Genomic DNA, 288,358 nt, shown 5'->3' on the forward strand with positions numbered 1-288,358 from the left:
ACAGAAGATACTTGAGACTCACAGTATATCTTACCCATATTTGTGAAATAAAGAAATGATAAAGAAAGAAATGATAAAGACTTGCAAGAATATAAATGTAGATAATGTAGTATATCTACCTACTCCCATAAGTAAAGGCCAGTGTTAAGAGGTGAAAAAATAAATAAAGTGAAGTTAAGATAAGATAATGTGCAGAACCATACTTAGATTGTTGGTTACCCGCACGTAGTGACAGTGCCCTAGTGAAATAGTGAGTGAAAAAAAGAGCAGGGTGAGAAGTTGCTTCACTTGAAAAATATCTTAATAAAGAATTAATTCCAAGGGGACTTAGAGTCCAGAACATTCCTGGACCTGACATTGAGGAAACCGAGTTCATTAAGGAGTGGGAGGAAGCAGCAGGCATTTGTTCCCGTAAATGTATGGACATCTTATGCAGGTGTGAAAAACAGAGACTAGAAAAAATTAACAAAGAAGTCGATGAAGAAATAGATAAAATTCAAGTTTTCAAAAAATAAACTCAGTTTGAACAACTAGAAATTAAACTAAAAAACCAACTTGACAGATTCCAAACCTCTATTAAAACACGAAAACATTCAAAATTCCTGAGAGATTCTAAAGACTTTCAGACAGGCAATATTTACCAAAAATTTAAACGTAATAGAAGAGTGGATTTTGATCAGTTTTCTACATCGGATTATGACACTAGTGGCTCTGAAACAGAACCAACTTTAGAGGGTTCTTCCATCTCTTCTGACCCAAATCCCAAAAGTATTTTGAAAAAGGGAATTAATTTTTTAGCAAGGGGAAATTTAGAAGAGAAACCGCAAAGGAATACAAGAAGCAGGTCAACACAAAGATACAAACAGAGGAAAGCATACTAACCAAGGAAAGCCTGATTATCAATCTGTCCTCTCACCAGCTCACCACTCTTGAAACCCAGATATTAAAAAGAGGATTGTCCTTTGTCCCCACACCTAAATTTGATAGATTCTGTTGGACAAAGGACATTCATCTATTTGCTAGAAAACTAGCCCTTCATAAATTTCACTGCATTCAGAAGACTAAACGAGCAGGTAGACTGGGTCTGGAGATTCAAGATATGAATCTACTAGATAACCTAGTTGACCTACTCAACAGTAATGACCTAGTGGGCACCAAGATGGCTCCTTTCACTAATTTGAAACCTAAAAGCAAATTTACTCCCTATATTCCAGAGTTCAAATACATAGACCTTTTCGTAGAACTAACCTGTAAGGAATTAGAGACCATGGAGGAAGATTTCGAATCCACAAAGAAACTGAACAATTTAAGCTTTCATGAAAGGAAGGCACTGGACACCCTAAAAAAGAACGAGTCCATCACCATTAAGCCATCAGATAAAGGAGGCAATCTTGTTATAATGGACAGGACAAACTATGTACAAATGGTACATAGAATCATAGATGATGTGAACACCTATGAAGTTCTAACCTCTGATCCAACAAACAAATATCTACTTGAATTGAAAAATATTCTAGACCTAGCTCTCCAAAAAGATCTAATAACAACGGATGAATACAAATTCATGTGGAACAAAAAAACAACTATAGCAACCTTTTATTCTCTACCCAAAATCCACAAACAACAGGCAACATTATCTGGGAGACCGATAGTCTCAGGTAGGAATAATCTTTCACAAAACTGCAGTGTTTACGTAGAACACATCTTACGGGACATTGTGAAAACCCTCCCTTCCTACCTCAGAGACACGAAACAGACCTTGAATGTCCTAAAAGACATAACATTACCTCCTGATGCAAAACTATGTAGTCTAGATGTAGAAGGACTATATAGTTCCATCCCCCACGACATAGGCATAACAAATGTACAATGGTTTCTCCAAACCAGAGATATGACATTCAACAACCATAATGACTTTGTGTTGCGACTTCTACGGTTTATCCTCACACATAATTATTTCTTGTTTGAGGGGACCTACTATCACCAGGTGAGAGGGACCGCTATGGGGACAACTTGTGCCCCCTCATATGCAAACCCCCACCTGGGATGGTGGGAACACAACACGGTTTTCAGCGCAGAGTTTTCCAAGTACCATAATCACATCAAACTGTGGAAACGATGGAAACATCGATGACGTGTTGATTGTATGGACTGGATCGTCTGAATTATTTAACAGCTTCGTCGAAGCTTTAAATATTAATAACATCAATCTCAGACTAACTCATGAGATAGGAGGACAAAAACTTCACTTCCTTGATGTCACGCTAGAAATTACGCTGGATAACTGTTTATCAACCACCCTGTTTAGAAAATTGGGAGAGCTATCATCCCACCCCCCTGAAGAGAGGGATACCCATAGGTCAATACCTTCGAGTTAGAAGAAATTGCTCTACACTAGAAGAGTTTAAACTGAAAGCTCAAACATTGAGATTGCAATTTAAAAATAAAGGGTATTCCAATAGATGTCTTAAGACAGCATATCAGAGGGCACTTCTAACTGAAAGAGAGTCCCTCCTCATTGAGAATCCCACTAAGGATACAACGCAGAATCCCATTAGATGCATTGGCACCTTTGACTCAGGTTGGTATCCCGTCAAACAAACTCTCGAAAGATACTGGCCTCTTTTATACCAAGACCAACATCTAAAAGAAGTCCTAACTCCCCACGTCTCACTGACAGCTAGAAGAGGTCGCAATCTTAAAGACATTCTTGTACCAAGTTATCTCCCACTGCCAACAGGTCCGACCACGTGGCTAAAGTCTCCAACAGTAGGCACCTACCAGTGTGGACGATGCAAGGCATGTAAATATATTAGAAGGCATTCAAAAACTTTTTCCAACTCAACCAATACTGAGACGCATGCAGTTAAAACCTTTTTTAACTGCCAAACCTCTGGATTAGTCTACCTTCTAACATGCAGCTGCGGCCTAAAATATGTGGGGAAGACATTTAGACCCTTTAAAAATCGTATTCTTGAACACATCAATTCAGTGAATCCCTCCAGACAAATCGACACAGTGATTTCTCGTCATCTCATAATCAAACACGGAGGGTCAGCACAAGACCTACGATTTAGTGGCATAGAGAAAATTAAATTGGGTCCAAGAAAAGGCGATATAGATACCAAACTTCTACAAAGAGAAAGTTATTGGATCTACACACTCAAAACCTTATCCCCCTCAGGGCTGAATGAAGGATTTCATATACGCCCTTCATTTCTGACTAATACTTTATCTGTAACCTTTTGTCCATGCTTCTTCTTCTTCTTCTTCTTCTTTTGTAATCCCACTACCTTTAAATAAGCATTTATGCTAGCCTCATTATTGTAAATATTGTAAATTTTTAATTAGTCACTAGCAAAGTCTAGATAGAATTTCGCTATGGATAGTAGCTGCTGTAATTGTTCCTTCCGTTTAAAACACCTATAGACCATTAGACAATAAAGATTCAGCGTTGCTCTTCTACCGGAACTCTTAAGTCTAAGATCTAACGATTAGAATTTCATCAGTCCCATTAATCAAATTTGGCCAGCACAATGTATTGACTTAAATACAGTAGTAGTGATTGAAAGACAATCACAGATAAATCTGTTAAGGTACTAAGTCATTAATATAGAAACCTGGCACTTCTGATAAATGATGTTCTGTCACAAAGGTACACATTTATGTATACAACATTAGGGTGAATACACTGATTTTTTTCTGCTTTGCCTAATGGTTAATTATGTGCACTTTGGGCCATAGCAGCTAACGAGTTTAGCTGCAACGTTAGAACCAATATACATTATGAAATCACAGTTTAGTCTTCAGCCACACGCACTCCGGTATGGCAATTATTATTCCCTTACATCGGAAACACAGTCATAACCTTATTGTTCAGTAAGTGACTATCGGCAAGACATTTTTATTAGACATCATCTTTATGTAGACGTTAATATAATGTGACAACATGTATGAATTCGTCACATTCCTGTAACCCGATACAATTATTTAACTTAGAGATGACGATCCTGATCTAGATCTAATCGCCCCAGTCAGTAGGTATCACTTGAAGCTTAGATAACAGTCCCTTTCCTACTCTTTAGCTGATGAATTGCGCATTGGGTATAATATGGATTACATGGTATAGATACTCGGCTGAATCGAACTGTTATTCTTAGTTCCAAACGTCGCTGACTATGATCCCTAATCGCAGTAATGTTACAACCTTACAGTATTTCTGAAGAGATGGATACATAATTAACATTAAGTTACATTACGCTAACTAGCTACACAGTGGTCGATATCCAGTTAAGTTAAATGATTTGGTGATCGTTTCACCACTTCAGCGACACAATACATTTATTGCCTCCTAGGTGAATAACAGCATAGGGCCGGTATATGTCACAATATATATAGCCTGCAAAGGTCATTAGTACGTCCACTTGTCACTGACGGTTTCGGTACTGAAACGGTTAATAGACGAAACCGCTGACGTCAGCTGACAGGTTCAAGGATTGGCCGAATTGAAGGGCTCATTAGCATATGAATTTGGACATTTTGGCGCCCGAATGACATCATCATGCCGGCTTCCGATTGGTTCCACAGTTGTCAGGAGCTACTAGAACACATTTAAAAGGAGACCAGAGGTCAGTCTCCCTCTAGCCCCTGACGAAGGTGCATCATTTAAAGCACCGAAACGCGCATCAGGTTTCTTCTCTATTTTTCACTCACTATTTCACTAGGGCACTGTCACTATGTGCAGGTAACCAACAATCTAAGTATGGTTCTGCACATTAGTTTATCTTAACTTCACTTTATTTATTTTTTCACCTCTTTACACTGGCCTTTACTTATGGGAGTAGGTAGATATACTACATTATCTACATTTATATTCTTGCAAGCCTTTATCATTTCTTTATTTCACAAATATGGGTAAGATATACTGTGAGTCTCAAGTATCTTCTGTGATCTCATTACGGTTATTTAACCCTAAAATATGAAATGATTTAATTCAATTTAGGCTCCATATTTTGACACTTTTATAAAAGTCATATGCAGCCTGCAGAACACTATAACTAAGACTACTCACTGTTTAAGGACCAGTGATCCTAGCCAGTACTATACTTAGCAATTTCAAGCTAAGTGGATTTATTGTCTGTAGCTATCAGAATTGACATACCATGATTACAGTCTATTATCTGTAGCTATTCAGAGACCTCTACAAGTACTACATTTACTAGGATACTTAGAGGTGTGCCATTAAGGCTAGATTTTCTACCCATATTTGGGTGTTTGACCAATTTGATTATGTTTGCTATCTGACTCCTTACGTCTATATAATTTGGATGATCCTATTATTTCATCATTTTTTCTAATTCCAGTACTTACTTCGGACACCTGGGTATTTTATCCAGATGATCTTAGTAATCTTTTTTTTTTATTTTACAGGTTTCCTGTAGTTTAGCTATAGATATACAGTTTATATTCCAGGTATCTGTGAGTTTTTAAGGACAGTGTATATATATCACAACTTGCAGTGAGTTTTTTCAGTGTATATCAAAGCTTTCTCTCAATTTTTACTGACAGTGTATATCTCAGATTACTGTGAGTTACTAGTATATATGAACGCAGTTATACAGGCTCTGTACAGGGTGTATGCAGAGTCAATGTGCTAGTTAACTCTAGGATTGATGTGCTTCATAATAGATATATGCTGGTCCAGCTATGGAGTCTCAGATGAGACTACTCTGGTATGAATTCACTGTCCATGGCATAGGTTAAAAGCTAAGCAGACCTGGCTCTGGCTCAAACTGGTATGGGAAAGCAGTCTATGCGGATACTATTCTATATGGAGATTCATTAGGTTGGCTATTGTTTAGCCCTACTCCTGAAAGAGACCATGGGTACAAGACCCTTCAGGTGATATGATGTTGATGATCCATATAAAGATAAGAAATCTCAAACAGATCTGTATGTGCAGGAGCGTACCCATTCAGTCTAAGGAATGTATCGCTCAGTATATCTTGATTTTTATTGACACTATAATCACTGGATGAACTTCAACTTATACCCAATACAGCTGAAATACCACCTTTTGCCTGCTGGGCATTTAGGGACTGCCAGTCCAGGTTTGGGTTTATTCACACAGTATTACGCTGTCTAAAAGGGTTGGTGTCTAGGGGTCCAATGTCACAGGAGACCCGGAAGATTTTCAGATATTTGGGGACTCTGCCCAAGCTCAAGGGTCCCCATTGCTCATTTTATACATAACCCAGGATTGGCCTGCTATGTCTGTACCCCATTGATTGGCCTGCTGTGTCTGTGCCCCATTGATTGGCCTGCTATGTCTGTGCCCCATTGATTGGCCTGCTATGTCTGTGCCCATTTGATTGGCCTGCTATGTCTGTGCCTTTCTGTCTGGCCTGATCTACCTGAGTCCATTGGTGGCCTGATCTATTTGTGCCCGAACCCCCCTTTTGGCCGCAGGCCTGGGGAAATATCACTGAGGAAAGCTCAGTACCCATTATTTACATGGAGAAAGGTGGGTGTCCAGGCAAGCACTGCTGCCATACTATCCAAGAGAACACCAGGATACGGGCACCTAAATCTGAGGGGCAAAGCTTTTATGAAGATTCCCGGGTATGCAACCATGGTTTACACCAACCCGGCTGCGGATTCCCGAGTATGCAACCATGGTTTACACCAACCCGGCTGCGGATCATCTCCAAGGGGAATTTCGCACAAACAGGGACCAGTGCTCAGACGACAACAGGTGAGCACGTTTTCCTTGCCTTCAGCAACTAACACTTTAGCTACTTTTCCGGTATCCATCTTAGGTATTGGTAGTTATTTTCTACGTCATGTTAGCACCTGACCCCTTCAGATGGGTTTACTTGACTTGCTTTTCCGATCGACTATTTAACTTCTCTCCGAGGTACGTATTTTCCTTTATCTACATTATTTGTCGTTTCTTGTTTTTGTACCTTTCTATTGTCCTTTCGCTCGGGTCGTCGAGAGGTCTGACTTGATCTCCTCCGACCTCCCGGGCGCTCGTGGATTGCGGAGAACGTCTCCAGCTTTCCTCAGACTACCGACGGTCATCCTGGATCCCGCGCGCACGCATGGGATCCAGGCGGTCCGTTGATAGTTTCCATCTTTGTTTCCAAAGATCGTATTTTCTCATCATCCCTTTCTGTTAAGGATGGACACAGCCCGAGGTTGTATATTATTCCATCTACCATCGGTCTGGTGTACCATCGGTCTGGTGGACACCATCTCACAGGTGAACCATTCGGGGAGGTCTCGTGGTCATAGAAAGGCCCACCTCAGGACCTCAGCCTTATGCTGAGATTAGTAAACTGTGTACCACCGCAGTTGGTCACTCTGAGTCTCTAATGGACTCTAGTTTGGATTGCAAGAGGGTGCGGCCCTCCATCGCCTCGGCCCGAGTCTGATACTTTTATTTTCACGAGTAGGGAGCGAACCCTTCTCATACACTGAACCGGACACCGATTCATGCTTAGAGGGCGCGGCCCTCGCTCAACCTCAGCCCGATACTGAGCTGGATACAGAGGACATGTTTTGAGTGACACATGCTCATAGAGGGAACCGGAGATGGAAGGAAACGTCTAATGTTTGGTTATTAACCGGTGCGGCCCGCTCGTGCAGTCTGGTCACATTATATAAGAGTGCGGCTCTCTCATACTCTCAACGCACTACGGTGCCGTCCATTTGTTCATCACACAGGCTTGTACCTGTACAGGACAATGAGACTGCATAGAAGGGCGTCCGTCTGGCATTCATTTAGATCTAACGACCGTGCTCCCGATTTCATTATAGAGGGCTGCCTGATCATGCAGGGTACACGTAGCTAGACTGGATCCCTCAATTTCACGTCCGATAATGGATCTACTGGATCCGGACCACGGTATCCCATGCGAGAAATACAGAGGTATTACTGGGGGGGATTCCACGATTATTTACACACACTCCTGGAGACGCTACGGATGAGTCTCAGTTATTACAAGAGTGCAGGTTTTGATACAATCTGCACTATATCAAACAGACAATTGCACTCTGTGTAAGATATTCAGACCATGACAAAGAAGCTGCGCAGACGGTTCTTCCCATGTCAAGGTGACATGAGATCCTGAGGCCTTCATAGAGCAAACGGGCACTGCCTTGCTCGGGTAACAAGACTAGGGAAAGCCCGCAACCTGGTCTGCAGGTACACTGTGCACTTGGATCGCTTGGAAAGACTGGAATCCTCGGCTGACTTGGATTCCCTGGTCATTACAATCTTGGGATAAGATGACAGGCCTGCCCCTACTCTTCTGAGCACATATCTGGAGAACATGGTTTCGATATGGAGGGCCCTCTTTCTATACTCTATATCTACTCTATAGTTCTCACTACCCACCTATTAAACTACCATCAAGGTGGACTCTATGGAGGAACCCTGTGTATTCCAGCTCCTACACAGACGTCACAAGTCAGGACGCAACCTACCGTTGGAGTACTGTTTAGGATGTGTAGCAGGCTCAGATAGGGCTGTCGACGTTCTCAAATGAGACTACACCTGCTTAGGATGGTTGAAACTTCACCCTTGTTTTTTCATTATATCTACTCTCTGGAGTCACCTGTCGTGAGTGAAGGGACTTTACGTCTTGCCTGCATATTAGAGAAGGCTAGGTGTTCGCGGGACTCCAAGCTAAGAAGGGATTCCTCTTCAGGGAGGCCTTTACTTTGGTTCTCGAATTCTCATTCCTGGGTCTTTTGACCTAGGGCCTGCTCTGGGAGATACATGCCCGAACAGTCAGGGGTACAGGGATCTAAGGGTCCCACTATATTTTACCCTATCTTGTAGGCGGCGTGTAGACCAGAAACCCCTACACAAATTTTGATAGGTTGGGCATGGAACAGGATCGTACAAAGGGGTGATCGGATTATTTCACTCTCTCAGTACAACACATGAGGACTCTTAGTGTCAGGGTACCTGTTGTCTCTACCTCGGAGGAGGTGAGACACTTAGACGCTCGTCCTCTGAGAGGGGTTGACTCACTCGTTCCTCGCAGTCCTCTCGGCCGTTTACACGCCGGCCGCGATTGATCCGCCTCCTTTTATGACGCGGCGCCCTGTAGCCGACGTCATGACGACTATCCGTTCCGGTCTGTCAATCAAACCCTGAGCAACGAATCAGGACTCGTCGGGGGCGGGATCATCAATTTAGAACCAGGGTATAAAATAGGGTTTTGTGTATTGGTTCATTGCCCTGTCGTGGTTCTAGCTAGTCTAGTCACTCAGTGCTCTTATTACTGTTTGTCTCTTTGGTTCTGACCCGGCTTGTATTGTTCTACTCTGCTTACCTCTATTATCCTTTTGACTCGGCTTGTCTCTCGCTTACCTGTCCTCTCGTTCCCTCGACCTCGGCTTGTCTCTAGACCATTCTTTGCTTATTCCTTACGTTAGTCCGGCCATTCTAAGGTCCGGTATACGTACCTAGCTCCTGTTTGTACTCTGCGTGTTGGAATCCAGTCCCGATCCTGACACTTAGGATACGGCTAGTTTTGACCACACGCTTGCCTGCATAATAAATTTATTCTCGGATGAGACAACTCACCGGGTAGGTCATGAGGGAACGAAAAGACCCTACTCGGTTCTATTATGGAATTGGTGGTGGACTTAGCACATTCCTTGAGGTTGGAGTTTGGCTGCAAGGCCACATCGCGTGGTGATCCTGGTACGATCAGAGGAGTCACCTACCACATCAAGAGGCGAGACATGGTGGCGGTTTCTTCTCACGGCACTAAGTCCGCAAATGACCTTCGGCAGTTTACACCTACAGGAAAATGGCTAATAGGTCAGCTTGGCAGCTCATGGGCCGGCTGCTAGGAAACAGGTCGCAACCCCACGTACAATAGATCTATCAGCGGATGGTGTTTTTCCGTATTTGGGATGCTTCCTCAGCTGGCATCTTCATCGGTCCGTCTACTGTCACTTCTTGCAGTTGGAAGGTGCATTTAGGATTGCTCTAATATCGCACGGAATGGGTACCAGTGAAACGAACAGTGTTGGATTTGTTGGCTTAGCGTTAAAACAGCAAATACGAAGCCTCTTGTCATGTTATAAAATTGTAGATTATGCTAGCTTTAGTGTACCTATAATCTTAATTTTATTAATGACAGGAGGCGAGTATTTCCCACCCATTCTTATCCCTCCCTTGTTTAAATTTATCATTTGAATTCCTCAAGTACGTATGCAACTCTGCTTGTTGTCTCTGCTACCTGTCACGTGTTCTTATGTCTGTTTTGTCATGGTAGGGTTGGGATCTATGTGTCAGGATCGGGACAGGGATCCAACACGCAGAGTACAAAGAGTAGCAGATACGTATACCGGACCTTAGAATGGCCGGACTAAACGTAATACTACGTATAGAATGGTCAGGGACAAGCCGAGGTCGAGGGAACGAGAAGACAGGTAAGCGAGAGACAAGCCGGGTCAAGGATAACAGAGAAGACAGGTAAGTAATAACAAAGCCGGGTCAGAACCAAAAGACAAGAGAATACAAGAGCACTGTGTGACTAGGCTGGCTAGAACCACGACAGGGCAATGAGCAAATGCTGAGAGCTCCCTTAAATACCCTGGTTCTAGAGACTAATCACGCCTCCGCCGAGACCTGATTCGTGTCTGGGATTTGACTGACAGGTCGGGCTAGAATAGCGTCATGACGTCGACTATTGAGCGTCACGTTACAAAAAGGCATAGTTCTCTCGCGGCCGGCGTTTACATGCGCGAGGGGACCGCGAGGAACGGGAGAATCATGCTGTCTGGATGGAAAAACGTCTAAGTCTCTACCCGTCTCAGGGGTAGAGACTACAGGTACCCTGACAGTACCCCCCCTCTCAGAAACGCCCACCGGGCGGAAGGAACCGGGACGAGATGGAAAGCGGGAATGAAAAGCCCTGCGAAGACGAGGAGCATGGACATCCTCCTGTGGTACCCAGGTCCTCTCTTCTGGACCATATCCCTTCCAGTCAACCAGGTATTGAATTTTCCCCCGGGAGATTCGAGAATCGATGATGGAGTTGATTTCGTACTCCTCCTGGCCCTCAACCTGAACAGAGTGAGGAGAGGAGACCTTGGAGGAGAATCTGTTACAGATCAGGGGTTTTAGCAAGGAAACATGAAAGGAATTAGGAATACGTAAGGCAGAGGGGAGCGCTAGGCGATACGCAACAGGATTAATTCGATTCAGGATCCTATAGGGTCCAATGTAGCGAGGAGCGAATTTCATAGACGGTACTTTCAAACGAATGTTTCTAGTACTCAACCATACCCTATCACCAGGGACAAAACTAGGAGCCGGCCTACTGCGTTTGTCAGCGTGTTTTTTATACAGTATAGAATTATGTAGGAGAATTTGTCGAGTCTGATCCCACAACTTCTTCAGATTGGCAACATGAGTATCAACCGACGGTACCCCCTGGGAAGAAGGAACCGATGGAAGAATGGAATGATGAAAACCATAATTCATGAAAAAGGGGCTAGAGCGAGTTGAATCGCAAACAAGATTATTGTGTGCGAACTCTGCCCAAGGAATCAGACCGACCCAATCGTCCTGGTGTTCAGAAACAAAACAACGCAGATATTGTTCAATCTTTTGATTGGTACGTTCAGCGGCTCCGTTAGACTGAGGGTGATAAGCAGAAGAAAAATTCAATTTAATGCCTAGTTGAGAACAGAATGATCTCCAGAAACGTGAAACAAACTGGGAACCTCTATCAGAAGTAATCTCGGAAGGTATCCCATGTACGCGAAAGATCTCTTTAGCAAAAATCTTCGCTAATTCAGGTGAAGTCGGAAGTTTAGGTAAAGGCACGAAATGAGCCATCTTGGTAAACCTATCCACCACTGTGAGAATAACAGTGTGCTTTTTCGAAACAGGCAAATCCACAATAAAATCCATCGCCAAACAGGACTGTAACGGACCGTTTCACACACACGAGGATAAAACCCAGTTTAGGCGATAATCCCCTTTACAGATGCACAGGCAGCTACTGCAAACACCATTCTCCCGACTGGAACCACACGAACACTGGAACAGCTGAACAAGAAAAGCAGACATCGGCTTACACTCTTGGCAGTCAGCATACAATCCCATTCCCCCAAAGACCGAGACGACACATCGCTTTGAGGGTTAAGCAAGAACTCTAGACTGGGAAACCCAGTCTGGCTTTTATTTCCAACTCACACATACAGGCCACACCCAGGGGGAGGCATAAAAGAACCAATGACATAGATGTTACCTCCCACACATCCCCTCCCCTTAGTGTGACACATAATCCCATTATGCATACAGAGTAAAATATACTTTTACACAACTTTCATAACTTTAAAACCATACATCACATTCACATAAAAATACATATCCACAATCAATCCATTCAGGGGAACAACATATTAAAAAATGGCATGGATCCGACCAGGGGTTTAAAAGTTACTAAAAGTATCTTTTGGGCCTTGGCTTGCAGCATGGCACAATCTGGCCCAAACAGAAGTAAAACATCCCCCACAATGCATCCCGGCTTCCTCCCTTCTGCCCTGGAGATAATTGGAGAAGTAATCCAATTATCTGGGACTAGAGTCAGACTCCATTAACCACATGGTTGCAAAAAGACAGTAAAAGACATAAAATTACATACTGATACATTTAACACATAAAACACACATTTCTACATATCCCCAGTTTAACTGAACACATAAATACCTACATAATATTTAAGACAGTATTACTGTGATATGTTACAAAGTCTTAAAGGGACATTAGTCCCAAAAGTCCCAATATGTCCATCGCTGATTTTAAAGGGCCAGTAGCAGCAATATAAATTATTACATGCCCAAATATAGTGTTTATAGAGCAATATGTCCATGGGCCGTAGTCGCAGGGCAGGAGGCTAGCAGCCAGGCCTCTCCAGTTCACAGTGGCGAAGCTGGTTTCGCCACATTTCTCCCCTTTGCCAATTAGACTAACAGGGTACCTGACTTTCTGCCGGTCAGTGCCCTGGTTAGTCCAGCAACCCACCCACGAAACAGAAATAACAGAGCAGCCCACCCACACTAACCGGTTACTACATCTGGGTGAGGAAGGATTTTGTCCAAGTTCTGGTGTTTCACCACTGCTGGGTGGGAGACGGGTAGGCTGCCTTGGTGGGTTGCTGAGGGGGCAGAGACCAGCGGTACTCTGTCCTGTTGCCAGCACTACCACGGGAGTAGTCTGGTGGGCGCCTGGTTGCTGGAGACTGGCTGTCTCCCCTTTAGGTGCACAGCTCGACTGCCGGAGGGGGAGACCGACTGTCTCCCCTTTGGATCCATCACACTGAGGCTGGGGAACAGGACCGACCGTCCCTATCCCTTGTGCTGTAAGTGCAGAGACTACGGTCCCATCTGCACAGTTGTGGGGCTTAACATCTCCCCTTGGTGGGTTAGGTTGCCGTGGGAGAGAGGGTGTAACAAGTTCCTCTCTCTGGATGGCAAACTGCCGCTGGGGAGAAAGGATGGCACCTTCTGCTCCCTGGGGTACACACTGCCGCTGGGGAGGAAGGACGACACCATCAGCTCCCTGGGGTACACACTGCCGCTGGGGAGGAAGGATTGCACCTTCTGCTCCCTGAGGTACACACTGCCGCTGGGGAGGGAGGACGCTGCTCTCCTCTCCCTTCACCTCACACTGCCTTCCTGGCACATCACTTTGTTGCTGGGGGGCAGGAACAACAACCTCTGCCCCCTGTAACTCAGCCTGCCGCTGGGGAGGATGGACGACACCATCAGCTCCCGGAGACACACACTGCCGCTGGGGAGGGAGGACGCTGCTCTCCTCTCCCTTCACTTCACACTGCCTTCCTGGCACATCACTTTGCTGCTGGGGGGCAGGAACAACAACCTCTGCCCCCTGTAACTCAGCCTGCCGCTGGGGAGGATGGACGACACCATCAGCTCCCGGAGACACACACTGCCGCTGGGGAGGGAGGACGCTGCTCTCCTCTCCCTTTACTTCACACTGCCTTCCTGGCATATCACTTTTCTGCTGGGGGGCAGGAACAACAACCTCTGCCCCCTGTAACTCAGCCTGCCGCTGGGGAGGAAGGACGACACCTTCATCTCCCTGGGACACACACTGCCGCTGGGGAGGAAGGACGGCACCTTCAGCTCCCTGAGATACAATCTGCCGCTGGGGAGGAAGGACGACACCTTCAGCTCCCTGTGATACAATCTGCCGCTGGGGAGGAAGGACGACACCTTTAGCTCCCTGGGACTTACTCTGCCGCTGGGGAGGATGGACGACACCATCAGCTCCCTGGGTTACACACTGCCGCTGGGGATCTGGGCCGACTGCCCAGCATCCCTGTAGGGCTGGTAGAGAGACCTCGGTCCCATCTCCACCTGCCTGTTGTGGTTCCTCACAGGACCAATCTATGAGGACCCCTACTTCGGGTTCTTCCTGCCGCCTCAGGGGGGGGCGGCTAACCTCCTCGGATGCAGCCTCTACTCTGCTGCTGTACCACTCTTCCTGCTCATCATACTCTTCGTCCATCTTTGAGTTTTGCTCAGCCATGACCTGGTTCCAGATCCCCTGGAATGTGTCCATGGATATATAACCCCCATACTGGGCCACTTGCTGCCTCACCTTGGCCATAAAATCATCTTCAGCGTCAGAGCCTTCCATACTTGTCTGCTCCAAGTCGCTGGATACCTCTGCTGCCAGGGGCGCTGCACGAGTGCTGACGTTGCCCTCAATTTGTAACTCCAAGGAATTGGTGTTCTGTAGCTGTCCTTCTGGCTGTGGGAACAATCCCGCAGCTTGTTGGTTCCTCTGCGTCGTTCGCAGCATGAGGTACGCCTGTACATCGTTGTAGACCCGGTCTGCCATCCGCTCCGCTCGGGCTGGTGAGAATAGAGCCATCCTGCTCCTATATTCCCTGGCAAACTCGGATTCCTCCTCCTCCCTCGGAGGTGCTGCAGCAGCTGCGACTCTGTCTCCTTCCATTTTCCTGATTTCCTTTGTAGATAGGGTCGCTGTACGGATACTAGCGTTGCCCTCAATTTGTAATCCAGAAATGGTGTTGTCTGTAGCTGTCCCTCTGGTTGTAGGAACGATCCCGCCGCTTGCCACCAATTGTAACGGACCGTTTCACACACACGAGGATAAAACCCAGTTTAGGCGATAATCCCCTTTACAGATGCACAGGCAGCTACTGCAAACACCATTCTCCCGACTGGAACCACACGAACACTGGAACAGCTGAACAAGAAAAGCAGACATCGGCTTACACTCTTGGCAGTCAGCATACAATCCCATTCCCCCAAAGACCGAGACGACACATCGCTTTGAGGGTTAAGCAAGAACTCTAGACTGGGAAACCCAGTCTGGCTTTTATTTCCAACTCACACATACAGGCCACACCCAGGGGGAGGCATAAAAGAACCAATGACATAGATGTTACCTCCCACACATCCCCTCCCCTTAGTGTGACACATAATCCCATTATGCATACAGAGTAAAATATACTTTTACACAACTTTCATAACTTTAAAACCATACATCACATTCACATAAAAATACATATCCACAATCAATCCATTCAGGGGAACAACATATTAAAAAATGGCATGGATCCGACCAGGGGTTTAAAAGTTACTAAAAGTATCTTTTGGGCCTTGGCTTGCAGCATGGCACAATCTGGCCCAAACAGAAGTAAAACATCCCCCACAATGCATCCCGGCTTCCTCCCTTCTGCCCTGGAGATAATTGGAGAAGTAATCCAATTATCTGGGACTAGAGTCAGACTCCATTAACCACATGGTTGCAAAAAGACAGTAAAAGACATAAAATTACATACTGATACATTTAACACATAAAACACACATTTCTACATATCCCCAGTTTAACTGAACACATAAATACCTACATAATATTTAAGACAGTATTACTGTGATATGTTACAAAGTCTTAAAGGGACATTAGTCCCAAAAGTCCCAATATGTCCATCGCTGATTTTAAAGGGCCAGTAGCAGCAATATAAATTATTACATGCCCAAATATAGTGTTTATAGAGCAATATGTCCATGGGCCGTAGTCGCAGGGCAGGAGGCTAGCAGCCAGGCCTCTCCAGTTCACAGTGGCGAAGCTGGTTTCGCCACAAGGACCAAGGTTTTTCTGGAACTTCCAGGGGATGTAAGAGACCACAAGGAAGCGAATGAGGTAGTTTAGTCTTAGTACAGACCTCAGAGGCTCCGATAAAATCCTTAATATCCCTCCGTAAAGAAGGCCACCAGAAATCCTTAGAGATCAAGGAATATGTTTTGCGAACGCCCGGATGACCAGCCACCTTACTCTCGTGAAGACACTGTAAGAGCTCCAGTTGGAGTTCAGGAGGAACGAAGTGTCTAGATGCAGGAGTCAGTCTAGGTGCCAGATGCTGCAAGCTCCTGATCTGATCCAGAAGCGGAGAATGGATTTTGAGAGTTGTGTTAGCGATGATATTACACTTAGGTACTATAGAGGATAAAACCGGCTCAGATATGGCAGAAGGTTCATGTTGGCGAGACAAGGCATCAGCTTTAGAATTCTTAGAACCAGGCCTATATGTGAGTATGTAATTGAAGTGAGTGAGGAATATAGACCAACGGGCCTGTCTTGATGATAATCGTTTAGCCTCCCCAATATAGGATAAGTTTTTATGATTCGTCAAAATGGTAACAGGATGCAAAGTCCCCTCCAATAGATGTCTTCACTCCTTTAAAGCCATGATAACCGCTAGGAGTTCCCTGTCACCAATGTCATATCTGCTCTCAGTACCCGATAATTTTTTTGAAAAATACCCACATGGATGTAATGGTTTATCCACACCCAACCTTTGGGACAGGATGGCACCTATACCCGTCTCAGAAGCGTCAACTTCGAGTAGGAAAGGTAGAGTAGTATCAGGGTGAACTAAAATTGGTGCGGAAGCAAACAGCTCCTTGAGAGTCTTAAAAGCCAGAAGTGCTTCAGTAGACCAATTCTTAGTGTCTGCCCCTTGTCTGGTCATATTGGTGATAGGAGCAATAATAGAGGAGTAACCCTTAATGAAACGTCTGTAATAATTAGAGAAACCAATAAATCTCTGAATGGCCTTGAGACCCTTAGGTAAAGGCCAATCTAAAATGGATTGGAGTTTCTCCAGATCCATTTCAAACCCCTCTCCAGAAATCACGTAACCAAGAAAGGTAGTCTGGGATTGGTCAAAGCTACATTTCTCTAATTTGCAGTACAAGCCATGTTGAAGAAGTTTGTGCAAAACCCTTCTGACCTGTCCGTGGTGAGTCTCAATATCCCTGGAATGTATAAGTATATCATCGAGGTATACAATAACACAGTCATGCTGAAACTCCCTAAGAACTTCATTAATAAGATCCTGAAATACTGCCGGGGCATTACAGAGACCAAAAGGCATTACAGTATACTCATAGTGCCCATAACGAGTATTGAACGCAGTCTTCCACTCGTGTCCCTGCTGAATTCTCACCAAGTTATAAGCACCTCTGAGGTCTAACTTAGTGAAAATCTTGGAACCCTTTAATCGATCAAAAAGCTCGGTGATCAAGGGGATCGGATAGGCATTTCTAATGGTTATCTTGTTCAAACCTCGGTAGTCAATGCAAGGTCTTAAAGAACCATCCTTCTTTTTAACAAAAAAAAATCCAGCCCCAGCAGGGGAGGAGGATCTCCTAATGAACCCTTTGTCTAGGTTCTCACGAATATACTCCTCTAAGACTAAGTTCTCATTCGTAGACAAAGGGTATACATGGCCCCTGGGAGGCATAGTACCAGGAAGTAAATTAATTTTGCAATCAAAAGGCCTGTGTGGTGGTAAGGTATCAGCCTTTCCTTTGTCAAATACCGCCTTTAAATCTAGATACAAGGACGGTATCTGTACTTTAGTAGAGTCGGTAGAGTTATTAAGTGTGTTAACAATACAAAGGGGTGACACTCTCTTTAAACATCTCTCTTGACAACCCTGACCCCACGAGACTATTTCCCCTGATTTCCAATCTATAATGGGGTTATGTCTCTTCAGCCAGGAGTACCCCAGGACTATGGGAACAGAAGGAGATGAAATGAGTAGTAGAGATATCTCCTCCTTGTGTAGAATACCAGTAGTTAAGTTAAGAGGTGTGGTCTCCCGGAAAATCACAGGCTCAACTAAAGGTCTACCATCTATGGCCTCAAAAGCCAAAGGTGTCTTCCTTAACTGGGATGGGATAGCGTGTTTGGTGAGAAAAACTTGGTCGATAAAGCTCTCAGCAGCTCCGGAGTCTATCAATGCCACAGTCTCTAAAGTTCCCCTCTCCCAAGTTAAAGAGACGGGTAATAGAAGCCTGTGTTCTTTGTACTTATAAGTAGAGGACAAAATAGAAACACCCAAGGCCTGTCCTCTAGAGAAACTTAGGTGCGAGCGTTTCCCGGGCGATTGGGACAATTCAAACGTAAGTGACCTCTGACTCCACAATACATACACAGTCCCTCCCTTCTCCTGTACTGTCTCTCCTCTTCTGAGAGGCGAGTAAGGCCTATCTGCATAGGTTCTGGAAACTGTGGAGTTTTGGTTTCAGGACTTTGAAATGAAGGAGCTAGTCTAAAGGAAGGTCTAACGGTTCTATCTCGAGTGTTCTGCCTCTCTCTTAGACGTTCGTCAATGCGAGAGATAAAGGAAATCAAGTCCTCCAAATTCTCGGGAAGCTCTCTCGTCGCTACCTCGTCAAGTATTACATCGGATAATCCGTTTAAAAATACGTCTATATAAGCCTGTTCATTCCACTTAACCTCTGCCGCCAAAGACCTGAACTCTAGTGCGTAATCCACAAGTGTTCGGTTCTCTTGTCTAAGGCGCAACAGTAATCTAGCTGCATTGACCTTTCTGCCAGGGGGGTCAAAAGTTCTTCTAAAAGCAGCTACAAAGGCATTATAGTTATAGACTAATGGATTATCATTCTCCCACAAGGGATTAGCCCCTCTCAGAGCCTTCTCAATGAGTAAGGTGATAATAAATCCCACCTTTGCCCTATCAGTAGGGTAGGAACGGGGTTGTAGCTCGAAATGGATACTGATCTGGTTCAAAAAGCCACGACACCTTTCAGGAGAACCAGCATAACGTACAGGTGGGGTAACTCGGGAAGAAGCACCTACAGTGGCTACCTCTAGCCCTGAACTCACAGGGGGAATAGAAGTATTACGCATCTCCTCAGGTGGATTATTAGGACGTGATAGTAACGCCTGTAGTGCCAGTGCCATCTGATCCATTCTATGATCCATGGCGTCAAACCTAGGATCAGGAGAACCAAGCTGACAGTTTGTACCTGCAGGATCCATTGGCCCTGTCGTAATGTCAGGATCGGGACAGGGATCCAACACGCAGAGTACAAAGAGTAGCAGATACGTATACCGGACCTTAGAATGGCCGGACTAAACGTAATACTACGTATAGAATGGTCAGGGACAAGCCGAGGTCGAGGGAACGAGAAGACAGGTAAGCGAGAGACAAGCCGGGTCAAGGATAACAGAGAAGACAGGTAAGTAATAACAAAGCCGGGTCAGAACCAAAAGACAAGAGAATACAAGAGCACTGTGTGACTAGGCTGGCTAGAACCACGACAGGGCAATGAGCAAATGCTGAGAGCTCCCTTAAATACCCTGGTTCTAGAGACTAATCACGCCTCCGCCGAGACCTGATTCGTGTCTGGGATTTGACTGACAGGTCGGGCTAGAATAGCGTCATGACGTTGACTATTGAGCGTCACGTTACAAAAAGGCATAGTTCTCTCGCGGCCGGCGTTTACATGCGCGAGGGGACCGCGAGGAACGGGAGAATCATGCCGTCTGGATGGAAAAACGTCTAAGTCTCTACCCGTCTCAGGGGTAGAGACTACAGGTACCCTGACACTATGCAGGTTACGGTAATTTTGGTTGCTACTTTGAGTACCTACATGTTTGTTCAGAGTACATTTCATTGGCTAACCAACCTGTTCGACTATGTTTTTTCTTTCGTTTCAGTTTACAGTCCATCAACACTATCTGGTTTGGCAGTTTCTCGGATGGTGGACATTGTCGTATTCATTATATCTAGGACTTCGTTTCTTCCCCATTATTTTTCTGCCTTTTGTTCTGTTTTGTCGCAGCTTGAAAGAGGAAATGCATGGGGAGGGGAGTTTTATAGTACCTAACTTTTTTCTGATTGGTTGTTTTTCTGTGCTGCTGTGGAGTTCTAGTAAAGAGAGACTTAAGCAAATACTCGCCTCCTGTCATTAATAAAATTAAGATTATAGGTACACTAAAGCTAGCATAATCTACAATTATAAACATAGTCAAAATTCAGCCAATTACATCCAGGGGTTTAACCCCTTAAGGACACATGACATATGTGGCATGTCATGATTCCCTTGTATTCCAGAAGTTTGGTCCATAAGGGGTTAAAAGTTAGCTGGAGGTCCCTTTATGACAGACCGCAAGCACATTTTTCTGCCCAAAACAGTTCCATAGATTTGGGCTGTGCGGTTGGTCAATTTCACACTGAAAAAATGCCTAAGTCCCATCGCCGAATGGGACTTAGTCTCTGCTGCTGCAAAATCATTGTGGGAGAAGGTAATGCCCAGCGGTGTTCGGTGTATAGCCGATTTCAGTTCCATGGATTTGGCTACACACACCGCTGACCGCATTGAATGAACAAAGATGGCCGTCGCCACGTGTTCGTTTGCACGAACGGCGGCCCCCCAGCCTCCTGCAATTTACCTACAGCAGGCTCCCAGCCTGGGAGGTAAATTGATGGCACACTTCCACTTCTGGGTGGTCCGCCTCTTGTGTACCTGGTTCAGTAAGCCCCATTTACTGAACCAAGTGGAAAATAGCAATGAACAAAGGATTTGAACAGTCTGGGGACAAAGTCTTAAAGGGGCATTGTTCCCAAAAGTCACAATATGTCCCCAGATGGTTCTTAAAGGGGCAAACACAGTCCAATAAAAGTCCATTCACGGTGCTTAAAGGGCCAGTAGCCGCACAATAAAAATCTATTATGCCCAAATATGTTCTTAAAGGGCAATACATCACAGGGGCCGTAGTCACAGGGCAGGAGACGGGCAAGCAGGCCCTTCCAAAAGCTCATGGCAAACTCCCTTAAAGGGGTGAGTTTGCTACAATGGTGTTTTCAAAAGTTACTGAGTCAAATATAAGGCTTGCGTTTCAGTTTTTTAACATTGAAATTAGCCAGATTGGTTACGTTGCCTTTGAGACCATATGGTAGCCCAGGAATGAGAATTACCCCCATGATGGCATACCATTTGCAATAGTAGACAACCCAAGGTATTTCAAAAGGGGCATGTCCAGTCTTTCTTAGTAGCCACTTAGTCACAAACACTGGCCAAAATTGGCATTCAGATTATTTTTTTGCATTTTTCACACACAATCAAATATTAACAATAACTTTGGCCAGTGTTTGTGACCAAGTGGCTACTAAAAAAGACCAGACATACCCCATTTGCAATACCTTGGTTTGTCTACTATTGCAAATGTTATGCCATAATTTTCATTCCTGGGCTACCATACGGTCACAAAGGCAACATAACCAATCTTGCGAATTTCAGTGTGAAAAATGTAACGTGCTATATTTGACTCTGTAACTTCCCAAAACACCATAAAACCTGTACATAGGGGGTACTGTTATACACGTGAGACATCGCTGAATACATATATGTGTTTTATTGCAGTAAAAGCAACCCGTATTATGACATTCACAGTTAAAATGTCATGCAGAAATAAAAAAAGAAATCTTATTACCTACCATTCTTTAATATATTATTCATATTAAATTATGTTTTATACCTGGCTGTGAATTATAGCTCCCAATCCCCCAAACATGAGACCAGACTTCATGAAGGGGTAAAACCGGTCTGTTTAATGGTGGCCCCAGCTCAGCCTTTTATGCAGGTCCTCCAGCAAGGTATACTCCCACATGGACCTTTTTTCACAATGTTAATCACTCCCACAGAAACAGTACAATCCCTCCCCTCTATCGTGGAGATAATTGGGTTAAGTAGCCATAGAAAACGTAAAGGATCACTATAGTGTCAGGAAAACAAAGCGGTTTTCCTGACTCTATAGTGCCCTGATGGGGGCCCACATAGACATAGACTACATAGATGCCGCATTGACCGCTACTGCCTGCTGGCGCTGAGGAGCCGCAGGGCCGCCATCTTGGAATGGGCACCGCTCTACTCAAGGTATTGAAGAACACTTGGAAAGTCCATCTGTCATTCTCATTATCCCTGCACTGACTGAGTACTACCATTCCTATTATCCCTGCTCTACACTAACTGAGTACTACCATTCCTATTATCCCTGCACTGACTGAGTACTACCATTCCTATTATCCCTGCTCTACACTAACTGAGTCCTATCATTCCTCTTACCTCTGCTGTCAACATCGCCCGTCCCAAGATGGTGCCCGGATTTGTCGCCGCTCAGAAGTCTATGTATACTATGTCTATGGGCGCCCACACCCTCAGGGTCCACATCCCGTGGCGCTGAAGGGGTTTAAACCCCTCTCCTCCCCGTCCGACGTCAGCTCCTGAGTGGAACGGAATGCACATTTGAGGAGTCCAGCATCGCAGATGCGCCTCTAGCGGCTGCCCGGAAGACAGCCACTAGAGCAGGGATAGGCAACCTTCGGCACTCCAGATGTTTTGGACTACATGCCCCATAATGCTCTTACACCCGTAATGCTGGCAAAGCATCATGGGAGGTGTAGTCGAAAACATCTGCAGTGCCGAAAGTTGCCTATGCCTGCACTAGAGGCTGGATTAACCCCTAATGTAAACATATCAGTTTCTCTGAAACTGCTATGTTTACATCTGAAGAGTTCAAACCTGAGGGACTTAGCACCCAGACCACTTCATTGAGCTGGAGTGTTCTGGGTGACTATAGCGTCACTTTAATCATCTCCAGGTACAGAAAATATTTCAAATGTTTTACTGTAAAAAAACACTGTAACGGCACCCCAGGCATAAAAGGGGTTAAAAGCCGTTTAGCAGATCTTCCCCTTCCAGAGATACAGGCACAGCTACTCCCGAACTGGATACAAAATAGCACTCCAACTCCCGAACTGGATACAAAATAGCACTCCAACTCCCGAACTGGAACCTCACGAATAGCTGCTAGCAGACCAACAGGAAAAGCAGACAATCAGCTTACACTCCTGGCAATCAGTCTCTATCAGCATACAGTAAATCCCCCCAAAGACGAGACAGAGCTCCGTGTTGAGGGTCAAGCAGTGGTCTGGTTTACTCAGGGCTACCCACCCAGTATTTATGCAGGTCTCCCACCTGGTGGACACTCCCCTAGGGGACCAGATGGGAGACTGCGACAAAAGACAGACAAGTAGACAAATAGGACACACAGTCACATTGTATTCCCACAATGCATCCTGGCTTCCTCCCCGCTGCCTTGGAGATAATTGAGAAGTAATTCAATTATCTCCCAAGACAAAGGCAAATCGCCATTATGCACGTGGGGATACTAAAACAGGATTTACTATTAAAATACACAGTATGACACAAGTTACAATGAAACTATACATTTAACATGTCCCCAGATAGCTCAGGTCTGAGCGCACATTATTAAGCGAATGGCGCTCAGACCACACGAATACAGTGTAATCGCCATGGAGCCAAAGTCTTTACACAGTCAGTTCTCATGCGAATGGGCTCCATGGGATTCCTATGTGGGGTATAACACAGTCAAGTAAATCTACCGAACACCGGGCCGTTCGTGCACTTTCATCGAACAAGAAGGGAGGTCGGCGGCTACAGCGGTGTTCGCGCAAAACTGTGTCCGATTTTAGTTCCACGAATTAAGCGTCGAACACCGCTGGGCGTTCGCGTGTTTAAAATGGCCGCAACCTCGTGTTACGAATGGCGGCCACCCAGCATCCGTCAATTAAGCTGCAGTTAACCGCAGCTTCAGGGAGGCTAATTGCCAGCACATACAGGGCCAGATCTCTATCCTTATTGGTGGGTCCAGATAATGGAGTCCGCCAATACTGGTAGAAATACACCTAGAATGGACACTCCAGAGGTGTCCTGGGGCGTAACCCCTATTAGAGAAACAAAGAAGAGTTACTTGGACCATCTGGATAAAGAACCCAGGTGTCTAAAGTAAGAAACTGAAGAGAAAGATTCCATGAATGGGATCCAATGTCATCAATTAGATATGAAACGCTTAGTGGCTATGCCTCACATATTACAATTTCCAATTTTCATTTTGTTGACTGCTTGCCTGAGCGTTTTTTGCCGGTGATAAAATCACACTTTCTATTGCTTTGCTTTAAATATTATGACAGTGTAAACTAGAGTATAGTTAGTGGTACAACCTGATTCCAGTTGTAAATGTTAGAATAATTATGTAGTGTAAAGGTCAGTTAGTATGGTTTAAAGAGACAGCAGCTACTGCATATCACACAGTTGCATCAACATTTGCTAAAGATTATTTACATTATATACAATAATAGGGCTGGCATGAATGCTCTTTTAAAGTTAATAGGATTATGATCTTATAAGGCAGAGAAAAGGCATGGTATGTTAATCAGAAATGAAGGACGTATATGAAAATCCTTCATTCAGTCCAGCAGGGGATAGTGTTTTAAGTGTGTAAATCCAATAACTTTCTCTTTGTAAAAGTTTGGTGTCTATATCCCCTTTTCTTGGGCCCAATTTGATTTTCTCTATGCCGCAAAAGCGTACGTCTTGTGCTGACCCTCCATGTTTCGTTTTTAGATGGCGGGAAATCACTGTGTCAGTTTGTCTTGAAGGATTCACTGAATTGATATGTTCCAATATCCGATTTTTAAAGGGTCTGAATGTCTTCCCCACGTACTTTAGGCCGCAGCTACAATTCAGAAGGTACACTACTCCAGACGTTTGGCAGTTAAAAAAAAGTTATAACTGTGTATGTCTTGGTGTTGTTCGAGTTGGAAAAGGTTTGGCAGTGCCTTCTGATAAATTTGCATGCCTTACACCGTCCACATTGGTAGGTATCTACTGTTGTAGATTTTAACCAAGTGGTCGGACTCGTTTTGAGTGGAAGGTGACTTGGTACAAGGATGTCTTTCAGATTACGGCCTCTTCTGGCTGTAAGTGAAACGTGGGGAGTCAGGACTTCCTTTAGATGTTGATCTTGGTATATCAGTGGCCAGTATCTTTCAAGAGTTTGTTTGACAGGCTCCCATCCAGAGTCAAAGGTGCCAATGCATCTGATGAGATTCTGTGTTGTATCCTTGGTAGGATTCTCAGTAAGGAGGAACTCTCTTTCAGTCAGTGGCGCCCTCTGGTATGCTGACTTAAGGCATCTATTAGAATACCCTTTCTTTTTAAATTGCAACCTCAGAGTTTGGGCTTTCAATTTAAACTCTTCTAGTGTGGAGCAGTTTCTTCTGACTCGAAGATATTGGCCCATGGGTATTCCTCTCTTTAGAGAGGTGGGGTGGTAGCTCTCCCAATTTAACAAGTTGTTAGTAGCCGTGGGTTTCCTAAAGAGGGTGCTGGACAAATAGTTATCCTGCGTGATTTCTAATGTGACATCCAGGAAATGTAATTTTTGTCCACCCATTTCATGAGTTAGTCTAAGGTTGATGTTGTTGGTATTAAGTGCTTTAACGAAGTTATTGAAAGCATCTGATGATCCGGTCCATACTATCAACACGTCATCAATGTAGCGTTTCCACAATTTAATGTACTCATGGTACTGGGAAAACTCATCACTGAAGACTATGTTGTGTTCCCACCAACCCAGGTGGAGGTTCGCATATGAGGGAGCACAAGTTGTCCCCATAGCGTTCCCTCTCACCTGGTGGTAGTATGTCCCCTCAAACAAAAAATAATTGTGCGTAAGTATGAACCGTAAGAGTTGCAGCACAAAGTCATTATGATTGTTCAATGACAAATCTCTAGATTGTAGGAACCACTGTATATGTTGTGGGGAATGGAACTGTATAGTCCTTCTACATCTAGACTACATAATTTCGCTTCAGGAGGTAGTGCCATATCTTTAAAAATGTTCAAGGTCTGTTTAGTGTCTCTAAGGTGGGAAGGGAGAGTCTTAACTATATCCCGTAATATGTATTTAACGTATACACTACAGTTTTGTGAAAGATTGTTCCTACCTGAGACTATTGGTCTCCCAGATATTATTGCCTGTTGTTTGTGGATCTTAGGCAGGGAGTAAAAGGTTGCTATAGTTGTTTTTTTGTTCCACGTGAACTTGTATTCATCAGTTGATATTAGATTCCTTTGGAGAGCTAGGTCAAGAATATTTTTCAATTCAAATAGGTATTTATTTGTTGGATCAGAGGTTAAAACTTCATAGGTATTCTCATCATCTATAATCCTATGTACCATTTGTACATAGTGTATCCTGTCCATTATGACCAGGTTTCTCCCTTTATCAGATGGTTTAATGGTGATGGATTCGTTCTTTTTAAGGACGTCTAGTGCTTTCCTTTCTTTAAAACTCAGATTATTTGTGGATTGGATGTCATCTCCCATAGTCTTTAGTTCCTTACAAGTTAATTCTATGAAGAGGTCTATATATTTGAACTCTGGAATAAAGGGAGTAAATTTACTTTTAGGTTTTAAGTTTGTGAAAGGGGCCGTCTTCATAGCCGCTGGATCATTACAGTTGAGTAGGTCGACTAGATTGTCCAGCAAATTCATGTCTTGAATTTCCAGACCTAGTCTTCCAGCTCTTTTGGTCTTTTGAATGCAGTGGAATTTGTGAAGTGCTAGTTTTCTAGCAAATAAATTAATATCCTTTGTCCAACAGAACCTATCAAATTTAGGTGTGGGGACAAAGGATAATCCCCTTTTCAATATCTGAGTTTCAAGAGTAGTAAGCTGGTGAGTGGACAGATTAATGATGAGACTTTCCTTAGTTAGTATGCTTTCCTCTGTTTGTATCTCTGTGTTGACCTGCTTCTTGTGTTCCTTTGATGTTTTACTTCTGAATTTCCCCTTTCTAAAAAATTGATTCCCTTTTTCAAGATGCTTTTGGGATTTGGATCAATAGAGGTGGAAGGACCTTCTAAGATTGGTTCTGTTTCAGAGCCACTGGTGTCGTAATCAGATGTAGAGAATTGATCAAAGTCAACCCTTCTATTCCGCTTACATTTTTGGTAGATATTACCTGTCTGAAAATCTTTAGAGTCCCTCAGAAATTTAGAGTGTTTGCGTGTTTTAATAGCGGTTTGGAGCCTGTCAAGTTGGTTTTTTAGTTTAATTTCAAGTTGTTCAAAATTGGTTTCTTTTTTAAAAATTTTAATTTTATCTATTTCTTCATCAACTTCTTTGTTGATTTTCTCAAGTCTCAGTTTTTCAGCCCTGCATAAGATGTCCATAAATTTACGAGAACAGGCACCTGCTGCTTCCTCCCACTCCTTAATAAATTTGGTTTCCTCTATGTGAGGACCAGGTATGTTCTGGACTCTAAGTCCTCTTGGAATTAGCTCTTTATTGAGATATCTTTCAAGTGAGGCTACTTCCCACCCTGCTCTTATTTGTTGTTTGAATAGATATGTTAAATGGTTAAAGGTTGAATGAATGTTAGTATGTGTAATGTTCTCTGTTAGTTGTCCTTCTGAGAAAACAGAATCAATGTCTGTATACCATGCCTCTCTGCTTGCCTTATCGGATAGGAATACAGCCATATCTTGAGCAATGCTATAGGTGTATAGGTATTAAAACCTTATGAGTGCTATATACAGGGCTAGATCTCTACCCTTATTGGTGGGTCCAGATAATGGAGTCCGCCAATACTGGTAGAAATACACCTAGAATGGACACTCCAGAGGTGTCTTGGGGCTTAACCCCTATTAGAGAAACAATCTGGATAAAGAACCCAGGTGTCTAAAGTAAGTACTGGAGTATGGAAAGAATGGGATCATCCTCATTAGGTAGTGATCTGAACGTAAAGAATCAAATAGCAAATAAACCTAAATAGGTGGTCAGATACCCAAAAATAGGGTAGTTAATCTAGCCTTAATGGCACACCTCAATATGTCTTAGTCAATAGTTTACTGATAAATAAGTCTCTAGAAAGCTACAGATATTAGACTTTAATCATGGTAGGTCAATTCGGATAGCTTATAGACAATCAATGAGCTTAGCTAAAAATATGCTAAGTGAAATATTGACTAGGATTCACTGGTCCTACGTCTGGGGGCAGTCTTACTGGAGGGCTCAAAGGACCATAAATGACAACTATGGAAATATCTAGATAGAAAAAAAGAGATAGGAGTGGTCTAGCAAGTTATTAACAAGACCAAACTACCACCATATCCTTAAGTCATAGGCACAGTGGGGATATCTAGATGAACCCAGAGTAGATAGAAGTTGTCTTGGAAATAAATAGCAAGACCTATCTGCAACCATGTCCTTAAGTCTCAGGGTTGGATAACTGTAACGAGACCTAAGATAAATACTTTAGGCTCACAGTATATCATACCCTATTATGACAAAGAAAGGAATAATAAAAGTTAGCAGAGAATATTGGTCTTGTAGTATATATAGCTGCTCCCAAACCTCATGTCCAGTGTAATGAGGTGAAAATTAAGAAGTGAAAATTAATGATCTAATGTGTAGAACCATACTTAGATTGTTGGTTACCTACACATAGTGACAGTGCCCTAGTGAAAAAAGATAAGTGAAAGTGAATAGAACCCGACGCGCGTTTCGGTGCTTTCAGTGATGCACCTTCGTCAGGGGCTGGAGGGAGACTGACCTCTAATCTCCTTTTATATGTGTGCTAGTAGCTGCTAGTGCTAGTTAAACCAATCAGAATCTGGCATGTGACATCATTTGGGCGCCAAAGATATCGGGCGTGAATATGCTAATGAGCCGTACAAATCGGCCAATCAGCGAGCTAGCCGTCTGACGTCAGCGGCTAAGTATGATTAACTATTTGAGTACCGGAATCCGTCAGTGATAGGAATGGAGCAAGCTCATGCCGAACTTATCCCAGAGGCAGTAAGCATATTGCTGTACTGGAGTAGCCTAACGATCATTCAAACATTGCTACTGATTGCCTCAAAAAGACGAGGACAGTGTTGTTTATGTAGTAACATTGTAACTAGGCAACACTGTTCTGGCTCGATATTCTGTAACATTGTTGCTACTTATTCAGTCTGCTGAAAGTTTAAGACCTCGCTACGGCTGGAAAGCATGACCCGCAATGTCAGGAGCTCAAATTCATATTCAAAATAAATAAAGTTTCTATGTTTATGGAGACCAAATTCTTGTCAAATAGAATTAGTTATTATATTACTAAAGAACAAAAAATGAGTCTTCCACTGAGTTGCCCTCCTACTTTGGCAGTACAATCTAAGTCAAAAGCTTATTGTCTCTAACCATATATTCAATAAAATGAAGGAATCAGGATCTGACGAATTTCTTCGTTGTCCCTTTACATTCCAGTATTCTATTCATAGGTCAAGTGAAGATGTGTTGTTGGTATTCACATGCTGCATAGTCATGTTTATTGATTTGTCTTTGGTTATTAAAATATCTGCATGCCGTAAAAAGATTCAGTCAGTATGTGACTAAGAGAACGGAAAGTGAGTTATGTACTTTATGTGTTTCAGGCAAGCTTCGAGATTTAAACCTGTAGTGTATACGTTGAATACATATTACGGGATATAGTTAAGACTCTCCCTTCCCACCTTAGAGACACTAAACAGACCTTGAACATTTTGAAAGATATGGCACTACCTCCTGAAGCGAAATTATGTAGTCTAGATGTAGAAGGACTATACAGTTCCATTCCCCACAACATAGGCATTAAAAATGTACAGTGGTTCCTACAATCTAGAGATTTGTCATTGAACAATTATAATGTCTTTGTGCTGCAACTCTTACGGTTCATACTTACGCACAATAATTTTTTGTTTGAGGGGACATACTACCACCAGGTGAGAGGGAACGCTATGGGGACAACTTGTGCTCCCTCACATGTGAACCTCCACCTGGGTTGGTGGGAACACAACATAGTCTTCAGTGATGAGTTTTCCCAGTACCATGAGTACATTAAATTGTGGAAACGCTACATTGATGACGTGTTGATAGTATGGACCGGATCATCAGATGCTTTCAATAACTTCGTTAAAGCGCTTAATACCAACAACATCAACCTTAGACTAACTCATGAAATGGGTGGACAAAAATTACATTTCCTGGATGTCACATTAGAAATCACGCAGGATAACTATTTGTCCAGCACCCTCTTTAGGAAACCCACGGCTACAAACAACTTGTTAAATTGGGAGAGCTACCACCCCACCTCTCTAAAGAGAGGAATACCCATGGGCCAATATCTTCGAGTCAGAAGAAACTGCTCCACACTAGAAGAGTTTAAATTGAAAGCCCAAACTCTGAGGTTGCAATTTAAAAAGAAAGGGTATTCTAATAGATGCCTTAAGTCAGCATACCAGAGGGCGCTACTGACTGAAAGAGAGTTCCTCCTTACTGAGAATCCTACCAAGGATACGACACAGAATCTCATCAGATGCATTGGCACCTTTGACTCTGGATGGGAGCCTGTCAAACAAACTCTTGAAAGATACTGGCCACTGATATACCATGATCAACATCTAAAGGAAGTCCTGACTCCCCACGTTTCACTTACAGCCAGAAGAGGCCGTAATCTGAAAGACATCCTTGTACCAAGTCACCTTCCACTCAAAACGAGTCTGACCACTTGGTTAAAATCTACAACAGTAGGTACCTACCAGTGTGGACGGTGCAAGGCATGCAAATTAATCAGAAGGCACTCCCAAACCTTTTCCAACTCGAACAACACCAAGACATACACAGTTATAACTTTTTTTTAACTGCCAAACGTCTGGAGTAGTGTACCTTCTGACTTGTAGCTGCGGCCTAAAGTACGTGGGGAAAACATTCAGACCCTTTACAAATCGGATATTGGAACATATCAGTTCAATGAATCCTTCAAGACAAACTGACACAGTGATTTCCCGCCATTTAAAAACGAAACATGGAGGGTCAGCACAAGACGTACGCTTTTGCGGCATAGAGAAAATCAAATTGGGCCCAAGAAAAGGGGATATAGACACCAAACTTTTGCAAAGAGAAAGTTATTGAATTTACACACTTAAAACACTATCCCCTGCTGGACTGAATGAAGGATTTTCATATACGTCCTTCATTTCTGATTAACATACTATGCCTTTTCTCTGCCTTATAAGATCATAATCCTATTAACTTTAAAAGAGCATTCATGCCAGCCCTATTATTGAATAATAATGTAAATATGTAAATAATCTTTAGCAAATTTTGATGTAACTGTGTGATATGCAGTAGCTGCTGTCTCTTTAAACCATACTAATAGTGTTGTCGCGAACCCGGAATTTTCGGTTCGCGAACGGCGAACGCGAACTTCCGCAAATGTTCGCAAACCGGCGAACCGCGCGAACCGCCATTGACTTCAATGGGCAGGCGAATTTTAAAAACAACAGGGACTCTTTCTGGCCACAAAAGTGATGGAAAAGTTGTTTCAAGGGGACTAACACCTGGACTGTGGCATGCCGGAGGGGGATCCATGGCAAAACTCCCATGGAAAATTGCACAGAGTCTGCTTTTAATCCGTAAAGGGCAGACATCACCTAACATTGACACCTGTCCTCAAAGCCCAGCCCTGATACACACTGACACAGAGCAGAATAGAGACTGTTCCCCCTACATAGGGTCACTTGGCAGATATGGATTGACACCTATCCTAAGGATCCCTGATACACACTGACACAGAGCAGAATAGAGACTGTTCCCCCTACATAGGGTCACTTGGCAGATATGGATTGACACCTATCCTAAGGATCCCTGATACACACTGACACAGAGCAGAATAGAGACTGTTCCCCCTACATAGGGTCACTTGGCAGATATGGATTGACACCTGTCCTCAAAACCCCTGATACACACTGACACAGAGCAGAATAGAGACTGTTCCCCCTACATAGGGTCACTTGGTAGATATGGATTGACACCTATCCAAAGGATCCCTGATACACACTGACACAGAGCAGAATAGGGACTGTTCCTCCTACATAGGGTCACTTGGCAGATATGGATTGACACCTGTCCTAATGATCCCTGATACACACTGACACAGAGCAGAATAGAGACTGTTCCTCCTACATAGGGTCACTTGGCAGATATGGATTGACACCTGTCCTCAAAACCCCTGATACACACTGACACAGAGCAGAATAGGGACTGTTCCTCCTACATAGGGTCACTTGGCAGATATGGATTGACACCTGTCCTAATGATCCCTGATACACACTGACACAGAGCAGAATAGAGACTGTTCCCCCTACATAGGGTCACTTGGCAGATATGGATTGACACCTATCCTAATGATCCCTGATACACACTGACACAGAGCAGAATAGGGACTGTTCCTCCTACATAGGGTCACTTGGCAGATATGGATTGACACCTGTCCTTATTATCCCTGATACACACTGACACAGAGCAGAATAGAGACTGTTCCCCCTACATAGGGTCACTTGGCAGATATGGATTGACACCTGTCCTTATTATCCCTGATACACACTGACACAGAGCAGAATAGGGACTGTTCCCCCTACATAGGGTCACTTGGCAGATATGGATTGACACCTATCCTAATGATCCCTGATACACACTGACACAGAGCAGAATAGGGACTGTTCCTCCTACATAGGGTCACTTGGCAGATATGGATTGACACCTATCCTAATGATCCCTGATACACACTGACACAGAGCAGAATAGAGACTGTTCCTCCTACATAGGGTCACTTGACAGATATGGATTGACACCTGTCCTAATGATCCCTGATACACACTGACACAGAGCAGAATAGAGACTGTTCCCCCTACATAGGGTCACTTGGCAGATATGGATTGACACCTGTCCTCAGAGACCCTGATACACACTGACACAGAGCAGAATAGGGACTGTTCCTCCTACATAGGGTCACTTGGCAGATATGGATTGACACCTATCCTAATGATCCCTGATACACACTGACACAGAGCAGAATAGGGACTGTTCCTCCTACATAGGGTCACTTGGCAGATATGGATTGACACCTATCCTAATGATCCCTGATACACACTGACACAGAGCAGAATAGAGACTGTTCCCCCTACATAGGGTCACTTGGCAGATATGGATTGACACCTGTCCTAAGGATCCCTGATACACACTGACACAGAGCAGAATAGAGACTGTTCCCCCTGCATAGGGTCACTTGGCAGATATGGATTGACACCTATCCTAATGATCCCTGATACACACTGACACAGAGCAGAATAGAGACTGTTCCCCCTACATAGGGTCACTTGGCAGATATGGATTGACACCTATCCTAATGATCCCTGATACACACTGACACAGAGCAGAATAGGGACTGTTCCTCCTACATAGGGTCACTTGGCAGATATGGATTGACACCTGTCCTAATGATCCCTGATACACACTGACACAGAGCAGAATAGAGACTGTTCCTCCTACATAGGGTCACTTGGCAGATATGGATTGACACCTGTCCTAATGATCCCTGATACACACTGACACAGAGCAGAATAGAGACTGTTCCCCCTACATAGGGTCACTTGGCAGATATGGATTGACACCTGTCCTCAAAGCCTCTGATACACACTGACACAGAGCAGAATAGGGACTGTTCCCCCTACATAGGGTCACTTGGCAGATATGGATTGACACCTGTCCTAATGATCCCTGATACACACTGACACAGAGCAGAATAGAGACTGTTCCCCCTACATAGGGTCACTTGGCAGATATGGATTGACACCTATCCTAATGATCCCTGATACACACTGACACAGAGCAGAATAGGGACTGTTCCCCCTACATAGGGTCACTTGGCAGATATGGATTGACAAATCCCTGACAAACAGCTACCACATGCAAGGAAGGCAGCAGGGGCGCAAATGACCCACTCCCGACGCGGGAAGGTAGTGACGACAAATAACAATACAGGACTCTTTAGAGGCCCTGTAATTGTAATCAGTCCACTTGAAATCCTTTAACTTTGATCAATTGGAGGGAAGTCTGGTGCAGAGCCACTGACCCATGCGCAGGGCCAGCCTTAGGCCTTTGGGCGCCCTGTGCAAGAAATCTTCCCGACGCGGGAAGGTAGTGACGACAAATAACAATACAGGACTCTTTAGAGGCCCTGTGATTGTAATCAGTCCACTTGAAATCCTTTAACTTTGATCAATTGGAGGGAAGTCTGGTGCAGAGCCACTGACCCATGCGCAGGGCCAGCCTTAGGCCTTTGGGCGCCCTGTGCAAGAAATCTTCCCGACGCGGGAAGGTAGTGACGACAAATAACAATACAGGACTCTTTAGAGGCCCTGTGATTGTAATCAGTCCACTTGAAATCCTTTAACTTTGATCAATTGGAGGGAAGTCTGGTGCAGAGCCACTGACCCATGCGCAGGGCCAGCCTTAGGCCTTTGGGCGCCCTGTGCAAGAAATCTTCCCGACGCGGGAAGGTAGTGACGACAAATAACAATACAGGACTCTTTAGAGGCCCTGTGATTGTAATCAGTCCACTTGAAATCCTTTAACTTTGATCAATTGGAGGGAAGTCTGGTGCAGAGCCACTGACCCATGCGCAGGGCCAGCCTTAGGCCTTTGGGCACCCTGTGCAAGAAATCTTCCCGACGCGGGAAGGTAGTGACGACAAATAACAATACAGGACTCTTTAGAGGCCCTGTGATTGTAATCAGTCCACTTGAAATCCTTTAACTTTGATCAATTGGAGGGAAGTCTGGTGCAGAGCCACTGACCCATGCGCAGGGCCAGCGTTAGGCCTTTGGGCACCCTGTGCAAGAAATCTTCCCGACGCGGGAAGGTAGTGACGACAAATAACAATACAGGACTCTTTAGAGGCCCTGTGATTGTAATCAGTCCACTTGAAATCCTTTAACTTTGATCAATTGGAGGGAAGTCTGGTGCAGAGCCACTGACCCATGCGCAGGGCCAGCCTTAGGCCTTTGGGCGCCCTGTGCAAGAAATCTTCCCGACGCGGGAAGGTAGTGACGACAAATAACAATACAGGACTCTTTAGATTTTCCAGACCCTGGGGTTGACATTAGTCCAGATTTACATCTTGTGACCCATGAGGATGTTCCAGGCACTACTTTTGAAATAAAGACAGATAATAAAGTGAATGATCCTTCTCCTTGGGACTTGCACCCTGTCGTTGAAGGTGGAGTAGGCAATGGCAAGAGCATGCTGTGGGTAGTCAGTGCAAACACTCTCTTCCTGGTGAATAATGAGGAGACTAACTATGATGACGTTATTTGCGTTGAAAGTAATGATGCCAGAGATCTTTTGAAACCATATGGAAGGAACAAATTGGTTAAAAGAAAGGCAAGAGACCACCTGCATATAGACAAGAATACGCATAAGAGAAAGAAGAGAACAGGTGAAAAAGAGAAGCTGCAGACTGCCTATCTGCAAATAGTTGAGTTATGTCCTGAAGATGTCCGTGTTACCACAGTGCAGACTCTGTTTGATACACTACTGAGGAGAGTCAGAGAAACCCCAGATCTTCACGTATTGGATGAGTCGGTGCGTGGAGTTGCAGAGAACGTAGAACAAGAAATATTTAAACTTTTCCTGTGTACTGACAGCAGATATACATAGGGTCACTTGGCAGATATGGATTGACACCTGTCCTCAAAACCCCTGATACACACTGACACAGAGCAGAATAGAGACTGTTCCTTGTCCACAGAGACCATGATACACACTGACACAGAGCAGAATAGGGACTGTTACCCCTACATAGGGTCACTTGGCAGATATGGATTGACAAATCCCTGACAAACAGCTACCACATGCAAGGAAGGCAGCAGGGGCGCAAATGACCCACTCCCGACGCGGGAAGGTAGTGACGACAAATAACAATACAGGACTCTTTAGAGGCCCTGTAATTGTAATCAGTCCACTTGCACCAGTGGGCCTAAAAATTAGGCATGTACACATGCCTGAAAAATTTGGTATTGTTGCAGCCGCTGCTGTAGCAGCGTCCAGAAAAATTGATGTTTTTTTCACAGGCAGAAAGTGCCCTAAAACATGGCGGCTTGAACCCTAGTTCATAAGTCACGCAAGTCAAACGTCATTCAGAGCTAAAATACAGCAGCGTGTGGACCATTTTTAGCCCAAGGCAGCTCATCTCATCAGGCCTTTTTTAATCGAATGTATCGCCCAGTGTCAGTCCCTTCGGGATCCATCCCTCATTCATCTTAATAAAGGTGAGGTAATCTAGACTTTTTTGACCTAGGCGACTTCTCTTCTCAGTGACAATACCTCCTGCTGCACTGAAGGTCCTTTCTGACAGGACACTTGAAGCGGGGCAGGCCAGAAGTTCTATCGCAAATTGGGATAGCTCAGGCCACAGGTCAAGCCTGCACACCCAGTAGTCAAGGGGTTCATCGCTCCTCAGAGTGTCGATATCTGCAGTTAAGGCGAGGTAGTCTGCTACCTGTCGGTCGAGTCGCTCTCTGAGGGTGGATCCCGAAGGGCTGTGGCGATGCATAGGACTTAAAAAGGTCCGCATGTCCTCCATCAACAACATGTCTTTAAAGCGTCCTGTCCTTGCCGGCGTGGTCGTGGGAGGAGGAGGATGACTTCCACCTCTCCCCCTGTTAGATTCCCGTTGTGCTGTGACATCACCCTTATACGCTGTGTAAAGCATACTTTTTAATTTATTTTGCAAATGCTGCATCCTTTCCGACTTGTTTTAATTGGGTAACATTTCCGCCACTTTCTGATTATACCGGGGGTCTAGTAGCGTGGACACCCAGTACAGGTCGTTCTCCTTCAGCCTTTTTATACGAGGGTCCCTGAACAGGCAGGACAGCATGAAAGACCCCATTTGCACAAGGTTGGATGCCGAGCTACTCATTTCCCGTTCCTCCTCCTCACTGATGTCATTGAAGGTATGTTCTTCCCCCCAGCCACGTACAACACCACGGGTACCAGATAGGTGACAACGAGCACCCTGGGATGCCTGTTGTGTTTGGTCTTGCTCCCCCTCCTCCTCAAAGCTACAATCCTCCTCTGACTCCTCTTCCTCACAATCCTCTTCCAGCGTTGCCGCAGGTCCAGCAAGCGATGCTGATAAGGCTGTTTCTGGTGGTGATGGTGACCACAACTCTTCCTCTTCCTCTTCACGCTCATCTACAGCCTGATCCAGCACTCTTCGCAGGGCACGCTCCATGAAGAAAACAAATGGTATGATGTCGCTGATGGTGCCTTCGTTGCGACTGACTAGGTTTGTCACCTCCTCAAAAGGACGCATGAGCCTACAGGCATTGCGCATGAGCGTCCAGTAACGTGGCAAAAAAATTCCCAGCTCCCCAGAGGCTGTCCTAGCACCCCGGTCATACAAATATTCATTAACAGCTTTTTCTTGTTGGAGCAGGCGGTCGAACATTAGGAGTGTTGAATTCCAACGTGGAGGGCTGTCGCAAATCAAGCGCCTCACTGGCATGTTGTTTCGCCGCTGGATATCAGCAAAGTGAGCCATGGCCGTGTAGGAACGCCTGAAATGGCCACACACCTTCCTGGCCTGCTTCAGGACGTCCTGTAAGCCTGTGTACTTATGCACAAAGCGTTGTACGATCAGATTACACACATGTGCCATGCCCAACTTCAATGCCGCTATCAAATTTTTTCCGTTGTCACACACCACTTTGCCGATATCCAGTTGCTGCGGAGTCAGCCACTTTTCCACCTGTGCGTTCAGGGCGGACAGGAGTGCTTGTCCGGTGTGACTCTCTGCTTTCAAGCAAGTCAAACCCAAGACGGCGTGACACTGCCGTATCCGGGATGTGGAATAGTACCTGGGGAGCTGGGGGGGTGCCGTTGATGTGGAGCAAGACGCAGCGGCACAAGAGGACTCAGCCGAGGAGGTTATGGAAGAGGATGGAGTAGGAGGAGTAGAGGAGGTGGCAGCAGGACTGCCTGCAATTCGTGGCGGTGTCACCAACTCCTCTGCAATGCCACGCATTCCTTGCTTGTCAGCCGTCAGCAGGTTTACCCAATGCGCAGTGTAGGTGATATACCTGCCCTGACCATGCTTTGCAGACCAGGTATCAGTGGGCAGATGGACCCTTGCCCCAACACTGTGTGCCAGACATGCCATGACTTCCTTTTGCACAATCGAGTACAAGTTGGGGATTGCCTTTTGTGAAAAGAAATTCCGGCCGGGTACCTTCCACTGCGGTGTCCCAATAGCTACAAATTTTTTGAACGCCTCAGACTCAACCAGATTGTATGGTAAAAGCTGGCGGGCTAATAGTTCGGACAAGCCAGCTGTCAGACGCTGGGCAAGGGGGTGACTTGGTGACATTGGCTTCTTACGCTCAAACATGTCCTTGACAGAAACACATGACTGTGGGCAGATGAGCGGGAACTGCTCAAGGCGGGAGACGGAGTGGCGGATGGTTGAGAGGGGGCAAGAAGGACAGCAGTGGTTGTCGTGGCTGAAGATGCTGGACCAGGAGGAGGATGGCGGCTTAGAGTAGGCGTGCTGCTTGTACTCATGTGTTGATCCCATAGGCGTTTGTGATGTGAGATCATGTGCCTACGCAAAGCAGTTGTACCTAGGTGGGTGTTGGACCTCCCACGACTCAGTTTCCTTTGGCACAGGTTGCAAATGGCATCGCTGTTGTCAGAGGCAGACACACAAAAAAAATGCCACACTGCTGAGCTCTGCAATGACGGCATTCTGGTGGTGGACACAGCATGCGTTGATTGGCGTGCTGTCGGGCTGACCCCGGGTGCCGATGCATGCTGTCTGACTGTGCCACTAGCTCCTTGCGACGACCCCCCCCTGCTTCCAACTCGTCTCCTCCTCCTCCTCTCTGTCTCCCCATCTGAACTTTCGCCCTGTTCTTCTTCTCTTCTAGCGGGCACCCACGTGACATCCATGGACGCATCGTCATCATCAACCGCTTCGCTTGTATCTGACAACTCAGAAAAGGAAGCAGCAGCGGGTACAACATCATCATCATCACACCGTACCTCCATGTGTTTAATGCTGCCTGCCTGAGACATATCCCTGTTATCTACATCCTCTAGCAATAATGGTTGCGCATCACTCATTTCTTCAAACGGGTGTGTGAATAACTCCTCTGACATACCAAGTAAAGCGGCTGTGGTGCTAGTTTTGGTGGTGGCGGCAGGCGGGTGAGTGCTATCTTGAGAGGTGCCTGAAGCTAAGCTGGAGGAGGATGGTGCGTCAAGGTTCTGAGCGGAGGCTGTACAAGATTGGGTGTCCTGTGTTAGCCAGTCAACTAAGTCCTCAGAACTTTTCAAGTTCAGGGTACGTGGCTTCTGAAAACTGGGCATTATTCTAGGGCAAAAGGGAATCACAGCACCACGACCACGACGGCCCCTGCGGGGTGGCCTGCCTCTGCCTGTCATTTTTTGGGGGATTTGTGGTACTATGCGTGCAAGCTACTGTGAGACCAGATATGATTGGCAATGTGCACTGGAACAGTGCTGCAGAGCACACACTGTAGGCCTGAGACACCCGCTTGAAGACAAGTAACTGCTATTCAATCTATAACAGTGAAAAACAAATTTTGGTTGTAAAAGCACGCTATAGAGACACAAGATATGAGTGGCAACTGTCAAAGCACACTGGCACAGGTCTGCAGAGCACACGCTGAAGTAAGCCTGAGACACCCGCTTGAAGACAAGTAACTGCTATTCAATCTATAACAGTGAAAAACAAATTTTGTTTTTAAAAGCACGCTATAGAGACACCAGATATGATTGGCAATGTGCACTGGAACAGTGCTGCAGAGCACACGCTGAAGTAGGCCTGAGACACCCGCTTGAAGACAAGTAATTGCTATTCAATCTATGACAGTGAAAAACAAATTTTGGTTGTAAAAGCACGCTATAGAGACACAAGATATGAGTGGCAACTGTCAAAGCACACTGGCACAGGTCTGAAGAGCACACGCTGAAGTAGGCCTGAAACACAGACGCTTGCAGACAACTAACTGCTCTTCTATTACAGTGAAAAAAAATTATTTATTTTAAATCGAAAGCTTAACCAATTGTTAAAACAGATATGAGTGGTGGCACTGGGCTAATAGGCACAGTATCCAATGTGAACCTCACACAGAAGCTGGCAGGCAGGCAACTGCTCTTCTATTACAGTGGAAACAAAATTTTGGTTGTAAAAGCACGCTAAAGAGACACCAGATATGATTGGCAACTGTCAAAGCACGCTGGCACAGGTCTGCAGAGCACACGCTGAAGTAGGCCTGAAACACAGACGCTTGCAGACAACTAACTGCTCTTCTATTACAGTGAAAAAAAATTATTTCTTTTAAATTGAAAGCTTAACCAATTGTTAAAACAGATATGAGTGGTGGCACTGGGCTAATAGGCACAGTATCCAATGTGAACCTCACACAGAAGCTGTCAGGCAGGCAACTGCTCTTCTATTACAGTGAAAAAATTTTTTTATTTTAAATCTAAAGCTTAACCAATTGTTAAAAAAGATATGAGTGGTGGCACTGACTGTGCAAATGGGCAAGGCATCCAACCTCACACAGAAGCTGGCAGGCAGGCAACTGCTCTTCTATTACAGTGAAAAAAAATTATTTCTTTTAAATCGAAAGCTTAACCAATTGTTAAAACAGATATGAGTGGTGGCACTGACTGTGCAAATGGGCAAGGCATCCAACCTCACACAGAAGCTGGCAGGCAGGCAACTGCTCTTCTATTACAGTGGAAACAAAATTTTGGTTGTAAAAGCACGCTAAAGAGACACCAGATATGATTGGCAACTGTCAAAGCACACTGTCACAGGTCTGCAGAGCACACGCTGAAGTAGGCCTGAAACACAGACGCTTGCAGACAACTAACTGCTCTTCTATTACAGTGAAAAAAAATTATTTCTTTTAAATCGAAAGCTTAACCAATTGTTAAAACAGATATGAGTGGTGGCACTGGGCTAATAGGCACAGTATCCAATGTGAACCTCACACAGAAGCTGGCAGGCAGGCAACTGCTCTTCTATTACAGTGGAAACAAAATTTTGGTTGTAAAAGCACGCTAAAGAGACACCAGATATGATTGGCAACTGTCAAAGCACGCTGGCACAGGTCTGCAGAGCACACGCTGAAGTAGGCCTGAAACACAGACGCTTGCAGACAACTAACTGCTCTTCTATTACAGTGAAAAAAAATTATTTATTTTAAATCTAAAGCTTAACCAATTGTTAAAACAGATATGAGTGGTGGCACTGACTGTGCAAATGGGCAAGGCATCCAACCTCACACAGAAGCTGGCAGGCAGGCAACTGCTCTTCTATTACAGTGAAAAAAAATTATTTATTTTAAATCTAAAGCTTAACCAATTGTTAAAACAGATATGAGTGGTGGCACTGACTGTGCAAATGGGCAAGGCATCCAACCTCACACAGAAGCTGGCAGGCAGGCAACTGCTCTTCTATTACAGTGAAAAAAAATTATTTCTTTTAAATCGAAAGCTTAACCAATTGTTAAAACAGATATGAGTGGTGGCACTGACTGTGCAAATGGGCAAGGCATCCAACCTCACACAGAAGCTGGCAGGCAGGCAACTGCTCTTCTATTACAGTGAAAAAAAATTATTTATTTTAAATCTAAAGCTTAACCGATTGTTAAAACAGATATGAGTGGTGGCACTGACTGTGCAAATGGGCAAGGCATCCAACCTCACACAGAAGCTGGCAGGCAGGCAACTGCTCTTCTATTACAGTGAAAAAAAATTATTTATTTTAAATCTAAAGCTTAACCAATTGTTAAAACAGATATGAGTGGTGGCACTGGGCTAATAGGCACAGTATCCAATGTGAATCTCACACAGAAGCTGGCAGGCAGGCAACTGCTCTTCTATTACAGTGGAAACAAAATTTTGGTTGTAAAAGCACGCTAAAGAGACACCAGATATGATTGGCAACTGTCAAAGCACGCTGGCACAGGTCTGCAGAGCACACGCTGAAGTAGGCCTGAAACACAGACGCTTGCAGACAACTAACTGCTCTTCTATTACAGTGAAAAAAAATTATTTCTTTTAAATCGAAAGCTTAACCAATTGTTAAAACAGATATGAGTGGTGGCACTGACTGTGCAAATGGGCAAGGCATCCAACCTCACACAGAAGCTGGCAGGCAGGCAACTGCTCTTCTATTACAGTGAAAAAAAATTATTTATTTTAAATCTAAAGCTTAACCTATTGTAAAAACAGATATGAGTGGTGGCACTGACTGTGTAAATTGGCAAGGCATCCAACCTCACACAGAAGCTGGCAGGCAGGCAACTGCTCTTCTATTACAGTGAAAAAAAATTATTTATTTTAAATCGAAAGCTTAACCGATTGTTAAAACAGATATGAGTGGTGGCACTGGGCAAGTGGGCACAGTATATGCTGTGAGCCTGACACACAGGCTGGCAGGCAGGCACCTGCAATTACATTACACAGGAAGAAAAAAAAAAAAAAGCAGCCTGATGTTATAGCCCTAAAAAGGGCTTTTTGGGGTGCTGTCCTTACAGCAGAGATCAGATGAGTCCTTCAGGATTGTAGTGGACACTGAATACCCTAGCCTAGCTATCAATTTCCATATCTAATCAGCAGCAGCTAAACTTTCCCTCCTCTCACTAAGCATGCAGCTTCAGAATGAATCGAAAATGGATGCTGGGAGGGAGGTTGGAGGGTGTGGAAGGGAGGGAGTGCTGCTGATTGGCTGGAATGTGTCTGCTGACCGAGAGGCACAGGGTCAAAGTTTGCCCAATGATGACGAATAGGGGGCGGATCGAACTGCGCATGTGTCCGCCCGCCGCGGCGAACGCGAACACGCTAATTTCGCCGGGAACTGTCCGCCGGCGGACAGTTCGGTGCATCACTACATACTAACTGACCTCTACACTACATAATTATTCTAAGATTTACAACTGGAATCAGGTTGTACCACTAACTATACTCTAGTTTACACTGTCATAATATTTAAAGCAAAGCAATAGAAAGTGTGATTTTATCACCGGCAAAAAAACGCTTAGGCAAGCAGTCAACAATATGAAAATTGGAAATTGTAATATGTGAGGCGTAGCCACTAAGCGTTTCATATCTAATTGATGACATTGGATCCCATTCATGGAATCTTTCTCTTCAGTTTCTGTGGCTGTATATTTGTGTATTTCGGACAACTTTAACGAGTCTAGTTGTAGCAATAACCTAGCAATCTTTTATGATTGTCCTGACCATCTAATGGAGTTACAAATGACAAATATTTCGCATTTAGTGGTTTTCATAACCAGAATAAAACCATTAACGTCAATGTGCTGTTTATATATCGACGCGGCATTCCAACCTGTCATCTTACTCTAACGTTAGTGGACAACTAATAAATTCGCCAGACTTTGGTCACTTCACTTTATATGATATGCATTGTAAGACAAACCTCTGATTGAGGTTTAAATCTCGAAGCTTGCCTGAAACCCATAAAGTACATAACTCACTTTCCGTGCTCTTAGTCACATACTGACTGAATCTTTTTACGGCATGCAGATATTTTAATAACCAGAGACAAATCAATAAACATGACTATGCAGCATGTGAATACCAACAACACATCTTCACTTGACCTATGAATAGAATACTGGAATGTAAAGGGACAACGAAGAAATTCGTCAGATCCTGATTCCTTCATTTTATTGAATATATGGTTAGAGACAATAAGCTTTTGACTTAGATTGTACTGCCAAAGTAGGAGGGCAACTCAGTGGAAGACTCATTTTTTGTTCTTTAGTAATATAATAACTAATTCTATTTGACAAGAATTTGGTCTCCATAAACATAGAAACTTTATTTATTTTGAATATGAATTTGAGCTCCTGACATTGCGGGTCATGCTTTCCAGCCGTAGCGAGGTCTTAAACTTTCAGCAGACTGAATAAGTAGCAACAATGTTACAGAATATCGAGCCAGAACAGTGTTGCCTAGTTACAATGTTACTACATAAACAACACTGTCCTCGGCTTTTTGAGGCAATCAGTAGCAATGTTTGAATGATCGTTAGGCTACTCCAGTACAGCAATATGCTTACTGCCTCTGGGATAAGTTCGGCATGAGCTTGCTCCATTCCTATCACTGACGGATTCCGGCACTCAAATAGTTAATCATACTTAGCCGCTGACGTCAGACGGCTAGCTCGCTGATTGGCCGATTTGTACGGCTCATTAGCATATTCACGCCCGATATCTTTGGCGCCCAAATGATGTCACATGCCAGATTCTGACATATAAAAGGAGATTAGAGGCCAGTCTCCCTCCAGCCCCTGACGAAGGTGCATCACTGAAAGCACCGAAACGCGCGTCGGGTTGTATCCACTCTCACTTATCTTTTTTTTCACTAGGGCACTGTCACTATGTGTAGGTAACCAACAATCTAAGTATGGTTCTACACATTAGATCACTTTAATTTTTACTTCTTAATTTTCACCTCATTACACTGGACATGAGGTTTGGGAGCAGCTATATATACTACAAGACCAATATTCTCTGCTAACTTTTATTATTCCTTTCTTTCTCATAATAGGGTATGATATACTGTGAGCCTAAAGTATTTATCTTAGGTCTCGTTACAGTTATCCAACCCTGAGACTTAAGGACATGGTTGCAGATAGGTCTTGCTATTTATTTCCAAGACAACTTCTATCTACTCTGGGTTCATCTAGATATCCCCACTGTGCCTATGACTTAAGGATATGGTGGTAGTTTGGTCTTGTTAATAACTTGCTAGACCACTCCTATCTCTTTTTTTCTATCTAGATATTTCCATAGTTGTCATTTATGGTCCTTTGAGCCCTCCAGTAAGACTGCCCCCAGACGTAGGACCAGTGAATCCTAGTCAATATTTCACTTAGCATATTTTTAGCTAAGCTCATTGATTGTCTATAAGCTATCCGAATTTACCTACCATGATTAAAGTCTAATATCTGTAGCTTTCTAGAGACGTATTTATCAGTAAACTATTGACTAAGACATATTGAGGTGTGCCATTAAGGCTAGATTAACTACCCTATTTTTGGATATCTGACCACCTATTTAGGTTTATTTGCTATTTGATTCTTTACGTTCAGATCACTACTTAATGCGGATGATCCTATTCTTTCCATACTCCAGTACTTACTTTAGACACCTGGGTTCTTTATCCAGATGGTCCAAGTAACTCTTAATTGCCAGCACACTCCAGCTCCCAGGTGGTCGAGTTATTTGTGCGGTTGTTCGGTAGATTGAATCTACCGAACCCCAGGCAAAAAAGCACGAATAAGTCTTTTCTGCAGGGAGAAAGATGTCTTTTAACATGGGGCCATAGTCCAAAGGCAGTAGGCGAGCAACCAGGCTCCTCCAATGCAATGTGGCGAGATTGGTCTTGTCACACGGCTGTTGCAGCTCAGAGAGGTTTTAGACAAAAACCATGACAGAAAAAAGCATGATAGAAAAGGCCTAAAATATATAGTGTGCGTCCTGACACAAGTGGTGCAAGTGGCATGCCGCAGCTGTGATTTCAGAGCTGGAGCATAGACCCCTCGACCCTCTAATGCAGCCATTCTTCTAGTATAACAATCCACAGTGGATCGGCAGACTGTAAACTCTAAACCCCAGTCCCAGTTGGGGAATTATGGGAGCTGGTCTCAGGCTGTAGGCAGCAACTACTATCACTTTCAGCCAGGCACTGTATTGGCATCTTGAACATTTTCCTAGGAAGAGGCAGAGGACTGACATTTAGGGGTAACACTGTTGAAGAACTCGGCCTTGGGTGATGGGAGTGGCCATCTGTAGCCTATTCACCGTATTCAACCTTGGGGTTTGGAATTTTCCTGATTTATTTTGATGAGCCACCACTGGCGGGAGTATCTGCAGTAACACGGGGTGTCTGGAGAGAGTATCTGCAGTAACACAGGGTGTCTGGAGGGAGTATCTGCAGTAACACAGAGTGTCTGAGGGGAGTATCTGCAGTAACACAGGGTGTCTGGAGGGAGTATCTGCAGTAACACAGGGTGTCTGGGGGGACTATCTGCAGTAACACAGGGTGTCTGGGGGGAGTATCTGCAGTAGTACAGGGTGTCTGGAGGGAGTATCTGCAGTAACACAGAGTGTCTGGACGGAGTATCTGCAGTAACACAGGGTGTCTGGAGGGAGTATCTGCAGTAACACAGGGTGTCTGGAGGGAGTATCTGCAGTAACACAGGGTGTCTGGAGAGAGTATCTGCAGTAACAGAGAGTGTCTGGAGGGAGTATCTGCAGTAACACAGAGTGTCTGGGGGGAGTATCTGCAGTAACACAGGGTGTCTGGAGGGAGTATGTGCAGTAACACAGAGTGTCTGGAGGGAGTATCTACAGTAACACAGAGTGTCTGGAGGGAGTATCTGCAGTAACACAGGGTGTCTGGAGGGAGTATCTGCAGTAACACAGGGTGTCTGGAGGGAGTATCTGCAGTAACACAAAGTGTCTGCAGTAACACAGAGTGTCTGGAGGGAGTATCTGCAGTAATACAGAGTGTCTGGAGGGAGTATCTGCAGTAACACAGGGTGTCTGGAGGGAGTATCTGCAGTAACACATGGTGTCTGGAGGGAGTATCTGCAGTAACACATGGTGTCTGGAGGGAGTATCTACAGTAACACAGAGTGTCTGGAGGGAGTATCTGCAGTAACACAGGGTGTCTGGAGGGAGTATCTGCAGTAACACAGGGTGTCTGGAGGGAGTATCTGCAGTAACACAAAGTGTCTGCAGTAACACAGAGTGTCTGGAGGGAGTATCTGCAGTAATACAGAGTGTCTGGAGGGAGTATCTGCAGTAACACAGGGTGTCTGGAGGGAGTATCTGCAGTAACACATGGTGTCTGGAGGGAGTATCTGCAGTAACACAGGGTGTCTGGAGGGAGTACCTGCAGTAATACAGAGTGTCTGGAGGGAGTATCTGCAGTAACACAGAGTGTCTGGAGGGAGTATCTGCAGTAACACAGAGTGTCTGGAGGGAGTATCTGCAGTAACACAGGGTGTCTGGAGGGAGTATCTGCAGTAACACAAAGTGTCTGCAGTAACACAGAGTGTCTGGAGGGAGTATCTGCAGTAATACAGAGTGTCTGGAGGGAGTATCTGCAGTAACACAGGGTGTCTGGAGGGAGTATCTGCAGTAACACATGGTGTCTGGAGGGAGTATCTGCAGTAACACAGGGTGTCTGGAGGGAGTACCTGCAGTAATACAGAGTGTCTGGAGGGAGTATCTGCAGTAACACAGAGTGTCTGGAGGGAGTATCTGCAGTAACACATGGTGTCTGGAGGGAGCAACTGCAGTAACACAGGGTGTCTGGAGGGAGTACCTGCAGTAATACAGAGTGTCTGGAGGGAGTATCTGCAGTAACACAGAGTGTCTGGAGGGAGTATCTGCAGTAACACAGAGTGTCTGGAGGGAGTATCTGCAGTAACACAGGGTGTCTGTGTGGTGGAGTCTCGGTAAAAATAAATTTAGTAGGCCGAGATTACCACGTGGCATGTGTACGTGCATATGCTGACGTATCGATCAGTTGGTTGCACGAGGCAAGATACGATCAGTATTGTACGGAGCATGTGCAAGAATACAGGATATAGTATTCCCCCTCCTCCATTGTGCTGGACAAGCCATGCGGTCAAACAGGAAGTTAATTCTTATTTGTGTTGATTGGTTAAGAGAATGTGCGGGTGGAGCTTAATATGGGAGGAGTTATGTGCCTATATAAGGAGCCTGCACTATTGTCCGGGGCTCAGAACTTGCTGTATTTTGGTGACGTTAGTCCCTCTGAGTCCCGATCGGTGATCCAATAAAGAATCTCTTCCTTCCTGAAGAAACCTGTGTCCATCTCTCTGTGCTTGGCTTCCGTCAGTTTCTCCGGTATCATTTGGTGCATTGGCCGGGAAGCTCATCGTTCAACGGTAGCTGAGAGGCAGAGGCGTGAGACGGTCTATCTTTGCCCACGTTCTCTACGGCTGCACCCCTGAACTTCTGCGTGGACCTCCCTTCGTCTCGGCGCCACTGGTCTGTTGTCCAGGAGATCATCGGCCTCTACGTGAGAAGTGCTGGGGTGTCCCCGTCGATGAGTGTGAACTCAGGTTCAGGAACGAGGAGGTAAGACAACTGCTGTTTTAGACGGCAGGACCCACTAGGGGTATACCGATTGTGCGGTAGGCCCAAAGGGGTTTTGAATCTGTGTATCTGCCCCCTCTGTCGGAGGGAAGGAGCGAAGGCGCACCGCTCGATCGAACGCTCTTTAGTCAGACCGTTTGATTCTGTTAGTCAGGCGGGGCTCTGGTGTAAATAGCCCTAGCCGGACACCGGTGTCTTGTCTAGACTAGCGTTCTAGGGTGTATATTTTGTTCGCTAGGTCGGAGGGACCGGGAGACTAAGCGGCGTCTGTGTAAATTCGGTTCGCTAGTTCTCATCCTATCTGGGCTAAGTGGGAAGGCGTGTAAATTTGGAACCCACTAGACTTTTGATAGTGCGACTAAGAGGCGTCTGTGTAAATTCGGTCCTCTAGCTCGCTATATATGTGGTGATTGGGCAGTGTGGCTAACCAAAACGTATGTAGATTGTTTTTAGGTAGTCCATTCAAGGTACTGGCCAATAGTTTAGTTGGGAATTGTAAATGTGTTAACGATTGTTTAGTAAAGTGTATATCTTGTTAGATAGCGCGAGCTCAGCCGTCTAGCGAGAGTGTTAATAGTGTGTTGCTGTATCATAGTGCACGGTACCATAACCCTGTATATTTACTGACACTGTATATAAGTACTAATCATTGTCGTCCATTGCATGTTTAACACCATAACCACTAATAATTGTATTGTGACCTTAACTTGTGCTTTGACCTATGCTAACCGTACTGTAACCGCTATTTGTAAAAGACGATGTTACTGGGGTGTGTTATAGACGGGTAATTCGTATATAGAGAATTATAGCGTGGGTGACTGTATAGTTACGCCAAAGGGCATAATATTGATTATATAGTGACTGGTGTAACAGCTGTGTGTGTACGGGAATTCCCTGAGTGTTTATTGTTATTGTGTACGTTTCACTTGGTAACCGTACCACGTGGTGCTGTTGCCAGAGGAAACGGGTGTGACTGTTGAATAGTACGCGTGTATAGTATTCGTTGTCGACGACGTTCCATTGTTAAGTATGGGTGCGTCGCAGTCAACGATCCCGGATCCCTTAGGTTGTATGGTGAAGAATTTTAAAAAGGGATTCAAAAACTTGTGATTTTGGGGTTAAAATGTCTCCTGTACGTTTGGTCACTTTGTGTACTAGGGAGTGGCCTACTTTGGTTGCTGCATGGCCGCCACGTGGCAGTTTGGATCCAACTCTGGTACAGCGCTTACACGTGGCTGTATCAGGTAGGCCTGAACTTTACGGCCAGTTTCCTTATGTTGATTGTTGGAGACAGGCCGTAAATGACTCGCCAAAATGGCTCCGGACATGCCACGAGGAGCAATGTCGCCTCATGGTAGCTAGGACTTGTTCGTCCACTAGGACTGGTGTTAGGCCCATTTTGGACACGCCCCCTGAGTCCGAGATCCCTTTGCCGCCCCCTTACTTTCCGTTAAGAGGAAGTGACGCAAACGCAGGAAGCCCTGCAGCCCTCCCCTCATTACCCCCATCCACTTCCGCTTCCTCCTCCAGTACAGGATCCACCCCCTCTCGTACTAAATCTCCCCTTCCGGAATCAGAACCAACCCCCATTAAAAACGAATATCCTGATTTGGCGCCACTTCAGACTTCCGGTCAAGCTTCATCTAGCTCGACCCGAAGCGTTCTATTTACAACTTTTTCCCAAAACCAAGCTCCCACATCCCCATACCCTATTTCTCCCCGACTGGAACCTATGACTGACGCCCCTCCACGTAGCCCCATACAGACTCGACAGTTGACTGGTGCCCAACAATTAAAGCACTATCAGATGCCTCTTCGTCTGAATCCCGGGTCAGCCTATATCGATGCCGCAAGTCAAATGGCACACGCTGACCCTGTCTTCGTATATGTCCCATTTACTACAACCGATCTTTTAAACTGGAAGACCCACAATTCCTCGTATACCGAGAAACCACAAGCTATGACTGATCTGTTCACCTCAATAGTACAGACACATAACCCGACATGGGCTGATTGCCAGCAGTTATTAATGACTTTATTTAACAATGAGGAAAGGACAAGAATAAATCAAGCAGCCATTAACCCTTTAAGTCCGGAGGGCGTACTATTACGTCCTTTTAAAAGCGGCTCTAAACGCCGCCGGACGTAATAGTACGCCCTCCGGTTTTTAGTAACTTACCCGGTCGCTGGCGGTCCCACGCCGGCGATCGCGGTTCGGGGGACTCCCAGGGAGCCCCCCCGCGGCACATCTTCCTCCTCCGGTGCCTCCCGGTCATGTGAGAGTGAGGTCCTTGCGAGGACCTCACAATCACATGGCCGGTATAGCTGCCTGCTGCATTGCCAGCAGGGGGACCAACTGTAATGACAGTTGGTCCCCCTGCTGGCTGAAAATAAAATAATAAAATGTTAAAACAGTGTAAAAAAAATAATTATATACTTAGATCATATATATATATTATATATATATGATCTAAGTATATATATACACATATACACACATACACATACACCGTCTAGGTGTATTTTAATATTAATATATATATAATTATATATATATATTAATATCAAATTACACGTAGACTGATACTGATTAAATATATATATAATTATTGTTATATATATATTTATAAATAATATAAAAAAAATTAATATGTAAATACGTAAAAAAATTAAATAAAAAAAATAATTAAAAATAAAATATTAAAAAATATATAGATGTGTTTTATTTCGTTCTAACTGTATTCTGATATTAATATATATATATTTATATCAAAATACACTTATAATGAAATAATATATATATCTATATACATAAATATATACGTATATATCACTATATATATACCTATATATAAATAAAAATATTAAAAAAAAATATATATATATATACATATATATACACATATGTATATATATACATATATTAATTCTACACATATATTTATGTAATAATTTTACATAATTAGGTATCCTAATTAATTACAATTAGCGGGACCTGCCTGACCACCCATGCCGAAAGTATAGGGAATTTAATTTGCTAGCACTATATTTAACCCTATAACTTTCCAAGACACCATAAAACCTGTACATGGGGGGTACTGTTTTACTCGGGAGACTTCGCTGAACACAAATATTAGTGTTTCAAAACAGTAAAATGTATTACAATCATGATATCGCCAGTAAAAGTGACGTTTTTTGCATTTTTCACGCACAAACAGCACTTACAGGGACGATATTATTGCTGCAATACTTTTTACTGTTTTGAAACACAAATATTTGTGTTCAGCGAAGTCTCCTGAGTACAACAGTACCCCTCATGTACAGGTTTTATGGTGGTTTCAAAAATTACAGCGTCAAATATAAGGCTTGTGTTTAATTTTTTTCACATTAAAATTCGCCAGATTGCTTACGTTGCCTTTATGACCCTATGGTAGCCCAAGAATGAAAATTACCCCTATGATGGCATACCATTTGCAATAGTAGACAACCAAAGGTATTGCAAATGGGGTATGTCCAGTCTTTTTTAGTAGCCACTTAGTCACAAACACTGGCCAAAATTGGCGTTTTTTGCATTTTTCACACACAAACAAATACAAACGCTAACTTTGGCCAGTGTTTGTGACCAAATGGCTACTAAAAAAGACTGGACATCGCTTATTTGCAATACCTTGGGTCGTCTACTATTGCAAATGGTATGCCATTATGGGTGTAAATTTATTTCCTGGGCTACTATACAGTCTCAAAGGCAACGTAACCAATCTGGCGAATTTCAATTTCAAATGTAACATGCTATATTTGACCCTGTAACTTCCCAAAACACCATAAAACCTGTACATAGGGGGTACTGTTTTACACGTGAGACTTTGCTGAATACAAATATGTGTATTTTATTGCAGTAAAAGCAAACAGTATTATGACATTGACAGTTAAAATGTCATGAAGAACGAAAAAAATCAAAAAAAATCTTATTTTCTCCCATTTTTTTCATATTAAATTATGTTTCATAGCTAAATATTTGATATTAAATGAAAGCCCTGTTTCCCCTGAATAAAATGATATATAATAAGGGGGGGTGCATTTAATATGAAAGAGGTGAATTACGGTTGGACAGACATATAGCGCAAATGCCAGGTTTTGTTTACGTTTTGTTTCGTTCACAACTTGTACATTTGGCTGCGGTGTTAAGGGGTTAAAGCACTAGAGGATAAAGCCCGTACTTTAAACCAAGCCAATCCATCAGCATGGGCCGCAACACATTATCCCAACACCAATCCCGATTGGAACGTAAATGGTGCTGATATGGTTCAACTCAGAGCCTATAGAGACGCTATAATTGCTGGCATGAAAGCCGGAGGAAAGAAAGCTATTAACATGTCGAAGACAGTTGAGGTGATTCAGAAAAGCGATGAAGCGCCCAGTGTCTTTTATGACCGATTATTGGAGGCATACCGCTTGTATACCCCCTTTAATCCGGAAGACGCAGACAATTCCCGAATGGTGAACTCCGCCTTTGTCAGCCAAGCTTACGGAGATATTAAGCGCAAGCTACAGAAGTTAGAAGGGTTTGCAGGTATGTCAATCACCCAACTAATGGAGGTAGCGAATAAGGTTCATATGAATAGGGAAACAGAAAGCAAGAAGGAGGAAGAGCGCAAGATGCGTAAAAAGGCTGATATGCTAGCGGTAGCGATCGCAGGCGTAGATAGACGGGGCCCAGATAGAGGCGATAGTAAGTGGAATGAGGAACCTCTAAGTAGAAATCAGTGCGCATACTGTAGGGAAGAAGGGCATTGGAGAAATGAGTGTCCTCGAAGAGAACAGTGTGAGAAAGACAGACCTAGGACAGGTTATGGAAACTTTAGAGGCAGAGCGAGAGGTAGAGGAGGCCCCGGAGGGAGTAATGGTTATAGAGGGAGTAATGGGAACAGAGGAAGTGTTAGGGAAGACAGGTATATTCCAGCAGCGCAAAGGTCCCGCGATAGAGAAGGTAGGGACTTTGTAGGATTGGCTGACACGGTCATGGAGGACTATTGATACCGACCGGGCTCCATCCCCCTTGGTCGAGCGGAGCCTATGGTCGATGTATCAATAGGGGGGAAAAGGAGTGCATTCATGATCGACACTGGTGCTGAACATTCAGTGGTGACTAATCTAGTTGCTCCTCCATCTGGAAGGACTATTACTGTGATAGGAGCAACTGGAAGAAGTGCTGAAAGACCGGTTCTTAAAAGTCGACTCTGTACATTGGGAGGCCACGTAATAAAACATCAATTCCTTTATATGCCTGAATGTCCAGTCCAATTGCTGGGACGTGATATGCTATCAAAATTACAAGCGCAGATTACGTTCCTACCAAATGGAACAACATCTTTAAAGTTTAATGGACCTTCAGGTATCATGACATTATCTGTACCAAAGGAAGAAGAGTGGCGACTTTATACAGCGTTGACTAGCCAAAACCCTAGGAGTGATGAGACATTATTTAACATACCAGGAGTTTGGGCAGAGAACAACCCACCAGGACTGGCCCGCAATATTCCACCTATAAAAATTGAACTGAAACTTGGGGTTTATCCAGTGAGCCTAAGACAATACCACATCCCGCAGAAGGCTAAGAAGAACATCCAATCCTATCTGGATAAGTTCATACGGTATGGTATCCTAAAATTCTGTACTTCCCCCTGGAACACCCCATTGCTGCCTGTTCAAAAGCCCGGTACAGATGAGTATCGACCTGTGCAGGACTTGAGAGCAGTCAATGATGCGGTTGTTAGTATACATCCAGTTGTACCCAATCCATATAACCTGCTTGCTTTAATTCCGGGCGGGGCTACTTACTTCACAGTCTTAGATCTTAAAAGATGCCTTCTTTTGCCTCCGAATTGCCGCAGAAAGTCAATGTATTTTCGCTTTCCAATGGGAGAACGCTGTAACGGGCTCAAAACGCCAAATGACTTGGACAAGACTACCCCAAGGGTTTAAAAATTCACCTACCCTATTTGGTTCAGCCCTAAGTCAAGATCTACTGGATTTCGAGTCCATCCCAGGAGAGTGTGTATTGTTACAATATGTAGATGACTTGTTGATAGCAGCAGTTACAAAAGAAATCTGTCAGCAAGCAACGCACGATCTACTGCACATTCTCTGGAAGGCAGGATACAAGGTGTCTAGAAAGAAGGCTCAGTTGTGTTTGCCAACTGTCAAGTATCTGGGATTCCATATCTCTGAAGGTCAAAGAATTATGGGGCCAGAGAGAAAAGAGGCTGTCTGCCAAATACCAATACCCAAGAATAGAAGACAAGTGCGAGAATTCTTGGGGGCAGCAGGCTTCTGTAGGATATGGATTCCCAGCTATGCGATACTAGCAAAACCTCTGTACGCAGCTATCAAAGGTACAGAGCACGACCCCTTCTTATGGACCCAAGAACAGCAAACGGCATTTGAAGATGTGAAGAAGGCTTTGATGAGTGCCCCAGCATTAGGTCTACCTGATCACACACGACCATTCTACTTATATGTACACGAGCAAAGAAGAATGGCTGTGGGAGTATTGACACAGTACTTGGGATCATGGCAAAGACCTGTTGCCTACATGTCTAAGCAATTGGATGCAGTGGCCAGCGGACTTCCACCTTGTCTAAGAGCCGTAGCTGCAGCCGCCCTGCTAGTAGCTGAAGCCGATAAACTCACTCTGGGTCAAGAACTTTATGTACGAGTCCCACATGCAGTACAGACGTTGTTGGATTACAAAGGAAATCATTGGTTTAGTAACAGCCGTATGACCAAGTATCAAGCAATGTTGTGTGAAAACCCAAGAGTGCATTTAGAGACTGTAAACACCTTAAATCCAGCTACCCTTTTGCCACAACCTACTGAAAGTCAACATGATTGTTTGGAAGTAATGGATGAAGTGTTCTCAAGTAGACCAGATCTTCGTGATTTTCCCATCCAGAACCCCGATGTTCAATATTATACCGACGGCAGCAGTTATGTGAAAGAAGGGATCCGCTATGCAGGATATGCAGTAACAACAATAGACAAGGTGATAGAAGCTCGGCCACTGGCGAAAGGAACATCAGCACAAAAGGCAGAATTAATAGCACTAACACGAGCGTTACAATTGGCTGAAGGTTTAAGAGTGAATATCTATACGGACTCTAAGTATGCGTTTTTAACCACTCATGCCCACGGAGCTTTATATAAAGAAAGAGGACTACTGAATTCAGAAGGCAAAGAAATCAAATACGCAGCTGAAATCCTACAACTATTGGAAGCAGTGTGGGAGCCGAAAGAAGTCGGTATCATACATTGTCGAGCGCATCTGAGAGGAGATGGTGATGTAACCAAGGGAAATCGGATGGCAGATAGTGCAGCTAAGCGTGCTGCTGAATCAGGAAGACAGGAGTATGTGGGGCATATAGCTGCTCTTATACCAACTCCACTGTCCCAATGGACTCCAGTTTATACAGCTCAAGAAGAGGAGTGGTTAAAGACTGAACCAGGAAAGTATTTGGAGAACAAGTGGTATCAGCTAGAAGATGGAAGAATAGTCATACCAGCATCACTAGCGGTAGAAATTGTCCAAAATTATCACAACGGGACACATTCTGGGAGAGACAGTACTGAAGAATCTCTCAGAAAACATTTCTACATACCAAGATTGTCCAACTTGACTCAGGCCATTGTACGAAGATGTGTAACGTGTGCTAAAAATAATGCAAGACAAGGACCAGTAAAGCCACCAGGAGTCCAGTTTATGGGGGGACTCCCCATGTCCGATCTACAAATAGACTTTACAGTGATGCCTAAATCGGGTGGACATCGTTACCTGCTGGTAATTGTGTGCACCTATTCAGGCTGGGTAGAAGCATGTCCTACTCGTACAGAGAAAGCAGGAGAAGTTGTGAGATTCCTGCTACGAGAAATAATACCCCGATATGGACTACCCTGTTCTATAGGATCGGACAATGGTCCAGCTTTTGTTCATCAGTGCCTACAACAACTGACTCATATGCTTGGTATAAAGTGGAGGCTTCATACTGCATATAGACCCCAGAGTTCTGGTAAGGTAGAGAGAATGAATAGAACTATAAAGAACCAGTTGGCTAAAATGTGTCAGGAAACCCAACTTAAGTGGAACGTTCTCTTACCCATAGCTCTATTGCGAATCCGCAGTACCCCTACCAGAAGGATGGGTCTCTCTCCTTTTGAAATTATGTATGGGCGACCACCTCCCGTACTTGGTAACTTAAGGGGGGATTTGAGTCAGTTGGGAGAAGGAATTACCCGGCAGCAGGTTGTAGAGTTGGGTAAGACTATGGAGGAGGTACAGAAATGGGTACAAGATAGATTACCTGTGAATATTTATCCCCCTGTTCATAGTTATCATCCAGGAGATCAAGTGTGGATTAAAGAGTGGAATAATGTACCGTTAGGGCCCAAGTGGAGAGGTCCTTATGTTGTTCTTTTGTCTACCCCTACAGCGATAAAAGTAGCCGAAGTGACTCCGTGGATACATCACTCCAGGGTTAAACCAGCAGCAGTCGATTCTTGGCAAGTTACAGCAGATCCAGAGAATCCCTGCAAGATCCGGTTAAAACGCACTACTCAGTCGGAGTAACGAGGAATCGTGTGGATTACAAATTTTATTGTTACAGGGATTTGGTGCGTGAGTGAGAAGGCCATAATAAAGCCTGTCCGCTTACCAACACATAGTGTATAAGCCAGGAAAGTCTCGAAGGGACACCTGTGAAGATGAGCAGAACTCCATTCCCTGCAGCCCTCACATCCTGGAAGCTGAGGCGCCATCGCACGGACGAAGACTGAGGATGACGGCGAAAGATGTGCTTTTGATAGTGTTTATTTATATGTGTTTTTATATTCAGGAAGGTAGAGGTACCGACACTCCTAGCTGTGAGGTATGCATTAAGACTACGAGAACAGGTAACCATATTTCCCAAACCCTAATTTGGCATTCACAATACGAGTGTAAAGGAGATGTATCGAGATGTAGATACTTAAATATAGACTATAGTGTGTGCCATTTAGGAGTAGGAGAACCTAAGTGCTTCAGTCCAGAGTATCAACCTCGTACAATTTGGTTGACTCTCAGGAATGGAGATCCTCAGGGGACCCTAATTAATAAAACGGTGTTAGAATCCGTACATTCTTCGGGTGTTCTGCTATTTGATGCGTGTAAAGCGATATCGAGTGGTAGAAAGCCGTGGAATGTATGTGGGGATCTTAGATGGGAGAGGACGTATGGGTCTAATGATAAATATATTTGTCCCAGTAGTAAAAATAAATATGTAAGTCCTAGATGCCCAAATAAAGACTATAACTTTTGCCCATATTGGTCTTGTGTGGGGTGGGCGACTTGGGGACAGACAGTAGATAAAGACATGATAGTGACTAAGTTGCCGACTAGCCCATATTGTAAGTCTATGGAATGTAATCCCATCCATATACTTATAAATAACCCCGATAAGTTCTTAGACAAATATGGCAATTTATTTGGGTTTCAAATATACGGGACGGGTTTAGATCCTGGGACATTACTGTTTATAGGGATAGAGACTGATACGGTATCCTCCCAAACTCATCAAGTATACCATTCCTTTTATGAAGAGATGAGTATAGATAATAAGATCCCCCATAATGCTAAAAACCTGTTCATCGATTTAGCTGAAAGTATTGCCGGTAGTCTTAATGTTACCAACTGCTATGTGTGTGGAGGTACTAACATGGGAGACCAATGGCCTTGGGAAGCAAAGGAGGTAATGTCCGGTTCTGAGGCAGTTGACCAACTAATATCTACACAAGCCGATTATCATATGAGTGTTAGAGGTAAATCTGAGTGGAGATTAAAGACCTCCATCATAGGTTATGTTTGCATAGCAAGGAAAGGAATAATGTATAATACTTCTGTAGGAGAATTAACTTGTCTAGGGCAAAAAGCTTATGATGATGATACAAAGAATACAACTTGGTGGTCGGCTTCAAATGTCTCAGAACCATCTAACCCGTTTGCTAGATACGCCAATTTAAAGGATGTGTGGTTTGATTTATCCATCACATCTACCTGGAGAGCCCCAGCAAATTTGTACTGGATCTGTGGTAAGAAAGCCTATTCGGAGTTGCCACAGGACTGGGAAGGGGCATGTGTGTTGGGTATGCTCAAACCATCCTTCTTCTTGTTACCGATTGAAACAGGTGAGACTTTAGGTGTTAAAGTGTATGATGTGAATCATAGGAAGAAAAGGGGACCCATAGAGATAGGCACCTGGGAAGACAATGAATGGCCTCCCCAGCGTATCATAGATTATTATGGGCCAGCCACGTGGGCTGAGGATGGTACCTTTGGTTACAGAACCCCTATTTATATGCTCAACCGTATTATAAGATTACAGGCGGTGGTTGAGATTATCACTAATGAGACATCACAAGCGCTCAATCTTCTAGCGAAGCATAACACCAGGATGAGGACAGCAGTCTACCAAAATAGATTGTATTGATTATAGATCAGGGTGGTGCAGTAGACATTGCTTACCTCGATTTCAGTAAGGCTTTTGACACTGTTGCACATAGAAGGCTTATCAACAAACTACAATCTTTGAGTTTGGATTCCAATATTGTTGAATGGGTAAGGCAGTGGCTGAGTGACAGGAAACAGAGGGTTGTAGTCAATGGAGTATATTCAAAGCTTGGGCTTGTCACCAGTGGGGTACCTCAGGGATCTGTACTTGGACCCATTCTCTTTAATATTTTTATTAGTGATATTGCAGAAGGTCTTGATGGTAAGGTGTGTCTTTTTGCGGATGATACTAAGATATGTAACAGGGTTGATGTTCCAGGAGGGATAAGCCAAATGGAAAATGATTTAGGTAGACTAGAAAAATGGTCAGAGTTGTGGCAACTGACATTTAATGTGGATAAGTGCAAGATAATGCATCTTGGACGTAAAAACCCAAGGGCAGAGTACAGAATATTTGATAGAGTCCTAACCTCAACATCTGAGGAAAGGGATTTAGGGGTGATTATTTCTGATGACTTAAAGGTAGGCAGACAATGTAATAGAGCAGCAGGAAATGCTAGCAGAATGCTTGGTTGTATAGGGAGAGGTATTAGCAGTAGAAAGAGGGAAGTGCTCATGCCATTGTACAGAACACTGGTGAGACCTCACTTGGAGTACTGTACACAGTACTGGAGACCCTATCTTCAGAAGGATATTGATACCTTAGAGAGAGTTCAAAGAAGGGCTACTAAACTGGTTCATGGATTGCAGGATAAAACTTACCAAGAAAGGTTAAAGGATCTTAACATGTATAGCATGGAGGAAAGACGAGACAGGGGGGATATGATAGAAACATTTAAATACATAAAGGGAATCAACACAGTAAAGGAGGAGACTATATTTAAAAGAAGAAAAACTACCACAACAAGAGGACATAGTCTTAAATTAGAGGGACAAAGGTTTAAAAATAATATCAGGAAGTATTACTTTACTGAGAGGGTAGTGGATGCATGGAATAGCCTTCCAGCTGAAGTGGTAGAGGTTAACACAGTAAAGGAGTTTAAGCATGCGTGGGATAGGCATAAGGCTATCCTAACTATAAGATAAGGCCAGGGACTAATGAAAGTATTTAGAAAACTGGGCAGACTAGATGGGCCGAATGGTTCTTATCTGCCGTCACATTCTATGTTTCTATGTTTCTATAGATTAGCCTTGGATTACCTTTTGGCAGTAGAGGGAGGTGTATGTGGGAAGTTTAACCTGAGCAATTGCTGTCTTCAAATAGATGACGAAGGGCAAGCAATAGCTGAGCTTACTAGCCATATGGTTAAACTAGCGCATGTGCCTACTCAGGTATGGAAAGGGTATAATCCAAGTAGTTGGTTTGGTAGCTGGTATGAGTGGTTTGGAGGGCTTAAGGCAGTGGTAGGTGGAGTCCTACTGATTTTAATGTTGTGTCTACTCCTGCCGTGTCTTATACCCCTAGTAGTTAGGTCTGTGCAAAGCCTGATAGGAAATATAGCAGAGAGGAAGGCTGCTGCACAGATAATGGCGATTTATAAGTATAAGGCTTTAGATCAGGGAGAACCAATGCAGGAAGATGAGTGTTAAAAGATTCACATCATAAGATAAGTCTGGTCTGGTTCAAGGTAACTTGCGGTGTATGCAAACCAAGGTTAAGTGATGCCTCAAGTAATTGTAAAATATCAAGAGGCATCAAAGGGGGGAATGTGGTGGAATCTCGGTAAAAATAAATTTAGTAGGCCGAGATTACCACGTGGCATGTGTACGTGCATATGCTGACGTATCGATCAGTTGGTTGCACGAGGCAAGATACGATCAGTAGTGTACGGAGCATGTGCAAGAATACAGGATATAGTATTCCCCCTCCTCCATTGTGCTGGACAAGCCATGCGGTCAAACAGGAAGTTAATTCTTATTTGTGTTGATTGGTTAAGAGAATGTGCGGGTGGAGCTTAATATGGGAGGAGTTATGTGCCTATATAAGGAGCCTGCACTATTGTCCGGGGCTCAGAACTTGCTGTATTTTGGTGACGTTAGTCCCTCTGAGTCCCGATCGGTGATCCAATAAAGAATCTCTTCCTTCCTGAATAAACCTGTGTCCATCTCTCTGTGCTTGGCTTCCGTCAGTTTCTCCGGTATCATCTGGAGGGAGTATCTGCAGTAACACATGGTGTCTGGGGGGAGTATCTGCAGTAACACAGGGTGTCTGGAGGGAGTATCTGCAGTAACACATGGTGTCTGGAGGGAGTATCTGCCGTAATACAGAGTGTCTGGAGGGAGTATCTGCAGTAACACATGGTGTCTGGAGGGAGTATCTGCAGTAATACAGAGTGTCTGGAGGGAGTATCTGCAGTAATACAGAGTGTCTGGAGGGAGTATATGCAGTAACACAGGGTGTCTGGAGGGAGTATCTGCAGTAATACAGAGTGTCTGGAGGGAGTATCTGCAGTAACACAGGGTGTCTGGGGGGAGTATCTGCAGTAACACAGGGTGTCTGGAGGGAGTATCTGCAGTAACACATGGTGTCTGGAGGGAGTATCTGCAGTAACACAGGGTGTCTGGAGGGAGTATCTGCAGTAATACAGAGTGTCTGGAGGGAGTATCTGCAGTAACACATGGTGTCTGGAGGGAGTATCTGCAGTAATACAGAGTGTCTGGAGGGCAGGGGCGGACTGACCACTCGGGCATATCGGTCATGGACCGAGGGCCAGAGGCAGCCAGGGGCCCGGCAGCAAAGCCATGCTCCAGCTGGAGAGATCTCTCCAACTGGAACGGCAAAAAAATAAAAAAAGTATTTTCCTTTATTAGGTTGCTGGGGCCCCTGATGCAGCGCAGGGCCCCAGCAACCTACCGCTCTGTAAATCACCCCCCTCTCACCCTCACCCGAGACCTGGCAGCTTCACCTCCTCTCTGCCAGGGCTCCTCCTTCCTGTCCCATGCGGCTCTGTGTGATGGGGAGAGGCGGAGCCAGGAAGTGACATCACTTCCTGTATTCTCCTCTCACACAGAGCCCGATCACAGCCACCAGGGGAGGGAGCAGCAGCATGGGAGAGAAGAGGGAGCTGTTGCGGTCACTGGCCCGCCGAGCCTCACGGTCGTGCCCGACCGGCACGACCGCTCCGACTACACGAGCTTACCTGCTCGTCGGCGAGCCGGGAACCGCGCACGTAGTTCTTCCGGGCATCGCGCCCAGATCCAAGATGGCGCCGACCACGTGGTCGCGTCTATTGCTAGCCCCGCCCCCGAGAATTATACCAACGTGTGCGTGACGTCACGACGTCAACGCACACGCACGTTTTGGGGTCAGAGGTCGCCCTCTGACCAATCATAGCCTAGAGAGGGGTATTTAAACCCCTAGCTTTCCCCATTACTTTGCCATGTCGTGGTTTCAGTTTCCTGGTTTCCTGAAAGTGCTGATTCTGTGTTTCTGATTTCCTGGTATCCTGATCCTTGGCGTTTCCCTGGTTATTCTGATCTCTGGTTTCCCTGACTTGGCTTGTTTTATCGGTATTGAGTATTTTCTGGCTTCCTTGACCTCGGCTTTCCCTTTGACCATTCTCTGTCTCTAGCGTATTAGTCCGGCCATTCTAAGGTCCGGTTTACGCTCTATCCTATTATTTTCCTTTTCTTACTTATGTATATGTTTACATAGTTTCTGCGTGCTGGACCACATTACTAGTCGTGACATTACGACATGGCCATGGATCCTGCAGAACTATGCAAGCATATGATCGCATGTGAGAGTAGGGTGGAGGATATGGACCACAGGTTAGACCAATTTGCCCAGGCATTTCAGACCTTGCTCCAGAGGACTGCCTATTTAGAGGTTCCTCCGGTACCACCTGTGGTTCCGCCACCTGTAGTGGTTCCCGTACCACATAAACCACCGTCCATAACCTTGTCACCGCCCCCTCGCTATGGAGGTGATTCCAAGGAATTCAGAGGTTTTTTAAACCAAATTGAATACCACTTTGAGGCCTCCCCAGGTTCATTCCCAACAGATAGATCGAAAATTGGCTATCTGATGAACCAATTAACAGGAAAGGCCTTAACCTGGGCTAACCCCTTATGGGAAAGTGGTGACGCAGTAGCCCGTGATTACAATACTTTTCTTACGGCCTTTAAGGCTACGTTTGAACCTAAAGGCAGGGAGAAGAACGCTGCCAAAGCCCTTATGAGAATCAAGCAAGGCAGTCGTTCTGTAGCCGATTATGCAATAGAGTTCAGGACATTAGCATCTGAGGTTGATTGGACCAATAGTGGTCTGGTGGCTGCTTTCTCTGAGGGTCTAGCTGAGAGTATACAAGATGAGACTGCAGCTAGAGACCTTCCGGTTAATCTTAACGAGTTTATTGCATACATGATAGACATTGATAACCGGCTCAGAGAGAGAGAGAAAAACAAACAACGTAACAGACGTTCTAATTTGTCCATAGCCCCTCGTTTCTCTAACCCAGTGGTGAGTAGCCAAACTCCTCTTCCGGAACCTGAACCCATGCAATTGGGTAGCGCTAAACTCACTGAGGCAGAGAGACAACACAGACGTAACGAGGGGTTATGTATGTATTGTGGCAAGAAGGGACATCTAAGATCGTCATGCCCGGTTCGGCCGGAAAACTTGCACACCTAAGGCACGTACGGGGACCGACCTTAGGTGTGATGTATATGTCCCCTAAATTGACTAAGAACCGTTTCCTTGTCAAAGTAACCTTATCTTTCAAGAACACTACTGTTCAGTGTGAGGCTATGATTGACTCTGGGGCAGCGGAGAATTTCCTAGACAAAGAATTCTCTGCAAAACATCTCATGCCCTTAAGACATAAAGAGAAACCTATAGCAGTCGAGGCCATTGATGGAAGGCCTCTTACCCAGCCTTTCATCACACACGAAACTCTGCCAATCACTATTTCAGTGGGTATTCTCCATTCTGAAGAAATGACCTTTCAAATTATATCTTCACCTACAGTGCCGATAATACTCGGTTTTCCTTGGCTCCTGAAACACAATCCACGTTTGGATTGGATTGAAGGAGAGATTGTGAGTTGGGGTGAGAGATGCAAAGGTGTTTGCTTTAAGCAAATCCCACAACCTATTTGCACCATCAATGTTCCTGTTACACCTCCTTTGACCACACAAATTCCACAGCAGTATATGGATTTGAAAGAGGTATTTAACAAGGTCCAGTCAGAAGGGTTACCTCCTCATAGACCTTATGACTGTACTATAAACTTATTACCAGGGACTATGCCTCCTAAGGGAGGAATCTATGCCTTGTCCCCCCAGGAAAATCTTTGTTTGGAGGAATATATTAAGGATGCTCTCAGAAAGGGTCATATCCGTAGGTCCTCCTCACCAGCCGGGCTGGATTCTTCTTTGTCTCTAAAAAAGAAGGAGACCTACGCCCTTGTATTGATTATAGGGGTTTGAATAGGATTACCATTAAAAACGCCTACCCTATTCCCCTTATATCAGAACTATTTGACAGATTGAAGGGAGCTCGAGTCTTTACCAAGCTCGATCTCCGAAGTGCATACAATCTAGTCAGGATTAAGGACGGTCACGAATGGAAGACCGCATTTAACACCAGAATGGGACATTACGAATACCTGGTTATGCCGTTTGGATTATGTAACGCTCCAGCGGTATTCCAGGATTTTATTAACGATGTCCTAAGAGAGTACCTTCACATGTTCGTTCTAGTGTATTTGGACGACATTCTCATCTATTCCCCAGATCTAGAGACACATCACGATCATGTGAGAATTGTACTGAAAACCCTGTTACAAAACGGCCTTTACTGTAAACTGGAAAAATGCCAGTTTGACCAAACGGAGATACAATTCCTTGGATACGTTATATCTCCGTCTGGTTTCCAGATGGATCCTCGCAAACTGGAGGCAGTCTTACAGTGGCCATTACCCAAGGGCCTTAAAGCTACTCAACGCTTTATAGGTTTTGCAAATTACTACCGCAAATTCATAAGGGGATTTTCCTCCGTGATTTCCCCTATAACCAATTTAACAAAAAAAGGAGCAAATTGTATATCCTGGCCCAAAGAAGCAAGAGAGGCATTTGAACAATTAAAATTTTTATTTTCCTCAGCACCTGTCCTGACCCATCCTGATCCATCCAAACCATTTATCCTCGAGGTGGATGCATCAGAGACAGGAGTTGGAGCCATTCTGTCTCAAAGAGAAAGTCCTGATACGCCTTTACATCCCTGTGGATTTTACTCTCGCAAACTCACACCTGCAGAGAGGAATTACGACATAGGGAATAGGGAACTTTTGGCCATTGTACTTGCCCTTAAGGAATGGAGGCATCTCTTGGAAGGTTCCAAAGAGCCACTTTTGATCTTTACTGATCATAAGAATTTGGCTTATATTGGGGACGCTAAGAGACTGTCCTCTCGTCAGGCTAGGTGGTCATTGTTCCTCTCCCGATTCAATTTCGTAATTACGTACAGGCCTGGTACTAAAAACACCAAGGCAGATGCACTTTCTCGGCAGTTTGAGACAGATGAAGTACCAGAACAGGTGATATATCCTATTGTACCTCCTGAATGCCTCATTGCCACTACTGTTTCCGAAGTGTCTTCTCCACTCTTCTGTGCCATAATAGCAGATCAAACTCAGGCACCTGTGGGAAAACCTCCGGACAAACTGTATGTGTCACCTCAGTTTCGAAAGAAGGTACTAGATTTGTTCCATGACAGCCTCACAGCGGGCCATCCTGGAGTCCATAAAACTCTCTCAGCCGTCTCCAGGAGATTTTGGTGGCCTGCTCTTAGAAACGATATCAAAGATTATGTTGGGGCATGTCAAATATGTGCCGTTTCTAAAGTTCCTCCTAGGTCACCTCCTGGACTGTTACAACCACTGCCCATACCTAGTGCTCCATGGACCCACTTGGCCATGGATTTCATTGTGGATCTACCCAGTTCAAACGGGTTTAATACAGTTCTTATGGTTATTGATAGATTCACGAAGATGGCACATTTCGTCCCACTTAAAAAATTACCATCTGCCCAAGATCTAGTTCAAATATTCTTGAGAGAGATCTTTCGGTTGCACGGTGTACCCAAAAACATAGTATCTGACAGAGGTACCCAGTTTGTTTCTAGGTTTTGGCGTTCCTTTTGCAAACAATTGGGCGTCGAACTCTCCTTTTCGTCAGCATATCACCCTCAAACTAATGGAGCAGCAGAGAGGGCGAATCAGTCTTTAGAAGCTTATTTACGTTGCTTTATAAATGCCAATCAATCTAACTGGTATGAGCTCTTACCCATGGCTGAGTTCGCCAGAAACAATGCCACTCATGAATCTTCTAATCACAGTCCATTCTTTGTTAATCAGGGTTATCACCCCACTGTTTTACCTTCTGCATTCTCAGACACAGATATCCCCGCTTTGAACACCCGTTTAGAATCGATTCATGATACCTGGGATTCCGTCCATTCAGCTCTGGAAAAAGCCTCATTCCGAGCAAAGGTCCAAGCTGACAAGAAACGGGGCGCTAATCCTGTCTATCTTCCAGGTGACAGGGTGTGGCTCTCCACAAGACATATCAAGCTTAAGGTCCCATCCATGAAATTTGCCCCTCGGTACATTGGTCCCTTTCGAGTTACCCAACGTATTAATCCAGTGACCTATTCTTTGGCACTACCGGCTCATATGAGAATAGCGAATACTTTCCATGTGTCTCTGCTCAAGCCCCTTACTTGCAATCGCTACACCAGGGTATCCACTCCTCCTCCGCCCTTGGTAGTGGGTGATCAAGAAGAATACGAAGTCCATTCTATCATGGACTCCAAATTATCCAGAGGTGTCTTGTCCTATCTTGTTGACTGGAAGGGTTATGGTCCCGAGGAACGTTGTTGGGTTCCTGCTGACCGGGTCCATGCGCCCCGTCTTATCCGGTCATTTCACAACCGCTTTCCTCTTAAGCCGGGTCCTTCCCGCCCGGTGCGCGGTCTTCGAGTGGGGGGTACTGTTGCGGTCACCGGCCCGCCGAGCCTCACGGTCGTGCCCGACCGGCACGACCGCTCCGACTACACGAGCTTACCTGCTCGTCGGCGAGCCGGGAACCGCGCACGTAGTTCTTCCGGGCATCGCGCCCAGATCCAAGATGGCGCCGACCGCGTGGTCGCGTCTATTGCTAGCCCCGCCCCCGAGAATTATACCAACGTGTGCGTGACGTCACGACGTCAACGCACACGCACGTTTTGGGGTCAGAGGTCGCCCTCTGACCAATCATAGCCTAGAGAGGGGTATTTAAACCCCTAGCTTTCCCCATTACTTTGCCATGTCGTGGTTTCAGTTTCCTGGTTTCCTGAAAGTGCTGATTCTGTGTTTCTGATTTCCTGGTATCCTGATCCTTGGCGTTTCCCTGGTTATTCTGATCTCTGGTTTCCCTGACTTGGCTTGTTTTATCGGTATTGAGTATTTTCTGGCTTCCTTGACCTCGGCTTTCCCTTTGACCATTCTCTGTCTCTAGCGTATTAGTCCGGCCATTCTAAGGTCCGGTTTACGCTCTATCCTATTATTTTCCTTTTCTTACTTATGTATATGTTTACATAGTTTCTGCGTGCTGGACCACATTACTAGTCGTGACAGGAGCAGAGAGACAGGTAGGCACTAATCACCCCCCCCCCTGTCACTAGTCACCCCCACTCTGTCACTAGTCACCCCCCTGTCACTGTCACCCTCCCTCTGTCACTAGTCACCCCCCCTCTTTCACTGGTCACCCCCCCTCTGTCATTGGTCACCCCCCCCTGTCACTAGTCACCCCCCCTGTCACGGTCACCCCTCCCTCTGTCACTAGTCACCCCCCCTTTCACTGTCACCCCCCCTCTGTCACTGTCACCCCCCCCTCTGTCACTGTCACCCCCCCTCTGTCACTGTCACCCCCGCTCTGTCACTGTCACCCCCGCTCTGTCACTGTCACCCCCCTGTCACTGTCACCCCTCCCTCTGTCACTAGTCACCCCCCTCTGTCACTGTCACCCCCCTGTCACTGTCACCCCCCTCTGTCACTAGTCACCCCTCCCTCTGTCACTGGTCACACCCCTGTCACTGGTTACCCCCCCTCTGTCACCCCTCCCTCTGTCACTGTCACCCCCCCTCTGTCACTGTCACCCCCCCTCTGTCACTGTCACCCCCCCCTGTCACTGTCACCCCCCCTCTGTCACTGTCACCCCCCTCTGTCACTGTCACCCCCCCTCTGTCACTGTCACCCCTCCCCCTGTCACTGTCACCCCTCCCCCTGTCACTGTCACCCCTCCCCTGTCACTGTCACCCCTCCCTCTGTCACTAGTCACCCCCCTCTGTCACTAGTCACCCCCCTCTGTCACTAGTCACCCCCCTCTGTCACTAGTCACCCCCTCTCTCTGTCATTAGTCACCCCTTCCCTCCCTCACTCTGTCCTTAGTCACCTCCTCCCTCCGTCACTAGTCACCCCATCCCTCCCTCTGTCACTAGTCACCCCTCCCTCTGTCACTGTGTCACCCCCTCCCTCCCTCTGTCACTAGTCACCCCTCCCTCTGTCACTGTGTCACCCCCTCCCTCCCTTACTCTGTCACTAGTCACCCCCTCCCTTACTCTGTCACTAGTCACCCCCTCCCTTACTCTGTCACTAGTCACCCCCTCCCTCACTCTGTCACTAGTCACCCCCTCCCTCACGTGACAGTGAGGGAGGGGGAGGGTGTGACTAGTGATAGAGGGAGGAGATGACTAGTGGCAGAGTGAGGGAGGCATAGGGTGACTAGTGACAGAGGGAGGGAGGGGGTGACTAGTGACAGAGGGAGGGAGGGGGTGACTAGTGACAGAGTGAGGGAGGGGTGACTAGTGACAGAGTGAGGGAGGGGGTGACTAGGGACAGAGGGAGGGTGTGACTAGTGACAGTCACCCTCTCCCTCCCTCTGTCACTAGTCAACCCTTCCCTCCATTACTCTGTCACTAGTCACCCCCTCACTCACTCTGTCAGTAGTCACCCCCTCACTCTAGTGACAGAGTGAGTGAGGGGATGACTGGTGACAGAGTGAGGGAGGGAGGTGGTGACTAGTGACAGAGTAAGGGGGACAGTCACCCCCTCCCTCACTCTGTCACTAGTCACCCCCTCCCTCCCTGACTCTGCCTCCAGGTACCCCCTCACTCTGCCACCTGTCACCCTCTCCCTCACACACTTTGTCACCTGTCACATATGCATTCACACTGACACTACATCCAGACATGCACAAGTGCATTCACACAGACTCAAATACAAACATGCATTAATACACAGGTCTTCACAATATACACATCCAAAGGAATGCTGTATTATATGAGAGTTGTATTTAAAGGGACACTATAGTCACCCAGACCACTTCAGCTCAATGAAGTGGTCTGGGTGCCAGGTCCCTCAGGTTTTAACCCTTCAGATGTAAACATAGCAGTTTCAGAGAAACTGCTATGTTTACTTAGCAGGGTTAATCAAACCTCTAGTGGGTGTCATCCTGACATGCAGAACGTCTATAGGAAAGCATTGAGAAATGCTTTCCTATGGACTGTTTGAAAGCGCACTTGCCGCGCATGCGCATTTCGCTCCACTCATGAGCTGACGTCGGCGGGGGAGGAGAGGTCACCAGCGCCGAGGGGGCCCGGTGCTGGATAAAGGTAAGCTGCTGAAGGGGTTTTAACCCCTTCAGCGCAACGGGAGGGGGACCCTGAGGGTGGGAGCACCCTTAGGGCACTATAGTGTCAGGAAAACAAAGCGGTTTTCCTGACACTATAGTGATCCTTTAACATTTATTTAATGCACATATATTTGTGCATTCAAAGGGCCTGGGATCTAATTTTGCCCGGGGGCCCCAAAGGCTCTCAGTCCGCCCCTGCTGGAGGGAGTATCTGCAGTAACACAGAGTGTCTGGAGGGAGTATCTGCAGTAACACAGAGTGTCTGGAGGGAGCATCTGCAGTAACACAGGGTGTCTGGAGGGAGTATCTGCAGTAACACATGGTGTCTGGAGGGAGTATCTGCAGTAATACAGAGTGTCTGGAGGGAGTATCTGCAGTAACACAGAGTGTCTGGAGGGAGTATCTGCAGTAACACGGAGTGTCTGGAGGGAGTATCTGCAGTAACACAGGGTGTCTGGAGGGAGTATCTGCAGTAATACAGAGTGTCTGGGGGGGAGTATCTTCTTGTAACATTTATATGCACTGAAAAAAAAAATTGAAAAATTAAAATAAAATGGTTGCAGCTTCCGAATGAATCTAAAATGGATGCTGTCCAGGAGGTGGGAGGGTCTGCTAGGGAGGGTGTGCTGCTGATTGGCTGGAATGTGTCTGCTGACTGTGAGGTACAGGGTCAAAGTTTACTCAATGATAAAGAATAGGGGGCGGACCGAACATCGCATGTGTTCGCCCGCCGTGGCGGACGCGAACATGCTATGTTCGCCAGGAACTATTCGCCAGCGAAACATTCGGGACATCACTAGTGATCTAGTTTACATTCTCTCTGTGCATGTGTGAAGTGATCTAGTTTACATTCTCCATGTGAATGTATGAAGTGATCTAGTTTACATTCTCTGTGTGAATGTATGAAGTAATCTAGTTTACATTATCTCTGTGAACGTATGAAGTGATCTAGTTTACATTCTCTGTGTGAATGTATGAAGTACTCTAGTTTACATTATCTCTGTGAACGTATGACGTGATCTAGTTTACATTATATCTGTGAACGTATGAAGTGATCTAGTTTACATTCTCTGTGTGAATGTGTGAAGTGATCTAGTTTACATTATCTCTGTGAATGTATGACGTGATCTAGTTTACATTCTCTCTGTGTGAATGTATGAAGTGATCTAGTTTACATTCCCTGTGTGAGTGTATGAAGTAATCTAGTTTACATTATCTCTGTGAACGTATGAAGTGATCTAGTTTACATTATCTCTGTGAACGTATGAAGTGATCTAGTTTACATTATCTCTGTGAATGTATGAAGTGATCTAGGTTACATTCTCTGTGTGAATGTATGAAGTAATCTAGTTTACATTATCTCTGTGAACGTATGAAGTGATCTAGTTTACATTATCTCTGTGAACGTATGAAGTGATCTAGTTTACATTATCTCTGTGAATGTATGAAGTGATCTAGTTTACATTATCTGTGTGAATGTGTGAAGTGATCTAGTTTACATTCTCTCTGTGAATGTATGACGTGATCTAGTTGACATTCTCTCTGTGTGAATGTATGAAGTGATCTAGTTTACACTCTCTCTGTGAATGTATGACGTGATCTAGTTTACATTCTCTCTGTGAATGTGTGAAGTGATCTAGTTTACATTCTCCCTGTCAATGTATGAAGTGATCTAGTTTACATTATCTGTGTGTGAATGTATGACGTGATCTAGTTTACATTCTCCCTGTCAATGTATGAAGTGATCTAGTTTACATTCTCTATGTGTGAATGTATGAAGTGATCTAGATTACACTCTCTCTGTGAATGTAAGACGTGATCTAGTTTACATTCTTTCTGTGAATGTGTGAAGTGATCTAGTTTACATTCTCCCTGTGAATGTATGACGTGATCTAGTTTACATTCTCTGTGTGAATGTGTGAAGTAATCTAGTTTACATTCCCTGTGTGAACGTATGAAGTGATCTAGATTACACTCTCTCTGCGAATGTATGACGTGATCTAGTTTACACTTTCTCTGTGTGCATGTGTGGCGTTATCTAATTGAAATTATCTGCTTGACTGTATGAAGTGATCTAGTTTACATTATCAGTGTGAATGTATGAAGTGATCTAGTTTACATTCTCTGTGTGTGAATGTATGAAGTGATCTAGTTTACATTCTGATTTCAGACCTTTACATTTAATATCCTCACAGACAGAGGAAGTGTAAACTAGATCACGTCATACATTCACACAGAGAATGTAAACTAGATCACGTCATACATTCACACAGAGAATGTAAACTAGATCACTTCATACATTCACACAGAGAATGTAAACTAGATCACGTCATACATTCACACAGAGAATGTAAACTAGATCACGTCATACATTCACACAGAGAATGTAAACTAGATCACTTCATACATTCACACAGAGAATGTAAACTAGATCACTTCATACATTCACACAGAGAATGTAAACTAGATCACGTCATACATTCACACAGAGAATGTAAACTAGATCACGTCATACATTCACACAGAGAATGTAACTAGATCACGTCATACATTCACACAGAGAATGTAAACTAGATCACGTCATACATTCACACAGAGAATGTAAACTAGATCACGTCATACATTCACACAGAGAATGTAACTAGATCACGTCATACATTCACACAGAGAATGTAAACTAGATCACTTCATACATTCACACAGAGAATGTAAACTAGATCACTTCATACATTCACACAGAGAATGTAACTAGATCACGTCATACATTCACACAGAGAATGTAAACTAGATCACGTCATACATTCACACAGAGAATGTAAACTAGATCACTTCATACGTTCACACTAAACGCTATATTCTGAATTGTACATTTTAGGCCAAAGTAGCTGATTAGCTGGAACAAATCTCCAATCCTAGCTTTTATTATAAGTGTTGCTGTTCAATTTTCAAATCATTGTAATTTTTTTTTAGAGAAATAAATGCCCAAACTGCATGCACTGCCTGGTATTTTACAAATATTTTCTGTTTTCTTCTACAAAGGTTTAAAAAAAAAAATCATTGTATTTTTTCTTCTTTCAATTCATTGCAAGCCAGCGTGGGTTAATAACTGTTGAAATTCACTGAGTGGCGCACAGAAGACCAATTTGAGCAAATTGATAATCCCCTCAGGCCCCCGCCATCTCAGCCAGACTGTGAGGAGGACAGTCAGTTACTGAGTTTGGCTTGTATCCGATTTCACCCAGTTCCTGCCTGAGTCCTGCGCCAGCTCTCGTACTGCTAGCTCAGGTAAAAAGACGGGATTGTGTGCTACATAAAAATAAACGACCTTAGATTTTCTCCTTCCTACATAACTTTATTTTTTTAGAAAAAAAAGGTATATTAGATTAAAGGGACACAGCATTGGCTGCTATATAACATACAGTGCAGGGAGTACGGTCTCTTATCGTCATATTCCTTATAGTTCGTTGTACTTTATACACTCACTGGGCTTTATTGCAACCACTCACACTATCTCAGTAGGTAACGTGTGTTTCCAGAACCTGCTGACCTACCAATCCTATAAAGACCTGCTGGGTAGGTGATTATTGGGCAGGCACCTATTGAAAAGATTGAGAGAAACCGTAATATCAGATAGTTTAGCCATTTCTTGGTTCACCTAGAAGATGCATGTTTGCAGGAAATGACAAAGCGAGAGTTCTATATTTTTCCTCCTTTTTAATGTTTTAACTTCATTATGCATCAAGAAGGATGGTTGTGTCGGTGTATTTATGGGGGCGGGATATTAAATGTCAATTCTGACTAGATTTGTTGAGAACGCACATTAGGCTAAGCTCTCACTACCTTTTGTCCTGTCTTGTTGTATGTCCAGCCATCGTACAGCTCTGCGGAATATGTCAGAATAGAAATCTGGAACAACTACTTAGGTTAAAATGAGCTAATTTCGATCTGTTACAATAGAAGAACTCGGTTTACAGTATGTTTGGCTTACGTTGCCCCGGCCATTCAGTGATTTATATTTGGGTGTGTCTATTTTACATGAAATGTCACCTGAACTCGAATAAAACAATGTTTTAATAATTAATATAACCGGTGATTAGAACATCCAATAACAAGAGAACACCAAGGGGCAGATTTTACAAATTTTTTAATTGTCCTTCCTGAGAGAAAAATAAAAAACGCTCATAAGCTCAAAACATGAAACCTCTTATCATAACAGTAAAAACAATCCAAATGTGAAAGCATTTACACATATACAATCTGCCTCCCACGTCATGGAGAACACTGCAATTAATACAATCTGCCTCCCACGTCATGGAGAACACTGCAATTAATACAATCTGCCTCCCACGTCATGGAGCACACTGCAATTAATACAATCTGCCTCCCACGTCATGGAGCACACTGCAAGTAATACAATCTGCCTCCCACGTCATGGAGCACACTGCAATTAATACAATCTGCCTCCCACGTCATGGAGCACACTGCAATTAATACAATCTGCCTCTCACGTCATGGAGCACACTGCAATTAATACAATCTGCCTCCCACGTCATGGAGCACACTGCAATTAACACAATCTGCCTCCCACGTCATGGAGCACACTGCAATTAACACAATCTGCCTCCCACGTCATGGAGCACACTGCAATTAACACAATCTGCCTCCCACGTCATGGAGCACACTGCAATTAATACAATCTGCCTCCCACGTCATGGAGCACACTGCAATTAACACAATCTGCCTCCCACGTCATGGAGCACACTGCAATTAACACAATCTGCCTCCCACGTCATGGAGCACACTGCAATTAACACAATCTGCCTCCCACGTCATGGAGCACACTGCAATTAATACAATCTGCCTCTCACGTCATGGAGCACACTGCAATTAATACAATCTGCCTCCCACGTCATGGAGCACACTGCAATTAACACAATCTGCCTCCCACGTCATGGAGCACACTGCAATTAACACAATCTGCCTCCCACGTCATGGAGCACACTGCAATTAATACAATCTGCCTCTCACGTCGTGGAGCACACTGCAAGTAATACAATCTGCCTCCCATGTCATGGAGCACACTGCAATTAATACAATCTGTTACAGTTATTAATTAGTGAATTAATATCACAGTTACATACTTTCACAGGAGAGTGTTGTGCGATCTTTGATAAATTTACCATGAGAATGACAATCAGGTAGGTATCGGGGGTTAGGTATTAGGGAAGGTGTGTGGACAGAGTGCAGGGCTTGTGGGCACAATGCAAGGGCAGGTGGTATGGAGCGAGACATCGGGCAGGATATATAAGTGGAAACGTTGGTGGGAGACTAGGGGCAGGATTTGTAACGGGAGACGAGGGGCAGGATTTGAAACAAGAGACGAGGGGCAAGATATGTAATGGGAGACAAGGGGCAGGGTTTGAAACGGGAGACGAGGGGCAGGATTTGCAACGTGAGACGAGGGGCAGGATTTGCAACGTGAGACGAGGGGCAGGATTTGCAACGTGAGACGAGGGGCAGGATTTGTAATGGGAGACGAGGGGCAGGGTTTGTAAAGAAAGACGAAGAGCAGGATTTGTAACTGGAGACAATGGGCAGAGTTTGTAAAGAGAGACTAAGGGCAGGGTTTGTAACTGATGATGAGGGGCAGGGTTTGTAACTGGAGACGAGGGGCAGGGTTTGTAAAGATAAAGGAAGGGCAGGGTTTTTAAAAATAAAGGAAGGGCAGGGTTTGTAACTGGAGACAAGGGGCAGAATTTGTAACAAGAAACGAGGGGCAGAATTTGTAACAGGAAACGAGGGGCAGAATTTGTAACTGGAAACAAGGGGCAGGGTTTGTAAAGAGAAAGGAAGGGCAGGGTTTGTAACTGGAGACAAGGGGCAGGGGTTTGTAACTGGAGACGAGGAGCAGAATTTGTAACAGGAAACGAGGGGCAGAATTTGTAACTTTAAACAAGGGGCAGGATTTGTAATGGGAGACGAGGGGCAGAGTTTGTGACGGGAGACTAGGGGTAGGATTTGTAATGGGAGAAAAGGGGCGGGTTTGAAACAGGAGACAAGGGGCAGGATTTGCAACATGAGACGAGGGGCGGGATTTGCAACATGAGACGAGGGGCAGGATTTGCAATGGGAGACGAGGGGCAGGATTTGTAACGGGAGACGAGGGGCAGGGTTTGTTAAGAGAGACGAAGGGCAGGGTTTGTAACTGGAGACAAAGTGCAGGGTTTGTAACTGGTGACGAGGGACAGGGTTTGTAACTGGAGACGAGGGGCAGGGTTTGTAAAGAGAAACGAAGGTCAGGGTTTGTAACTGGAGACAAAGGGCAGGGATTGTAACTGGTTTGTAATGGGAGATGAGGGGAGGGGTTTGTAACTGGAGACAAAGGGTAGTGTTTGTAACTGGAGACAAGGGGCAGGGTTTGTAACTGGAAACGAGAGGCAGGGTTTGAAATGGGAGACTGGGGAAGGGTGAATGCATGGGGTAGTTTAAGGAAGACATGATAGGGGAAGGGAGGAAATTGTCTGGGGTAAGAGGTGAAGCTAAGTTACATACAACTCTCTCCATAATGGAAACCGTGTTCTGTATATAAATAATGACAATACTTTCCATGATCTCTGCCCATTAATTAAAAACAATCTATAAATCTAACATTTCAATAATCTAGCTTTGCTATTATAGACAAATTGATCTAAGTTACCCATGGGCCAAGGCTGGTGCAATATAATATTCACAGAGGTTTTCCAGCAATTAGCGAATAGCAGGGGTTTAATATTATGAGCCCCTCTGGCTGCGAATTACTGAGTCACATTTTATGGCCCCATAGTAGGAACATGCTTCTTCTCGGGGTTAGAGCTGGTGTTACATGCAAACAGAAAGCCCTGACCTCCTGCCCCATCATTTATTAAATAAAACACTGTGGGTCTCGTTCTCTTCTCAGGAAAGCTTACCTATAGCCCAGCGGACCTGTAAGAGGAGGGTGCATTGTGGGAAATTCAGATTGCATGCTACAGGAGTGTGCTTAATACTTGATACAAAATGAGCGCACATGCTAGTCTCAGCATTACCTGTACACCTGTACACCCGTCTTACCCAATCACCTGCATCATTTTAGGAAAAATATGGAATGGCTAGAGTGGCTGGGCAAAAAGAAATCTACTAATACGCTGATTCTTAGTCAACCTACATCATTCAAACCACAACCACCACCAAGCACCACATATATCCAGTGACAGCAACCAACAATGAGGTTTCTGGCCAGGGTGAATTCATATGTTTGACCAGCACAGTTTCCAGGAGATGGACAGACACGATGTTCTTTTATGATGATATTGGTTGTAGCTTGGTATGTAATGGTACTAATCTTACTGGGTCTTCTGACCACTCAATCAGCACTCTGTGGACAATTTACTAACTATGAACTGAATATCCCTGCCCCAGGGTCACAAGCCATCTCTACTTTACGTCCCCCAAACCACCCATTGACTTCTCTCTCTAGGGACCGGGGCCCCTGATTTAGCAGATTGGTACTGTCATTGTGAGCAGCACAATGTTTATTGATAAGTGAGTCTGGCTCGCATTGTATCGGGATCATAGACAGCGGTTATTCCTGTATAATGATGTTATTGTGGTCTTGTGATAGATGTATTGTGGTTGTTGTAATTATCTCCACCATTGATGTCCGGTATCTCTGTCTATTGGTTGTGACCTGTTTTCTCGGCCATTGATGTCTGGTAATGCTGTCTATTGGTTGTGACCTATTTTCTCCGCCATTGAGTCCGGTATTGCTGTCTATTGGTTGTGGCCTGTTTTCTCCACCATTGATGTCCGGTATCGCTGTCTATTGGTTGTGACCTGTTTTCTCCGCCATTAATGTCCGGTATTGCTGTCTATTGGTTGTGACCTGTTTTCTCTGCCATTGATGTCCAGTAATGCTGTCTATTGGTTGTGACCTGTTTTCTCGGCCATTGATGTCCGGTATCGCTGTCTTTTGGTTGTGACCTGTTTTCTCTGCCATTAATGTCCGGTATTGCTGTCTATTGGTTGTGGCCTGTTTTCTCCACCATTGATGTCCAGTATCGCTGTCTATTGGTTGTGACCTGTTTTCTCCGCCATTAATGTCCGGAATTGCTGTCTATTGGTTGTGACCTGTTTTCTCTGCCATTGATGTCCGGTATTGCTGTCTATTGGTTGTGACCTGTTTTCTCGGACATTATTGTCCGGTATCGCAGTCTATTGGTTGTGACCTGTTTTTTCCGACATTATTGTCCGGTATCGCAGTCTATTGGTTGTGACCTTTTTTCTCTGCCATTGTTGTCCGGTATCGCTGTCTATTGGTTGTGACCTGTTTTCTCCGCCATTAATGTCCGGTATCGCAGTCTATTGGTTGTGACCTGTTTTCTCTGCCATTGATGTCTGGTATTGCTGTCTATTGGTTGTGACCTGTTTTCTCGGCCATTATTGTCCGGTATCGCAGTCTATTGGTTGTGACCTGTTTTCTCTGCCATTGATGTCCAGTATTGCTGTCTATTGGTTGTGACCTGTTTTCTCTGCCATTGATGTCTGGTATTGCTGTCTATTGGTTGTGACCTGTTTTCTCCACCATTGATGCCCGGTATCACTGTCTATTGGTTGTGACCTATTTTCTCTGCCATTGATGTCTGGTATCATTGTCTATTTGTCCCCAATTTCAGCCCCTACAATTCCGCATCTACGGTGATAATTTGTTTAATTTATTACAGTTGTGGCTGTCCCCTCGGTTCTTTTGTGGCTCTAATCATCTCACATTACTTTACAGAATTGGCTGATTTACTAGTATCTAAGCCATTGTTTCAGCTTGTCAATGCTTGCGGCTTGGCGCGATCACTAACCAAAGGCTATAAAACGCAACGAGCCTCCATTGTGGAGCAGACACTTACTTCTCAGGAAATTCAATTCTGCATGATTTTTGTGAGAATTTGAAATGTCATATTGTTTAATTGCAATATAATGGTTTGTTAGATCAGTGATTGGCTTGCAGACACTTCCCATAATGCATTGCTGTGTGATGCTTATTACATCTAAATTAAATCGGAAATAGGAAGCCATGCTGTAACACTGGAAGGATGTAAAATATATCACTAGACATTAAATTACAGAAAGTACAGAGAGTGCAAAACATAATTACGCTCAGGCTGCCTCGCGCATATTCTCAAAATGCGTCTTTTCTCTTTGAACTCAATGAAGACCGAGGATGAGGCAAAACCTTTCATATTGAGGAACGCTGTGCAACGTCAACGGTCCTTAAGGACTTATACCTGGAAATAAAGGATGATCATTAAACATCACACACTAACAGCCAACATCTGCAAATGCATTTTGGTGAAGGAGGAGTAAGGGAATCTCCATAGCTAGGTGACAAGGTCTGACACTGCATTGTGACAACTCTTACAAGCCATTAAGGGACATATAGTGCAACAATGACCGCAGTGCCAACATTAGCTGTTACCATCAGAAACTCTGCTACCCTCACCTGTAAACAGAGGACGAGGTGTCCAGGGAACAGCCAGTGACACCAAATACAGTAATCAAGAAATCTGACACTGCGTATCACAGAGCAATGTGCTCGGTATCCCTGACGTTTGTCCCATTTCCTACCAATATGAAATCGTGGTGGAAGAAAGCTTGCAGTATGGGCTGTAAACTGGCAAGACAAGGGGTCTCTGTACAAAAGAGAGGGGCTGTCGAACCAGAGAGCATCTGCATGGATTTTATCAGCAAGTATGGATAGATCGTGTCTGCCTGGCATTTCACCAGCGGAGAGATTAAAGGGAAGATTTCATGATCTTTATAAATCCTACTGTACAGTCAAAATATTCCCATTCCCATTTATCAAAGTGTCCCAAGCAACATTGCACCATTGTTTAGGCATTTTAAGTGCAGTTTAATATATCTGTCTTTTTGCCATTTGCTTCTTTGTAAGCACGCCAGTTTTTAGCAAATAAACAGATTTATTTATCAACAATTTGTTTTCAAGAAATGTGTTCTGTTTCAATTCTCTTTTTTGTCTAATTTAAGTTTACTTGTACAGAAATACATTTTTCCACAAAATTTTTCGAATTTAAAGGGACACTATAGACAGCAAAACAAGTTTCGCTTAATGAAGTGGTTTTGGTGTATAGATCCAGCCCCTGCATTCTCAATGCTAAATTCTCTGTCTTTTAGGAGTCAAATCAATGTATTTACTTCCTGTAAAGAGAGATCTAATATTTAAACATCCAGTTTGTTTAATTTAACATTTCTTCTCTACTGCTCTGTTAATAGCTTGCTAGACTTTGCACAAGCCTCCTGTATGCAATTAAAGTTACATTTACAGAGCAGGAGATAAAAACCTCTAGAGTAAGTTAACATCTGATTGAAAATTAAACCATTTTGTTTTCATGCAGGCTGTGTCAGTCACAGTCAGGCAATGTGTGGCTCGGGTTGCATAAACAGAACAAAAAAAAGTGATTTAATTCCTAAATGGCAGAGAATTGAGCAGTGAGACTGCAGGGGCATGGTCTACACACCAAAACTGCTTCATTAAGATAAAATAGTTTTAATGCCTATAGTGTTTTAAGTCGAGAGCTGACACTTATAAGAACATTTTTAGAAAAGTTAATAAATACAAACAGAGCAGAGATCAAAATGAAAGATGCTTTTCAGAATACTCTGATAAATCTCTCCATGGGGGGTGGGTTGGTTGATTGTCCCCCTCCAGTGTGAGCTGCTGTGTTCCCTGAGTATTCTACAGAGAGCAGTCGGTCTGTCTAACTGTTTGGATCAGTGGCAAGCAGCCTTATATTCACTGCTTGGAGGAGGACAATAGCGAGCCTGGGGGTGGGGGCAGGGGGATAAAACCACAACATCTTCAGCCGCGGACAGTACAGTTTACAAATTATCATCGTCTATTAACATAAACTGAAAAAGTTATTTTACATATTCTGTGATATTTGTCATTTTTGATTCATAGTGATCTTCCCAAGAGAATATAAAACAAAACAAACCTTTCAACCCCTTAGAGACCGCAACGGGCGGGACAAATTCAGCCATAGTTACTACAAACCCTGGGCATTAACAGATCAGCCACGTAGCACAGTGTATAAACTACCAATTACAAATACCAGTAAACACCCTTAACACACCACCGCAGAAACATGTCAAACATTCCACGTAGTGCTCTCCATTAAACTGGGCGCACTCCAAACAGCATTCAACAACACCCTACGTGGTGTACGGCGCACACATTGCATTTCAACAAGACTATACGCAATTCCCAGGAAGCATTGCAACAGGCAAAATAAAACATCCAACACACATGCCTGGAACACAGATGCACGCATGCCATACCGCCAGTTATAACGTTAAAACCGAAAATTGGAAAAACCTATCAGGCAATGTCCTCCCTAATTCTCCGCGTTAACCTTGGCATGAAAGTGTCAATGACTTGAGTTCTATAAGATTACATGGAAAATAAACCGCACGTCCCAACGAGTTAAAATAAACATTAACAATGACTTAATAAAAAGAATCTTTGTTGCTGTAAAAGATTAAAATACTACATTCATTTTCTTTGATTCTAAAAAGGTCAGCAAATTTGTGTACATTCGCCAGTTTGAAAGGAAATCAGGAAGACGTAGCTAGGAGGGGATTTTGGCACTTTTATGAAAAGCTGCCCTCGATCATAAACAAGGTTTGTTTGTTTTCTAAGCGCTGGTATATTCCACAAAATACTGAACATTTCCTATTTCCCCCAAAAGCACAATGGAATACTTTCATCAGACACACTGATCCAACTGTATTCTCAAGACTCCGGTTTTGTGAAGAATCCATAATTGTACAAACTCCTCCGGCATGGCATGAAATCCTGACCGCGGTAAAATATCATCGTAATAATGGTGGCTGATAGGTCTTCCTTTCAGATCCACTTGAAACGGCCAAAAACCATAGATGGTAACCTCCTCGCACAGACTTAGCGCAGCGCTCACCATGAAGAGGCCGGTGGAGAGGCGTTTTGAGTGCACTCCCTTGTTCTTCCAGAATTTCCCGATACTGCGCAGGAAGTTGGGATTTGCAAAAAGCACTGATTGGTTGGCTTGGAAGTCGGTCAGTGTGTAATGTGCGCGGAGCGAGGGTTCGGTTCCGTGTTTCATGGAAAATGCCGGCATGTACAGATAACTGTCATTGTAAACTTTCACACTCTCCACGAAGGATTTCCTGGACCACAATAAATTCTGAAACCTGCAATGATAAGCGAGACAGGAAGTGAGTAACTACCTACCTGCTCTGTCAGTAACTACCTACCTGCTCTGTCAGTAACTACCTACCTGCTCTGTCAGTAACTACCAACCTGCTCTGTCAGTCTGTAACTACCTACCTGCTCTGTCAGTCAGTAACTACCTACCTGCTCTGTCAGTCTGTAACTACCTACCTGCTCTGTCAGTCAGTAACTACCTACCTGCTCTGTCAGTAACTACCTACCTGCTCTGTCAGTCTGTAACTACCTACCTGCTCTGTCAGTCAGTAACTACCTACCTGCTCTGTCAGTAACTACCTATCTGCTCTGTCAGTCAGTAACTACCTACCTGCTCTGTCAGTAACTACCTACCTGCTCTGTCAGTCAGTAACTACCTACCTGCTCTGTCAGTAACTACCAACCTGCTCTGTCAGTCTGTAACTACCTACCTGCTCTGTCAGTCAGTAACTACCTACCTGCTCTGTCAGTCTGTAAGTACCTACCTGCTCTGTCAGTCAGTAACTACCTACCTGCTCTGTCAGTAACTACCTATCTGCTCTGTCAGTCAGTAACTACCTACCTGCTCTGTCAGTAACTACCTATCTGCTCTGTCAGTCAGTAACTGCCTACCTGCTCTGTCAGTAACTACCTCCCTGCTCTGTCAGTCAGTAACTACCTACCCGCTCTGTCAGTAACTACCTACCTGCTCTGTCAGTCAGTAACTGCCTACCTGCTCTGTTAGTCAGTAACTACCTACCTGCTATGTCAGTGAGTACCTACCTGGTCTGTCAGTCAGTAACTGCCTACCTGTTCTGTCAGTAACTACCTACCTGCTCTGTCAGTCAGTAACTACCTACCTGCTCTGTCAGTAAATACCTCCCTGCTCTGTCAGTCAGTAACTACCTACCTGCTCTGTCAGTAACTGCCTACCTGCTCTGTCAGTAAATACCTCCCTGCTCTGTCAGTCAGTAACTACCTACCTGCTCTGTCAGTAACTGCCTACCTGCTCTGTCAGTCAGTAACTACCTACCTGCTCTGTCAGTAACTACCAACCTGCTCTGTCAGTCTGTAACTACCTACCTGCTCTGTCAGTAACTACCTACCTGCTCTGTCAGTCAGTAACTACCTACCTGCTCTGTCAGTCAGTAACTACCTACCTGCTCTGTCAGTAACTACCTACCTGCTCTGTCAGTAACTGCCTACCTGCTCTGTCAGTCAGTAACTACCTACCTGCTCTGTCAGTCAGTAACTACCTACCTGCTCTGTCAGTAACTGCCTTCCTGCTCTGTCAGTGAGTACCTACCTGCCTGCGGAAAGCAGTTTAAAAACACATAAATCAATGTGTCCTTTGTGCTTCTAGGCATATTACAACTGCTGCCATTTCTACGCCCGTATCAGAGTTACCGTACCTTTTATCAATGATAGAAGGGTTCACGGTCACTAGTTGTGATTTTGACCCAACGTCCTTGGTGTATTCGCTGGTAATTGGTGGCAGGTTACATCTGAAAAAGAAACACAGGTCTTATAGTAATACGGTCCACGTATACTGGGAATGGTGGCTAGGGTTTTAATATACTGATTCCCCAAATAATTCAGAAATATTGGAGGAATTATATTTACACTTCTCTACATTTATATCATCTAAACACAGCATTAGAATTTGCAAACATCCCTGGCTTGTCAAATAATTTCCACCTTTCAGTTTACCAATTAGAACATTTTCAGCCCCACGAAAACAAAATTTGTGTCTACTTAACAAATGAATTTCCTTGCGGATGGTGGGAGCCCACGAGTTATGCCATATGGGACAAGGACTCTCTAAACCGCAGGAAATGGAAGCACCCATAATGCAATGCTTTCAGTGACTCCTTCACCGCCACTAAAATGCTCTGTTTAATGTATAGCCAAGTGGGAGAGGTGAGGGGGGGGGGGGCACAAGTCAAGGCACTGGCACCACTGATAGGCCTTGTGGACTCTCACCATCCGGATGGAAATTTCTTACCGGATAGACACAGTTTTGTTTTCCTACTTGGATGAGGAGAGCCTGTGCGTTGCAATGTATGGGATCCTATAACCAAACACAACAGGACATGAGACCATCTCAAAACATAGGGTGGGTAGTGATGGTGACTAAACGAAAAAAGTCAAAGTGATGGTAAAAGAACAATGTAGTCCATTTCTGGTTGGAATGACCAGTGACCCTATCTGGCGGAGGCTTGTAAATCAAAACATAACCGTATCTACGGACACCGAGAATATTGGTGAACACCCTGGGAGCCATGGCCAGTCCACAGGTTAAAGACCTACTCCAAGCATCTCAGTGACTTGAAGTGGACATGGTGCCTGGAGTCTGTATGGGGTTTAACCCTTTTGTAACAGCACCACCACTGTTGAGAAATGTTCTGCGTGTGCCCCCAATTACCTTTTCTTGTGCTAACGGTGCCAGAACAACTGAAATAAGATATAGAAAACATCAATATGGGTGAATAGCTGCCCTTACCAAATGAGCTTAAAATCAATGCGGACAAGATCAATGCGGACAGGACAATGCAAATCTTGCAAAAAGTCATATTACAAGACTGGTCTAAAGGTAAACAATCTCTCTCATTCTCCATGTCGAAACAAAGGACTGAATGAAAGGGCAGAACCCATATATAATATATAATCCCTCCTGACAATGGCATTTAAACTCCATGTACAGACTGGGCCCCTACTTGTAATTCGCAGCCCTGGGAAAACTACACAAAGCTTCCTACCGTCTATTTTACTGCCACTATGTGAGGGTGTGGGATGTACAAAATATATAGAAATCCCCAAAACAGGAAGAATGGATGCAATACTGCCAAAATATTATGGCAAACGTAATATTTTTTAATGACTATCATAAAATCAAATCATAGAACGTAGTGCTGGGGTTTCATACTCAAATACCGAAATCTGACCAATTAAACCCACACAGCATTAACCCGTTCAGTGCACCCAGAGAGTGGCTTTTTAATCACAGCGTTCCCAGTAGATTGTTCATTGACAGGTAATTCACAGTGAAAACACACACAATTCTGGTTTATTCAGTAAAGTGGGAAATCTCAGAAATTGAAAGAGAAATTCATATCTTTTTAGATGCAGCAGCTGATTAGAAAAACTTTGCAAGTCCAACTAGTTTCTTTTCTTCAGATTAGCTATTTTCGCCTAAAATAAGATTTTTTTCTGTGAATTCCTGATAAATCACAATTTCCAAAAAAACCATTAATGCAAACATATTCAGATATAAAATCTCTTTCTCCAATCTTGCTTTAATCCAGCAGTTTTGCCCTAAATGTTGCAGTAAATTTAGTGCGATTGGATCCCAGGTTTTACGAATTCCGATTTGGGAGGAATGGGATGTTTATGGTGGGTTTTGTGATGAGAAGATACAATGATTTAATGACATGTTAACCACGTGCCTGTCAGTGCTCTCTGCATGGGGGGGGGGGGGGGGGGGGTGAGAGGGGGGTGGGCCTCACTTACCGCACAACAAAGTCTGCCTGGTCGATCTGGGTTCCACAGCCGCTGTCCTTCAAAATCCCACCATTGCCAACCACTGAGCATCTTTTCAATGGGAGCTTGAAAGGGGTATCCTAGCAACAGAAAAAGGAATGAGCCAACACCGTGACAAGCATAATGTCACACGTCGAATACTGGAACACAACAAGAAGGTATATATAATGCGCCCTAATAAACACCCACATTGTGCCAGAGATACTGGCCCTTTGTTAAACACCCACATAGTGCCTGAGATACTGGCCCTTTGTTAAACACCCGCATAGTGCCTGAGATACTGGCCCTTTGTTAAACACCCGCATAGTGCCTGAGATACTGGCCCTTTGTTAAACACCCGCATAGTGCCTGAGATACTGGCCCTTTGTTAAACACCCGCATAGTGCCTGAGATACTGGCCCTTTGTTAAACACCCGCATAGTGCCTGAGATACTGGCCCTTTGTTAAACACCCGCATAGTGCCTGAGATACTGGCCCTTTGTTAAACACCCACATAGTGCCTGAGATACTGGCCCTTTGTTAAACACCCGCATAGTGCCTGAGATACTGGCCCTTTGTTAAACACCCGCATAGTGCCTGAGATACTGGCCCTTTGTTAAACACCCGCATTGTGCCCGAGATACTGGCCCTTTGTTAAACACCCGCATAGTGCCTGAGATACTGGCCCTTTGTTAAACACCCGCATTGTGCCCGAGATACTGGCCCTTCGTTAAACACCCACATTGTGCCCGAGATACTTCCCCTTTATTAAACACCCACATTGTGCCTGAGATACTGGCCCTTCGTTAAACACCCACATTGTTACTGAGATACTGCCCCTTTATTAAACACCCACATTGTGCCTGAGATACTTCCCCTTTATTAAACACCCACATTGTGCCCGAGATACTGCCCCTTTGTTAAACACCCGCATTGTGCCCGAGATACTACCCCTTTATTAAACACCCACATTGTGCCCGAGATACTGCCCCTTCGTTAAACACCCGCATTGTGCCAGCGATACTGGCCCTTCGTTAAACACCCACATTGTGCCCGAGATACTTCCCCTTTATTAAACACCCACATTGTGCCTGAGATACTGCCCCTTTGTTAAAAATCTCTTCTATTACTCTAATTGCCCCCTGTGCCAAGATTCCTCCCTTTACCATAACTGCCCCCTGTGCCAAGATCCTGTTACCCTGCTTTCTTAGTTCCCTAACACACATTAAATGGCCCCATGACACACAGGGTGAGTGTTTGCTCTGCGAGGACTAGAAAGATGTTATGATCACGGAATAGGTGTCAAGTGTGAATTAATAACTGGATCCCATTTTTGCTGATAGTTTGGACAAAGTCATTCGGTTAATGGAAGAAAAAAACTGACATTGTAAAATGAGAGCGCAGCATTACGTAACGCAATCTCCTCTTTATCCCTTACTAAGACGGAATTCTAATCTCATGCAGCGTGTTTGTTTGTTTAATGCTCCATTTATTGTGATTTGTACCTGAATAACGCGAGCTGCGCTGAACGAGGAGGAGACCGTGAATGCCACAGGAAGAGAGACGAGGGGCTGCGCAGCTCCACTGCCTTCTCAAATGGAAGGGTTCAATGTGCAATGGGGGTATTAGCAAGTTCTGGGGATTCACAGAATATTAGGGGACACTCCACTCCGTACGCACACAGCCAGCTGCGGCCAAGCCGCAGGAAAGCAAATCATTTACGAAAGGCTCAGAAGAGGGAAAATGAAATAAGTAACTACATTTTATAATAAGTAAACACATTTGAACAGATTACTAAACATTCCTACTGATTGAAAAAAAGAAACCTTCTTTTCACTGTATTTTGTGTTTTTCCAATTCAAAGGCCCTGCGCTCAGCGGGGTTCACACAGTAACTAGCGCGAGTTTAAACACGCCGATTCAGCTTTTTAAATAATCCGAATATGTTAGAAAAAATGTTCAAATGATTTATCTCCAAAAATCGCCATAGTCTTTAATGGTGACTTCTGTAGCTAAATCATTTGTTTTTTCTGACATATTGTGATCATTTAAAGCTTAAAATCTGAGACGAGGATTCTGTTACGTGACACAGTTTGCTATTTTAGCCTGAAATTGGTCATTTGATTTTCAGTTCATTACACCTTACTGTTTATTAAGTAAAACCCAGCAGACCCTCTAAGTTACCAGGTCTACAATGAAGGTATTTCTCTTATCCAGAACCCAATTAAAGGAAGACTTCATGCACTATAAGCACTACAGCTTGACATGAGTGCCCTGGTGCAGTGCTGTGGTAAATATATACAAGTTGTTGTGTAGGCACTTCAAATATTTAGTGCGTGAGTGTGAAAAAGGTGTAATCCCTTAACACCTGGAAACCAAATAACCAATAGATTGTCGTCCAAATTGGCCAAATCTGCGGTGGACTTATTATCCTTAGATACCTGCCATACTTTTCTCCCAGATTATTAATATATTTTTAATAATATTCTATAATAAATTTGTGCTCTAACACTGCATCCTTGTGAACATTGAGTTCTTCATCAAAATATATCGAGCGCCTGGACAGGCACCCAAGGGCGGTTTCCATAGAGCCTAAGTGGCTCTCTCTGAGTTTATTCCACATATATCTTAATCTCTATATTTTATATGTTATGGAGAGCACTATGCACATTTTATTTGTTTTTTTCAGATGGAACTACATAAATTACATCTGTAATAGGTGGTATATTGATATATTTACACCTGTTCTGTGTGTGTGACTCTATTTTGTAGTCCTGTGATAAGTAGTCAAACACAGGAGGACAGGCAGAGGGGAGGAAAGGGGCGGCACACAGGTAACAGGCAGAGGGGAGGACAAGGACCGCACACAAATAACAGGCAGAGGGGAGGACAGGGGCGGCACACAGGTAACAGGCAGAGGGGAGGACAAGGACCGCACACAAATAACAGGCAGAGGGGAGGACAGGGGCGGCACACAGGTAACAGGCAGAGGGGAGGACAAGGACCGCACACAAATAACAGGCAGAGGGGAGGACAGGGATGGCACACAGGCAACAGGCAGAGGGGAGGTCAGGGACGGCAAACAGGTAACAGGCAGAGGGGAGGACAAAGACCGCACACAAATAACAGGCAGAGGGGAGGACAGGGACGGCACACAGGCAACAGGCAGAGGGGAGGACAGGGACGGCAAACAGGTAACAGGCAGAGGGGAGGACGGGGGCGGCACACAGGTAACAGGCAGAGGGGAGGACAAGGACCGCACACAAATAACAGGCAGAGGGGAGGACAGGGGCGGCACACAGGTAACAGGCAGAGGGGAGGACAGGGAAGGCAAACAGGTAACAGGCAGAGGGGAGGACAAAGACCGCACACAAATAACAGGCAGAGGGGAGGACAGGGACGGCACACAGGCAACAGGCAGAGGGGAGGACAGGGACGGCAAACAGGTAACAGGCAGAGGGGAGGACGGGGGCGGCACACAGGTAACAGGCAGAGGGGAGGACAAGGACCGCACACAAATAACAGGCAGAGGGGAGGACAGGGGCGGCACACAGGTAACAGGCAGAGGGGAGGACAGGGACGGCAAACAGGTAACAGGCAGAGGGGAGGAAGGGGGCGGCACACAGGTAACAGGCAGAGGGGAGGACAAGGACCGCACACAAATAACAGGCAGAGGGGAGGACAAGGACCGCACACAGGCAACAGGCAGAGGGGAGGACAGGGACAGCACACAGGCAACAGGCAGAGGGGAGGACAGGGACGGCAAACAGGTAACAGGCAGAGGGGAGGAAGGGGGCGGCACACAGGTAACAGGCAGAGGGGAGGACAAGGACCGCACACAAATAACAGGCAGAGGGGAGGACAGGGGCGGCACACAGGTAACAGGCAGAGGGGAGGACAAGGACCGCACACAAATAACAGGCAGAGGGGAGGACAAGGACCGCACACAGGCAACAGGCAGAGGGGAGGACAGGGACAGCACACAGGCAACAGGCAGAGGGGAGGACAGGGACGGCAAACAGGTAACAGGCAGAGGGGAGGAAGGGGCGGCACACAGGTAACAGGCAGAGGGGAGGACAAGGACCGCACACAAATAACAGGCAGAGGGGAGGACAGGGGCGGCACACAGGTAACAGGCAGAGGGGAGGTCAGGGACAGCACACAGGTAACAGGCAGAGGGTGGGCAGTGGCGGCACACAGGTAACAGGCAGAGGGGAGGACAGGGGCGGCACACAGGTAACAGGCAGAGGGGAGGACAAGGACCGCACACAAATAACAGGCAGAGGGGAGGACAGGGGCAGCGCACAGGTAACAGGCAGAGGGGAGGACGGGGGCGGCACACAGGTAACAGGCAGAGGGGAGGACGGGGGCGGCACACAGGTAACAGGCAGAGGGGAGGACAAGGACCGCACACAAATAACAGGCAGAGGGGAGGACAGGGATGGCACACAGGCAACAGGCAGAGGGGAGGACAGGGACAGCACACAGGTAACAGGCAGAGGGTGGGCAGTGGCGGCACACAGCTGACAGGCAGAAGGGAGGACAGGGGCGGCACACAGGTAACAGGCAGAGGGGAGGACAGGGGCAGCACACAGGTAACAGGCAGAGGGGAGGACAGGGGCAGCGCACAGGTAACAGGCTGAGGGGAGGACAGGGGCGGCACACAGGTGACAGGCAGAGGGGAGGACAGGGGCAGCACACAGGTGACAGGCAGAGGGGAGGACAGGGGCAGCACACAGGTAACAGGCAGAGGGGGAGGACAGGGACGGCACACAGGTAACAGGCAGAGGGGAGGACAGGGACGGCACACAGGTAACAGGCAGAGGGGAGGACAGGGGCGGCACACAGGTAACAGGCAGAGGGGAGGACAGGGGCGGCACACAGGTAACAGGCAGAGGGGAGGACAGGGGCAGCACACAGGTGACAGGCAGAGGGATGGGCAGTGGCGGCACACAGCTGACAGACAGAATGGAGGACAGGGGCAGCACACAGGTAACAGGCAGAGGGGAGGACAGGGGCGGCACATAGGTGACAGAACTGATATTAACCAGCACCAATGCGGAATTACATCTCCAGTAACACAAGGGTTTAATCTCTGTATGTGCAGTTTTATTGCGAAATGCTGTATATGCAGACTCCAAGCACCATAACAACTTCAAATCAGCACTATGCACATTTTATTTGTTTTTTTCAGATGGAACTACATAAATTACATCTGTAATAGGTGGTATATTGATATATTTACACCTGTTCTGTGTGTGTGACTCTATTTTGTAGTCCTGTGATAAGTAGTCAAACACAGGAGGACAGGCAGAGGGGAGGAAAGGGGCGGCACACAGGTAACAGGCAGAGGGGAGGACAAGGACCGCACACAAATAACAGGCAGAGGGGAGGACAGGGGCGGCACACAGGTAACAGGCAGAGGGGAGGACAAAGACCGCACACAAATAACAGGCAGAGGGGAGGACAGGGGCGGCACACAGCTAACAGGCAGAGGGGAGGACAAGGACCGCACACAAATAACAGGCAGAGGGGAGGACAGGGGCGGCACACAGGTAACAGGCAGAGGGGAGGACAGGGACGGCAAACAGGTAACAGGCAGAGGGGAGGAAGGGGGCGGCACACAGGTAACAGGCAGAGGGGAGGACAAGGACCGCACACAAATAACAGGCAGAGGGGAGGACAAGGACCGCACACAGGCAACAGGCAGAGGGGAGGACAGGGACAGCACACAGGCAACAGGCAGAGGGGAGGACAGGGACGGCAAACAGGTAACAGGCAGAGGGGAGGAAGGGGGCGGCACACAGGTAACAGGCAGAGGGGAGGACAAGGACCGCACACAAATAACAGGCAGAGGGGAGGACAGGGGCGGCACACAGGTAACAGGCAGAGGGGAGGACAAGGACCGCACACAAATAACAGGCAGAGGGGAGGACAAGGACCGCACACAGGCAACAGGCAGAGGGGAGGACAGGGACAGCACACAGGCAACAGGCAGAGGGGAGGACAGGGACGGCAAACAGGTAACGGGCAGAGGGAGGAAGGGGGCGGCACACAGGTAACAGGCAGAGGGGAGGACAAGGACCGCACACAAATAACAGGCAGAGGGGAGGACAGGGGCGGCACACAGGTAACAGGCAGAGGGGAGGACAAGGACCGCACACAAATAACAGGCAGAGGGGAGGACAGGGACAGCACACAGGTAACAGGCAGAGGGGAGGACGGGGGCGGCACACAGGTAACAGGCAGAGGGGAGGACAAGGACCGCACACAAATAACAGGCAGAGGGGAGGACAGGGACAGCACACAGGTAACAGGCAGAGGGTGGGCAGTGGCGGCACACAGGTAACAGGCAGAGGGGAGGACAGGGGCGGCACACAGGTAACAGGCAGAGGGGAGGACAAGGACCGCACACAAATAACAGGCAGAGGGGAGGACAGGGGCAGCGCACAGGTAACAGGCAGAGGGGAGGACGGGGGCGGCACACAGGTAACAGGCAGAGGGGAGGACGGGGGCGGCACACAGGTAACAGGCAGAGGGGAGGACAAGGACCGCACACAAATAACAGGCAGAGGGGAGGACAGGGATGGCACACAGGCAACAGGCAGAGGGGAGGACAGGGACAGCACACAGGTAACAGGCAGAGGGTGGGCAGTGGCGGCACACAGCTGACAGGCAGAAGGGAGGACAGGGGCGGCACACAGGTAACAGGCAGAGGGGAGGACAGGGGCAGCACACAGGTAACAGGCAGAGGGGAGGACAGGGGCAGCGCACAGGTAACAGGCTGAGGGGAGGACAGGGGCGGCACACAGGTGACAGGCAGAGGGGAGGACAGGGGCAGCACACAGGTGACAGGCAGAGGGGAGGACAGGGGCAGCACACAGGTAACAGGCAGAGGGGGAGGACAGGGACGGCACACAGGTAACAGGCAGAGGGGAGGACAGGGACGGCACACAGGTAACAGGCAGAGGGGAGGACAGGGGCGGCACACAGGTAACAGGCAGAGGGGAGGACAGGGGCGGCACACAGGTAACAGGCAGAGGGGAGGACAGGGGCAGCACACAGGTGACAGGCAGAGGGATGGGCAGTGGCGGCACACAGGTAACAGGCAGAGGGATGGGCAGTGGCGGCACACAGCTGACAGACAGAATGGAGGACAGGGGCAGCACACAGGTAACAGGCAGAGGGGAGGACAGGGGCGGCACATAGGTGACAGAACTGATATTAACCAGCACCAATGCGGAATTACATCTCCAGTAACACAAGGGTTTAATCTCTGTATGTGCAGTTTTATTGCGAAATGCTGTATATGCAGACTCCAAGCACCATAACAACTTCAAATCAGCACTATGCACATTTTATTTGTTTTTTTCAGATGGAACTACATAAATTACATCTGTAATAGGTGGTATATTGATATATTTACACCTGTTCTGTGTGTGTGACTCTATTTTGTAGTCCTGTGATAAGTAGTCAAACACAGGAGGACAGGCAGAGGGGAGGAAAGGGGCGGCACACAGGTAACAGGCAGAGGGGAGGACAAGGACCGCACACAAATAACAGGCAGAGGGGAGGACAGGGGCGGCACACAGGTAACAGGCAGAGGGGAGGACAAAGACCGCACACAAATAACAGGCAGAGGGGAGGACAGGGGCGGCACACAGCTAACGGGCAGAGGGGAGGACAAGGACCGCACACAAATAACAGGCAGAGGGGAGGACAAGGACCGCACACAAATAACAGGCAGAGGGGAGGACAGGGACGGCACACAGGTAACAGGCAGAGGGGAGGACAGGGGCGGCACACAGGTAACAGGCAGAGGGTGGGCAGTGGCGGCACACAGCTGACAGGCAGAAGGGAGGACAGGGGCGGCACACAGGTAACAGGCAGAGGGGAGGACAGGGGCAGCGCACAGGTAACAGGCTGAGGGGAGGACAGGGGCGGCACACAGGTGACAGGCAGAGGGGAGGACAGGGGCAGCACACAGGTGACAGGCAGAGGGGAGGACAGGGGCAGCACACAGGTAACAGGCAGAGGGGGAGGACAGGGACGGCACACAGGTAACAGGCAGAGGGGAGGACAGGGGCAGCGCACAGGTAACAGGCAGAGGGGAGGACAGGGGCGGCACACAGGTAACAGGCAGAGGGGAGGACAGGGACGGCACACAGGTAACAGGCAGAGGGGAGGACAGGGGCAGCGCACAGGTAACAGGCAGAGGGGAGGACAGGGGCGGCACACAGGTAACAGGCAGAGGGGAGGACAGGGGCAGCACACAGGTGACAGGCAGAGGGATGGGCAGTGGCAGCACACAGCTGACAGACAGAATGGAGGACAGGGGCAGCACACAGGTAACAGGCAGAGGGGAGGACAGGGGCGGCACATAGGTGACAGAACTGATATTAACCAGCACCAATGCGGAATTACATCTCCAGTAACACAAGGGTTTAATCTCTGTATGTGCAGTTTTATTGCGAAATGCTGTATATGCAGACTCCAAGCACCATAACAACTTCAAATCAGTAAAGTAGTCATTGTGCTTACAGTAGTCCTTTAAAAAGCAGAATGACAAAAATGAGGCATATACTGCCGTGAGGTTAGTAAAGGAAAATCCTTTTTAAAGAACCGAATACTCTTTATTTCTTCGTATAAAATACCTGGTCTGTCTTAAAGGAACGCTCCAAGCTTCCTGATGTGGTTATGGTGCCATGGTACCCCTTTCTTTGTAAGTAGTCACTTTGAATGGTTTGACTACTTACCTGGGTTCGGTTGTGGGGCCTCCATATTGCCAGAAGAAAGCCATGACCAGCTTCTTGCTCTTCTCTCTGTGGAATCTAATGAAAATATGGTGCTTTTGGTGAAGCACAATGCAGCTCTTTCTCCTCCCACGTCAAATGAGAAGCAGGAGGAGGGTGTACTAAAAATGCCTGATGGGTCAGCGCAGGAAGTGTGCATGCGATAATTCCTCCAGTTGGTGGTATATGTGGCCGTGTGAGGGTTGTGACAGACCCATCTGTCTTTGGATTACTTCTCTTTCTCCTGGGTTTCGTCTGTTTGATCGGTTAATTGCCTGTCCGTACACACCACGTTCATTTGTTTCCCTAACTCCCGAATGAACTGCCGAACGGCCGGCCACCCAGCGGGGACGTGTGCTGCTGGTTAACCTCTTGGCCTCATTAGAACATTGTGGTTAACCGCAGACCTCTCCTAATTGTCAACGGAATGCTGGGTGGTCGTCGTTCGAATACCGACCACAAGGCGGCGGCCATCTTGGATGCTCGAATTACCAGCGGTGTTCGTCGACGATTTAATGGAACTAAAAATGGACACTATTTCTCACAAACACCGCTGAAGCCGCCGACCTCCCTTCTTCTGTCATCCAGCATACGAACGCCGGTCCATTCGGGACTTTGCCGCACGAATGGACTTAACCCAGATAGCCATCCCATGGAGCCCTTCGTATACCGAAAGACAATGTGAAAGACTTTGGCTCCATGGTGATTGGACTGTGTGTATTAGATCTCAGCGCCATTCGGTAATAATGTGCGCTCAGATCTAAGCTATCTGGGGATACGTTAAATGTGTATAGTGCATTCGGTATTTTTCCTGTTATACATTTTTGTGTGTTTTTACATGTAAAATATCGATTTGCCTCTATCCTCAGAGATAATTGGATTACTTCCCCAATTATCTCCAGGATAGAGAGGAGGGTCTTTACAGCTAAATGGGAGTGTTTATGCCTATGCCACTGTGATTGGCTACTGTATTCTTATTGTCCCAGTTTTCCACCAGGTCCCCTAGGGGAGTGTCCACCTGGTGGAAAGCCTGCATAAATACCGGGCAGGTAGCCCACATTAAATCAGATCTCTGCTTAACCCTTAGTACGGAGCTCGGTCTCGTACTTGGGGGTATTGGATTCGTATGGTTTACTCGTTCAGCTGTTTGGTTCGTAAAGGATTTCGTATGGTACCTGTTTGGCTAATTGGGGCTTTCGTTAGCTGCTTCTCCATTCGGAAAGGGAACATCTTCAGCGGTATTAACCCCTCATATACCTGGGTGTACCGTAACAAGGGTTAATATAGCAGAGAGCCCACTGACACCGGTTACAAGAATTATTTAATAATTAGAAGGAAGTCACAGGGGAATTCCTACACTCTAATCCAGTTAGCAGTCGTGAGCTAAACCCTCCTTACTAGCAAGCTGATTGGCTGACATTTTGTACATTGTACATTTTGTCCATAGTTTGTGAAATGAGCGTTACGCAGTGTGCCATATAAACACGTAAAAATCAACCATAACTGCATCAGATTTAGCCAATTATAAGCCAATTTCTTGGCCCCAGAAATTAGCCAATAACGAATGCTTTGCATGATGTCACTGCGCTCAACCTCGCGGAAAGGGTTCAAAATAAATTCTTTACCATATAACCTTAAAATGATCATTTTCCCAACACCCTACGCATTTCACAAGATAGGTTGCGATACCTGTGGAAAGAGATTGTAGGTGGCATTATTGATGGTGATAGAGTGCAGGAATTCTCCGTCGAACCAGAGGCTTTTTCCTACCGGGGTGTTGACTTTAGTGACGGAGAATAGATTGCCGGGGTCACAGCATTCCTTTAGCAGCTTCCTAAAAAAGACAAAAAGAAAACGTTAATTTAAGAGGGAGGCTAGATGTCTGTCTTTAATGAGCTTTGACAGAACAACGGACGATTGGACTTATTTGTGATGTTGGTTTAAATCCCCCAATGATTTAATTAATGTTTATTGAGGCCATATCATTTATAGATACATCAATTCATTTACTAATACTCTGTGGATAACTTCACCTCTACGTAAATATTCTGCTACATAATTTTATTGCTCTGTTAAATTCTCATCAGATCAATTCTGTCTTAATATTGCACCTTACAAAAAGAGAGTTTTATAAAATAACGTGAATGGCACTGACTGATGTTGTCAAATAATGGCAAATACAGGGTTTTTCACTAAAACGTAAATGGACGGATATTGACCTGGGAATTTCAACTGTTAGACCAAATGGGCAAATTGGGGAAAAAAATATGTCCTATGGGGAAAATCTGACGCTGGAAGTCCATGAGGTCAGATAAAGGACCAAAAGTCCATTTGGATTCCGGAAGCCCTCTAGTGGCTGTCTGTTAGACAGCCACAGAGGACAGACTTAGAGTTGTAATGTAAACATTGCAGTTCTCTGGAACTCAATGTTTTACATTGCAGCACTAAGTCAAAAGGGTCACAGCACCCAGACTACTTTAATTAGCTAAAGTGCTCTGGGTGCCTACAGTGTCCCTTTAAAGTGATTGTAGCGGACCCCGGGTAACCCGACCGGTTACCTCCGCTATTGCCTTCCTTCAGCTGCTCTGGAACCACTTTAGAATATAAGGAGACCCATTTCCCCCAAGTAACTGGACGACACACAGCTCTGGAGGTGCAACACTGACTGAGCTCATTTTGTCACACATGGTTTTACATGCACAGACCCCTACATGGGGTCTCCAACACAATACACCAGGGGTTTCAATCCCAAGAAGCTGATGGAAGAGGGATAAAGCAGTCAGTGTTCCTGTGACCATGTCCTGCTGTGACAGGAAAAGGGAGGGGGAGAGGCACAGACAAGCAATACATTTCAATTAACTATACTTTACAGAGCTGTCCCCCCCCCCCTCCCCCTTTGTTGACCTACAGCTGCAAATGCAGGCACATGTAATACAGTCCCAAAAATGGTGCCATAAGCTTGTGGCCCACGCCAAACAAATCAGGTCATCCATCACATATCTCTCTCCATAGAAATAGACAGCGGGCACATGGGGATATGGCACTCAGGGACGGCGTTCCATCACAGGGACACACTAGACCCCTAAAGCACTTCAGTTTGCTTTTTTCATTTTATATAAAGTGCAGATTTCAATATAAATTGACACTTTTATAAATTAACCCTGTTACACCCCCCTGACTGTCAATAAGACACCCGGTCCTGTTACTTCCTGGTTTGGTTAGTTCAGTGGAGATAAACTCAAGAGGCAGCATTTGCCCAGAGCACCTGCTTTGTAAGGACTTCTCATTGAGCTGCATTGGGAAGTCTGTGATTGGACAGCCACAGAAAGTCTAGGCGGAGTTAGAAGGGGAGGGTTTGGAAAGGCTGCAGACAAGAGATATACAGCTTTTACAAGCTGTTTTATATATATACATTTTCACAGGGAGTATATCTACTAACAGTGATTTTTATTTATAAATTTTTCTATGATTGGGCAGGATAGTGTCCCTTTAACCCCATAAGGACCAAACTTCTGGAATAAAAGGGAATCATGACATGTCACACATGTCATGTGTCCTTAAGGGGTTAAATGAACACTATAGTACTAGGAATCCAAACGCTATAGTGTCCCAGTTCCCATAGCCAAACATTATAGTGTCCCAGCACAGCCAGGTAGTGCTAATTTACTTACCTTTTCTCCCTCACAATGCCGGTCTCCTTGGTGCAGCTCCACCTCGCATTGGGAGACTTGGGTACATGCAAAATGCCACAGATGGTCTCTCTGACTTCATTGATATGGGTGCTATAGTGTACTCGTAAGCAGAGTGTTGTGCCGTTTTTTTTTTTTTAAATAGTTCAAATCTGGAGCTCCGATCTCTGTCTTAATCTGTCCACTATAACTACTGCAATGTGGGTGGATTTCTGAGCTTTTGGAGTAGATTAATTCTTGTCTTTTCATAATTGTAAGTATCTGCAATGGTTAAACTATTTGCCATGATCCCCTGTTTATGTAATCAGTAATCGGAAGCCTGGGATTGGCTGACCCACATTTGCAGGTTTGGCAGTTTTCAAGGTGATTATCTCTATTTAGTCAGTCTGTGGTTTATAACGGATTTCCTCCATAATGAGGCCTGGAGGGTGCTGTGAAGGGATAGTGATGGTGGCAGTGTTTATTTTAATGTAGCGCTGTCAGCCACCTTGGCTTGATTTGTATCAGCTCTCCCGATCCATATAACAGGTTTAGAAGCAGCTCAGTGCAGAGGGTTCAGACTACAGTGGGACCTCGGTTTACATATTTAATGCGTTCTCCGGGACGTTTCTTAAAGCGAAAAATTTGTAAACCGAAATGCGGTTTCCCATAGGAATGCATTGAAAACCGATTAATCCGTTCTAGAGGTCAGAAAAAAGTCAAAATTCGCTGGCATGGAAACCAACCCACAATGCAGAACACACAATAAAAGGCAGGCAAACGACGAGGTTCAGCTCCCTACCTTTACACAGCTTGAGAAATGCACCAAAAAGTCCCAAAACAGCTGCAAACAATTTCCAGAATGGCTCCAAAACTCGATGCAAAAGCCGCTCCAACACCTCCACACTCGACGCCACATGCTACCACCAGGCTCCAGCATGCAGGGGGGCGGCGCTATAAACCTCCCAGGTGCAATGCATCTTGGGGAAACTTGCTTTGTATTGTGAAAAAAATTTGTAAACTGAAGTATTATTTTCAATGGATTTTCATTTGTAAACCGAAAATTATGTTAACCGAGGCGTTTGTAAACCAAGGGCCCACTGTACTCATATCATTCTGTGTTAGCCACAGGCAACTCCCATCAAACTAACCATACAAATAAAAGCAGGATGCCTAACCCCAAGATGTAAGTGTTTGATTACAGATCCAACTCTTCTCCCTTTATCATAAAACCACGCACGGCACAGTGATGGGATGGCCGTGATAGTAAATACACCATAGCACTCCCTCACCATAACATGTTTATACTGCGCTAGCCTGTTATCTGTGCGAGATCGTAACGTACACCGAGTGATGCATTTAGGCTTTCGATAAAATTTGCTCCACGTTTCACAGTCATTGTTTAATCGACCAGAAATTAGGTGCCAAATGGACCGAAAGCGCAACACAGAATCTTGTCTGCTCCTTTATGGATATATTAAGGAAAGGCTTATCTGAATTATCAGGGACTGTGAACGGAGATAGAGTCTCCCGACTGTGCTCACTTTGTTGATGGGTTCAGTTTGCTAACGCCTGCGTTCCCCTATAGCGCTCTCCACGGCTCTGCTTTCTCTGAGCAAATTCTTAATGACGCCAGTATGAGCAGTGAATAAACCAGTAAAGAGCCCAGTCAAACCTTCAATAATTTTATAATCTACAGCATTGAAACCAAATTAAATATATAGATTTATTTTATAAGTGCAAAAAAAACCAACTCACAGATGGTGCAGCTTCAGGAAGTGCGATTCAGCGGAGTATGTGATTATAAAGGTCAGTAGGTCAGAGTGCGGCTCTCCTGTGTAATAAACAGACGTCGGCCACAAAGAGCTCTTTGATAACTAAATATAGCATAAAGAATAATATCGGGCTTCTCCCTGAGGCCAGGTTCTTTGTAACCTGGAGTTATGTGATATGAGGGACAATTCCGATATCAGGATATACGAACAGTATACGAGTTTTTTAATAAAGTGGTAATTTTCTGGAATTCGAGGGAATTTAAATTTAAGTGGGATCTGAGCTGACTTGGAGATTGCTTCCTGCTTTGCCTTAAATTTGGCATTCACTTAGAATTCCTGAAAATGACCCTGTCAGTTGCCATATCAGCATAAAACGTGTGTTTACACCTTTAAATCATGGAGGAATGAGATTCAGGCTATTTGCTACACCACGCAGCTCATGCCTTGTGTTGGCGGCGCGGTGGTATATTCCTTTAATTACCGCACAGTCGCTGCACTATGTAAGTTACTGTCTGTCCCTGGAGACACAATAAACAGTCAGAAACCAGTTCTCACAAGTCAGCAAACAGGAGGCCCATTGGAATATCTGGCACAAATCCCCCAGAGGGCACACGGCTCCCTGTACATCTTTCAGCCAGGAGCAGGAAACTGGGAATGGGCACTAAAGTCACGCAGTCGGGTCATGGCACTCAGCCTATAGAGGGCTAGCTGTGATAAGACACTGTGAGCCATACCTACCCGTAGAGGGTGTAATAAACTGGCTTCTCCAGATGGTGTGCTCTAGCCGCACAATACATTGAGCAGGTCACGTGTTGTCATGGTGAGGATGGGTGGCACATTCCACATCATTGGAAAATAATATTTCTTGGTCCTCAGCAACCATCTCAAAGATTAATTTCTTCCCCATCAATTTATCAACCTGTCAGGATTTTCCCATTGAGGCAGAATCCGACGTGAGCAAAACACAGGTTCAGACGAACAGACACAAAACATCTTTCCTAATTTCCATAGCTGGCTGTCATGATGTCACAACCACAACCACAGCACGGCAAAAACGTGTGGCTTTTTATCAGACAAAATGAAGAGTAAAATATGGGAAAGAAATGTCTTTGGCAGATAGAACGATTCTCAAACAGTCGCAGCAAAGTCTGTTATCACTAGAAACCATTTTCTAAAAACCTATATCATCACTTTTATTAGAAATACCCCTTTATAAAAAAAAATATAAAGTTAAAACCTGAGCGTTCCTTCTAAAAGCTCTGGTTACATAGCAGGACTCACAATACACCCCACACCAAAAAACAAAACCCTGTGCTGACTCTGCTCAAGTTCTGCATTACGCGTCACAGTTTCTCTAGATTAGAAATAAAACCGTGCCTTTCAGAATTCTGTAAAACAGAAACTGTAAGTGCCGTACAAAGATCATAAACAGAGTTTTATCATCATTTACTGTGTTTCTGTGTCTGAAAGCAGCGCCGGCTGGCCCGATATTTTATAGAGATGTTTACCAACTCTCATTAGACAAATTCTGGTTCCACTCTACAAGGAACGTCATTATAATCACTAACTAAAGTGGTTCTTCTTGTTGATATACAGTTGCAAGAAAAAGTATGTGAACCCTTTGGAATGATATGGATTTCTGCACAAATTGGTCATAAAATGTGATCTGATCATCATCTAAGTCACAACAATAGACAATCACAGTCAGCTTAAACTAATAACACACAAAGAATGAAATGTTGCCATGTTTTTATTGAACACACCATGTAAACATTCACAGTGCTGGTGGAAAAAGTATGTGAACCCTTGGATTTAATAACTGGTTGAACCTCCTTTGGCAGCAATAACTTCAACCAAACGTTTCCTGTAGTTGCAGATCAGACGTGCAGAACGGTCAGGAGTAATTCTTGACCATTCCTCTTTACATAACTGTTTCAGTTCAGCAATATTCTTGGGATGTCTGGTGTGAATCGCTTTCTTGAGGAATGAGGTTTTGATGTTGTTGTGCTGTGCCTCTTTTTCGCCACACATAGTGTTGTGTGTTTCTTCCAAACAACTCAACTTTGGTTTCATCTGTCCACAGAATATTTTTCCAGTACTGCTGTGGAGCATCCAGGTGCCCTTGTGCAAACTGTGTTTTGTTTGGACAGCAGTGGCTTCCTCTGTGGTATCCTCCCATGAAATCCATTCTTGTTTAGTGTTTTACGTATTGTTGATTCGCTAACAGGGATGTTAGCATTTGCCAGTGACTTTTGTAAGTCGTAGCTGACACTCTAGGATTCTTCTTAACCTCATTGAGCAGTCTGCGCTGTGCTCTTGCAGTCATATTTACAGGACGGCCACTCCTAGGGAGAGTAGCAGCAGTGCTGAACTTTCTCCATTTATAGACAATTTGTCTTACCGTGGACTCATGAACAGCAAGGCTTTTGGAGATATTTTTATAACCCTTTCCAGCTTTATGCAAGTCAACAATTCCTAATCGTAGGTCTTCTGAGAGCTCTTTTGTGCGAGGCATCATTCACATCAGGCAATGCTTCTTGTGAAAAGCAAACCCAGAACTGGTGTGTGTTTTTTTTAGGGCAAGGCAGCTGTAACCAACATCTCCAATCTCATCTCATTGATTGGACTCCAGTTGTTTGACATCTCACTCCAATTAGCTCTTGAAGATGTCATTAGTCTAGGGGTTCACGTACTTTTTCCACCTGTACTGTGAATGTTTACATGGTGTGTTCAATAAAAACATGGCAACATTTCATTCTTTGTGTGTTATTAGTTTAAGCACACTGTGATTGTCTATTGTTGTGACTTAGATGATGATCAGATCACATTTTATGACCAATTTGTGCAGAAATCCATATCATTCCAAAGGGTTCACATACTTTTTCTTGCAACTGTAGATACTATGCTCTGCAATGTATACCCCGGATTGTACCCACATTTCCACTTTCTTTCAATCCAAAGCCTCAATTTGTTCCCACGTCAGATCTTCATTTCTCGTTCCAGCATCTACCAAAATCTCCTCTGACATCAGCCCTCCATCACATGCCCTTCTGTGGGCACACGCGCCTAGACGTTAGACACTACTGGCTCTATAATCCCCCTGATAACTGTATTCAGCCACATCATCATAATAATAATCATAATAGGGGTACAGACATTTCCTCTCCACATGCTATCCAAATTCACAAGTCCTGATCCATTTCCAAGACAAATTTTCATTTAATTTGTTAGAATTAACGAGCCCCCACCTCTCACCCCAAATACTATTTCTTCTACTTTTATCTAATCGTCAATACTTTACTCTCTTGCCATTCATAATCATATATCTCTCTTTTAATAAACATTCATCTGTTAATTCTGAAATTCATTCTTGCCATTTGAAAGACTTCCTGTATCCATTGAGTTGCCCCTCTGGGTTTTTATTATGTTCATATTACAGCATCGCTCTGAGTGCTCCTAGGATCATGCATTCAGCTGCCACAGCTCAGCGTTCCAAGTATCTTTGTTCATATACAGTATATGTATGAATGAAACGATTGTGTACATGAAATTGTGCTGGCACTGGCCAGGCGCTCTCATAGAAAGCTGTGACAGTAACCATACGAAATACTAGGCTGTAAAAATCCCGCACATAACTGTATGGGTGGGTGGGCTTTCTGTTAACATGATGGAGGGTGAGATCTGGCATTAGGGTTTATATTTAGAGGACTACATCTGGCATTAGGGTTTATATTTAGAGATGTCCCGAATAGTTCGCCAGCGAATAGTTCCTGGCGAACATAGCTTGTTCGCTTCGCCACGGCGGGCGAACATATGCGATGTTCGGTCCGTCCCTTATTCGTCATCATTGAGTAAACTTTGACCCTGTACCTCACAGTCAGCAGACACATTCCAGCCAGTCAGCAGCAGACCCTCCCTCCCAGACCCTCCCACCTCCTGGACAGCATCCATTTTAGATTCATTCGGAAGCTGCATTCTTAGTGAGAGGAGGGACAGTGTAGCTGCTGCTGATTTAATAGGGAAATCGATAGCTAGGCTAGTGTATTCAGTGTCCACTACAGTCCTGAAGGACTCATCTGATCTCTGCTGTAAGGACAGCACCCCAAAAAGCCCTTTATAGGGCTAGAACATCAGTCTGCTTTTTTTTCCCTGTGTAATCTAATTGCAGTTGCCTGCCTGCCAGCGTGTGTGTCAGGCTCACAGATTATACTGTGCCCACTTGCCCAGTTCCACCACTCATATCTGGTGTCACAATGGCTTGCATTTAAAAAAAAAAAAAAACTTTTTTGACTGTAATATAATAGCAGTCAGTTTCCTTCACACGTGTGCGTTTCAGGGCCTGCCAGGGCACAGTGTCACACCAGTGCAACTCATATCTGGTGTAACAGTAGTGTACATTTAAAAAAACAACATTTTTTTGACTGTGAAATAATAGCAGTCAGTTTCCTTCACACGTGTGCGTTTCAGGGCCTGCCAGGGCACAGTGTCACACCAGTGCAACTCATATTTGGTGTAACAGTAGTGTACATTTAAAAAAAAACAAAAACTTTTTTGACTGTGAAATAATAGCAGTCAGTTTCCTTCACGCGTGTGCGTTTCAGGGCCTGCCAGGGCACAGTGTCACACCAGTGCAACTCATATCTGGTGTAACAGTAGTGTACATTTAAAAAAAAAAACACTTTTTTGACTGTGAAATAATAGCAGTCAATTTCCTTCACACGTGTGCGTTTCAGGGCCTGCCAGGGCACAGTGTCACACCAGTGCAACTCATATCTGGTGTAACAGTAGTGTACATTTAAAAAAACAACACTTTTTTGACTGTGAAATAATAGCAGTCAGTTTCCTTCACACGTGTGCGTTTCAGGGCCTGTCAGGGCACAGTGTCACACCAGTGCAACTCATATCTGGTGTAACAGTAGTGTACATTTAAAAAAACAACACTTTTTTGACTGTGAAATAATAGCAGTCAGTTTCCTTCACACGTGTGCGTTTCAGGGCCTGCCAGGGCACAGTGTCACACCAGTGCAACTCATATTTGGTGTAACAGTAGTGTACATTTAAAAAAAAAAAAAAAACTTTTTTGACTGTGAAATAATAGCAGTCAGTTTCCTTCACGCGTGTGCGTTTCAGGGCCTGCCAGGGCACAGTGTCACACCAGTGCAACTCATATCTGGTGTAACAGTAGTGTACATTTAAAATAAAAAAACTAGAAATTTGACTGTGAAATAATAGCAGTCAGTTTCCTTCACGCGTGTGCATTTCAGGGCCTGCCAGGGCACAGTGTCACACCAGTGCAACTCATATCTGGTGTAACAGTAGTGTACATTTAAAAAAAAAAAAAAAACTTTTTTGACTGTGAAATAATAGCAGTCAGTTTCCTTCACACATGTGCGTTTCAGGGCCTGCCAGGGCACAGTGTCACACCAGTGCAACTCATATCTGGTGTAACAGTAGTGTACATTTAAAAAAACAACACTTTTTTGACTGTGAAATAATAGCAGTCAGTTTCCTTCACACGTGTGCGTTTCAGGGCCTGCCAGGGCACAGTGTCACACCAGTGCAACTCATATCTGGTGTAACAGTAGTGTACATTTAAAATAAAAAAACTAGAAATTTGACTGTGAAATAATAGCAGTCAGTTTCCTTCACACGTGTGCGTTTCAGGGCCTGCCAGGGCACAGTGTCACACCAGTGCAACTCATATTTGGTGTAACAGTAGTGTACATTTTAAAAAAAAAAAAACACAACTTTTTTGACTGTGAAATAATAGCAGTCAGTTTCCTTCACGCGTGTGCATTTCAGGGCCTGCCAGGGCACAGTGTCACACCAGTGCAACTCATATCTGGTGTAACAGTAGTGTACATTTAAAAAAAATAACACTTTTTTGACTGTGACTGTCAGTTTTTTTTACTGTAATAGATTGAATAGCAGTTAGTTGTCTGCAAGTGTGTGTGTCAGGCCTACAGCGTCTACTCTGCCAACTTCTGCCAGTGCACAGTCCCACTCATATCTGTTGTCACAGTAGCTTGCACGCATAGTACCACTGATCGAAAAAAAAAATGACAGGCAGAGGCAGGCCACCCCGCAGGGGCCATCGTGGTCGTGGTGCTGTGATTCCCTTTGGCCCTAGAATAATGCCCAGTGTTCAGAGGCCACGTACCCTGAACTCGAAAAGTTCTGAGGACATAGTTGACTGGCTAACACAGGACACCCAATCTTCTACAGCTTCCGCTCGGACCCTTGACGCACCATCCTCCTCCAGCTTAGCTTCGGGCACCTCTCAAGTTACCACACGCCCGCCTGCCGCCACCACCAACACTAGCACCACAGCCGCTTCACTTGATCTGTCAGAGGAGTTATTTACACATCAGTTGGAAGAAATGAGTGATGCGCAACCATTATTGCCAGAGGATGTAGATAACAGGGATATGTCTCAGTCAGGCAGCATTACGCACATGGACATACGGTGTAATGATGATGATGTTGTACCCGCTGCTGCTTCCTTTGCTGAGTTGTCAGATACAAGTGAAGCGGTTGATGATGACGATGCGTCCATGGATGTCACGTGGGTGCCCGCTAGAAGAGAAGAAGAACAGGGGGAAAGTACATATGGGGAGACAGAGAGGAGGAGGAGACGAGTTGGAAGTAGTGGGAGTTCGTCGCAAGGAGCTAGTGGCACAGTCAGACAGCATGCATCGGCACCCGGGGTCAGCCAGACAGCATGCCAATCAACGCATGCTGTTGCCACCACCAGAATGCCGTCATTGCAGAGCTCAGCAGTGTGGCATTTTTTTTTGTGTGTCTGCCTCTGACAACAGCGATGCCATTTGCAACCTGTGCCAAAAGAAACTGATTTGTGGGAAGTCCAACACCCACCTAGGTACAACTGCTTTGCGAAGGCACATGATCGCACATCACAAACGCCTATGGGATCAACACATGAGTACAAGCAGCACACAAACTCAAAGCCGCCATCCTCCTCCTGGTCCAGCATCTTCAGCCACGTCAACCACTGCTGTTCTCCTTGCCCCCTCTCAACCATCCGCCACTCCGTCTCTCGCCTTGAGCAGTTCCTGCTCATCTGCCCACAGTCAGGTGTCTGTCAAGGACATGTTTGAGCGTAAGAAGCCAATGTCACAAAGTCACCCCCTTGCCCGCCATCTGACAGCTGGCTTGTCTGAACTCTTAGCCCACCAGCTTTTACCATACAAGCTGGTGGAGTCTGAGGCGTTCCAAAAATTTGTAGCTATTGGGACACCGCAGTGGAAGGTACCCGGACTAAATTTCTTTGCACAAAAGGCAATCCCCAACCTGTACTCTATTGTGCAAAAGGAAGTAATGGCATGTCTGGCACACAGTATTGGGGCAAGGGTCCATCTGACCACTGGTACCTGGTCTGCAAAGCATGGTCAGGGCATGGTCACCTACACTGCGCATTGGGTAAACCTGCTGACGGCTGCCAAGCATGGAATGTGTGGCTCTGCAGAGGAGTTGGTGACACCGCCACGACTTGCAGGCAGGCCTGCTGCCATCTCCTCTACTCCTCCTACTCTATCCTCTTCCATAACCTCCTCGGATGAGTCCTCTTCTGCTGCTGCATCTTGCTCCCCATCAACGGCACCCCCCCCAGCTCCCCAGGTACTATTCCACATCCCGGATATGGCAGTATCACGCCGTCTTGGGGTTAACTTGCCTGAAAGCAGAGAGTCACACCGGACCAGCACCGCGCACAGGTGGATCAGTGGCTGACTCCGCACCAACTGGAGATTGGCAAAGTGGTTTGTGACAACGGAAATTTGTTGGCGGCATTGAATTTGGGCAAGTTGGCACATGTGCCGTGCATGGCACATGTGTGTAATCTGATCGTACAACGCTTTATGCATAAGTACCCAGGCTTACAGGACGTCCTGAAGCAGGCCAGGAAGGTGTGTGGCCATTTCAGGGGTTCCTACATGGCCATGGCGCACATTTCAGATATCCAGCGGCGAAACAACATGCCAGTGAGGCGCTTGATTTGCGACAGCCCGACACGTTGGAATTCAACACTCCTAATGTTCGACCGCCTGCTCCAACAAGAAAAAGCCGCTAACGAGTATTTGCATGACCGGGGTGCTAGGACAGCCTCTGCGGAGCTGGGAATTTTTTTGCCACGTTACTGGATGCTCATGCGCAATGCCTGTAGGCTCATGCGTCCTTTTGAGGAGGTGACAAACCTAGTCAGTCGCACCGAAGGCACCATCAGCGACATCATACCATTTGTTTTCTTCCTGGAGCATGCCCTGTGAAGAGTGCTGGATCAGGCCGTAGATGAGTGTTACAAAAACCTTATTTTACTGTGTGCCTTTAAGTACTATCTTCACCTTTCTGACTTATTTGCAGCCGTTCGTATGGTTCAGCACGAATCCTTTGTGTAAACGTATAGGTGGCCGCCATTTCGGGACTTTGCACGTGTTCGCGGCCATCTTACGTATGAACAGCGGTGTTTGCCAGCAATCGTCTGGAACTGAAAACGGAGACGCAAACAGGCGAACACCGCTGAGACCTCCAGGATAGCATAATTTCGTGCTGGACCTACCGAACGGCCCACCGTTCGGTAGGATGATTACTCTTCGCATGGGGAGTACAGCGACCCCCAGGATAACTATGGATGGCAAGGGGTTCGTGGAGTTTTACCGTACGAACAGAGACCGACCGCAAGGCCTAAACGTGTGGAACTATTTTCGGCTAGTAAGTCTGTGCGGTCGGTCAAATCTTTGGAAACCCATAACTCCCGAACCGTTCATCCGAACGGGCTGGTTTTCGGATATGTTGCTCCCCTGAACAAGATCTATACAGTGGTGTAGGATTTAAAGGGGTACCCCCTGGTTTTGGGGTACATCCAGAACTTGGTCAAAAATATGTACTGTATAATTGGTTTAACTGGTTATCTGAGGGGAGGAGATGTGTGGGAGGTACCAAATGTGTGATTGGTGATTTTATGCCTCCCCCTGGGAGTGTCCTGTTTTCATGTAACCACAATAAAAAGCAGGCTGGGCATCCCAGTCCTCAGTTCTTGTTTAACCCTCAAATCGCAGCCTTGACTCGTTTTGTGGGCAGAAGGGTATCCTAGCTGTGCTCTAGCTAGTGGGATTATTCTACATTTACAGGACTCGTATGGAATACTATGGAAAGCAGCTTCTCCCCTCTTCAGCAATAGGAATCCAGACTACTAAGCGGTCCAGCTCTCAGCAAGACTAAGGGTAACCGTAACATTTGGTGGCAGCGGTGGGATTATCCTGGATTTCCTAGGAGAGGTGCGGAACGGATGGAGAGCGCTTACGAAAAATTGAAGCGTACAACCCTAAAGGATTTACTTGAAAGCAGAGGAGGGTACGCCAGTAACCGGCCAAGGAGAGAGCTGATCGCAGAACTGACTGAACTAGATCAGAGCTTCACAATGGCAGAAACACCGACCACAAATAGTGACGAAAAGGCCAGGATGGTTCGGGAAAGGCTCACACTATACGGGCCAAGCCCACCCATAGAACTGGTGCAGCAGTTGATGGCGGAGGCGGACAAGGATATACAAAAGGCTCGAGCCCACGAACTCAACCTAGCAAACGCACACCGCAATGCTGAAGCCCCGCAGGTAATCGTTCCTGTCGAAAATGCTGGGAGGCCCAAGATACCCTATGCGGCATTTCGACCCTTCCTCGAGAGCGAGACAGGAATAGATGAATACTTGGCGGACTTCGAAAGACAATGTGCCCTGCACCAGATTCCCCACAGAGAGTGGCCCACGATATTGTCCGGGAAACTATCCGGGCGAGCCCTGGAAGCCTTTCGCACTCTGGGTGCTGAGGAAGTGACACAGTATGCGCTAGTTAAAGAGACACTGTTAAGACGGTACGCTGTAACTCCAGACACGTATCGCCGACAGTTACAGGGCACGAAGAAGAAGCCGAACGATACCCATATGGAATGGGCGCACCGAATGCGGAGAGCGGCAAATCACTGGATGAGCGGCAGTAAAGCTGTGACTGGTGAGGAAATTTTACAATTGTTTCTCTTAGAACATTTTTATAATGGCATGGAGCAGCAGGGGAAGGAATGGCTGCGAGACAGGCGACCTTCTACCCTAGAAGAAGCAGCCAAATTGGCCGATGAACATTATGACTCTCGTCTGCACGAACCCACAAACTACCGAGCTCCAGCACGGGTCGAGCCCAGAGAGGTTTACCGTGCACCCCCTCGTGCTGAATTCCGAGCCCCGGTGCCCGCAGGGCCCGCCCGACATCCAGGACCACCCAATAACAGCTCTGATCTGTCAGGGTACCTGAGGTCTCTACCTCTGGGAGAGGTAGAGACTTAGACGTCTATCCATCCGGACGGTCTGTTTCCCATGTTCCTCGCGGTTCACCCGGTCACATAAACGCCGGCCGCGAGGGAGCCACTTCCTTTTGTAGCATGACGTCCGGAAGTCGACGTCATGACGCCAACCCGGAACGACCTGTCACTCAATTGTTTGGAGACTAATCAGGACTCGTCGGAGGCGTGTCTACCCTTCTGAGCCAGGGTATTTAACAGTGCTCCTCTCATTTGCTCATTGCCCTGTCGTGGTTCTAGCCTGCCTAGTCACACAGTGCTCTGGTATTTTCAGTTATCCCTTTGGTTCCGACCCGGCTTGTTTGACTTACTTTGTTTACCTCTGTTATCCTTGACCCGGCTTGTTCCTCGCTTACCTGTCCTCTCGTTCCCTCGACCTCGACTTGTCTCTGACCATTCTCTATATTCTCCGTACGTTAGTCCGGCCATTCTAAGGTCCGGTATACGTATCCTGTACCTGTTTGTACTCTGCGTGTTGGATCCCTGTCCCGATCCTGACATTACGACAGGGCCAATGGATCCTGCAAGTACAAACAGTCAGCTTGGTCCCTCTGATCCTAGGTTCGAAGCCATGGAACACAGAATGGATCAAATGGCCCTAGCGCTACAGGCGTTATTATCTCACCAATATGAACCGTCCACTATAGCTGAGCCAGTTCTTTCCTCGATAGTTCCTAAATGTAATATCATCGCTAACACGAATCTCAGGATTCATTCTCCGTTGCTTGCTGAGATCGTGAAGTTACAACATCTAGCTCCTAAACAGACTCCTGGGGATAGACACTTCGTTCCTCCTGCTCTCCAACTGGAAGTGTTACGGTGTTTCCACAACAGCAAGGTAGCTGGGCATCCTGGCATTCGCAAGACGTATGCTTTAATCTCCAAAGATTTCTGGTGGCCTGCTTTACGTAAGGATGTTAAGGATTTCATCGGTACGTGTGAGGTCTGTACTAAGACTAAGCAACCTCATACGCTCCCATGTGGATTTTTGCATCCCTTAGAGGTTCCAGAGAAGCCATGGTCCTGTTTAGCTATGGACTTCATTGTCCATTTACCTATCTCTAAAAAACAAACTGTTATCCTCACCGTGGTTGACAGATTCACCAGGATGGCTCACTTCGTTCCTCTGCCTAAACTCCCGTCTTCCCCCGAATTGGCAGAGATATTCGCAAGGGAGATTTTTCGTTTACATGGGATACCCTCCCAAATTGTGTCTGACAGAGGTTCCCAATTTGTTTCCCGTTTTTGGAGGTCCTTCTGCTCTCAACTAGGTATCAAATTGAATTTCTCTTCTGCCTATCATCCTCAGTCTAACGGAGCTGCTGAACGCACCAACCAAAAGATTGAACAATATTTACGTTGTTTTGTTTCTGAACACCAGGACGATTGGGTTGGTTTGATTCCTTGGGCGGAGTTTGCACACAACAATCTTGTTTGTGATTCTACTCATTCAAGCCCCTTCTTCATGAATTATGGCTTTCATCCATCTATTCTTCCCTCGGCTTCTCCTTCCCAAGGGTTACCGTCGGTTGATGTTCATGTTGCCAATTTGAGGAAGTTGTGGGATCAGACTCGACAAATTCTTCTGCACAATTCTATGCTGGTGAAGAAACACGCTGATAAACGTAGAAGGGCGGCTCCGGTGTTTGTTCCAGGTGATAGAGTATGGTTGAGTACAAGAAACATTCGTTTAAAAGTGCCTTCCATGAAGTTCGCTCCTCGTTATATTGGACCTTACAGGGTGCTGACTCGAATTAACCCAGTTGCGTATCGTCTAGCTCTTCCATCTGCCTTACGCATCCCTAACTCATTTCATGTTTCATTGCTGAAACCACTAGTCTGTAACAGATTTTCCTCCACGGTCTCCTCCCCTCGCCCTGTTCAGGTGGAGGGTCAGGAGGAGTATGAGGTTAACGCTATCATCGATTCTCAAATCTCCCGGGGGAGAGTACAATATCTGGTCGATTGGAAGGGATATGGTCCTGAGGAGAGGAGTTGGGTGCCTCAAGAGGATGTTCATGCTCCTCGTCTCCGCAGGGCGTTTCACTTCCGCTTCCCATCTCGTCCCGGTTCATTCCGCCCAGTGGGCGTATCTGAGAGGGGGGGTACTGTCAGGGTACCTGAGGTCTCTACCTCTGGGAGAGGTAGAGACTTAGACGTCTATCCATCCGGACGGTCTGTTTCCCATGTTCCTCGCGGTTCACATAAAAGCCGGCCGCGAGGGAGCCACTTCCTTTTGTAGCATGACGTCCGGAAGTCGACGTCATGACGCCAACCCGGAACGACCTGTCACTCAATTGTTTGGAGACTAATCAGGACTCGTCGGAGGCGTGTCTACCCTTCTGAGCCAGGGTATTTAACAGTGCTCCTCTCATTTGCTCATTGCCCTGTCGTGGTTCTAGCCTGCCTAGTCACACAGTGCCCTGGTATTTTCAGTTATCCCTTTGGTTCCGACCCGGCTTGTTTGACTTACTCTGTTTACCTCTGTTATCCTTGACCCGGCTTGTTCCTCGCTTACCTGTCCTCTCGTTCCCTCGACCTCGGCTTGTCTCTGACCATTCTCTATATTCTCCGTACGTTAGTCCGGCCATTCTAAGGTCCGGTATACGTATCCTGTACCTGTTTGTACTCTGCGTGTTGGATCCCTGTCCCGATCCTGACATGATCGTCCTAGACCGACTTGCCACTGATGCAAGCAACCAGGGCATTTCATGGCTAGCTGCCCCCTTAATACGCACCAGACACCCAGGAATTACAATTACCCCTCTGGGTCATATCGTCCTGCCCGGGCCCTCTGTGTTAACCAAGAGGCCCCTATGGAGGAATATTTGGGGCCGCTTCACGAGGCGGACCCTGTATATGCTGCTGCAGACAACCGCCAGCACCATCGGCCGAAGGTATGGCTCGAGGGGCGATCTACCGAGGGATTGAGAGACACATGTGCTACTATCACGCTGGCCATTTGGTGCCAGAGCACAAGAGATCAGGACAGACTGTGGCCGTTAGAGTGGCGGGGGGGATGTGTACAAAATTCCGACAGCTAAAGTGCATCTTGATTGGGGAGCGGGAAAGGGGGCTGTGAACGTGGGCATAATGGATAATTTACCTGCCGAAGTACTACTGGGCAACAATTTGGGCCCCATGACTTCTGCCTATGCTCCAGTATACAACAACGAGGCGAACCCAGTTGCTACCTGAGCCCAAGCCCGAACAGAGCGAGAACTCTCACCAGTGCGGGAGACAAAGGTAAGACCTACCCCTACCTTGCCTGACATGTTAGGCCCCATACCCTGGGACACTCCCGATGCTTTCGAGACAGAATCTAAGACTGACCCGACCTTACAAAAGTACAGAGAACGAGCAGAGGCCGGAGGGGGCGGGGCAGATGACGAAACATTTTTGTGGGAAAAAGGGAAACTATACCGCTTGACAGAGAAAAAGGGACAACGTAGGCGACAGCTGGTAGTGCCCCACAAATACCATAGAGAAATCCTCAAGATAGGACACGACATCCCATTGGCAGGCCACTTAGCTGTAACCCGCACACTACACCGCATTACCCACACGTTCTTCTGGCCAAGGGTACACGCTGACGTTAAGACTTACTGTAATACTTGCGATGTGTGTCAACGAGTAGGAAGGCGAGGCGATCACCCTAAAGCCCATCTAGTCAATATGCCCATTATAGAGGAACCCTTCAGCAGGGTTGCTATTGACTTAGTAGGACCACTGGTCACCCCTAGTCCCTCCGGTAAGCGCTACATCCTTACCGTAGTGGACTACGCTACCCGATACCCAGAGGCTGTCGCCCTATCCAACATCCAAGCGGATACGGTAGCGAATGCACTAGTACAAGTGTTCTCTCGGGTAGGATTTCCAAAAGAAATCCTGTCCGACCGAGGCACCCAATTTACGGCCAAATTGACCCAACAACTCTGGCAGGTGTGCAAAATTAAGTCCCTCCTGAGCTCCCCATACCACCCCCAGACGAACGGACTTTGTGAGAGGTTCAATGGGACCCTCAAACAAATGCTCAAGACGTTCACTCAGGAATACCGAGACTGGGAACGCTTCCTGCCGCACCTCCTATTTGCGTATCGGGAGGTGCCCCAGGAAACGACAGGGTTTTCTCCCTTCGAGTTGCTCTACAGAAGAAAGGTACGGGGACCCCTAAACCTGATCCGGGAGCACTGGGAGGGACAGAGGGTATGGTACGATCGGGGGGCCCGAAGGAGGATCTTCACCATAGGACAAAAGGTGTTAGTACTTAAGCCTGTGAAGACAGACAAATTGCAGGCATCCTGGCAGGGCCCCTACCAGATCGTAGAGAAACGGGGAGACACCACTTATGTAATAGCCAGCTGCCACGACAACAATCTTAGGAAGACGTTCCATGTAAACATGCTCAAAGAATATCTGGAGCGACCCGAGAACGTGACGGCCGTATGTTGTCCCCCTCAGGAAGACCCCGACAGTCTACCCATTCCCGACCTATTGGAAAAGAGTCCCCCCACAGATATAGTAGCCCAGGTTTGTGGCGAAACCAACCTCGCCACTGGGCCCTGGAGAAGCCTGTTTGCTAGCCTCCTACCTGCTGACTATGGCCCCTGTGTTATTTGGGGCATATTGTACTTTATATTGCTGCTACTGGCCCTTTAAAATCAGCGATGGACATATTGGGACTTTTGGGACTACTGTCCCTTTAAGACTGTGGAGCATATTCCAGTATACTGCCTTTAATATTACATATGTATTTATGTGTTGAGTTTAACCTGGGATATGTATGCAGCATTCAGCTGATTGTTCGGTAGAATCACTCCATTCATTATATTGAGTGAAACTACCGAACAACCAGACCACCCAGGAATAAGTGTGCCTCCAATCACAGTTTGCAACAATGTTGCAAACGGGTAATTGGCAATCAGTGTAATGTATTCTTTGTCCTCTGGGTGGCCGCCATTCGGGAAACAAACACGTGGCGGCGGCCATCTTAAACTACCGAACAGCGGTGTTTTGCCGTCGAGTGTCTGGAACTAAAATCGGACACTTGACTAGGCAAACACCGCTGAGACCTCCATACTTCCAGAAATTCGTATAGAAACTACCGAATGGCCCGCCTTCAGTAGAAAGAACCCCACAAACAAGGGAATTCATTCAAACCCTCTCCAGGCTCTATAACACAGGCAATTCGTCTGTTTTCATTCCCTTGTTTGTGACCGACCGCAGGGCCAAAATGCATGGAACTGTTTTCGGATACTTTACCCATGCGGTCGGTCAAATCTTTGGAACCCCATATCTCCCGAACTGTTCATCCGAATGACTTGAATTTTGGATATGTTTCCCCCCTGAATAAGGGCTATCCAGCAATACTGGATTTAAAGGTGTACCCCCTGTTTTTGGGGTACATCCAGAACTTGGCTGGAAAAGTGTACCGGATAATTGGGTTTAATGTTATCTGAGGGGAGGGGATGTGTGGGCTGAACCATGTATGTGATTGGTTATTTTATGCCTCCCCCTGGGTGTGGCCTGTATGTGGATTATTGTAATAAAAGCCAGGCTGGATGAGCCAGTCCAGAGTTCCTGTTTTACCCTCAAAGTGATGTGTTGTCTCATTATTGGGGGGAAGGATTTATTGCATGCTGTTCCAGTTGACTGCTAGGAGTACAAGCCTATTCGTATGGTTCCTATTCAATGGTCTACAGCATTCATATGCTTGGGAGAATTTAAAAGGTTTCTCGGATTCGGTGATTGTGGTGTCTGCCAGAGTGCTTGGAGTCCTCAGGAAGCACTAGGAGCATCCATTAACGGAGGTGCCCGGTCGGGGTGCCAGGTGATCCGTTACATTGGTGGCAGCGGTGGGATGGCGTCCTAGTGTGAGGTAAAGCAGCTCGGAGACACAGGTCGTTTGGATTACAAAGGGAGGACAACGCTAGTACCCGTACAGCATCCCTATCCACAAAATAAGTAACTGCAGCAGAGCAAGCATGGCGCCTGGCTACACTCAGGAGCGGTTGGACAGAGAGATTGCCATACGGCTGGCTTTCTTTGGACCCAACCCCTCTGAGAAAATTGTGCAGTTCATAAGGGAATCAACGGCAGATTTCCTTCAGCGCCTAGCAGATTTAGACAAAAAGAGAGCTGAAGGGGTCGTCCTTCCTCCCCAGCGGCAGTCTACGGTTCAGGGGGAGGAACCTGTTATCCCCTCTCCCCAGCGGCTGAAGGTGTGTAAGGGAGAGGAGTTTGTTACCCCCTCTCCCCACCGACAACCTAACCCACCAAGGGGAGACAGTAAACCCCTCACCAGCGCAGATGGGACTGTGGTCTCTGCGCCCTGCCTACAGGGAGTACAAAGGGTCAGCCCTGCTCCCCAGCGGCAGTCTACGGTGCAGGGAGAGGAGCCTGATATCCCCTCTCCCCAGCGGCTGAAGGTGTGTAAGGGAGAGGAGTTTGTTACCCCCTCTCCCCACCGACAACCTAACCCACCAAGGGGAGACAGTAAACCCCTCACCAGCGCAGATGGGACCGTGGTCTCTGCGCCCTGCCTACAGGGAGTACAGAGGGTCAGCCCTGCTCCCCAGCTGCTGAAAGTGTGTAAGGGAGAGGAGTTTGTTACCCCCTCTCCCCAGCGGCAGCTTAGCGCACCAAGGGGAGACAGTAAGCCCCACACCAGTGCAGATGGGACCGTGGTCTCTGCGCCCGAGTTACAGGGGGCAGAGGTAGTGGGTCCTACCCCCCAGCAGCAGCATGATTTATTGGGAATTGGGAGCCCAGTCTCCACTCCCCAGCGGCAGTGTGATTTGTTGGGAATTGGGAGCCCAGTCTCCATTCCCCAGCGGCAGTGTGAATTGCAGGGAATTGGGAGCCCAGTCCCCATTCCCCAGCGGCAGGCTGAGTTACAGGGGGCAGAGGTAGTTGGTCCTACCCTCCAGCAGCAGAGTGATATGCCAGGAAGGCAGTGTGAAGTGCAGGGAGAGGAGAGCAGCATCCTCCCTCCCCGGCGGCAGGCTGAGTTACAAGGGGCAGAGGTAGTTGGTCCTACCCCCCAGCAGCAGCGTGATTTTTTGGGAATAGAGAGCCCAGTCTCTATTCCCCAGCAACAGGACACTGAATTGGGAGGAGAGGCAGTCGATCTCCCTCCACAAAGACTGAAAGTAGGCATGGGAGAGGAGATTGTTACTTCCTCTCCCCAGCGGCAGAGTGTTCTAATGGGAGAGGAGCTGGTTACCACCTCTCCCCAGCGGCAGCTTAATGTACCAGGGGGAAGCCACACAACTGTGCAGATGGGACCGTGGTCTCTGCACCTACAGCACAGGGTGTAAGGACAGTCAGTCCTGTCCCCCAGCAACAAGGCTGCTTAGCCAAAGGGGAGACAGTCGGTCTCTCCCTCCAACAGCGGAGCTATGTATCCAAAGGGGAGACAGTCGGTCTCCCCCTCTGGCAGCAGAGCGGTGCATCTAAAGGGGAGACAGTCGGTCTCCAGCAAGGCTCCAACCAGACTACTCCCGGTGTAGTGCTGGCACCAAGGCAGAGTACCGCTGGGCTCTGCCCACTCAGCAACCCACCAAAACAGCCTACCAGTCCCCCACACAGCCATGGTGAGGCACCTGGACCTGGACAAGTTTTTCTCTTACTCAGGTGTAGTAACCATTTATTGTGGGTGGGCTGTACTGCTGTTTCTGTTTTGTGGGTGGGCTGCTGGACTAACAAGGGCACTGACCGGCAAGAGGTCAGGTACCCTGTTAGTCTGTTTGGAAAAGGGGAGAAATGTGGCGAAACAACCTCGCCACTGGGCCTTGGAGAAGCCTGTTTGCTAGCCTCCTACCTGCTGACTATGGCCCCTGTGTTATTTGGGGCATATTGTACTTTATATTGCTGCTACTGGCCCTTTAAAATCAGCGATGGACATATTGGGACTTTTGGGACTACTGTCCCTTTAAGACTGTGGAGCATATTCCAGTATACTGCCTTTAATATTACATATGTATTTATGTGTTGAGTTTAACCTGGGATATGTATGCAGCATTCAGCTGATTGTTCGGTAGAATCACTCTATTCATTATATTGAGTGAAACTACCGAACAACCAGACCACCCAGGAATAAGTGTGCCTCCAATTACAGTTTGCAACAATGTTGCAAACGGGTAATTGGCAATCAGTGTAATGTATTCTTTGTCCTCTGGGTGGCCGCCATTCGGGAAACAAACACGTGGCGGCGGCCATCTTAAACTACCGAACAGCGGTGTTTTGCCGTCGAGTGTCTGGAACTAAAATCGGACACTTGACTAGGCAAACACCGCTGAGACCTCCATACTTCCAGAAATTCGTATAGTAACTACCGAATGGCCCGCCGTTCAGTAGAAAGAACCCCACAAACAAGGGAATTCATTCAAACCCTCTCCAGGCTCTATAACACAGGCAATTCGTCTGTTTTCATTCCCTTGTTTGTGACCGACCGCAGGGCCAAAATGCATGGAACTGTTTTCGGATACTTTACCCATGCGGTCGGTCAAATCTTTGGAACCCCATATCTCCCGAACTGTTCATCCGAATGACTTGAATTTTGGATATGTTTCCCCCCTGAATAAGGGCTATCCAGCAATACTGGATTTAAAGGTGTACCCCCTGTTTTTGGGGTACATCCAGAACTTGGCTGGAAAAGTGTACCGGATAATTGGGTTTAATGTTATCTGAGGGGAGGGGATGTGTGGGCTGAACCATGTATGTGATTGGTTATTTTATGCCTCCCCCTGGGTGTGGCCTGTATGTGGATTATTGTAATAAAAGCCAGGCTGGATGAGCCAGTCCAGAGTTCCTGTTTTACCCTCAAAGTGATGTGTCGTCTCATTATTGGGGGGAAGGATTTATTGCATGCTGTTCCAGTTGACTGCTAGGAGTACAAGCCTATTCGTATGGTTCCTATTCAATGGTCTACAGCATTCATATGCTTGGGAGAATTTAAAAGGTTTCTCGGATTCGGTGATTGTGGTGTCTGCCAGAGTGCTTGGAGTCCTCAGGAAGCACTAGGAGCATCCATTAACGGAGGTGCCCGGTTGGGGTGCCAGGTGATCCGTTACAAGATTCAGATAGGAGACCTACTTAGCCCCACTGAAAGGGAGCAGCTTAACCAACTCCTACAGTCTAAAAACCTCACTTTCTCCCAGAAGCCAGGGTACACTACCTTAACCACACACCAGGTAGATACCCCCGGACAAGCTCCCTTACGCCAGGCCCCGTACCGAATCCCCGAGGCAGTTAGGACCGGAATGAAGAAGGAGATCGATGAGATGCTCCAACTCAGGGTAATTGAGCCCTCCGATAGTCCCTGGGCCTCCCCGGTTGTCCTGGTACCCAAGAAAGATGGGACAACCCGGTTCTGCGTAGACTATCAGAGGCTCAATGAAAAGACAGTGACGGACGCTTACCCTATGCCCAGGGTAGACAAGCTACTCGATCGTATAGCCAGGGGAAATTACCTGACCACTATTGACCTCTGCAAGGGTTACTGGCAGATTCCCCTGGCCCCGGAGGCTATCCCCAAGTCGGCATTCATCACCCCATTCGGCTTATACCAGTTTAAGGTGATGCCGTTTGGGATGAAGAATGCCCCAGCTACATTCCAGCGCTTGGTGGATAGACTCCTGGATGGCTTCCAGAGTTTTGCTTGCGCATACCTGGACGACATAGCGATCCACAGTGAGTCCTGGGAGGACCACTTAGCTCACGTAGGAATGGTTCTGGATCAGATCAGGGCTGCTGGCCTGACTCTGAAGCCAGAAAAATGCCACTTTGGGATGGCCGAGGTACAGTCTTGTTTAACCCTCAAATCGCAGCCTTGACTCGTTTTGTGGTCACCGGGTGGGGTGTGGGAAACAGCGACCAGAGCCGGCCAAGATAGAAGCTGTCGCCAATTGGCCTACCCCCATCACTAAGACTCAGGTCCTAGCCTTCCTGGGCACGGCAGGGTACTACAGACGGTTTGTACCAGACTACAGCACACTCGCCAAACCCCTGACTGACCTGACAAAGAAAAACTTACCTCGACAGGTCCTGTGGTCTCCCCACTGTGAAACGGCCTTCCAGGCGCTCAAAAATGCTCTTATTAACGCTCCTGTCTTGGCGGCCCCAGCCCTTAACAAACGTTTTATCGTCCATACCGTCCATGTTCGGGCTGGGAGCCATCCTCAGCCAAGTAGGCGAAGACGGAGGGGAGCATCCAGTTGCCTACATCAGCCGGAAGCTCCTGCCCCGCGAAGTCAGTTATGCAGCGGTCGAAAAGGAGTGCTTGGCTTTGGTGTGGGCATTAAAGAAATTGACTCCCTATTTATATGGATAAGAGTTCACTCTGGTCACCGACCATAACCCGTTGGTGTGGCTAAACCGGGTCTCAGGCGATAACGTCAGGCTATTTCGTTGGAGTTTATCGTTGCAACCCTTCAATTTCACCATCACCTACAGACCTGGAAAACAGAATGGCAATGCCGACGGGTTGTCCAGACAAACAGACCTCAGCCCAGCATAACCAGCGGTCTGGACAGCCTTAGTCTGCCCCGAAAAGGGGTCAGACAGTGTCTGCCAGAGTGTTCCACAAAAAGGGAGCACTGTTACAAAAACCTTATTTTACTGTGTGCCTTTAAGTACTATCTTCACCTTTCTGACTTATTTGCAGCCGTTCGTATGGTTCAGCACGAATCCTTTGTGTAAACGTATAGGTGGCTGCCATTTCGGGACTTTGCACGTGTTCGCGGCCATCTTACGTATGAACAGCGGTGTTTGCCAGCAATCGTCTGGAACTGAAAACGGAGACGCAAACAGGCGAACACCGCTGAGACCTCCAGGATAGCATAATTTCGTGCTGGACCTACCGAACGGCCCACCGTTCGGTAGGACGATTACTCTTTGCATGGGGAGTACAGCGACCCCCGGGATAACTATGGATGGCAAGGGGTTCGTGGAGTTTTACCGTACGAACAGAGACCGACCGCAAGGCCTAAACGTGTGGAACTATTTTCGGCTAGAAAGTCTGTGCGGTCGGTCAAAACTTTGGAAACCCATAACTCCCGAACCGTTCATCCGAACGGGCTGGTTTTCGGATATGTTGCTCCCCTAAACAAGATCTAGCGGTGTAGGATTTAAAGGGGTACCCCCTGGTTTTGGGGTCCATCCAGAACTTGGTCGAAAAAATGAGGAGGAGGAAGACCAACCACAACAGACATCCCAGGGTGCTTGTTGTCACCTGTCTGGTACCCGTGGTGTTGTACGTGGCTGGGGGAAGAACATACCTTCAGTGAGATCACTGAAGACGAGGAACGGGACATGAGTAGCTCGGCATCCAACCTTGTTCAAATGGGGTCTTTCTTGCTGTCGTGCCTGTTGAGGGACCCTCATATAAAAAGGCTGAAGGAGAACGACCTGTACTGGGTGTCCATGCTACTAGACCCCCGGTATAAGCAGAAAGTGCCTGAAATGTTACCGAATTACCGCAAGTCGGAAAGGAAGCAGCAGTTCCAAAATAAATTAAAAAGTATGCTTTACACAGCGTATAAGGGTGATGTCACAGCACAACGGGAATCTAACAGGGGAAGAGGTGAAAGTAATCCTCCTCCTCCCACGACCACGCCGACAAGGACAGGACGCTTTACAGACGTGTTGTTGATGGAGGACATGCAGAGCTTTTTAAGTCGTACGCATTGCCACAGCCCTTTGGGGTCCACCCTCAGAGAACAACTCGACCGACAGGTAGCAGACTACCTCGCCTTAACTGCAGATATCGACACTCTGAAGAGCGATGAACCCCTTGACTACTTGCGATAGAACTTCTGGCCTGCCCCCGCTTCAAGTGTCCTGTCAGAAAGGACCTTCAGTGCTGCAAGAGGTATTGTCACTGAGAAGAGAAGTCGCCTAGGTCAAAAATGTCTAGATTACCTCACCTTTATTAAGATGAATGAGGGATGGATCCCGAAGGGACTGACAGTGGGCGATACATTTGACTAAAAAAGGCCTGATGAGGGGGACGTAACAGGGATTAAACTGATAAGAATAGTACTACTTAACACACCACTCCTATCTGGTGGCACATTAGATTGCACGCGCAGTGCCCCATCTTTTTCCATCTCCCGGTTCCTAAAATCGATGCCATATACACGTCCCCTGATAGGGGACGTAACAGGGATTAAACTGATAAGAATAGTACTACTTAACACACCACTCCTATCTGGTGGCACATTAGATTGCACGCGCAGTGCCCCAAATTTGAAGTAGGAGGATCGACCAAGCATCTTTTTCCATCTCCCGGTTCCTAAAATCGATGCCATATACACGTCCCCTGATAGGGGACGTAACAGGGATTAAACTGTTCGGAATAGTACTACTTAACACACCTCATAATAACGCAGAGAGAGGCAATGCAGAGAGAGGAGTCTGAAGAAGAGGAGTCAGAGGAGGAAGGTGGCTTTGAGGAGGTGGAAGACCAAACACAGCAGGCATCCCAGGGGGCTTGTTGTCACCTTTCGGGACCCTTGGTGTTGTACGTGGCTGGGTGGAGGAAGAGACCTTCAATGACATCAGTGAGGACAAGGAACGGGACATAGCTAGCTTGGTATCCAACCTTGTGCAAATGGGGAGTTTGCGGTTGTGCAAATGGACTGTTTGCGGTTGTTTGCGGTGCGTTAAACAGGGAGTTTGGTCTGTCACTGTGAAGCGGGCGTAACCCTTACACTACCTGATTGATACAACATACCTGATGTTTTAAAGCACGTTATTCCAAACAATTTAGGAATGTTAGGTGATTTATGCCCTTTATGGATTAAAACCAGACTCTGCATCAACTATGTAATTTTCCATGGGAGTTTTGCCATGGATCCCCCTCCGGCATGCCACAGTCCAGGTGTTAGTCCCCTTGAAACAACTTTTCCATCACTATTGTGGCCAGAAAGAGTCCCTGTGGGTTTTAAAATTCACCTGCCTATTGAAGTCTATGGCGGTTCGCCCGGTTCGCCCGTTCGCGAACATTTGCGGAAATTCGCGTTCGCCATTTGCGAACGGAAAATTTGATGTTCGCGACATCTCTATTTATATTATGTTATATATAAAATAACAAGCAAAAAAATCTTCTACTTTATCCTAAATGTTTGGCTGTCCGTTCCCCCGAGATCACTTTTTAGAGAATACCTTGTTTTATGAAAATATCTTGTTTTGGAGGCTTTACGGTAGTTGAGAAAAACTCCAGACCAGTGAACTGCAATTCTAAACTCGTTTAACTAACTAATTTGCCCGGGGCGTTCTGCGATCCAAAACAAGGGAACAAACACAGCTTTCCAGAGGATGGACATTTATTTAGAACATCCCTCAGAAAACCCAATTTACTCCTAATTAATTAAAATATTTTAAATAAATATTTCTGTAGCAAAACATATCTTCCTTAATCCAGGTTTACTAAGAAACATGGTTAATGTATCAATGTATATCCATTGGGTAGAAATTATTTTAGGATCTTCTCAACACAGACTCTAACCATTTCTTCTACAAGTTATTAGCCGTGATTCTAAAATTCTATGTTCCCAACAGCCTGAAATTCCTGCCAACCACATTATTACACCCTCCTCCCCGGGCCCTCCATAAGAAATGGCTGGACATGATGACATGAATCCGGTACATGAAATTCATGTTATACCATCTTATCGCATGACCATATCTTAATATATCGGCATATGGCAGTAACCCTTCGGCATACGGGGCTATTTTCCCATAATAGTGAATTCAGCTCTCTATAAATCTATCCTTTTACTACAGAAACATGAAGATTATGTTAATATTTCTCAAGCTGGATACTTTGCAGATTTCTTTTATTATAAATGTCACATTGCTAACTCCGCTCCAGTAGATTCTGTTTTTTTATCTTTTCACCATACAGAGTTTGTTGTTCACAGAGAATGGTGTGCATTTCTTTATCTTCCTTGTGTTCACATGCCTTCAAATCATGGATCACCACATTCACATATATAACTACCTAGCATTGGTGTCAGGCCCTGGTCCTTGGTTTGGATCCTTGATCAATGAGTGAAAAGACCAGCTATTATGAAGAATCACGTCTGAGACTCCAGGAACGTGTTCAGGCCTTCAATGCCACAGGAAGGACAGATTGTATCTTATTAAATCTAATTTCTTTTTATTGTCTCCAGTGTGAGATGTGAGAAACTAGCACCATCTTCCACCGGCAATAAAACACCAACATATATCAACCTCAGGATGACATATGATACGTTGAAAGGCAGGGCTAATGGGCACTGCGAGGTGAGAGCCAAAACTAAGCAAGCTACAAGTTACCGCTCCCTAACTTGACAATAACCAGAGGACTTCCTGTCTCCCCTTGTAGGAAGTGTCAAGGACTGGGTCCTTTAAGGAGAATCAACGGAGGACGCGCCTCGCCTGTGCAGAAAGACAAGGAAAAGCCTCTCAATTGATGTAGGGGTCTGCAGCCCAGAGTTTGAATTCACAAATCTCAGCTAAGTACATAAATCTTTATACAGGGAAGGCAAACCGAGTTTGTGCTATAAAGTGCTCATATTCAGAGGGTGGTCCTGGATTAATTAATTATCTGGCGGCTAGTTGATGAGAACTTTTTGACGTTCTGGGATGATTTTCACAGAAAAGAAAATGCCTGCAGTTATCATTATAGTCTCCAGAACAACTACAGCTTAATGTACGGTGTGACGAAGCCAACCTCGCCACTGTGAACTGGAGGAGCCTGGTTGCCCGCCTGCTGCCTTTAGATTATGGACCGGCAGCTAAAGGATTTATTTCTCCCTCTCTGCATAGCCGTTCGGTAGATTCTATCTACCGAACAAACAGCCGTTCACCAACCTCCCCAGAGCTGTGGGAAGCCGTCCGGCGCTGTTAATTGGCCACCCAGAAGCTGGAGTGTGCCCTCCATTTACCTCCCTGAAGCTGCGGTTAACCGCAGCTTAATTGATTGTTACTGGGTGGTCGCGGTTACACTTAGCCGCCACATGATGGCGCTGTTCTGGAGCTCCCCGGGCAGCCAGCGCTTGTCTGCCCGGCTTTCATGCACCAAACCCGGACACTGTTACGTGCAGGCACCGCTGAACCTTCAGCCCCTGGTTCTAATTCGTATAGATTTGGTGAATGCATGTAAATTCGGTAGTTTGCTTTATGTGAATGTTTTAACCCAGATAACACAGCCATGGAGCCTGTTCGTAGAATTAAAGACTTTGGCTCCATAGTAATTAAACTGTATTCGGGTGGTCTGAGTGCCATTCACTTACTAATGTGCACTCAGCCCTGAGCTATCTGGGGATATGTTACATGTCTGTGTTTTATGTATAAAATGTGTCTTTATGTATTTTAAAGTGATAGTCTGTTTTGTGTCCCCACGTGTGTAATGGAGTTTTGCCTTTGTCCTGGGAGATAATTGAATTACTTCTCCAATTATCTCCAGGACAGAGAGGAGGAAGCCAGGATGCATTGTGGGAAAGTATTGTGGCTGTATGTACTAAAGTGATACATGTCTGTCTGCTGTTTCAGTCTCCCATTTGGTCCCTTAGGGTAGTGTCCACAAAGTGGGAGACCTGCATAAATACTGGGCAGGTAGCCCTCAGTAAAACAGATTCTGCTTGACCCTCAAACCGATGTGTCGTCTCGTTTTTGGGGGAATTGGATTGTATGCTGACTGCCAGGAGTGTAAGCGGATTGTATGCTTTTCCTGTTCGGCTGATTCCAGGGTTCGTGTGTTTCCAGTTCGGGAGGTTCCAGAATTCGTACAGTTTGCAGTTCGGGAGATTGGTGCTTGCAGTAGCTGCTGGTCTAGGAAAAAGGGGATTATCACCTAAACGATTTTTATCCCCTTTTGAGCAAAACGGTCCGTTACATATGGTATACAGCTTAATGTAGTTGTTCTGGTGAGTATAATAGCTCCATTCAGGCATTTTGATGTAAACACTGGCCACTACTGACATGGCAAGGCGGTGGGGCCAAACGCCACTCCTCAGATGGCCACTGGAGGTGCTTCCTGGGGCAGTGCTGCACAGTAGGCAGCTCTGCTGTTCAGCGTCCCCACGCTCTGCATGGGGATGCTGAATTTTCCTCATAGAGATGCATTGATTTGATTGAGATGACCATTTTTATGGGTTTTATTTATTTTCTCTCACAGGGAGGTACACATAATTTTCCTTCTTAATGAATTCTAATTAGATTGCAGAATAAGCAATATCACTTAATGCTTTAGTAGTATTTGAGTATGTAGAGTTAGGAGGAATACGTAATATTGGATATGGATTTAGAAATGAACTTGTAAAGTCGGGAGGACTTTTATTATAATCCTATGGGTTACAATTTTTGTTGTTTCTTATAGAGAGGCATATGAAACTTTCTTTTTTAAAGAATCCTAATCAGATGGAATAATAATGAATATCACAATGTTCTAGTTTAACCCCTTAAGGACAGAGCTTCAGAAGCTTGACTTACACTTAATGACACAAGCAATTTTTGCATTTTCTTGCTGTTTGCGTTCAACTTCAATTTGCATCTCTCTCATTTATTGCACCGACACATATTATATACTGTTTTTTAAAGGACAGAAAGGGCTTTAATTTGATATAACATATATATATATAAATGCTTACTTATTATAAAAAAAATACAGAAAAATGCAAAAAAAAGAAAAATATTGTTTTTTTTTTACAGTTTTTGCAATCATAATGTGTGCATAATTAGTGCAGGTTAAGGAAAGTAATTAAAAATACATTCATTTATTTGTTCTGATTTACAGAATATATAATGTGTCTGGGATTTTAAGTTTTTTTTGGTAGTTACAGGTCACAAAGCACAAGGAGTAAAATAAAATTCTAATGTGGAGCGATTTTAGAATTTGGTATGTTTGTCTTGTAAGCCTAATAGCCATAAAATAAAACAAAATTGCCACACAAAAGTATATATTTATATAAAGTAGGCATCACAGGCTATTTACCTAAGGTTGTTTTGACACTTTCTACGTAGCCATTTTACCGCCAACCTCTGCTAAATATTGGAGTAAAATTGTGTTTTTGGGGGGTTTTCGCACACAAACTTATAACAAAGAACTTCTCATGTGTATTTTGTAAAGTTGGTGTGTGCTATTCCTGTACAAAGTTTTATTATGTGTTCAGTTACTTCTGCTGAGTACAACGATACCCCCATTGTATGTCTTTGGCACTATTTCGTGAAGCTACAGTGCCATATAGGAGACCTGTCCTTTTCAGTATTCTCAGTAGAATTTTGAGAGACGGATTTAATGAGCCTATGCTTCCATTTGGGGTATTATAACAGTTTGACTGTTCAAAACCCCCCACAAAGGCCTACCATTTGTAAAAGTAGACACTCCAGGGTATCTCATAAGGTGCATATTGTGCCTTAACATGCCCCCATTTTTTTACCATTACATGCCAAAGTATATGGTAAAAAATAATTTTGTGCATTTTTTACATACGGATTACATTTTTGCTGGGCATTTTGTATATTTCATATGTGCCACTAAGTTCAAACCCCCCAAATTATGCTCAGCTAAGTCTTATGAGTAAAAGGACACCCCCATTGTATGTCTATGGCACTATTTCGTGAAGCTACAGTGCCATACAGGAGACCTGTCCTTTTCAGTATTCACAGTAGAATTTTGAGAGACGGATTTAATGAGCCTATGCTTCCATTTGGGGTATTATAACAGTTTGAATGTTCAAAAAAAAACCACAAAGGCCTACCATTTGTAAAAGTAGACACTCCAGGGTATATCATAAGGTGCATATTGTGCCTTAGCATGCCCCCATTTTTTCACCAATATATGCCAAAGTATGTGGTAAAAAATAATTTTGTGCATTTTTTGACATACGGATTGCATTTTTGCTGGGCATTTTGTATATTTCATATGTGCCACTGTAACGGACCGTTTCAGCATAAAAGGGAATAAAATCCGTTTAGACGATAATCCCCTTTTTGAGAGACAGGCACAGCTACTGCAGAACACCAAACTCCCGAACTGGATACAAGATAACACTCCGAACTGGAACAGCTGAACAAGAAAAGCATACATTCCGCTTACACTCCTGGCAGTCAGCTTACAATCCAATTCCCCCCAAGAACGAGACGACACTTCATTTTGAGGGTTAAACAGGAACTCTGGACTGGCTCATCCAGCCTGCTTTTATTTCCAACTCACACATACAGGCCACACCCAGGGGGAGGCATAAAATAACCAATGACATAGATGTTACCTCCCACACATCCCCTCCCCTTAGTGTGACACATAATCCCATTATGCATACAGTGTAAAATATACTTTTACACAACTTTCATAACTTTAAAACCATACATCACATTCACATAAAAATACATATCCACAATCAATCCATTCAGGGGAACAACATATTAAAAAATGGCATGAATCCGACCAGGGGTTTAAAAGTTACTAAAAGTAACTTTTGTTCCTTTCTGGCTGGCAGAAAAACATCCCCACAATGCACCCTGGTTTCCTCCCTTCTGCCCTGGAGTTAATTGGAGAAGTAATCCAATTATCCAGGACTAGAGGCAGACTCCATTAACCACATGGTTGCAAAATGACATAAAACACTTTAAAATACATAAAGTCACATTTACACATAACACACAGACATTTCACCTATCCCCAGATAGCTGGGATCTGCACGCACAAAACTACCGAATAGCGTGCAGATCCTACTCACACAGTACAATTGCCATGGAACTAAAGTCTTTCCCATAGTCTTTCATTATATGAATAGGCTCCATGGTATAGCTATCTGGGGTATCACATTCCCATAAAGTCTGGTCCATAGTCCAAAGGCAAGAGGCAGGCAAGCAGCCCCCTCCAAGGACACGTGGCGAGGTCGGTTTCGCCACACTTCTCCCCTTTTCCAAATAGACTAACAGGGTATCTGACCTCCTGCCGGTCAGTGCCCTGGTTAGTCCAGCAGCCCACCCACAAAACAGAAACAGCAGTACAGCCCACCCACAATAAACGGTTACTACACCTGGGTAAGGGAGAATCTGGTCCATGTCCAGGTGCCTTACCACGGCTGTGTGGGGGACTGGTAGGCTGCCTTGGTGGGTTGCTGAGGGGGCAGAGACCAGCGGTACTCTGTCCTGGTGCCCGCACTACCACGGGAGTAGTCTGGTTGGAGCCTGGTTGCTGGAGACTGACTGTCTCTCCTTTAGGTGCATAGCTCGGCTGCCGGAGGGAGAGACCGACTGTCTCCCCTTTGGATACACCGCTCTGTGGCTGGGGGACAGGACCGACCGTCCCTACCCCTTGTGCTGTAAGTGCAGAGACTACGGTCCCATCTGCACAGTTGTGGGGCTTAACATCTCCCCTTGGTGGGTTAGGCTGCCGTTGGAGAGAGGGTGTAACAAGCTCCTCTCTCTGGACGGTGAACTGCCGCTGGGGAGAGGTGTTAGCAGGCTCCTCTCCCTGCCACTCTCTCTGCTGGTGGAAAGGGAGACCAGCTGTCTCCCCTTTCATTCTCTTGTCCTGCTGCTGGGGTGCGAGACTGACTGTCTCTGCTCCCTGCAGGACACACTGCCGCTGGGGAGGATGGACGACACCATCAGCTCCCTGGGGTACACACTGCCGCTGGGGAGGAAGGACGGCACCATCAGCTCCCTGGGGTACACACTGCCGCTGGGGAGGAAGGACAGCACCTTCTGCTCCCTGGGTTACACACTGCCGCTGGGGAGGAAGGACTGCACCTTCTGCTCCCTGGGGCACCCACTGCCGCTGGGGAGGAAGGACGACACCTTCGGCTCCCTGGGTTACACACTGCCGCTGGGGAGGACGGACGACACCATCAGCTCCCTGGGTTACACACTGCCGCTGGGGAGGAAGGACTGCACCTTCTGCTCCCTGGGACACACACTGTCACTGGGGAGGACGGACGACACCATCAGCTCCCTGGGGTACACACTGCCACTGGGGAGGAAGGACTACACCTTCTGCTCCCTGGGGTACACACTGCCGCTGGGGAGGAAGGACTGCACCTTCTGCTCCCTGGGGTACACACTGCCGCTGGGGAGGAAGGACTACACCTTCTGCTCCCTGGGGTACACACTGCCGCTGGGGAGGAAGGACTACACCTTCTGCTCCCTGGGGTACACACTGCCGCTGGGGAGGAAGGACTACACCTTCTGCTCCCTGGGGTACACACTGCCGCTGGGGAGGAAGGACTGCACCTTCTGCTCCCTGGGACACACACTGCCGCTGGGGAGGACGGACGACACCATCAGCTCCCTGGGGTACACACTGCCGCTGGGGAGGAAGGACTGCACCTTCTGCTCCCTGGGACACACACTGCTGCTGGGGAGGACGGATGACACCATCAGCTCCCTGGGGTACACACTGCTGCTGGGGAGGAAGGACTGTACCTTCTGCTCCCTGGGACACACACTGCCGCTGGGGAGGAAGGACGGTATCTTCTGCTCCCTGGGGTACACACTGCCGCTGGGGAGGACGGACGACACCATCAGCTCCCTGGGGTACAAACTGCCGCTGGGGAGGAAGGACGATACCTTCTGCTCCCTGGGACACACACTGCCGCTGGGGAGGACGGACGACACCATCAGCTCCCTGGGGTACACACTGCCGCTGGGGAGGAAGGACGATACCTTCTGCTCCCTGGGTTACACACTGCCGCTGGGGAGGACGGACGACACCATCAGCTCCCTGGGGTACACACTGCCGCTGGGGAGGAAAGACGATACCTTCTGCTCCCTGGGACACACACTGCCGCTGGGGAGGACGGATGACACCATCAGCTCCCTGGGGTACACACTGCCGCTGGGGAGGAAGGGCTGCGCCTTCAGCTCCCTGGGACTTACTCTGCCGCTGGGGAGGTAGGACGACACCTTCAGCTGCCTGGGATTCCTTTTTGGCCAAATCTACTAGGGATTGCAGGTACTCTCCTACTAGTTTCCTGGCGAGCTGCACGCTCTCTCCGGGGGGTTGGGTCCATAGCCAGACAGCACCTCATTGACCTCTCTGTCCAACTCCTCCTGAGTGTAGTCATATGCCATGCTTGCTCTGCTGAAGTTGATTCTTTTGTAGATTGGGTCGCTGTACGGGTACTAGCGTTGCCCTCAATTTGTAATCCACGGAAATGGTGTTTCCTGTAGCTGTCCTTCTGGCTGTAGGAACGATCCCGCCGCTTGCCACCAATTGTAACGGACCGTTTCAGCATAAAAGGGAATACAATCCGTTTAGGCGATAATCCCCTTTTTGAGAGACAGGCACAGCTACTGCAGAACACCAAACTCCCGAACTGGATACAAGATAACACTCCGAACTGGAACAGCTGAACAAGAAAAGCATACAATCCGCTTACACTCCTGGCAGTCAGCTTACTATCCAATTCCCCCCAAGAACGAGACGACACTTCATTTTGAGGGTTAAACAGGAACTCTGGACTGGCTCATCCAGCCTGCTTTTATTTCCAACTCACACATACAGGCCACACCCAGGGGGAGGCATAAAATAACCAATGACATAGATGTTACCTCCCACACATCCCCTCCCCTTAGTGTGACACATAATCCCATTATGCATACAGTGTAAAATATACTTTTACACAACTTTCATAACTTTAAAACCATACATCACATTCACATAAAAATACATATCCACAATCAATCCATTCAGGGGAACAACATATTAAAAAATGGCATGAATCCGACCAGGGGTTCAAAAGTTACTAAAAGTAACTTTTGTTCCTTTCTGGCTGGCAGAAAAACATCCCCACAATGCACCCTGGTTTCCTCCCTTCTGCCCTGGAGTTAATTGGAGAAGTAATCCAATTATCCAGGACTAGAGGCAGACTCCATTAACCACATGGTTGCAAAACGACATAAAACACTTTAAAATACATAAAGTCCCATTTACACATAACACACAGACATTTCACCTATCCCCAGATAGCTGGGATCTGCACGCACAAAACTACCGAATAGCGCGCAGATCCTACTCACACAGTACAATTGCCATGGAACTATAGTCTTTCCCATAGTCTTTCATTATATGCTTCATTAGTGGTAATGAGCGTTATTAAATTAATTTTTTAACTTTTTAAAACTTTTTTACTTTTTAAAACTATTTTTTAAACTTTTGTTTTGCTTATTCATTTTTTTAAAGTTTCCTAAACTTTCGTAAAACTTTTTTTTACAGATTTAACATTTTTCTAAGCTTTTTCTTTTACCGTTAACCCCTAACTAGCAGTAAGCAGCACTAACAGTAAATTCCCCATTTTCCCATAACTCCCACCCACCCCAGCTAGCAAAATATTTAATTATACAATATTTAAACTAGTTAATTAAATTAATTTAACCCCTGAGGGTTAAAAAATAAATAAAAGTTAATCGTCAGGGGTTAAAAAAAAAATTAGATCACAGTATAATACTGTGATCTGTATTTTGATCACTGTAGGCAGTGATAGACTGGCAGGGAAGGGGTTAATTTTTATTTGGACTGGGTAAAGGGTTTATTTTTTTTAATTTCTTACTTAAACGTTAATACAACTTTTTTTTAACTTAATTTTTTAACTTTTTAAAGCTTATTTTAAAACTTTTTTTAACGTTAACCCCTAGTTAGCCTAACACTAAATCCCCCAATTCCCCACTAACTTCCACCCTCCCCAGCTAGCTAAATTTATAATTTTAAAATATTTAAATTAATTAATAAAATAAATTTAACCCCTGAGGGTTAAAAAAAAAAAAAGAATTAACCCTCAGGGGTTAAAAAAAAATCAGATCATATTAAAATGTAATCCCTGCAAATTGATCACTGCAGTCAGTGATCAATTGGCAGGGAAGGGGTTAATTTTTTGTTAAAATGGTAAAGGGGGGGTAAAGGGGGGTGGGATTTTAAATATACTTTATTTTTTTTCCACCAGGGGGCAGGATCAGCACTGATCCGTCTCCCTGCACTTCACACTGAACCCGGAAGTGCAGGGAGGCGGAAGGTAAGTATACAGAGCACATGTGCCCGCTCTGGCATGCTGTCAGAGCGGGCACATGTACTGGGACAGCCCGATCCGGTGCTCCCGGTCTGCCTCTAATACAGAGGCAGACCGGAGCACCATTAACCCCACGATCGCCACGATTGCGGCGATCTGGGGTTAATTTTACCGCGTGACGGACGAGGTCCGTCATCCGTCGTTAAGGGTATCCCCTGGATGACGGACCTCGTCCGTCACCCGTCGTGAAGGGGTTAAACACTGTTAGACAAAGCACTAAATATTGCACATTGCTTCAGAACTGAATTTGCAAAGTCTGGAGGTGTAATATTATAATTTTATGAGTTGAAGATTGTAACAGAACCTTACAGTTCCCTGATGCATGTGGAATAATCAGGGGAATTGTACTTTATACCATCTGTTCGGTAGTAATCCAACCTATAAATAAATGAATCAGACTACCGAACACCGGACCACCCTGCTGGTAATTAAGGGACATTTTACCTCCCAGTTCTATTTCAGCCATTCGTATGGGTCTACACGAATCCTTTGTGTTAAGTATAGGTGGCCGCCATTTCGGGACTTTGCATGTGTTCGCGGCCATTTTACGCACGAACAGTGGTGTTTGTCAGCAATCGTCTGGAACTAAAAACGGCTACGCAAACAGGCGAACACCGCTGAGACCTCCATAGCACCGGGGATTCGTGCCAAAGCTACCGAACACCCTGCTGTTCGGTAGAAAGACTTAACAGACTATGGGCATTCTAGCGACCACCAAGATTTGAATGGATGGCAAGATTTTCGTACCTTTTTACCGTACGAACGAGGACCGACCGCAAGGCCAAAACTTATGGAACTATTTTCGGCTAGTTTGTCTGTGCGGTCGGTCAAAACTTTGGAACTCCATAACTCCCGAACCGTTCATCCGAATGGGCTGATATTTGGATATGTTGTTCCCCTGAATGAGAGCTATCTGGTACTGGATTTAAAGGTGTACCCCCTGTTTTGGGGTACATCCAGAACTTGAGTAAAATTGTGTATGTTTTAATTGTGTTACATGTTATCTGAGGGGAGGAGACGTGGGGGTTGAACCATGTATGTGTGTTATTGGCTATTTTATACCTCCCCCTGGGTGTGTTCTGTTTGTACTTTACTGTAATAAAAACCAGGCTGGTGTTGGGGAAAATATTATATATATATCTGTTTAATATGTGCTTGATTAAGTCTGTGTGTATGGGAGGTCAGGAATTATCTTCAAAGGGAGTTTCTGTTTAGATAGTTGGAAAGATACAGCACCTGAAAGGCACCGATCACATTTACATATCAACTAGTCTTCAAAGGAGTCTCTATCTAGGAAAACACACCTTAGGTTAGAGACAAAGGGATGGCTGGGAGAGTTAACACAATAAAATAACAGGATAGACAACACTGGGCCTTGGGAAAGTAAATCACATTTACATATCAATTGAGCTGAGGAGTTTGCTATTTACAACATGGGAACCAATTCCTTTAAAAATAGAAGATACTGACATCACATTAGATTAGGTTTGGTAAGACACACATGCTGCACACAACATCTCACAGCACATACACAATGTAGCCGATATTATTAGATATATGGAATGTGTGAGTGTTATGAATGTATTGTAACTCTGTAATACTATAACTCTGTAACATTCTTCTTCTGTAATATTTAATTGGGCAGATTCTAAGTAAAGATTTCTCTCTGGTAAGAACTATGGTGTTGGCTGTTTATTTGTAATATCGGGTAGAATACCTTAGTAGTGCTAGCCATATATTTATCTGGACAAGGGGATAAAGATATATGTTAGTTCTTGGAAGAGGTGACACAGGGATATTACATTCACTATTAAAACACAACGCAGAGTGGATTTCTCTCAAAAGGATACCAATTGGAAGTATTGGTGGTGAGAGAAGGATTATACAACATAATTGGTGCCGTGACCATGGCCGGAAGATTTCTTTCTTCAGAATCTGCCTAGGATCCAAGTTTTAACATCAACGTATTTGGTTCTGTGACTGTCAGCCAGAAGAGCTTTCCAGTGTCTGCATAAAGTTTGGTGAGTATATTCGTTATTTATTCTATTGTTGCAGTGCATATTTTTAATATGGCATGTGAAAAGGTAGATGCAAAAATGGCTTGTTCAGAAAATGTGAAACAATGGCTTATGAATTATATTAAGAGACATGGTGGTCCTTATGAAATCTCTCAGGACGGTAAACAGTCATGGGAAAAGATGCAGGAGTTTTTAGGAGAAGTGTTATTTGAGAAAAACGTGTCTGATAAAAAAAGAAAAGGGTGTATTATGCAAGCGTTACTATCATGTTGTTTAAAATTAGAGGGAATTTTAAAAATAAAGGAGGATGAAATGGCAGAGCTTAACTCAGTAATTAACATGAAATCTGAGAAATTGAATAATAAGATTGTAGATCTAAGAGTGCATGCAGTTACAACTGGTGAAGCTTTGATTGAAAAGGCCAAAATGTGCGACGAACTTACAGTGGAGAATGAGAGGCTGAATGAGAAAATTTTGAAGATGCAAAAAGAATTGGATGAATGCAGACATGCTACTAATATGGCTTTTAATAAAATGGCAGAAAGTATGGCACCTTCGAGTAGGTCTCCTGTATCTGAAATTCCAGGGTCTATTGCTAACCCAGGGATTGGAGATACAGGATACAAACCTCTTTTTCCATGGGAGGATTTGAAAGAAAAGTCAGTGACAAATCTCCCTGCGGCTCCAACTACAACAACCACAGTGTTGAATCCTGATAATTCTGGAGAGATTCAGCTGGTTAATAAGCAGTTAAAGCCACAAGAAATGGATGCCATAGTTAGAGAAATAGGGCAGGTCCCTCAGCAGGATATCAATCGCTTTTTGCAATGGTTTTGTGGAATTCAAAGAGTGAAAGAGATGTATAGTTTGACAACTAGTGATATGGAGAGAGTGCTGCAGAGAGTTGTTGGAAATGGATTGTGGGTCAGGATTGTACAGACATGTGGTCAGCAGCGTAGAACTAGGGATATGTTGAAAGAGATCTTGAGAGCACTTTATGGAATTACATCAAATGTGTCATTGTCTGGAAAAATTAAACAGCTGAAACAAGAGTCTCCGTATGAATTGTCAGCTAGAATCTCCACAGTGATGGAACAGTTTGGTGTCAGTAATCCTGGTTTTGAACAGGGAGGGATGGTGCATAGATCAATGTTTTTGGATGCATTAGAGGAAGATATTAAGGATGAGATATCTGTAACCCCAAACCCATCAGAAATGTGTGATTTACTGTTAAGAGCTGATAATTTGTGGCGAAGAAAGGTTAAAAATGAGAGTTTTGCTGTAGATGCTGCCAGGATTTTCAGAGTAGAGAGGAGAGACAGGTCTACCATGTATCCTCAGAAACCAATCAGGGGAAATAGATTTCAGCATATGGGAAATTTTAGAGGTGAGAATGAATCTGGTAGTGACAAAAGACGGAGAGATCCACAGAGGGACCATAGGAATAGGGATAGTGCTAAAGGGAGCAATGTAATGGGAGACAATTGGAGAAATAGATGGGAGGAGCCTCAGGTAATCAACAATAATTGGAATAATAATAATAACTGGGAGAGGCTAAAATGGAGAGATAATAACTGGGAAAATCCCAGTTGGAGAGAAAAACGAAGAAACAACAGAGAGAATACTTGGAGAAGGAACCATAGATGGGATGAGCAGCCCAATAGACGAAATTGGGATAATTGGAGGAATAAAGAAGGGAATAGCGAATTCTGGGACCTGAAGAGACAGACCGAGAGATTGGAGGCAGAAGTAAAAGCACTTAGGGAACAGATCAGAGAGGAGGGAAAGACTGATCAATTGAGGGTCCCCAGCAATTAATAACTCCCATCATTTTTTGGTTTTTCTCTACATCTGTGTGTATTTTTGTTTTTCTAATAGCCTTTAATAGCCTTAAGCTGATTTTTTATTTTTATCTTTGTATGGCAACAGATCATTGTCAGTTATCTTGTATGCTGACAAACATATTTGATCGTTTGTCGTTGTTTTTTTTTTTTTTTAAAAGGGGATATAACAGAGCTTCAGATTGGAAACAGAGTAATGTTGCAAATTTTTTCCCTCTACCATCCATTTCCAAAACCAAAATGGAAAGGTCCATATATTGTGCTTGACAAAATTGTCCCTTCTGTGTATTTGTTAGACGTGGGAGATAAGAACTTTATGCCAAGTTAATGTAAATGTTAACATAGTCTCTTAGTTCTCTTTTCCAGATAATAGGAGATGGAGTGGATCCCTGGAAGAGCAGCCCACATAAGGAATATGAAGTGCAAGAAAACAGCAGTCGTGATGTGGTGGTTATGTGTATCGTTTTTTATGTATATACTGTATAGCTTAGGAAGGAATGTCATGATGAAGAATAATAATAAAATGGTACATCAGAGTACTCCAGTAGAGGGTTATCATAGGGAGAAAAGGAATTCGGAAAATTCAGAGAATATCAAAGTAACATTAAAAGTAAAGGAACAATCACCTGATGTTACATGTAAAGACAATCTTACAGTCGTTGGGCCTATAGGGGGGTGGATAGTGGTACAATGTAATATTTCAATGCCTAAAACTAACCTTCCCTCTGAATTTGCAGTTTGGAAATATCCTGGAGGAAGTGATTTACATAAGAGTACCAGTATATTTTGGGCCAATGCCACAAAGGAAGTGAGGATAAAGATGCTGCTGGAGAGAAATTTTACATTTTCCCAGGATGGTGTTTGTAACAGATCCTTCCAACTTAGTCTTTTCTTTTGTTCGGTTCATGCCTCTGTTCGCCTGATTTCGTGCGAAGTCCGTATGTGAAATATAGGTGGCCGCCATTTCAGGACTTTACACGTGTTCGCGGCCATCTTGTGTGCGAACAGCGGTGTTTGCCTGTAACCGCATGGAACTAAAAACGGATACGCAAACAGGCGAACACCGCTGAGTCCTCCAGACCTCCACAAGTTCGCACAGAAACTACCGAACACCCCACCATTCGGTAGTTACACTCAGTCACCTATGGGGATTTCAGCGAACCCCACGATTCGGATGGATGACAAGATTTTCATACCGTTTTACCGTGCGAACAGAGACCGACCGCAAGGCCAAAACTCATGGAACTATTTTCGGCTAGTTGGTCTGTGCGGTCGGTCAAAACTTTGAAACTCTGTAACTCCCGAACCGTTCATCCAATCGGGCTGATTTTTGGACAGAGTGTTCCCCTAACGAAGATCTCTCAAGCGGTGCCGGATTTAAAGGTGTACCCCCTGTTTTTGGGGTACATCCAGAACTGGGGCAAAATATTGTATGTTCTAATTGTATTATGTGGTTATCTGAGGGGAGGAGACGTGGGGGTGTTACCCTGTGCATAATTGGTTGTTTTCATCCTCCCCCTGGGAGTGTCCTGTGTGTACCCTTTTCTAATAAAAAGCAGGCTGGGTGTCCCAGTCCTCAGTTCATCTTGACCCTTCATAACGTAGCCTCGTCTCGTTCTTGAAAGGGGATTGTTTGGGAAGGTTATTCTGTTCCTGTTGCAGCTGAACCTGATTTTCGCTCTGGATATCGTGGATGGGATTATATCAGCCTACTTCTCCACAGCAGCTTGCAGGGAAAAAGGACGTCTCCAACGGCAGAAACCCTCTCTCTATCTGGGTAGCCGTTACATTGGTGGCAAGCGGTGGGATGGTCCTTTTATCCAAGGAGCAAGTGCTGAATGGAGTCTCAGTATGCCAAACTGAAAAGACCCACACTAAAGGATTTATTGGAGAATCGTGGTAGGAGTGCCAGCAACAGACCACGGAGGGAGCTGATAGCTGACCTGCTGGAGCTGGACGAGATGGATAGGTCCATGGAGGTAACGGAACCCAGGGCACCCATCAGTGAGGACGATGTGATTACGGCAATTGTGCAGCGGAGATTAGCGTTGTATCCAGTCACGTCTACAGAGCTAATAACCCAACTACTCCGGGAAACAAGGGAAGAGATCCAAACCAAGAGGGATCAAGAAATGGAACTGGTAAGAGCCAGACAGCTCACTACACAGACAGTTCCTACCCCGCTACCCACTACTACAGTAAAGAAAATTCCCTTCAATGCATTTAAAACCTTTGCAGAAAATGAAGAGGAAATTGATGGGTATTTGGCGGACTTTGAAAGACAGTGCTCGCTACATCAAATACCGCCAGGGCAATGGGTCACTATCCTGGCGGGAAAACTATCAGGAAAAGCTAGTGAGGCTTTTCGAGCGCTCACTACAGAGGAGATCACGCAGTACCAAACAGTAAAAGAGGCACTGCTCACCAGGTATGCGGTAACCCCAGAAGCCTACCGTCGCCGCTTCCGGGAGTCCAAAAAGAAAGCTGTGGACTCCCACATGGAATGGGCCAACCGACTACAAAGAGTGGCATCACATTGGGTCCAAGGATGTAAGGCCAACACCGGAGAGGAGATATTACAATTATTCTTAATGGAACATTTCTTTCAAAATTTGGCTGCGGACCTACAAGACTGGGTACGAGACCGGCGCCCCGCTAATTTAAATGAGGCGGCTCGGCTGGCCGATGAATACGCCGAGACAAGGAGAGTAAGCCAGGGTACTCCACGACCAGCTCATAAGATAGAGCCACGTACCCCAGCCGCTGTCTCACGCCCAGAGTTTCGAGCTCCAGTCCCACCAGGACCACCCCGTCCTCAGGGACCTACCAACTACCCCCGAGATTTGTCGAAAGTAACGTGCCATCACTGCGGCAACCTCGGACATATTGCTCGATATTGTCCCCTAAGATCCACTAGTAACAATTGGAGACGCACAACTCCCAACGCAGAGGCCCCTGCATCACGACCCTCTGCAGCTCACTGTGTGGAAGCTGAAATGGGCCCTGAGGAATGCCTGGGGATTTTGTATGAAGCAGATCCCATACAAGCTGCTTCGCCAGATAACCGACAACATCATCGGCAGGAAGTTCGGGTGAATGGACAAACAGCACAAGGCCTAAGAGACACCGGGGCTACCATCACGTTGATCCAAAAACACCTAGTAAAGCCAGAGAATGTGTCTACCCGCACTGTTGCTGTTCGGGTCGCAGGGGGCGCTGTTTTTCGCTTGCCCACTGCCCGAGTACACTTAGACTGGGGAGTCGGATCGGGGAAAACTACAGTTGGCATCATGGACAACTTGCCTGCCGAGGTCGTCTTGGGAAATGACATTGGCCCCTTGACCTCAGCATATTTGCCCACACCTGCTGCCGCTTGTCCCGTAACCACCCGCTCACAGGCCCGTGTCACAGATGACCCTAATACAGGCCGGGAGACCCAGGTAAGCCAAGCACCCACATGTAACCCCACTACAACAAGCAGGCCCATAGCTTGGGACACCCCAGAGGAGTTTGGGAGGGAAACTAGAGAGGACCCCACCCTCCAAAAGTATCGAGAATTAGCAGACAGTAGGGAGGGCAAACAGGAACGTTTCCTATGGGATGGGGACAGGTTGTACAGACTGACGGAAGGGAAAAAGAGAGGCTGTCCCCCTTCGCAGAAGCGCCAACTAGTGGTACCCAGAAAGTACCGGTTGGAGCTTCTCCGAATCGGCCACGACATTCCGTTGGCAGGGCATCTAGGGGGTAACCGTACCACCTTCCGGATCACCCAGACCTTCTTTTGGCCGGGGATCTCAAAGGATGTACGACGTTACTGCAGCACTTGTGACGTATGCCAACGGGTAGGGAAGAGAGGAGATCACCCTAAAGCTCGACTGTTACCTATGCCTGTGATCGAGGAACCATTTAGCAGGGTGGCAGTCGACCTAGTGGGACCCCTACCTAACCCCAGTCCCTCTGGTAAGAAATACATCCTTACCGTAGTGGACTATGCTACTCGCTACCCGGAAGCTGTCGCTCTGACGAATATCCAGGCTGACACTGTCGCCAGTGCTCTAGTCGGGATATTCACCCGAGTGGGATTTCCTCAGGAAATCTTGTCCGATAGAGGGACCCAGTTTACCGCAGACCTAACCCAGCAGCTATGGAAGGTTTGTAGTATTAAACCCCTACTTAGTTCCCCGTACCACCCTCAGACTAACGGTCTCTGTGAACGTTTTAACGGTACCCTAAAGCAATTGCTACGGACCTTTACAGCGGAATACAAAGATTGGGAACGATTCTTGCCGCACCTCCTGTTCGCTTATCGGGAGGTACCACAGGAATCCACAGGGTTCTCTCCCTTTGAACTGCTCTATGGCCGGAGAGTACGAGGCCCTCTCGACCTCATCCGAGAGCACTGGGAGGGAGAGACAGAACATGAGGGTGTCCCCATCGTGCCATATGTACTAGAAATGCGGGACCGCATGGAACAGTTAGCCCGGATGGCACGGGACCATCTCCATGCGGCCCAGGGCCGGCAGAAACGTTGGTACGATCAGGGCGCCCGCCAGCGAACGTTCCAAGTAGGCCAGAAGGTGCTGGTGCTTAGACCTGTCAAAGGGAATAAGCTCCAGACCTCCTGGCAGGGCCCTTACAAAGTGGTAGCACAGGTATGTGACACCACCTATGTAATTGCCAGCAGCAAAGATGAAAGGATCCAGAAGTCCTTTCACGTAAATTTATTAAAAGAATATCAAGAAAGGCCCGAGGATATAGCAGCCATATGTATACCAGCCACTGAAGACCCTGACAGCTTACCCATACCCGACCTTTTAGCTAACTCGGAACCTAAGACCCTGCTCAATACCATACAGCTAGGGGAGCGACTAACCCCCGCTGAAAAGGGACAGATCCGACAACTGCTGACTGAAAAGAGGTTGACATTTTCCCAAGAGCCCGGATACACCCCCTTAGCAACTCACTATGTAGAGACCCCAGGTCAACCCCCTCTCCGGCAAACTCCCTATAGGATCCCTGAGGCAGTAAAAGATGAGATGAGGAAGGAAATCCAGGAGATGCTAAGACTAGGAGTGATAGAGCCATCTGACAGCCCGTGGGCCTCACCGGTGGTCCTAGTCCCCAAAAAGGATGGGACTACCCGGTTCTGTGTCGATTATCGACGTCTCAATGACAAAACCCTGACAGACGCATATCCCATGCCCCGAGTAGACGAGCTATTAGATCGTATTGCCAGGGGACGTTATCTGACCACCATCGATTTGTGTAAAGGGTATTGGCAGATTCCCCTGGCCAAGGAGGCTATCCCTAAGTCGGCCTTTGTCACCCCATTTGGCTTGTACCAATTTAAGGTCATGCCATTTGGGATGAAAAACGCCCCGGCTACATTTCAGCGCTTAGTGGACCGCCTCCTTGATGGCTTCCAGGATTTCGCCTGCGCGTACCTGGATGACATTGCGATTTATAGCGAAACCTGGGGAGAGCACTTAAGGCATGTAGAGGCCGTACTGGATCAGATTCGGGCCGCAGGGTTGACTCTGAAACCAGAAAAGTGTAACTTCGGCATGGCAGAAGTCCAGTACCTGGGACATCGAGTGGGATGTGGGAAGCAGCGCCCAGAACCCGCTAAAATTGAAGCTGTAGCTAACTGGCCCACACCCCACACCAAAACTCAAGTATTAGCATTTTTGGGGACCGCAGGATATTATAGGAGGTTTGTCCCTGACTATAGTACCATCGCAAAACCATTAACAGACCTAACCAAAAAGAACTTGCCTAGGATAGTCCTGTGGTCTCCCGCCTGTGAAACAGCCTTTCAGGCCCTAAAGAATGCTCTGATTCATGCACCTGTCCTGTCTGCCCCCGTCCCTAACAAAAGATTTGTCGTTCATACAGATGCATCCATGTATGGACTGGGGGCAGTTCTAAGCCAGGTCGGAGAAGATGGAGGCGAGCACCCTGTCGCGTATCTCAGTAGGAAACTGTTACCTAGAGAGGTGAGCTACGCGGCAGTGGAAAAGGAATGCTTAGCCCTGGTCTGGGCATTAAAGAAACTCACCCCATATTTGTACGGACAGGAATTTACACTAATCACCGACCATAACCCCCTGGTGTGGTTAAACAGAGTAGCTGGAGATAATGGACGCTTGTTGAGATGGAGCCTAGCACTGCAACCCTACAACTTTTCCATTCAATACCGCCCGGGCAGGTTTAACGGGAATGCCGATGGTCTGTCCAGACAAACAGAACTATTACCCTAACAAGGGACCGGACAGCCCCAAGTTGACCCGAAAAGGATCAATCCGGGTCTGCCGGAGTGTTCCACAAAAGGGGAGCAGTGTAACAGATCCTTCCAACTTAGTCTTTTCTTTTGTTCGGTTCATGCCTCTGTTCGCCTGATTTCGTGCGAAGTCCGTATGTGAAATATAGGTGGCCGCCATTTCAGGACTTTACACGTGTTCGCGGCCATCTTGTGTGCGAACAGCGGTGTTTGCCTGTAACCGCATGGAACTAAAAACGGATACGCAAACAGGCGAACACCGCTGAGTCCTCCAGACCTCCACAAGTTCGCACAGAAACTACCGAACACCCCACCATTCGGTAGTTACACTCAGTCACCTATGGGGATTTCAGCGAACCCCACGATTCGGATGGATGACAAGATTTTCATACCGTTTTACCGTGCGAACAGAGACCGACCGCAAGGCCAAAACTCATGGAACTATTTTCGGCTAGTTGGTCTGTGCGGTCGGTCAAAACTTTGAAACTCTGTAACTCCCGAACCGTTCATCCAATCGGGCTGATTTTTGGACAGAGTGTTCCCCTAACGAAGATCTCTCAAGCGGTGCCGGATTTAAAGGTGTACCCCCTGTTTTTGGGGTACATCCAGAACTGGGGCAAAATATTGTATGTTCTAATTGTATTATGTGGTTATCTGAGGGGAGGAGACGTGGGGGTGTTACCCTGTGCATAATTGGTTGTTTTCATCCTCCCCCTGGGAGTGTCCTGTGTGTACCCTTTTCTAATAAAAAGCAGGCTGGGTGTCCCAGTCCTCAGTTCATCTTGACCCTTCATAACGTAGCCTCGTCTCGTTCTTGAAAGGGGATTGTTTGGGAAGGTTATTCTGTTCCTGTTGCAGCTGAACCTGATTTTCGCTCTGGATATCGTGGATGGGATTATATCAGCCTACTTCTCCACAGCAGCTTGCAGGGAAAAAGGACGTCTCCAACGGCAGAAACCCTCTCTCTATCTGGGTAGCCGTTACAGTGTTGTAACATGCAGCTCCCATCAGATTGGATTACGTAATACAGTTGACCCAGCAATTAACATAAGAATGATAAATTCTCAGGACTGTCCAACTACCACCCTGTGGCCAGAGCATGGCCTTTTCTTCCAACCAACACAAACTGTTGTGTATACTGATGTATCTTATGTAACATTACCATTATTGTTAAATTTTTTATTATTTAATATACAGAGAGTTGCCCAGAGATGATGAAAGAATGGTTTAAAAATGTATTTCAAGCACATATTAATCTATTCTGGGATGCCACACAAGGGCTCAAGTTTAGAGAGAGAGGAAAAAAAGGGATCTGGGTACTGATATAATCTCAGGACTCAGTTTGGGAACATCAATTTGGAATAGGGCAGACATAGAGGGTCTTAACTCACGAGAACAAAATTATGGGTTGCAGCAAATTATGCTTAAAGAGGGACGAGTGGATTTTAACACTCTAGCTGAAACTGATGTCACGATACAGAACATTCACACAGTTGCTGCAGATTTGCAGTGGATATCGGTGAATGCTCTCAGAGAATCAGTTAATAACAATAATGTATCTAAAGCTATGGTATGTGGTATAGTTGTAAATTTACTAGACGAACATCTAAATTTAGGCCTCCAAGAAATAAAACAAGGGGAATGACCCAGAATAATCAATTCTACCCTAGTCTTTGATCTGGTTAGGGAATATGGCATAGATTGTCAGAATATGACTATGTTTGGTGAGTTGGAAGTGGCTAATCGCACTAATGTTTTAAAGCAATTCCTTCCACAAACTCGCTTAGTAATAAAAGAAGACCAGTACTGGAAAGTTATCAACCCCAGTTGCTGTGACAGACGTGGTAATGCTTGGCTTTGTTCCTGTGTACTAGAACCACTAGTCCAGGCAGATGGGTGCATGGTGGAAAACTCAGGGAGCTGCCCTGTTCACCTTCACAAACCCATAAATGGTTGGAAAAGAGTGGTGCACGGACAGGGTCCCACGATCTGCGCACTGGGAGTATCTTCAGTTCTGTGGCAGCAAACTATACAATGTAGGGTACCCCAAACAGGATGGTGTGTTAATCTTACCTATGGCTCCATGAAAGTGGGCAAGGAGGTCATAAGAGCCAATATCCAACTCACACAAAGATCTATGGACATGGTACAGGAAGATCTAGGAAATTGGAATAAAATGGCTCCCTCACTTTTTAAGAAAATCCCACCACTTAATGTAGATTTGGATACATTATTTAAAAGAAATAATCAAATGGTTGTGCAATTGCAAGAGCTGGTGAAGGAAAATGTAGCTAGCCTTAATGATTTAACAAATAGTTTTCAAGAGCCCTGGTGGAGCATACCCTATAATACTTACACACACCCAGGATTAAGAACTGCTTCTGTAGTATTTGTTTGGAGGAAAGAACTAAAAAAAAAAAAAAAAAAATCCATACAAAGCAGGAAAAATTAGAGCTCACATCCATTTTAGGGGTATAAAATATATGTGTGGGTTCATGTCTTGCCTTAATTTTTTTTTAATAATATACAGAAATCAGAGTGGGTGGCGGGGTTGTATGTGAATAATCTCCTTATTAGATCTTATTCAAGTGGGGGAGTGTTGGGGAAAATATTATATATATATCTGTTTAATATGTGCTTGATTAAGTCTGTGTGTATGGGAGGTCAGGAATTATCTTCAAAGGGAGTTTCTGTTTAGATAGTTGGAAAGATACAGCACCTGAAAGGCACCGATCACATTTACATATCAACTAGTCTTCAAAGGAGTCTCTATCTAGGAAAACACACCTTAGGTTAGAGACAAAGGGATGGCTGGGAGAGTTAACACAATAAAATAACAGGATAGACAACACTGGGCCTTGGGAAAGTAAATCACATTTACATATCAATTGAGCTGAGGAGTTTGCTATTTACAACATGGGAACCAATTCCTTTAAAAATAGAAGATACTGACATCACATTAGATTAGGTTTGGTAAGACACACATGCTGCACACAACATCTCACAGCACATACACAATGTAGCCGATATTATTAGATATATGGAATGTGTGAGTGTTATGAATGTATTGTAACTCTGTAATACTATAACTCTGTAACATTCTTCTTCTGTAATATTTAATTGGGCAGATTCTAAGTAAAGATTTCTCTCTGGTAAGAACTATGGTGTTGGCTGTTTATTTGTAATATCGGGTAGAATACCTTAGTAGTGCTAGCCATATATTTATCTGGACAAGGGGATAAAGATATATGTTAGTTCTTGGAAGAGGTGACACAGGGATATTACATTCACTATTAAAACACAACGCAGAGTGGATTTCTCTCAAAAGGATACCAATTGGAAGTATTGGTGGTGAGAGAAGGATTATACAACATAATTGGTGCCGTGACCATGGCCGGAAGATTTCTTTCTTCAGAATCTGCCTAGGATCCAAGTTTTAACATCAACGTATTTGGTTCTGTGACTGTCAGCCAGAAGAGCTTTCCAGTGTCTGCATAAAGTTTGGTGAGTATATTCGTTATTTATTCTATTGTTGCAGTGCATATTTTTAATATGGCATGTGAAAAGGTAGATGCAAAAATGGCTTGTTCAGAAAATGTGAAACAATGGCTTATGAATTATATTAAGAGACATGGTGGTCCTTATGAAATCTCTCAGGACGGTAAACAGTCATGGGAAAAGATGCAGGAGTTTTTAGGAGAAGTGTTATTTGAGAAAAACGTGTCTGATAAAAAAAGAAAAGGGTGTATTATGCAAGCGTTACTATCATGTTGTTTAAAATTAGAGGGAATTTTAAAAATAAAGGAGGATGAAATGGCAGAGCTTAACTCAGTAATTAACATGAAATCTGAGAAATTGAATAATAAGATTGTAGATCTAAGAGTGCATGCAGTTACAACTGGTGAAGCTTTGATTGAAAAGGCCAAAATGTGCGACGAACTTACAGTGGAGAATGAGAGGCTGAATGAGAAAATTTTGAAGATGCAAAAAGAATTGGATGAATGCAGACATGCTACTAATATGGCTTTTAATAAAATGGCAGAAAGTATGGCACCTTCGAGTAGGTCTCCTGTATCTGAAATTCCAGGGTCTATTGCTAACCCAGGGATTGGAGATACAGGATACAAACCTCTTTTTCCATGGGAGGATTTGAAAGAAAAGTCAGTGACAAATCTCCCTGCGGCTCCAACTACAACAACCACAGTGTTGAATCCTGATAATTCTGGAGAGATTCAGCTGGTTAATAAGCAGTTAAAGCCACAAGAAATGGATGCCATAGTTAGAGAAATAGGGCAGGTCCCTCAGCAGGATATCAATCGCTTTTTGCAATGGTTTTGTGGAATTCAAAGAGTGAAAGAGATGTATAGTTTGACAACTAGTGATATGGAGAGAGTGCTGCAGAGAGTTGTTGGAAATGGATTGTGGGTCAGGATTGTACAGACATGTGGTCAGCAGCGTAGAACTAGGGATATGTTGAAAGAGATCTTGAGAGCACTTTATGGAATTACATCAAATGTGTCATTGTCTGGAAAAATTAAACAGCTGAAACAAGAGTCTCCGTATGAATTGTCAGCTAGAATCTCCACAGTGATGGAACAGTTTGGTGTCAGTAATCCTGGTTTTGAACAGGGAGGGATGGTGCATAGATCAATGTTTTTGGATGCATTAGAGGAAGATATTAAGGATGAGATATCTGTAACCCCAAACCCATCAGAAATGTGTGATTTACTGTTAAGAGCTGATAATTTGTGGCGAAGAAAGGTTAAAAATGAGAGTTTTGCTGTAGATGCTGCCAGGATTTTCAGAGTAGAGAGGAGAGACAGGTCTACCATGTATCCTCAGAAACCAATCAGGGGAAATAGATTTCAGCATATGGGAAATTTTAGAGGTGAGAATGAATCTGGTAGTGACAAAAGACGGAGAGATCCACAGAGGGACCATAGGAATAGGGATAGTGCTAAAGGGAGCAATGTAATGGGAGACAATTGGAGAAATAGATGGGAGGAGCCTCAGGTAATCAACAATAATTGGAATAATAATAATAACTGGGAGAGGCTAAAATGGAGAGATAATAACTGGGAAAATCCCAGTTGGAGAGAAAAACGAAGAAACAACAGAGAGAATACTTGGAGAAGGAACCATAGATGGGATGAGCAGCCCAATAGACGAAATTGGGATAATTGGAGGAATAAAGAAGGGAATAGCGAATTCTGGGACCTGAAGAGACAGACCGAGAGATTGGAGGCAGAAGTAAAAGCACTTAGGGAACAGATCAGAGAGGAGGGAAAGACTGATCAATTGAGGGTCCCCAGCAATTAATAACTCCCATCATTTTTTGGTTTTTCTCTACATCTGTGTGTATTTTTGTTTTTCTAATAGCCTTTAATAGCCTTAAGCTGATTTTTTATTTTTATCTTTGTATGGCAACAGATCATTGTCAGTTATCTTGTATGCTGACAAACATATTTGATCGTTTGTCGTTGTTTTTTTTTTTTTTTAAAAGGGGATATAACAGAGCTTCAGATTGGAAACAGAGTAATGTTGCAAATTTTTTCCCTCTACCATCCATTTCCAAAACCAAAATGGAAAGGTCCATATATTGTGCTTGACAAAATTGTCCCTTCTGTGTATTTGTTAGACGTGGGAGATAAGAACTTTATGCCAAGTTAATGTAAATGTTAACATAGTCTCTTAGTTCTCTTTTCCAGATAATAGGAGATGGAGTGGATCCCTGGAAGAGCAGCCCACATAAGGAATATGAAGTGCAAGAAAACAGCAGTCGTGATGTGGTGGTTATGTGTATCGTTTTTTATGTATATACTGTATAGCTTAGGAAGGAATGTCATGATGAAGAATAATAATAAAATGGTACATCAGAGTACTCCAGTAGAGGGTTATCATAGGGAGAAAAGGAATTCGGAAAATTCAGAGAATATCAAAGTAACATTAAAAGTAAAGGAACAATCACCTGATGTTACATGTAAAGACAATCTTACAGTCGTTGGGCCTATAGGGGGGTGGATAGTGGTACAATGTAATATTTCAATGCCTAAAACTAACCTTCCCTCTGAATTTGCAGTTTGGAAATATCCTGGAGGAAGTGATTTACATAAGAGTACCAGTATATTTTGGGCCAATGCCACAAAGGAAGTGAGGATAAAGATGCTGCTGGAGAGAAATTTTACATTTTCCCAGGATGGTGTTTGTAACAGATCCTTCCAACTTAGTCTTTTCTTTTGTTCGGTTCATGCCTCTGTTCGCCTGATTTCGTGCGAAGTCCGTATGTGAAATATAGGTGGCCGCCATTTCAGGACTTTACACGTGTTCGCGGCCATCTTGTGTGCGAACAGCGGTGTTTGCCTGTAACCGCATGGAACTAAAAACGGATACGCAAACAGGCGAACACCGCTGAGTCCTCCAGACCTCCACAAGTTCGCACAGAAACTACCGAACACCCCACCATTCGGTAGTTACACTCAGTCACCTATGGGGATTTCAGCGAACCCCACGATTCGGATGGATGACAAGATTTTCATACCGTTTTACCGTGCGAACAGAGACCGACCGCAAGGCCAAAACTCATGGAACTATTTTCGGCTAGTTGGTCTGTGCGGTCGGTCAAAACTTTGAAACTCTGTAACTCCCGAACCGTTCATCCAATCGGGCTGATTTTTGGACAGAGTGTTCCCCTAACGAAGATCTCTCAAGCGGTGCCGGATTTAAAGGTGTACCCCCTGTTTTTGGGGTACATCCAGAACTGGGGCAAAATATTGTATGTTCTAATTGTATTATGTGGTTATCTGAGGGGAGGAGACGTGGGGGTGTTACCCTGTGCATAATTGGTTGTTTTCATCCTCCCCCTGGGAGTGTCCTGTGTGTACCCTTTTCTAATAAAAAGCAGGCTGGGTGTCCCAGTCCTCAGTTCATCTTGACCCTTCATAACGTAGCCTCGTCTCGTTCTTGAAAGGGGATTGTTTGGGAAGGTTATTCTGTTCCTGTTGCAGCTGAACCTGATTTTCGCTCTGGATATCGTGGATGGGATTATATCAGCCTACTTCTCCACAGCAGCTTGCAGGGAAAAAGGACGTCTCCAACGGCAGAAACCCTCTCTCTATCTGGGTAGCCGTTACAGTGTTGTAACATGCAGCTCCCATCAGATTGGATTACGTAATACAGTTGACCCAGCAATTAACATAAGAATGATAAATTCTCAGGACTGTCCAACTACCACCCTGTGGCCAGAGCATGGCCTTTTCTTCCAACCAACACAAACTGTTGTGTATACTGATGTATCTTATGTAACATTACCATTATTGTTAAATTTTTTATTATTTAATATACAGAGAGTTGCCCAGAGATGATGAAAGAATGGTTTAAAAATGTATTTCAAGCACATATTAATCTATTCTGGGATGCCACACAAGGGCTCAAGTTTAGAGAGAGAGGAAAAAAAGGGATCTGGGTACTGATATAATCTCAGGACTCAGTTTGGGAACATCAATTTGGAATAGGGCAGACATAGAGGGTCTTAACTCACGAGAACAAAATTATGGGTTGCAGCAAATTATGCTTAAAGAGGGACGAGTGGATTTTAACACTCTAGCTGAAACTGATGTCACGATACAGAACATTCACACAGTTGCTGCAGATTTGCAGTGGATATCGGTGAATGCTCTCAGAGAATCAGTTAATAACAATAATGTATCTAAAGCTATGGTATGTGGTATAGTTGTAAATTTACTAGACGAACATCTAAATTTAGGCCTCCAAGAAATAAAACAAGGGGAATGACCCAGAATAATCAATTCTACCCTAGTCTTTGATCTGGTTAGGGAATATGGCATAGATTGTCAGAATATGACTATGTTTGGTGAGTTGGAAGTGGCTAATCGCACTAATGTTTTAAAGCAATTCCTTCCACAAACTCGCTTAGTAATAAAAGAAGACCAGTACTGGAAAGTTATCAACCCCAGTTGCTGTGACAGACGTGGTAATGCTTGGCTTTGTTCCTGTGTACTAGAACCACTAGTCCAGGCAGATGGGTGCATGGTGGAAAACTCAGGGAGCTGCCCTGTTCACCTTCACAAACCCATAAATGGTTGGAAAAGAGTGGTGCACGGACAGGGTCCCACGATCTGCGCACTGGGAGTATCTTCAGTTCTGTGGCAGCAAACTATACAATGTAGGGTACCCCAAACAGGATGGTGTGTTAATCTTACCTATGGCTCCATGAAAGTGGGCAAGGAGGTCATAAGAGCCAATATCCAACTCACACAAAGATCTATGGACATGGTACAGGAAGATCTAGGAAATTGGAATAAAATGGCTCCCTCACTTTTTAAGAAAATCCCACCACTTAATGTAGATTTGGATACATTATTTAAAAGAAATAATCAAATGGTTGTGCAATTGCAAGAGCTGGTGAAGGAAAATGTAGCTAGCCTTAATGATTTAACAAATAGTTTTCAAGAGCCCTGGTGGAGCATACCCTATAATACTTACACACACCCAGGATTAAGAACTGCTTCTGTAGTATTTGTTTGGAGGAAAGAACTAAAAAAAAAAAAAAAAAAATCCATACAAAGCAGGAAAAATTAGAGCTCACATCCATTTTAGGGGTATAAAATATATGTGTGGGTTCATGTCTTGCCTTAATTTTTTTTTAATAATATACAGAAATCAGAGTGGGTGGCGGGGTTGTATGTGAATAATCTCCTTATTAGATCTTATTCAAGTGGGGGAGTGTTGGGGAAAATATTATATATATATCTGTTTAATATGTGCTTGATTAAGTCTGTGTGTATGGGAGGTCAGGAATTATCTTCAAAGGGAGTTTCTGTTTAGATAGTTGGAAAGATACAGCACCTGAAAGGCACCGATCACATTTACATATCAACTAGTCTTCAAAGGAGTCTCTATCTAGGAAAACACACCTTAGGTTAGAGACAAAGGGATGGCTGGGAGAGTTAACACAATAAAATAACAGGATAGACAACACTGGGCCTTGGGAAAGTAAATCACATTTACATATCAATTGAGCTGAGGAGTTTGCTATTTACAACATGGGAACCAATTCCTTTAAAAATAGAAGATACTGACATCACATTAGATTAGGTTTGGTAAGACACACATGCTGCACACAACATCTCACAGCACATACACAATGTAGCCGATATTATTAGATATATGGAATGTGTGAGTGTTATGAATGTATTGTAACTCTGTAATACTATAACTCTGTAACATTCTTCTTCTGTAATATTTAATTGGGCAGATTCTAAGTAAAGATTTCTCTCTGGTAAGAACTATGGTGTTGGCTGTTTATTTGTAATATCGGGTAGAATACCTTAGTAGTGCTAGCCATATATTTATCTGGACAAGGGGATAAAGATATATGTTAGTTCTTGGAAGAGGTGACACAGGCATTTTACATTCACTATTAAAACACAACGCAGAGTGGATTTCTCTCAAAAGGATACCAATTGGAAGTATTGGTGGTGAGAGAAGGATTATACAACAGCTGGGTGTTCCAGCACTCAGTTCTTCTTGACCCTTCAAAATGTAGCCTCGTCTCGTTTTTGAAAGGGAATTATATGGGATTATTAATCTGCTCTTTTTACAGCTGAACCTGAGTCTCCCTCTGGATCTCGTGGATGGGATTATACCAGCTTTACTTTTATACAGCAGCTTGCCAGGGAAAAGGACGTCTCCAACGGCTGATACCCTCTCACTATCTGGGTAGCCGTTACAAAGATTCTTTTTTACTTTTGTCAGGTTTTTCAATCTTTAGATGATAACTTCAGGTCGTGTTTCAGATATTTAAGGTTGACAACCATATTTATATTTCTCACTCTCCTTGTGGCTTACGCCTTGCCACACCATGTGTCTACTTATGAGACTAGATTAAATTGGGCATAACTCGTAAAACTGGCTCTTGAAAATTAGACAGGAGGCCATTTTTTAACTGTATGGATGTGAGAGCCCTATACTTTAAAATCTCTTTGTGATGTTGGTTTATACATGTTTTTTTTTGTGTAGACATACCACCGAAGGAACTGGAGGATCTTATTTGGAGAACAAATGGTTAGAATGATAACAATTAATACCCAAGGCCTGGATTCCCCAAATAAAAGATCTCTGATATATCATTTCTTGTTTAAAGAAAACAACTGATGTTTGATTTCTCTAAGAAAGTCACTGGAAGGGAGATGAAAAGTTAAGTGTGGGTTGGGGGAACTAAACTTCTCACCCTCTAACTGGCCTCTTTCAAAGGTAAGAAGAAACGAGGAGTTGCTATTATATTTTCACATATCATAAAATTAGAATTGAAACAAATTTACAAATGATAATGGCACTATGAAAATGATTTCCTTCTTTCCAAAAGCATCCCAACAGAAAATATTTCAAAATAGCAGCATCTCATAAAGTGTAATAGCTCAAACCCATACACCACAAAACAATATATCCAAATAAGGTGGGATTTTAAACACTTTCCATAAATACTTGCGGCACACACAATAATACAAATTTAGGCACCTTTTTTGGATATGTAAAATGGATGTATTACAGCAGAGAGCAGACCCAGAAGGTAGATTTCCACAAGTCTATGGGAGAGTGCTGGAGAGCCAAATACCCAGACGACCAGGATTACACATTCTCCTCAATAGCCAATCAGACATACTCCAGGCTTGACTACTTCTTTCTCCCCCACTACTTTCTCACTGACCTGAAGAAAATTCACACAACTCCAGACACAACTCCAAACTGACATCCACAAGACGGGAGCTATCCACCCTACTAAATGCCTCCTATCAGAGGCAATACCTCCAAATGAAGACGTACTTCTACACAAACACAAACAAGTGTGGAGCACTGTTGGCCCGCATGACTGCCAAACGGAGAGCAGCCACCTACATCCCTAAGATAAGGTGGGCTGACAACAGACTGGCATACCTACCTAGCTAAGACACTGCGATCCTACTACGCACAGCTATTTTCCCTCCCACGCCAAACACCAGCACAGGGGAGCACCCCCCGAGATGCAACCCTGGTGGCATACCTAGAACGCCATATCCACAAAGCCTTACCAAAGAGGCAGCACAAGAACTCAAGGAGCCCCTCACTATAGAGGAACTCGCATGGGCCCTCAAGACAACTAAATTATGCAAGAGCCCTGGCCCCGACGGGCTCCCCACACGATACTACAAACAATTTGCAGATCTGCTCCTCCCCCACCTCCTCAAACCCTATAATTTTATTAGAAATAACCATGGCATCCCCACGGAAGCCCTCACTGCCAACACAACTCTGATGTCGAAAGAGGGCAAGGACACTGAGCAATGTGCAAATTACAGACTAATATCCTTACTAAATTGTGAGCTCAAACTATTTACCAAGATCCTGTCCACACGACTGCAGCGGTTCCTCCCCGACCTGGTCCACCAAGACCAGGCGGAGTTCGTCCCCAAAAGGGAGGCACTGGACAACACAACCCGAGCATTGTCCTTAATCCACTATGCACAACAGAAGAAAGGGGGCCTTTTCCTGCTCTCTACAGACGCAGAGAAGGCCTTCAACAGAGTCAACTGGGACTACCTGCTTGCAGTCCTGGAATCCCTAGGGATGGGTGCTTTCATGCAAGGCTGGATAAAGGCTCTATACACAACCCCCACCACCTGGATCTGTATGAATGGGGCTCTCACTGAACCCTTTCTGATCCTAAACGGCACACAACAGGGATGCCCCCTCTCGCCCTTGCTCTATGAACCTTTCCTGAATGCTGTGCGATATAACCCCCAGATCCATGGGCTCCAAGTGGGTAAAGACAAACACTCAGTGGCGGCATATGCTGATGACTTACTATTCTTTGTGACAAAGCCTGAGGTTTCCCTTCCCACAATCATGACAGAATTCGAAACATATGGCGACATTTCAAATCTCAAAATAAATTACACAAAATCAACCATCCTGAACATCTCCATACCTCAAAAGTTAGAAAGAGAGCTACGTGGCGTAGAGGTGGCAACCACCCCTTCAAATGGGCAGAGTCCTCCTTGAAATAATTGGGGGTCTGGCTAAGACCTCACTCACCTCTACCAAGCAAACTTTCACCCCATCCTGACCATGGTGCGTATTGACCTACAGGACTGGTCTAGGCCAGGCAAATCCTGGTATGGTAGGAGAGGGACTGTGAAGATGACCATTCTACCCCGAATACTCTACTTATTCCAGACAGTACCCATCACTATCCCTAAATCATTCTACACTGGTACTACAATTTATCTGGTGCAAGATCAAAGCCAGGATTAGCCACAACACCCTCACACACCCGAAGGCAGATGGCGGACTGGCCCTGCCTGACTTTAGACAATATTACATGGCGACACATGTCAATAGAATAATGGAATGGACAAAGCAAGGAGTATCTAAACTCTGGAAGTCAGTGGAGATAGCATTGGTGGGACGACCAGTGGGAGTCCTTCCTTGGCTGGACCTTCTCCACTGCTCAAGAATAGCTGCCCCTCATCCACTTTATCAAAGCCACTACGCAAATATGGCACCACCTAGCAACCAAATTGGAGCTTGCATCCTTCCCCTCCCCATTATACCCAATAGTACACAACACAGAATTCCCCCCGGGACTAGAGGTGCGAGTGTTCCAAACACTATTGGGACACAGCCTCCTCCAACTCAGACACGCGACACGAGACGGCACCATGAAACCCATGAATGACATCCCCAACCCTACCACACTGAACTTTATGCACCACTTCAGGTACAGACAACTAACACGATTCATTGCTTCTATACCACAAACACACTTAGTATCGAGGGAACCCACTGACTTCAAGTCACTATGCATGCAGAGTGAGCCCATGGAGAGGGGACTCTTGTTCCTTTATCAATTTCTCATGCACCGCAGGAGAAATGGAAGGCCGCCCTGGTGACTACACTTACGCCTACGCAATGGTCCAAAGTCTGCACCCTGACACTACACTGTGCACTATCCAGCGGGACACAAGAAACAGTGTTCAAGCTGATGGCCTACTGGTATAGGACACCCCTAGTACTACATGTGGTGACATTCTGTCATCAAACTAACATGGTGACCAGGGGTCATGTGATCAAGTTCATGTAGATCTTTCTTACAGGGGGATAAGCTTTACCCTTTGATATGTTAAGTAGGTAATTCAATACCTTTACAAGTCAGGAGAGAGATAGCCACTCCTCTCTATCTTCATTTCTCTCTGTTCCTTCTTGGCTGTGCTACTGAGCAGACGCCATGTGCTATCTTGGTGAACCATGTTATACTCTGCTGCTTCCTTTTCTTCCTTGGTGAATGTGATGTTGGACTTGCAGCAGTGAGCCATTACTAGATGTGAAGGCCTAACCGTGGGTGAGATCAAACGTGTGGGGAAAGGGATTACTATATAGATAGATAGATTTAAAAGGGTTGTTGCTCCGTGGGTCTGGGCTGTGTGTTATAGTATTGTGTGTTGCCTTCTAAATAAATACCTTTTAATGTAGACGAACCTTGTGTAATATTTATATTAATTTGGTGATACACCACACTACATGCCATAGACCCCTTGGCCACAGACCACTGCTGGAGATGCAAGCAGGCCACTGGCACGCTGCTGCATATCTGTCACCTGATAAGACCCTACTGGGCCATGATCCACAAAATTATACAGAAATTCTCAGATAGCCCCCCCCCCCCCCCCCTGCAACCAGCAGCACCCCTGCAACCAGCAGCAGACAGGAGAGGTCTCCCCTGATGGCCACTTTGCTTCAGCGTATGGAAGAGCTACGCACTATTGAGGAGCTCATCATGCTAGCTGAAGGTAAAACACAAACAAACATGGCAATCTGGACCTAATGAATCCTGAAGGTTGACTCTGCGGATTTTCTCTCCTTAAGGCAATAATTAAGAGGGAAGGGTCAGACTGATGGGTAAGCCGGGAGGGTAACAAGTATGCCCACACTGCTAGCTCAACCCCGACCTGGGCACTAGCCCTCTCCTCTTTCATTCCTCCTTCCCTTGCCCCCAACTTCCCCCTCCCCTCCCATTCCTCCTCGCTCCTTCACCCCTCTCCCCCTCTGTGCCCACCTCTAGCCAGACCCATGACCGCGGCCTGGGGGAGCATCCATGCCCTGGGAAACTGGGAGGATTGACAGGACAGCCGGAAGGGTGCTCTCATTCTGGACCAACGTGGCATGGACACCTGGCCTGTTACATTTAAGGCACCCATCGGTGCGCTGCAATAGTATATACGCACTTTTGTTTGTTCCTGAACCTGGTTTCACACCAGCCTGTATTAGCCTGACGGTATCTGCATACTGCATACGTCCCAGCATACTTCATTATTTTCTGCATGGGTACCTGCGTTTTCCGACTTTTTCTTTTTGCTATTACCTTAAACAGTGTCTGCGAGCTTGGACTCAATGCATCTTCACCGTTCTCGGTACCAGCGTGTACCTGTGTTTAGTCCATAAAGGACACATAAAAGTGACTTATTACAAAAAACCTTATTAAAATGTTATTTACAAAGAAGGTAGATTTCTGAAATAAATTAAATATACATTAGTTAATGTTTATCTACCTAATAAATCACCGGTAGCTGCATTAACAAAGATCTTGGAACACATGGAGGAGATCGAATATGGGAAGGGGTTAATTGCAGGTGATTTTAACTGTGTATTGGATCCTGTTATTAATAATAAAAAATCAAGTCTGCAAAATCCCTTAATAACACTATGCACACATTTTACTTTTTTGATCTCTGGAGATTCTTACACCCTCCAGAAATAGTTTACCCGCGTTTCTAGTTTATCTCACCATTTACCAAACACAAAACTGCTGGTTCTCTTTACTGATCTCTCAAAAGCTATTAAAATGAACAAATTAGCTCCATCTTAAATTAATTCAAATTTAGTGAATGAGACACAAAATCTCAATCAAAAAAAAGTTGGAGAATAATGTGAAAATACTAGAAAAAATAAGAATGAAAACATATAGTAAAGGTAATTGGGTGGCTAAAGTGCTCTTACAAAAATTGAAAGACAGGGCTGCCTCAAACAAAATAACATCAGTTAATAAAAAATGAGGTGTATTTCACTTTAATTTGCACGATAAAATGAATGGAGAGGAGTGGTGCTCAGTACTTTCTAAAGCATGTATGACTGTTCATTGGTTACATTTAACCATTATTTTCTCTAAAACTTAGAATATATGGTCCTCTAGGCTGTCACAAATGTCAACTCCATATCACTCAGCTGGAGGTGTGAAAAACATCTGGGTACTTTCATTCAGGTGTGGCTTGAGGACTTTACTGTTTAGGATTTTCTGATTAATAAACCTGGAAATTGTTCTACTTCATTTAAATGCATCACAACTCTAAAAACTATATTCATTTATTTTTTATTCATTTCATGGTGGCAGGCCGTAATTCGGAAATCTAATTATTTACGTTTTATTTCAATTGTAAATGGAGGCCTTAGTATTTGCGATTCTTGGCTAAAAAAGTTGTCGGATTTACGATCATCAGAATCTACAGATACAGCAAGTTACGGCTACAAACAGAACAATTCCTGCTTCATTATTCCGGCTGCCATGAGTACAAGGTTTTATTTATTTGAGAATACCCCTTTAGACTGTAATTTTTCCGGGTGCTTCATGTGACATACAGTATATAGAGCGTGACTTGCGACAGCGTATGCTCAATGTAAATGTATAAATTAGAAAGAGAGATTTATTGTCCAATGACAAAACTCACCATAAACAATAAACATGAGATGTCAAAGCAATTCAAGTACTCAGATTATTTCTTCAAACATTCTTTATAAATTGATGTCATCGCGGCAAACCCTGCCAAGGAAACCGAGAGATGTTCCCGCAGATTGCTCAATTTTTAGAATGTGGTCGGAGCCGCGTACCACGTACAGTGAACAGAAGGCCTTCTGGGTAAAACGTTATTGCTTATCATTGGGACTCCCCCACTGATTACAGGTATCTCTGGATCCTAAATTACAGCAGCCTCCAATAAATGCTACAGTTTCATTGTTAATATCTACTAAAAGAGTATTGCAAATCAGATCTAAAGGAATGTTTGGGTTTTTTGGGTAAAATGGAAATTCTAAACACCAGCTGTAAGAATCCGGACAAATGTAAGATGGTGAGATGAAAAAAAACGTGATGAACCCAGAGTTAATTATATATTTCCTATATATACTGGGGACTCAGAGTTACAATGTCTCCGTTCAGAAACAAAACTGTCTTTTAACCAGAGACAAAGGCCCATTGTGAGCTGCTATCTGGGAGATAATTAGATGGAATGAACGTTTATGCTCCATCGCATCCAATTCACAATTATCCCATCTTTCAGTGAGAAGCCAGACCTTATTTACCAATGCCAGAACCTGGGAATTAGTAAACAATATATTTATTTATTTATTTATAAAATAGTTTACCAGGAAAGATACATTGAGATTTCTCTAGTTTTCAATGATACATTAGGGTACAATAAAATACAAAAACAATATTAACCCCTTAAGGACCGAGGACGGTTCAGGACCGTCCTAACGGTCCAATGTACTTACCCGATCGCCGTCGTTCCCCCAGCGGCGATCGGCGGTGCTCCCGTTGTGGGGAGATTGCCTGCAGCCCAGACAGTCTCCCCATGGCGAATTAGGACCCCTGTGGCCATGTGATCGCTCAACAGGGCGACCACATGGTCACAATAGGTGTCCATGTGTCTGCCTGCAGGGGGACTGTCTGTGCTGACAGGCAGTCTCCCTGCTAGTGTAAAATAAAAATAAAAATTAAGTTAAAGTTAATAAAAAAAATGTATTATTATATATGTTTATATATATATATATGATATATAGACATATATTATACCTATATAATATATGTCTATATATCATATATATAATGTCATGCTAAGTGTATTTTTTATATTAATATGTACATATATTATTATAAAAATACACTTATAATTAAATTACACACGTATATATATAATATATATAATAACTATATATATTGTATATATATATATATTATTATAAAATACAAATAATAAGTAATTTAAATTAAATTAAACATGTAAAAATAATAATACATTTTTTTTAAAAAAATTATATATCTATACGAAATTTTATTCTAACTGTATTTTGATATTAATACATATATATATTTATATCAAAATACACTTAGAATGAAATTGTATATATATCTATGTATATATAAATAAATAAAAAGAATACAAACTATACATATGTCCATATACAAAATTACATAAATAATTATATAAATATACACGTAGACTTGCATTTATATTTAAATTCTACGTGCGTATTTATGTAATATTTTTACATAATTAAGTTATTTTACTGATTGCAATTTAAGGGACCTGCCTGCCAACCCAGGCCGAAAGTCCAGAGAATTTAATTTGCTGGTTTTAGAAATATTTTTACTCCACACAGTGTATGGATGATAAATTGAGCCCACTGCCATATAACGATCACTTTTTTACATGACCACCACATGTGGATATAATTTCCTTTTCCCTCTCTACACTTCCAGCACTTTGAGTCCATGGATGTATCAAATTTAGCTATTTTAGTTGGAGTCATATACCATTGGTAAGCCAACTTGAAGTGTGTTTCTATCAATATAAAGGAATGGACATATTTATAGATTTTTTGTAAGATAGCTATCCATTCATCTAATTCTATATTTATTTTTAATTCAATGTTCCATTTTTTAACAGCGCTTGTTAGGACTGAATCATTCATTGGGACTAACATTTTAACACATCTAGAGAACAGCTGCTTTGTTTTATTCTGGTATAAAATTGATTTTAAAATTAATTTAATTTGCTATCACTGTATTTTACCCTGTAACGTTCTACGACACCCTAAACCCTGTACATGTGTGGTACTTTTTTACTCGGGAGACTTCGCTGAACACAAATATTAGTGATTCAAAACAGTAAAACATATCACAGCGATGATATTGTCAGTGAAAGTGAAATTTTTTGCATTTTTCACACACAAACAGCACTTTTACTGATGATATATTGTGATACATTTTCCAGTTTTGAAACACTAATATTTGTGTTCAGCAACGTCTCCTGAGTATAACAGTACCCCCCATGTACAGGTTTTATAGCGTTTATGAAAGTTATAGGGTCAAATATATGGGTCAAATATTTTTACATTGAAAATGGCCAGGTTGGTTACGTTGCCTTTGAGAGCGTTTGGTAGCCCAGGAATGAGAATTACCACCATGATGGCATACCATTTGCAAAAGAAGACAACTAAATGTATTGCAAATGGGGTATGTCCAGTCTTTTTTAGTAACCACTTAGTCACAAACACTGGCCAAAATTAGCGTTCAATTTAGTTTTTTACTTTTTTCACACACAAACAAATATGAACGCTAACTTTGGCCAGTGTTTGCGACTAAGTGGCTACTAAAAAAGTCTGGACATACCCCATATTCAATACCCTGGATTGTCTACTTTTAAAAAAATATGTACATGTGGGGTGTTATTTAGCGATTTATGACAGATAATAGTGTTACAATGTCACTATTGATACATTTTAAAAATGTATGTTTTGAAACCGCAATATCCTACTTGTACTTATAGCCCTATAACATGCAAAAAAATAGCAAAAAGCATGTAAACACTGGGTATTTTTAAACTCAGGACAACACTGTTATCTGTCATAAATCTCTGTGTACCACCCCACATGTACATATTTTTTTTAAAGTAGACAACCCAAGGTATTCAATATGGGGTATGTCCAGACTTTTTTAGTAGCCACTTAGTCGCAAACACTGGCCAAAGTTAGCGTTCATATTTGTTTGTGTGTGAAAAAAGTAAAAAACTAAATTGAACGCTAATTTTGGCCAGTGTTTGTGACTAAGTGGTTACTAAAAAAGACTGGACATACCCCATTTGCAATACCTTGGGTTGTCTTCTTTTGCAAATGGTATGCCATCATGGGGGTAATTCTCATTCCTGGGCTACCATACGCTCTCAAAGGCAACGTAACCAACCTGGCCATTTTCAATGTAAAAATATTTGACCCATATATTTGACCCTGTAACTTTCATAAACGCTATAAAACCTGTACATGGGGGGTCCTGTTCTACTAAGGAGACTTTGCTGAACACAAATATTAGTGTTTCAAAACTGGAAAATGTATCACAACAATTATATCATAAGTAAAAGTGCTGTTTGTGTGTGAAAATTTAAAAAAAAAATCACTTTTGTGATATGATTTTACTGTTTTGAATCACTAATATTTGTGTTCAGCAAAGTCTCCCGAGTAAAACAGTACCCCCCATGTACAGGTTTTAGGGTGTCGTAGAATGTTACAGGGTAAAATACAGTGTTAGCAAATTAAATTCTCTGGACTTTCGACATGGGTTGGCAGGCAGGTCCCTCAAATTGCAATCAATAAAATTACTTAATTATGTAAAAATATTACATAAATACACACGTAGAATTTAAATATATATGCATATTTATATATTTGAAGTCTACGTGTATATTTATATAATTATTTATGTAATTTTGTATATGGACATATGTATAGTTTGTATTCTTTTTATTTATTTATATAGACATAGATATATATACAATTTCATTCTAAGTGTATTTTGATATAAATATATATATATATTAATATCAAAATACAGTTAGAATAAAATTTCATATAGATATATAATTTGTTTTAATTTTTATTATTATTTTTATTTTTTTTTACTTAATTTAAATTACTTATTATTTGTATTTTATAATAATATATATATATACAATATATATAGTTATTATATATATTATATATATATATATATATATATACACGTGTGTAATTTAATTATAAGTGTATTTTTATATTAATATATGTACATATTAATATAAAAATACACTTAGTATGACATTATATATGATATATAGACGTATATTATATATATATATATATATAATTATTATTTTTATTTATTAACTTTAACCTGTTTTTTTTTCTTTGATTTTACACTAGCAGGGAGACTGCCTGTCAGCACAGACAGTCCCCCTGCAGGCAGACACATGGACACCTATTGTGACCATGTGGTCGCTCTGTTGAGCGATCACATGGCCACAGGGGTCCTAATACGCCATGGGGAGACTGTCTGGGCTGCAGGCAGTCTCCCCACAACGGGACCAACGCAGATCGCCGCCGGGGGAACGACGGCGATCGGGTAAGTAACTAAGACCGTTAGGACGGTTCAGGACCGTCACCGGTCGGCAATGCAAAAATGCCGATGACGGTCCTGAACCGTCCTCGGTCCTTAAGGGGTTAAATTGTGCGGGAGGTCATTCCACAATTGCGGTGCTCTGTAGGAAAAAGAGGATCGAGCCGCTTTCTTTTATATTATTCTTTCGATTATACAGAACCATGGGGTCAGTAATTATTAATATATTATACAGAACCAGGGGGTCAGTAATTATTAATATATCACACAGAACCAGGGGGTCCGTAATTATTAATATATCATACAGGACCAGGGAGTCCGTAATTATTAATATATCACACAGAACCAGGGGGTCAGTAATTATTAATATATCACACAGAACCAGGGGGTCCGTAATTATTAATATATCACACAGAACCAGGGGGTCAGTAATTATTAATATATCACACAGAACCAGGGGGTCAGTAATTATTAATATATCACACAAAACCAGGGGACAGTAAATAATAATAATATATATCACACAGAACCAGGGGGTCAGTAAATATTAATAAATCACACAGAACAGGGGGGTCAGTAAATAATAATGTATATCACACAGAACCGGGGGGGCAGTAATTATTAATATATCATACAGAACCCGGGGGTCAGTAAAATATAATATATCACACAGAAACAGAAGTTCAGTAATTCATGTATCACACAGAACCAGGGGGTCAGTAATTATTAATACATCATAGAGAACCAGGGGGTCAGTAAATATTAACATATCACATAGAACCAGGGGGTCAGTAAATATTAACATATCACATAGAACCAGGGGGTCAGTAAATATTAATATATAATACAGAACCAGGGGATCAGTAATTATTAATATATCATACAGAACCAGGGGGGACAGAAAATAATAATAAATCACACAGAACCAGGGGTCAGTAAATATTAATAGATATATATCATACAGAACCAGGGGGTCAGTAATTATTAATATATCATACAGAACCAGGGGGTCAGTAAATATTAACATATCACATAGAACCAGGGGGTCAGTAAATATTAACATATCACATAGAACCAGGGGGTCAGTAAATATTAATATATAATACAGAACCAGGGGATCAGTAATTATTAATATATCACACAGAACCAGGGGGGACAGAAAATAATAATATATCATACAGAACCATGGGGACAGTAAATATTAATATATCATACAGAACCCGGGGGTCAGTAAAATATAATATATCACACAGAAACAGAAGTTCAGTAATTCATGTATCACACAGAACCAGGGGGTCAGTAATTATTAATACATCATAGAGAACCAGGGGGTCAGTAAATATTAACATATCACATAGAACCAGGGGGTCAGTAAATATTAATATATAATACAGAACCAGGGGATCAGTAATTATTAATATATCATACAGAACCAGGGGGACAGAAAATAATAATAAATCACACAGAACCAGGGGTCAGTAAATATTAATAGATATATATATATATATCATACAGAACCAGGGGGTCAGTAATTATTAATATATCATACAGAACCAGGGGGTCAGTAAATATTAACATATCACATAGAACCAGGGGGTCAGTAAATATTAACATATCACATAGAACCAGGGGGTCAGTAAATATTAATATATAATACAGAACCAGGGGATCAGTAATTATTAATATATCACACAGAACCAGGGGGGACAGAAAATAATAATGTATATCACACAGAACCAGGGGGGCAGTAATTATTAATATATCATACAGAACCCGGGGGTCAGTAAAATATAATATATCACACAGAAACAGAAGTTCAGTAATTCATGTATCACACAGAACCAGGGGGTCAGTAATTATTAATACATCATAGAGAACCAGGGGGTCAGTAAATATTAACATATCACATAGAACCAGGGGGTCAGTAAATATTAATATATAATACAGAACCAGGGGATCAGTAATTATTAATATATCATACAGAACCAGGGGGGACAGAAAATAATAATAAATCACACAGAACCAGGGGTCAGTAAATATTAATAGATATATATCATACAGAACCAGGGGGTCAGTAATTATTAATATATCACACAGAACCAGGGGGTCAGTAAATATTAAGATATCACACAGAACCAGGGGGTCCATAATTATTAATATATCACAAAGAACCAGGGGGTCAGTAATTATTAATATATCACACAAAACCAGGGGACAGTAAATAATAATAATATATATCACACAGAACCAGGGGGTCAGTAAATATTAATAAATCACACAGAACAGGGGGGTCAGTAAATAATAATGTATATCACACAGAACCAGGGGTGCAGTAATTATTAAAATATCACCCAGAACCAGGGAGTCAGTAAAATATAATATATCACACACAGATATTAATATATCACAGAGAACCAGAGGGTCAGTAATTATTAATATATCATACAGAACCCGGGGGTCAGTAAAATATAATATATCACACAGAAACAGAAGTTCAGTAATTCATGTATCACACAGAACCAGGGGGTCAGTAATTATTAATACATCATACAGAACCAGGGGGTCAGTAAATATTAACATATCACATAGAACCAGGGGGTCAGTAAATATTAACATATCACATAGAACCAGGGGGTCAGTAAATATTAATATATAATACAGAACCAGGGGATCAGTAATTATTAATATATCATACAAAACCAGGGGACAGTAAATAATAATAAATCACACAGAACCAGGGGTCAGTAAATATTAATAGATATATATCATACAGAACCAGGGGGTCAGTAATTATTAATATATCACACAGAACCAGGGGGTCAGTAAATATTAATATATCACACAGAACCATGGGGACAGTAAATATTAATAAATATTACACAGAGCCACGGGTCAGTAAATATTAATATATCACACAGAACCAGGGAGTCAGTAATTATTAATAGATATATATCATACAGAACCAGGGGGTCAGTAATTATTAATATATCACACAGAAACAGAAGTTCAGTAATTCATGTATCACACAGAACCAGGGGGTCAGTAATTATTAATATATCATACAGAACCAGGGGGTCAGAAAATAATAATATATCATACAGAACCATGGGGACAGTAAATATTAATAAATATTACACAGAGCCACGGGTCAGTAAATATTAATATATCACACAGAACCAGGGAGTCAGTAATTATTAATATATCACACAAAACCAGGGGACAGTAAATAATAATAAATCACACAGAACCAGGGGTCAGTAAATATTAATAGATATATATCATACAGAACCAGGGGGTCAGTAATTATTAATATATCACACAGAACCAGGGGGTCAGTAAATATTAATATATCACACAGAACCAGGGGGTCAGTAAATATTAACATATCACATACAACCAGGAGGGCAGTAAATATTAATATATCATACAGAACCAGTGGGCCAGTAATTATTAATATATCACACAGAAACAGGGGGTCCATAATTATTAATATATCACACAGAACCATGTGGACAGTAAATATTAATATATCACACAGAACCAGTGGGTCAGTAATTATTAATATATCACACAGAACCAGGGGGTCGGTAATTATTAATATATCTCACAGAACAAGGGGTCAGTAAATAATAATATATAACACTGAACAACGGGGGCAGTAAATATTAATAAATATCACACAGAACCACGGGTCAGTAATTATTAATATATCACATAGAACCAGGAGGTCAGTAATTATTAATATACCACACAGAACCAGGGGGTCAGTAATTATTAATATATCACACAAAACCAGGGGACAGTAAATAATAATAATATATATCACACAGAACTAGGGGGTCAGTACATATTAATAAATCATACAGAACAGGGGGTCAATAAATACTAATGTATATCACACAGATCCAGGGGAGCAGTAATTATTAAAATATCACCAGGAACCAGGGGGTCAGTAAAATATAATATATCACACACAGATATTAATATATCACAGAGAACCAGAGGGTCAGTAATTGTTAATATATCATACAGAACCAGGGGGTCAGTAAAATATAATATAGCACACAGAACCAGGGGGTTAGTAATTATTAATATATTACACAGAACCAGAAGTTCAGTAATTCATGTATCACACAGAACCAGGGGGTCAGTAATTATTGATATATCATACAGAACCAGGGGGTCAGTAATTATTAATATAATATCACACAGAACAAGGGGGTCAGTAATTATAAATATATCATAGAGAACCAGGGGGTCAGTAAATATTAACATATCACATAGAACCAGGGGGGTCAGTAAATATTAACATATCACACAGAACCAGGGGGTCAGTAATTATTAATATATCACACAGAACCAGGGGGTCAGTAAATATTAATATATCACACAGAACCAGGGGGTCAGTAAATATTAACATATCACATACAACCAGGAGGGCAGTAAATATTAATATATCATACAGAACCAGTGGGCCAGTAATTATTAATATATCACACAGAAACAGGGGGTCCATAATTATTAATATATCACACAGAACCATGTGGACAGTAAATATTAATATATCACACAGAACCAGTGGGTCAGTAATTATTAATATATCACACAGAACCAGGGGGTCGGTAATTATTAATATATCTCACAGAACAAGGGGTCAGTAAATAATAATATATAACACTGAACAACGGGGGCAGTAAATATTAATAAATATCACACAGAACCACGGGTCAGTAATTATTAATATATCACATAGAACCAGGAGGTCAGTAATTATTAATATACCACACAGAACCAGGGGGTCAGTAATTATTAATATATCACACAAAACCAGGGGACAGTAAATAATAATAATATATATCACACAGAACTAGGGGGTCAGTACATATTAATAAATCATACAGAACAGGGGGTCAATAAATACTAAAGTATATCACACAGATCCAGGGGAGCAGTAATTATTAAAATATCACCAGGAACCAGGGGGTCAGTAAAATATAATATATCACACACAGATATTAATATATCACAGAGAACCAGAGGGTCAGTAATTGTTAATATATCATACAGAACCAGGGGGTCAGTAAAATATAATATAGCACACAGAACCAGGGGGTTAGTAATTATTAATATATTACACAGAACCAGAAGTTCAGTAATTCATGTATCACACAGAACCAGGGGGTCAGTAATTATTGATATATCATACAGAACCAGGGGGTCAGTAATTATTAATATAATATCACACAGAACAAGGGGGTCAGTAATTATAAATATATCATAGAGAACCAGGGGGTCAGTAAATATTAACATATCACATAGAACCAGGGGGGTCAGTAAATATTAACATATCACACAGAACCAGGGGGTCAGTAATTATTAATATATCACACAGAACCAGGGGGTCAGTAAATATTAATATATCAAACAGAACCAGGGGGTCAGTAAATATTAACATATCACATACAACCAGGGGGTCAGTAATTATTAATATATAATACAGAACCAGGGGATCAGTAATTATTAATATATCACACAGAACCAGGGGGTCAGTAATTATTAATATATCACACAGAACCAGGGGGTCAGTAAGTAATAATATATCACACAGAACCATGGGGACAGTAATTATTAATATATCACACAGAACCACGGGGTCAGTAATTATTAATATATCATACAGAACCAGGGGGTCAGTAATTATTAATAAATCACACAGAACCAGGGTGTCAGTAAATATTAATATATCACACAGAACCAGGGGGTCAGTAAATATTAACATATCACATACAACCAGGGAGTCAGTAAATATTAATATATAATACAGAACCACGGGGTCAGTAATTATTAATATATCACACAGAAGCAGGGGGTCAGTAAATAATAATATATCACACAGAACCAGGGGGTCAGTAATTATTAATATATCACACAGAACCATGGGGTCAGTAAATAATAATACATCACACAGAACAACGGGGTCAGTAAATATTAATAAATATCACACAGAACTACGAGGTCAGTAATTATTAATATATCACACAGAACCAGTGGGTCAGTAATTATTAATATATCACACAGAACCAGGGGGTCAGTAAATAATAATATGTATCGCACAGAACCAGGGGGTCAGTAATTATTAACATACCACACAGAACCAGTGGGTCAGTAATTATTAATATATCACACAGAACCAGCGGTGCAGTAAATAATAAAATTTATCACACAGAACCAGAGGGTCAGTAATTATTAATATATCACACAGAACAAGGGGATCAGTAAATATTGATATATATCGCACTGAACCAGGGGGTCAGGATTAGTAATTCATATTATATCACACAGAAACAGGGGGGCAGTAAATAATAATATATATCACACAGAACCAGGGGGTCAGTAATTATAAACATACCACACAGAACCAGGGGGTCAGTATTAGTAATTAATATTATATCACACAGAACCAGGGGTGCAGTAAATAATAATATTTATCACACAGAACCAGAGGGTCAGTAATTATTAATATATCACACAGAACAAGGGGATCAGTAAATATTGATATATATCATACAGAACCAGGGGGTCAGTAATTATTAATATATCATACAGAACCAGGGGGTCAGCAAATATTAACATATCACATACAACCAAGGGGTCAGTAATTATTAATATATCACACAGAAACAGGGGGTCAGTAATTATTAATATATCACACAGAACCAGGGGGTCAGTAATTATTAATATATCTCACAGAACCAGGGGTCAGTAAATAATAATATATCACACAGAACAACGGGGGCAGTAAATATTAATAAATATCACACAGAACCACGGCTCAGTAATTATTAATATATCACATAGAACCAGGAGGTCAGTAATTATTAATATACCACACAGAACCAGGGGGTCAGTAATTATTAATATATCACACAAAACCAGGGGACAGTAAATAATAATAATATATATCACACAGAACTAGGGGGTCAGTACATATTAATAAATCATACAGAAGAGGGGGCCAGTAAATAATAATGTATATCACACAGAACCAGGGGAGCAGTAATTATTAAACTATCACCCAGAACCAGGGGGTCAGTAAAATATAATATATCACACACAGATATTAATATATCACAGAGAACCAGAGGGTCAGTAATTGTTAATATATCATACAGAACCAGGGGGTCAGTAAATAATAATATATCACACAGAACCATGGGGACAGTAATTATTAATATATCACACAGAACCACCGGGTCAGTAATTATTAATATATCACACAGAACCAGTGAGTCAGTAATTATTAATATATCACACAGAACCAGGCGGTCAGTAATTATTAATATATCACACAGAACCATGGGGTCAGTAAATAATAATACATCACACAGAACAACGGGGTCAGTAAATATTAATAAATATCACACAGAACCATGGGGTCAGTAATTATTAATATATCACACAGAACCAGTGAGTCAGTAATTATTAATATATCACACAGAACCAGGGGGTCAGTAATTATTAATATATCACACAAAACCAGGCGACAGTAAATAATAATAATAATATATATCACACAGAACCAGAGGGTCAGTCAATATTAATAAATACATATCATACAGAACCAGGGGGTCAGTAAATATTATTACATATCACACAGAACCAGGGGGTCAGTAATTATTAATATATCACACAGAATCTGGGGGTCAGTAATTATTAATATATAATACAGACCCAGGGGGTCAGTATTTATTAATATATCATACAAAACCAGGGGGTCAGTAAATAATAATATGTATCACACAGAACCAGGGGGTCAGTATTAGTAATTAATATTATATCACACAGAACCAGGGGGGCAGTAAAAAATAATATATATCACACAAAACCAGGGGGGCAGTAATTAATATAATATCACACAGAACCAGGGGGTCAGTAATTATTAATATATCACACAAAACCAGGGTACAGTAAATAATAATAATAATAATAATATATATCACATAGAACCAGGGGGTCAGTAAATATTAATAAATACATATCACACAAAACCAGGATACAGTAAATATTATTACATATCACACAGAACCAGGGACTCAGTAATTATTACTATATCACACAGAATCTGGGAGTCAGTAATTATTAATATATAATACAGACCCAGGGGGTCAGTATTAGTAATTAATATTATATCACACAGAACCAGGGGTGCAGTAAATAATAATATTTATCACACAGAACCAGAGAGTCAGTAATTATTAATATATCACACAGAACAAGGGGATCAGTAAATATTAATATATATCGCACTGAACCAGAGGGTCAGTAATTATTAATATATCACACAGAACCAGGGGGTCAGTAATTATTAATATATCATACAGAACCAGGGGGTCAGCAAATATTAACATATCACATACAACCAAGGGGTCAGTAATTATTAATATATCACACAGAAACAGGGGGTCAGTAATTATTAATATATCACACAGAACCTGTGGGTCAGTAATTATTAATATTTATCATACAGAACCAGGGGATCAGTAAATATTAACATATCATACAGAACTAGTGAATCAGTAAATATTAATATATTACAAAGAACCAGGGGGACAGTAAATAATAATATATATCACACAGAACCTGGGGGTCAGTAATTATTAATATATATCATACAGAACCAGGGGGTCAGTAATTAATAATATATCTTAAGAACTAGGGGGTTAGTAATTATTAATATATGATACAGAACCAGAGGGTCATCAATTATTAATATATCATACAGAACCAAGGGCTCAGTAATTATTAATATATCATACAGAACCATGAGGTCAGTAAATATTAATATATCAGACAGAATAAGGGGATCAGTAAATATTAATATATCTCATAGACTAAGGGGATCAGTAATTATTAATATATTACACAGAACCAGGGGGTTAGTAATTATTAATATATGATACAGAACCAGAGGGTCATCAATTATTAATATATCATACAGAACCAAGGGCTCAGTAATTATTAATATATCATACAGAATAAGGGGATCAGTAAATATTAATATATCTCATAGAATTAGGGGATCAGTAATTATTAATATATCACACAGAACCAAGGGGTCAGTAATTACTATTATATGACACAGAATAAGGGGGGCAGTAAATAATAATATATATCACACAGAACCAGGGGGACAGTAATAAATATTATATCATACAGAACCAGGGAGTCAGTATTTATTAATATATTACACAGAACCAGGGGGGGGCAGTAATTATTAAAATATCACTCAGAACCAATGGTCAGTAAAAATTAATATATCAAACAGAACCAGTGGGTCAGTAATTATTAATATATCACACAGAACCAGAGGGTCAGTAATTAATGTATCATACAGAACCAGGGGGTCAATAAATATTAACATATCACATAGGACCAGGGGGTCAGTAAATATTAATATATAATACAGAACCAGTGGGTCAGTAATTATTAATATATCACACAGAACCAGGGGGTCAGTAATTATGAATATATCACACAGAACCATGGGGTCAGTAAATAATAATAAATATCACACAGAACCACGGGGTCAGTAATTATTAATATATCACACAAAACCAGGGGACAGTAAATAATAATAATAATATATATCACACAGAACCAGAGGGTCAGAAAATATTAATAAATACATATCATACAGAACCAGGGAGTCAGTAAATATTATTAGATATCACACAGAACCAGGGGGTCAGTAATTATTAATATATCACACAGAATCTGGGGGTCACTAATTATTAATATATAATACAGACCCAGGGGGTCAGGATTTATTAATATATCATACAGAACCAGGGGGACACTAAATAATAATATGTATCACACAGAACCAGGGGGGCAGTAAATAATAATATATATCGCACTGAACCAGAGGGTCAGTAATTATTAATATATCTCACAGAACCAGGGGGTCAGTAATTATTAATATATCGCACAGAACATGTGGATCAGTAATTATTAATATTTATCATACAGAACCAGGGGGTCCGTAAATATTAATATATCATACAGAACTAGTGAGTCAGTAAATATTAATATATTACACAGAACCAGGGGGACAGTAAATAATAATATATATCACACAAAACCTGGGGGTCAGTAATTATTAATATATATCATACAGAACCAGGGGTTCAGTAATTAATAATATATCATACAGAACTAGGGGGTGAGTAAATATTAATATATTACACAGAACCAGGGGGTTAGTAATTATTAATATATGATACAGAACCAAGGGCTCAGTAATTATTAATATATCATACAGAACCAGGAGGTCAGTAAATATTAATATATCAGACAGAGTAAGGGGATCAGTAAATATTAATATATCTCATAGAATAAGGGGATCAGTAATTATTAATATATTACACAGAACCAGGGGGTCAGTAATTACTATTATATGACATAGAATAAGGGGGGCAGTAAATAATAATATATATCACACAGAACCTGGGGAGCAGTAATTATTAAACTATCACCCAGAACCAGGGGGTCAGTAAAATATAATATATCACACACAGATATTAATATATCACAGAGAACCAGAGGGTCAGTAATTGTTAATATATCATACAGAACCAGGGGGTCAGTAAATAATAATATATCACACAGAACCATGGGGACAGTAATTATTAATATATTACACAGAACCAGGGGGTCAGTAATTACTATTATATGACACAGAATAAGGGGGGCAGTAAATAATAATATATATCACACAGAACCTGGGGGTCAGTAATTATTAATATATATCATACAGAACCAGGGGGTCAGTAATTAATAATATATCATACAGAACTAGGGGGTCAGTAAATATTAATATATTACACAGAACCAGGGGGTCAGTAATTATTAATATATGATACAGAACCAGAGGGTCATCAATTATTAATATATCATACAGAACCAAGGGCTCAGTAATTATTAATATATCATACAGAACCATGAGGTCAGTAAATATTAATATATCAGACAGAATAAGGGGATCAGTAAATATTAATATATCTCATAGACTAAGGGGATCAGTAATTATTAATATATTACACAGAACCAGGGGGTTAGTAATTATTAATATATGATACAGAACCAGAGGGTCATCAATTATTAATATATCATACAGAACCAAGGGCTCAGTAATTATTAATATATCATACAGAACCAGGAGGTCAGTAAATATTAATATATCAGACAGAATAAGGGGATCAGTAATTATTAATATATCACACAGAACCAAGGGGTCAGTAATTACTATTATATGACACAGAATAAGGGGGGCAGTAAATAATAATATATATCACACAGAACCAGGGGGACAGTAATAAATATTATATCATACAGAACCAGGGAGTCAGTATTTATTAATATATTACACAGAACCGGGGGGGGGGGGGCAGTAATTATTAAAATATCACTCAGAACCAGGGGGTCAGTAAAAATTAATATATCAAACAGAACCAGTGGGTCAGTAATTATTAATATATCACACAGAACCAGAGGGTCAGTAATTATTAATATATTACAAAGAACCAGAAGTTCAGTAATTAATGTATCATACAGAACCAGGGGGTTAATAATTATTAACATATCACACAGAACCAGGGGGTCAGTAATTATTAATATATCTCACAGAACCAGTGAGTCAGTAATTATTAATATATCACACAGAACCAGGGAGTCAGTAATTATTAATATATATCACACAGAACCAAGGTCGGTGATTATTAATATATCACACAGAACCAGGGGCTCAGTAATTATTAATATAATATCACACAGAACCAGGGGGTCAATAAATAATAATACATCACACAGAACAACGGGGTCAGTAATTATTAATATATCACACAAAACCAGGGTACAGTAAATAATAATAATAATATATATCACACAGAACCAGAGGGTCAGTAAATATTAATAAATATCACACAGAACAACGGGGTTAGTAATTATTAATATATCACACAAAACCAGGGGACAGTAAATAATAATAATAATATATATCACACAGAACCAGAGGGTCAGTAAATATTAATAAATACATATCATACAGAACCAGGGAGTCAGTAAATATTATTACATATCACACAGAACCAGGGGGTCAGTAATTATTAATATATCACACAGAATCTGGGGGTCAGTAATTATTAATATATAATACAGACCCAGGGGGTCAGGATTTATTAATATATCATACAGAACCAGGGGGTCACTAAATAATAATATGTATCACACAGAACCAGGGGGTCAGTATTAGTATTTAATATTATATCACACAGAACCAGGGGGGCAGTAAATAATAATATATATCGCACTGAACCAGAGGGTAAGTAATTATTAATATATCACACAGAACCAGGGGGTCAGTAATTATTAATATATCGCACAGAACATCTGGATCAGTAATTATTAATATTTATCATACAGAACCAGGGGGTCAGTAAATATTAATATATCATACAGAACTAGTGAGTCAGTAAATATTAATATATTACACAGAACCAGGGGGACAGTAAATAATAATATATATCACACAGAACCTGGGGGTCAGTAATTATTAATATATATCATACAGAACCAGGGGGTCAGTAATTATTAATATATCGCACAGAACATGTGGATCAGTAATTATTAATATTTATCATACAGAACCAGGGGTTCAGTAATTAATAATATATCATACAGAACTAGGCGGTCAGTAAATATTAATATATTACACAGAACCAGGGGGTTAGTAATTATTAATATATGATACAGAACCAGAGGGTCATCAATTATTAATATATGATACAGAACCAAGGGCTAAGTAATTATTAATATATCATACAGAACCAGGAGGTCAGTAAATATTAATATATCAGACAGAATAAGGGGATCAGTAAATATTAATATATCTCATAGAATAAGGGGATCAGTAATTATTAATATATTACACAGAACCAGGGGGTCAGTAATTACTATTATATGACACAGAATAAGGGGGGCAGTAAATAATAATATATATCACACAGAACCAGGGGGACAGTAATAAATATTATATCATACAGAACCAGGAAGTCAGTATTTATTAATATATTACACAGAACCAGGGGGGGGCAGTAATTATTAAAATATCACTCAGAACCAGGGGGTCAGTAAAAATTAATATATCAAACAGAACCAGTGGGTCAGTAATTATTAATATATCACACAGAACCAGAGGGTCAGTAATTATTAATAAATACATATCACACAGAACCAGTGGGTCAGTAATTATTAATATATCACACAGAACCATGGGGTCAGTAAATAATAATACATCACACAGAACAACGGGGTCAGTAAATATTAATAAATATCACACAGAACCACGGGGTCAGTAATTATTAATATATCACACAAAACCAGGAGACAGTAAATAATAATAATAATATATATCACACAGAACCAGAGGGTCAGTAAATATTAATAAATACATATCATACAGAACCAGGGAGTCAGTAAATATTATTAGATATCACACAGAACCAGGGGGTCAGTAATTATTAATATATCACACAGAATCTGGGGGTCAGTAATTATTAATATATAATACAGACCCAGGGGGTCAGGATTTATTAATATATCATACAGAACCAGGGGGTCACTAAATAATAATAGGTATCACACAGAACCAGGGGGTCAGTATTAGTAATTAATATTATATCACACAGAACCAGGGGGGCAGTAAATAATAATATATATCGCACTGAACCAGAGGGTAAGTAATTATTAATATATCACACAGAACAAGGGGATCAGTAAATATTAATATATATCGCACTGAACCAGAGGGTCAGTAATTATTAATATATCACACAGAACCAGGGGGTCAGTAATTATTAATATATCGCACAGAACATGTGGATCAGTAATTATTAATATTTATCATACAGAACCAGGGGGTCAGTAAATATTAATATATCATACAGAACTAGTGAGTCAGTAAATATTAATATATTACACAGAACCAGGGGGACAGTAAATAATAATATATATCACACAGAACCTGGGGGTCAGTAATTATTAATATATATCATACAGAACCAGGGGGTCAGTAATTAATAATATATCATACAGAACTATGGGGTCAGTAAATATTAATACATTACACAGAACCAGGGGGTTAGTAATTATTAATATATGATAGAGAACCAGAGGGTCATCAATTATTAATATATCATACAGAACCAAGGGCTCAGTAATTATTAATATATCATACAGAACCAGGAGGTCAGTAAATATTAATATATCAGACAGAATAAGGGGATCAGTAAATATTAATATATTACACAGAACCAGGGGGTCAGTAATTACTATTATATGACACAGAATAAGGGGGGCAGTAAATAATAATATATATCACACAGAACCAGGGGGACAGTAATAAATATTATATCATACAGAACCAGGAAGTCAGTATTTATTAATATATTACACAGAACCAGGGGGGGCAGTAATTATTAAAATATCACTCAGAACCAGGGGGTCAGTAAAAATTAATATATCAAACAGAACCAGTGGGTCAGTAATTATTAATATATCACACAGAACCAGAGGGTCAGTAATTATTAATAAATACATATCATACAGAACCAGAGGGTCAGTAATTATTAATAAATACATATCACACAGAACCAGGGGGTCAGTAATTATTAATATATCTCACAGAACCAGTGAGTCAGTAATTATTAATATATCACACAGAACCAGGGAGTCAGTAATTATTAATATATATCACACAGAACCAAGGTCGGTGATTATTAATATATCACACAGAACCAGGGGCTCAGTAATTATTAATATAATATCACACAGAACCAGGGGGTCAATAAATAATAATACATCACACAGAACAACGGGGTCAGTAATTATTAATATATCACACAAAACCAGGGTACAGTAAATAATAATAATAATATATATCACACAGAACCAGAGGGTCAGTAAATATTAATAAATATCACACAGAACCACGGGGTTAGTAATTATTAATATATCACACAAAACCAGGGGACAGTAAATGATAATAATAATATATATCACACAGAACCAGAGGGTCAGTAAATATTAATAAATACATATCATACAGAACCAGGGAGTCAGTAAATATTATTACATATCACACAGAACCAGGGGGTCAGTAATTATTAATATATCACACAGAATCTGGGGGTCAGTAATTATTAATATATAATACAGACCCAGGGGGTCAGGATTTATTAATATATCATACTGAACCAGGGGGTCACTAAATAATAATATGTATCACACAGAACCAGGGGGTCAGTATTAGTATTTAATATTATATCACACAGAACCAGGGGGGCAGTAAATAATAATATATATCGCACTGAACCAGAGGGTAAGTAATTATTAATATATCACACAGAACCAGGGGGTCAGTAATTATTAATATATCGCACAGAACATGTGGATCAGTAATTATTAATATTTATCATACAGAACCAGGGGGTCAGTAAATATTAATATATCATACAGAACTAGTGAGTCAGTAAATATTAATATATTACACAGAACCAGGGGGACAGTAAATAATAATATATATCACACAGAACCTGGGGGTCAGTAATTATTAATATATATCATACAGAACCAGGGGTTCAGTAATTAATAATATATCATACAGAACTAGGCGGTCAGTAAATATTAATATATTACACAGAACCAGGGGGTCAGTATTAGTAATTAATATTATATCACACAGAACCAGGGGGGCAGTAAATAATAATATATATCGCACTGAACCAGAGGGTAAGTAATTATTAATATATCACACAGAACAAGGGGATCAGTAAATATTAATATATATCGCACTGAACCAGAGGGTCAGTAATTATTAATATATCACACAGAACCAGGGGGTCAGTAATTATTAATATATCGCACAGAACATGTGGATCAGTAATTATTAATATTTATCATACAGAACCAGGGGGTCAGTAAATATTAATATATCATACAGAACTAGTGAGTCAGTAAATATTAATATATTACACAGAACCAGGGGGACAGTAAATAATAATATATATCACACAGAACCTGGGGGTCAGTAATTATTAATATATATCATACAGAACCAGGGGGTCAGTAATTAATAATATATCATACAGAACTATGGGGTCAGTAAATATTAATACATTACACAGAACCAGGGGGTTAGTAATTATTAATATATGATAGAGAACCAGAGGGTCATCAATTATTAATATATCATACAGAACCAAGGGCTCAGTAATTATTAATATATCATACAGAACCAGGAGGTCAGTAAATATTAATATATCAGACAGAATAAGGGGATCAGTAAATATTAATATATCTCATAGAATAAGGGGATCAGTAATTATTAATATATTACACAGAACCAGGGGGTCAGTAATTACTATTATATGACACAGAATAAGGGGGTCAGTAAAAATTAATATATCAAACAGAACCAGTGGGTCAGTAATTATTAATATATCACACAGAACCAGAGGGTCAGTAATTATTAATAAATACATATCATACAGAACCAGAGGGTCAGTAATTATTAATAAATACATATCACACAGAACCAGGGGGTCAGTAATTATTAATATATCTCACAGAACCAGTGAGTCAGTAATTATTAATATATCACACAGAACCAGGGAGTCAGTAATTATTAATATATATCACACAGAACCAAGGTCGGTGATTATTAATATATCGCACAGAACATGTGGATCAGTAATTATTAATATTTATCATACAGAACCAGGGGGTCAGTAAATATTAATATATCATACAGAACTAGTGAGTCAGTAAATATTAATATATTACACAGAACCAGGGGGACAGTAAATAATAATATATATCACACAGAACCTGGGGGTCAGTAATTATTAATATATATCATACAGAACCAGGGGGTCAGTAATTATTAATATATCGCACAGAACATGTGGATCAGTAATTATTAATATTTATCATACAGAACCAGGGGTTCAGTAATTAATAATATATCATACAGAACTAGGCGGTCAGTAAATATTAATATATTACACAGAACCAGGGGGTTAGTAATTATTAATATATGATACAGAACCAGAGGGTCATCAATTATTAATATATGATACAGAACCAAGGGCTAAGTAATTATTAATATATCATACAGAACCAGGAGGTCAGTAAATATTAATATATCAGACAGAATAAGGGGATCAGTAAATATTAATATATCTCATAGAATAAGGGGATCAGTAATTATTAATATATTACACAGAACCAGGGGGTCAGTAATTACTATTATATGACACAGAATAAGGGGGGCAGTAAATAATAATATATATCACACAGAACCAGGGGGACAGTAATAAATATTATATCATACAGAACCAGGAAGTCAGTATTTATTAATATATTACACAGAACCAGGGGGGGGCAGTAATTATTAAAATATCACTCAGAACCAGGGGGTCAGTAAAAATTAATATATCAAACAGAACCAGTGGGTCAGTAATTATTAATATATCACACAGAACCAGAGGGTCAGTAATTATTAATAAATACATATCACACAGAACCAGTGGGTCAGTAATTATTAATATATCACACAGAACCATGGGGTCAGTAAATAATAATACATCACACAGAACAACGGGGTCAGTAAATATTAATAAATATCACACAGAACCACGGGGTCAGTAATTATTAATATATCACACAAAACCAGGAGACAGTAAATAATAATAATAATATATATCACACAGAACCAGAGGGTCAGTAAATATTAATAAATACATATCATACAGAACCAGGGAGTCAGTAAATATTATTAGATATCACACAGAACCAGGGGGTCAGTAATTATTAATATATCACACAGAATCTGGGGGTCAGTAATTATTAATATATAATACAGACCCAGGGGGTCAGGATTTATTAATATATCATACAGAACCAGGGGGTCACTAAATAATAATAGGTATCACACAGAACCAGGGGGTCAGTATTAGTAATTAATATTATATCACACAGAACCAGGGGGGCAGTAAATAATAATATATATCGCACTGAACCAGAGGGTAAGTAATTATTAATATATCACACAGAACAAGGGGATCAGTAAATATTAATATATATCGCACTGAACCAGAGGGTCAGTAATTATTAATATATCACACAGAACCAGGGGGTCAGTAATTATTAATATATCGCACAGAACATGTGGATCAGTAATTATTAATATTTATCATACAGAACCAGGGGGTCAGTACATATTAATATATCATACAGAACTAGTGAGTCAGTAAATATTAATATATTACACAGAACCAGGGGGACAGTAAATAATAATATATATCACACAGAACCTGGGGGTCAGTAATTATTAATATATATCATACAGAACCAGGGGGTCAGTAATTAATAATATATCATACAGAACTATGGGGTCAGTAAATATTAATACATTACACAGAACCAGGGGGTTAGTAATTATTAATATATGATAGAGAACCAGAGGGTCATCAATTATTAATATATCATACAGAACCAAGGGCTCAGTAATTATTAATATATCATACAGAACCAGGAGGTCAGTAAATATTAATATATCAGACAGAATAAGGGGATCAGTAAATATTAATATATTACACAGAACCAGGGGGTCAGTAATTACTATTATATGACACAGAATAAGGGGGGCAGTAAATAATAATATATATCACACAGAACCAGGGGGACAGTAATAAATATTATATCATACAGAACCAGGAAGTCAGTATTTATTAATATATTACACAGAACCAGGGGGGGCAGTAATTATTAAAATATCACTCAGAACCAGGGGGTCAGTAAAAATTAATATATCAAACAGAACCAGTGGGTCAGTAATTATTAATATATCACACAGAACCAGAGGGTCAGTAATTATTAATAAATACATTTCATACAGAACCAGAGGGTCAGTAATTATTAATAAATACATATCACACAGAACCAGGGGGTCAGTAATTATTAATATATCTCACAGAACCAGTGAGTCAGTAATTATTAATATATCACACAGAACCAGGGAGTCAGTAATTATTAATATATATCACACAGAACCAAGGTCGGTGATTATTAATATATCACACAGAACCAGGGGCTCAGTAATTATTAATATAATATCACACAGAACCAGGGGGTCAATAAATAATAATACATCACACAGAACAACGGGGTCAGTAATTATTAATATATCACACAAAACCAGGGTACAGTAAATAATAATAATAATATATATCACACAGAACCAGAGGGTCAGTAAATATTAATAAATATCACACAGAACCACGGGGTTAGTAATTATTAATATATCACACAAAACCAGGGGACAGTAAATGATAATAATAATATATATCACACAGAACCAGAGGGTCAGTAAATATTAATAAATACATATCATACAGAACCAGGGAGTCAGTAAATATTATTACATATCACACAGAACCAGGGGGTCAGTAATTATTAATATATCACACAGAATCTGGGGGTCAGTAATTATTAATATATAATACAGACCCAGGGGGTCAGGATTTATTAATATATCATACTGAACCAGGGGGTCACTAAATAATAATATGTATCACACAGAACCAGGGGGTCAGTATTAGTATTTAATATTATATCACACAGAACCAGGGGGGCAGTAAATAATAATATATATCGCACTGAACCAGAGGGTAAGTAATTATTAATATATCACACAGAACCAGGGGGTCAGTAATTATTAATATATCGCACAGAACATGTGGATCAGTAATTATTAATATTTATCATACAGAACCAGGGGGTCAGTAAATATTAATATATCATACAGAACTAGTGAGTCAGTAAATATTAATATATTACACAGAACCAGGGGGACAGTAAATAATAATATATATCACACAGAACCTGGGGGTCAGTAATTATTAATATATATCATACAGAACCAGGGGTTCAGTAATTAATAATATATCATACAGAACTAGGCGGTCAGTAAATATTAATATATTACACAGAACCAGGGGGTCAGTATTAGTAATTAATATTATATCACACAGAACCAGGGGGGCAGTAAATAATAATATATATCGCACTGAACCAGAGGGTAAGTAATTATTAATATATCACACAGAACAAGGGGATCAGTAAATATTAATATATATCGCACTGAACCAGAGGGTCAGTAATTATTAATATATCACACAGAACCAGGGGGTCAGTAATTATTAATATATCGCACAGAACATGTGGATCAGTAATTATTAATATTTATCATACAGAACCAGGGGGTCAGTAAATATTAATATATCATACAGAACTAGTGAGTCAGTAAATATTAATATATTACACAGAACCAGGGGGACAGTAAATAATAATATATATCACACAGAACCTGGGGGTCAGTAATTATTAATATATATCATACAGAACCAGGGGGTCAGTAATTAATAATATATCATACAGAACTATGGGGTCAGTAAATATTAATACATTACACAGAACCAGGGGGTTAGTAATTATTAATATATGATAGAGAACCAGAGGGTCATCAATTATTAATATATCATACAGAACCAAGGGCTCAGTAATTATTAATATATCATACAGAACCAGGAGGTCAGTAAATATTAATATATCAGACAGAATAAGGGGATCAGTAAATATTAATATATCTCATAGAATAAGGGGATCAGTAATTATTAATATATTACACAGAACCAGGGGGTCAGTAATTACTATTATATGACACAGAATAAGGGGGGCAGTAAATAATAATATATATCACACAGAACCAGGGGGACAGTAATAAATATTATATCATACAGAACCAGGAAGTCAGTATTTATTAATATATTACACAGAACCAGGGGGGGCAGTAATTATTAAAATATCACTCAGAACCAGGGGGTCAGTAAAAATTAATATATCAAACAGAACCAGTGGGTCAGTAATTATTAATATATCACACAGAACCAGAGGGTCAGTAATTATTAATAAATACATATCATACAGAACCAGAGGGTCAGTAATTATTAATAAATACATATCACACAGAACCAGGGGGTCAGTAATTATTAATATATCTCACAGAACCAGTGAGTCAGTAATTATTAATATATCACACAGAACCAGGGAGTCAGTAATTATTAATATATATCACACAGAACCAAGGTCGGTGATTATTAATATATCACACAGAACCAGGGGCTCAGTAATTATTAATATAATAGCACACAGAACCAGGGGGTCAATAAATAATAATACATCACACAGAACAACGGGGTCAGTAATTATTAATATATCACACAAAACCAGGGTACAGTAAATAATAATAATAATATATATCACACAGAACCAGAGGGTCAGTAAATATTAATAAATATCACACAGAACCACGGGGTTAGTAATTATTAATATATCACACAAAACCAGGGGACAGTAAATAATAATAATAATATATATCACACAGAACCAGAGGGTCAGTAAATATTAATAAATACATATCATACAGAACCAGGTTGTTATAAAACCAGGTTTGCTTGTCTAAACATTAGCTGCTAATATCCAATATATTTCTGAAATAAGTCTACATCTGGGGAGAATCTGTAAAGAGATTTTTTCAAACATTGTGTCTGGTCTCTCTATTGTCTCTTGGCTTGGGCATTAATTAAAATGGATATCATCTGGAGAAACAAAAAGAATACATTTTTCAGTAAGTGGTATTTGTGTTGTAAATCCATAAACAATTCTATGTGAATGTAAATATATATATATATATATGTAAAGTAATTAACCCCATACTGGTCCCATGGTTCGCTAGTAAAAGTGAGAATTAGAAGCTGTAACCTTTCATAGTTTGTGTCTATATTTGCTAATCTTTTGGGTTTTGGTACCCATAGTTCTACATACAATCCATCTGCCGTTGACCAATCAGTTTCTATTTGTACCCAAACCGGGGGTTTTCGGCCTCGTTAATAATTTGGCTCAGGTTGGCTGTGTAATAATAATGTTTTATCATGGGGATCCCCAGTTCTCTATCTCTGGTTACCGCCCGAGACACGCCAGCTCTCATGTTATCAACCTTTCAATAGCTGATTGCATTTGTCAGAAAATGTTTTTGGCACTCAATCGGTAGATTTCTAAACAGATATTGTAATCTGGGAGGTAGCAGCTACTAGCCCCAGCCAGGAGATTAAGCTACCGCGATATAACAGACCTGATCATTTAAGTTTTTACACTTAGAATTTTGATAGATGAATCTGATGGGTCTATGTCTCATTTTGGAAAATTGGAGCAGGTTGACTGTTACCTCATAAAAGCATACCTTGTGCAAATGTCATATGGTGTATATTGAACCCTATTTTACAGGCATTTTTACACACCCATATGTTTGTTTGTTTGTTTTTACCAAATCTGATATGTGCTCCTTTTTTACTACACATTTAGCAGAGGATGGCAGTTAAATGGCTACATAAAAAAACAAAGAGTCGTATTGACTTGGTATAAATATATACTTGTGTGGCAATATTGTTTCACATTTTGTTCCACATTGAAATTTAATTTTACTCCTTGTATTTTATGACCTTCAACCACCAAACATAAACTGAAATCCTTCTCTTATTATGATTTGGTCCTTAAAAGGATACTGCAAACACTATTCTGCTGTATTGGTTACAACCTTTAATTGTTCCGCAGTAATGGGGCAAACTGTGTAGGAACGGTTTACTGTCTTACCTGCGTCCCCACCATGCTTCAAGGCTCCTTGTGGCCCTGGTGACAGAGACTGCAGAAACCAATCCAGTTGCTATTTGGTCGAGAGTGAGCGCTTGCCGCTGCCACCCTGCGCATGACAATGTGCACAGAATTGACATTAGCCAGCCCAGATCTCATGCTCCAGCCTGGCTAATCAGGGTTCAATGATGCAGCTGGAGGAATACTTATAGCAGCCAGGAAAGTATATCCAACGTTTCCAGGCACCATGACCACTTCAAAACACTTAAGTGCTCATGGTGCTAGGGTAACCCATTACGTACAAAACAAGCAAACTAACATTTGGTCATTAAGGGGTTAAGGGAGCAAAAAGTGCTACCATAACTGTATGGATGGGGAGAGAAGTAAATATAAAAAACACAAAGCAAATAATGTGTAACCATGCACAATAACGCCTAACGAAATCTGTATTAATCAGGAAATGGAACATGTACGATGAATGTGGGTGGGAGAAATCTGAATTAACAGAAGATAAGCTACACTCAATATAAACCGCATGCATGAGTAACAGGAATTGGCATCATTATCGTATACATAACTCTTGACTTGTATAAATGCTGCAAATCAGAACATTTTGCAATAACGTATACCGTATCTGTAAAAAACTGCAAATGTGTAACCACAACTTCCCTGTGTTTTAACGGTTACTTTCAGGAAGTGTTCCAGAGGATTGGAGGAAGGCAGATGTGGTTCCTATATTCAAAAAGGTTTCAAAATCCTTGCCTGGAAATTATAGACATGTGAGCTTAACTTCTTAAGGGATTATTAAGGGATAATATTTAGGAATTAATTGAGAAGAACATGGTTATCAGCAAAAATCAGCACGGTTTTATGAAGCACAGGTCATGTCAAACTAACTTGATTGCATTCTACGAAGAAGTAAGTAGAAGTATAGATCAGGGTGTTGCAGTGGATGCGATCTATTTGGATTTTGCCAAGGCATTTGATACAGTTCCACACAATAGATTAGTGTTCAAACTCAAGGAAATCGGTCTAGATGAAAATGCTTGTTCTTGGGTAGAACATTGGCTTAAAAACAGAGTACAAAGAGTTGTAATTAACCCCTTAACCCCTTAAGGACCAAACTTCTGGAATAAAAGGGAATCATGACGTGTCACACACGTCATGTGTCCTTAAGGGGTTAAGGACAGACGACGGATATATTTCGTCATGATTCCCTTTTATTCCAGAAGTTGTGTCATTAAGGGGTTAATGGTATCTTTTTAAGCTGGACAGAGGTGGCAAGTGGTGTCCCTCAGGGTTCTGTTCTGGGACCCCTTCTATTTAACATGTTTATAAATGATCTTGAAGACCGCATTGAAAGTCATGTTTCAGTGTTTGCAGATGACACAAAACTCTGTAAAATAATACAATGTGAGCAAGATATTACTTTGCTGCAGATGGATTTATATAGACTGGGGGACTGGGCACTCAAATGGCAGATGAAATTTAATGTAGAAAAATGCAAAGTTATGCACTTCGGCGTAAAGAATACACAAGCAACGTATACCCTTAATGGAAGCGAATTAGGGATAACAACACACGAAAAGGACTTGGGAATTGTTATAGACAACAAACTATGCAACAATGTGCAATGTCTATCACCAGTGGCTAAGGCCAGTAAGGTATTGGCATGCATGAAAAAGGGCATTCATTCTCGGGATGAGAATATAATTTTGCCTCTTTAAAAATCACTTGTAATGCAATTTTGGGTATCTGTCCTAAAGAAGGATATTATGGCACTAGAAAAAGTGCAGAGGTGGGCTACAAAATTAATAAAAGGAATGGAACATATCAGCTATGAAGAAAGGTTAACAAATTTAAACCTCTTTAGTTTTGAAAAACATCACCTCAAAGGGCATTTGATAACATTATACAAATATATTCGGGGCCAATACAAACCATTGTGTGGAAATCTATTCACAAACCGGACTTTACACAGGACACAAGGTCATGTGTTTAGACTGGAAGAAAGAAGATTTCGTCTAAGGCAAAGGAAATGTTTTTTTTTACAGTAAGAGCAATAAGGATATGGAATTCTCTGCCTGAAGAAGTTGTTTTATCAGATTCCATACAGATGTTTAAACAGCAATTGGATAATTAGATACATGCAAACTAATATTCAACAATAACATTTTTCAACTGTAGTGCTTCTTAATCCAAGGAGATATCTAACTAACCATTCTGGCACCAAGAGGGATTTTTTTCCTAGTTTGTTGCAAAATTGGAAGTGCTTCAAACTAAGTATTTTGCCTTCTTTTGGATCAACAGCAAAAAGATATCCTAGAAAGGCTGAACTTGATGGACGCAAGTCTCTTTTCAGCCTATGTAACCATGTAACTATTTTTATTAGCTATGTTAAGGTATCATTCCCGGAATGTTCAGCTGATAGACCCTGTTACATTAGCTAGATATTACTATCAGGTTTCAGAGAATGCTGAGCCACCAGGTGTCACCACGCGATACAGAGCTCGCTGTGGTCATCGTCTGCCACTTTCACTCGCCATCAGCTATGCCAATTCCACCTGATTTCTATTTTTATTATCTACATTTACTCACCTTATCAATTCATTAATTTTTGCAAACATTCCCTGAATGGAAGGTCCTAACATAACGAACAGCTTAGCTCAGGAGACACAACGGAAGGTCCTAACATAACGCACAGCTTAGCTCAGGAGACACAACGGAAGGTCCTAACATAACGCACAGCTTAGCTCAAGAGACACAACAGAAGCTCTAATATAACGCATAGCTTACTTCAGGAGACACAACGGAAGGTCCTAACATAACGCACAGCTTAGCTTAGGAGACATAATGGAAGCTTTAACATGACGCACAGCTTAGCTCAGGAGACATAACGGAAGCTGCTAACATAATGCACAGCTTAGCTCAGGAGACAAAACAGAAGCTCATAACATTACACACAGCTTAGCATAGGAGACATAACGGAAGGTTCTAACATAACGCACAGCTTAGCTCAAGAGACACAACGGAAGGTCCCAACATGACGCACAGCTTAGCTCAGAAAACACAATGGAAGCTCTACCATAACGCACAGCTTAGCTCAGGAGACACAACGGAAGGTCCTAACATAACGCACAGCTTAGCTCATGAGACAAAACGGAAGCTCATAACATTAAGCACAGCTTAGCCTAGGACACATAACGGAAGCTCATAACATTACGCACATCTTAGCTCAGGAGACATAACGGAAGGTCCTAACATAACATACAGCTTAGCTCAGGAGACAGAACAGAAGTTCATAACATAACGCACAGCTTAGCTCAGGAGACACAACGGAAGGTCCTAACATAACGCACAGCTTAGCTCAGGAGACATAATGCAAGGTCCTAACATAACATACAGCTTAGCTCAGGAGACAGAACAGAAGTTCATAACATAACTAACAACTTAGCTCAGGAGACAAAACGGAAGCTCATAACATAACGCAAAGCTTAGCTCAGGAGACACAACGGAAGGTCCTAACATAATGCACAGCTTAGCTCAGGAGACACAACAGAAGGTACTAACATAACGCACAGCTTAGCTCAGGAGACACAATGGAAGCTCTAACATAATGCACAGCTTAGCTCAGGAGACACAACGGAAGGTCCCAACATAACGCACAGCTTAGCTCAGGAGACACAACAGAAGCTCTACCATAACGCACAGCTTAGCTCAGGAGACACAACAGAAGCTCTACCATAACGCACAGCTTAGCTCAGGAGACACAAAGGAAGGTCCCAACATAACGCACAGCTTAGCTCAGGAGACAAAATGGAAGGTACTAACATAGCGCACAGCTTAGCTCAGGAGACACAACGGAAGGTCCCAACATAACGCACAGCTTAGCTCAGGAGACAAAATGGAAGCTCATAATATAACGCACAGCTTAGCTCAGGAGACACAACAGAAGGTACAAACATAATGCACAGCTTAGCTTAGGAGACAAAATGGAAGGTCCCAACATAATGCACAGCTTAGCTCAGGAGACACTGTGGTGACATTCTGTCATCAATCTAGCAAACCTTGTGTAATATTTATATTAATTTGGTGATACACCACAGACACAACAGAAGGTACTAACATAACGCACAGCTTAGCTCAGGAGACATAACGGAAGGTCCCAACATAACGCTTAGCTTAGCTCAGGAGACATAATGGAAGCACTAACATAACGCACAGCCTAGCTCAGGAGACAAAACAGAAGCTCATAACATTACACACAGCTTAGCATAGGAGACATAACGGAAGGTTCTAACATAACGCACAGCTTAGCTCAAGAGACACAACGGAAGGTCCCAACATAACGCACAGCTTAGCTCAGAAAACACAATGGAAGCTCTACCATAACGCACAGCTTAGCTCAGGAGACACAATGGAAGGTCCTAACATAACGCACAGCTTAGCTCATGAGACAAAACGGAAGCTCATAACATTAAGCACAGCTTAGCCTAGGACACATAACGGAAGCTCATAACATTACGCACAGCTTAGATTAGGAGACATAGCGTAAGCTGCTAACATAGCGCACAGCTTAGCTCAGGAGACATAACGGAAGCTGCTAAGATAACGTACAGCTTAGCTCAGGAGACAAAACAGAAGCTCATAACATTCCGCACAGCTTAGCTTAGGAGACATAACGGAAGCTCTAACATAACGCACAGCTTAGCTCAGGAGACATAACGGAAGCTGCTAACATAACGCACATCTTAGCTCAGGAGACATGACGGAAGGTCCTAACATAACATACAGCTTAGCTCAGGAGACAGAACAGAAGTTCATAACATAACGCACAGCTTAGCTCAGGAGACACAACGGAAGGTCCTAACATAACGCACAGCTTAGCTCAGGAGACATAATGCAAGGTCCTAACATAACATACAGCTTAGCTCAGGAGACAGAACAGAAGTTCATAACATAACTAACAACTTAGCTCAGGAGACAAAACGTAAGGTCCTAACATAACATACAGCTTAGCTCAGGAGACAGAACAGAAGTTCATAACATAACTAACAACTTAGCTCAGGAGACAAAACGGAAGCTCATAACATAACGCACAGCTTAGCTCAGGAGACAATACAGAAGGTCCTAACATAAAGCACAGCTTAGCTCAGGAGACACAACGGAAGGTACTAACATAACGCACAGCTTAGCTCAGGAGACACAACAGAAGGTACTAACATAACGCACAGCTTAGCTCAGGAGACACAATGGAAGCTCTAACATAATGCACAGCTTAGCTCAGGAGACACAACGGAAGGTCCCAACATAACGCACAGCTTAGCTCAGGAGACACAACAGAAGCTCTACCATAACGCACAGCTTAGCTCAGGAGACACAACAGAAGCTCTACCATAACGCACAGCTTAGCTCAGGAGACACAAGGGAAGGTCCCAACATAACGCACAGCTTAGCTCAGGAGACAAAATGGAAGGTACTAACATAGCGCACAGCTTAGCTCAGGAGACACAACGGAAGGTCCCAACATAACGCACAGCTTAGCTCAGGAGACAAAATGGAAGCTCATAACATAACGCACAGCTTAGCTCAGGAGACACAACAGAAGGTACAAACATAATGCACAGCTTAGCTTAGGAGACAAAATGGAAGGTCCCAACATAACGCACAGCTTAGCTCAGGAGACACTGTGGTGACATTCTGTCATCAATCTAGCAAACCTTGTGTAATATTTATATTAATTTGGTGATACACCACAGACACAACAGAAGGTACTAACATAACGCACAGCTTAGCTCAGGAGACATAACGGAAGGTCCCAACATAACGCTTAGCTTAGCTCAGTAGACCTAACGGAAGCACTAACATAACGCACAGCCTAGCTCAGGAGACAAAACAGAAGCTCATAACATTACACACAGCTTAGCTTAGGAGATATAACGGAAGCTGCTAACATAATGCACAGCTTAGCTCAGGAGACAAAACAGAAGCTCATAACATAACTAACAACTTCGCTCAGGAGACAAAATGAAAGCTCATAACATAACGCACAGCTTAGCTCAGGAGACACAACAGAAGGTACTAACATAGCGTACAGCTTAGTTCAGGAGACACAACGGAAGCTCTAACATAACGCACAGCTTAGCTCAGGAGACACAATGGAAGGTCCTAACATAAAGCACAGCTTAGCTCAAGAGACACAACGGAAGCTCATAACATTACGCACAGCTTAGCGTAGGAGACATAATGGAAGCACATAACATTACACACAGCTTAGGAGACATAATGGAAGCTCTAACATAACGCACAGCTTAGCTCAGGAGACATAACGGAAGCTGCTAACATAACGCACAGCTTAGCTCAGGAGACATAACGGAAGGTCCTAACATAACGCACAGCTTAGCTCAGGAGACACAACGGAAGGTCCTAACATAACGCACAGCTTAGCTCAGGAGACACAACGGAAGGTCCTACCATAACGTACAGCTTAGCTCAAGAGACACAACGGAAGGTCCCAACATAACGCACAGCTTAGCTCAGGAGACTAAACGGAAGCTCATAACATTACGCACAGCTTAGCTCAGGAGACATAACTGACGCTGCTAACATAACGAACAGCTTAGCTTCAGGAGACATAACGGAAGCTGCTAACATAACGAACAGCTTAGCTCAGGAGACACCATAACCACCGTAAACCTCACAGAGCGTAGCAGGAACAAGCTCTTATAAGAGCTAGTGATTATACTCAGGGGAGTATAGTGATTATAGCAATCCCCAGAGTGTAGTTATCCAATCCCACAAACATGAGCCAAGACTTCATGAAGGGGTAAAGCATTCTGTTTAATGGAAGCCACAGCTGGCCTTTTATGCAAGTCCCCATGCAAGGGTGACACCCACATGGACCTTGCTGGGGACTGTGACACAAACTTGCAAACCAATAACAACAGAGTTAAAATGCACGACACTCCCACACATGGAACACAATCCCTCCCCTCTGCTTGGGAGATAATTGGACCCGTAACTGTACTAATTCTAATCCAATTATCTCCAAGCACAGAAAAAACACACTTTTTTTAAAAACACCCCAAAAGTACCCTAAAAATACATAAAACAAATGTTACATCCCCTGATAGCCCTGATCTGGGTGACCAACATATCCAAAAATCACCCAGATCGGTTCAGGGGTTCAGGAATTTCCTGGAAGTCTTATTTTTGACCCACCGTGCACATGGTCTAATGCCCAAAACAGTTCCAGAGAATTAGGGCTAATGGTCTGTCTCTCTGTCTTGAGTACAAAAGTACGTACTTCACATAAACAGAGCCTTTTAAACTGCATTGGGCAAGGTATATTGCAGGGACCATAGTCCTGAGGCAAGAGGCTGGCCAGCAGGCCCCTCCAAGAACCCGTGACAAGGTTCAGTTCGTCACAGGACCATAATCATAGGGTAGGAGGCTGGCAAACAGGCCCCTCCAAAAGCCAGTGACAAGGTTACTTTTGTTACAAGGGTATATAATAATAAATATCGGGGGTATGTAATAATACATATTGGAGGCATATAATACATATTGGGGGTGTATAATAATACATTGTGGGGGGGTATCTATGTGGACAAAAATAAATATACATTGGGGGTATATATAGTAATAGATATTATGGTATGTAACAGTAAGTATTGGGGGTGTTTAATGGTAAATATTGGAGGGGTATAATAGTAGAAATTTGGTTTGTATAATAATACATTTTATGGGGTGAGTAACAATAAATATTGGGGGTGTATAATAGTAAATATTGGGGTGCATACTAATACATATTGGGGGTATATAATAATATATATTGTAATAGTAAATATTCGGGGTGTATAATGGTAAAAAATTGGGGTGTATAAAAGTATACTATCGGGGGTGTATAATAGTAAATATTGGGGTGTAAAATAATACATTTTGGGGGGTGTATAAAAGTAAATATTGGTGTGTATAATAATAAATTTTGGGGGGTTTATAATAGTATATATGGGGGTGTAATAGTATATGGGAGTATATGGGAGTGCAGAATTATTAGGCAAGTTGTATTTTTGAGGATTAATTTTATTATTGAACAACAACCATGTTCTCAATGAACCCAAAAAACTAATTAATATCAAAGCTGAATATTTTTGAAAGTAGTTTTTAGTTTGTTTTTAGTTATAATTATTTTAGGTGGATATCTGTGTGTGCAGGTGACTATTACTGTGCATAATTATTAGGCAACTTAACAAAAAACAAATATATACCCATTTCAATTATTTATTTTTACCAGTGAAACCAATATAACATCTCAACATTCACAAATATACATTTCTGACATTCAAAAACATAACAAAAACAAATCAGTGACCAATATAGCCACCTTTCTTTGCAAGGACACTCAAAAGCCTGCCATCCGTGTTCACCATCAACATTGCGTGCAGCAGCAACCACAGCCTCCCAGACACTGTTCAGAGAGGTGTACTGTTTTCCCTCCTTGTAAATCTCACATTTGATGTTGGACCACAGGTTCTCAATGGGGTTCAGATCAGGTGAACAAGGAGGCCATGTCATTAGATTTTCTTCTTTTATACCCTTTCTTGCCAGCCACGCTGTGGAGTACTTGGACGCGTGTGATGGAGCATTGTCCTGCATGAAAATCATGTTTTTCTTGAAGGATGCAGACTTCTTCCTGTACCACTGCTTGAAGAAGGTGTCTTCCAGAAACTGGCAGTAGGACTGGGAGTTGAGCTTGACTCCATCCTCAACCCGAAAAGGCCCCACAAGCTCATCTTTGATGATACCAGCCCAAACCAGTACTCCACCTCCACCTTGCTGGCGTCTGAGTCGGACTGGAGCTCTCTGCCCTTTACCAATCCAGCCATGGGCCCATCCATCAGGCCCATCAAGACTCACTCTCATTTCATCAGTCCATAAAACCTTAGAAAAATCAGTCTTGAGATATTTCTTGGCCCAGTCTTGACGTTTCAGCTTGTGTGTCTTGTTCAGTGGTGGTCGTCTTTCAGCCTTTCTTACCTTGGCCATGTCTCTGAGTATTGCACACCTTGTGCTTTTGGGCACTCCAGTGATGTTGCAGCTCTGAAATATGGCCAAACTGGTGGCAAGTGGCATCTTGGCAGCTGCACGCTTGACTTTTCTCAGTTCATGGGCAGTTATTTTGCGCCTTGGTTTCTCCACACGCTTCTTGCGACCCTGTTGACTATTTTGAATGAAACGCTTGATTGTTCGATGATCACGCTTCAGAAGCTTTGCAATTTTAAGAGTGCTGCATCCCTCTGCAAGATATCTCACTATTTTTGACTTTTCTGAGCCTGTCAAGTCCTTCTTTTGACCCATTTTGCCAAAGGAAAGGAAGTTGCCTAATAATTATGCACACCTGATATAGGGTGTTGATGTCATTAGACCACACCCCTTCTCATTACAGAGATGCACATCACCTAATATGCTTAATTGGTAGTAGGCTTTCGAGCCTATACAGCTTGGAGTAAGACAACATGCATAAAGAGGATGATGTGGTCAAAATACTCATTTGCCTAATAATTCTGCACTCCCTGTAGTAACATATTTTGGGGAGTGTATAATAGTATATATCGGGGTTGTATAATAGTAAATATAGGGGGGTATATTAATACATTTTGGGGGTATGTAACAATAAATATTGGAAGTATATAATAATATATATTGGGGGTGTATAATGGTAAATATTGGAGGAAATGATAGTTAATATTGGGCTGTATAAAAATACATTTTGGGGGGTATATAATAGTAAGTATTGGGGTGTATAATAATACATTTTGGAGGGTGTATAATAGTATATATCGGGGGGTGTAATAGTACATTTTTAGGGGTGTATAATTGTAATTATTGGGGTGTATAATAATAAAATTTGGGGGGTGTATAATAGTATATATCGGGGGTGTGTAAAAGTACATTTTGGTGGTGTATAATAGTAATTATTGGGGTGTATAATAATACATTTTGGGGGGGTGTATAATTGTATATATGGGGGGTGTAATTGTAAATTTTGGGGGGTGTATAATAGTAATTATTTGGGTGTATAATACATTTTGGGGGGTGTATCATAGTATATATCGGCGGTGTATAATAATACATTTTGGGGGGTGTTTAATAGCATATGTGGGGGATTTTATAGTACCTTTTGGGGGATGTATAATGATAATTATTGGGGTGTATAATAATAAAGTTTAGGGGTGTGTATAATAGTATATATCGGCGTGTATAATAATACATTTTGGGGGTGTATAATAGTGTATATCGGGGGTGTATTATAATACATTTAGGGGGGTGTATAATAGTATATATCGGCGGTGTATAATAATACATTTTAGGGGGGTGTATAATAATACATTTTAGGGGGGTGTATAATAGTATAAATCGGGGTTGTATAATAATACATTTTGGGGGGTATGTAACAATAAATATTGGTGGTGTATAATAATACATTTTAGGGGGTGTATAATAATACATTTTTTGGGGTGTATAATAATACATTTTGGGGGGTATGTAACAATAAATATTGGGGGTGTTTAATAATACATTTTAGGGGGTGTATAATAATAAATTTTTTGGGGTGTATAATAATACATTTTGGGGGGTATGTAACAATAAATATTGGGGGTGTATAATAATACAATTTAGGGGTGTGTATAATAATATATATCGTGGGTGTATAATAATACATTTTGGGGGTATGTAATAATAAATATTGGGGGTGTATAATAATACATTTTAGGGGGTGTATAATAATACTTTTTAGGGGGGTGCATAATAGTATATATCGGGGGTGTATAATAATACATTTTGGGGGGTATGTAACATTAAATATTGGGGTGTATAATAATACATTTTACGGGGGTGTATAATAGTGGGGGGTATGTAACAATAAATACTGGGGTGTATAATAATACATTTTGGGGGGTTATAATAGTAAGTATTGGGGTGTATAATAATACATTTTGGGGGGTGTATAATAGTAAATATTGGGGGTATATTAATATATTTTGGGGGTATGTAACAATAAATATTGGGGGTATATAATAATAGATATTGGGGGTGTATAATGGTAAATATTGGGGTGTATAATAATACATTTTGGGGGGTGTATAATAGTATATATCGGGGGTGTAATAGTACATATTGGGGGGTTTATTAATACATTTTGGGGGGTATGCAACAATAAATATTGGGTGTATAATAATAGATATTGGGGGTGTATAATGGTAAATATTGGAGGATATGATAGTAAATATTGGGGTGTATAAAAATAAATTTTGGGGGGTATATAATAGTAAGTATTGGGGTGTATAATAATACATTTTGGAGGGTGTATAATAGTATATATCGGGGGTGTAATAGTACATTTTTAGGGGTGTATAATTGTAATTATTGGGGGTGTATAATAATACATTTTAGGGGTGTGTATAATAGTATATATCGGGGTGTATAATAATACATTTTGGGGGTATGTAACAATAAATATTGGGGGTGTATAATAATACATTTTAGGGGGTGTATAATAATACTTTTTAGGGGGGTGCATAATAGTATATATCGAGGTGTATAATAATAAATTTTGGGGGGTATGTAACATTAAATATTGGGGTGTATAATAATACATTTTACGGGGGTGTATAATAGTGGGGGGTATGTAACAATAAATATTGGGGTGTATAATAATACATTTTGGGGGGTGTATAATAGTAAGTATTGGGGTGTATAATAATGCATTTTGGGGGGTGTATAATAGTAAATATTGGGGGGTATATTAATATATTTTGGGGGTATGTAACAATAAATATTGGGGGTATATAATAATAGATATTGGGGGTGTATAATGGTAAATATTGGGGTGTATAATAATACATTTTGGGGGGTGTATAATAGTATATATCGGGGGTGTAATAGTACATATTGGGGGGTTTATTAATAAATTTTGGGGGGTATGCAACAATAAATATTGGGTGTATAATAATAGATATTGGGGGTGTATAATGGTAAATATTGGAGGATATGATAGTAAATATTGGGGTGTATAAAAATACATTTTGGGGGGTATATAATAGTAAGTATTGGGGTGTATAATAATACATTTTGGAGGGTGTATAATAGTATATATCGGGGGGTGTAATAGTACATTTTTAGGGGTGTATAATTGTAATTATTGGGGTGTATAATAATACATTTTGGGGGGTGTATAATAGTATATATCGGGGGTGTGTAATAGTACATTTTGGTGGTGTATAATAGTAATTATTGGGGTGTATAATAGTACATTTTGGGGGGTGTATAATATTAATTATTGGGGTGTATAATAATACATTTTGGGGGGTGTATAATTGTATATATGAGGGTGTAATTGTAAATTTTGGGGGGTGCATAATAGTAATTATTGGGGTGTATAATACATTTTGGGGGGTGTATCATAGTATATATCGGCGGTGTATAATAATACATTTTGGGGGGTGTATAATAGCATATGTGGGGGATGTTATAGTACCTTTTGGGGATGTATAATGATAATTATTGGGGTGTATAATAATACATTTTAGGGGTGTGTATAATAGTATATATCGGCGGTGTATAATAATACATTTTGGGGGTGTATAATAGTGTATATCGGGGGTGTATTATAATACATTTAGGGGGGTGTATAATAGTATATATCGGCGGTGTATAATAATACATTTTAGGGGGTGTATAATAATACATTTTAGGGGGTGTATAATAATACATTTTAGGGGGGTGTATAATAGTATATATCGGGGGTGTATAATAATACATTTTGGGGGGTATGTAACAATAAATATTGGGGGTGTATAATAATACATTTTAGGGGGTGTATAATAATACATTTTAGGGGGGTGTATAACAGTATATATCGGGGGTGTATAATAATACATTTTGGGGGGTATGTAACAATAAATATTGGGGGTGTATAATAATACATTTTAGGGGGTGTATAATAATACATTTTAGGGGGGTGTATAACAGTATATATCGGGGGTGTATAATAATACATTTTGGGGGGTATGTAACAATAAATATTGGGGGTGTATAATAATACATTTTAGGGGGTGTATAATAATACATTTTAGGGGGGTGTATAATAGTATATATCGGGGGTGTATAATAATACATTTTGGGGGGTTTGTAACAATAAATATTGGGGGTGTATAATAATACATTTTAGGGGGTGTATAATAATACATTTTAGGGGGGTGTATAACAGTATATATCTGGGGTGTATAATAATACATTTTGGGGGTTATGTAACAATAAATATTGGGTGTGTATAATAATACATTTTAGGGGGGTGTATAATAGTATATATCGGGGGTGTATAATAATACATTTTAGGGGGTGTATAATAATACATTTTAGGGGGGTGTATAATAATACATTTTAGGGTGGTGTATAATAATACATTTTAGGGGGGTGTATAATAGTATATATCTGGGGTGTATAATAATACATTTTAGGGGGGTGTATAATAATACATTTATGGGGTGTATAATAATACATTTTAGGGGGGTGTATAATAATACATTTTAGGGGGGTGTATAATAGTATATATCTGGGGTGTATAATAATACGTTATGGGGGGTATGTATCATTAAATATTGGGGGGTCCCCGGTACCTGAATTCCCTGCCCGCAGTCCGGTTCTCCCTCCAGCCGGTTCTCAGCCGTAGAACCTCCCGCACGATCTCCTTCTCCTCCGGCAGCCGGTAAACGGGGAACATGTAGAGCCAGCACAGCAGGAGGACACACAGAGCGCTGGCCCCCACCGGCACTCGGCCCCGGGGCCACATCCTGCCCCCCAACACCGCCTTCATCCCGGGGACATTCCGGGGGCGGTGTGTACTCCAACTAAGTCACTTAATATGGGGGTACATCATCCCCCCACTGTCAATCAATACCCCCTACTTTAATCACCACTGTCAATCAATGCCCCCCCCCCACTGTCAATCAATGCCCCCCACCACTGTCAATCAATGTTCCCCCCCACTGTCAATCAATGCCCCCCCCCTCAATCAATGCACCCCCCAGCTCAGTGTGCCCCCCCTTCCAGCTCAGTGTGCCCCCCCTTCTAGCTCAGTCTCACCCCCCCCCCTCCAGCTCAGTTTCTCCCCCCCCAGCTCAGTGTGCCCTCCTCCAGCTCAGTATGCCCCCCCCCTCAGCTCAGTGTGCCCCCCCAGCTCAGTATGCCCCCCAGCTCAGTGTGCCCCCCTCCAGCTCAGTGTGCCCCCTTCCCAGCTCAGTGTGCCCCCTTCCCAGCTCAGTGTGCCCCCTTCCCAGCTCAGTGTGCCCCCTTCCAGCTCAGTGTGTCCCCCTCCAGCTCAGTGTGTCCCCCTACAGCTCAGTGTAAACCCTCCCCCCTCCGTTAGTGTGCCCCCCTTCCCAGCTCAGTGTGCTCCCCTCCAGCTCAGTGTGCCCCCCCTCCAACTCAGTGTGTCCCCCTCCAGCTCAGTGTACCCCCCCCCCGTTTAGTGTGCCCCCCTTCCCAGCTCAGTGTGCCCCCCCCCCCCCCCTCCAGCTCAGTGTGCCCCCCCCCCTAGCTCAGTGATTGCAGGCTCCGGCTGGTCCCTCAGATGCTGCTCTGTCTCTCCCTCCTCCCGTCCTTCTTCTTTGTTAAGGAGAATCCGAATCTCTCTCTCTCTCTCTCTCTCTCTCTCTCTCTCTCTCTCCGCCCTCTCTATAAAGCCGGGGTTCTGCCTTACACCCCGCCCCCTACAGCCCTGCACCCCAAAACCATGCACACACTCTCAGCCCTGCACCCCCAGATCATCCCACTCCCAGCGTTGCACCCCAAATCCATGCACCCTTAGACTGCACATCTGTCAGATTTGCACCCCCAGACCATGTCCTCTCTCAGCTAAGCACCCCCAGACCTCCACCCTCTCAGCCCTGCACCCAGACCATGCCCCCTCTCAGCTAAGCACCCCCAGACCATCCCCTCTCAGCCCTGCACCCAAACCATGCCCTCTCTGCCATGCACCCCCAGACCACCCCTCTCAACCCTGCACCCACAGACCATCCTCTCTCAGCCATACATCCCCAGACTATCCCCCTGTCAGCCATGCACCCCTAGACCATCCCCTCTCAACCCTCTCAACCCTGCACCACCTCTCTCAACGCTGCACCCCCAGACCATGCCCCCTCTCAGCCATGCACCCACAGACCATCCTCTCTCAGCCATACATCCCCAGACTATCCCCCTGTCAGCCATGCACCCCTAGACCATCCCCTCTCAACCCTGCACCCTCAGACCACCCCCTCTCAACCCTGCACCCCGAGACCAAGGTCTGGGGGTGCTAAGCCATGCACCCCCAGACCATTCTCCTCCCAACCATGTACCCCCAGACCACTCCCTCTCATACCCCAGACCACCCCCTCTAAGCTCTATACACCCATATTATCCCCCTCTCAGCCATGCACCTCCAGACCACCCCTCTCAGCCCTGACCCCCAGGTGGTCTGGAGGTGCATTCCTTCTCTCACACTGCACCTCCAGACCACCGCCCACTCAACCCTGCACTCCAAGACCGTGCCCCCCTTCCCCCCACAACCCTGCACCCCAGACCATTGGCCTCTCAGACCTGCACCCCGAGGCCACCGTCCTCACAGCCCTGCACCTCCAGACTATCCCCCTCTCAGCCCTGCACCCTACAGACCACCCTCCCTCTCAGCTCTGCACTCCAGACCACCCACTCAAAGCACTGCACCCCCAGACCACCCCCTCTCAGCCCTGCACCGCTAGACCACCGCCATCTTAGCCCTGCACCTCTAGAACACACCCTCCCAGCCCTGCACCACCAGACCACCCCCTCTCAGCCCTGCACCCTAAAGACCACCCTCCCTCTCAGCTCTGTACCCCAGAACACTCCCTCAAAGCACTGCACCCCTAGACCACCCCCTCTCAGCCCTGCACCGCTAGACCACCGCCCTCTTTGCCCTGCACCCCTAGACCACTGCTCTCCCAGTCCTGCACCCTCCAGACCATTACCCTCTCAGCTCTGCACCCCAGACCACCCCCTCCCTGCACCGTTAAACCACCGCCCTCTCAGCCCTGCACCCCCAGACCACCACCCCTCAGCCCTGCACCGCTAAATCACTGCCCTGTCAACTCTGCACCCCCAGACCACTTCCCTCTCAGACCTGCACCCCTAGACCACCTTTCTACCAGCCCTGCACCCTCCAGACCATGTCCTCTCAGATCTGCACCTCCAGACCACCCCCTCTCAGCCCTGCATTACCAGACCACCACGCTCTCAGTCCTGCACCTCTAGATCACCCCCTCCCAGCCCTGCACCCCCAGACCACCCCTTCTCAGACAAACAGATACACATACAGACAGACACAGATGCAAACATACAGATACACATACAGACACACATGCAGACAAACAGACACACATGCAGACATACAGATAAACATACAGACACACATTCAGACATACAATGCTAGCAGAATGCTTGGTTGTATATGAGATGTTTTGTACAAATAAGCCAATAACTCCTGTATAACAAAGTACTCACTTTATTAATACATATATAACAGCATCTTCATATTGCAGGATTGTTACACAGAGTTTCAAATCCCTCGAACATTCCACCAACTGCCAACAGGAACAGGATTAAAGAACCAAAAGAAAGGAAGTGCATCATTCACAGCCAACAACAGCCAACAACAGCCCAACTGCCCAATGCCCAATGCCCATACATCACAATACATACACTCATACACTCACACACTCATACACAGCCCACCTCATCACATCTCCTTCCTTTCTCAACCAAAGAAAGAAAACAAAACAAAATAGTAAAAAGTCAACAATAATAAAAGAACAATTTAAAAATGTGTCCTTAATCTGCATCATTCTGTCCATCATCTTCAAGAGCTACAATCTTTTTTTTCAGGACAGCTTATTCTACTCCTACTAGGATACCATTTCTGCCTTCTCACTGTGGAGTTTCTCCGACTATAGTCCCTTAATGGATCTTCTGGTTGCCAGCGGTTTTGGCCCTTCTCTCTCTTGTTAAATGGCCAGTATTTTCATGACCACAGCCTTCATGGTTACTTGAACTGTGGCTTGGCAGTTCTTGTTCCTGAGTTTCATTGGGTATCTCCACCAAATCATCCCCTATTACATCATGAGCCTCTAGACCAGGTGTATTGCAGATATCAGAAATGTCATCATGCCAAACTCCATGCCAGATATCAGTGTCTGGGTGAATGAGTGGCCCTACCGACTTTGATAGGTTGTCTGTGATCCGTGGTCGAAGTTGATTTGTATGTCTCTGTGTGTAACATCCATCAGAGGTTAAAACTTTATAGTGCGCCGGCCCCAGAACTTCCTTTATCACTGCTTCTTTCCAACGATTCTCCTGATGATATACACGCATCCAAACAGAATCCCCTGTCTGGTAACAACGGCCTGCTATTCCGACCTGCATCTTCGATTGTTGCTGGATGACCCTTTGTTGAATCTCTGGTTTTAACAGATCCAACTTTGTCCTGAGTTCTCGGCCTAACATAAGGCATGCTGGAGGTTGTCTAGTGATTGGATGAGGTGTATTTCGATACTGTAGAAGGAACTCCGACAAATGTTGTTCAGGCCTTTTTTCCTTCTGCTTTCAGACTTCTCAGAAAACTCTTTAATGTTTGAATAAAACGTTCTACTTGACCATTAGTAGCAGGATAATACAGTGCTGTACGATGATGCCGAATACCGTTTTCCTTGAGAAAAGCCTGAAATTGTCCAGAAACAAACTGCGGTCCATTATCTAAAACAAGCACTCTGGGCAAGCCAAATGTTGCAAATAGTTTCTGTAATGCTTTAACAGTAGCTTATGCAGTAGTCTGCGACATGAATAGAACTTCTGGCCATTTAGAATGTGCATCTACCACAATCAGACACATTTTATTTTCCACTGGTCCAGCAAAGTCTATGTGAATTCTCTGCCATGGTGATAGAGGCCAGGTCCAAGGTTGTACGGCACCATGTGGCAAGTCACGCTGTGCTTGTGCACAACCAGTGCAACCTGAAACATAACAGGCAATATCCTCATCAATGGTTGTCCACCATACATTGCCTTCTGCTTCATGTGGACTATGCCAGGATGACCTGCATGTAAAATTTCAAGAATCTGTTGTTGTAACACAAAAGGAATAACCACCCTTTCTCCCCAGACTAAGCAGCCATCTCAAATTGATTACTTCTGAGCTCTTGTTTGGATGACTTGAGATGTATTGGAGTCTTTAGTGGCCAACCCTTGCGTACAAAAATAAGTATTTCCCTCAGCAAAGAGTCCATGGTTGTCTCCTGTGCAATTTCTCTGGCTGTTATCACCTCACTAAAATATATTGTAGATCTTTCTGTGGTAGTTAATTGTGAATCCATTTTCAATGGAAGTCTAGAGAATGCATCTGCATTAGAATGCACAGCGTTTGGACGATATTGTATCTGATACTGATAGGCCTCCAGAGTTAAGGCATACCTCTGAAGTCTTGCTGCTGTCGTGATTGAAATACCTTTCTGTGGGTTAAAAATTGTCAATAAAGGTTTATGGTCCATAAGCCGTGTGAAGGGTAGACCATATATATAAAGATGGAATTTCTCTACTGCCCATACTATTGCCAGAGCCTCTTTATCTATTTGAAAATATTTTTTTTCTGTAGCTGTGAGTGATCTAGAGGCAAAAGCCACTAGCCTGTCTGTCCCATCAGCCATGGAATAAGACAGGACTGCTCCCAGTCCGTAAGGTGCTGCATCACAAGCAATGGAAACAGGCCTTTCCAAGTCGTAGTGTACTAAAAGACATGAACTACGCACTAGTTCTTTTGACTTATGGAAAGCTGAAGCACATTCTACTGTCTAGCGCCATTGTCGTTTACTCTCTAGAAGACGGTATAAAGGGTACAGGACATGAGTTAAATTTGGCAATAAACGGTTGTAATAATTTAACAGACCAAGACAGGACCTTAGTTGTGTCACATTTTGTGGAGTTGGAGCATCCTGTAATGCCTTGACCTTCTCATCTGTTGTATGCAGCTCATGTTTGTCAATTACATTAAAATTCAAGACGATCCTGCATGAATTGGCATTTAGCCAAATTAACTTTCAATCCATATTCCATAAGTCTTTGCAAAACTGCCTCTACATTCTGTTTATGTTCCTCCTCTGATTTACACGTCACCAGCATGTCATCTAACAGGCACTGTGTCCCAGGAATTCCAGCTAACAGCTTGTCCATTGTTCGCTGCCTGAAAGCCCGCTGAGCTCGGGAGAAACGCATAGACTAGCGTTTTGGCCTGCATCTACCACGGACAACACAGACAAACAAACTGAGCGGTGTTGCATGACAGCGTCCCTCCGATCAGATACACACTGTGGTGGATGGCCTGGCACCCCAACACGGTGTCTCCGCCAATCACTGTTTCCTAGTACCTCCGAGTACTTTCAAGCACTCCACCAGACACCATCAGCACCGTTGTCCCCACTTCCAGCATTACAGCTTAGTTGGGGTCTCGCCGTCCTCCACCCACCCTGAATTTAAGACCAGTGGGCAGACCTCTCCTACTCCAGAGAGTGTAGCAGGCTGCTCTTACAAGAGCAAGTGATTATAACCCAGAGGAGTATAGTGATATACCAATCCCCAGAGAAGATACAGCTGTTCCCCCGCACATATGAGATGAAACTCTATGTTAAAGGTAGGCAGGAACTTGTTTAATGGAAGCCACAACTGGCCTTATATGCAAGTCCCCATGCAAGGGGCACTCTCCCCTGGACCTGAGAGTAAACTACAGTAAAAACAACCACACAATAACATTGGCTCTCAAGTCCAGGACCGTCCCATACACAAATGAGATAATCCCTCCTCTGTGCCTGGGAGATAATTGAATCAGGAACTGTACTAATCTAACCCAATTATCTCCAAGCACAGAAAAACTTTTTTTTCCCAATACACGAAAGTACACCCAAAACCCATGGAATCCCCACAAAAGTTATATTATTATTATTATTATCGCCATTTATATAGCACCAACAGATTCAGTAGCGCTTTACAATATCATGAGAGGGGGATTTAACTATAAATAGGACAATTACAAGAAAACCTACAGGAACAATAGGTTGAAGAGGACCCTGCTTAAACAAGCTCACAGTCTATAGGATCCCCTGGTTATATCCCCTGATAGCCCCTATCTGGGTGACCAACATATCCAAAAATCACCCAGATCGGTTCAGGGGTTCAGGAATTTCCTGGAAGTCCTAGTTTTGACCGATCGCATGTATGGTCCTATGCCCAAAAAGTTCCATGAAATCAGTGCTAACGGTCGTTCAACTTCAGTAGTCTTTTACAGGTTACCCTGCAAGGCCCATAGTCTGTGGGCAGGAGGCTGGCAAGTTCCTCCACAAGCTCGTGGCACACACACTTTATGCGACTTGGTCTCCAGGTCTGCTACAGGACCTGCCACCACGGCGGAGTGGTAATATATCGCTGTGAACAACTTCCTATCTCTGTTATTTCTGTTGGATTGATGCTTACTTCAGTGGATATTGGATTTTATCATCACTATATTTTACCCTGTAAGAGTTAATTAATTTGGGGAAGGTTTTTTTTTTTTTTTTGTTTGTTTGTTAATAAATCATACAGTGTTACACTATTTTCTGTTTATTTGTATCCTTTTAAGGTACATCGGAAAACACTGAATACTAAGTATCCTTTTAGGTGGATACCACGAACAGATGAAAACACTGCATACCCCAAAAATCCTCCGCTGTGGAGGTGGCAAACTTTATTTGGAATTTTGGAATTACATATAACTTGATATTTATCCCAATTTCATGGAATAAGGGGGATACTGACACTTTACTATTTCCATATTTGTTTTATTAGGATTGGGGAATTTCCTTCATTGGGATTAGCAGCTTTTTACTAATGATTTTTATGTGTTTATTTTAAATGTATTTTTAATACTGTTACGCTCTTTTGATTTTTATTTAGGTACACATACAGACAGACACACATGCAGACAAACAGATACACATACAGGTACACAGACAGACACATATGAAGAAACACATGCAGACATGCAGCTAAACATACAGACATACAGATACACACGCAGACATGCAGATACACTTACAGACACACATGCAGACATACAGACAAACATGCAGACATACAGATGCACATACAGACATACAGACACACATGCAGACATACAGATACACATACAGGTACACAGACAGACACATATGAAGAAACACATGCAGACATGCAGATACACACGCAGACATACAGACACACTTACAGACACACATGCAGACATACAGACAAACATGCAGACATACAGATGCACATACATACAGACATACAGACACACATGCAGACATACAGATACACATAGAGACATACAGATACACATACAGACATACAGATACACATGCAGACATACAGATACACAGACAGACATAACGACACACACGCAGACATACAGACACACATGCAGACATACAGATACACATACAGACAAACAGATACACATACAGACACACATGCAGACATACAGATACACATACGGACATACAGACACACATGCAGACATACAGATACACATACAAACATACAGATACACATGCAGACACACATGCAGACATACAGATACACATACAGACATACAGACACACATGCAGACATACAGATACACATACAGACATACAGATACACATGCAGACACACATGCAGACATACAGACACACATACAGACATACAGATACACATACAGACATACAGATACACATGCAGACACACATGCAGACATACAGACACACACGCAGACCTACAGATACACATACAGACATACAGATACACATGCAGACATACAGATACACATACAGAAATAAAGATACACATGCAGACACACAAGGAGACATACAGATACACACACGGAGACATACAGATACACATACAGACATACAGATACACATGCAGACATACAGATACACATATAGACATACAGATACACATGCAGACACACATGCAGACATACAGATACACATGCAGACACACATGCAGACATACAGATACACATGCAGACATACAGATACACATACAGATACACATGCAGACATACAGATACACATGCAGACATACAGATAAACATACAGACACACATCAGACATACAGATACACATACAGACACACATGCAGACATATGGATACACATGCAGACATATAGATACACATGCAGACATACAGATACACATACAGACACACATGCAGACATACAGATACACATACAGAGTCACATGCAGACATACAGATACACATGCAGACACACATGCAGACATACAGACACACATCCAGACATACAGATACACATACAGACAAACAGATACACATACAGACATACAGATACACATGCAGACATACAGATGCACATGCAGACACACATGCAGACATACAGATACACATACAGACAAACAGATACACATACAGACATACACATACACATACATACACACATGCAGACATACAAATACACATACAAACAAACAGATACACATACAGACACACATGCAGACATATGGATACACATGCAGACACACATGCAGACATACAGATGCAGACCACACACATATGCAAACTGTGTAAAAAACTGTGGGGTCACTGGCTGCTTCAGGCTGATGGGAGTCAGAGTTCCCACTCTGACTCGCTCCTCTCCTTCTCCGGGGCTCTCCTCCCAAGCGGCTCTGTTAGCTGGGAGGAAGTGACAGCTTTTTCCCAGCTCTGACGTCGTCATAGGTGGCTTGGTCCTCATCAGTTCAGGGGTGGCCCCAAGAGCATGGGTCTACCCGATGGGCCCCTTCTCTGCAGCCCCGGCGGTTGTTCCACATGGCCGGGGATGCACCACAATAACGATGGGCAAAAGATCAACTAACAAAGGTCGCTCTTATAACAGAATACCCTGACGAAGGTGCATGTAGTTCTGCACCGAAACACGCGTCGGGCTGCTGAGTTCAGTTTTTTTGGGGCACTTCACCTTTTATTTATTCACTTATTTGGAATCATGTTGATCTAATGATTCTTTTCTCCTATGGCTGTTTAATTAGTTTTGAAGGGAGAGAGGCTTCTCTAGTTAATCTTTGCCTTGTATTTACAGGCAATAGAATCGTTACTTCCCCTTTCTCCTCCTACTTCTATTACCACTGGTCATATGGTATTTTGCCTTTATTCCAGGAGCCATCAACAAGACACTGATATTCCTTGATAATACATATTTGGGCCATTTTTATATTATCAGTGTACCGTGGTTTTACCTATTGTTTGATATTTTGCTAATTGCTTAACCTCATTCAGACATAGGAGTTGACGTAAAAGGCTGTTTTCACATTTTATCATAAGATTTATTATTTATTTTGCTACATGTCTTGAATTTTGATATAATTATAACTAAGAACTGTTACTGTTATTTTTCATTAAAATATATAGTTACATAGTTACATAGGCTGAAAAGAGACGTGTCCATCAAGTTCAGCCTTCCTCACATGTGTTTTTTTGCTGTTGATCCAAAAGAAGGCAAAAAAAAACAGTTTAATGCACTTCCAATTTTGAAACAAACTAGGAAAATAATTCCTTCTTCACCCCAGAATGGCAGTCAGATTTATCCTTGGATCAAGCAGTTATTACCCTACATTGAAAGATTATATCCTTGAATATTCTGTTTTTGCAAGTATGCATCTAGTAGCTGTTTGAACATCTGTATGGACTCTGATAAAACCACTTCTTCAGGCCGAGAATTCCACATCCTTATTGTTCGTACGGTAAAAAAAGGCAAACATTACTACTTGTCACTAGTGATGTACCGAACTGTTCGCTGGCGAATAGTTCCTGGCGAACATAGCGTGTTCGCGTTCGCCATGGCGGGCGAACACATGCGCAGTTCGATCCGCCCCCTATTCGTCATTCATTGAGGAAACTTTGACCCTGTGCCTCACGGTCAGCAGACACATTCCAGCAAATTAGCAGCAGACCCTCCCTTCCAGACCCTCCCACCTCCTGTACAGCATCCATTTTAGATTCATTCTGAAGCTGCATTCTTAGATAGAGGAGGGAAAGTGTAGCTGCTGCTCATTAGATAGGGAAATTGATAGCTAGGCTAGGGTATTCAGTGTCCACTACAGTCCTGAAGGACTCATCTGATCTCTGCTGTAAGAACAGCACCCCAAAAAGCCCTTTTTAGGGCTAGAACATCAGTCTGCTTTTTTTCCCTGTGTAATCTAATTGCAGTTGCCTGCCTGCCAGCTTCTGTGTCAGGCTCACAGTGGATACTGTGCCCACTTGCCCAGTGCCACCACTCATATCTGGTGTCACAATAGCTTAAGCTTGCATTTAAAAACAAAACAATTTTTTTTCACTGTAATAGATTGAATAGCAGTTAGTTGTCTTCAAGCGTCTGGGTGTCAGGCCTTCAGCGTGTACTCTGCCAACCTCTGCAAGTGCACTTTGCCACTCATATCAGGTGTGACAATAGCGTGCTTTTAAAAAGAAAAAAGATTTGCCACTGTAATAGATTGAAGAGCAGTTAGTTGTCTGCCAGCTTCTGTGTCAGGCTCACAGTGGATACTGTGCCCACTTGCCCAGTGCCACCACTCATATCTGGTGTCACAATAGCTTAAGCTTGACATTTAAAAAGAACATTTTTTTTTTCAATATAATAGATTGAATAGCTGTTAGTTGTCTTCAAGCGGGTGTCAGGCCTTCAGCGTGTACTCTGCCAACCTCTGCAAGTGCACTTTGCCACTCATATCTGGTGTGACTATAGTGTGCCTTTAAAAAGAAAAAAAAATGTCACTGTAAGCTAATAGCAGTCAGTGTCCTTAAAGCGGCTGTCAGACCTTCATCGTGTACTCTTTCAAGCTCTGACAGTCCACTTTGCCACTCATATCTGGTGTCACAATAGCGTGCATTTAAAAACAAAAAACTTTATTCACTTTTATAGATTGAATAGCAGTTAGTTGTCTTCAAGCGGGTGTGTCAGGCCAACAGCGTGTACTCTGCCAAACTCTGCCAGTGCACATTGCCACTCATATCTGGTGTCACAATAGCGTGCATTTAAAAACAAAAAACTTTTTTCACTGTTATAGATTGAATAGCAGTTAGTTGTCTTCAAGTGGGTGTGTCAGGCCTACAGCGTGTACTCTGCCAACCTCTGCCACTGCACAGTGCCACTCATATCTGGTCTTACAGTAGCTTGCACGCATAGTACCACTAATCCAAAAAAAAATGACAGGCAGAGGCAGGCCACCCCGCAGGGGCCGTCGTGGTCGTGGTGCTGTGATTCCCTTTGGCCCTAGAATAATGCCCAGTTTTCAGAGGCCACGTACCCTGAACTTGAAAAGTTCTGAGGACATAGTTGACTGTCTAACACAGGACTGTAATCTTCTACAGCTTCCGCTCGGAAACTTGATGCACCATCCTCCTCCAGCTTAGCTTCGGGCACCTCTCAAGATACCACTCACCTGCCTGCCGCCACCACCAACACTAGCACCACAGCCGCTTCACTTGGTATGTCAGAGGAGTTATTCACACATCCGTTTGAAGAAATGAGTGATGCGCAACCATTATTGCCAGAGGATGTAGATAACAGGGATATGTCTCAGGCAGGCAGCATTACACACATGGACGTACGGTGTGATGATGATGATGTTGTACCCGCTGCTGCTTCCTTTGCTGAGTTGTCAGATACAAGTGAAGCGGTTGATGATGACGATGCGTCCATGGATGTCACGTGGGTGCCTGCTCGGCAAGAAGAAGAACAGGACGAAAGTTCAGATGGGGAGACAGAGAGGAGGAGGAGGAGACGAGTTGGAAGCAGGGGGAGGTCGTCGCAAGGAGCTAGTGGCACAGTCAGACAGCATGCATCGGCACCCGGGGTCAGCTCGACAGCACGCCAATCAACGCATGTCCACCACCAGAATGCCGTCATTGCAGAGCTCAGCAGTGTGGCATTTTTTTTGTGTGTCTGCCTCTGACAACAGCGATGCCATTTGCAACCTGTGCCAAAAGAAACAGAGTCGTGGGAAGCCCAACACCCACCTAGGTACAACTGCTTTGCGTAGGCACATGATCACACATCACAAACGCCTATGGGATCAACACATGAGTACAGGGCCGGACTGGGAACTAAAAGCAGCCCTGGAAAAAATTCTACACCAGCCCAACAATGCGCCGCGGCAGAACAGGCGAAAATGCATCACCCCCAAACACACACACAAAAAATGCATCACCGCCAAACACACACACAAAAAAATGCATCTTCGCTTGTTTTCTTGTGTTTCTTATTCCCTCTTTTGATTTTTTTTTTAACTCGTTTAGTGTATCTTGTCTCTAATTTTTCTCCTGTCTCTTAGAACCCCCCTTATGTGTCTTTTAACTCCCTCGTGTATCTTTTACTTCATCCCAGCCTGTGTGTCTCTTTTTACCTTTCTCCAGCCCTCTGTATGTCTCTTCCCCATCGCCTTTTGTGTGTGTCTATGTCCCCCCCAGCAAACCTTCTGTGTGTTTCTTTGCCTTCCCCCAGTCCCTTTGTGTGCCTCTTTCTTCCCGCAGACCCTCTGTGTGCCTCTTTCACCCTCTGTCTCTTTCTCCCCCCTCCGCCTGTTTCTCTCTCTTCCTCCTCTGTCTCTTTCTCCTCCTCCATCTCTTTCTTCCCCCTCCCCCTGCCTCTTTCTTCCTCCTCTGTCTCTTTCTCTCCCTTCCTCCTGTGTCTCTCTCTTACCCCTCTTTCTCCCCCACTACCCCTCTGTCTCATTCTCCCCTGTGTCTCTTTACCCCCCTCCCCCGTGTCTCTCTCTTACCCCTCTTTCTAACTCTCCCTCCTCTGTCTCTTTCCCTCCCTTCCTCCTGTGTCTCTCTCTTTCCCCTCTTTCTCCCTCACTCCCCTTCTGTCTCTCTCTTCCCCCTCTTTCTCCCCTACTAGCTCTCTGTATCACTCTCCCCTGTGTCTCTCTTCTCCACCTCCCACTATTTCTCTCCTTCACCCACTGAGACTGAACTTGTCTGAAATCGGATCTAGAACGGCAGGGACAGCAATGTGATGTTGTCTCTCTCTCTCCATCATGCTCCCATGCGGTTCCCACAATTCCCTGCATGGACACATCATAGAGTAATTACTACTCTATGGTGTGGCTGTGCTGGGAATTGTGGGAACCGCATGGGAGCATGGTAGTTAGCTCCGCCCCCATCCTCATTCCTCCAATGCTTACTGACAGCTGCACGCCTGTCAGTATCCGTGAGTGTGCCGCCAGACCCAGTGGCGGATCCAGAGCCTGATCTCGGGAGGGGCACTTATAGATTATTTTAAAAAAAAAATAATCCTGGCACAATAACCACTACATCTCAGTGTAGTAGTTATGGTGCCAGTAGTGCCAGGATCCCACCCCAGAGTAAGTAGTCATACCGTTTAAGAACAGTTTGACAACTTACCTGGGGTCTGCTGGGATATAGGGCATAGGAGAAGTGGCGTGTGTTAGGGGTGAAGTGTGTGTGTGAAAGGTGCTGTGTGTGTGTGAGCGGTGAAGTGAGTGTGAGTGCGTAAGGGCGGCAGTGTGTGTTAGGGGGCAGTGTGTGTGTGAGGGTGGCAGTGTGTGTATGGGGGCACTGTATGTCTGTGTGGAGCAGTGTGTGTATGGGGGGGCACTGTGTGTATAGGGGGGTCGTGTGTGTGTGGGGCAATGTGTGTATGGGGGGGCAGCAGTGTGTGGGGGCAATGTGTGTATGGGGGGCAGTGTGTGTATGTGGGGACAGTGTGTATGTGGGGGCAGTGTGTGTATGTGGGGGCAGTGTGTGTATGTGGGGGCAGTGTGACCCCCCCCCTCACCTCCCCTAATACACAGTTGACCTACCCCTCCCCAATACACATTTGACCTCCCCCAATACACAGTTGACCTACCCCTCCCCAATACACATTTGACCTCCCCCAATACACAGTTGACCTACCCCTCCCCAATACACAGTTGACCCCCCTCCCCTAATACACATTTGACCTCCCCTAATACACAGTTGACCCCCCTCCCCTAATACACAGTTGACCCCCCTCCCCTCATACACAGTTGACCCCCCTCCCCTCATACACATTTTACCTCCCCCCCCATACACATTTTACCTCCCCCCCTCCCCTCCCCTCCCCTGATACACAGTTGACCCCCCTCCCCCAATACACATTTGACCTCCCCTAATACACATTTGACCTCCCCTAATACACAGTTACCCCCCTCCCCTAATACACAGTTGACCCCCCCTCCCCTCATACACATTTTACCTCCCCCCTCCTCTCCCATCATACACAGTTGACCCCCCTCCCCTCATACACATTTTACCACCCCCCTCCCCTCCTCTCCCTTCCCCTCATACACAGTTGCCCCCCCTCCCCTCCCCTAATACACAGTTGACCCCCCCCTCCCCTCATACACATTTTACCTCCCCCCCTCCCCTCATACACATTTTACCTCCCCCCTCCCCTCCCCTCCCCTGATACACAGTTGACCCCCCTCCCCCAATACACATTTGACCTCCCCTAATACACAGTTGACCCCCCTCCCCTAATACACAGTTGACCCCCCCTCCCCTCATACACATTTTACCTCCCCCCTCCCCTCCTCTCCCCTCCCTTCCCCTCATACACAGTTGACCCCCCTCCCCTAATACACAGTTGTCCCCCCTCCCCAATACACATTTGACCTCCCCTAATACACAGTTGACCCCCCTCCCCTAATACACAGTTGACCCCCCTCCCCTAATACACAGTTGACCCCCCTCCCCTCATACACATTTTACCTCCCCCCCTCCCCTCATGCACATTTTACCTCCCCCCCTCCCCTCCCCTCCCCTGATACACAGTTGACCCCCCTCCCCCAATACACATTTGACCTCCCCTAATACACAGTTACCCCCCTCCCCTAATACACAGTTGACCCCCCTCCCCTCATACACATTTTACCTCCCCCCTCCTCTCCCCTCATACACAGTTGACCCCCCTCCCCTCATACACATTTTACCACCCCCTCCCCTCCTCTCCCTTCCCCTCATACACAGTTGTCCCCCCCTCCCCTCCCCTAATACACAGTTGTCCCCCCTCCCCTCCCCTAATACACAGTTGACCCCCCCTCCCCTCATACACATTTTACCTCCCCCCCTCCCCTCATACACATTTTACCTCCCCCCTCCCCTCCCCTGATACACAGTTGACCCCCCTCCCCCAATACACATTTGACCTCCCCTAATACACAGTTGACCCCCCTCCCCTAATACACAGTTGACCCCCCTCCCCTAATACACAGTTGACCCCCCCTCCCCTCATACACATTTTACCTCCCCCCTCCCCTCCTCTCCCCTCCCTTCCCCTCATACACAGTTGACCCCCCTCCCCTAATACACAGTTGTCCCCCCTCCCCTCCCCTAATACACAGTTGACCCCCCTCCCCTCCCCTCCTCTCCCCTAATACACATCTGACCTCCCCCCTCCCCTGATACACAGTTGACCACTCTAATGCATTACTGACCCCACCATCCCCCAAATGCAAAACACAATAGGTCCCCCAAGCCATTCTTACCTGCTGTACTACACGATGCAGCTCAATGGTGCAGTCAGTGACTGTAGAACCGCCGCCGCGCAGCCGCCGGATGTGACGTCATGTCGTCATATGCCGCTCACATCCGGCGGCTGACAGGAAAAATCTGTGCGCCCCCTCAGTTCCAGCCTCCTCTTACAGCAAGCCGCAGTAGCGGCCGGCGGCGCGGTTGCGGCCGCGGCTGAGTCCGCGGCCGCATAGACCAACAGGCTACATATAATTTTTTCTCTTGTGGCTGAAAGTGCAGCCATATCTCAAAGCGGCCCCAGGGCCGGCGGCCTACCGGGAAATATCCCGGTAGGCCAGTACGGCCCTGCATGAGTACAAGCAGCACACAAACTCAAAGCCGCCATCCTCCTCCTGGTCCAGCATCTTCAGCCACGTCAACCACTGCTGTCCTCCTTGCCCCCTCTCAACCATCCGCTACTCCGTCTCTCGCCTTGAGCAGTTCCCGCTCATCTGCCCACAGTCAGATGTCTGTCAAGGAAATGTTTGAGCGTAAGAAGCCAATGTCAGAAAGTCACCCCCTTGCCCAGCGTCTGACAGCTGGCTTGTCCGAACTATTAGCCCGCCAGCTTTTACCATACAAGCTGGTGGAGTCTGAGGCGTTCAGAAAATTTGTAACTATTGGGACACCGCAGTGGAAGGTACCCGGACGAAATTTATTTTCACAAAAGTCAATCCCCAACCTGTACTCGATTGTGCAAAAGGAAGTAATGGCATGTCTGGCACACAGTGTTGGGGCAAGGGTCCATCTGACCACTGATACCTGGTCTGAAAAACATGGTCAGGGCAGGTATAACAGCTACACTGCGCATTGGGTAAACCTGCTGACGGCTGCCAAGCATGGAATGCGTGGCTCTGCAGAGGAGTTGGTGACACCGCCACGACTTGCAGGCAGGCCTGCTGCCACCTCCTCTACTCCTCCTACACCATCCTCTTCCATAACCTCCTCGTCTGAGTCCTCTTCTGCTGCTGCGTCTTGCTCCACATCAACGGCACCCCCCCCAGCTCCCCAGGTACTATTCCATATCCCGGATATGGCAGTGTCACGCCGTCTTGGGTTTGACTTGCTTGAAAGCAGAGAGTCACACTGGACAAGCACTCCTGTCCGCTCTGAACGCACAGGTGGAAAAGTGGCTGACTCCGCAGCAACTGGATATCGGCAAAGTGGTTTGTGACAACGGAAAAAATTTGTTGGCGGCATTGAAGTTGGGCAAGTTGACACATGTGCCGTGCATGGCACATATGTGTAATCTGATCGTACAACGCTTTGTGCATAAGTACACAGGCTTACAGGACATCCTGAAGCAGGCCAGGAAGGTGTGTGGCCATTTCAGGAGTTCCTACACGGCCATGGTGCACTTTGCCGATATCCAGCGGCGAAACAACATACCAGTGAGGCGCTTAATTTGCGACAGCCCGACACGTTGGAATTCAACACTCCTAATGTTCGACCGCCTGCTCCAACAAGAAAAAGCCGTTAATGAATACTTGTATGACCGGGGTGCTAGGACAGCCTCTGGGGAGCTGGGAATATTTTTGCCACGTTACTGGACGCTCATGCGCAATGCCTGTAGGCTCATGTGTCCTTTTGAGGAGGTGACAAACCTAGTCAGTCGCACCGAAGGCACCATCAGCGACATCATACCATTTGTTTTCTTCCTGGAGCGTGCCCTGCAAAGAGTGCTGGATCAGGCCGTAGATGAGCGTGAAGAGGAAGAGTTGTGGTCACCATCACCACCAGAAACAGCCTTATCAGCATCGCTTGCTGGACCTGCGACAACGCTGGAAGAGGATTGTGAGGAAGAGGAGTCAGAGGAGGAATGTGGCTTTGAGGAGGAGGAGGAAGACCAACCACAACAGGCATCCCAGGGTGCTCGTTGTCACCTATCTGGTACCCGTGGGGTTGTACGTGGCTGGGGGGAAGAACATACCTTCATTGACATCACTGATGAGGATGAACGGGAAATGAGTAGCTCGGCATCCAACCTTGTGCAAATGGGGTCTTTCATGCTGTTGTGCCTGTTGAGGGACCCTCGTATAAAAAGGCTGAAGGAGAACAACCTGTACTGGGTGTCCACGCTACTAGACCCCCGGTATAAGCAGAAAGTGGCGAAAATGTTACCGAATTACAACAAGTCGGAAAGGATGCAGCATTTGCAAAATAAATTAAAAAGTATGTTTTACACAGCGTATAAGGGTGATGTCACAGCACAACGGTAATCTAACAGGGGAAGAGGTGGAAGTCATCTTCCTCCTCCCACGACCACGCCGGCAAGGACAGGACCCTTTAAAGACGTGTTGTTGATGGAGGACATGCGGAGCTTTTTAAGTCCTACGCATCGCCACAGCCCTTCGGGATCCACCCTCAGAGAATGACTCGACCGACAGGTAGCAGACTACCTCGCCTTAACTGCAGATATCGACACTCTGAGGAGCGATGAACCCCTTGACTACTGGGTGTGCAGGCTTGACCTGTGGCCTGAGCTATCCCAATTTGCGATAGAACTTCTGGCCTGCCCCGCTTCAAGTGTCCTGTCAGAAAGGACCTTCAGTGCAGCAGGAGGTATTGTCACTGAGAAGAGAAGTCGCCTAGGTCAAAAAAGTCTAGATTACCTCACCTTTATTAAGATGAATGAGGGGTGGATCCCGAAGGGACTGACACTGGGCGATACATTAGACTAAAAAAGGCCTGATGAGATGAGATGCCTTGGGGTAAAAATGGTCCACACGCTGCTGTATTTTAGCTCGGAATGCCGGTTGACTTGCTTGACTTATCCCTATTCTGCTCTTTGTCAGTGTGTATGAGGGATCATTAGAATAGGTGTCAATCCATATCTGCCAAGTGACCCTATGTATTCTGCTCTGTGTCAGTGTGTTTCAGGGATCCTTAGGATATGTGTCAATCCATATCTGCCAAGTGACCCTAGTTAGGGGGAACAGTCTCTATTCTGCTCTGTGTCAGTGTGTTTCAGGGATCCTTAGGATAGGTGTCAATCCATATCTGCCAAGTGACCCTATGTAGGAGGAACAGTCCCTATTCTGCTCTGTGTCAGTGTGTATCAGGGGCTTTGAGGACAGGTGTCAATCCATATCTGCCAAGTGACCCTATGTAGGGGGAACAGTCTCTATTCTGCTCTGTGGCAGTGTGTTTCATGGATCCTTAGGATGGGTGTCAATCCATATCTGCCAAGTGACCCTATGTAGGGGGAACAGTCCCTATTCTGCTCTGTGTCAGTGTGTATCAGGGATCCTTAGGATAGGTGTCAATCCATATCTGCCAAGTGACCCTATGTAGGAGGAACAGTCCCTATTCTGCTCTGTGTCAGTGTGTATGAGGGATCATTAGAATAGGTGTCAATCCATATCTGCCAAGTGACCCTATGTAGGGGGAACAGTCTCTATTCTGCTCTGTGGCAGTGTGTTTCAGGGATCCTTAGGATAGGTGTCAATCCATATCTGCCAAGTGACCCTATGTAGGGGGAACAGTCTCTATTCTGCTCTGTGTCAGTGTGTATCAGGGATCCTTAGGATAGGTGTCAATCCATATCTGCCAAGTGACCCTATGTAGGGGGAACAGTCTCTATTCTGCTCTGTGTCAGTGTGTATCAGGGGCTTTGAGGACAGGTGTCAATCCATATCTGCCAAGTGACCCTATGTAGGGGGAACAGTCTCTATTCTGCTCTGTGTCAGTGTGTATCAGGGATCCTTAGGATAGGTGTTAATCCATATCTGCCAAGTGACCCTATGTAGGGGGAACAGTCTCTATTCTGCTCTGTGTCAGTGTGTATCAGGGATCATTAGGATAGGTGTCAATCCATATCTGCCAAGTGACCCTATGTAGGGGGAACAGTCCCTATTCTGCTCTGTGTCAGTGTGTATCAGGGTCTCTGAGGACAGGTGTCAATCCATATGTCGAGGTGTCAATATGTCATATGTCAGGTGTCAATCCATATCCATTGTGATTTAGGAATGTTAGGTGATTTATGCCCTTCGGGATCCCCCTTCGGCATGCCACAGTCCAGGTGTTAGTCCCCTTGAAACAACTTTTCCATCACTTTTGTGGCCAGAAAGAGTCCCTGTGGGTTTTAAAATTCGCCTGTCCATTGAAGTCAATGGCGGTTCGCCCGGTTCGCGGTTTGCGGAAGTTCCCGTTCGCCGTTCGCGAACCGAAAATTTCGTGTTCGCGACATCACTACATCTGAAATGTATAATTTTGATGATACAAATAAGCGTATTGTAAGGTAGAAATCAAATTATAAACCATCTCGCAAGACATAAATAGACATAAATTACAAAACAAATATCAGCTGTTTTGATTTTTAATTTAGGATTGGTCAGAGAGAGTTCCTAGGAAAGGACTTATCTAAGTATGAATGTGGTGTGTGAATTCGTCAAAGGGGAAATTAAGGGGGAAAAAATCTTTAAAGATTTTTAATTTTTAATTTTTGCACTATAAATGCACATGGATTAAATTCAATTTATAAAAGACATAAATTAATAGACACTTTAAACAAAAAAAAAATGATGTTGCACTAGTACAAGAATCGCACAGGTTACTGTCCCCAAAAAACGAATCTTTGATAAAATGATACACATCAATAGTGTGCAAGTTTTAGTAACAAACGTAGAGGCACTTTGATTCTTATTAGAGATTCAATATCACTCACGGTTATACACAAAGAGATAGAGAAGGGAGATATATTATTTTAATTTGGTCACTAGAAAATACTTTATATACAGTTATGAATGTTTACGCACCAAATGACAATCAGATTCAGTTTTTCAAATCACTTATGTCACAAATTGAAAAAAAATTGCACCGGGATATTTAGTTATAGGAGGGGATTTTAATTCCATAAGTGATGTATTAATGGATAAACAAATTCAAAAAGGGAAAGACTTAAATCCAAAATAAAAATTAGGAGCGAAAAGATTTAATAATTTATTTTAAAAATATGATCTAATGGACATCTGGAGGATATTAAATCCAGAAACAAAATATTTTTCTTTTTTATTTAATTCCTTATCATTCTTATTCAGTAATAGATCTCTTTTTAACTAAAAAAAAAAAATCTCTTTAATGAAGAAATCACTTGCAAAATTGATATCCCTACATGGTCTGATCATGCCCCAGGTTTAAAAAATAAAATAAAATACATCAGGAATGGAGACTTAATGAATCCTTAGTAAAACAAGATAAAAATAAATATAAAAAAAGCTAGGGAGATAAAGAACTATTTCAAAGAAAATGCTAATCCTAAGATTTCTAAAGGAACTTTATGGCGTGCTTTTAAGGCAGTAATAAGCGGCCATTATATAAAAATAGGAGGGTTTGAGAAAACATTAAAAGGCCTATCATATCAACAACTACATATCCAGTAAGCTCAACTTGAATTGCTTAACACAGAAAACCCTTCTCAAATAAATAGTAAAGAAATAATTAAAATTAAGAATGAAATGAAAATCAAAGATCTCGATAGAATCAATTAAAATCTACTTAATCTAAAACAAATGTGGTACGCACAGGGGGACAGAGCAAATACACTCTTGACTAATAGATTGATATTAAAAAAAAAAATAGAATTGAAAAAATTATAAACAGTAATGGATCCAAGCGAAATTGCCAACTCTTTTCAAAAATGTTATAAAAAATGATATCACTTAGAAGAATGGTCTAATGTTAATCAAATTCAAATTAGAGTTAAAATCAAAGAGTATTTTTTAAAAAATGGCCTAATCTTGATGAATCTGACATAGATACATTGAATGCCCCATTGACCTCTCAGGAGATCACAAATGTCATAAAGGACTTAAAGAAAAACAAGGCCACAGGCTCTGACGGACTTTCAGATTGTTCCTATAGAGTGTTTGAAAAAGACTGAGCTGTCTGGCCATCTTTTAATAATCTTTGATGACATGATCAAAAATAAAAAAATTCCAAGTGAAATGTTATCGGCAAATATTTCTCCTATTTTAAAAGTAGGAAAAGATAAACTTTAATTAAAAACTATAGACCAATCGCTCTTATTAATGTTGATACAAAGATCTACTCCACAATATGGGCCAGCCGATTAGAAAAAGTTATATCTAAATTAATAAATGGAGATCAAACAGGTTTCATTCCGGGAAGATCAGCAGAAGACAATCTAAGAAAAAACATTTACTGGCTTTACTGGCTAAAAGTAAAGAGGAATCCATGCTGTCATTGGATTCAGAGAAGGCCTTTAAAAGGGTTGGCTGGATATTTTTGGAAGAGAAAATGAGAAGATTTGGGTTTAGAGATTTTTTTTTGGCTGCTGTGTGGACACTCTATAGAGACCCAACTGCACGCATCATGGGATTCAGTATTAGATCTTCAGGATTTAGGATTTTTAACGGTACCCACCATGGATGTCCTCCGGCTCCCATGTTATATGCCTTATCATTGGAACCATTTGCCCAGAGAATTAGAGATAATGAGGATATTAAGGGTTGTCAAATTGGGAACAAGAACTTCAAAATATCATTGTTTGCCGATGACGTTCTACTTACTTTGAAGGATCCAGAGAGGTCAGTGGAGGCATTGATGATCTAGATTAAAAACTATTCGGACATATCTTATTATAGTCTTAATATAAACAAATTGCAGGCTTTAGCACTCGATTTAAATATTGAAGAAACAACTCATTTGAAAGAGAATTATAAATTGCACTGGCTTGCATCTTACTTCCTTGAGCTTCTGGCAAAGATATCTCTAATGAGACAGAAAGGGGTATTTTTTTATATATCCAATAAGCATGTAGGGATGTATATTAAAAATACCCCTTTCTGTCTCATTAGAGATATCTTCTTAAACGATTGAAGACTAGGGGAGAGTCTGCTGGCGGGGGGCAGGCTATTCCATAGGAAGGGAGCCGCCCCCGAGAAGTCCTGAAAGCATGAGTTGGCTGTACTGGTGCGAGCAGCAGGAGAAGGTCACAGGCAGAGCGGAGAGACCGAGAAGGGGCATACCTATGGATCTATGGAGAGATATAAGAGGAAAGAGGTGAGAGGACCGACTAGAGAGGAAAATCAGTCTGGCTGCAGCATTCATTACGGACTGTAGTGGGGCAATACGGTTTTTGGGGAGACCAATTAGGAGAGGGTTACAATAATCCATGCGGGAAATTAAATGTTTTCAAGTTGGAATCTACAGGACTTGGTAACATGCTGAATGTGAGGCTCAAAGGTGAGGCCAGAGTCAAGTATGACACCAGAATCAAGTATGCTTGCAAGGATGGACTGATGTGCATACCACTAACTTAAAGGGAGAACAAAAGAGGAGGATCAGTTTTAGGAGGAGGAAAGACAAGGAGCTCAGTTTTACACAGATTAAGTTTCAGAAAGCAGGAAGACATCACGTCAGAGATGGAAGAAAGGCAAGCAGTACCCTCAAAACCCATGGAAACCCCACAAAAGTTATATCCCCTCATAGCTCCGATCTGGGGGACCAACATATCCAAAGATCACCCAGATCGGTTTAGGGGTTCGAGATTTCCATGGAGGTCACATTTTGACCGACAGCACATGAGCTCCTGCCCAAAAGAGTTCCATGAAATCAGGCTGTGCGGTCGGTCTCTTTCGGGAATACACAATACTGTTAAAATATCGAATGTAAGGGTTCGTGGGTTTACTCATTCTACCCAGGACAAGAGGCAGACATGGCATCTGCCAGGGTGTTTGGGGCATGGGCGTTGGAACAAGGGGGGATGGGGGGGACGCACCCCCCCCCCAGCAAATCATGCAGGGGGGACAGGTTATGGGGAAATCCCCACCAGCTCCGCCGGCCCCCCTCATGCTGCAGCCGCCTGAGCGCTCTGTAGAGAGCCTCAGGCAGCTGCAGCTTTGCCTGGGCTGGTGCGTCCACGAGGGCGCACCGCCCGGGCGCAGCATGAGGAGAGGGGCTGACAGGAGGGAAGCGCTCAGCACTCCCTCACTGTAGCGTGGCCGAGCCCTGTATGGTCCGCGGGTACAGGGAGCATCTGTCTCCTGTACCCAGCCGGACTAACAGGAAGTGCACACTGAGAAAAAAGAGAGTGACAAGGGAGGGAGGGGGGGGGAGAATAAAGAGAGTGACAAGGGAGGGAGGGGGAAAAAAAAAAAGAGTGACAAGGGAGGGAGGGAGGGAGAGAAAGAGTGACAAGGGAGGGAGGGCTGGGGAGAAAAAAGAGAGTGACAAGGGAGGGAGGGAGGGGGAGAAAAAAGAGAGTGACAAGGGAGGGAGGGAGGGGGAGAAAGAGTGACAAGGGAGGGAGGGAGGGGGAGAAAGAGAGTGACAAGGGAGGGAGGGAGGGGGAGAAAGAGAGTGCCAAGGGAGGGGAGGAGGGAGGGAGGGGGAGAAATAGAGTGGGAAGGGAAGGAGAGAGGGGGAGAAAGAGAGTGACAAGGGAGGGAGGGGGAGAAAGAGAGTGACAAGGGAGGGAGAAAGAGAGTGACAAGGGAGGGAGAAAGAGATTGACAAGGGAGGGAGAAATAGAGTGACAAGGGAGGGAGGGGGAGAAAGAGAGTGACAAGGGGGGGACGGAGGGGGAGAAAGAGAGTGACAAGGGAGGGAGGGGGAGAAAGAAAGTGACAAGGGAGGGGGAGAAAGAGTGACAAGGGAGGGGAGAAAGAGTGACAAGGGAGGGAGGGAGGGGGAGAAAGAAAGTGACAAGGGAGGGAGGGGGAGAAAGAAAGTGACAAGGGAGGGAGGGAGGGGGAGAAAGAGAGTGACAAGGGAGGGAGGGAGGGTGAGAAAGAGAGTGACAAGGGAGGGAGGGAGGGAGGGGGAGAGAGAGTGACAAGGGAGGGAGAGAGATTGACATCCATCACACACACACACAGACACACACAATCACACAATCATGCAACCCTTACACACACAGAAACACACAATGCATTCCTTACACACACTCAATGCACCCCGTGCATACACACACACAATCACACAATCATGCAACCCTTACACACACAGAAACACACAATGCATTCCTTACACACACTCAATGCACCCCTTACAGATGCACACACTGCATCCATACACAGTGCGTACATACACAGAAACACACCTTGCAGCCCTTACACATATTCACACAATGCATTCCTTACACACATATCAGGACATCCCCTACACACTCCACCCCCTGTGACCAAACTCATTGGTGAAACATGAAGGTGGACCCTGGGACCCAGACCTTGAGCTGTGTAAAGGGCCCCCAAAAATGGAGCTGCTTCCCGTTCTCCCAGAACATTGATTTTTGTGACCACAGTTACAAACAGCCTCCAGAGAGCTTGTTCTACACCAGACCAGTGGAGCCAGACTGCAGCTAGAGCCCATCATCATCCTCATCTGGTTGTAAGTAGGCAATCTAGCATATTATTCGTGGCACTAATCTCTAATTTACCTCACATTAAAGAAACGCTATAGTCCCCAGAACCACTGCAGCTTAATGTAGTGGTTCTGGTGTCAATAGCCTGTTCCTGCAGGCATTTTAATGTAAACACGGCGGCACTGGCGTTAGTTAACATGGCAGAAAAATAATTGGAAAGGGTTAGGGGGGCTACTAATAAGGATAGGGAGAGAGGGGTAGGTAGAAAAATAATTGGAAGGGTTTAGGGGGGCTACTAATATGGATGGGAGGAGGGGGGAGGTAGAAAAATTATTGGAAGGGGTTAGGGGAGTACTAATATGAATGGAAGGGGTAGGGTGGGTTCTAATATGCATGGAAGGGGTTAGGGGGTACTAATATGCATGGAAGGGGTTAGGGGGGTACTAATATGCATGGAAGGGGTAGGGGGTTAATATGCGTGGAAGGGGTAGGTGGGGTTCTTTTGTGCATGGAAGGGGTAGGGGTGGTTCTAATATTCATGGGAAGGGTAGGGGTGGTTCTAATCAGGAGGATCCCGGCACTGTATCCGGGTAAGTAAAACCCCTTCCCTGTAGTGACCCTTTAATGTTATTATTTAATCATTTATATAGCGATTGCAAATTCCGTAGCGTTGTACAATGGGATAAACAACTCCTAGTTTATGGAATGAGAATATACTCGGCGAGTAAAAATGCTATACCCCCACAGATTTTTTTGGGTTCCTACGCCCATGGTTTGGGGTGGCTTTTTTTCCACCACCCTGAAAGTGCCACCGAAGGCAAATGCCTTGTCAGCCTCATGCTAGATACAGCAATGATCTCAATGCTGTATATCAATGGTGTATCTCAACGCTGTATCTCAACGCTGTATCTCAATGCATTCATTCATTAATTCCCTCTTGGGACGGTTGTTCGCTGTTCGTCCATGTTTCTCCAAAATATCCTTTAAGGTGAATCTCTTCAGTGTTGCATACTGACTCTCCATCCACTATGCTGTTACTGCATCCAAGATCAACATCTTCTCTGGGGTCTAGAACCATCCCACCGTTGCCACCAGATGTGGTAGCCACCCCGAGAGGAAGAGGGGTCTCGCTGCCAAGGATGTTCTTTCCCCCTATCATAATGGAAAGCACAATAATCCAAAAGCGGTAAAGCTGGTATAGCAGTTCCCTACAAGCACTAGATGAGGCTCTGTGTTGAGGGTAAAGTTGAACTGTTTTAATGGAAGCTACAACGGCCTTATATACAAGTCCCCACACAAGGGATTTCTTATTACATATTGCAGGGGCATTCCCCACTAGACCTGAGAGGGGACTATAATAAAAGCACACACATTATTACATTATCTCTCAGGTCCAGGACATACATAACAAAAACACCCCAAAATACATATATAACAAGTAGGCACCCCCTCAAGTATTATATCCCCTGGATCTGAACGCCCCACGAAAGCAGCTGTAACATCACCGCAACACCACCGGGGTATAGTTTAGAGCGACAGCACACAAGGTCCCTGCCCAAAAGAGTTCCATAGATTCAGGCTTTGCAGTCAGTCTCTTTAGGGAGTATCAAATATAATAAAACCTATGAAGACAATGGTTTGTGCGTATACTGGTCGTGTGCCTCTCGTTCGGGAGTGTGTTTCCACCGAACGCCGCTCTTCCCATATGAATAAAACCAAATGTGTGTGGAGATGGAAGTCCCAGCAGTATTCATGCTGTCCAGTGTTCAGTTATAGTTCCATGCACTCGACGACCAAACACCGCTGTCTGTGTTCGTGGCTACAGATGGCCGCCGCCACGTGTTAGCACATATGAACGGCGACCACCCAGCCAACAGCTTAGAACGTTGTGGTAATTGTGGTAACCGAGGTGAGAACAAGGGTAAAAAGGGTCAATGAACAACACACGACTTCTCTGGGTGGTCTGGCCATTCGGTAGTTTATTCGGTATTCGAACTCCATAGGTTCAGGTGGTCTGTGAATCCCATATACCGAACCACCCAGTGTAACAAAAAAGTAAAAATAAAGAGGATGACAATCCAGGTATAGGGGAACCTGTCACAATGGAGATGTCAGGGTTGTCGGGTAAATACCGACGGACTCACTGTTGCCACATGAACCCTGGGTTAATGCAATTAATGATGGCTACATGTCTACAAAACAGAGTTCCTACAAAAGCTACAAATAAAAGTCCATTTATCTTTGGTTTCACAGAACCCCCAACATTAAAGGAGGATTTGGATCAGCATTTGTTCCAGCTTATAAATTGTCCAAATGACAAATGAGTCATAATGATCAGATGAGGCATAATGATCAGATAAGAGAGCGATGTAAAGGTACAGAATCCTGAGTCCAGAGACGGAAGGTGTAAAAGTGATAAGTTCTGTTGTTTTGAAAGAACACGTGGAGGCAGAGTCTGACAGCCAAGCAGACCAGATGTGTGGGAGCTCCTGCATTTGTGTCAGGATTACAAGTTGATCCAGCACGCGGAACTGTGTCACACCTAGGACTAAGGATAACGTATAACCAGACCTTAGAATGGCCGGACTTAACGTATCCAAGAATAGTCAAAATACTTGCCGAGGTCAGGAACACAGAATTAGACACAACCATGAGGGAAAGCCAAAAGTCAAGGATACCAGAATTCAGGGAAGTGAAAACGAAGCCAAAGTCAAATACCAGAAAATCAAGATCAGGAACGCACTCTCGGATTACCATCAGGATGAAACCACGACTGGGCAATGAGCAAAAGGAGAATTGGGTTTAAATACCCCTCCTGGGGATCTGATTGGCCATAACCGGCCTTTGACCCCAAAAGCAATTACCAGGTTTCCATGTGCATGATTGCTGCTCGGCACAACTTTTCCTCTCAGGACGGTAAATGCCATTAACCACATTTTTATGTGCGGATGAATACGCGACAATTTGACACCGAAATACGGAATTTATTTCCTTGTTACCCGCATTCTTGACCACAGTTGGTAACTATATCATCCAGGGGACGTCAGTGTTTCTGGGTATACCTCACACAAGACTCCCCGTCACCGGATTATCTATACTTTCTGTCTCATTAGAGATTTTTGCCAGAGGCTCAAGGAAGCAAGGTGAATGGTTAGAGTTAAGACCCACCTAGGGGGGTCTGCCTTGATGTGGCAGGTGGGCTCAATCCTCTCATGGCCATTGGAGGTAACTAAAAGACCTCCATTTGTTTTAAAAATACATAGGGATAAAGGATAGAGCGCAAGTAACATGTTTTTCTTTGGTTTTTACTATGTATTGGGGCTGATGTGTACTGTAGTCATTGCAACCGCCCAGTAGTGATGGGAGTTGAGCGCAGGACTTTTCTTTCTGCATTTGTATCCAATTTTTGTATTACTCAGCCTTGTTACAATGCAGCCGCCCATCCCATGTGTTCCCTATTAAGGGTTAATAATGTATAGGGTTGTATATAAAAAATACCCCTTTCTGTCTCATTAGAGATTTTTGCCAGAGGCTCAAGGAAGCAAGGTGAATGGTTAGAGTTAGGACCCACCTAGGGGGGTCTGCCTTGATGTGGCAGGTGGGCTCAATCCTCTCATGGCCATTGGAGGTAACTAAAAGACCTCCATTTGTTTTAAAAATACATAGGGATAAAGGATAGAGCGCAAGTAACATGTTTTTCTTTGGTTTTTACTATGTATTGGGGCTGATGTGTACTGTAGTCATTGCAGCCGCCCAGTAGTGATGGGAGTTGAGCGCAGGACTTTTCTTTCTGCATTTGTATCTATACCGCAGCCTGAGGCCCAGACGAGCTCAAGCTGAGGAGAGGCAGTTGCACTCCTGGTTCTACGGCTAGTAGAGTTATCCTCACATCAAGCGGTGTCTCCCCCCTTATGGACCAGTGGGGTTCTTCCTGGTCCCCACTGACTAGCCCTCTGTACATTCCACTAATCCATGCTGCTGACTCTGCAGAAGTCCTGATCATGGTAGACAACCTTAAAACGGCGCATGCACGCTTGTTACATGTGCACAAGCCAACTCAACTTGTGAAGGCCCCATCTGGCACATCTGACCGCATGTTGCAGCACCTCCAGGAACTCTTCAACATCTTTTGGTCGAGACTTGAGGCACGCACAAGCACACCACTGACTCAGGGTCTAGACGGAGGTTGGAATGGAGTGAGACAGGAGATGAGAGGGTCCCCACCGGCACACCTACCTCGCAAGTATCTCTGCCTCCCAACATTGGTCTACCTGGACTGAAGGCCAGCAGGGGTGAACCCCCTTTGCATCAACCCCAAAGGCCAAAAGTCTGCCGCCGGCAACCATCCACCCGGAACCTCAGCCATATCCTGAAAGGCATGGTCTGAGTCCGTGAAGTCAAGATGTAGGCCTTCCTGATGGCCAGGGGCTGGAGGAGAACCACACCAGGCATTCCGTTTCTATGGTAGCGTAGCTCATCTCCCTGGGTAGAAGTTTCCTGCTCAGGTAAGCTACGTGATGTTCTGTGCCATCTTCTCTGACCTGGCTCAATACCGCTCCCAATCCAAACATTGAAGCGTCTGTGTGAACAAGAAATCGTTTAGATCAGGGGTTTCCAACCCATGGTACGCTTACCCCCAGGGGTACAATTCAGTGCCCCAGGTGGTATGCTAAATAATTTTGGTAATGGCGGCCGAAGGGCTTGGAACCTGGCCATCGGGGAAATGCCCGGTGTGCCGTGATGGCCTTGGGCCGACAGGGGAGATCACATGATTTATACATTTATACAATTTAAAAAAAATAAAAAAAAATAGTAATAAAATATTTTTTGAGGAATTACTCCTATTCCCCCCAATATTTAGTCATATTCTGAACCATACGTTGTTATGCCTGAGAGATTCAGCGGTAGCCGTACATCCTTCCAGTGCTTTAAGGTGGATTGTGAAATTGTATTTGCCTTAAAGCCTCGGACATATGCCAGTGACTTTATCATGGTCTGTGCAGCTATCAACCTGCTGTCTGGATGGATCAAGACATGGGCACACCCGATGATGCTGGCTAAGAGTCCTGTCCTCGACAGCTGGGGGTCATTCATGACTGCCCACCTCTACCTCAAACTGTTCAAGTAGGTACTGTCTGTACCCGTCCTGTCATTCCGGCAACACAGCCTGGAATCCGCCACGGTTGCTGTCTAGCCTGGCCACGTTCCGTGATGCAGAAGGGTACCCAGACCATGGTAATTAATATAACCAATATCCCTGAGAAATCTCTACCTTCTGTTCCTCAAACATTTGTACCTCAACCTGTAAATATTTCCATTGACACCATCCTTACTTCCTGCCAGCCCAAGGAAGACCTACCTGCAGATTGTACCTATGCCTCTAATGTAACTAAAGTCTGCATAAAGGACCTACAAATGTTCGAAAAGGTATTGCTAGCCGCGAACTCCACTCCTGCTGAGGTACATGAAGTACTTACCACCTGCACCCAGATGAAAGAAGATCCTGACTGCGCTCTCCAGCTGTACCAAAAGCTGGTACTCCACACTGTGAACTATAACTACAAGAACTATCTTAAATCTGATAGTGAACCTGATGAGAAGTCGATTAACGCCCAGAGTACGTTCTTATAAGGGGGATACTGTAACAACTCTCACTGTGACATCCAGAAGGCCTTATACATCCCAAACCTATGTTCCTGTCTCTAAGCCACAATGCAGGTCTTATTTTCATGCTGATGTTTATTCCTGCCTTATCTCCAGCACTGGGGTCTGGACTTTACCTGTGGCTGCTCCTATCAATCTCAGCCCACCTGAAGCAGATGCCTAATTAGCCAGGTATAAGACACTGCCTCTCCCTGAGAGCAGTGTCAGTTCATTGACCTGGTTCCTGTGTTTGTATTTGTGATCCAGTGTTCTCCAGTTGGCTCCTGACATTGGCTTTCTTATCGTGTATCCTGACTTCTGGCATCCTCTGACTTGGGCTTACCCTTGTTTAGCCTAACTTCTGGCACCCTCTGATCCTTAACCCTCAACGATTCTCTTGCTTGTGTCCTTACCTGTACTGCGACTTTGAGCAATATCCTGCACAGCCCCTGTGCACAGACTCACGTGTCGGGAGAATTCTTACCTGACCATCTTGGCCTGTGTTTAATTGCAAGGGTGAACATATATCTCTGCCTACTGGACTCCTGTAACGGATTGACGGGCACCCCGACTGGGTACCTACGTTGGAGGATGCTCCTACGCTTCCTGAGGACTCCAAGCACTGCAGCAGACACCACAACCACCAAACCGGAGAAGCATACTGTCAGGGTATTTATATCGGCAGACATTTTGTGCTATGATAGAAATACAAAGTGTATAGTCTGAAGTCAATTTGAACAGACCAGACTCCATTTTGTTATTTTCAAGCTAACAAAAGAAACAACATTTCTATCCTTTCTCTAAAACTGAGCCAGGGCTAAGAATGTCTTGTATAAACAAACCAAGTGATAAGAGACTGTCCAAATTGCTAATGGAATAGAATAAATTCTAAACCCAGACATAGGTGACAGAAGATTAAATAATTTAATGTTACTTTCTATAACTAACAAGATCCCATTGTATTGAAGAAGTTAATTTTTAGTTCAAGAACTGTCATATTAGGAATTACTGCAGAAAATGGAGACATATAGTCTGGACAAAACTGAGAAAGACCCTTTGAAGTGAAAGGATAAAATAAAATATAGTAACCATAAAGATAACGAAAATGACGTCAAAATAGCCACCAGGATGAGACTGCCATCTAGAGTCCAAATACTAAAATGGTTACCTAGAAAGGAACCACACCCACAGTGTTCCCATTGGGTTATTAGCCAGTGACGAACAGAAAAATCTGTCCCTTTAAAAGTTAAGAGAAAGGGGAGATTCAGGAATTCAGGCATTCAGAGATGCAGAGAGGGGGCAGATGAATGCAAAGAGTCGGAAACAGGCTAAGGAAGAAAAGAAAGAGAAACATTCCTGGACACTTAGCTACCTGAGAACATCTGGTGAGAATATCTATTAACTGGTAAATATACTGGCTTTAATTAATTAATTTAAATTAATTAATATTTTCTAGTAGCATGATATATGACTGGATAAAATCACGATCAGATTTCGGCATTTAGAAATCTTAGTAATAAGAAATACATTATTAAACTTTTATTCTGCAGATAAAACACTAATTCTGTATTTATGTGACATATCACATGTTAGCATGTCGTAACATTTATCCAGCTGTATTGATTTGCTATAAAATAAGATAAAATATCTGTTAGGCAAATTAAAATATCAGCTTATAGAACATGTTAGATTTCTTTTTATTGGATGGATCTAGGAAGTGATTAATGACTGATTAAATGTTATTTTATTTAAAATTACATAAGAGTAGATCTTAATTACTTAGGAGGTCTGGCCAGCATTGAAAGGGTTATTTCTAACTGCCAGCTGAAAGTTTTTATGGCTTTACGCTGCACTGTTCTCTGTGTGAAACTTTTTCTCTCTCTCTGTGAAAGACAGTCATAAATCTTCTTGACAATTAAGACGGTCTTAGCCATTGGGAAATGTTTTTATATTACCATTGATGTAGAATTATTAAAAAATCTTTATTGTACTTGTATTGAATTATTGCACTAACTCCATTTTAACCTGATGCTGTGACAAATCCTCCATTTTGTCCTCATGACCTGACTTCTCCATATGAAAACTACATTACATGACAGAATTGCTCAGCACATCTAACACAATAGACAAAGACTGTATTTTTCCATAAAGATATGACTAACCCAGGAACTGCTGAATTTCCCCTAACTCGCAACATAGTATAAATTGAAGGCCATGAGAACACTGTAGTAATGAAATGTTCTATTCATAAGAGACCTTGCACCTGACCACGAGATCTGACATCACCGACCGTGTAAAATGACGCTCAAGACCCCCTTGTCCCCACCCGTGTCCAAAATAATACCACCTCTTGGTGGGTGGACACGAAGCTAACCACTTAGTTTTTGATCCAATTAATAATATTGATGGGTGGACACTGATATAGTCACATAACATTTAATCCAATTAATGATGTTTATTTGTTATTATCTGATATTCAATGATGATGTCATTTTGCCTTTAAAAAGGTCTGCATAACTGTTTTCCAACTAGATTGCATTAAATTTTCTGAAGTGCTTTTAACCTGAACTCCATGTGTCAGTGTGAGCTTACTTCTGCGTATACGCAATTTAATCATCTCAGATTTGGACAGGAACAGATAGACATTTAAACATATTTGTTTATTTCTAAATTAATCTACATCAATTGGCGCTTTCCAACGTGGGGCATCGGGCTATGTCTGGCCGGTGAGCCGTCCTAAGGAAGATGCTGTTGGACGGGGGAATCCTGGGGGTAGGAAAGGAGATTGATCACCTCCAGGTACACGGTAGAGACTTCTGCAGAGCCACCGGTATGTTCCGGCCCCTTTGATTGACCCGTCCACGTGTCTGTGACTGCTTCCCGGGAGGACATCAAAGACAGGTAATATCTTGCCCGGTGTCTCGTTACTCACTTGTTTACCTGCATTTTAGTCTATCTGTTGCCTGGGTATGTTTGAATTGTTTGCCTGTTTCCCCATTTTGAGATAAAGGGGGGTGGACCTGCAGGGGATTTGCCTGGGGTTCTCTGTTTTGCTTGTTTTCCCCTTTTTGGGATAAAGGGGGTGGACCTGAGGGGATTTGCCTGGGTCTTCAGTTTGTCTGTCTATCTGTTTGTATTTTACCCCTTTTGGGATAAAGGGGGGTGGACCTGAGGGGATTTGCCTGGGTCTTCTGTTGCCTGTTTTACTCTTTTTAGGAACCACGGTGCTGTGGTTGTAGGGAAAAAGGGGGGTTGACCTGTGGATGTGTTCCTGGGGGTCTTCTTTGCCTGTTTTACTCTTTTAGGAGCCTCGTGGCTGGGGCTGTATGGAAAAAGAGGTGTGTTGGATCTGTGGAGATTGTGTAGACTCATAGTTTCCTGGGGATCCTTCTTGTGTCACTTTGATAGCCTAGCTAGCTTCTCTGTGCACGTAACTCTGCTTGCAGAGTGGTGGTACCCTCCAGCTTTGAGCGCTGAGCTGGAGCCATTCCAATTTTTTAGCATATTTGGTGGATGAATTCGGGCAGGCATTGCTGTCTTCATCGCCACGTGGTAGTGAGACCTGTAAGTGGGTTTTTATAGGGGCACTACGAGGGTGAGGGTAGCGCAGACACTATTAGTGGGCTGCTGTGACGAGGGAGGCTGGCGGAACTCGGACCGGTGTCAGTTGTTTTCTGCGGCCGCAGGTAGTGGAGACACTACGAGGTTGAGGGAGGTGACTTTGGAGTAAGCACACGAGTAAAGGAAAGGTTTACTGTTGATTTTATTTGAACTGTGATGCATGCACTGTATTTCAATTGTATTATTGTTTTGTTTGTTCAATTAGGAGTCATTCAAACTCCTGTGTCTGTCTCTAAAATTCCACTTTACCTTTTTTACCTTTTCTATACTTCCTGAGCTATGTACACTATCCTCTCCTATTTCTATTGTGAGAGAAGTGATTGGTCACACACTTCTCACCTCGCTCCAATTAGTGACTAGTCTACGTTTTGGGAAGACGCACTTGGGGGGGACCGTGTGATCTAGTTGAAGATAGAGATTGCTAAAGTGTGTAAAATTGCTGTGCCTTCATGTGGTAGATTACTGACAGAGAAGAAAGCAAGCTTACTGGTACAGAGTAGCAATGCTATTCAGCAGGAAGGTTGGGCTGAGGAAGAACTAGATCACAAAGGGTTAAGAATATATGTATATTATAATAATTGTTTTTGTATTTTGTGTTAGCCATTACCCTGGTAGAGGGTGGGGGTTTTGTATTGAGTTTCACTGAGAGTATTATTAAATGTTGTGTTTTTGTGTCTCTTTGCTTTTGCAATAATTGTAACGTAACTGTCTTTCCAGCACTGACATGGTTAAAATGTCATGCTTGCAGTCCCCCTCCCTTTTTGCCTTCTGTGAGACAAGGGAGGGAGGAGGAGGGGGGGGGGCGTGATTGCGACTCAGTGCGATTCAGATTTGTGTTCCGTAGAGTTATCCAGAACTTAGCAATGGAATTTTTTGCTAGAAAATATTCTAATTGTGTATTTTGTTATTTCAATTGAAGTTGATAGGATCGTGTGGGAGACTAGCTCACAAGATTACATTCCACCTTTCTGAGGCTGTATTTCCTTTCGCGGTGCAAAGTATTTTCTCCAAGACTGGTGTATAAGATAGGGACCCTGGACCCTCAGATAGGGAGTCGGGGATGTAGCTCAGTGTTGATTACGAAGGTTAGGAAAGTGAATCTGATGCAGGAATAGAGAATTATTTGGACGAGTTAAAAATGTAAAGGCAAGTGTGATTTGTTGCATTACTATGCAATGTGGATAGAGGGAATATGCAAAGTTGTTACGTTAGATTGTGAAGAGGAAAAGTGATTAATGGCTGTAGGTAAATTGTTTGAATCCCGAGTTTATTTCTTGCACCATGTTATTTCAAAGCTTCACGGGCTGTTAAATGTATAATGCTTTCATTTGTCAGCTGAAATGCCCTAAAAGAAAATGGCCCCTAGAACAAAAGAAGGTTGTCCTTAAAGAGACACGTCAGTCCTGGCTCCTGCCCTCACTCTGCCCTTAATGAGGTCATATCCGCCCATATATATATATATATATCGTGAATCCTACTATTAGTTTCCCTATATCAGGAAAGTGTCTGTGACAAGTGATGGTTAATATAAATATATATATATATATAGATAGAATATATATATGTCTATCGATTCACGTATAAGTAACAAGTGTGTTTTAACTTTGTATAAAAAAATAAATAAATTGATAACATGATGGAAGAAGGGTTATCTTAAAGAACATTTACTAAAAGAAGTTTCTAATAAACAAAGATTTCTTGACCAGTTAACATTATAAGCATAACTATTAACAAATGAATAAGCCAAGTTTAAAGACTGAATAACATAATTTTTGTTGTAAGCCCAGATATTTTATTATTGCATATGCATAGGAATTGAGACTTTGGGCATTATAGTGTATTAATTCTAAGATCTGTTACTAGCAGCAAGTGCTTAGCCTTATGCCTATCCCACGCATGCTTAAACACTTCTACTGAGTTAACCTCTACCACTACAGTTGGAAGGCTATTCCATGTATCCACTACCCTCTCAGTAATGTAATGCTTCCTGATAATATTATTTTTATTTTTTTTTATTTTTTTTTAAACCTTTGTCCCTCTATTTTTGAGACTATGTCCTCTTGTTATGGTAGCTTTTCCTTCTTTTACATATAGTCTCCACTTTTACTGTGTTGTTTCCCTTTATGTATTTAAAATGCTTTTATCATATTTCCCCTGTCTCGTCTTTTCACCAAGTTATACCTGTCAAGATCCTTTAACCTTTCCTGGTGAATTTTATCCTGCAATCCATGAACCAGTTTAGTAGCCCTTCTCTGAACTCTCTCTAAGGTATCCATATCCTTCTGAAGATATGGTCTCCAGTACTGTATCCAGTACTCTAAGTGAGGTCTCACCAGTGTTCTGTACAATGGCATGAGCACTTCCCTCTTCCTACTGCTAATACCTCTCCCTATGCAACCAAGCATTCTGCTAGCATTCCCTGCTGCTCTATTACATTGTACATTGTCATTAACAGCCAGAAACTGGAGAACAAGAAATGTGAATTAATGTATAGCCATTTATAAGCTTAACAAAATCTCCATTATCTTTTCCATTTATTTTGCAGAAGGCAATGTTATTTGTCTATTTTGTATGTTTTAAGTATACATTATCAGTGAAGAGTAGAATAAATTTTATCCCATTTGCGAGACATAAAATTGTGATAATGTATATTTGTGATATGCGTAGGAATTACATTTTGAGATGTTAGATATAAATTAATAACATAAAGAACGAGAGTCAGGGATAGCGTCTGTCTCCACGGGCACAAGTCTGGTGTGGGAGATGTAGGGGGCTAGCCGCTGCGGGACACCCACGGAGTGAAACGTTCGAGGCTTGTGGAGACAAGATGAGCATGTTAGCCTTTTATTATTTTTCTCTAGGGAAAGCATAGGGCCAGTTAATAGTTGTTGTACATGGGCTGTTTGCAGCCTCCATTGCATTTCTACCTAGTCTTGATTTCTGATGTATCCTCCATTGCTACATCACCTGTCTGCTCCCTTACCTGCCCACCCCCGCTTATTCCTCCCACCGATCCCTCCCCTTCATCTACAGTCCCCCACTTTCCCCTACTACCCCTCCCTCTACTCCACCTTCTCCTCCTCCTACTCCTTCTTCCTGCTCTTACTCCTCCCTCCTCTTCCTACTCCTCCCTCTACTCCACTTTCTCCTCCTACTCCTTCCTCTACTCCACCTTCTCCTCTTTCCTCCTCCTTCTCCTCTACTCCCCCTACCCCTTCCTCCTGCTCTTACTCCTCCCTCCTCTTCCTACTCCTCCCTCTATTTCTCCTTCTCCTCCTGCAACTCCTCCCTCTACTCCACTTTCTCCTTCTACTCCACCTTCTCCTCTCTCCTCCTACTTCTCCTCTATTCCTCCTTCTCCTCCTCCTACTCCTCCCTCTACTCCACCTTCTCCTCCTCCTACTCCACCTTCTTCCCTCTCACTCTATCCACTACTCATTCTTCCATCTCCCCACCACCATATCTATATCCTTTATATGCTTCCTCCCTTCTTATTCCTTACCAATTTCCTCCACCCATAGACAACTCTGCCTCTACCTGACAACATTATATTTTGAAGAAAAGTTGCTCTGGCCACTCTTCCGCCACTTCCCAGGGGGGAATACCACACTAACGAAAAATTATTTAGACATGAAAGAACTGTTTTGGGCACTCTCAAGGAAATAGTGCGGTCCTGACCCAGATTCACATGGAAGTAAGACACCTGTAAGGGAGGTGGCTGTCCCTCATGTTTTTTCTTCACTAAGCCCCCAGAAATCTCATGAAAGGAACACATGAAACACTAACAATCAATTTGCAACTCTCTACAGAGGGGGGTCAGCAAGAGAACTGTAAATAGAAAGACAAATACCCCCCCCCCCCCCCAATCTCACACAGAAATAGGTGAGGAAACCTCTTCTACTGCTCCTCATGGTTGCTTTGAACAGATGAAAGAAGAAACAAGACACCTTTCAACAGAGCATGCAGTAGCTTTACCAGATCCTGACTCCACTCTGTTTGCGGATAATGAGGAAAGGTACCATACTGGATTTGCTGTTGCTACAGAAGATCAGGTACGTCAAGCATCTTCACTTTCCTCACTCACATCTGCTCAAGACGCTGAATTGACAGCCTTCTCAGTGGCATACAAAATGCCTGAAGGAAGACATGCCAATACCTACACTGACTCAAGATATGCCCTGGGTGCAGCACATTATTTTGGATCAATCTGGAAGATAAGAAGCACCACTCAGCTGACTAAAAGCTGCCAACCAAGCCACAAGTGCACCAAGGGAAGTGGACAGAATGGTGTCCGCTAAAGAAACTTCTATACTCACCATGTAGATCCTACCTACAGATCTCAAGCTTCTGAAAGAATGACAAGCAGCTACTGACCCTGAAGAAATACAAAGCTGGAAAAACAGAAAGGGGCAACCCTTGAAGACGGGCTGTACTCCAACGCTCTCAAGCTCTGTTTACCCAAAAACATGTACTGGGCAGTGAGCCCATGGAACTTTATACCTATCCAAGACCCTCATGAACTCTTTGATCTCTAAATACTCCTAAGCACCTAGCTAACTCTCAATATCCCTTTCAAGAATCCAGGTGACAAAGAGCTACTGGGTCAAATATGCACTAGTTATAATAGACATTTTGTCAGGATGGCCAGAAGCCTAGCCGGTCATCAATGTGACAACCAAGACCATATACCCAATAGTGCATTGTGAAAGTTGCAGAGATCACTCAGTGGATTCATTGTTCCAGATTCAAGACTCTCTCTCTCTGCAACATGAGAAGTAACATTTGTTGATTTTGACACACTTTTGACTCTAAAGAAAAAAAAGATACCAACAAGTAGGTGTTTGATGGCCATAATAATGCCTGACCACCTGCCATCGATGGAAAGCCGAGGACCCCAAAAGGAGACCTCGTGAAGCTAAAGAGATCCAAACGCCAAGCTCCCTCAGGATTATTTGCCCATCCTGAGTTTGTGGTGATATTAATATTGACTAAATGATCCGAGTCCACCTACGCTGATGTAGCGTGGGACAGGTTTAATACTACAATGCATAAGCAAATGCGCCCTAGCCAAGGTTATTATGTCTATACACATAATACATGACAAGGTACTCTTGACACACCACATTCATGCTTCAGAACATAAAGAGGAGCACCCCTCTAAAGGGAAAGTTTGACACATATATATATATATTGATGCCATAGGTGTGCCAAGGGGGGTACCAGATGATTTTGCAGTAAAAGGAAAGTTTGAGTCCATTTTCCCAACCGTCACTGCTAATAATAATAATAATATTTTGATTTGCATTTATTATATCTATTGCAACCAACAACGTTTACCTGTCACCATGACTTGTTGTGCCTATATTCCAGATAACACAGGTCCATATGGTAATGTAAGCTTGTCTATTTATGATGTCCCTCTGAAGAACTAAGAAGACTTTAAGAACCGTTACTTCATAGGGTTTTGTGCCTTTGGGCTAACCTGTCTTCTGAAACTAACCAATAAAGTTCATCTTTTAGAATTTAACATTTCATAGGGGGGACTGATGTAGAATTATTAAAAAATCTTTATTGTACTTGTATTGAATTATTGCACTAACTCCATTTTAACCTGATGCTGTGACAAATCCTCCATTTTGTCCTCATGACCTGACTTCTCCATATGAAAACTACATTACATGACAGAATTGCTCAGCACATCTAACACAATAGACAAAGACTGTATTTTTCCATAAAGATATGACTAACCCAGGAACTGCTGAATTTCCCCTAACTCGCAACATAGTATAAATTGAAGGCCATGAGAACACTGTAGTAATGAAATGTTCTATTCATAAGAGACCTTGCACCTGACCACGAGATCTGACATCACCGACCGTGTAAAATGACGCTCAAGACCCCCTTGTCCCCACCCGTGTCCAAAATAATACCACCTCTTGGTGGGTGGACACGAAGCTAACCACTTAGTTTTTGATCCAATTAATAATATTGATGGGTGGACACTGATATAGTCACATAACATTTAATCCAATTAATGATGTTTATTTGTTATTATCTGATATTCAATGATGATGTCATTTTGCCTTTAAAAAGGTCTGCATAACTGTTTTCCAACTAGATTGCATTAAATTTTCTGAAGTGCTTTTAACCTGAACTCCATGTGTCAGTGTGAGCTTACTTCTGCGTATACGCAATTTAATCATCTCAGATTTGGACAGGAACAGATAGACATTTAAACATATTTGTTTATTTCTAAATTAATCTACATCACCATATTGTATTGCATACTCATGTTATACTGAATTTCCATTGATTATTATCACGCATGTTACTTATTATTATTATTATTTGAATATAAAAATAAACTGTATCTATTTTTATAACAAATTGTGATTTTATTATATGATATACATTTCACTTACACGATACGATCTTTGGGATCTGAGAATTAAAATAGTGGATAATTCTCTCTGTTACTATTATTATCCCATAAATATCCCCACAACATCCTCTGGCAATAATGGTTGCACATCACTCATTTCTTCAAACGGATGTGTGTATAACTCCTCTGACATACCAAGTGAAGCGGCTGTGGTGCTAGTGTTGGTGGTGGCGGCAGGCGGGTGAGTGGTATCTTGAGAGGTGCCCGAAGCTAAGCTGGAGGAGGATGGTGCGTCAAGGTTCCGAGCGGAAGCTGTAGAAGATTGGGTGTCCTGTGTTAGCCAGTCAACTATGTCCTCAGAACTTTTCAAGTTCAGGGTACGTGGCCTCTGAAAACTGGGCATTATTCTAGGGCCAAAGGGAATCACAGCACCACGACCACGATGGCCCCTGCGGGGTGGCCTGCCTCTGCCTGTCATTTTTATTTGGATTAGTGGTACTATGCGTGCAAGCTACTGTGAGACCAGATATGAGTGGCACTGTGCAGTGGCAGAGGTTGGCAGAGTACACGCTGCCAACCTGACACACCCGCTTGAAGACAACTAACTGCTATTCAATCTATAAGAGTGATGTAACGGATCGCCTGGCACCCCGACTGGGTACCTCCGTTAAAGGATGCTCCTAGCGCTTCCTGAGGACTCCAAGCACTCTGGCAGACACCACAATCACCGAACCGATTCAGCATATGAATCTTCTCAAGCATAGGAATACTGTAGACCGTTGAATAGGAACCATACGAATAGGCTTACACTCCTAGCAGTCAACTGGAACAGCATGCAATAAATCCTTCCCCCAATAATGAGACGACACTTCACTTTGAGGGTAAAACAGGAACTCTGGACTGGCACATCCAGCCTGGCTTTTATTACAAGAGTACACATACAGGCCACACCCAGGGGGAGGCATAAAATAACCAATAGTATCACGGGTGCAACCCACACATCCCCTCCCCTTAGTGTGACACATAATCCCATTATTCATACAGTTTAAACATAACTTTTACACAATATCTATAACTTCTAAAATATACATGTCACAAACATAAAACATGCATTTTCTTACTCAGCATACTTCAATTAGTAATACTCTCAAAAATCATCCCAATCCCTCCAGTAGATCAATAGTTAGCTGGAGGTCCCTTTATGACCGACCGCAAGCACATTTTCCTGCCCAAAACAGTTCCATGGATTTGGGCTGTGCGGTCGGTCAATTACTGGCATAAAAACGGCTAAGTCCCATTCGAAGTGTGCCTGTACTTCGACTTTAGTCGAAGTGTCGAAGTGGAGGGGATGGTAAGGGTCGGCGGTGTTCGAAGTTAAAATGGGCGCCGCCACGTGGTCCTTTGTCCGATGCCGGCCGCTTCGACGACTTCGACAACTTCGGTAACTTTGGCACTTCGACAGCTTCGACAGCTTCGACTGCTTCGACAGCTTCGACTGCTTTGACTGCTTCGACGGCTTCGACTGCTTCGACTGTGTCCGAAGTGCCATATACAAAAGTACCAATCTTTCCCCAAAGTATTTAAAGGGCTAGGGACAGTATTATACAATCCACATGCCCAAAAGTAGTTCTTAAAGGGTCAGTACATTATGGTAGCAGTCCATAAGCCCCAATTCAGTCCCTTAAAGGGCAATATCTCCCAGGGACCATAATCACTGGGCAGGAGGCTAGCAACCAGGCTTCTCCAGTTCTCAGTGGCGAGGTTGGTTCCGCCACAAGTGAAAAAAGTTTTTTTGGTTTTAAATGCATGCTATTGTGACACCAGATATGAGTGGCAATGTGCACTGGCAGAGGTTGGCAGAGTACACGCTGTTGGCCTGACACACCCGCTTGAAGACAAGTAACTGCTATTCAATCTATAACAGTGAAAAAAGTTTTTTGTTTTTAAATGCACGCTATTGTGACACCAGATATGAGTGGCAATGTGCACTGGCAGAGGTTGGCAGAGTACACGCTGTTGGCCTGACACACCCGCTTGAAGACAAGTAACTGCTATTCAATCTATAACAGTGAACAAAGTTTTTGTTTTTAAATGCACGCTATTGTGACACCAGATATGAGTGCCAATGTGCACTGGCAGAGGTTGGAAGAGTATACGCTTTTGGCCTGACACACCCGCTTGAAGACAAGTAACTGCTATTCAATCTATAACAGTGAAAAAAGTTTTTGTTTTTAAATGCACGCTATTGTGACACCAGATATGAGCGGCAATGTGCACTGGCAGAGGTTGGCAGAGTATACGCTGAAGGCCTGACACTCGCTTGAAGGACACTATCTGCTATTTGCTTACAGTGAAAAACTTTTTTCTTTTTAAAGGCACGCTATTGTCACACCAGATATGAGTGGCAAAGTGCATTTGCAGAGGCTGACAGGGTACACGCTGTAGGCCTGACACCCGCTTGAATACAACTAACTGCTATTCAATCTATAACAGTGGAAAAACTTTTTTTCTTTTTAAAAGCACGCTATTGTCACACCAGATATGAGCGGCAAAGTGGACTGGGAGGTTGGCAGAGTACACGCTGAAGGCCTGACACACCCGCTTTAAGGACACTGACTGCTATTAGCTTACAGTGAAAAACTTTTTTTCTTTTAAAAGGCACGCTATTGTCACACTTGATATGAGTGGCAAAGTGGACTGGCAGAGGTTGGCAGAGTACACGCTGAAGGTCTGACACCCGCTCTAAGGACACTGACTGCTTTTAGCTTACAGTGAAAAACTTTTTTTGTTTTTAAAGGCACGCTATTGTCACACCAGATATGAGTGGCAAAGTGCACTGGCAGAGGTTGGCAGAGTACACGCTGAAGGCCTGACACACCAGCTTGAAGGACACTGACTGCTATTAGCTTACAGTGAAAAACGTTTTTTTCTTTTAAAAGGCACGCTGTAGCGGAGAGCTGATATTCCACAGCTATTCTCCACTTACGATCCCAGTGAGGCTCAGGAACAAGGCAATTGTAAATCCACAAGCAGAGTTTCCAGCAGGCAAAGTAAGACAGCAATATCCCAACAGCAATCCCAATAACTGGACAACACACAGTTTCAGGAGCAGAACTCAAATATTTTAATCACACACTTTCTTATAAAGGGTTCTCCCTTGCAAGGGAGGGATTTACAGTAATCAGTACACTGACCAATAGTACAGTAGTTACCTCCCATACCTCTCCTCCCCTCAGTGTGACACATAATCCACTTATTACTAGTAAATTTTTACCCCTATTCTGGATGTACCCCAAAACAGCCTGGTACAGTTATCTAAATGGTATCCCCTGGTAGCCCTGATCTGGGTGACTAACATATCCAAAATTCACCCAGATCGGACCAGGGGTTCGGGAGTTAGGTGGAGGGTATAATTTGACCGACCGCACACGAGGTGGTATCCGAAAAGGGTTCCATACATTTTGGCCCTGCGGTCAGTCTTCGTTCGGGAGGTGAATTGCATAGAAAATACTGCCATCCATGGTTAAATTTCCCTTCATACGAATACCCTCGTTCGGTACTTTAAAACTACCGATATGTTCGCCGGGAACTATTCGCCAGCGAACAGTTCGGTACATCACTACCCACCCGGTGTCCTAAATACTGGACTTCTGCAATCCCAATGTGGCATTTGCTCGGGTTGAGGGTTCTCCAAGCTGGTCTAGCACCACTCCTATATGTCTTAAGTGCTCCTCCCAGGTTTCACTAAAAATCACGATGTCAACCAAGTATGCACACACCTAATCTTGGAAGCCATCTAGCAGTCGGTTCACCATACTTTGGAATGTGGCTGGGGCATTTTTTTTATCCCGATTGGCATGACCTTGAACTGGTACAGGCCGACTGGGGCTAGGTGGATCTGCCAGTATACCTTACATAAATCAATGGTTGTAAGGTATTGACCTCTGACCATCTAGTCTAAGAGCTCATCTCTCCTGGGCATGGGGTAAGTGTCTGATACCGTCTTGTCATTGAGTCTCCAGTAGTCCACACAGAAGTGGATCGTTCCATCCCGTTTTGGTACTAAGACTACCGCAGAATCCCAAGGACTATCAGATGCTTCTATTATCCCGAGACGGTGCATCTCTTGGCTCTCCTGTCTCATGTGTTTCCTGGCAGCCTCAGGGATTCGGTAGGGGGTCTGTCAGATGGGTGGCCAGCGGAGTGTACCTAGTGTACAAACGTTGCTCCCTTTGTGGCTAGCAATTGTTGTAGCTGTTGGGTGACTTCAACAGTGAACTGAGTGCCCTGATCCGACACTATCTCCGTGGAAATCCCATCCGGGAGAAGACTCGCATCAGAGCCTCAGCCACTGTCTCTGTGTGTATATTAATCAGAGCCACAGCTTCTGGGTACCATGTCGCATAGTCGACTATTGTGAGGATATACTTTTTGCTGGACGGGTTGGGTTTGGATAGGGGTCTTACAAGATTTACTGCTACCCATCCGAACGGTTCCTCTATAATGGGTTGTAATTTGGCCTTATGGCGATCTCCCCGCTTCCCTACACTTTGACACATGTCACAGGTTTGGCAACGGTCTTTGGAGATGCCCGGCTAAAAGAAGGTGTGAGCGAGCCAATACTTGAATACAAAAATTGATACCGCACGCAACATGAAGAAAATAAAGATTTATTAGCAGAACATTGCCATTGAAACAGATATTAATTTACCCGGAGATATGTTCAGGTGGAAATCAAATTGCCACTTTTATTACGAGCTGCTCGGAGAACGTAATCAGACCAGACAGTTTTTGATTCAAAGATTACTTTCTTATTTTATTGTGTAAGCTTACTTGTGCTTATTTGTCAGACAGTCGAAAATGGACTAAAAGTTAAAAAGCATAACATGAAAGTAAAAACAGACTGGACATCCAGTCATCTTAGTAGCCGAGCCTTGGGTCAAAGTACCTATCATTATAATTCCATTACACCATCTACCTAAATACAGCTCCAATTTCTATATCACGAGAGTGAAGATATATAATCTTAAAGTGACAAGTGACAAAAAATTACCAAGTGCTTAAAGGAGCACTATAGTGCCAGGAAAACAAACTAATTTCCTGGCACTACAGGGTCATTAGGTCCCCCCACCCTCAGCAATTTACTTGGCAGCTTTGTTTCCGCATACCTCAGCTCCTTGCAGGGTGGGATCCTATATAACAACTCACTTTGTTCCAAAATAAATGGAAACTGTGTCCACTAATCCGAATAGCGGAGATCGACGCGATTGTGATTTCACACCAGATGATTTAGAGACCGTATTTATCCTGCCTTTGGAATAATCGTTCTGTTATGTAATTCAAGGAATCTCTGTATTATGTTAAACTACCCCTAGGGGTTCCATAACTTGCAGGATTCCATTTGGGAACATTGTTTCTGAATACCTTGGTCCCCTCCAGGTTGGGATTTTGAAGTTACAGCCGATTAAGTGTATTCGGTTACATCTTGTCTGTTCCACAACAAATCGAGTCTCTGTCCATTTACCTTAACACGATTCTAAGGATATTCACCATTAATAACATTATAAATACCGTGGGTGTCTCCTCTTTAATGCACAATACAGATAACGCACTCAATTTATGTCAATATTTCGTAGATATGCCTGGCACACACAAGCTTTAAATAGAAGCAGAATTTAGGTGTCAGAAGGCTTTTTTTTAATTATTTATTTTACTTTTTACTTTTGTATCGATTTCAAAACTGGTTATATTATTTAATCACTGGGGTTTTGATTTTAGGATTTTTTAGTATGACCTAACATATTGAGTTTATATAATCAGAGACCCACTCTGTTTTGCCCCTATTGGACAGGCCTTTGCATTGGCCATTTGTCCCTGATGTATGGGTGATCGTTCCCTTTCCTAGTGTGGTTTAGCTTTGTCTCCATCTAGTGGCAAAACAATATATTGTCTCTGTATACTCTCTTTATCGATTACAACAATAAAAGTTATGCTTTAAAATATACTACCACCTATACTCTAGGGTTAAGAGCTTGTTCTCTTTTTTTTATTAACTATATTTAAGAGAAGAAGAACTACAACAAGAGGACATAGTCTTAAATTAGAGGGGCAAAGGTTTCATAATAATAATATCAGGACTCATTACTTTACTGAGAGGGTAGTGGATTGCTGACATGTGCTGCAGGGACTCACGATCCGCCTCCCTTCTCTTCCACATTCAGTATGAATCAGTGCTGATCCTCTTCTTCCTGTAAAAAAAAAGCAATTCAAGTTAAATCCCACCCCCTTTTATCCATATTTATTAAAATGAACCCCTTCCCTGCCAGTTGATCACGTACTACAGATCAAAGTATTTTACATGATTTATTTAGCTAGCTGGGGTGGGTGGAAGTTAGAGGGAAATTGGGGAATTTGGCATTAGGCTAACTAGAGGTTAACAGTTAAAAAGTTTCATGTTTTAATAACGTTTAACCCCTTAAGGAGCAAACTTCTGGAATAAAAGGGAATCATGACGTGTCACACATGTCATGTGTCCTTAAGGAGTTGAAAAAAAAGTTTGTTTTTAAAAAAGCGGGGGCGGAGCGGTTTGGCGGTGATATCCCCGGTTGTAGAGCCAAAAGCTTCAATCTGAGTTGCTCTCTAAACGGGGAACATGTTAATAAATTGAGTGACACTAGAATTGAGGCTTGCAGCCAGCGGGAACCGCAGCTGCCTTCATGAAGCAGAGCTGGGGAAAACCAAGCAGCTCAACACCGTAACTGAATGGAGCTGACTCCCCCCTCTGAAATGGTGGGGGTCATCGCAGACTCCTCGTACCTCTGACGAACTCACAAGTACCATTCACTGCAGATTCAATACGGCGGACACACTTCACGACCCTGTACAGGCCCAACACAGCTACTTTGTCTCTCTATTTCATGCCCTTATCATTTCGTTTCACTTTATACCTGTGCAGTGCAGCTGTATGCTAGGGAGTCTGGCTTCAGTTGTCACCTTCTCATGTAAATCTAGCCTAGAATGCAACATTCCTATTTAGTGTTAGCCCCCATGCCTAGCTGACACTAAATCCTAGACCAGCCTGTGTTGCATACTTAATACTCTCTAACCTTTTACTTAAAATGTAAGTGTCAGACAATGTTAGGAGTTTCTTCCCATGTATTTTAATATTGTTAATCTCATATTTGCACTCTTGTACTTGTACTGCATTACTGCTCATGTGAGCACTTGTTCAGACTCCTTTCTGACTGTTGTTAATTACTATCTTGCCTCAATTAAACATTGACACAAAAAGGTTTTAAAAAGTAAAAAAAAGTTTTAAAAGTAAATAAAGTCTATTTATCACTACACTTGGTACAAACTAGCGAAACAATTATCCCTTGCTAGGATTCAAAATATGCCTTTTAAAATACCCCGGGGTGTATCCTTTAAGAAGTGGTATGCATTTGTGGAGTAATTTGAAAAACCAATCAGCTAAACTACTCCAAAATGGGACATGGACCCAGCGTAAAAGTTCAAAGTTTGAAAAAACTGTCTGCGTCTAAAATGTGCCCCTTCAACATCCAGCTATACAGTGGTACCTCAGTTTACGAACTCAATGCGTTCTCCGGGACGTTTCTTATTGCAAAAAAATTTGTAAACCGAAACGCGGTTTCCCATAGGAATTCATTGCAAACCAATTAATCCGTTCTGGAGGTAAAAAAAAAAAAGTCAAAATGAGCTGGCATGGAAACCAACCCACAATGCAGAACACACAGTAAAAGGCATGCAAACGACGAAGCTCTACCTTTTCACCACTTGAAAAATGCACCAAAAAAGTTCCTAAAAGTCCCAAAACCACTGAAAACATTTCCAGAATGGCTCCAAAACTTGATGCAAAAGCCGCTCCAACACCTCCACACTCGACTCCACGGGCTACCCACAGACTCCAGCATGCATGTGGGCGGCGCTATAAACTTTCCAGGCCCGATGCATCCTGGGGAAACTTGCTTTGTATTGTAAACCGAGGCATTATTTTCAATGGATTTTCATTTGTAAACTGAAATAAAATGTTAACTGAGGCGTTTGTAAACCGAGGTACCATTGTACCTGGCATAGGTGCATACGGGGGTATTCCTATACTCAGACGGCATAGCGGAGCAACATATGAAGTGTTATACTGCCGTAGCACACATAAGGTTTGCGAAACATGCAGTAACAGCTCACTGTGTCAGTCAAAAAAGCAGAAAAAATGCTTATTACCACTAAACTTGGTACAAGCTAGCGGAAAAATGATCCCACGCTAAGGTTCAAAATGTGCCTTTTGAAATTCCCTGGGATGTCTTCTTTAAAAAAAAAAAAAATGGTATACCTTTATAGGGTAGATGGAATATGTCGCCTGCTAAAGTTTTTGGAAATGGAACACGGACCCATCAACACCATCTATAAAAATTCACACTGTCACGTCTCTTTTACAGCACGGTAACTTCACAAAATAGTGTCTAGGTAATACATTGGGCTTATTGTTTTACTCAGAAGATATAACTGAGCATAAGTTTGGGATGTTATGACAGTGGCACATATCAAGTGTGGGAAATACCCAGCAAAAATCCAACCTGTATGTAAAAAATGCCATTTTGTTTTTCACCACAAACATTGACATAAATTGGTCAACAAATGGTGGCAAGTTAAGGCACAATATACGCCATACAAGATACCAAGGAGTGTCTGCTTTATCAAATGAAAACTCTTTGTGGGGTTATTTGAACAGTCAAACTGTTATAATGCCCCAAAATGAGACATGGGCCCCTCAAATCCATCTATGAAAATTCTAACTATAGAAACTGAAAAGAAAATGTTCAAAATTTACTCCAATATTTAGCAGAGATTATCGGTAAAATAGCTATGTAAAAAGTGTCAAAATAACGATGATGTGTACTTTATATAAATATATATTTTTGTGTGACAGTTGTTGTTTTTTTTTATTATTATTATTATTATTCTTTATTTGCCAATTTCTAAGCGAGGACACAATCTGTGAGTTGAAGTACTATAAGTGTTTGTACTGTCCCTTTAATGCAGCTAATAGGAGGTGTGACGGTCAGAATAGTTATCCACGTCTGGTATTCCCTTATTCCATGAAATAATATCGCCAGTAATCCAAAGGTTCCAATATTGCTGGTGTTGCATAATAACGCACACATGAGCTAAATCTTAATTCTGGGACAAGACTGGTTTAATGGCAAAACAGGCATCCAATGTATACAGGGCATGACTCCTCCTTTGAGCCAGCGAGATAATTGAGTCTTGGAAACATACTAAACTCAATTATCTGCTGGCCAGAAAAAGTTAACATTTTCTAAATTTTTAGAAATACCCCCAAAATACACACAAACCCCACAATAGTCACATCCATGGGTAGCTGAACTCTGTGGGAGAAACATATTAAAACATCATCCAAATCCGTTTGGTAGTTTTCGAATGGCACTGTGTGGAAATTTGACCGGTCTGCCACGAGGGTGAATCTGAGAAACAGTTCCAGAAGATTTGTAGCAAGAGCCGGTCTCCGTTCGTATAGATTCATACGAAAACCGCAATAGTTAAATAGAGATGGTTCGTGCAGAATTCTCCTGCCGTTCGTCTGTTTCAAACTCCCAAACGCCGTTCGTCTACAGTGCTGGGAAATAGGATGTAGGGGACTTCCATATAGATCGTGGTTCGTGCGAGTGCGTTGCCGAAAACAGTTCCAGGCACTCGAGGACCAAGTCCCGCTGCCCGCGTTCGGGAGACAAGATGGCCGTCGTCCATTGTTCTCACCACGTGCATTCGTATGCATGAAATGGTGGCCACCTAGAAGCATTCAATTAGTCTGCAGTTTCCATATTGCTGCACAGTGTTCCACGTTCTAATTAGTCCCAGGGTGGTCTCCGTTCGGTAAAACGAATGATTTTAACAAACGGACATAAAATAAAACAAATAATTCCTTCACAGGAGGCACAGAAAATGGCTTCCAGTCTAGGAACGAAACACTTATTGAGATTATCTTCCGCTGGGATATTTCAAGGCAGGACAAAAACACCAGACGTCACTTATTTAGATGAAGATAATAAATAATATGCACTTCCGCTATAGGAAGAACAGAGATCCATTGTTCATTTATTACTAATTTTCATCTTTTGAAAGGTGCTGGTTAACATGTTTGGGCCAGGGACATATTAGCCACGAGGCAAACAAGGAATTTGCCTTAGGCGGCAATTTCCAGGGGGCGGCAAAAAACGCCAGCCCCAAATGCCTGGGCAAATGCCTTGTTAGCCTGGTGGCTAACAGTCCAGGCTAGTGGTTGTCCGGCTAAAAATCCGGTCGGCTCCCGGCATCACTCTGTGGCGCACGAGGGAGCTGAGCAGAGAGCTCATTAATCAGTGCTCCCTCGCCAGCGCCGCCCGACCGGATTCTTAGCCGGACAACCGCCTGCCTGCCTCCCTTCCTGTGGAAATCCTCACTGGACCCCAGGTAAAAAAAAATCCACCCAGCACTCCCAAAGGTAGGGAGGCTGGGTGGATTTAAACTACATAAAATAAAAGAAATCGGTTAATGTTTGGGGAGAGTGTGGCTGTCAGTGTGTGTATGTCTGTCAGTGTGTATGTCTGAGTGATTGTGTGTGTATGTCTGAGTGATTGTGTGTGTGTGTGTATGTCTGAGTGATTGTGTGTGTCTGGCTGTCAGTGTGTGTATGTCTGTCAGTGTGTATGTCTGAGTGATTGTGTGTGTGTGTGTATGTCAGTCAGTGTGTATGTCTGAGTGATTGTGTGTGTGTGTATGTCAGTCAGTGTGTATGTCTGAGTGATTGTGTGTGTCTGGCTGTCAGTGTGTATGTATAAGTGATTGTGTGTGTATGTCTGAGTGATTGTGTGTGTATGTGAGTGTGTATGTGTTGGTCAGTGAGTGCGTGCGTCTGTCAGTGTGTGTTCAAGTAATAGTGTGTGTGTATGTCATTGTTTGTCAGTGTATATGAGAGTGTGTGTCTGTCAATGAGTGTATGCGTCTGTCAGTGAGTGTGTGTCCACTGGTTTGAACTAATTCTGGTGCTTAGATAAAGCTGGCTGCTACCCGTAAAAATAGGTTTAGTAAAATAAGCCTATAAAGCAGAGTAAATGTTAAATGAGACACATTTTAAATGGTCATAAAATGCTGGTACAAAGAGATCAAGATCTGAATTGTGTAACATGAGATCCCTGATATTGACTGATATTGACTAATTCAGAAATGCAACATGAGCTAATTCTGCTAATTAACTTTTCATTAATAAAATATAGCGTTCTACGTACCACATAATGATCTAATCATTTAAAGCTAACCCCCCTAATGAAAATCTGAGCTAATAAGAAACCAAAACACGTTCCATAAGATACAAAATATTTTAACTCCTTTAGTTCTGATTGTTGGCACCTGGAGAGGATTCTGGGAGATGACTGCACTTTTATTCACTAAACTCATTATATTGGTTATATACTGAATCCGTACAAACGTGTGAAGTGTTCATCTTACATAGAAAGGAAAATAACAGAAAACAGAAAGAATTTGTGTGCAAATTAGCCTGTTTCAACCCAATTTAACCAATGTGCAGCATGACGCCCATTTAATAAATTCAGAATTTTTCTACATATTATATCATATCATAAATATTGTGTACCGGTATATAATACAAATTGAAAAATAAATCATTTGAAAAGTTAACTTAAAAATATTAAATAATTTTAGTAAGCGGCGTGTGCTTGCAGGGCTCCTCACTAGCTGAACAATACAGTTGCAAAAAGGAAAAATGTGACCCGAAAAAGCAGAAAGGCAAGATGTCTGCTTATGCTTAGTTTGTGCAGACATGTTGTGAAGAGCACAAGAAGAAGAACCCTGAAATTCCTGTCAACTTTGCAGACTTCTCCAAGAAATGTTCAGAAAGATGGAAGATAATTTTAGCCAAGGGAAAATGCAAGTTTGAGGATCTGGCAAAACAAGATAAAGTGCGATATGACTGGGAGACGAAAGACTTCGGACCTGTCAGTGGAAGCAAGACGGATCCCAATGATCCTAAAAGACCACCATCTGGACTCTTCCTGTTCTGCTCAGAATTCCGTCTTAAAATCAAGTCCACAATTCAATTTCAATAAAAGTTGCATATTCAGACTCAGCATACATCAAACATAAACACTTCCAAAAATCAGCCAAATCCCTCCAGTGGATCAAAAGTTAGCTGGAAGTCCTTTATGACCGACCGCAAGCACAATTTCCTGCCCAAAACAGTTCCATAGATTTGGGCTGTGCGGCTGGTCAATTTCATGCCGAAAAACGACTAAGTCCCATTTCGAACGGGACTTAGTCTCTGGAGCTGCAAGTTCCGTATGGGAGAAGGTAAGGGTCAGCGGTGTTCGGCAGAATGTGTAGCCGATTTTAGTTCCACAGAATCTTTAGCATACACCGCTGACCGCATTCGAATGACTAAAATGGCCGCCGCCACGTGTTCGGCTGTCGAATGGCGGCCACCCAGCGCTCGGCAATTAACCTGCAGTAACCTCACAGCCTGGGAGGTAAATTGCCTGCATACTTTAACTTCTGGGTGGTCCGCCTGTGTGGTACTTGGTTCAGTAAGCCCTATTTACTGAACCAAGTGGGGGAAAGCCAGGGGCAAGTTATTTTAAAGGTCTGGGGACATAGTCTTAAAGGGGCATTGTTCAGCAAAGTCACAATATGTCCCCAGACGGTTCTTAAAGGGCCATACACACACAATAAAAGTTAATACATTTTCAGGGGCACAATCTTCCAGGGGCCATAGTCATGAGGCAGGAGGCTGGCAAACATGCTTCTCCACAATCCAGGGAAGCAGGGCAATTTCTCATTTAAAGGGCCAGTTACAAATAGCAATTTGTAACACAGCCGAACAGGAAAAGCCATACGAACAGCTTACACTCCTGGCAATCGGCATACAGTCAAATTCCCCCCAAGAATGAGACGACACTTCACTTTAAGGGTTAAAACAGGAACACTCATTTATTCACATAACTTCCTTATAAAGGATTCTCCCATGCAAGGGAGGGATTTACAATAATTACACAATACACCAATCACACATGAGTTACCTCCCACACATCTCCTCCCCTCAGCATGACACATAATCAACTTAATCATGTACATTATTTCCCCACTTCCTGGATGTACCCCAAATACCTGGAGTACACTCCTAACTAGGGGATCCCCTGATAGCCCTGATCTGGGTGAGTAACATACTCAAAGATCACCCAGATCGGACCAGGGGTTCGGGAGTTATGAAAGCTATTGAAAGCTATGACCGACCGCACAGGCAACCGTAGCCGACAATAGTTCTATAAGGTTTGGCCTTGCGGTCGGTCTCTGGTTATGTGTATAACCGGCTGAAAATACCGAAGGAAATAGCTGTGGCTTGCCTTCGTTGGAATCCCCTTGTTCGTATGAGTAGTTCTACCGAACGGCGGCCTGTTCGGTAGTTCCAGCACAAATCCATGGAAGTCTGGAGGTCTCAGCGGTGTTTGCTTAGTCGAGTGTCCGATTTTAGTTCCAGACACTCGACGGCAAAACCGCTGTTCGGGAGTTTAAGCTGGCCGCCGCCACGTGTTCGTTTGATGAACAAAGGCCACCCAGCGTTCGTCAATTAAGCTGCGGTTAACCGCAGCTTCAGGGAGGTCAATTGGCGGCACACTCCAGGTGGTCGTGCATTCAGTAGTTTGTTCGGTAGATCAAATCTACCGGACATCCCGGCAGAAAGGCACGAATAAGCCTTTCTGCAGGGAAAATAGCAGGTTTAACCTGCAAGGCCATAGTCCAAAGGGAGTAGGCGAGCAACCAGGCTTCTCCAGTGCCCGGTGGCGAGGTTGGTTCCGCCACAGTTTAAATATGGAATATTTAAACAACTTTAACTCCCCCCAAAAAATAATTAATTTTAAAAGTTTATCCGACAATATTAAATCGAGGTCTTTAGTGTTTTATTATTACTTATTATGAGTTCCACGTTGTTTCCCCAGTTTGGAAGGAGTGACAGCTGCTGGTGAAATATGCAATCGTCAGCCACATGCAGAATATCATTCTTTATCACCCCCCCCCCCCCCCCCCGATGGCGAATTTCCCAGGCGAGGTATGACATTACCCGAGCTCATCCAATCCAGTTCTAGCATTGTCCACAAACAGCGACACTAACAACCTGCAACTGGCAGCCAATAAAACAAAAATATCAAAAGGGATTCACATCATAAAAATCTCACAAAAATTTCAATAAAAAACAAAAGCAAACTTCGGCCTTCTGAATCCAAGCCATGGTCAAAATTCCAAAGCTGACAGGAGCCATGGCACAGGTTTCTCCCACTAGTTTACAATATAAACTAAACTGTCACACGTCCAGACATTTGGATCCTGTGTCAGTCAGTAATAAGCTGTGTCAGTCAATAGCAAGCTGTGTCAGTCAGTAACAAGCTGTGTCAGTCAGTAGCAAGCTGTGTCAGTCAATAGCAAGCAATGTCAGTCATTAGCAAGCTGTGTCAGTCATTAGCAAGCTGTGTCAGTCATTAGCAAGCAGTGTCAGTCAGTGGGAAGTTGTGTCAGTCAGTAACAAGCTGTGTCAGTCAGTAGCAAGCTGAGTCAGTCAGTAGCAAGCTGTGTCAGTCACATTCAGTAACAAGCTGTGTCAGTCAATAGCAAGCTGTGTCAGTCACAGTCAGTAACAAGCTGAGTCAGTCAGTAGCACACTGTGTTAGTCAGTAACAAGTTGTGTCAGTCAGTAGCAAGCTGTGTCAGTCACATTCAGTAACAAGCTGTCAGTCAGTCAGTAGCAAGCTGAGTCAGTCAGTAGCAAGCTGTGTCAGTCACATTCAGTAACAAGCTGTGTCAGTCAGTAGCAAGCTGTGTCAGTCACATTCAGTAACAAGCTGTGTCAGTCAGTAGCAAGCTGTGTTAGTCACAGTCAGTAACAAGCTGAGTCAGTCAGTAGCACACTGTGTTAGTCAGTAACAAGTTGTGTCAGTCAGTAACAAGTTATGTCAGTCAGTAGCAAGCTGTGTCAGTCACAGTCAGTAACAAGCTGAGTCAGTCAGTAGCACACTGTGTTAGTCAGTAACAAGTTGTGTCAGTCAGTAGCAAGCTGTGTCAGTCACATTCAGTAACAAGCTGTCAGTCAGTCAGTAGCAAGCTGAGTCAGTCAGTAGCAAGCTGTGTCAGTCACATTCAGTAACAAGCTGTGTCAGTCAGTAGCAAGCTGTGTCAGTCACATTCAGTAACAAGCTGTCAGTCAGTCAGTAGCAAGCTGAGTCAGTCAGTAGCAAGCTGTGTCAGTCACATTCAGTAACAAGCTGTCAGTCAGTCAGTAGCAAGCTGAGTCAGTCAGTAGCAAGCTGTGTCAGTCACATTCAGTAACAAGCTGTGTCAGTCAGTAGCAAGCTGTGTCAGTCACATTCAGTAACAAGCTGTGTCAGTCAATAGCAAGCTGTGTCAGTCACAGTCAGTAACAAGCTGAGTCAGTCAGTAGCACACTGTGTTAGTCAGTAACAAGTTGTGTCAGTCAGTAGCAAGCTGAGTCAGTCAGTAGGAAGCTGTGTCAGTCACATTCAGTAACAAGCTGTGTCAGTCAGTAGCAAGCTGTGTTAGTCAGTGACAAGTTGTGTCAGTCAATAGCAAGCTGTGTCAGTCACAGTCAGTAACAAGCTGAGTCAGTCAGTAGCACACTGTGTTAGTCAGTAACAAGTTGTGTCAGTCAGTAGCAAGCTGTGTCAGTCACATTCAGTAACAAGCTGTGTCTGTCAGTAGCAAGCTGAGTCAGTCAGTAGCAAGCTGTGTCAGTCACATTCAGTAACAAGCTGTGTCAGTCAGTAGCACACTGTGTCAGTCAGTAACAAGCTGTGTCAGTCAGTAGCAAGCTGAGTCAGTCAGTAGCAAGCTGTGTCAGTCAGTAGCAAGCTGTGTCAGTCAGTAGCAAGCTGTGTCAGTCACAGTCAGTAACAAGCTGAGTCAGTCAGTAGCACACTGTGTCAGTCAGTAACAAGCTGAGTCAGTCAGTAGCAAGCTGTGTCAGTCACAGTCAGTAACAAGCTGTGGCAGTCAGTAGCAAGCTGTGTTAGTCAGTAACAAGTAGTGTCAGTCAATAGCAAGCTGTGTCAGTCACAGTCAGTAACAAGCTGAGTCAGTCAGTAGCACACTGTGTTAGTCAGTAACAAGTTGTGTCAGTCAGTAGCAAGCTGTGTCAGTCACATTCAGTAACAAGCTGTGTCAGTCAGTAGCAAGCTGAGTCAGTCAGTAGCAAGCTGTGTCAGTCACAGTCAGTAACAAGCTGAGTCAGTCAGTAACACACTGTGTTAGTCAGTAACAAGTTGTGTCAGTCAGTAGCAAGCTGTGTCAGTCACATTCAGTAACAAGCTGTGTCTGTCAGTAGCAAGCTGAGTCAGTCAGTAGCAAGCTGTGTCAGTCACATTCAGTAACAAGCTGTGTCAGTCAGTAGCACACTGTGTCAGTTAGTAGCAAGCTGTGTCAGTCAGTAGCAAGCTGAGTCAGTCAGTAGCAAGCTGTGTCAGTCAGTAGCAAGCTGTGTCAGTCAGTAGCAAGCTGTGTCAGTCACAGTCAGTAACAAGCTGAGTCAGTCAGTAGCACACTGTGTCAGTCAGTAACAAGCTGAGTCAGTCAGTAGCAAGCTGTGTCAGTCACAGTCAGTAACAAGCTGTGGCAGTCAGTAGCAAGCTGTGTTAGTCAGTAACAAGTAGTGTCAGTCAATAGCAAGCTGTGTCAGTCACAGTCAGTAACAAGCTGAGTCAGTCAGTAGCACACTGTGTTAGTCAGTAACAAGTTGTGTCAGTCAGTAGCAAGCTGTGTCAGTCACATTCAGTAACAAGCTGTGTCAGTCAGTAGCAAGCTGAGTCGGTCAGTAGCAAGCTGTGTCAGTCACATTCAGTAACAAGCTGTCAGTCAGTAGCAAGCTGTGTTAGTCAGTAACAAGTTGTGTCAGTCAATAGCAAGCTGTGTCAGTCACAGTCAATAACAAGCTTAGTCAGTCAGTAGCACACTGTGTAAGTCAGTAACAAGTTGTGTCAGTCAGTAGCAAGCTGAGTCAGTCAGTAGCAAGCTGTGTCAGTCACAGTCAGTAACAAGCTGAGTCAGTCAGTAGCACACTGTGTTAGTCAGTAACAAGTTGTGGCAGTCAGTAGCAAGCTGTGTCAGTCACATTCAGTAACAAGCTGTGTCAGTCAGTAGCAAGCTGTGTCAGTCACATTCAGTAACAAGCTGTGTCAGTCAGTAGCAAGCTGTGTTAGTCACAGTCAGTAACAAGCTGAGTCAGTCAGTAGCACACTGTGTTAGTCAGTAACAAGTTGTGTCAGTCAGTAGCAAGCTGTGTTAGTCACAGTCAGTAACACGCTGAGTCAGTCAGTAGCAAGCTGTGTTAGTCAGTAACAAGTTGTGTCAGTCAGTAGCAAGCTGTGTCAGTCACAGTCAGTAACAAGCTGAGTCAGTCAGTAGCAAGCTGTGTCAGTCAGTAACAAGTTATGTCAGTCAGTAGCAAGCTGTGTCAGTCACAGTCAGTAACAAGCTGAGTCAGTCAGTAGCACACTGTGTCAGTCAGTAACAAGTTGTGTCAGTCAGTAGCAAGCTGTGTCAGTCACAGTCATTAGCAAGCAATGTCAGTCAGTAGTCAGTACTAAATATCTGAGGTCAGCCTAGAGGTTTTGCGAGGTTTTGCACAGGTTATCCCCATGGTAAGTCTCGAGAGAAGTCAGACTTGACTGTCAGAGCGCTCTTTGAACCTTTTTAATCGCGGTGCCCTTGCGAGGCTAATATGGTTTTCTTTTTTTTTTGCATTGTGGTTTTTAATTTTCTTTTTAACTTTTTTTTTTCTTTTAGTTTTTTAAGAGTTGCATCACATATTGGATATTAATTTGGCCTTCGTTTTTAGGGCTGAAGATAAGAAGTTAATGCCCAGCCTCACTATTATTAGGGTAGAGGGGTAGTGAATGTTAATTTAAGGGGGGCAGACGGGGTTGCTAAGGGCTTCTGGACCCCTAGCCACCCAGGATGGGAGTGGACTTTATATACTCATTTAGATCCCCCACCAGCTTCCCATGGATTGGGGCTTAGAGTGAGGACCCCCCACCATATATTATACTGGCCCACACCCTCTGCCGGGCGGGGGGCGGGGGGGGTAAGGACACTAGGTGGCCCATTACATTATGATAGCCCACAATCACTGCCAATTGATGCTACTTACTGCAACAGCACAAAATAACAACACTGGGGACACAATGTCTCCCCTGGTATAAAATTAGTGGCCTCACCCAATGTCCATCAGTGGGTGCATGGGCTTCATTATTTTACAAGTTCCATCTCCAAGGCATTAGGCTTTTTTTTTTTTTTTTTTTTTTTTAGCAACTGGGCAGCAATGGCTTCCTAGTCACTATTTTTTTACATATTTCATAGATATGCCCTGACCTACAGCACTCATAGTAATATGGGGGTCTTATTAACCCCTATAGGCTATTAATTTATTTGTCAAACTTTGTCAGTAAGGTGGCTGGCTAGTAAGCAGTGTACCGGGGGCACATCCGGTACATGCATTCTGCAGGAATGAATCGGGGACACATCCAATACATGTATTCTGCAGGAATGAATTGGTAGCACATCCGGTACATGCATTCTGCAGGAATGAATTGGTAGCACATCCGGTACATGCATTCTGCAGGAATGAATCCGGGGCACATCGGGGTACATGCATTCTGCAGTAATGAATCTGGGGCACATCCGGTACATGCATTCTGCAGGAATGAATTGGTAGAACATCCGGTACAAGCATTCTGCAGTAATGAATCGTGGGCACATCCGGTACATGCATTCTGCAGGAATGAATCCGGGGCACATCGGGGTACATGCATTCTGCAGGAATTAATCAGGGGCACATCCAATACATGTATTCTGCAGGAATGAATTGGTAGCACATCCGGTACATGCATTCTGCAGTAATGAATTGTGGGCACATCCTGTACATGCATTCTGCAGGAATGAATCCGGGGCACATCGGGGTACATGCATTCTGCAGGAATGAATTGGTAGCACATCCGGTACATGCATTCTGCATGAATGAATCGTGGGCACATCCTGTACATGCATTCTGCAGGAATGAATCCGGGGCACATCGGGGTACATGCATTCTGCAGGAATGAATTGGTAGCACATCCGGTACATGCATTCTGCAGGAATGGTGCTACCGTAATGACCACAAATCATACATAATACAAATTAAGTTACAGCACGCACATAAAAATACACTTATAAATCTTATCAGGCTACATAGAATCATTTATCTAAGAAAACAAATATGGGGATTAGGTTTCACCATATGGCCATATTGTGTTAAGCCCACCACAGTACCCCAATATTGGGTCCTACACTAATTACATCACAGTACCCCAATATTGGCAGGTCCTACACTAATTACATCACAGTACCCCAATATTGGCAGGTCCTACACTTATTACATCACAGTACCCCAATATTGGGTCCTACACCAATTACATCACAGTACCCCAATATTGGCAGGTCCTACACTAATTACATCACAGTATCCCAATATTGGCGGTCCTACACTAATTACATCACAGTACTCCAATATTGGCAGGTCCTACCCTAATTACAGCACAGTACCCCAATATTGGGTCCTACACTAATTACATCACAGTACCCCAATATTGGCAGGTCCTACACTAATTACATCACAGTACCCCAATATTGGCGGTCCTACACTAATTACATCACAGTACCCCAATATTGGCAGGTCCTACCCTAATTACATCACAGTACCCCAATATTGGGTCCTACACTAATTACATCACAGTACCCCAATATTGGCAGGTCCTACACTTATTACATCACAGTACCCCAATATTGGCGGGTCCTACACTAATTACATCACAGTACCCCAATATTGGGTCCTACACTAATTACATCACAGTACCCCAATATTGGGTCCTACACTAATTACATCACAGTACCCCAATATTGGCAGGTCCTACACTTATTACATCACAGTACCCCAATATTGGCAGGTCCTACACTAATTACATCACAGTACCCCAATATTGGCGGGTCCTACACTAATTACATCACAGTACCCCAATATTGGCGGGTCCTACACTAATTACACCATAGTACCCCAATATTGGCGGGTCCTACACTAATTACATCACAGTACCCCAATATTGGCAGGTCCTACACTAATTACATCACAGTACCCCAATATAGGCTGGTCCTACACTAATTACATCACAGTACCCCAATATTGGCGGGTCCTACACTAATTACATCACAGTACCCCAATATTGGCGGGTCCTACACTAATTACATCACAGTGGGGGTGGAGGGGAGGCTGGGTCCACAAAGGAAATCTTGTCTGGATTCCAAACTTGCATAGCAAAGACAAAAAGGAATCGAGGGCACACTCAGAATGTGCATTCTGCAGGAATAGTGCTGCTGTAGTGCGACCAATATTTATACATGATACAAATTAAGTTACAGCGGACACATAGAAATACACTAATAATCTTATAAGGATACTTCGTGTAACGGACCGTTTCGCTCACAAGAGGATAGAAACCGTTTAGGCGATAATCCCCTTTCAGATAGACCAGCAGCTACTGCAATCACCAACCTCCCGAACTGCAAACTTCACGAAGTCACCAACTCCCGAACAAGAGACACACGAACCCTGGAAGCAGCCGAACAGGAAAAGCCATATGAACAGCTTACACTCCTGGCAATCGGCATACAGTCAAATTCCCCCCAAGAAGGAGACAACACTTCACTTTGAGGGTTAAGCAGGAACAACACAGATTTATTCACACTGCCGCTGGGGAGGAAGGACGACACCTTCAGCTCCCTGGGACACACACTGCCGCTGGGGAGGAAGGACGGCACCTTCAGCTCCCTGGGATACACACTGCCGCTGGGGAGGAAGGACGGCACCTTCTGCTCCCTGGGACACACACTGCCGCCGGGGAGGAAGGACGACACCTTCAGCTCCCTGGGGTACCCTTTTGAGTCCCCGTAACGCACTCTGCCACCGGATAGGGCGACCGATACCTTTGGCTGGATCTGCCATGAACTGCAGGTACTCGTCTACCTGGCTCCTTACGAACTGCACAAATTCCTCAGATGGGACAAATGTAAAGAGAGCCAGCCGTGAGGCACACTCTTTGTCAAACGCCTCCTGCGTGTAGCGGGGTGCCATGCTTGCTCTGTCGAAGTTGGTTCCTTTGTACATAGGGTCGCTGTTACGATTGCCTCCAGGCTAGCAGGAGGTTTGATCGCTTGGATGTCCTGGTTCCCGGGCTTGAAGAGTCGAATGAAGCGATACTCGGTAGAGACCTGTAAGTGTAGAATCTCCCCCTAGCTATGGTGCAGCTAGGATACCCTTTCCCCACACAAAACGAGTCGAGGCTGCGAATTGAGGGTCAAAATAAGAACTGAGGACTGGGGTGCCCAGCCTGCTTTTTATTGTAAATACACACAAAGGGGACACTCCCAAGGGGAGGCATAAAATACCCAATCACATATTGGGTTCAACCCACATGTCCCCTCCCCAAGTAACGCAATTATGTTACACATACATTTGTCCATATTCTGGATGTACCCTAAAACCAGGGGGTACACCCCATCCTGCATCGCTAGATAGATCTTGTTCGGGAGGCCAACATATCCAAAAACTGGCCCGTTCGGATGAGCGGTTCGGGAGTTAGGAGCTTCTACAGTTTGGACCGACCGCACGGACTTTCCAGCCGAAAATAGTTCCATACGTTTAGGCCTTGCGGTCGGTCTTCGTTCGGACGGTAAAACTCCACAACCCTTTGCCTTCCGTAGTCATCCCTGGGGTCGCTGTATTCTCCATGTGCAGGGCAAGTGCCTTACGGAACGGTGAATAGTTCGGTACGTCCAGCACTAAGTTATGTGATCCTGGAGGTCTCAGCGGTGTTCGCCTGTGTGTGTCTCCGTTTTTAGTTCCAGATGGCCATGGGCAAACACCGCTGATTGTAGGTAAGATGGCCGCGAACACGTGCAAAGTCCCGAAATGGCGGGCACCTATAGGCTTACATAGCGGGTTCGTGCTGGACCATACGAGGACTGTAAATCAGTCAGAACAGTGTCCAAAGTACCAAAAGTATGCGACAAAATAGGGCTTTCATAACAGGGGACAACAGTGATGTAACAGTGCTCCCTCCTTGTGGAACACTCTGGCAGACACCGTCTGACCCCTTTTCGGGGTAGACTAAGGCTGTCCAGACTTCTGGTTAGGCTGGGCTGATATCGGTTTGCCTGGACAATCCATCGGCATTGCCATTCTGTTTCCCGGGTCGATAAGTGATGGTAAAATTAAATGGTTGTAGAGCCAAGCTCCACCGTAACAGTCGGCCATTATCTCCAGAGACCCGGTTTAACCATACCAAGGGATTGTGGTCCGTAACCAGAGTGAATTCTTGCCCGTACAGATAAGGAGTCAGTTTCTTTAGTGCCCACACCAGTGCCAAGCACTCCTTTTCCACGGCGGCATAGCTAACTTCGCGTGGCAGGAGCTTACGACTGATGTAGGCAATAGGGTGTTCCCCTCCGTCTTCGCCTACTTGGCTGAGGACGGCTCCCAGCCCGAACATGGAAGCGTCTGTGTGAACGATAAAACGTTTGTTAGGGGCTGGGGCGGCCAACACGGGAGCATTCACAAGAGCAGTTTTTAAAGTTTGAAACGCTATTTCACAGTGGGGAGACCACAGGACCTGTTGAGGAAGGTTTTTCTTTGTCAAATCTGTCAGGCTATAGTCAGGCACAAACTTCCGATAGTACCCTGCGGTACCTAAAAAGGCTAGTACTTGCGTCTTGGTGGCGGGGGTGGGCCAATTGGCAACTGCCTCTATTTTAGCAGGTTCTGGTCGTTGCTTCCCGCACCCCACCCTATGACCCAGATACTGCACTTCGGCCATGCCAAAATGGCACTTCTCTGGTTTCAGAGTCAGGCCGGCGGCCCGAATCTGATCTAAGACCAGCCCTACGTGGGTTAGGTGTTCCTCCCAGGACGCGCTATGGATCGCTATGTCGTCCAGGTATGCACAGGCGAAACCCTGGAAGCCATCAAGGAGTCTATCCACCAAGCGCTGGAACGTGGCCGGGGCATTTTTCATCCCGAATGGCATAACCTTGAAGTGATATAGGCCAAACGGGGTGACGAATGCCGACTTGGGGATAGCCTCCCTGGCCAGGGGAATCTGCCAGTAACCTTTACACAGGTCAATGGTAGTTAGGTAGTTCCCCTGGGCTATGCGATCCAGTAGCTCGTCTACCCTGGGCATGGGGTAGGCGTCTGTCACAGTTTTATCATTAAGTTTCCGATAGTCCACACAGAATCTGGTAGTACCGTCTTTTTTGGGTACTAGTACTACCGGGGATGCCCAGGGACTATCGGAGGACTCAATGACCCCTAGGTTCAGCTTTTCCGTGATTTCTTGTTTCATCCCCGCTCTGACCGCCTCGGGGATGCGGTAGGGGGCCTGCCTCAAGGGTTGCTGTCCGGGGGTATCTACCTGGTGGGTGGCTAGATTGGTGAATCCTGGCTTTTGGGAGAACATTGCCTGTTTTTCTCGGAGCAATTGCTGCAATTGCTCCCTCTCTACTGGGTTAAGCCGCTCGCCTATCTGTACTTGGCCCACTATATCGGCCGGGTTGTCCTGGGTAAGTAAGTCGGGAATGGGCAAGTTATCGGGGTCTTCGGCTGCGGGACTACAGATGGCCAGCACATCTTCGGGGCGTTGGAGATATGCTTTCAACATGTTAATATGGAATAGTTTCCTTAGGCTCGGGTCGTGGCAGCTGGCAATCACGTAAGTGGTATCTCCTTTTTTCTCTACTATTTGGTAGGGGCCCTGCCAGGCTGCCTGCAATTTATCTGTTTTGACGGGTTTAAGAACCATTACTTTTTGCCCTATCTCAAAGCTCCTTTTCCTTGCTCCTCTATCATACCAGACCTTCTGTCGCCTCTGGGCCGCCTGGAGGTTAGCCCGGACCGACCTGGCTAGCTGCTCCATGCGGTCCCTAAGCTCTAGGACATATGGTATGATGGGGACCCCCGTGTTCTCCGTCTCCCCCTCCCAATGCTCTCGGATCAGGTCTAGGGGGCCCCGGACCTTGCGTCCATACAGCAGTTCGAACGGGGAGAATCCGGTAGTTTCCTGTGGCACCTCCCGATAAGCGAATAGGAGGTGCGGTAAGAAACGTTCCCAGTCTCTATATTCCTGGGTAAAGGTCTTTAACATTTGTTTAAGGGTCCCGTTAAACCTCTCGCATAGTCCGTTGGTTTGGGGGTGATATGGGGAACTGAGTAGGGATTTTTTTTACAGACCTGCCACAGCTGTTGCGTTAGTTCCGCCGTGAACTGGGTGCCTCGGTCGGACAGGATTTCTCGGGGAAATCCTACACGAGAGAAGACTTGGACCAGCGCATTGGCTACCGTGCATGCCTGGATATTAGACAGAGCCACCGCCTCCGGGTAGCGGGTAGCGTAATCCACAATAGTGAGGATATATCGTTTCCCGGAAGGGCTGGGAGTGGCGAGGGGTCCTATCAGGTCAATGGCCACTCTACTGAACGGTTCTTCGATGAGGGGCATATTTATGAGGTGTACCTTGGGGTGGTCTCCTCTTTTGCCGACCCTCTGGCACACTTCGCACGTACTGCAATACGCACGCACATCGGTATGTACCCCTGGCCAAAAGAAGGTATGGGTGATACGTTTAAGGGTCCGGGTTACTGCCAAATGTCCGGCTAGGGGAATGTCGTGACCTATCCGGAGGATATCTCGTCGATATTTGTGAGGGATTACTAACTGCCTCCTATGGTTCCCTTTCTTTTCCGTCTGTCGGTACAGTCTCCCCTGTTCCCATACAAATATCTCTTGGTCGGATCCCCCTGTCCCAGTGTCGGCTCTCTCTCTGTATTTCTCTAGAGTGGGGTCAGTTTTAGTCTCAGCCTCGAAGGCGGTAGGGGTATCCCAGGGTATTGGGGCAGGGAAGTTAGGTACAGTCGGGATCGGTCTTACCTGAGTCTCCCGCACCGGTGAAGCCTCTCGAGTCCGTCCTGCCTGGGACCGGGTGATAACCGGATATGCCTCGGAGTTATAGGAGGGGGCAAATGCCGAAGTCATAGGTCCCAGGTCGTTGCCCAGTAAGACCTCAGCGGGTAAACTGTCCATGATCCCCACCCTCACAAGTCCTTTTCCCGCACCCCAATCAAGATGTACTTTTGCTGTGGGTAATTTGTATATGTCCCCTCCAGCCACTCGGACCGCCACCGTGTCTGTGGAGCGTTTATGCGTTGGTACGAGCTTCCCCTGGACCAGAGTGATGGTGGCCCCGGTGTCTCTCAATCCTTGTGCCGGGCGGCCCTCCAACAGTACCTCCTGTCGATGGTGCTGTCGGTTGTCGGTTGCGGCATACACGGGGTTAGCTTCATGCAATGGTCCCAGATACTCTTCCATAGTATTTTCTTGGTCTACACAAAAAGCACGGGCGGGGCGGTTGTTACCCGGGGGGTTGTTGTTTAGGGGGCAGTTGGAAATGAAGTGCCCCGGCTGCTTGCATTTGTGGCAAGTGGGGCGGGTACGTTCTTGGGGGTACTGGCTGGGTGGCCCGGCATAGCGAGTAGGTCCGGCCGGTACTGGGGTACGAAACTCGGGTCGGGGGTTCGGTCTAGGGGTCTCTCGGGGTTCGGGCCGGGCGGCTATTCGAGAGTGGTGGTATTCGTGAACTTGAGCGTCCTGATGTTCGTCAGCTAGTCGGGCTGCCACATTGAGATCGCTCGGACGCCGATCCTTTACCCACTCTCTGTCCTTTGGCGCCAACCAGTCATAAAAATGCTCTAATAAAAACAGTTCCAACACTTCGGCTGCGGTAACGGCACGGCACCCATTCATCCAGTGGGTGGCCGCCCTCCGCATGCGGTGAGCCCATTCAGCATGGGTGTCATTTACTTTCTTACTGGTGTTGCGGAATTGTCTGCGATAAGTGTCGGGAGTTACTGCATATCTCCTCAGTAGGGTGTCCTTTACCGTCTGGTATTGCTCCGCTTCCTCGGTGCTGAGAGTCCGAAAAGCCTCCATAGCTCGACCCGCCAGTTTCCCGGCTAGTATCTTTGGCCAAGCTGTGGCGGGGATTTGGTGTAGTGCACATTGCCGTTCAAAATCGGCCAAGAACTCGTCAATCCCCATTTCACTTTCCACAAACGGCTTAAATGCTGCGAAAGGAATCTTTGGAACTCCCGTTGCCTCCGGGGGGGTTCGGTCGGCGAGTCTCATTTTGTGTTCGTAGGCTCTGGTCCTTTCGACATCTGCCTCGGCTTCGGCCATTAATTGCCGTATGAGTTCCATGGAAGGGTTCGGCCCATACAGGGGCAGCCTCTCCCTGACCAACCGGGTTTTCTCATCGGTGCAAGTGGCTGTGGCTTCGGCCATGGTAAAACTCCATTTCGGTTAGTTCTGCGATTAGCTCTCTCCTTGGGCGGCTGTTCGCGTGTCCCCCTCGGCTCTCAAGTAAGTCCTTTAGCGTGGTGCGCTTCAATTTGTCGTAGTTACTCTCCATCCGTTCTGTACCTCTTCTAGGAATTCCAGGATGATCCCGCCGCTGCCACCAATTGTTACGATTGCCTCCAGGCTAGCAGGAGGTTTGATCGCTTGGATGTCCTGGTTCCCGGGCTTGAAGCGTCGAATGGAGCGATACTCGGTAGAGACCTGTAAGTGTAGAATCTCCCCCTAGCTATGGTGCAGCTAGGATACCCTTTCCCCACACAAAACGAGTCGAGGCTGCGAATTGAGGGTCAAAATAAGAACTGAGGACTGGGGTGCCCAGCCTGCTTTTTATTGTAAATACACACAAAGGGGACACTCCCAAGGGGAGGCCATAAAATACCCAATCACATATTGGGTTCAACCCACATGTCCCCTCCCCAAGTAACGCAATTATGTTACACATACTTTTGTCCATATTCTGGATGTACCCTAAAACCAGGGGTACACCCCTACATCCTGCATCGCTAGATAGATCTTGTTCGGGAGGCCAACATATCCAAAAACTGGCCCGTTCGGATGAGCGGTTCGGGAGTTAGGAGCTTCTACAGTTTAGACCGACCGCACGGACTTTCCAGCCGAAAATAGTTCCATACGTTTAGGCCTTGCGGTCGGTCTTCGTTCGGACGGTAAAACTCCACAACCCTTTGCCTTCCGTAGTCATCCCTGGGGTCGCTGTATTCTCCATGTGCAGGGCAAGTGCCTTACGGAACGGTGAATAGTTCGGTACGTCCAGCACTAAGTTATGTGATCCTGGAGGTCTCAGCGGTGTTCGCCTGTGTGTGTCTCCGTTTTTAGTTCCAGATGGCCATGGGCAAACACCGCTGATTGTAGGTAAGATGGCCGCGAACACGTGCAAAGTCCCGAAATGGCGGCCACCTATAGGCTTACATAGCGGGTTCGTGCTGGACCATACGAGGACTGTAAATCAGTCAGAACAGTGTCCAAAGTACCAAAAGTATGCGACAAAATAGGGCTTTCATAACAGGGGACAACAGTGATGTAACAGTCGCTGTACGGGTACTAGCGTTGCCCTCAATTGTAATCCAGGCACTGGTGTTGCCCTGTAGCTGCCCTCTCGTTGTAGGGACGATCCCGCCGCTTGCCACCAATTGTAACGGACCGTTTCGCTCACAAGAGGATAAAAACCGTTTAGGCGATAATCCCCTTTCAGATAGACCAGCAGCTACTGCAATCACCAACTTCCCGAACTGCAAACTTCACTAAGTCACCAACTCCTGAACAAGAGACACACGAACCCTGGAAGCAGCCGAACAGGAAAAGCAATACGAACAGCTTACACTCCTGGCAATCGGCATACAGTCAAATTCCCCCCAAGAATGAGACAACACTTCACGTTGAGGGTTAAGCAGGAACAACACCGATTTATTCACACAACAGGCTTATAAAGGCTTCTCCCATGCAAGGGAGGGATTTACAACAATTACACAATACACCAATCACACATGAGTTACCTCCCACAATGCCTCACAATCCCTCCCCTCTGGCCTGGAGATAATTGGGGAAGGAATCTAATTATCTCCCAGGACAGAGGCAAAACTCCATTACCCACATGGCAGACAAAAAGACAGTAAAAGACAAAATTACATACTGATACATTTAGTACATAAAACACACATGTCTACATATCCCCAGATAGCTTTGATCTGAGCGCACATTGTGGCGAAACCAACTTCGCCACTGTGAGCTGGAGAAGCCTGGTTGCTAGCCTCCTGCCCTGCGACTATGGCCCCTGGACTATGGTACTATAAAAACTATATTTGGGCATGTAATAATCTATATTACTGCTACTGGGCCTTTAAGGGCCATCCGTGGACCTATTGGGACTTTTGGGATACTGTACCTTTAAGACTGTGGAGCGTAGTACAGTAATCCTGCCTTTAATCCTTTAATGTCATGTATGTATTTATGTGTGCAGTTAACCTGGGTTATATATATGCAGCATTCATCTGATTGTTCGGTAGAATCACTCCATTCATTGTGTTGAGGAAACTACCGAACAACCAGACCACCCAGGACTAAGTGTGCCTCCAATTACCATTTGCAACAATGTTGCAAATGGGTAATTGGCAATCAGTGCAGTGTGGTCTTTTTCCTCTGGGTGGCCGCCATTCAGGAAACTAACACGTGGCGGCGGCCATCTTTAACTACCGAACAGCGGTGTTTTGCCGTCGAGCGTCTGGAACTAAAATCGGACACTCGACTAGGCAAACACCGCTGAGACCTCCAGAAATTCGTATAGAAACTACCGAATGACCCGCCGTTCGGTAGAAAGAAACGTACGAACTAGGGGATTCATGCGAATCCCCCTTAGTCTCTATAACACCAGTAATTCGTCTGTTTCATTCACTTGTTTGTGACCGACCGCAGGGCCAAAATGCATGGAACTGTTTTCGGATACTTTACCCATGCGGTCGGTCAATACTTTAAAGTCCCATAACTCCCGAACCGTTTATCCGAATGGGCTGATTTTAACGTATGTTGTTCCCCCAGACTAGGGCTATCTGGAGATATTTAGGGTACATCCAAAACTTGGGTAAAACTATGTCCCTGTTAATTGTGTTAACAGATATGTTGGAGGGAGGAGATGTGTGGGTTGTACCTTAAACTGGATTGGTGTACTGTAAACCCCTCCCTTGCATGGGAGAATCTCATATAAGCCTGTGTGTGAATAAATCAGTGTTGTTGCTGTTTAACCCTGAAGCTGGAGTGTGTCTCTTTCTTGGGGGAAAGGGGACTGTATGCCGACTGCCAGGAGTGTAAGCTGTTCGTATTGCTTTTCCTGTTCGGCTGCTTCCAGGGTTCGTGTGGCTGCTGTTCGAGAGTTGGTGAATCCGTGCAGTTTGGGAGTTCGTGGAATTGGTGCTTATAGTAGCTGCTGGTCTATCTAAAGGGGATTATCGTCTAAACTGGGTTTTATCCTCTTGTAAGTGAAACGGTCCGTTACACACATTATTAGATGAATGGCACTCAGATCAACGAAAAAGCCTTTCTGCAGGGAAAATAAACGGTTTAACCTCCAGGGCCATAGTCCAAAGGGAGCAGGCGAGCAACCAGGCTTCTCCAGTTCACAGTGGCGAGGTTGGTTTCGCCACACTTCGTTCACCTAAGAAAACACATTCTTATTTAGCACGAGCACTATTTAATGTGTCTCCCATTGTAGCGGAGAGCTGATTTCCCACAGCTATTCTCCACTTAAGGTCCCAGTGAGGCTCAGGAACAAGTTAATAGTAAATCCACAAGCAGAGTTTCCAGCAGGTAAAAAGGTACATCAATATCCCAACAGCAATCCCAATAACTGGACGACACACAGTTTCAGGAGCAGAACTGACAATCTTTTATTCCAGGGTTCCTTATAAAGCATGCTCCCATGCAAGGGAGGGATTCACATCAATTAGGACAGTAGCCAATACAGTACTTGTCCCCTCCCACACATCTCCTCCCCTCAGAGTGACTCATAATCCCCTTAACTTATACAGTATTTTACCCCAAACATGGATATACCCCTAAACCAACACATAAGCTAAATATTAGGGTACCGCTAGGTAGCCCTGATCTGGGTGACTATCATATCCAAAATTCACCCAGATCGGACCAGTGGTTCGGTAGTTAGGTGGGGGGTGAAGTTTGACCGACCGCACACGAGGTGGTATCCGAAAAGGGTTCCATGTGTTTGGGCCCTGCGGTCGGTCTCCGTTCGGCAGTAAAAACATACAATTATATTCGCCATCCGCATTTCAATTCACCTGGATATTGGTTCCCTCATTCGGTACTTTGTTTCTACCGAATGGGGATTCGTTAGGACTCTCCGTTCGGCAGTTATGGAGCTCTGGAGGTCTCAGCGGTGTTCGGTTGTTTGAATGTCCGATTTGAGTTCCAGACACTCGATGACCAAACACCGCTGAGATTTTCATGCGTAAGATGGCCGCCGCCACGTGTACGCATACCGAATGGCGGCCACCCAGATACAATCCTAACGAGCTTGTTAACCTGCGGTTAGAAAGAATGTGAACCTTAATTGCCTACACACTTCTCTCTGGGGTGGTCCCTTAGTTCGGTAGTTTCCATATGCATATTGTACGGATGGAAACTACCGAATAACATACGATTAATACATAGAATATAACAAATAGGAAAATGAACATAGGCAGGATATACTGAATACAGTTACATAGGCATTTTACAGGACAGGCTTACTGCATTCCGCTACACCCATATTTAGAATTAGTGTAGGACCAAGCGATATTGGGGTACTGTGACGTAATTAGTGTAGAACCCACTGATATTGGGGTACTGTGACGTAATTAGTGTAGGACCAAGCGATATTGGGGTACTGTGACGTAATTAGAGTAGGACCCAGCGATATTGGGGTACTGTGACGTAATTAGTGTAGAACCAAGCGATATTGGGGTACTGTGACGTAATTAGTGAAGGAGCCATCGATAATGGGGTACTGTAATGTAATTAGTGTAGGACCAAGCGATATTGGGGTACTGTGACGTAATTAGTGTAGGACCCACCGATATTGGGGTACTGTGATGTAATTAGTGTAGGACTCACCGATATTGGGGTACTGTGATGCAATTAGTGTAGGACCCAGCGATATTGGGGTACTGTGACGTAATTAGTGTAGGACCCAGCGATATTGGGTTACTGTGATGTAATTTTTGTAGGACCCAGTGATATTGGGGTACTGTGATGCAATTAGTGTAGGACCCAGTGATATTGGGGTACTGTGATGCAATTAGTGTAGGACCTAGCGATATTGGGGTACTGTGAAGTAGTGGTGGTCTTAACACAATATGGCTACATGGTGGAAATGAATAACCATATTTGTTTTCTTAGAGAAGTGATTTTAAGTAGCCCAATAAGATTAGTGTATTTTTAGGTGTGTGCTGTAACTTCGTTTGTATTTTGACTGAATGCATTCCCGGCAATTGCTGCTAATTTGGTCAGACTGACTGGCTTTAGTAAATATGAGAATTCTAACCCTTCCGGAATTAGATCATTTTCACCGGTGTTTAGTGAATAACCCTGAATATTTCTTCAGTCACACAATATGACAGATCGACTCCCAGCTAACCACATGCTCTTTCTCCCCTCCCAAAGTTCTTTTGGTTATTATAGCCAAAGAATTCAGTTATTACTCCATCAGACCAGAGGACTTGCTTCCAAAAAGCCTCTGGTTTATCCTTGACCTATTTCAGACAGGGAGTTGAATTATTGCAAGCTTTATTCTGTTGATTCTTCCACGCAGATCACATTTTGCGCAAGCATTGCCGCATGGTGTACAACTACTCCCACTACCAGCTTCGTCTTCCTGCAGGCCCTTTGCAGTCATATTGAAGTTTTTTTCCCCTCCCTGACCTGTCGAAGAATGGTTCTATTGGAGATTTTTCTGATCTTGTCTTGACTTGGACAGTCCCTCTTCAGTTCACGGACAGATTCCAGGAATCAAAATGTTTTAAGATGTAGTGGTTCTGGTGCTTAGAGCGGCCTTTTAGGTTCCATACAGATCTAACACACCAATAAAAGTGCCAGAGTACAAGAAATAGAAAATACAGATAGAGAGTACTACCAGCATGGTCCTACTTAACACTGAAAGAAAGAGCGAGCGAATAGTCGTAAAATACCAGCCAGGCTAAAGATAAGCAGAAGGTGTTGAAGGATCCCAGCTTCAGGGTCAGCAATAATATGGTGCTTGTCCTTTTATCGGTTCTCCTGCTGTGTTTTTTCGCCAGAATGGACACTCACCACTTGGAACCTATTCTATGCGCATCGATTCTGGGTTCACAAATGTCCCATATTCAACGTGACTATAAGTGCTCTTTACACCACTTACCCCGGTTTCCTTTCTATTATTTATATACTATGCTACTTACTGCAACAGCACAAAATAACACTGGGTACAGAGTAACTGGTGTTAAAAACATAAAAAGAGGGATGGTCTGTAGACGTATCGCTGTAATATACACAGAAATAATATGCAAATAAACACACTCAGCCAAGGCCATTTAAAATAATTTATTTATTGCTAGCAATCTGTAGCATGCCCAACATTCGCACCATTGAGATTTACAGCATTTCTGCAGAGCACATGCAGGTACGCATGGATTGTTTTAGAACTTTATTGGAGACCTTCCATATAATGTTTTGCCATTTCTTTTTCATCAAACGTGCTTAATGACCCGTGTTGCAGACGTATCAAAAATATAACATTTAAAGCTCTTTACAAAGTGCCTGTAGCATAACGTCTGGAACCGATTTTAAACTTCCACAGCATACAGGCGGACTGCAACTATCATCACTTGCTTTCCTACAACAGCAGTACAAACACAAATGCGCTGACCTTATGATAAACATTTTCATGTTATGTCCAATCTGCAGGAATTTTCAATAACTCCCCATTTGGCTTTGAACAAAGGTTTTGGTAATGATTGCCTGGTTTTGCCAAGAAGAGCATGGTAACGGATTTGGTAATCTGTGTGTGCATGAGTTTAAGGGAATGTTTTGGTAACCCATTTATTAATGTGTGCAGGGCTCAGCTTGTATCTTAGTGATGATTATGGTGATTTTTTACCTTGCTGACATTGTCAGATTATGGCTACTGTACAGGGCCTAGACATTTCAAGCATCCTGTATATAGGTCCATGTTTCACTGATCAGATTAGATTGTACTGAATGAGGGTTGGGTATGCAACCGTGAGATTAAGTGAAATCTGTCAAACCACCCCAGGAGGGACAGAATCCTATAAAACTCGAAATACTTTAATGTTTGGGTTCAGTAGAACAAGTGGGACACTCTCCGAGATAGCCCTAAATAGAAATAAAATTAGAAGATTATGTAACCACTGCATCTCACTAGCGTTATAATGAGGCATTTCAATGAACATGTCCCAGGGGTTCTTGTTCGTCTCTCTGCAGTTTCCACTCATTACTGCTGAAAGTGGTAGCAGGATGTTTTACAGTTACTCTACGTGAAGATAACATCAACTTATGCACATTCTTACGGCAATTTAGCAGTTCTTTATAATGACAGAGCGCTACCCTCCTTCTCATGGCTATTGTACCCTCTGCCATTGGACTGGTATTTATATAGTCAATGGTCCATTAGTTCCAGGAGTATAGATTGAAAAACGTTGACATTCTGCCCCTCTCATTCTCTTACCCAGCGCCTGTTAGAGGGATATCTTACATAAAATACACGCTGGCCTTGCTTGAACCTCAATAATAAATATTACATGAGAGATGCACATTACTATCACTCAAAATGGTGACTGAGAATGAAACTCCCTGCAGATAAATGTGATGGTATCATGTCTGATGCCTGAAAACAGGTGTGTTTTTATGACAGTTTACGGTGTATAAAGTCCTGCTTAAAAATGCTGTGATTACAAAACAGGATATTGCTGTGTTCATTATTCAATAAATAGCATTGAAATGTCCATTTTCTACAATCTGTCTCTTCCGAAGGCTGTACTCTGTTCGTGGATTTAGGTTGCACCATCACCTAAACCTTCCAAAGCAGTGGTCGACGTCCCTGAAGGGACTGAGACGGCTTCCAGTTCAGATTCACGAATAAAGATAACGGCGTCTCCGCTGACGTTAATCAGGCACTGCGCCTACAAAGGACAGCGAGATATTCAACGTACAAGTCAAAATCTGTCAGCACTCTATAATCCTCTGCAATGTGTTTCACGATTTATCTCTACACAATATGGGTGTAGGTCATAAAATGATTACCCGAGAGCAGTCCGGTATGTTAAAGCCAATTCTCCATCTCTACCCACCAACTGCCCCGGAGAACAAGTTTGCTGGGGAAAAAGTAAAACATCACCTGGTTTTTGTTGGTGTTCTCCATGAATACGCATTGCTTCATTATGTACGAGACCACAGCGTTGCCCCCAAGAGCTGCCACGTGGGCACGGACCATGGCAAACACTTCACAGATGAATGCGTGCAAGAAACCACTGACTCCACCTTCCTGGAGGAAGCACAATGCACAACCTATTAGTACTGAATGGGAAAGGCTGGGTACACAGTGGGCGTTATAGCTGCACTGATCACTTAGACTGTAATAAACAGATTAAGGAAACCCATTTAAACAAAATGACATACACATAAGAGAGAGATAGATCTATAGATATATTAATGAGAATGTTCCTTTAAATACTGGTTTGCTTCAGTGTATGAATGTAAATGTGCTTTTCTGACCACCAGCTCACCTCACGCAGAGATGTTGTTTCTCTTATAAAAAACATGTTGATAATGCCAAGGAATTTGGTTATTTTGGCCCCAGGAATGAAAGAAAGAGGTGTCATTTTCACCACCGTGACTACGGGACTGGTGGAGGATGTGATGGATCGAATTCTCAGGTGTCCTTCAGCCACTGGACTTGCCTTTTCGAGAGAAGTAGCTAGAATAGAAAAGGACGAAGACACAAGTTAGAAAGGAGAGAGGCATGTTCATGCACAGAGATACAGCGATAGCCCTGGATTAACCCCGGGACGAGACATTCAGATACGGCAGTGATGAAGCTCAAGCAGAGAACGGTCATTAAAGAGCCAGTGACGGAGATCATGCGAGGGTATGCATGCAGAGACCTTGGAGAAGAAGTGGCATTCCTGCAAAAAGAATCACGTATGACCAGAAACAAATGGATAAAAAGAATTAAAAGGAAGAACTGAAAAAGAATATCAAAGAATTTACAAAAATAAACAAAACCACATGAGCTGGACAAATAGATTGTTGTTTTTTTTGTAGAGTGTGAAAGTTGGAATTAATATTTGCACACAAACTCCCAGGCATCCGATAGGCCAGGAAAATAATCTTTCAAAAATACTAAAATCTACCATTTTAATGATACAATCGGGACTCATATAAGGTTATTTTAGGAATTGTCTGGCATCTTTAAGGCAACACTCAATAACCTGTATCACGCAAGTGTAAGAAATATACAAAATGGTAATTCTAGTATGAATAGAAGAATCTTTAAAATATTTCCCACCCAAGCAGCACTGCTAATATTTCAAATGACTGCATCCACACTCCCTCACAGAGCTTCACTGTCCAATTACCAAAGTCACCAGCAAACAGCCACCTAAGTTGTGCAGTCGTATTCTGATGGCAAACTAGCCATGTACATCCCCACAGCTGTATTTTGACTGGCAGGGGAGCCACATACAAACCTCTCCTGTGTTCTCTTTGGTACTCAAGCACTGTACAGTCCCACAGACGGATTCTGGCAGCCATGGGATCTATGTTAAGCCCAATATTCCATTCTGATTAGCAGAGGAGCCAAATTCACTCCTACAGACGGATTCTGATTGGTAGAAAAATTATGTATACTCCCACAGCTGGGTTCTGATTGGCAGGGTAGTCAAGTATACTCTCACGGACGGGTTTTGATTTGTAGTAATAGTAGCTGGGGAGCCATGTACTGCACACAGAAATTCTGATCAAACATGCGAACTATGTGCTGCACACTGTTTAAACTTCACAAATGGGGAACAGAGATTGCTGGAGAGATCCCCAGCCCATTAATATCCAGAAAGAGACTGCAGGGAAAAGAATATTTTATAGAAGCTAAAAGAAAGTAAGAGAGCAAGCCACACCGTGTAGTCCTTCATTCCAAGACCCCCCCCCCCCCCAATTTGTCAGTTTAGGCCAGAAATCCACACTTCTATGGTCAAGTCCCCACAAACCACGATTTAATCAGTTACATACGTGTTTTTCAGTTATTAATCCCATGTTATAGGGATGTTCTGACACACAGAGAATGATTTAACTGGTGCAGAGTGCAAGCCAAGGTACATGGATGAGCAGATACTATGGGATATAACTGCTATCCACATTTACAGGAAGAGTGAGACAGACTTCTAGCATGGCAGCTGGAAATATCAGGAAGCTAGGAGTTGAGGGTAACACTCAGAATGTGCTGCAAAGAGAACATTAAACTATAGAAGGTAATTAAGAAAAATGGAAACAAAATAAATAATAAAAAAATCATGATTGGACCCATTTAAAATAAAAGCAGGAGTTGTTGGATGAGACATACTTTAACAATCTGCTATTACTAAGAATGGATTATTCCTTCCTAGAAGATAAAGTGCAGAGCTGTACATTAGGGATCACGCAGGGTTCTAGATGTCTGGGAGCCAGACATTGCATAGGGAATATTGTGTACATTCAATGAAGGGTGGGGAGAATGGGGGGTCAGCAGCTTTCACACTCTGCTAAGGCTGTGCTTTGATCTTTGTAGCCATTAATGAAGAGCGAGGTCCACCGCCATCACCGTGGATCTCGGATAATCATCAGAGAGGAGAAACAACAGCGGCCTACTTGTCTTAACTGATCCGCGTCTTATGGTGTGCGCTCGCATTTTAATCTGCTCTATCCAGCTGTTGCATCTGTCTGCAAAGGAACTGTAATCAGCGGGAGTAGCTGGAAACACACAGACAGAAAAACAAAAACAAAACAAAGAAAAAAAACAAAAAACATGGATGACGTCTTTAGCTCATCGCAATGTCTTCGGATGATGCAAACGATCTGCACTTGAGAAGAAGAAAAAAAAATCCAAAAAAAAACATACAAACAAAAAATAAAAATCATGTATATTTTGCAAGAGTGTTGGAGTTTCCAGACTTACCTCGCTGAGTGGCAGTAGTTCCAGCCAGGGAGCCTGCTCGCTCCTGGATATCTAAATTGCAATAAGAATAATAGTCCCGTAAACACATTATTATTTATATAGCGCCATCAGATTCCATAGCGCTGTATAATGTAATTTCTGCATCAGTCTCTCTCAGTCTGAGAACTTGTATTAGGAGAAATTCCAAGCATTCTTTAAACTGTGTTCCTGATCTGTATATTTGTCTTATTTCAAAGCTTTCATAACGGCCATGGGGTTTGAGATGTTAGTTAGAGCAGAAATGGGCCGTAATCTTAGCAATGATGGCATCAACTTAATATTTGCGGATAAGCTTTTTTTAACTATTAAATATTTTTGGACAAACTTTAAAAATAATTAAATTCAAAATATAAAAAAAGGGTTTAGGGTTTATTTTGATATTATATATATATATATATATATATATATATTGAACATTAAAGATATTAAAAGTTTACCCAAATACAATAAATTATGGCCTATATTAGACAGCCTATACCACACCTTGCAATGTTGAGGTAATGTCAGAAACTAATTTCGCACACAAGTTACAGAAGGGGCAATTTAACATCCACCATTACTGGAAACTGGCACTTTACTGACTTTTTAAATTACACCCTTGGCAAACATTATATCTCTAGCAAGATTAGGCCAAGTATGTATTTTCCATTCATTCTGCAGCTGAATGCATAGATAAGTACCATTTATTTATATACAGGAAATTTAATGAACAAGAAACACGTATTTGTAAATCCTAAAACATTAATAACTTTCTTAGGGTTGGAAGGATCGGGTGCAGCATGCACAGTGTATCCCGGGAACAGCACCTACCTTTAACCGGTGAGAATGGATAGGAAATTGAGGAATCCGAGTTTAATTCCATGGAGAATTGAAGCTGATCTTCATTGTCTGTAGAGGCTTAAAAATAAAATACAATAGAAGTCAGCATTTAAATTAATTTGTAATTCTACAGTGCAATTCTACAGTATGAAAACAAATGCAGAGCTTGAAGCGCTTTATCTGACACCAAACCTCAATACAGCCTTTCACAAAGTTAGAACCAAACCACAGAAACATGTAAACAACAAAGTTCATGACAACATGTGATCGTGCAAATTTCTCATCACAACAGAAAATTATTGTACGAACAAAACTCCTACTTGTAAAACTGGAACAGAGTACGAATGGTAGAGGGTACTGCCAGGAACTAAAAGTGGAAAGTACTGTGTGGCCGGGTACAGGCAGTTGCTGAAAGCAGCGTACAATGAAGGTGGACATTAATGATGGGTCTGAAGAAGTTCATTAAGGTTGGGTTCTGAAAGTAGCTAACAATGAGGGTTGACAACAGTGCTGGGTCTGAAGATCTTCATTAAGGTTTGGTTCTGAAAGTAACTGTGGACAGTAGTGGTGGGTCTGAAGATGTTCATTAAGGTTGGGTTCTAAAAGTAGCAGACAATGACGGTGGACAGTAGTGGTGGAACTAAAGACGTTCATTAAGGATGAGTTCTGAAAGTAGCGAACAATGACGGTGGACAGTAGTGATGGATCTAAAGACGTTCATTAAGGATGAGTTCTGAAAGAAGCGAACAATGACGGTGGACAGTAGTGGTGGGTCTGAAGAGGTTCATTAGGGTTGGGTTGTGAAAGTAGTAGACAATGTAGGACCCTGAAAGCGTGCGGTACAGCCTTAATAATTATGATTGGAGGGTCCTCAAGCTATAATAATTGTAGCAAAAATGAAGCAGCATGATGCAGAGGGAGCCAGTAGTGTGAGGTCAAAGGACTTTTTAAACCAGTTAAAAGGGGTATTTTATGCCAATACTAATAGTTAAATAATGTTCAAATAAAATGTGGTCTTTTAAAGGACATTCAGCAATTTTTTTTTAATATAGTTTAGTTTACAGTTTATATGTGAGATGCGGGTTACCTCTCGTCTGTGCCTTTTCAGCTCTGTTTTTACTGGTCTCCAATGTATTTTGTTTGTCAAATGTGATTGCTACAGCGGTAACCGCAACCTGGAATGAAAGCATTTGCTCAAATATAACAAATCAGTCTATAAGCTACAGGTCACCTTACATTGATTATCTTTCAATGTAAAACATACTCCATAAAACCCCCAAACAGATGCCATTTCTTCCAGCACACTGACCTGTATGGATTCATCCTCTGGGACGGCGACCGTGAAATTGACGTGGCACAGACAGCAGGGGACCATGAATCGCAGCTTGAAGTAAAGACTCTGTAGATTACAAAACTTAATTAATTCTACAGTCAGTTGCAATGAACAGCTAGGTAAGTTCCCCATCCATTTGCCTGTATTATGGCTTTAAAGAGACATTCCAGGATGGAATTCCAGTGTATTATACATACAAAGAGTAATACCTACAAATGTTCTACAATAAATTGCAATGTATTTTGCACAGACTAGAAGTGACTTTCCCAAACATTACTTTCCAGAAATTTCATATGGCACTGTGCATAGCAGTACTTTGCGTGCAACAAGGTTTCTGGCAGTTGTAGAACAAGTGTCAAGCTTTCTGATTAGACAACAGATTAACTACACCTCCTAGAAACATTTGCTGTGCAGCACGATGACACCCAGTGCAGCTTTATTATTTAAGAATGAACACTGCAATACAAGAAACAGAACAGAAAAGAGGTTACCAGTATAACTAACTGTAACCTAACCTACAGAGTGCATCTAACGTGTGTGGGAGCCTGGAGTGTCCCTTTAATAATATAAACCCACCCAGTATAACTAACTGTAACCTAACCTACAGAGTGCATCTAACGTGTGTGGGAGCCTGGAGTGTCCCTTTAATAATATAAACCCACCCAGTATAACTAACTGTAACCCAACCTACACAGCGCACCTAACGTGTGTGGGAGCCTGGAGTGTCCCTTTAATAATATAAACCCACCCAGTATAACTAACTGTAACCTAACCTACACAGTGCATCCAACGTGTGTGGGAGCCTGGAGTGTCCCTTTAATAATATAAACCCACCCAGTATAACTAACTGTAACCCAACCTACACAGCGCACCTAACGTGTGTGGGAGCCTGGAGTGTCCCTTTAATAATATAAACCCACCCAGTATAACTAACTGTAACCTAACCTACACAGTGCATCTAACGTGTGTGGGAGCCTGGAGTGTCCCTTTAATAATATAAAAACCAACTCAGTATAACTAACTGTAACCTAATCTACACAGTGCATCTAACGTGTGTGGGAGCCTGGAGTGTCCCTTTAATAATATAAACCCACCCAGTATAACTAACTGTAACCCAACCTACACAGCGCACCTAACGTGTGTGGGAGCCTGGAGTGTCCCTTTAATAATATAAACCCACCCAGTATAACTAACTGTAACCTAACCTACACAGTGCATCTAACGTGTGTGGGAGCCTGGAGTGTCCCTTTAATAATATAAAAACCAACTCAGTAAAACTAACTGTAACCTAATCTACACAGTGCATCTAACGTGTGTGGGAGCCTGGAGTGTCCCTTTAATAATATAAACCCACCCAGTATAACTAACTGTAACCCAACCTACACAGCGCACCTAACGTGTGTGGAAGCCTGGAGTGTCCCTTTAATAATATAAACCCACCCAGTATAACTAACTGTAACCTAACCTACACAGTGCATCTAACGTGTGTGGGAGCCTGGAGTGTCCCTTTAATAATATAAATCCACTCAGTATAACTGTAACCTAACCTACACAGTGCATCTAATGTGTGTGGGAGCCTGGAGTGTCCCTTTAATAATATAAATCCACTCAGTATAACTAACTGTAACCCAACCTACACAGCGCACCTAACGTGTGTGGGAGCCTGGAGTGTCCCTTTAATAATATAAACCCACCCAGTATAACTAACTGTAACCTAACCTACACAGTGCATCCAACGTGTGTGGGAGCCTGGAGTGTCCCTTTAATAATATAAACCCACCCAGTATAACTAACTGTAACCCAACCTACACAGCGCACCTAACGTGTGTGGGAGCCTGGAGTGTCCCTTTAATAATATAAACCCACCCAGTATAACTAACTGTAACCTAACCTACACAGTGCATCTAACGTGTGTGGGAGCCTGGAGTGTCCCTTTAATAATATAAAAACCAACTCAGTATAACTAACTGTAACCTAATCTAAACAGTGCATCTAACGTGTGTGGGAGCCTGGAGTGTCCCTTTAATAATATAAACCCACCCAGTATAACTAACTGTAACCCAACCTACACAGCGCACCTAACGTGTGTGGGAGCCTGGAGTGTCCCTTTAATAATATAAACCCACCCAGTATAACTAACTGTAACCTAACCTACACAGTGCATCTAACGTGTGTGGGAGCCTGGAGTGTCCCTTTAATAATATAAATCCACTCAGTATAACTGTAACCTAACCTACACAGTGCATCTAACGTGTGTGGGAGCCTGGAGTGTCCCTTTAATAATATAAATCCACTCAGTATAACTAACTGTAACCTAACCTAAACAGTGCATGTAACAAGAGTGGGAGCCTGGAGTGTCCCTTTTATAATATAAACCCACTCAGTATAACTAACTGTAACCTACACAGTGCATCTAACATGTGTGGGAGCCTGGAGTGTCCCTTTAATAATATAAACCCACTCAGTATAACTAACTGTAACCTAACCTACACAGTGCATCTAACGTGTGTGGGAGCCTGGAGTGTCCCTTTAATAATATAAACCCACCCAGTATAACTAACTGTAACCTAACCTACACAGTGCACCTAACGTGTGTGGGAGCCTGGAGTGTCCCTTTAATAATATAAACCCACTCAGTATAACTAACTGTAACCTAACCTACACAGTGCATCTAACGTGTGTGGGAGCCTGGAGTGTCCCTTTAATAATATAAACCCACCCAGTATAACTAACTGTAACCTAACCTACACAGTGCATCTAACGTGTGTGGAAGCCTGGAGTGTCCCTTTAATAATATAAACCCACTCAGTATAACTAACTGTAACCTAACCTACACAGTGCACCTAACGTGTGTGGGAGCCTGGAGTGTCCCTTTAATAATATAAACCCACCCAGTATAACTAACTGTAACCTAACCTACACAGAGCATCTAACGTGTGTGGGAGCCTGGAGTGTCCCTTTAAAAATATAAACCCACTCAGTATAACTAACTGTAACCTAACCTACACAGTGCATCCCTTCTACCGTGTGTGGGAGCCTGGAGTGTCCCTTTAATAATATAAACCCACCCAGTATAACTAACTGTAACCTAACCTACACAGTGCATCTAACGTGTGTGGGAGCCTGGAGTGTCCCTTTAATAATATAAACCCACTCAGTATAACTAACTGTAACCTAACCTACACAGTGCACCTAACGTGTGTGGGAGCCTGGAGTGTCCCTTTAATAATATAAACCCACCCAGTATAACTAACTGTAACCTAACCTACACAGTGCATCTAACGTGTGTGGGAGCCTGGAGTGTCCCTTTAATAATATAAACCCACTCAGTATAACTAACTGTAACCTAACCTACAGAGTGCATCTAACGTGTGTGGGAGCCTGGAGTGTCCCTTTAATAATAGAAACCCACTCAGTATAACTAACTGTAACCTAACCTACACAGTGCATCTAACGTGTGTGGGAGCCTGGAGTGTCCCTTTAATAATATAAACCCACTCAGTATAACTAACTGTAACCTAACCTACACAGTGCATCTAACGTGTGGGGGAGCCTGGAGTGACCCTTTAATAATATAAACCCACCCAGTATAACTAACTGTAACCTAACCTACACAGTGCATCTAACGTGTGTGGGAGCCTGGAGTGTCCCTTTAATAATATAAACCCACTCAGTATAACTAACTGTAACCTAACCTACACAGTGCATCTAACGTGTGTGGGAGCCTGGAGTGTCCCTTTAATAATATAAACCCACTCAGTATAACTAAATGTAACCTAACCTACACAGTGCATCTAACGTGTGTGGGAGCCTGGAGTGTCCCTTTAATAATATAAACCCACTCAGTATAACTGTAACCTAACCTACACAGTGCATCTAACGTGTGTGGGAGCCTGGAGTGTCCCTTTAATAATATAAACCCACTCAGTATAACTGTAACCTAACCTACACAGTGCATCTAACGTGTGTGGGAGCCTGGAGTGTCCCTTTAATAATATAAACCCACTCAGTATAACTAACTGTAACCTAACCTACACAGTGCACCGAACGTGTGTGGGAGCCTGGAGTGTCCCTTTAATAATATAAACCCACCCAGTATAACTAACTGTAACCTAACCTACACAGTGCGCCTAACGTGTGTGGGAGCCTGGAGTGTCCCTTTAATAATATAAACCCACCCAGTATAACTAACTGTAACCTAACCTACAGAGTGCATCTAACGTGTGTGGGAGCCTGGAGTGTCCCTTTAATAATATAAACCCACCCAGTATAACTAACTGTAACCTAACCTACACAGTGCATCTAACGTGTGTGGGAGCCTGGAGTGTCCCTTTAATAATATAAACCCACTCAGTATAACTAACTGTAACCTAACCTACACAGTGCACCTAACGTGTGTGGGAGCCCGGAGTGTCCCTTTAATAATATAAACCCACCCAGTATAACTAACTGTAACCTAACCTACACAGTGCATCTAACGTGTGTGGGAGCCTGGAGTGTCCCTTTAATAATATAAACCCACCCAGTATAACTGTAACCTAACCTACAGAGTGCATCTAACGTGTGTGGGAGCCTGGAGTGTCCCTTTAATAATATAAACCCACCCAGTATAACTAACTGTAACCTAACCTACAGAGTGCATCTAACGTGTGTGGGAGCCTGGAGTGTCCCTTTAATAATATAAACCCACCCAGTATAACTAACTGTAACCTAACCTACACAGTGCACCTAACGTGTGTGGGAGCCTGGAGTGTCCCTTTAATAATATAAACCCACCCAATATAACTAACTGTAACCTAACCTACACAGTGTATCTAACGTGTGTGGGAGCCTGGAGTGTCCCTTTAATAATATAAACCCACCCAGTATAACCTAACCTACACAGTGCACCTAACGTGTGTGGGAGCCTGGAGTGTCCCTTTAATAATATAAACCCACCCAGTATAACTAACTGTAACCTAACCTACAGAGTGCATCTAACGTGTGTGGGAGCCTGGAGTGTCCCTTTAATAATATAAACCCACCCAGTATAACTAACTGTAACCTAACCTACAGAGTGCATCTAACGTGTGTGGGAGCCTGGAGTGTCCCTTTAATAATATAAACCCACCCAGTATAACTAACTGTAACCTAACCTACCCAGTGCACCTAACGTGTGTGGGAGCCTGGAGTGTCCCTTTAATAATATAAACCCACCCAGTATAACCAACTGTAACCTAACCTACACAGCGCATGTAACAAGAGTGGGAGCCTGGAGTGGCCCATTAATGACTTGGTGGCCATTTGGTAGGTGAAAAAACTGGTGAATACTGTACTGTATACCTTTAGCAGATTCTCACAGAGATCATTAAAGCTTTTATTTAGAGTCTGGTTTGTCAGATTCATGTTAGAAAGTCGGATAACTCGAACTGAGGTGAACATCTAGACAGAAACACAAAGTGAGATCTTGTTAGGGGAAATGTGCATCACTTCCAGCGCGTGTCCTTTAAAACAAATTGAACACACAGTGTCAAAACAAAGGGATTTCAGTGGCTCCTTCACATTTCAGAGACGAGGGTTAGCCAACGTAGCAAATGAAGGTTTTTCTTCTTTATAAGAAGTTAGTAGATATATATATATACACATACACACACACACACACAATATTTCCTGTAAATTAACGTACATGTCCCATGATTCCTTGCAGCATTGTATAGATTCTTGCACCCAGTGCCTGTCTTAGCCAATCAGGACAGACAGACATTGAGAGCAAGAATTTAGTACGCTGTCCTAAAGCAACAGGAATTTTCCATTAAGTTTAACATAGGAACATAGAATGTGACGGCAGATAAGAACCATTCGGCCCATCTAGTCTGCCCAGTTTTCTAAATACTTTCATTAGTCCCTGGCCTTATCTTATAGTTAGGATAGCCTTATGCCTATCCCACGCATGCTTAAACTCCTTTACTGTGTTAACCTCTACCACTTCAGCTGGAAGGCTATTCCATGCATCCACTACCCTCTCAGTAAAGTAATACTTCCGGATATTATTTTTAAACCTTTGCCCCCCTAATTTAAAACTATGTCCTCTCGTTGTGGTAGTTTTTCTTCTTTTAAATATAGTCTCCTCCTTTACTGTGTTGATTCCCTTTATGTATTTAAATGTTTCTATCATATCCCCCCTGTCTCGTCTTTTCTCCAAGCTATACATGTTAAGATCCTTTAACCTTTCCTTTCCTGGTAAGTTTTATCCTGCAATCCATGAACCAGTTTAGTAGCCCTTCTTTGAACTCTCTCTAAGGTATCAATATCCTTCTGAAGATACGGTCTCCAGTACTGCGTACAATACTCCAAGTGAGGTCTCACCAGTGTTCTGTACAATGGCATGAGCACTTCCCTCTTTCTACTGCTAATACCTCTCCCTATACAACCAAGCATTCTGCTAGCATTTCCTGCTGCTCTATTACACTGTCATCCTACCTTTAAGTCATCTGAAATAATTACTCCTAAATCGCTTTCCTCAGATGTTGGGGTAAGCAGGGTATCAAATATTCTGTACTCTGCCCTTGGGTTTTTACATCCAAGGTGCATTATCTTGAACTTATCCACATTAAATGTCAGTTGCCACAACTCTGACCATTTTTCTAGTTTACCTAAATCATTAGCCATTTGGCTTATCCCTCCTGGAACATCAACCCTGTTACATATCTTAGTATCATCAGCAAAGAGACACTTAAGGTGAAGTCATGAACTCCAGTTGACAGCAAACAGTACAGCACTGGACTACACTTTATAGGGGAAATGACTAGTATAGCAGGTAACAGAAAAGCATGAAACTGCACCATAGAAGGAGGGGGGGGCGGAGGGTATTAGACTGGTACAGCAACCAGTACAGCATGGAACTACACCAGAGAGGAGGGTAGAGGGACTGGCACAGCAGAGAGCAGCATGGTATGGGACTACACCGGAGAGGGGAGAAGGACTGGCACAGCAGATAACACTTCTGCATGGAACTACAACAGAGATGGGGGTAGAGGGACTGGCACAGCAGAGAGAGCAGCATGGTATGGGACTACACCGGAGAGGGGAGAAGGACTGGCACAGCAGATAACACTACTGCATGGAACTACAACAGAGAAGGGGGTAGAGGGACTGGCACAGCAGAGAACAGCATGGTACAGGACTACACTGGAGAGGGGAGGAGGACTGGCACAGCAGATAACAGTACTGCATGGAACTACAACAGAGAGGGGGGTAGAGGGACTGGCACAGCAGAGAGCAGCATGGTACGAGACTACACCGGAGAGTGGGGAGAACTAGTGGTACAGCAGGAATACGTTTTTAAAAAAGTTAGTTAAAACTGGAAAATTTGCCAATCTTCTGATTTCAAATGAGATTGTAAAGTTTTAGACTCAGAGGACTCTAGTAAAATGCTCCATTTCAGAAATTCCATTCCATTTCCAAATTGCTTTAGGGGACAGAATAGGGGTCAGTATAGCCATTTTTACCTGTAATTCCGAGGTCCAGTTATTAATTCCCGGCATGATTTCGGTGTTACAGCTGTAAAACCCTAATACAGAGACACCATGTTAAAAGCACAATCCAGGGTTAACATAATGTAAACAATAGCCCAAGCCGCTCGCATCTCCAGGTCTTACGAGGATACTGATCATTCAGAGTAACAGGGTGAGAAGGTGGTGTAAAGCCAGAAAAAACCCTGAGTCTGAGACTGACCAATTTCCAGGCTTTAACTGTGGGAAAAGGAATGGGTTTTCCTATCTAAACCTGGTTATGTATTGCCATCTGTAGATGTATACCTAGTGAAAGTCACGTAAAACGAATCCCTATACTGACCAGAATTCAGCTTAATTTGAAAGACTTTCACCCTAATCTTTTCACTGCCAGGGCAAATGCAACAGTGTCTCCAGCATTGCTGTCTCATATTCATCATCTGTGTTACTCCTATCTAGCATTTTTATCGACCCCTGTCATTCGCGCTCGGGTGACGTCTGCGTTGCCTGCCCTTGACATCATCCAATGCTTGTTAGC

The 288,358-nt window shown here is 43.7% G+C and overlaps 4 protein-coding genes across 15 annotated transcripts in view; 2 read left to right on the forward strand and 2 right to left on the reverse strand.

Moving 5' to 3' along the window:
- Positions 1 to 78,987: 78,987 nt before the first annotated feature.
- Positions 78,988 to 200,235, reverse strand: ST8SIA1 (ST8 alpha-N-acetyl-neuraminide alpha-2,8-sialyltransferase 1). Of its 3 annotated transcripts, XR_010090416.1 has the most exons (7): positions 200,221 to 200,235; positions 199,877 to 200,163; positions 95,802 to 95,946; positions 85,313 to 85,422; positions 83,215 to 83,307; positions 81,054 to 81,810; positions 78,988 to 81,015 (listed from the first exon to the last, which is right to left on the reverse strand). XR_010090416.1 is itself a non-coding variant. In XM_063446659.1 (6 exons), exons 2-6 carry the CDS (start codon positions 200,071 to 200,073, stop codon positions 81,348 to 81,350), a joined length of 1,008 nt encoding a protein of 335 aa, XP_063302729.1. In that variant the 5' UTR covers positions 200,074 to 200,163; positions 200,221 to 200,235; the 3' UTR covers positions 78,988 to 81,347. The 3 variants fall into 3 exon arrangements, 1 of the variants encoding a protein (XP_063302729.1); XR_010090417.1 differs by lacking the exon at positions 200,221 to 200,235 and having other exon boundaries at positions 199,877 to 200,170; XM_063446659.1 differs by having other exon boundaries at positions 78,988 to 81,810.
- On the forward strand, positions 135,074 to 136,813 carry LOC134602097 (uncharacterized). Its single transcript, XM_063446598.1, has one exon. The coding sequence runs from the start codon at positions 135,074 to 135,076 to the stop codon at positions 136,811 to 136,813; it is 1,740 nt and encodes a 579-aa protein (XP_063302668.1).
- Positions 146,696 to 148,435, forward strand: LOC134603672 (uncharacterized). Its single transcript, XM_063449855.1, has one exon. The coding sequence runs from the start codon at positions 146,696 to 146,698 to the stop codon at positions 148,433 to 148,435; it is 1,740 nt and encodes a 579-aa protein (XP_063305925.1).
- A 73,256-nt stretch (positions 200,236 to 273,491) lies between the features above and the next one.
- Positions 273,492 to 288,358, reverse strand: part of C2CD5 (C2 calcium dependent domain containing 5) — an 85,552-nt gene continuing 70,685 nt past the window's right edge. For 7 of the 10 annotated variants that reach the window (XM_063446667.1, XM_063446665.1, XM_063446662.1 and 4 more), the window contains 10 exons: positions 287,818 to 287,879; positions 285,653 to 285,751; positions 280,307 to 280,396; positions 280,085 to 280,172; positions 278,989 to 279,075; positions 278,140 to 278,190; positions 277,833 to 277,934; positions 275,717 to 275,907; positions 275,329 to 275,475; positions 273,492 to 275,113 (listed from right to left, as the gene is read on the reverse strand). In XM_063446667.1, the coding sequence (XP_063302737.1) occupies positions 274,985 to 275,113; positions 275,329 to 275,475; positions 275,717 to 275,907; positions 277,833 to 277,934; positions 278,140 to 278,190; positions 278,989 to 279,075; positions 280,085 to 280,172; positions 280,307 to 280,396; positions 285,653 to 285,751; positions 287,818 to 287,879 (1,046 nt within the window). In that variant the 3' untranslated portion in view covers positions 273,492 to 274,984. The remainder of the gene's footprint in view (positions 275,114 to 275,328; positions 275,476 to 275,716; positions 275,908 to 277,832; positions 277,935 to 278,139; positions 278,191 to 278,988; positions 279,076 to 280,084; positions 280,173 to 280,306; positions 280,397 to 285,652; positions 285,752 to 287,817; positions 287,880 to 288,358) is intronic. The other 3 variants (XM_063446668.1, XM_063446663.1, XM_063446661.1) reach the window with 2 other exon arrangements.

This window comes from Pelobates fuscus, chromosome 3, assembly GCF_036172605.1.
Source record: "Pelobates fuscus isolate aPelFus1 chromosome 3, aPelFus1.pri, whole genome shotgun sequence".
NCBI lineage: Eukaryota > Metazoa > Chordata > Amphibia > Anura > Pelobatidae > Pelobates > Pelobates fuscus.

Excerpts from the sequence above, each read along its gene's own strand:
- ST8SIA1 (XM_063446659.1), bottom strand. The coding sequence starts at position 200,073 with ATGAAGGCGGTGTTGGGGGGCAGGATGTGGCCCCGGGGCCGAGTGCCG. Across the intron at positions 85,423-95,801 it reads CCTACAATCTCTTTCCACAG|GATACCCCTTTCAAGCTCCC; the intron begins GTATCGCAACCT and ends TTCTGTTGCTAG. Across the intron at positions 83,308-85,312 it reads CAGGCAGACTTTGTTGTGCG|ATGTAACCTGCCACCAATTA; the intron begins GTAAGTGAGGCC and ends TTTCTTTTTCAG.
- LOC134602097 (XM_063446598.1), top strand. The coding sequence starts at position 135,074 with ATGGCTTGTTCAGAAAATGTGAAACAATGGCTTATGAATTATATTAAG.
- LOC134603672 (XM_063449855.1), top strand. The coding sequence starts at position 146,696 with ATGGCTTGTTCAGAAAATGTGAAACAATGGCTTATGAATTATATTAAG.